The sequence below is a fragment of the Epinephelus lanceolatus genome, chromosome 10 (assembly GCF_041903045.1).
Source record: "Epinephelus lanceolatus isolate andai-2023 chromosome 10, ASM4190304v1, whole genome shotgun sequence".
Lineage (NCBI taxonomy): Eukaryota > Metazoa > Chordata > Actinopteri > Perciformes > Serranidae > Epinephelus > Epinephelus lanceolatus.
Window position 1 is genome coordinate 3154320 of NC_135743.1, and position 288358 is coordinate 3442677.

The 288358-nt window shown below is 41.5% G+C and overlaps 7 protein-coding genes across 11 annotated transcripts; 2 read left to right on the forward strand and 5 right to left on the reverse strand.

Moving 5' to 3' along the window:
- Positions 1–3086: 3086 nt before the first annotated feature.
- aste1a (asteroid structure-specific endonuclease 1a) lies at positions 3087–16560 on the reverse strand. The gene is made up of 6 exons (XM_033641290.2): positions 16387–16560; positions 10299–11131; positions 9528–9827; positions 7637–7841; positions 6411–6552; positions 3087–5179 (listed from the first exon to the last, which is right to left on the reverse strand). The coding sequence occupies exons 1-6, from the start codon at positions 16511–16513 to the stop codon at positions 4756–4758; spliced, it is 2031 nt and encodes a 676-aa protein (XP_033497181.1). The 5' UTR covers positions 16514–16560; the 3' UTR covers positions 3087–4755.
- Positions 16561–22318: 5758 nt separating this feature from the next.
- Positions 22319–35155, forward strand: aldh5a1 (aldehyde dehydrogenase 5 family, member A1 (succinate-semialdehyde dehydrogenase)). Its single transcript, XM_033641416.2, has 10 exons — positions 22319–22748; positions 26555–26638; positions 26800–26970; positions 29185–29301; positions 29390–29533; positions 29758–29901; positions 29982–30140; positions 31202–31365; positions 32622–32680; positions 32986–35155. Exons 1-10 carry the CDS (start codon positions 22461–22463, stop codon positions 33195–33197), a joined length of 1542 nt encoding a protein of 513 aa, XP_033497307.1. The 5' UTR covers positions 22319–22460; the 3' UTR covers positions 33198–35155.
- A 2690-nt stretch (positions 35156–37845) lies between these two features.
- On the reverse strand, positions 37846–51073 carry kiaa0319 (KIAA0319 ortholog). Of its 2 annotated transcripts, none has more exons than XM_033639843.2 (17): positions 50935–51073; positions 49613–49662; positions 47698–48142; positions 46727–46994; positions 46125–46275; positions 45795–45887; positions 45326–45493; positions 43561–43708; positions 43323–43471; positions 42985–43136; positions 42560–42698; positions 42274–42433; positions 41682–41818; positions 41127–41249; positions 39257–39347; positions 39048–39139; positions 37846–38727 (listed from the first exon to the last, which is right to left on the reverse strand). In XM_033639843.2, the coding sequence occupies exons 2-17, from the start codon at positions 49653–49655 to the stop codon at positions 38570–38572; spliced, it is 2517 nt and encodes an 838-aa protein (XP_033495734.1). In that variant the 5' UTR covers positions 49656–49662; positions 50935–51073; the 3' UTR covers positions 37846–38569. The 2 variants fall into 2 exon arrangements, with proteins under 2 accessions (XP_033495734.1, XP_033495733.1); XM_033639842.2 differs by having other exon boundaries at positions 46113–46275.
- A 2008-nt stretch (positions 51074–53081) lies between these two features.
- On the forward strand, positions 53082–93169 carry pik3r4 (phosphoinositide-3-kinase, regulatory subunit 4). 2 transcript variants are annotated; one of them, XM_033640709.2, is made up of 22 exons: positions 53082–53403; positions 54386–55116; positions 55937–56070; positions 58436–58646; positions 58738–59127; positions 59396–59530; positions 59616–59837; positions 60145–60318; positions 60666–60811; positions 60905–61108; positions 70442–70643; positions 72014–72034; positions 75168–75259; positions 80842–81064; positions 82197–82362; positions 83535–83699; positions 83779–83990; positions 85317–85448; positions 85714–85814; positions 88255–88343; positions 90717–90837; positions 90992–93169. In XM_033640709.2, the coding sequence occupies exons 2-22, from the start codon at positions 54399–54401 to the stop codon at positions 91160–91162; spliced, it is 4029 nt and encodes a 1342-aa protein (XP_033496600.2). In that variant the 5' UTR covers positions 53082–53403; positions 54386–54398; the 3' UTR covers positions 91163–93169. The 2 variants fall into 2 exon arrangements, with proteins under 2 accessions (XP_033496600.2, XP_033496601.2); XM_033640710.2 differs by lacking the exon at positions 72014–72034.
- Positions 93170–94431: 1262 nt separating this feature from the next.
- LOC117266434 (collagen alpha-6(VI) chain-like) lies at positions 94432–193752 on the reverse strand. Of its 3 annotated transcripts, XM_033641635.2 has the most exons (43): positions 193634–193752; positions 182685–182756; positions 155572–155676; positions 152014–152619; positions 151031–151618; positions 149440–150006; positions 147472–148092; positions 146717–147277; positions 144766–145323; positions 143761–144339; positions 141382–141960; positions 140939–141291; positions 139616–139694; positions 139258–139403; positions 136986–137078; positions 134237–134290; positions 133585–133656; positions 133436–133462; positions 133226–133270; positions 131621–131674; positions 130185–130247; positions 124899–124964; positions 124370–124423; positions 122499–122534; positions 122285–122347; positions 121368–121430; positions 118414–118476; positions 118058–118120; positions 117927–117977; positions 117773–117808; positions 117034–117096; positions 116874–116936; positions 116628–116663; positions 116491–116527; positions 116381–116392; positions 112759–113252; positions 109536–109626; positions 108619–109272; positions 108345–108414; positions 107329–107483; positions 99970–100140; positions 99282–99329; positions 94432–98319 (listed from the first exon to the last, which is right to left on the reverse strand). In XM_033641635.2, the coding sequence occupies exons 3-43, from the start codon at positions 155645–155647 to the stop codon at positions 98144–98146; spliced, it is 8286 nt and encodes a 2761-aa protein (XP_033497526.2). In that variant the 5' UTR covers positions 155648–155676; positions 182685–182756; positions 193634–193752; the 3' UTR covers positions 94432–98143. The 3 variants fall into 3 exon arrangements, with proteins under 3 accessions (XP_033497526.2, XP_078027420.1, XP_078027419.1); XM_078171294.1 differs by lacking the exon at positions 152014–152619; XM_078171293.1 differs by lacking the exon at positions 99970–100140.
- A 19758-nt stretch (positions 193753–213510) lies between these two features.
- Positions 213511–222477, reverse strand: LOC144464457 (collagen alpha-6(VI) chain-like). Its single transcript, XM_078171295.1, has 7 exons — positions 221948–222477; positions 220510–220600; positions 218516–219169; positions 218321–218408; positions 217682–217827; positions 215641–215688; positions 213511–214341 (listed from the first exon to the last, which is right to left on the reverse strand). The coding sequence occupies exons 1-7, from the start codon at positions 222389–222391 to the stop codon at positions 214115–214117; spliced, it is 1698 nt and encodes a 565-aa protein (XP_078027421.1). The 5' UTR covers positions 222392–222477; the 3' UTR covers positions 213511–214114.
- Positions 222478–225523: 3046 nt separating this feature from the next.
- On the reverse strand, positions 225524–283556 carry LOC117265855 (collagen alpha-6(VI) chain-like). Its single transcript, XM_033640613.2, has 32 exons — positions 283487–283556; positions 277978–278079; positions 277146–277733; positions 275505–276053; positions 271529–272149; positions 269702–270259; positions 266739–267290; positions 265087–265656; positions 261995–262998; positions 260891–260969; positions 260325–260470; positions 258135–258227; positions 257214–257267; positions 255256–255327; positions 254856–254882; positions 254644–254688; positions 251953–252006; positions 251455–251517; positions 249183–249248; positions 248301–248354; positions 241403–241438; positions 241234–241296; positions 237674–237736; positions 234426–234488; positions 233108–233170; positions 232955–233005; positions 232417–232452; positions 232225–232287; positions 232072–232134; positions 229249–229281; positions 226201–226237; positions 225524–225736 (listed from the first exon to the last, which is right to left on the reverse strand). Exons 2-32 carry the CDS (start codon positions 278051–278053, stop codon positions 225681–225683), a joined length of 5898 nt encoding a protein of 1965 aa, XP_033496504.2. The 5' UTR covers positions 278054–278079; positions 283487–283556; the 3' UTR covers positions 225524–225680.
- Between the last annotated feature and the right edge of the window lie 4802 nt (positions 283557–288358).

A 288358-nucleotide genomic window follows, 5' to 3' on the forward strand; every position in this document is an offset into this window, starting at 1 on the left:
TGTGTCAGCCCTGTGATAGTCTGGTGACCTGTCCAGGGTGAACCCTGCCTCTCACCCAGTGTCAGCTGGGATAGGCTCCAGCTCCCCCCTGCGACCCCTAACAGGATAAGCGGTTACAGAAAATGATGTGATGATGGTGAAGATTTTATTCATTTTCCTCTTTATAGGACAGAATTACTGGATTTTCTGTGGAGAAAAAAGATCCTCTGTCACAGTAAACACAACAGACGGTGACACAAATCAATAGAAACTAAAATATTATAATTTACCAACTCAAAAATGTGTTTAAACGACTTGGCTAGTTGTTTGTGTGCACAGTTTATCAGCCGAGGAGATGAGTATGACAGTCTCTGTTTGGTTTACAGAATTTTTCTAAACGTGTTTTCACCCTGTTGAATTCTCTGACTGCTCCTGTTTTGGCTCCACTGGACTCATTTCTTCTTATTTTTGCTACAGGTTTTCTGTCTTTCTAGAAACTAAACTCAGGTTGTATAAAACGCAGCAGAGCCGACATTTCTCCCCCGTGTTGAACTCCCATTTCGGATCACGTGACCTCCATCTTGTCCTGCGTCTTCTTTCTCTCACACCTGTTTTTGAGGTCTCTTTTCCACTCCGCACAGCCACATGTGGTTAAACCCTGTCACACATCCAGATGTGCGGCTGGTTTCTCTGTGAGCTTGTACATTTCACTCTGTAAAATAACAACAGGTTTGTCTCTTGTCTCGTTGACATTCATAAACGCTTGTTATATATAACTTGTGCTTTCTGTGTGCGCTGTGTGTCGGGAGCTAAAGGTGTTTTCCTCTGGAAGCTGATTGGCTGGAAGGAGCTCACCAGGCTGCAGTCCAGCTGAAACAATTAGACGATCAACAGAGAATTAATCAGCAACTATTAAATAATCTTTAAAGGTTTTTTGTTTTTTAAATGCCAAACATTCCCCATCAGTCGCAGCATCTTAAATGTGAGGAAAATATAATCAGATAGAACACTGAGGACGTCACTGTGAGGTTTGGAAAGTTTCTAACGAATGATTTATTAAGAAAATATCAGCAGATAAATCAATAATGAAAATAATCATTACTTGCAGCTCAACCATTCTTGAGAATTGGGACAAATCCTGTCCAACAACAAAAAAGCTCTTAAAATTAGTAGTTTTAAAATATATATTTTGTGGAAATTTTGGCCCTTTAAAGATGTGTCCCAGATTTTTTAAATAACAAAATTTAATCAGGAATTAAAGGAGTTCACTGTATCACAATGACTCCTGTTTCACTTCCTGGTTTCCAAAAAAGGTGTGAATGCTGCTCAAGTCCTGATAAACTTTATATTTTTCGATAAACGTATTAAATAATATTTCTATCAGGTGTGTCTCAACAATAACAGGCCAACTCTGCACCCTTCTAAATCCAAACTAAATGAGAATTCATGGAGAAATGTAAATCTCTGACTGAGGAGAAGTTGTCACAGCAGAGCAGGAAGTGCATTTCTGTTTATATCTCTCCTGTTGAGCAGTTACTACATAGACGCTCCTCTGTGGGCAGCCATGTCTGTCAGAGTCTCCCTGTTTCTCCATAAATGTCACAGATAATATGACGTATGAACAACAAATGAAATCACTGGCTGGTCGGCCTCTTACAAGTTGTAATAGTCAAGACTTTGATCTTTTAAAAGATATTTTTCAGCCTAATCAGAGAGCAAAAATCAAAAACCAAACAGTTGTCCCAGTTCTCAAGAATGAGTGAGCTGTCATCCAAATTAAAGTTGTTAAACACATATTGTGTCGGTTAAATTTACAGAATAGTCCAGTGAAAAATACGAAAGTGATTTTTTTTATTTCATTATTATTCTGTAATGTCTTGAGATCATTTTGCAAACGAAGCAGAAATAAATACCAGAAGTTTCCCTCAGCAGTTCATCGATTCTGCTGACAGATGAAACCGCAAAAAGCTTGATAATCTGTTTATCATCCTGTCTTTAGTCTTCATCTATGTTTTGTCTCATGTCTCTAATAAAATTTTTGGACAGAACAGTTTAAAAACGTCACTCTAGCTAAAAAAGAACAAAAAAACAACAACAGCATTTTCTGACATTCAAAGGAAAGTAGAACCAAAGAGTCTGTGAAAGTTTCCCCAGTCGACAAACAGCAACAGGTCTGATAATCATTTTATTGTTTCTGTCGTTTCTGGAGCAAAACTGTCAAAAACATTCCCGTGTTTCAGCTTCTCTGTGTGAGGATTTTGAACACGTCTCTTTGTTTTGTATCGTTGTGAACTGAATATTTTGACTGTTGGAATAAAATAAGTGTGGATATGAAAATGAATATGTCGCCTTCAGCTTTGGGGAATTATAACGAGCACTTTCCCCAGTTTCCTGACATCCTTGAGACGAAAGAATTCTTAAATCAATCAAGAAAATAATCAGAACGCGTTCGAGAGAGACGTCTCATAAACAAACTACAGCACCAAGTCACCAAGGAGCAGGAAAAAAAATCACACACAAAAATACACTAATGTACGTGGACTGATGTGTCCACATACTTTTGGCTATATAGTCTATCAGACATGTACAGCTGATTTTTATTTCGTTTGTTTATTTCTGGAACATCCATAAATTAATGAAGTGCAGCATCTTCCCAGTGACGCACTGAAACCAGTTTGAACCTTTAAAATATGTTACAAACATTTCATACATTTATTTAAGACATGCATATTCACTCTGTGGGACAGTAAACACTTTAACTTGAATATTTAATAAACAAAACTTGTGGAATTCTGTTTCTGATGCTTCTCTCTCCGTCGTCTCGGCTGTGTTTCCTCTCAGCACAAGTTTCATCTGTTTGATCAGCCGCAGATTTTTGTAACGTGAGAAAACAAAAATTCCACATGGCCACGAAAACAGAGCAAACGGCTGCTGAGCACCAGTCACGCCTCAGACTCACTCTCTTTATCTCCTGTTTTTATTTATGCTGTGTGTGTGTGTGTGTTTGTGGATGAGAATAAAATGTATATTAAAATTTTATAAATCTTCTAAAGACGCTCACTTTGTTTTTCTTCACATGTTGTCGATGCATGAGTTCACAGAGGCAGTTTGAGCACCAGAGTTTGAAGTTTATTCACACATCAAACATTAAACAATAAAAAAATACAATTCTTCATCATAAAATTTAACTTTTCCAAGTTTGTCTTCATTCAGTCCTTCACAATTACCTCACGCTGTGACATCTGTACGGAGTCAGACTTGTGTCAATATTATTTGTGTGTAAATCTGTAAATCTGAAACGCCTCACACCTTAAAAAAATAAAATAAAATTTGTAAACTCAAACATAAAATGGATCTGCACATACACAAATGTCACTGATAAAAGTAAGAAATCTGTGAATGCATTAAACTACTTTACACATAAATTTTAAGTATTTTTGAGTTTCCTCTGAACATTTACAACTTTCAGATACTTGGGAATCCAGTTTTATTTTTGAATCAAAAAGACAAATGTGGATCTCAAAACTCTGTGTTTGTGGATTTGTATTTCACAAACACAGAGTTTTGAGATCAACTTTCCATGAGTCTAAGCTCGTGATCTCCTGCTTATTTTGAAATAAGAACACGTTCTCACTCTGACCTCATCGCGTATCAACGTGATCAGCCTTACCTTTAGGTCTTGTCCCGCCGTGTTTCCCCCCGACGACCCGAACACTGTAAAACTATAATGGTGACCAGCTGCTTATCATGCTGACGTTAAAGGACGGATTTTTTTTGTCAGTGTCTGATGCAGCAAGTCGCTGCCCAAGCATGTATTTCAGCAACTTTGGAGTGACAAAGTTTTTTTTAATTTGTGGATTTTGTGTGTTTGCAGATCCATTTTATGTTTGCAAAATAGTTTTGTGAGTTTTCAAATCTTTTTTATATTTGCGGAAGGTGTTTTATATTTATAGATAACACGTTTGCACACGGACTGTTGATGTGTTCACAAATAATACTGAGACAAATTTATCGCCATACGTTTGTGTCATAGCTCAGAGGAGAACGAAAAATAATTTAAAGATTAATTCTTTAGCTTTTGATACAGGATTAAGACTTTTACAAAAAACTCAAATTTTTCAAATGTTTTAAAATTAAAAATAAAAAGTGCTGCTATAAACAGAACAGTACGGAAGCCGGAAACAGCGGCGCGAATGCCCCAAAAAATCAACCTCTTCTAGATGTTTGTGTCGTAGCACAGAGAATAATTATTCGAAGGTTAATTCTTGAACTTTTGATACAGGGATTGAAATTTTACAAAAGTCTTCAATTTTAAAAGAATATTTTTACCAAAAAAAAACAAACAAAACTATACGGTGGCACAAATGCTCCGAAAAATCAACCTCTACCAGATGTTTGTGTCGTAGCACAGAGAACAGAAGATGATTTGAAGGTTAGTTCTTGAACTTTTGACACAGGGATTATTGTTTTACAAAAGATTTTTTTTTTTTTTTTTTTTTTTAAAGTGCTGCTATATATATATAGAACAGTATGGAAGCCGGTAATGACGGCACAAATGCTCCGAAAAGTCAACTTCCTCTGGGAGAAAAAACAAAAAAGAGGCTCTCTCGCTGTGTAAAATTTGCGTTCTTCTTTCAAGTACTGATAGAAACAACAATTTGAAAAAATATATTGACGTGTAAATGCAGTGCATAAAAACAACCCCCGGAGTGTGAACGCCAGGAGGGACGTCTGAAGTCTTTGTGTCCAGAGAGTCCATGAACAGGACGTCTTAGCTCAGAGGAGGTCCCAGCCCCTGCACTCCTCTTTACGGGCCAGTACTGGGTTCTTGCACCGGTTGCTTCTCTCTTTGGCTCTGTACCGAGTTCTCACTGCCACCATGTCGTTTAGATGCAGATCCTCCTGTACCTGTAACATGCTGTCAGCTTCTTTCACAGCCTCCTTGTCGCCGTCCCCGTACAGGAGGAACAGCTGCTGCAGGCCTACGGTCAGGTCGTCCAGAGGCTGCCGCTGCGGAGCCGCCGCTCTCTGCTGGCTGTCCGAGGGCGCTGATGCCTCCCGAGTGTAACACTGATGGACGACGGCCTGCATTGTGTTGTAGAGTTTCACACTCTTGCGATTGTCTTTTTGAAACAGCCTCATTTTTCCTCCTGACCTCATCCTATGGACCAGCTGGTGGACCAGCGTCCCCTTGTACAACCTGGACAACATCAGAGGGACAAGACAAAGATTCAACATCAGCTGGAGAGGAGTCAGAGTCATCACCTGGGTGAGGGGAGCATGCATTTGGTCATGTGTGTGTGTGTGTGTGTGTGTGTATCTGTCTGCAGCTAATCTCGCAAACTACTGGACCAGTCAGCCTCGTATTCTGTGTGCACATATATGACCATGCGCTGACGGCCCTCTTGTGGTCGCAGTGAGTCACAGTTGTTGAATAAATATTACAGATATACTGCACACCTTTTTTAATTTGTTTTATTCTGAAAAATAAAAAAATAGATTTTTGTTCTCACCCGCTGCCCGCCTGCATGGAGCTCATTTTTATCCACGCTCTTTGATTTTAGATATAAAGAGCTAAACCAGAAGGCTACGCTTTTGATTTCCTGGTCCATCTCCGTCCCAACCCTCACCTATGGTCATGAGCTCTGGGTAGTGACTGAAAGAATGACATCGCGGATACAAGCAGCCAAAATGAGTTTCCTCTGTAGGGTGTCTGGGCTCAGCCTTAGAGATAGGGGGAGGAGCTTGTGAATACAGAGGGCGCTCGGAGTAGAGCCGCTGCTCCTTCACATCGAAAGGGGTCAGTTGAGGTGGTTCAACATCTGATCAGGATCCTCCTGGGCGCCTCCTGTTAGAGGTGTTTTGGGCACGTCCCACTGGTAGGAGGCCCCGGGGCAGACCCAGGACACACTGGAGGGATTATATATCTCATCTGGCCTGGGAAATCCTGATTGTAATGGAGCCAGGAGGTCCAGCTGTGACCTGGTTTCATTCTGGCCTCCGCACAGAGCACCAGATTTTGTTTATTTTATCATTTTTCCTTGATATATGTGCTGCTACTATCAGTATGTGAGAAGGCTGTGTAGTTAAATGGGTTTTTTTGTGTCTGTTTTAATTGTGTTTATTGTTGTGTTTTCCTACTTTGTTGTGCTGCAGCCTACAAACAAAGTTAAAACTGTTCAAAGTCCAGTTATGAACGAGATGGATCAACGATTTGTGGCTGTGGTTTAGCTATTAAAAATACGATCAGCTTGGGCGTGCGCCTGAGTGCACCTCTCTAGTTTTAGTTTAGACTTTAGTTTAGACTAACTTTAGTGAGTGTTTTGGGTTTGATTGCTGGTTTCAGTTGAGTTCCAGTTTCAGGTTTTCAGGTTAAATAAATGTAGTTGAGTGCGGTTCGAGCAAAGTTTTCTGGTCCTGTGGAGACTCACCTGGCGATCTGAGGAGTAGGTAAGGGGGAGCTGAGCACCTGGTTCAGCTTGATGCTGACTGAAAGGCAGGTCTTCCATTGGTTGAAGGCACTAGCCACGCCCACGTCCAGGTTTGGTCTGCGTTGAATCTGAATCTTGAGATCTGCAATACACACATCACACTGTTTCTAAAAATGTACATGAAACAATAAACTGAGTAAATAATCATCTGCAGCCTGAAGATGAGAATTAACTGTATATTCTCGACACTGTTGAGACGCTGTATATATATATCAACTTATACAAACACAACCCCAAGTGCTTGACAAAGCAAATTTAAAACAACGCAAACAATAAAAACAAAAATAAAAATGATCAGTACGATTCTGTAAGACTAAAGATCACAACAACAGAATGTTAAAAATTAATAAAGTCAATAAAATAACAAACACCGAAGATAAAAGTAAAAAAAAAAATCATTTAATTAAAATAATAATTGCACAATAAAAATAGGCATAAATAAGACTGTTTACAAATGTATCCATTAATCTATAAATAAACATACTATATCACAAAGTTATTAATTATCTTATATATTTTAATGGGCAACATATTTGAAGATGTCATTGTAGAAATGATGACGGACATTTTTTTTTAAATTAACAGACCAAACATTTTGTTTAAATCCAAATTAATAAGAAGATAATCTGCAGATTAATTTGCTATAAAAACAGTCATTAGTTGAAGCCCTAATGGAAAAGATAAACGTTTTAAATCCTCAATTCATTTTTATTAGATTTTTTTTTTTTTTTTTTTTCAATAATTTATTTGTTGTCGGGTTCTTCAAATTTGGCACAAACGTCCACTTGGACTGAAGATTAAACTGATTAGAATTTGGTGGTCAAAGGTCAGTGTGACCTCACAAAACATGTTTTCAGCCATAACTTACGTTTTCTTACACTAACAATGACAAAGTTTCACACAAATGTTTAATAGGATAAAAGGTCAAAGGTCATCTTCACTGTGACATCATAACATTCTGCAAAAACACTTTGCTGGCCATTATTCAGCGTTACATCTCAGGAACAGAAGGAGGACATTTAATGTGAAGCCTGAAGACGCATTGAACCGTGAGACAGTAATCCCAGTCCATTATTTTCATTTTGTGAATTAAAGCTGGAACTGGAATAAACCCAGATATCAGTTCAGATGGTAACCTCATGTGTCATATGTGTTTGTGTTCATACCTGCTCTGTGTCTCGGTGTGTCTCCAATACTCATTCCCAGCAGCAGCGCCTTCAGCAGCGCATCATCAGGACGAGGCTGAGCTCTCTGCAGCCAGTAGCAGGTGGCGGCCACCGGGAGGCGCAGCTGAGGCGGCAGGCAGCTCAGGGAGGCCTCAGTCACCCCCAGAGCATCCAGTAACACTTGCAGACGCACACAGGGCTCCACCTGGGGACGAGTAAGAGTTAATGTGAAAAAATGTAGCACGATTTAATGTAACTTTAGCGCAGCGTCTGCAGTGATGTGGGCGCAGTGCTGCACTGTCGTGGTGAAGAGGGAGCTGAGCCAGAAAGTGAAGCTTTCGATTTACTGGTCCATCTCCGTCCCAACCCTCACCTATGGTCATGAGCTCTGGGTAGTGACCGAAACAATGAGACTGCAGATACAAGCAGCCGAAATGAGTTTCCTCTGTAGGGTGTCTGGGCTCAGCCTTAAGGCCCAAACATACTCGGGCGGAACGTACGCGGAGCGGACTCCGCGGAGGTCCGCCCGGACTAAAAGTGGATGTCCGCAAGCCCTGTGCGCGCAAAGCTCAGATTTTACGACCGCGCGGACTCTGCTCGGCGCACCAGTGTCACACAAAAGACTGCTCGGCATGTATTTTTCACATGGCGGGGATTTTTCACGGACATTTTTACAGGAAACTACAACGCGGAAGCGCACTCAACTATGGAAGCCCGAATGACTGCGGACATTCCTCACGGAGTCCGCTCCGCTTAAAGTACGCCCGAGTCTGTGAGCACCTTTAGAGATAGGGGGGAGGAGTCAGACATCCAAAGGGAGCTCGGAGTAGAGCCGCTGCTCCTTCATGTCTAAAAGGGTCAGTTGATGTGGTTCAACATCTGATGAGGATCCTCCTAGACCCTCCTGTTAGAGGTGTTCTGGGCACGTCCCACTGGTAGGAGGCCCTGGGGCAGACCCAGAACACATTGGAGGGATTATATCATCTGGTCTGGGAACGCTTTAGGATCCCCCAGGAGGAGCTGGAAAGTGTCGCTGGGAAGAGGGACGTCTGGAATACTTTGCTCAGCCTGCTGCCCCCAGATCCAGCTTCAGATAAGCGGTTGAGGATGGATGGAAATAAGTACTGTCAGTGTTCGAGAGTTTGACACTGTTGATTTTTGTAAAATTTAAAGAGTGATTTTGTGGCCGGGCTAAGGACATGCTGTCCACTGCACATTTAACTCCCTGGTTAAGCTGCAGAGCAGGTTTCCTTTGGGGGGTTGTTAGTGTGGTGTCAAATGTGGTTGGAGCAGTTGCTTCAGGAACAAGTCAAAAGCTGCAGGTGGGTCGCCAATGGCTGGTTGCTTCACCAGGCTTGTGGGCTTTAGTGTATAAATACCCACTGCAAGTAGCTATCTGAAGACTGTGGAGGAGTTAAGCTAGTTTATGGCCATGCAGTTTGAGGTAACCGCTCTGATTTTGGTTTCTTAATGTGCATGAGACATCAGTCTGTGCTCCTGTGCTAGTGTGTTTTGCTTTTCTTGTGGATCTCTAGAGGATTTGTTGGTGCATTGATCGGGGATGACTGTGAGCATCAAACTTGTGATGTTGGTTTTTAGGAAGACAGCTACGAGTTTCACTTTCATCTGCTAATTTACCGGTGAGTCTCCTTATGTTGGTCCAGCCTAAGAGCCGGGCTGTGATGCTGTGTGCCAGCTCAGGTCCCAATATGACTTGTTTTTAACCATTGGTCGTAATAAGTCACGTCAGCGGACAGTCTGTGCACCTGAGCAGTCCAGCTCAGTCCAGCAGTGATGATGCCCAGTTTAATGTGATGATTGTGTTGTGTAAGTTGTGTAGTTCCTGCTCATGTTGTATCATTTATGTGATGAAATTTGTGTGTTGCCTCACCTGATCCAATGAGTCGAGTTTCAGCTTCTTAGTGACCACTGTGACGACAGCTTGGACTGGGATGAATTTAAGTTGGAGGCCGTCTCTGTCTCTCTCCGTCACCTCCTTCCCTTTTCCCAGCAGCAGCCCGTACAGCAACTGGCGGAGCGGCCTGGAGATCAGGTGAGAGCTGGGCATGTCTGCGTGGTCCACGGGGAAACTGAAGCTCATCCTCCGCAGCAGAAGCACGTCCAGGATGTCTGGACTCATCCGGCCTTGTGTCAGCGGCAGCCGGATCCAGTATGGGACACGACTCGCCACCTCCAGGAGGACAGGACAGAACAAACTGAGTATATTTATTCAAGTGTACGTCTGTACTTTACTGAACAGGTCTGAGTTTCTTCAGTATTTCAGTGTTAGCAGATTTTCTATGTTACCTCCATATTTATAACATGGCTATAAAAACATTTTTGTTTTCACCAGGCTCAGATCAGGGCTGCAACTAAATTTTACATAAATTATTATTTATTTTTCAATGCACCCATTAATTTAGTCCATTAAAAACATCCATCACAAGTTCCTACAATCTGAGGTGATCTCGTACGTACTGACGGACTGGAAATGTACTCCGCCCCATGGTGCCCCAAGCAAACTTGGACAGGGGTGTCTGGGCTTTGCTTCCCCTAATTAAATTATGGTGATGTATTTGCTCCACTTGCTCCGTTGCTCAGGTGCCTACGGCCCCAACCAACCCCCCAAAAATAAACCTTTAAAAGTGATGGATTTTATTACCTCTTCCACTGCTGGGAATGGAGGTACCACCCCATGGATGAAGAACCTCTTCAGGGAGCTGGGAGGGAAGTGGTACTCCTCCATCCCCAGATACAAGCCCTTCAGCACCTCCGCCTTTCTCTGCTTGCTCAGCTCTCCCATCAGCCCCAGCGCTGCCTCAAAGGCCTCCTGAGACTGGTGGAAGCCCTTCAGCCAGCAGAGTAGCCCCTCCAGGTTGCTTGCTGTTGCGCTGTCTTCTGGGGCGAACTGAGCCCAGGTGATGCGTGACTCCATCCTTTGCAGCTTTACATAGTCATTCCCAGCCAAGGCGGCAAAGGCAGGCAGGAGTTGGTGCTGAATTTCAAAGACAATGCAGAAGCTGGAGGTGTTGTAGCTCTTACAGCGGATGTAGCTCTGCGAGCCACTCTGCTGCACCGTCTCCCACTGGAAGTTAGAGATGGGCAGCAGCCCCGCCGGGAGGTTGAAGATGTAGAAGTCACTGTCGTTAGAGAGCACCGGGCAGTTCCACTCATAGGCCAGGGCGGCAATCTCCTGGTCAGCCTCTCCATAGCTCACAGCCACCGGGACCTCCAGCCGATCAAGTGTCTGTATGAATACCAGCTTAGCCAGTAGTGGCAGAATGCCCGCCCGCCCAACACCCTCCGCCACTTGATGGGCTTTCTTGATCCGATCCCTGGCTCTTTCAGTCACAGTTTGGAGCTTCTTGTCGGTGTGGTCTGACCCTCCGTCCAAAACCACGTACGGCGTGATCCTGCAGTCTCTGAGGGCTTTGACGAAGTTCTCAAGCAGGTCCTCAAACGCAGCATATTCCCCGCCATGATGTTGGTCCAGACCTGATAAAAACAACCAAAGGAAACACAAGGAACAAACACGTTAGTAACAGACATGCATCCTGCTCGTTACCTGGTTTAACCATCAGCACTGAGTAGGACGCCGCATCAGTTTGCAGCGATGCAGGTGCTGCGCCAGAACGTCGAGGTGAAGACGGAGCTGAACCAGAAGGTGAAGCTTTCAATTTACTGGTCCATCTACGTCCTAGTCTCTCTATACAGACTCTACATTCAGTGAATGTAGAGTCTGTAGGCAAACTCCGGAGAGCCCTGGTTTCCGGTTGTAGGCTGTTTGTAGTCCGCGTGATATTGACCAATCACGTTTGAGCCGGCTGCAGTTGTTGCCAGGTTAAACGGTCCGTGCGGTGAACTAACGAGGCGGAACATAATTGGCGTCACTGCAAACTCTGAATCCATTGCAATGTTTCAGCATATTTACTTATATATGAACGGAAGTCTGAAATGGAAATTCGCCTCCTCCGCCCAAATCAAACTGGAATGCCAAAAAATCAGGGGTCTGCCCCAGAGGCTGTATCGCCGTCTGCCAGAAGTCAGACGCTGAATACAGCCGATGGGTTCCGAGAATGTCTACGTCCCAACCCTCGCCTATGGTCATGAGCTCTGGGTAGTGACCGAAAGAACGAGGTCACAGACAAAATGAGTTTCCTCTGTAGGGTGTCTGGGCTCAGCCTTAGAGATGGGGGGGGGGGGGGGGGTCAGACATCTGGAGGGAGCTCGGAGTAGAGCCACTGCTCCTTCATGATAGAAAGGGGTCAGTTGAGGTATTTTGGACATCTGATCAGGATCCTCCGAGGCGCCTCCCGTCATAGGTGTTCCAAAAGTTAAAAGTTGAAGACAAAATCCTGGAGTTGAAACAGTCTCACTCTTGTCGCTGGTTAGTTCGTGCAAACGGTTTATTTTTTGGTCAAATTTTAAATGTCGAATAAAGTGATTTTGATGAGATGTTACTAGTTTAAAGTCAGATTTGTTTTTGTTGCACATGATGTGTCCAAGGACCATCGGAAACGTCAAAATCCAACAATAATTTCTGTTTTTATAGTTACGGTTTAGTGGCCCTTTCAACATACCAAAGCTCCTAGGCCACTTAGTTTATAGTGTCTCGGTTTTGACTCGTGTTTCTGTTCCTTTTCTGGAGATCCACAGTGCTGACATGAAGCAGGGACAAAGGTGAACGAGGTTTATTAAGAACAGGCTACAAATAAAAGAATGAAAACAAAACGGCAGGACAAGACCTTCCTGTATTACCTGTTATTACACTTTAACTCTGAGTAACACGGTCAAAAACTTGTTATGCAAAACAGCACAAACTTCACGTCATCTTTACGCATGACGTTGTCCACAGTTGTTGTGCTCACTAAACTGCATTATGGCACCAAACCTGTCATAAAATAACTTGTGCATTCTAACACATAAATAAAGTAAATATAACCATAACCTCGGTACACTCAAATATCGTCAGAACTGACATGTTATGTCCAGGGGTGGAAGTAATGAATTACAAATACTCACGTCACTGTAATTAAGTAGATTTTTTGGGTACTTGTACTTTTATGAGTATTTTTTTCAAGTGTGTAATTTTACTCATACTTGAGTACAATTTACACCATGTAATCTACTTCGCTACTTTTAAAATCATAAGTCGCTACTGAGTACGCCCACAATTTGAATTAATATTCAAACCTTTCATCTGCATCTTTGTAGCCAATAAGGCTGTCCGATCGCGACCGCGCCAGTTAATCTATGACGTAAGGAAAGGACAACTCCGCTGCAGCAGGCACAGGTGTCTGGCGGTAACATACCTACACAGCGGAGTAGAGACTAATTTATGGACTGAAGATTTGGAGACAAAGAAGCCAAGGGTGAGTGTCCATGCGCTCCGCGCAAATCCCGTGAGCTCTGCGTCACAACATAATGGCTTACCGGCGACAGAGAAGTCCTATTCCAGGTCCAGTAATTTCCTCTTTCATTGGTGTCATGACTGCCCAGTAGTACCTGGACAACCAAGCCGTGGCGGCACACTGTAGGTGGCGTGTCAGAGGAGAAACGAGCCGTTCACATTTCTCTCTTTGTGGCAGGATTGATGTATCATAGAAAAGTGTTTTATCTTCTTATAAATGACAAAAGGCATATCTGCCTCATTTTCGCTGTGGTATAGATACAGTCAGCAATGACGGGAACGCCCACAAAAGTCACATCCGGTTAGAGCCGAGGGGGAAAACAAACTGGTCTCTGCCATTAGCCACAATGCCGAAGAGTTGCTGTGTGCCCTTTTGCACCGCAAATAAACAAAAAAATCACCAATTAAAGTTTTACATTTTACCAAATAATAAAACGGAACCACAAAGGAGGACAAAATGGCTTCAAGCTATCAGAAGAGAGCTTTTAGCTTTGCACAGAAACAGGCAACAGAAATGTCCTTCAGAGGGCTAACGTTATATTTTATTTTATGCTAGGAGTACATTTCAGAGCCAACACTTTTTTTTTTTTTTTTTTTACATATACCGTACTCAGTAAAGAACTTTAATCAGTACTTCTACTTTTACCAGACTTTTGTACACAAGTATCTGTACTTCTACTTAGGTAACGTTACTGAATGCGTACTTTTGTACGTGTTGCGAGGAAATCTACACAAATTACAAATGTAGTACAAAGTTCACTAGCGTTTAAACAATTAATCTAATATTCCTGATACCACTGACATAGTCTACGATTGTTTGGAAATGGTTAACATTACATTAAACTTACCTGAAATGAAGTGCTGACTGCAGACATACACATGTTTTGTTGTTGGGTCCCATAATCTGCCAAACTCGTCCTCTCTTCTGATAGCTTGAAGCCATTTTGTCCTCCTTTGTGGTTCCGTTTTATTATTTGGTAAAATGTAAAACTTTAATTGGTGATTTTTTTGTTTATTTGCGGTGCAAAAGGGCACACAGCATTGTGGCTAATGGCAGAGACCTGTTTGTTTTCCCCCTCGGCTCTAACCGGATGTGACGTTTGTGGGCGTTCCCGTCATTGCCGACTGTATCTATCGTGGTACTACTCAGAACCGTGATACTTTCACTGGTATCATACCGTGGGTCCCAATTTTGGTACCGTGACAACACTAGATGTCACAACCATTCCATTCAGAGTCGCGCAGTGAGGCGGCTCGGGTGCCGCTTTTGGGAGTGGGGGAACACTGCTTTCTCAGAGGCCCAAAGTGTTCCCCTACTTCTAATTTTACAAATTAAGCACTGGTTATTAGTTTGGCTAAGTCTGCAAAGTTATTGTCACTGCCAATGGTTTGCCTGATAATAAAATAAGACTGAGCTAGCTAACGTGTGCGCGTGCCTGCATGCATAATTGAGCTACAATTCTTAGAAATGTTTTAGCTTAATATTTGGACAACCACCGTCATTACAATAAATTAAATCTGTAGTCATTTAATACTCACAGGCCTACTCACAGGCCTATATTTTGTGCTAGAGTGATGCTATGTTATATGAAACATTAACCATGAAAATTAACCATGTCATGTTAGCTTGTCGGTAAGGGGGGTAAATAGTGCTCCAAATTCAGGCTAACGTTTAGCATGGAAAACAGGGCACGAGCAAGGGGTCCCTTGTTCTCTTACTTCAAGATACCTGACTGAAGATATTTTCGTATGATAAGCGTGACCCATTTACAGACACATCCACTTCACTCTAATCCCTTGCAGTTTGCGGTATTTATGTAATTTCACCTATTCTATTTTATTATTCTGCTTACTCGGCTGACTGGAAAGCTGTGACTACTGTGGAGTCAGTGAGCCCCATGTATTCATGTGTGTGCCATTCAGTGTCAGAAATTAGCAAGGGCCACGGGCCATTTGGCCCGCAATTTATCCAAGAATGCCCCCAAAAGCCATGTTCCAGGGGCCAAAATTGCCCCCAGGTTTTTGAAACAACTATATGTATTTATATTTTTAACAGTATTACAATCTGACATTAAAGTATAATTTTATTTTCATTAAATTAATTTACCGTCACGTCTACAACTCATTTTCCAGACATAATCAACAAGATTGCACTGATTACGTGACAGTAATCTGACAGAGAAGGGGAGGGGGCTTTGCTGTACCATAAGTATAAATTAACCATTTCTTGGGTGATCTGTGTCGACACAATGACAAATTAATGAAAAATTAAGGTAGAATGAATGTTAAATTTTAAATTAACTTACTTCCAGGATTGCATCTAAGGAATTTATAGTAATTTGGCCTTTTTAACAGTAAAAGTAACTGTAATGTGGTGAAACATTAGTACTGCTATCAGTAGATTAATGGTTAAATCATCACATTTAAACTGGTTGAATTATAGGAAATCTGAGTGATATTTTGCAACCATAACTTTATGTAACCCATTATTTATTTCATTTATAGTGGTTTCTACTGAAGAGTGAAGACACTATCTTAGTTGGTTTTGCTTTTCATGTGCTTATTGTTAGAACATAATTACAACTTTTTGATGGCCCCCAAACATTTTGAAAATACCCCCATTTTTTAGACCGTGGGGGCCAAAATTGCCCCCAAAATATTTTGTTAATTTCATACCCTGGTGCCTCATAATAGTCATCATTGCAGTAATTCCACTGAGCTGTTTTTGATACTTTATACAGGTGAATCCAATCGAATGGCTGCTATTGACGACACAATAAAACATCCATCGGTTAAAAGTAATTAATACTCTGAGTAGTTTTTGAGAAGAGTACTTTGTACTTTTACTTAAGTATTTTTTAAACACCAGTACTTTTACTTGTAATTGAGTACAATTTAAGCAATGTAACAGTACTTGTACTTGAGGACAAATTTTCAGTACTCTTTCCACCTCTGATAAATTTTGACAATTTCCAAAGGAAACATGCACATTTCCTTTGGAAATCTGAGGTAAAATAAGTTTAAAAAATGCAACCATTTAAATCTGTATGCCCCTCATTTAAAAAAAACAACAACAACATAACTTCCTCCTCATTGCTTCAAAAATAATTGCCACTCCTCTCCCCTCATAATAAGGAAGCTTCAGTTAATTACGTCACTGTTGGCCTAATTATTTGACCATTTTTAAGTCTCTGAAGGATCTTTTGAGACACTTTTCCCTCACAGTCCTTTGCATGTTATATTTTGTATCTTTAAAATGTGTTATCTGTATAAATAAAGGAGCAAACAACTTCTTCCAGTGTCAATTAACTTTTTCAATTAGCCTCGGAGTTTATGGTACCTGAGTTGAAGTAGAGCAGGTGGATGAGGTTGCTGCCGTCGATCACCAGCCGGCTCCTCCTGAACTTGACGTCCCGGTAAATACCCCGGTGGTTTTCTATCAAAGTGGTCAAACCTTGAACTCCCATCCTGGGTCTGATGCCTGTGCGCAGCCCGCTGCATCCCCGCCGCTCTTATACTCTAGTCTGCAGCGCACCGACTTTCTGTTTCCTTAAGTTTCGCTTTCCAGACATCGCATGAGATCAGGAGGACGGTGGCTCATATTCTAGCTGCTCGTCGCCGGACTGCTGCAGGATTTTATGTGTTTATAGCAGATGGAAAATATGATCATATAAACTATATATCCGCCATCATGTCAAGTCAAGTCAAGTTTATTTCTATAGCACATTAAAAACAACCTCAGCTGACCAAAGTGCTGTACAGGCATGTAAATACATACAAACAAATATAAATAAAGTAAATATAAAACACATGGTAAAAATAAACAATAAAACGTAATAAAATGACCAATAAAACATCATAAAAACAAATCAAGATAAAATAAATAGTACTAAAACCAACATCTCATGCTTAACTAGTGCTGAAAGCCAGTAGTGAGAAGAAATGGGTTTTCAGCAGGGATTTCAAATATGCTCAAGAGTCTGAGCAGCTCTTACATGCAGTGGCAGGCTGTTCCACAGGTTGGGGGCTGCCACCGAAGAGGCTCCATCAACTCTACTTTTGAGTCTAGATGTGGGAACCTCCAGCAGCAACAGGTTGCTAGACCTCATTGCTCTGACTGGGGTGTAGCAGCTCAGACAGACAGGATGGTGCCAGGCTGTTAAGACTTTTAAAAACGAGTAATAAAATTTTAAACTGGATCCTAAAAGAGACTGGGAGCCAATGTAGGGAAGCCAGTACAGTTTTTTCCCTGTTAATAGGCGGGCAGCTGCATCATGTGTGCAGAGTGAAGAGGAGGGGACTGAGGTACACGTTTTATTATAGGGATACTTCTACAAGATTAAAGGACAGAAACGGTGCCTACATTGTTCTGCTTATCTTGAATGTCTCATATCAAACTGATGGATCCATATACAGCGGTAGAATAAGTACATTTACTCAAGTACTGTACTACTTTACTCGAGTATTTCTACTTTATAGTAACTCCACATCTCAGAGGGAAATATTGTACTTACTGCACCACATGTATTATAAAGCTTTAGTTACTTTGCAAATTTAGATCAGTAATAAAAAATATTAATATACTTATTATAATAACATAGTAGTTTATAGTAGTAAAGTAATATAGTAGTTTAATCTATAAGTAATAAGTTATTATAGCTTAAACTATGAGCTCCTCCTTTACCAGCTGCAACAGGAACACATCAATGCGTCAAAAATTATCATCCAATAATATATGTTTATTTATTTTCTAGGGGGAAACAATACCTGTAACATACAACAGAATATAGAAACAAAACAACTCGGCTGGGCTCACAGATCAAACATCAGGAATTACACACTATAGCCTAACTAAGAGAAAGAAAAACAAATGACAAGACACGTTAAGATAAGATAAGATAAGATAAGATAAGATACACCTTTATTGATCCCATAATTGAGAAATTCCAGTGTTACAGCAGTCAAGGAGAAAGAGTCAAAATTTAAACTTAAAAACTTAAAACTTAAAAAAACTAGCCATGCAAAATGAGTACAAAAATACAAGAAACGGCGATAAATGATAATAATAATAATAATAATAATAATAATAATAATAATAATGAGAAGTGAATGAAAATGAGCAGCGGATAAAGGGAGCACATCTAAAGGGGTCCATGTCATTGGTCCGACATCCCATTAGTCCGACTGTCCGCGGTGCTGAACGGCTCGCGGCGGGCGTATGGTGCGCCACGACCGGCTTGAGGCGGAGCAGGCTCACGGCTTATGTGTTTGTCACTTTCTTTTTCATTTTAACCCACACCATGATCTTTTCCTGACCCTAACCAAGTGGTTTTTGTGCCTAAACCTAACCAGACCTTAACCACAGGGCATCATGATGATTTCGGAACGGACTTCGGAACAATGAGTTTAATATGGTCGAACCAATGGGCAGTTCCCACATCTAGTCCCCGACTACATTGACCCTCTTATAAGAATATATCCAATACAATATAGGACACAAAAGGCTCCCATATGGAACACGTCATCTCTTGAGTGCAGGACACATGTCAGCTAAGTTCTATCTGACACCCAGTTTCAGAGGTTTACACTTTGTTGCACAGACTGTTATCAGTTTACAGAGTTTACCTTTAAACGTATTCAGAATAAAACCATTTGTTTTGGTTCATTTTTTAAATCAGTGGCGAAGATTTTATTAATTTCCTGTCCTATAACATCGCTAAACTTCTGTATCTTCTGACCACCAGCAGCGGCTGAGACGACATGTCTTGACATGTCTTTTTGCACTTGAGGCACGGAGGGCAGAAGTCTGTGTTAAACATGTGTTGTTGGGAAGAGGATATATGACCTCTGTGCAAAAATCCTGAGTTGAATATGTGTTCTGAAATGGATCATTCTGCGTAGTGAGTACTTTTACTTTTGGTACTTTATTGTGATACTTTTATACTTCGACAATAACATTTTGAATGTGTGGATCTTGTCTCTGATTTCACTTCTGTTCTCAAATATTTTTACAGACTGACACAAAAATTAGTTTTTTCTAAATTGTAAAGACATTAAAAATATATTTAAAATTTTCAGTGGGAAAATGTTGCCTGAATTTGTTTGGGTTATGAAATTATAATAATCAGGTAAACACAGTGATGAAAGATCATTTACTTATGTTAAACCACCAAAAAATAAACATGAAAATATCATTACATGTAGCAGCCCCTCACTGATAGTCCAATTTAAGTAAAAGTATGTAAGTGTTCTCAGCTTCACGTGGTTGAGGTATCAGCAGTAAAAGCACGTGAGTATTGAACTAAGTACTGAGATGTTTTACTTAAGTAAGTGTTGTACAGGTTCACGATAATATCAGCACATCATCGGCCGACATTGGCTTTGAAATGAAATATTGGAATCAGCATCACATCCTCACTGTGACCTCGTCACATGTCCACGTTTGGTCATGGACTTTCCACGTCCACATATGACGTCCAAGGTACCCTGGGTGTGTTGGTTGTTGACGTTCTGGGACGCTGTGTCAACTTCAGCCTGTTACATGCATTGTCTGTTTTCAAAATACACTTCTGTTTTCACAGGAAATGTACAGTTTGCATACAGTCTCTTTCAAAATAAAAGCACTATATAAAAGCACAACACTGGGAATTGTCTTTTTTTTTTTCCTCCAACAACTACGACATGTGGTTAGGTTTAGGAAAGAAAGAACAGGAATTGGCTTTATAATCTCACGGGACACAAACACCACTCTCCCGGGTGAAAGTCATGTTTTTTTGGACCCATCCACCCTACTTGGACTTTTGCCACCTTAACTTTCATTCTTGTCCTGCCGTGTTTCCCCCTGACGCCACCAAGCACTGTTAAACTAAAACAGCAACCAGCCGCGTGCCATGCCAACCTTAAAGGACGGCGTTTTTCGTCATCGTCTGACGCCGCAAGTCATTGCCCAAGCACCGGATTTCGACGACTTCAGAGTGAGACTAGGTTGGAATCGACCAACATGCTGATTTCTGCAGATATGACAAACCAATATATATTCTTTTAGAACAAGAGAAAGACGGCTGTTTGCTCGTTATAATCAGCCGCTTGTGTCAGGTGCTCATAGAGAACAGGAAACAACAGGATAAATATAGAAAATGAAGATGGAAGTAGTAGGAACTGTAGTGGCTAAATCATTTAAAGAGCCGACATGTTTCAACCTCTGCAGGTCTTCGTCAGGGCTTTAAAAACTAGTTTTTACATCTGTTTTACAAATTTCTTAAATCACCACAAAGTAAATCAGCTGTCTTAGAAAACAAAGGGCTGTGAATTAGTATTTTCCTCAGGGCTTTTCAAATTTTAAAGGAAACGTTCTTTATAAATGCAGATAAATCAGACAATTGCACAACAGTATTACACAGTGCGAACACAAATACATGATCTTAAACCGGGGTGTTACGTAAGGAGGCCTATGTGACTGAAAATACATATAAAAGTAAAAATAAACAAGGTATATTCAGTCAGAGGATTCGGGGGAATAAAGTTGCACAATTTTACATAATATATGGATTTACTGGTTATCGGTCAAATGAGTTGTAATATATAGGCATATCAGACATCAGCAAAAAAGACAATATCGTCCTTAAAAAGTAGCAATAACACATTATAGAAAGTTTCATCAGTAAACCTCCGTTCAAATTTAACAACTTTTTATAATGTTAGTTTTTCTGTAACGATGCATCATATTTTATTAAGTAATCTCATGTTTTATTTGTAAAATGTTTTCATGTGTAAAGTAACTAAAGCTGTTTAATAAATGTAGTGGAGTAAAGAGTAGAATAAAAAACCCTTAGCCATGTCATTACTAAGTACAGTATTCTAGTAAATGTACTTATTTATTGTAATCAATAACTGTAATTGTAGCAATAACGACACTTGAGGAACATAAATGATGCAAGAGTGATGCAAAAACACCAACTCAGACCAGTTCAGACCTGTGTTTCTGAACCGGTCTGAGTTTGTAGAAGGAAAGTGAAACCTACAGGAGCCCAGAGGGGAGACATGAAAGTGCAACTACATGAAGAGTGTGACAACACATGATGTGACACCTGATAACAGACTGTTTATCAGAAAGCTTCCTGCAACATTCCTGCAACACAGATAAACCCCAGTTCATCTGACAGCTGAAACCAGTTTGTGACAGTCCTTTGCATGTTCTATTTTGAATGTTTGTGGGAGTGTGACATCATTTTTTGTGTGTGTGTTTTTTTACCCTCTCTGAAACTACAGATATTTTTTCTTGAGCCTCCCGGAGTGACAGGTAGAAAATTTATTGACCATCCCTCCACCATAAATTAATTATTAGGTTTTTTAAAACTTAAGAAAGTTAAAAGTTGAACACGTGATCCTGGAGTTGAAAAAAAGCCTCAGTTTTACCTACGCCTGAGCCTGACGTGCACCTCCCCAGAAATGTAACTACACGTCACAGTGACGCAGACCTCCTGTCTGTCTCTGTAAGCTGAAACCATTTCCCTCAGTGGAAACAAAGCTTTGATTTACTTTAATTTCACAGATAAGAAACAATAAATTGTGAAGACAATAAAGCCTCCACTAAAATAGTATTTTAAGTCTTGTGTGTGATTTATCCTGGCTTCATATGAGCATATGAGGGAATCTCTGCTAGCTGCTAGGCTAATTTATACAATGTAAAATGCCATAGGCTTGTGCTAATAACGTTAGCATGTTGTATTTGTTTGGAAAACATGTTTAGTATAATGCAGTTGTTTTATCAGTGAACCTTGTGAGCTGTAATGGAGCTGAATTTCTAACTTTACCTTTGTTAAAAGGCTTGTGCTAATAATGTTAGCATGTTGTATTTGTGGGGAAAATGTGTCCAGATAAAGACAAGTGTTTGTCTGTGAATGCTGCGAGTTATAGTGAAGCTGATTTGTGTACTTGTGTTTGAAACTGTCTCTATTAAGCCATGTTTAATGTGTGTTTTGAATTAACTAAACTTTACAGCACTTCACAGAAACCCCACTGCTGACTTGTGTTATGGAGGTGTAGCTGCAGAGTGACACAAACACACCACCGCACAGGTATAAATGCTCACAACGGCGTAGGCTCTGATGCACAAGTATAAATCTTCTGCAGTGCTGGAATAATATTCAACATGCCTCCCCCTTTCTGCACCACCCCTCCCCCTCATAAGTACCGAACAGTCTCTAATGGGTTTCTTTATGTTGAACATTGAACGCATCAGAGGACCGTGAAGTGCTCTCTGGTTGTGTTTGTGCGGTGTCACGTGGGTAACGCGTCTTCCTCCTCCGGACTGGTTCAAACCGACAGAAAGCTGTCCTGCTGGGAGACGCACAGTCTTCAGCCTGCACACAGTGAGAGTCCCACACACACCCAGCTCCAGACGTTAACCCCGGTATGTCCTCACTCTGTGTCCTGAGGACTCGTTGCTTCCTCCGTCAGGTCCTCCCCGGCCTGCCCGCCGCCATGCACAGACACTACAGCCTGGACGTGTCCGCTCCGCTGCTGAGGACGCAGGGCTACGTGGACGGTCGCTGGGTGTCTGCAGCCTCGGTGTTTCCCGTGCTGGACCCGGCCACCGGGAAGGAGATAGTCCGGGTGTCAGACTGTGGCCCGGCTGAGGCCAAGCAGGCTGTGGACGCTGCGTATAAGGCGTTTCATTCCTGGAAGCAGTACAGTGCTAAGGTACGTTGGCCACGCTCTCGGTCTCCGTACTCCATTCGCAAAACGGTCAATTTAGAGTAAACGTTGCACATCAGTCTGAAAAACACTAAAACACGGTAACATACGGTATTTCCCCAACTGATTATTAAACAGAGTATCATTTGGCTTACGTATAATTCACCAATTAACACGGCGCTTGCATGAAATACCAAGTTTCACTTTAGTTCGCCGCTCATTTTGGTTGGGACGGACATGAACGTAGACCAGGTAAAAGCCTTACGAAACAAACAAACCAAAAAATCCCCCTCGGTCAGCAGAGTGTTACACAGCCATATATGCCGAATGGAAGACAGTGTCCCAGTGATTCAGGAAACACGTTGTTTGCGTTTACACAACATGAATATTAGCCAATAAACCTGACCACATTAAACTGCGAAATATTTGAATGGAGTTTCGCATGAGGCATTGCTCGTCTCTGACAGGTAGGTGCATGTGCCCTGAGCTTCATCCAATACGTCACTGAAGTGGTTTATTAGTGTAGTTGACCATGACCGAGTATCATATCTATCAGTTTATCTTTATGAGGTAACACAATGTGAAGCAGGCTGATTTGAATAGTTAAATAAAATCCAAAGTCTGCAGCAGCACCTGTGGAAAAACTACTTTGATCTTTTATTTAAATAAAAGCATTAATGCCACAATGTAAAACACGAGAAAAGGTGCTAAAGTATTTGCTTCAAAATGCACTTGAGGCATCAAAAATAATTGTTTTCATCATGCAGAATGGCCCATTTCAGAAAAACGTTTATTTTATTATACACTGCCTGGCCAAAAAAAAAGTCACCACCTGGATTTAACTAAGCAAATAGGTACGAGCCTCCTATTGGATAATTACTGCATGGGCGATTATCTTTCAGCTGGCAACAAGTTATTTAACCCCAACTGGTGCAATGAGTTGCTTCTCATTTCCTAAACAACCATGTCAAAAGACACATCCCGTGGTCGTGGAAAAGATGTTAGTCTGTTTGAGAAGGGTCAAATCATTGGCATGCATCAAGCAGAGAAAACATCTAAGGAGATTGCAGAAACTACTAAAATTGGGTTAAGAACTGTCCAACGTATTATTAAAAACTGGAAGGATAGTGGGGACCCATCGTCTTCGAGGAAGAAATGTGGCCGGAAAAAAATCCTCAATGATCGTGATCGGCAGGGTTCATCGGCCTCAAATTGTGAAAGACTGGTTCAGGGAGAATGAGACATCATTTTCACACATGGATTGGCCACCACAGAGTCCAGACCTTAACCCCATTGAGAATCTTTGGGATGTGCTGGAGAAGGCTTTGCGCAGCGGTCAGACTCTACCATCATCAATGCAAGATCTTGGTGAAAAATTAATGCAACACTGGATGGAAATAAATCTTGTGACACTGCAGAAGCTTATCGAAACAATGCCACAGCGAATGCGTGCCGTAATCAAAGCTAAAGGCGGTCCAACGAATTATTAGAGTGTATGACCTTTTTTTTTTGGTGGTGACTTTTTTTTTGGCCAGGCAGTGTAGGATCATAGTTACTGAAACATTAATATGTTCATCACTTTAATGCTGCAGCTGGTAAAATTACAGTTATCCATAATAAACATAATTTATTAGATGATTATATTTCTTATTAATCTGAATCTGCAAAGTAACCAAAGTTATCAAATAGGTGTAGCAGAAGCGCAAAGTGACAGAATTAAAACACCCAACTAAAGTAAAAGTAGCTTAAAGTTGCACTGAAGTCCAGTATTTGAGTAAATGTACTTTCCACCACTGAACTGCTGTGACACCAAACACTGCTGCAGCATTTAAGCAGAATAAACAGCCTTGTGTCTGTCTGGGAGATGTCACAGTAACTGAACATTAACTTATAGTAGTAGTGTTGCGGAAACTTGACGTGTTGACCTGTCAGTGATTTCTGTCTTTCCTGTCCAGCAGGTAACACACACACACACACACACACACACACACACACAGTTATTAAACCTCATCACAGTCTCACTGAGCACAAAGTCCAACTGTTGAAATGTAGCTGTGTGCAGCTGTAAGGACGATTCAGGTGCTTATTAATGTACAGTATTTGTCAACAGTAATAGGTTCTCTTTAATAGGAGTCATTATTATTATATAGCCAAAACATTCAAACCACTGACAGGTGAAGTGAATAACCTTGATTATTTTGTTCCAATGCATTGTTCTGCTGGGAAACCTTTGGTTCTGGTGTTCATGTGGATACCACCTGACATGTTCCACCCACTCAAACACAGTTGCAGACCAAGTACCCCCCCTCATGGCAACAGTACTCCCCAATGACAGTGCCCCCCCCCCAGCAGGACAATGCACCATGCCACACTGCAAACATGGCTCAGGAATGGCCCAAGGAATGTGACAAAGACCTCAAAGTGTCAACCTGGCCTCCAAATTCCCCAGATCCCAACCTGAGTGAGCATCTGTGGCACGTGCCATTAACCCACCTCACAGCCCACTGGAGAGATCCTGTGTCCATGCCTCGACAGGTCGGAGTCAAGACTGATCCAAGGAGGCCCCACCTTGGATTAGGGGGACATCTGGGGTACCGGCACATCACAAGAATCCTTGAGCAGATTGGGACCCGGGAAATTTAGAAGCCAGGTCGACACCTTGAGCTTTTTGTCATGCTCCACAGGACATTTCTAAACTGTGTTTGCAGTGTGGCATGGTGCATTATCCTGCTGGGGGACACTTCACCTGTCAGTGGTTTGAATGTTTTGGCTGATCAGTGTATAGAACCAAGATTTCAACCCCCCCCCCCCCCCCCCCCAACATGGTTGTGTTGGTGTGTCTTGACTTCTTGATGAAGGCTCTTAGTGTCCTGATGATGCTGTACATTTCCAGACATTCCAGTATCCATGTGTTTGGCATTGAGTCGTAGGCTTTCTGTTTCTTGTAGTCGATCCAGTGCTGTCCAGCTCTTCACACCTGATACTCTCTCTTGGATGTTTGCTGTCGTCATGGTAACTGGCTCTTGTTCTGGAAGATTGCTGTTTGCTCCTTGACCCATGAGGCACTTAACATCTGTGCTATGTGATGCCTTCTTCCATGTGCTCTTCCAGTGTTCAGTTTCAGCCCAGGGTGGACCTGTTCTCACGTTGTTACCTTGTCGCTGAGAGAACACTTTGGATGGTTCAGTGAAGAACATCCTATTTGTTCTTCTGGCCTCTCTTGTGTATCTCTTCAGGCAGGTAGCCAGAGCTGTGAGCTTTTGCTGGGCAGTCTCCAATGCTTCAGGTATAGACAGTTTGTTGTACCTCCTAGGGATCCCTTTCTTCCCCTCACCTTTCTGTATCTTCATCTTGGTCTCCAGCCTCCTTGATCATGGAGGGTAGCACTCTTTGTGGCTGTTGGTGTTCATCTTATAGCCAAGCACCTCTGGGATCACATCATCTTTAGAATCATTTTCATATCAGAATATTATCAATATATTACGCAGCTCTACCTCAGATTTAGATTCATATGGTCCAGAAGTCACCAGTTGGGTGTTTTTAAATGAACCTGCAGTTTGCAGCCTGATTTGACCCGTTTCACTGTTTAATATTTTCCACTTTGTGACACATTAATCAGATTTAGTTTGAGCGAGCAGGAAGCAGGTTTAACAAACCAGTGTTCGAGGAGAAACATAATCATTACTGTTCATGTGAAGCCGTTGTTGACGAGTTCTTCAAATCATTAACGCTGAATAAAAACATGTAAAACAACAAATACGTGAACTTTTATTCACCTGACTCCTGCTGTGATGTCACTGGTTGTCCTGCAGGAGAGGAGTGTCCTGTTGAGGAAATGGTTCGACCTGCTGACGCTGCACAAAGAAGACCTCGCCAAACTGATCACCTTCGAGAGTGTGAGTGTAAAGGGACAGTTCACCTAAATTACAAAAAACAAAATAAACAACCTAGACAGTGAAGTTTGTGGTTTATATGTCTTTTTCTCATGTCATTTAGTTTATCTAAACTGAATCTGTGTGTGTGTGTGTGTGTGTGTGTGTGTGTGCGCGCGCTGCAGGGTAAGCCCATGAAGGAGTCTCTCGGGGAGATTGCGTACTCCGCCTCCTTCATGGAGTGGTTCTCAGAGGAGGCGCGGCGAGTGTACGGTGACGTCGTTCCATCACCTGCCAGAGACCGAAAGATCCTCCTCCTCAAGCAGCCGGTGGGCGTGGCCTCCATCATCACACCGGTGAGCAAAAACCCTTCTGGATCAGCTGAAAGTCGTTGTCACAGCGCTGAGAACAGGCTGTTTTCATGACTTTTTATTTTCTAATATCTGCTGTTGAGTAGATGGAGTCAACATATAATCAACATCTACATTTAATGCTCATTTTCCTAAATATTAAAGTTGTGCACGACCCTTCTGACAGCCTGCTGCTAACTTCCAGTTCTGATCCCACAGCTCTGTAACTCAAAAGAAAAAAAAAACTTGAGTGGACTTGGCAAGAAGAATAAATGATTATGTAGAGTAAAATAGTACTATATATGAATGTGTATGTGCACACATGTAGACACACATACACAATTTCTGTAGATTAAACTAACCAACAGGATATTAAGTTGTTGAAATGAGCTCAACCTGAAACATCTACAGCAGGAAAATGAACCCAGAAACATGAGATAGAAAAACACTGACAGCAGGAACAGTTTACTGCAAGACACACGCTGTTAGCTGATAATACTTACATACTTTCACTTAAGTACGGTTTTGAATGCATAACTTTTACTTGTGGTATTAATAGTTTAACTGCAGTAAAGTTTCTGAATAATTTCTCCACCACCGCTGACAATCAGCAGCTTACAGTGGGTTTATAGAGAGACTGTGTCAGACTGAAAATATGTGTGGACCCCAAACTGTGAGGTAAAGGAATACTTTATCCACAAAATGGCCATTTGTACCTTTTATTTCATTAAGAAGACTTTGTTTTTCCTGAATGCCTCCATGGTAAACAGAGAATCCAGCTAACTGCAATATTCACAACTGAAAAATCAACACATCTAACAGCCATCTGCAGCTACCCCCACTGCTCAGTCAAATTAAACACACAGCCTCCCGGAAGAAACAGTTCTCAAAAATATATAAACTTCTGATAAGGACAGACAACAACCTGCCACGACCAGTGCAAGACTGGGAAACAGATGTAGCTGTCTCCTTTGATATTAACTCCTGATTGCACACCTACAGTAACACCCTCGCAGTGACCCAAAACTCCAAACTGCAACCTGTTCACGTGACATAATATACACTAAAACAAAATGGGACTCACAGACAATGACACTTGTACACACTGCACATCAGACAGCACAGATGACTGCTGGCATGCCACCTGGCTTTGACCCCCCCCCCCCCTTCAGACATTCTGGACAAATGCAACACACAAAATGTCCTCAACCACAGGCCACAGCGTTCCAGTCCCTCCCTCTGTGTGTCTGCTAGGTGATTTCTCACCAGGCGAACCGTCACTGACACATGAACAACCCGTACTGGTTGCCCTAAAGCAAGGTTTATGTTTCTGCGTACGTACGACGCAGCGGGCTTTGCATTGCGGCCCTCTGCAACAGATGCAGAGACGCGACGTGCACCTCCAAAAAGTTGTACCCACGTGTCGAGGCAACGCAGACTGCAAGAGCTATGATTGGTCCTTCAAACTACATAATTTCTGGCATGTCGCAAGGTTTCACTTCCTGCTGCAGCGTCACATATTCGCCTGTAGTCTGCCTCGAGCCATTCAACAGGTGTACAGACCATCGTCATCATGGTAACAAGAGCATTTGTTGATCAGTGTCGATCATTTTGAGCTCCATCAACAGTCTTTCTCTCTCAGTCGCCATCTTCACTGTGACTAGAGCCAAGCCGTAAGATAAACAATGAACGAGCAACAACCATAGACGTCACAGAGTCTAGGTAGGTGTATAAAAACACCGCGCCCCCAAGCACTTTGGCGGGGAATTGCATAGCGACATAGACCAACAGGACGCAGAACTATGATAGGCACACAGCAACTGTGTGCGTGATGCGTGGAGTACGCAGAAGCATAAAGAAACTTTAACAGTCGCTAAAAAACAGTTTACTGAACTGGGAAGACAGAAACACCTCTCACCATCCCTGAGGCGTCATCTGTACTCTGAGTACATTTCAATAGAAAGACAAACAGCTTTAAAAAGCAACCAGACTGATACATTTCACAGATGTTAGGCTGCGTTCATTAACACCACCTATCTCACCCTGGTAACTACCTCCCCAGTGCCCCCACCTGTACACACCTACACATGCCTCAACTATAAAGTAGCCAGCCCTCAACACCTGCCAACTTTTCATCAGTAAGAGCAACTCTTCTCACATTACATTGAATGGATTTAAATGAGCTCTAAGTGTTGAACTAGTTGTCGTGTTGCTCCACAGTGGAACTTCCCCAGCGCGATGATCACCAGGAAGGTTGGAGCTGCTCTGGCTGCCGGCTGCACGGTGGTGGTGAAACCAGCCGAGGACACGCCGCTGTCAGCACTCGCTCTGGCTGAGGTCAGCACACTGAACACCTTTACTGAACCCTCTGTGTTTTTTAAATGTTAGCTTTTCTCTAAGTCATGATGAACGTGTTGTTGTGCAGCTGGCGGAGCAGGCAGGGATTCCTGCCGGGGTCTTCAACGTGGTTCCTTGCTCCAGAGAGAAGACGCCGTCAGTCGGGCAGGTTCTCTGCACTGACCCACTGGTGGCCAAAATCTCCTTCACTGGATCCACCGCCACTGGCAAGGTGAGGTCCTGAGCCTGCAGTGCCCCCTGCTGGCTGTGGTTGAGAGGATGACATGATGAAATGAAGTCATGAAGTTTACAGTGATTTGTTGAAAGGTGAAGGAATACAATTAACACACATAATAGTTGAATTAGATATGTATCCATCGTCACTGCGTGCTGCGTGCAAACCGTCCTCTCTGAGCTGGTGAAAGTTAAACAGTAAAACTTTGAATCTCCTCTCAGTTGCTGCTGAAAATGGCCGCCGACACAGTTAAGAAGGCGTCCATGGAGCTGGGAGGCCATGCCCCCTTCATCGTGTTTGACAGCGCTGATGTCGACAAAGCGGTGGCCGGGGCCATGGCGTCCAAGTTCAGGAACTCTGGACAGGTAAGATGAGGAAAACACTTGAACACTGAGGTCACATGGTTGAGTCGTCACATGTCACCGTCCTCCTCTCCTTCCTGTAGACGTGCGTGTGTTCCAACCGCTTCCTGGTGCAGAGCGGCATCCATGATCGCTTCATGGAGAAGCTGGGCAAAGCGATGGACACCGAGCTCCGCCTGGGTCACGGCTCGGAGCCCGACACCACCCAGGGGCCACTAATCAACGCCAGAGCTGCAGAGAAGGTAAAACTCCAGCTTTACTTCACAGCTGCAGGGCCAGTCGTGGTGAGATATCTCGCTCTGGAGAAAGATGTTTGATCAGGACAAAAAACTAGAGAAGGATATATATGTAATCAGTGTCAGAGTATGTGTCGACCTTTAAGTGAGAAACAATATACAGATACCAAAGAGAGGTTTGAGGTCATTTAAAAACAGAGTTTGTCCATGAGTGCACTGAGAAGTTTAATTTTACACCGAGGTCGTTATATGTTAAGAGCCACATTTAGAAAGGGGCGGAGAAAATTAAATATTAAATAATGAAACATCAAAATGTTGTAAATAATTAAAATAACTGATGATGAGACAGTTGGAGAGTTACTGGGGAACAAAACATGTGACAGGTTGACTCTTTTCATGCCTCCACAACGGTGGTAGCCGTAGCCGGAGGAATTGTTTTTTGGGTTGTCAAGTAAAAAGAAATAGTTTTGCATTTACAGGGTCATTCAGTTCAGTCATTATCCCGTGTTGCTCCATATCCATAAAAGATTCGTTAGCGATTCATCAACCTTACTGTAAGCTTACTGCACATTTGAGCGTGTTGTTCCGGCCGATACTCCACCGCTCTCCTGCTCTCTCACGACCGGAAATGAATCAGTGAGTAGACTGTAAAAATGGGTGTTTCCAGATGTGCACACAGATGATGAAATGTAGTCCAGGTTGTCACAATATATTGGTCACTGTTCTTTAAGAGACGCATTTAGAAAGGTGCAGAGAAATAATGAAACAATAAAAAAAAAGGAACAAAACTACTCGTTGGCTCACTTTCTGTCACCTTTAGGTCACATTTCCTTTTTATTGTTTTGTTTCTAGAACATACAGTGTTTTCTTACTTTCACAGGGTTTTTTTTACATATTGTTTGCTTCTATCTGCTGTAAATCCACTAACAACCCCTTTATTAAGAAAATAGAAATTATGTCAGGGGGTCCTCGTCAACATTGATCTAATCTTATCAGATTTTTGTAACTCTTGAATATAAATCTGTATCTGCAGCAGAGTTCAGCACCTGACACCCTCTGTATCACAGGTGGCCCATCAGGTATCAGATGCAGTGTCCCGGGGAGCGAAGGTGTTGAAGGGCGGGAAGCGTCTGGAGGGGTCCTTCATGGAGCCCACTCTGCTGGCCGACGTCACCACAGACATGCTCTGCACCAGGGAGGAAACCTTCGGCCCGCTGCTGCCCGTCATCAGGTCTGAGCTCCCCTAGTTTTTCTAAAATAATTTTTTAAGTCTATTAATTTTTTGCCATTTGTGGGACATTTCTTAGCAAGTTGCTCGTTGCCTTTTTTCCATGTTTTTAAAAGAAATCTCACAATTAGCTCAGGGTTTAAAGGTTTAAATAATAATAATTATAAACCTGATTCATATGCACCTTTCATACAAGAGATGCAGCACAAATGCTTTACAATAAGGGCAGTATAAGCTCTGAGTGCTTCACATGAAAACAGCTAAAATTAACATAAAAGAGAACTGATTCATAAAATCACAGAGTTGTAAAACTTTAAATCATAAAATCAAGATTTGAAGAGTTGCAGCAGCGTGAAGCGTAAACAGAAAGAGTTTCAGACCTGTATCAGGACGTCAGAGCCAGTTAAAGTCTAAAGTGAACAGATATGTTTTTAGCTTTCTTTAAAAAATATTTAGCGAGCAGCTTCTCTGATATCTACAGGTCGTGTGTTCCATAGCTTAGCACTGACAAAGGCTGCATCCCTGATCTTCTTCCAATAAACCAGCAGCAGATGATCGCAGTGTTCTTGGAAGCAAATAGTTAACAAGGGAGTTAGCGATGTAGCTCGGTCCCAGCCCATGTAAGGCTTTGTATACAAGGAGGAGGAGCTTAAAATCAACTCTACATGTGACAGGAAGTCAGTGCAGAGCAGCTCAGACTGGACTGATGTGCTCTCTCCTCATGGTTCTGGTTGATAGCCGAGCTGAAGAGTTTTCAATCAGCTGAAGTCTCTCAGTGGTGTTTCTTGGGAGGCCAGTGAAAATGCGTTACAGTTGTCGAGGTGGCTTGAAATAAAGACATGAATCAATTTCTCTGCATCTTTTTTATTTAGAAATAGTCGTACCTTAGTGATGTTTCTGTTTCTGGGGTGGGAAAATGACGTTTTAAATACTTGCAAAAGGCGTCTGAAAGCAGCACAAGAAAAGAGCTGTTGCTCCAAGTTTCAAAGGGTTAATGAAGCTTCAGACTGATTCTGTGCAGCGGCGTTAAAATAATGAGAGACATTTGAGTGTGTGACGAGATTTTTACCAAAGGAAACTCTTCACTTAAGTACAGGTCATGTTTTTTATTTTATATACTGTAAATATATACAACCTCATAGTGGGAGAAAATATCACATCCTGAATATTAAACACAAGCAAACCTGTAAAGCTGCGGGTTGATTTCAGGTCCTGAAGACGTCTGTCGACCAAACAGAACTTGTGTTTGTGATTCACAGGTTTAACACAGAGGAAGAGGCTCTGGCTATCGCTAACGCGTCTAATGTGGGGCTGGCAGGTGAGTGCTGAGGTCCTGCAGTAAAAAACAAAAAGTCCTGGAAACGTTGAACTCAGGGTTCACAAGGTCGTGAAATGTCTGGGAAAGTTATGAAATTAGAAAAAGTGTTTTCCAGGCCTGGAAATTGTTTAGAATTAACAGAATGTTTTGAATATTCATCATTTTTGCTGTTGTTTAAAATATGTTTGACTTTATAGGAGGTAAATCTTTAAAAAGGACCCAGCTGGTGTTTCTGTCTTTAGTTTGGCTGATCTCTCTCAGCTCGATTTGAACCCTGACGTGCTCTTATTTTGTTTTGTTGTCAGGTTACATCTTCTCGCAGGACGTGAGTCAGATCTGGCGGGTGACGGAGGAGTTGGAGGTGGGGCTAGTTGGAGTCAACGAGGGCCTCCTGTCCACCCCAGAGGCCACATTCGGCGGGGTCAAACAATCCGGTTTGGGCCGTGAAGGCTCTAAGTACGGCATCGACGAATATTTGGAGATCAAGTACATGTGCTTCGGAGGCCTGAAACCCTGAAACAGGACAGAGTGACGCCGCAGCTCCAGTGGTACCACACACTGAGTTACACAGTAATCATTGAAGGTGGTCAGAACTGTAGATCTCAGGTTTGAATTGATTTAAGATAACAGAAAATAACCTTTTAATCAGAGTCCAGGGGGCCAGACGAAAGCGTCTCTGAACTGCCCTTAAAATACCTTAAATCTAACCTGACAGTGAGCAAACCAGTCGGTAACTTTTCACTTACCATAAAATGTTTTTTATCATCCCATCGGACGTTCATCATTAGCTGTCAGGAGGAGGGGCAGCACTCTGATCAGACGGGTCAGAAGAGTGAAACAGGGTCTTTAATTTGCCTTTTCATGAGAAACTGTTTATATAACTGTTTATATAAAAAAAATCATTACGGCAATAATGATCTCATCTGTATCTGATGGCATCAGATCAAAATAATTTTTATGAAAAGCGGAACATTTTTATGCTGATCAAGATTCACTTTATTTTCCCACAGTGTGGAAAATTTGTCTCGGACCCTGCACCCAAACTGCAGCCATAGAAGTACAACGTACAACATAGAAAAGTCAACATTATACCCAACATAATAAGAAGCACAAAAAGATAAATAAATAACATCATACGCTAGAAATATCAAAATGCAAATCAAATCATCATAATCCAGTGCCAGATCTGGCTTTATCTGCCATTATTTAGACTGACGTATGAATTAATGTTTAAATCTGTTCAGTGTGCAGCGAGGCGCTCTAAATCTCCTCCCAGAGTGCAGCAGCTTGGACTGTGTGTGCAGAACATGAGATGATCTTATTGACTCGACTCAAAGCAGCTACATACTGTGCATTGACTATATAACACCTTATCTAATATTATATTTGGGTTGAATTACAGTGAGATAATTGCTGATATAAGACATTCATATTCAAGGGTTTAAAAACTAATAATTACAACTTGGAAAATGACACAACTGTTAGTTACAAGTCAGAAACTCCTAATTTCAGTATCTCAGATATGACATGAACGTGACATTATCATTTTTCCTCAAATAATAAAGTGAACAAAAGTGAATTTGCTCCAGTAGCATGTGAAGTTTTTTGATAAAAAAGGTAAAGAAGCTGCGACACGGCTCACTTGGTAGAAAAGAAAGATGCTGTGAAAGAAATAATCAAAATGCACAAAAGCTTTTGATAGATTTTTGTAAAATCGTTTTTTGTGTTGTGAATCCTGACGTCCTGTTGTCGGCCTGTTAGTGTAAAATCTGTATTTTTGTAATATTAAAACAGGATGTTGATGTTGTTTGGCAGGTTTTATTTTAAACCTCTGACAGAAGTTAAACACAGGAAGCTTTTTTTTTCTTGAGCCTTCGTTAACTGAAGTTAAAATCATGGTTGCCAACGTCACAAGTGCCCTGTAACAGATTATTAACTCTTACAGTGTTGAACAACAGTGCAGTGCTGCTTTTGGGGATTTTAGGTTTGTTACAGATTATTAGAAACACCTGAAAATAATGCAGTCCAGTACATCACCACCACTGACTATGATCTCGATACTAAAACATATAATTAAATTAAACCTCTAACTGTGTCGAAAAAAACTGAACATCACAGGCATCATGAGCGGTTGTATTGGATTGCATTAGACTGTATGGGTGTACCTAATTCATTGGACACTGAGTGTGTGTGCTTTTGTCTTATTGACTGTTGTCCACATCTGAAAACTGGGGCCCATGTTTCCTCCTGCAGAATCCTAAAAAAATCTTAATTTCTCTCATTTTGAGCTGAAGATCTGATGCTGTTTCTGTTCTTTGTTTTTTACAGCAAATTTTGTTCCTAATTTAATAAAGTGAAATTGGTCTTATTTGTCATATAATGCTGTAGTCATAGTTAATGTAAAATATATATGAATTTTATTTTTTATTTCTGACTGTAGATATTAATGGAAAAATTAAAGAGGAAGTTGTAATATTACATCTTGTGGTGAGTATTTTTTACGGCATGTAACCAGAGATGCAACCAAAATTCTTGCCCAGTCATTTCTAAGTCAGAATTATGTCGACATAAGATAATAACTCATACTTGTTAGACTTTATAGGAGCCATTCCTGGTGTAAAATGTATGTGTGATGCTAATCTGTCCTGTAGGGGTCACTGTGCTGTCATGGGTGTCTGTCAGTGTAGGATGGAACCATTCGTTCAGGGACAGGTGTTGCCAGACAGAAGCAGATTTAGTGTTTTTGGCAGCAAAGCCGGGCCACGTCAAGTCAGGTGTACACTGCTGAATGTCATGGTGAAATATTCCTACCATCCATTTTCAACCGCTTATCCAGACGTCCCTCTCCTCAGCAACACTTTCCAGCTCCTCCTGGAGGACCCCGAGGCATTCCCAGGCCAGATGAGATAAATAATCCCTCCAGTGTGTTCTGGGTCTGCCCCGGGGCCTCCTACCAGCTGGACCAGGAGGATCCTGATCAGATGTTGAACCACCTCAACATGAAGGAGCAGCGGCTCTACTCCGAGCTCCCTCTGGATGTCTGACTCCTCCCCCTATCACTAAGGCTGAGCCCAGACACCCTACAGAGGTTTTCACCACAACAGTCTGGCGCAGCATCCTCATCACTGCAGACGCTGCGCCAAACCGCCGATCCATCTCCCACTCCATTCTACCCTCACTGTGAAAAAGACCTAGAGATACTTGAACTCCCTCACTTGAGGTAGTGACTCTCTCCCAGTCTCTTTTCCAGCAGAGAACCACGACCTTGGATTTGAGCGTCCTGACTCTTATCCCGGCTTTTTCATACTCGTCTGCAAACTGCCTTAGTGCACGCTGGAGGTCACGGTGTGATGGAGCCAATAGAACCACATCATCTACAAAAAAGCAGAGATGCACTTCTGAGGTCCCCAAACCGGACCCCTTCCTCCTCCTGGCTGCACCTCGAGATCCCGTCCATGAAGGTCACAAACAGAATCAGAGACGTGAGACAACCCTGGCAGAGGCCAACACCCACTGAGAACATGTTTGACTTTGTGCCAAGTACGTGGACACACCTCACACTTTGGTCATACCTGTTCGTAAGCCTTCCCTAAGTCCAGGAAACACATGTAGAGTGGATGGGCAAACTCCCACCACCCCTCCAGCAGCCCTGCGAGAGTAAAGGGGTGAGGGGTAAAAATGGTAACCACTACCCTGGTCTGCCACTCCACAAGCACCGTACCTGACCTCCACCTGACACTGAAAAGGTGTGGTGAAATGTCGTTTCTTTGAATGGTTTATGGATACAGACACAGGGATGACTGCATGGTTTTTATTGAAGACTACAGCAGTGAAATAAATTATGCATCAAAGACGAGAAGAAGAAGAAGGAGGACTCTGTTTTCACCTGATGAACAGCAGTCTGTTAGGGTCAGGTGATTAGTAAGAAGCCTGTCCGTGTAGCCTCTCAGTGGCTTTAAGTTTAGGCTTAGCTGCTGTACAAGTTCTTAAAGTCCCTCCAGGATGCTGCCATCACAACAACGAACACAAATTCATTTAATCCCTGTGAATTCTGCAGGACCAATCACTGCAACTTTACTGCAAATTTGACAATTTAAAACGGGTAAAATCTCATTTCATTGTAGAGCTGCGTGCAGCGTGATGATTCGCTCAGCCCCTCGTTGCCCTGTTTGCTCTCTGTTTATCAACTGCTGCACCTGTGACACAGTCTGACACACAGTGACAGGGCTAACTGTTAGCATGACACAGGTAGCTGAAGGTTATTAACCAGTTTAAGGACAGAGTCGAGCTGTATCGGTGTCAGTGTGAGATTCATGGCTCTGTGTTGGATGTGAACCACAAAATGTGCTGAGTAGGGATGAGATCATGTTGTGCTGTGTTAGCTTGTGCTAACCAGGCGGAGAGAGCAGAGGCCTGCACTACCAAACAGGATTTGGAGTTAGCAAGGTAACTTAAGGGCTAACTCTGGGTTTTCAGTACCACGAAGCTGGTTCTCTTTTCACTGGGATAAATCACCGTTAACTTCAAGGTATCGGATCACAACCTGTCAACACCCTGAAATCTGACCAATCAGATCACTGAAGAAGAAAATATCCATGACTTAAGTCTGGAGTCTCTGGAGTTTAAGTCTCAGCTGACGGTGAAGTTTTGGAGAGTATTTTCAAAGTTTCTACATTTTCCAGGATTACAGAGTGTCGTTACATCCTACGCCACTGACATTTTACTGTCTCACAGACACTTTCGGTACTGTTTCACCTCCTATGAAGCAGCCTCCTTCATTCATGTTACTGATGATGATGCTCATAATTAACAGCCCCTCTTCTTCCACATAAACGCGCTTGTGGCTGATATGAAAACCCAGAGTTGACTGACCTGGCTAGCCAGCTTTGTAGTACCAGTTATTCAGACGGCAGATGTGACGGGTAAGTCAAACCAGATAACAAGAAGATATCCTGGGTAAGTTGAACTGGTTTCGTAGCACAGGCCTCAGGAGGAGAGCAGCTCAGGGAGACGGTTCCTCAGCGCTGCGTTGGACAGCAGCAAAAGCTGATTGGCAGCGAATTGAGATGACATTGTTTCCCAAATGCTCAGTTTCACATCCACACAGATGAAGTAGGAGTTTCGAAAAATACGCACCGTAAAAAAAACAATGAGGCCAAAATGTAAAAGAAAATATGTATTTTCAAAATTATCTCAGCCTAAATATCTTACTTAAAATTCTACATTTTAAGACTGAATAAGCCAACACAGTGGGGCTGTGAGGGTTAGTTGATCAATTGATCGACAGAAAATTAACTGGCAACTATTTTTATAATCAAATAATCGTAAAATAATCAGAACAAAGGCGTAAATTGAAAAATACAAAGTAAAATAGCCAAACGTGCTGGTCTCATGCTTCTTAAATGTAAGAATGTGATGCTTTTGACAGTTGGTGAGATGAGACACCATCTGAAGACATCACCTTGGGCTCTGAGAAATTACACAGCAGGTGTGTTTCACTATTTCCTGACTGTTTTATGATTCATTGAGAAAATAACGGGCAGATTAACTGATAATGAAAATAACTGTTAGTTGCAGCCCCACGACACAGATCATCAGAGTTCTCTTATGATAAAGAATCCTTCAAATATTAATTCGGATGCTTCAGCCCTTATTGTCCTGTGTGAGGAGTCTCAGGTTTGTCCTCATGTCCTTATGTCCTTTCGAAGGAGTCCGACCCTGAAATGGGACACTGGTTCATTTACTGACCTCACAGAAACAAGATTTCTGGGAAATGAAGTCCTTCTTCAGACTTTAAGAAGTTAAATCTCTCGCTGCCACTTGTGGCTGCCAGAGTGCAAACGTCTGAGTCGAGCCCATCTGGTCACCAGGAGGTCAGATCTGGTCCCATCAGCCAAAGGCGTTTCCGTTGCGAGCGGCCTGGGCGCTGATCCGGTTCCTGCTGCGGACGGGTCGGTCCCGGCTGAAGATGGTGTCCTGGTCGCTGTCCAGCTCCGACTCTGACATCATCAGGCTGGAGTTGTGCTCTGTGCTGCGGTGTTTGATGCCTGCAGAGAGGTGAGGGCTTTCATTTATAACATCTTTTATATATGCTGTCTGTTGACTCTGATTTAGAGTTCTGAATTTTGTCATTTTAATTTGGTAGTTTTACTTTTTTTTTTTTTTTTTTTAGATATTTTCAGGGCTGTTTTGCCTTTAATTGATGGACAGTTGTTAGTGTGAAAGGGGACGACATGCAGCAAAGGGCCGTAGGATGGAATTGAACCCACAGCCACTGCAGCAAGGACAAAGCCTTTGTAAATGTTACAGCTGAGCTAATGGGCGCCATGTATGAAGAAAAGAAAACGCTCTAACTGAAGAGACTCACTGAATTTAGGTCTGAGCTCCACTCGCTCCTGCTCGTCCATGTTGTCCAGGATGGTGTATTTGGTTTTCTTCCTCACTTTGGTCTGTCTCCTCCTGAACACAGTCGACACAAACAGGCTGTTCAGATACACGGTGACACTATGACCTCACCAGGATGACAGGGTTTAAAGTTCAAACATCTGGAAACATCATGTGTAAAGGTGTGCTCACCTCTTGCAGCAGCAGATGAAGGTCCAGCTGATGGACAGGATGAAGACCATGAGCATGAAGCTGGTCAGGATGACGTACAGCACCCTCCACTCTGACAGGAAGAACAGGAGGAGCCCAAAATCAAATCACCTGCGTTACATTAAACCTGCTGCGTCTAAAGAACTCATGTAACATGCCAGAAAAGCAAATATGAGCTGGACAGAAGACAAGAACTCCTTTCCTCTCCTTTTTTAGGGGAGACTAGGAGAAACACAGTGGTGGATTTAACTACGTACATTTACTCCAGTTCTGTAGTTAAGTACAAATTTGAGGTACTCATACTTGAGTATTGTTTTTCATGTCACTTTTAAGGACCAGAGTGTAAGATTTAGGGAGATTTAGTGGCATCTGGCAGTGAGGATTGCAGACTAGAGCCAGTATTTGGTTTGTCTGTTCTGTGTTACTGTAGATATATGTCAGTGTAGCGCAGCGATCACTGAAGAGGACTCGCTCCCTACTCTATGTAGATTTAAACGGCTCATTCTAAAGCCGCATTTCAACCAACCAGTACGTCACGGTTCAGTTCAGTTTGTATTTTTTCTGTTCCCACAGTGTAAAGTTGTGGATGGTCCCAACAGAAGCGTTACTTAGCGTCCCCATGTTTGGTCTCCCCTCTGTTGGGGTACCTAGCACACAGATCTGGTACTAAAAGGTGCAGCTAGAAACCCTGCAGTCTGATTGGTCAGTAGAGGACGCTCACTCTGGTTTTATGTAACCTCTGTTCATACATCAGTAAACTACAACTATAAAATGAAAGAGAAAAAAATAACTTCATTCACTGGGCCGACTGCCGGCAACTTTTAAGGTGGAACGTTAACTTGTAATGTTACTCAATGCATGAGTTGATGACGTGAATCCATCAGCACACCTTAAATTTCACTGTGACAACTTTGACCATCACTTTAGTTTTTATATGACACACACTTTTAGTAATGACTTTAAAAATATAGATTAATTTGGAGCGGATTATGTGAAGGTCATATATTCTAATCCTCACTTCCTGTGGGCTACAGCAACACTAAACCCCTGAGCTTGCCTGAGAAGGACTAAATGCACAAAGCTGCTATTTTTAAATATCCCATGGAGAGAGACTCTCACTGCAGCCTGTTCTATTTTGTTGTGAAAATGTGGGCGTGCAGCCTCGTTCTGTGGACGATAAACCAGGTGCAGACTTCCATCTGTGTCACCGCTGATGAGGAAATACAGCGAGTGCTGGACGGAGCAGTGAGTGACAACAACCCCGCCCACATTTAAGAGGACTGTCTGAACAGACCGAGGGTCTAGGTACCATGTCTGAAGGCTTACTGCTGGTTCCAAAGGGACTGGACTGAAAGGGTTTGGTGGAGACGGGACTTAGGTAATGAAAACTGTAGTTAGCAGCCCCTCAGCAGCGAGCAGCGTTGGCAAAAACACAGATTTTTTTAACATGAAACTGTTTTATTTAGTGTTTTTTTTCAAGTTCTAATCAGCTGGTCTGTTTGTTTTAGAGAGGAGGAAACCTCTGTGGATAACTCAGCTCTCGGTAAAAACCTCCTGAGCAATGAACACCGAAGGAATTCTAACCAGGAGAAGTATCAGCTGGTTGCAATCTGCAGTCCTCACCACTAGATGCCACTAAATCCCCATAAATCTGACACACTGAACCTTTTAAGTGGCATTTCAATGCAGGACTTTAAAGTGTAATGAGTATTTTAACAGTTTGGTAAAAGCACTTTTACTTTACTTACTCCTGATGTTAGAGGAGTTTGGGTCATTATTGGAAATGCAGGACTGTCTGTTATTACGTTTTTCCCTGAACTTTAAACCAGCTAAAATTAGTGCTTATAATTACCACAGTTGCTCTCTCCATCACCAAGGTAACGACGAATCAGGTTCTCCGTCCAGAAGGGGTCGCACGCACACTCTTTTGTAATTGGATCACACTGACCACGGCCCGAACAGTGAAGCAGGCACACTGAAGGAAGACAGGACAGAAAGAGATGAAAGTAAGATGACATTTCATTTGTTTTAGAACTGTTTTTTAAAGAGAATCTTTAAGGATCTAGAGATTATTTTCTTAATTATTGATTTGGTTTACAAAACATTAGAAAACAGTGAGAAAATATAATATTATAATATAGAGCCCAAAAATGAATTCTTCACATCTTGTTTTGTCCAACCAACATTTCCAAACCCCCAAATGTTGAGTTTTCTGTCCTGTAAGACCAAAGACAGCAGAAAATAAAACACTTGAGAACCTGAAAATATTATATTTTTTGGCATTTTTACTGGAAAAAAAGTTTTAAATTATTAACTGATAATCAAAAATTTCTGTCGACTGAATAATTGATTAACTGATGGTTGCAGCTCTGCTGGAGTCTGCAGAATCTGATGTGTCTGAACTCACTGACGGTGTCGACTCTCAGGACTCTGAACAGCAGGTAGTCGCTCTTCTCTCTGAGCAGCTGGTTTCTCAACAGACCCACAAGCCTGGAGCCAGAGGTCGGCCCAGAGGGGCCCCGCACTGAGAACCGCAACACCGTGCTACACACACACACACACACACACACACACAGAAACTATTCAGACACATATTTTTGCATCTTTAAAGTATTTCTTGATGGTCGAATATATTTCCAGCATTTAAAACAGATTTCTCTGATTGTTTTTCTTCAGGTTGAGAAATGTTTTTGAAGAATGTTCCAGTAAATTATTTTCTATATAATAATATAAACACTTTTGTTTTATATTAGTCTGCAGCGTAATGTACATTCAGCATCCAACTCACAAACTGTTACAGAATCAGGATGTCAGGAAACTAGTCAGTCAGTCCTTATACCAGTTTGTGAACTGGTTGGTGAGTTAGTTAACCAGTCAGTCGGTCTGTATACCAGTTCACGAACTGGTCTGTGAGTCAGGAAACCAGTCAGTCAGTCAGTCAGTCCTTATACCAGTTTGTAAACTGGTCAGTGAGTCAGTGAACCAGTGTGTCTTGGTACCTGAGGTGTGAGTGTCCCTGCAGCGCTCGGACCTGGATGTCACTGTCGAGGACGTGGAGCAGAGCGGCGAGCTGTCTGACCACCGTGTCCCTCTGAGCCACGCTGACCTGAGACACCGACACCAGCATCTCCAGCTCCACCTCCTCCCCTCCACCCGGCTCTACGGAGACACAGCAGGGACACACTTCACTGTTATCACCGCACCTTCCTACTGGGACCAACGCTTGCTACATCAACATGGACTCAGATCCACGTTCGCCATGTGATGGGCACTAAGAGCATTTACCTGGCTGGACCTCCACGGTGGCTGTGGCGGTGCTGGAACGCCCCTGAGCGTCGGTGACCCTCAGCTGGAACAGGTAGGTGCCCTCGACCAGGTTGGCCAGGTACAGTGAGGCCTGAGTCTCAGAGCCGTACAGCACTTCCTGCAGGATCCAGGATTTAGTGTTTTAACAGGATTGAATCAGATCTAATTAGATCTCATCAGTGGTGTCGTGGAGGTTGATGAGGCAGATATCGTACTGAGTAGATGGGCAGGTTACAAAGGAGGAGGTGGGTGTACTCTCCTTTATATTCCAGTGGCTTTTTTTTTAAAAGAATTCTATCCTTTAATTTACTCCAGTCTAATCTGATCTAGTGTAATCCTCTCTGGTCTAATTCTTTTTGACTCTAATGTAATCTGATCTTCAGTATCAGATAGTTTGTACTGACCCCAGCAGCAGGACTCTGGCTGTCTCTGACCCACAGGTAGTGGACCTCGCTCTGGTCTCCGTCAGTCACGGAGCCCCGCAGGACCAGAGAGCTGTTGGGCAGAGAGAGAGTGTGGCTGCCGCTGGCATGAGCGACAGGAGGAAGACTTTTGGCTGCAGGAGGAAGGACGACATAAAAAGGTCTGAATCATCAAAGAGGTCTGGTGACACTCCAGATCAGCTCTGGATTACGGGTTCTTTAGGGTTGTTAATAAACATTATTTTTATATAGATTGATTGTTTTGTCTATAAAATGTCAGCAAAGATTAAACACATGAAGTGTACAGTAAACCCTCTCACCCTCCTGGACCCTGACGGTCAGTGAAGCGCTGTCTGTCGCCCCCTGCTGGTCAGAGACAGTCAGTCTGAAGGTGTAGCGTCCAACCCGAAGGCCTGTCGCTGTGGCCACTGCCTGGTCCGCTCCCTCCAGCTTTAACCCCGGGGGGCCACTGAAAACAACAAAGTGATGAAGAAACCACAGGTGAGTCTCTGAGGGAAGTATTAATCTTCAGAAACATCCTGAGCCCATGAGTCCTACCTGACTGCGTCCCAGTGGTATCTGATGACGCCATGGTCGTCGGTGCTTCCGCTGCCGTCCAGGGACAAGCTGCTCACCGGGAGAAGCAGCTTCCTGTCAGGACCCACGACAGCCACGGGGCGAAGGTTTGACCCCATGACCTCTGATACTGAACGAAAGGAGAGAGAACAGGACAGTGAATTTAATTAAGGTATGGTTTATTTCAGTGGTTCCAAACTTTCTCTATTCATCTGTACCAATTTCTGTCCATATGCTGCTGCTCTGTCAGTTTCTGTTTAAGTGCTTGTGGATGGATTCTTCTGCTGTGTTAAAGAAAAAAACTCCCATACATCTACATCAGCTAATCAACAGCGTAGATTATATTTCACATATTAGATTTCATTAAAATAATAAATATTTAACATTTTTAATAATATTTGTTTATATATTAATGTCACTAAAATAAATATAAGGAATACTTTTATTATGAAATTAATCCTAATGTAAGATATTTTACATTTAAGATATTTTTCGTATTTCTTTACTTAGAATATTCCCAAAAATAAATAAATAAAAAAAGGCGCACAGATTCCAGTAGTGACAGTGAGGCTACATGTTATCTGAACATCCACAGGTGCATTTATTCAGAGTTTACGCTGGTTTTTATTCTGCCTCACTCAAAATTAAGCAATCAGCCCGTACCTGTGAGGCAGCTAAATATTCTCAGTCACACTGTTTATGCTGTTGTATTATTTCCACACAAGTTTCAGATTTAACTGTAGAAAATGTGACACTACTGTGAACTGTGTGTCTGAGACAGTCTTGAGCAGCACTGGGGCTCCGCAGGGGACAGTACTGGTGCCATTCCTATTCACCCTGTACATGTCAGACTTTCAACACCACTCTGAGTCCTGCCATGTCCAGAAGTACTCAGACGACACTGTGATCATGGCGTGTATCTGCAGTGATGGTGAAGGCGAATATAGGTGAGGACCTTCACTTGCTGGAGTGGCATAAACCACCTCGTGCTGAACACCTCCAAGACCAAGGAGATGGTCATAGACCTCCGTAGGTCAAAGTCCACTCCGCTCCCGCCAGTCAGCATAGGGGGAGTGGACATTGAGGTGGTGGGGTCATACCGGTACCTGGGCGTCCACCTTGACAACAGGCTGGACTGGTCGACCAACTCTGATGCCCTCTTCAAGAAAGGTCAGAGTCGGCTCCACTTCCTTCGCAGGCTGCAGGCCTTTAACGTGTGCGGTGACATGCTGTACATGTTTCACAAGTCAGTGGTGGAGAGTGCTCTGCTGTATGCTGTAGTCTGCTGGGGAGGAAACCTGACGGACAGGAACAGGAAACGGTTGGATAAGCTCATCCGGAAAGCTGGCTCAGTGCTGGGCAGAAGCCTGGACTCGGTGGAAACTATGACCGAGAGATGCCTGAGGAGGAAGGTGCAGTGCATACTTGACTGTGTTAACTATCCCCTGCACTGGATCTTGGCTGGACAAAAAAGCAGCCGCAGCCGCAGCCGCAGTCTCCTGTCGCTGCGGTGCAGGACTGAGAGGTTCAGGACGTCCTTCATCCTGACAGCCATCAGATTTTTTAATGCCTGAGTTGGGGGAGGGAGCACATCTATCTATCTATCTATCTATCTATCTATCTACATCCATCAGCTGTTTGTTCTAAACATTAACACACTGCTGCACGTATCCTGGAGCAGCCCCACGTACTGAGAACAGGTCACTGTGTGTGTGGACTGCACATTTCAAAGTTTCCATTGTCGTACCGTTCACTTTACCCGACTCTGCGGCAGTCGTAGCAGAGGGTGTGGTCATGGTTGGAGGGTTGGTGCTGGGAGGTGAGGTGCTGGTGGGTTCAGAGTTCACGGCTCTGTCGGGGAGGTTTGTGGTGGTCAATGGAGCTTCAGCTGCTGACTGGAACATCTTTAGTGGGTCTGTGGGGCAACAAGAGAACACAAATAATTTCCTTATTAATGTGATAAACAGTAGAAAGTCTTATTTTTCAAGGCCCTTGACAATACTGTGCAATAATAATTCAACCGTGCATTTCTTTCTTGTTTAATTCTTACCTATTCTACTCTTAGTTTGTTTTTTATTTAACCTTTGTTTAACCAGAAAAAAACCTCTTGAGATTAAAGATATCTTTCTTGCAGAGTGTCCTGGCTGAGACAGGCAGTAACATAAAGTTACAGGCAGCAACATAAAACAAAAATACAAAATAAAAAATACCAGTACCAGTTGTGGGTTCAGGGGAAACTGAAGCATCAAGTGTAACTGTGGGCACCGTCCTCTCAACAGCGTTTCCAAGGGACACCGTCAGGGATCGATCTGCAGGTGAAGGAAGTGATAAATTTTCTGTTTTATTTCAGCTTGAAACTTTGGAGGGGAAAAAGATAAAACACTTATTTAACTTTAAAATGTGTGCAGTGCATGTGCTGCTTTCAGTCGGATGATACGACCACTGGTGGGCGCCAAATTCAGTATTTTTCAAATAATAATTCATAAATAATATTATAAATACACAGTTTTAAAAGTGGTTGTTAAACATCATACTTGCAGGTCTACCTGGCTGCATGGACGTGCTGATGGGCCTACGGGGCGCAGCTGGGGTGGAAGGAGAAGTCCTTATATGGTCGTGTTGGGTGGAGTCAGTTGTTGGTTTCTGTAGGAGTGATGGAGTCAGTGATGTTGACCCAGAGCTGCTTTGTGTTTTGGTCTGAAAAGAAAGACACGACAGTTTATTCACAGAGTGAGACGATCATTTGTCCTAAGCGCTTATCAACCTCAACCATTCACACTCACATTCACACCTACGGACAATTTAGAGTCACCAATTAACCTGCATGTCTTTGGACTGTGGGAGGAAGCTGGAGCACCTGGAGGAAACCCACGCTGACACAGGGAGAACCCTCTTTATGTCTGCAACTGTTTCCAGTCTAGCTGCATCCAGTTATTAAGCTAAGCTAGGCTAACCCCGTCCTGACTCCAGCTCCATACTGAACACAGATATCAGACTAATATCCATCTGAACACCTCACTGTTGGCGGTAAAGACAATAAAAACATACCAAAATGTTGAACTCTATCTTGCTCCCCTCCCTTGTAGTATGCTGTCATGATGAGCTCTTCACTGCTGCAGTGAGTAGTAATGAAATTAGCCTCATTAACCTGATTAACTCGATTCCTCACTGCTTTCTCTGCAGCAGTAGCAGGTTCAGTCGGTCTCTTGGTGTCATCCTGGTCTCCCTGACTGATGTTCCACCCAGAGGAGGCTCTATTCTGGGCCACACTGCTTCCTGTCAGCCCCGTCTCCGGACCATCCTCTGCCTCCGATTGGTTGAACCCGTCTCTTGCCTCCAAGGACAGCTGATCGGTCGTGGCCTCGGCCTCCAAGCCAGCCCCTCCCCTTTCCTCCTGGCTCCCCTCTGGATTAGAGCTGCAACAATTTATTGATTAGTCAAGTAATCTATTTGTCGATCGACAAAACAATAATTAGCAACTTTTGTAACCATCAAATAATCATAAAAGGTTATTGTTTTAAGCTACTATTTTAAATCAGCTGGTCTGTTTGTTTTGGAGAGGAAGAGACCTCTGTGGATAATTCAGCTCCTGAAAACCTCCTGAACATCTGCATCTCAAACTATCAGAGAAAAAGGACGAGCTCATGTTAGCAGGTGCTGGGCTAGCAGCCTGTCGATATGCTGAACAGCACAGGAGAAACGCCTATTTGTAACGTGAAACTGATTTATTCAGTGTTTTTACTGGTTTGTTTTGCAGAGGAAGAGACCTCTGTGGATAATTCAGCTCCTGGTAAAAACCTCCTGAACAATGAACACTGAAGGAATCCTAACCGGGAGAAGTTTCAGCTGGTTGCAATCTACAGTCCTCACCACTAGATGGCACTAAATCCCCCTAAATCCTACAAACTGTTCCTTTAAACATGAGAGTTTGATGCTTTTTGTCCTACATGATAATAAACTGAATAGTTTTGAACTGTTTGTCAGATCAAACTATTTAAAGATGTGGGCATGTGTCACTATTTTCTGACATTGTATTGAGAAAACGATCAAAATCAATTAATCCAGAAAATAAGAGGCAGATTAATCGATAATGAAAACAATCATTTGTTGCAGCCCTACTCTGAATACTCCACATCCAGCATGCCGGGGTCGGAGAAATCCTGCTGGGGCCCATCAAACAGAGCAAGGTCCTTCAGTGCCTCCAGGTCCCCAGGGGCCTCAGAGGACCGTGATGGGGGCCTCCAGCGGCCGCCGTATGGCTCTCCTCTCACCAAAGACTGCAGCACCAGCGTCTGCGGGGACGCTCTCCGCAGGAAGGCGAGGAAGGAGTCGGCCCCGGGTCTCTCTCGGGGCTGGCAGTTCTCCCTCTGCTGGCAGCTCAGGATGTAGCAGCGGCCCTCGAAGAGCCAGGCCAGGTCGTAACCCGGCAGGTCACAGCATGCCGCCACACACTGCTGCAGAGACGCCACTCCAGGCACCCGCAGGATACCGCTGCTCTCCACTGCTGGGGACACAACTGCCTCGGAGAAGGTCGCCCCCTGCCAGCACTGAGACGCCACTGCAGCTGCAACACAACACAGTACCCAGTTTATTTTATTAATGAGCATTTTTTCTTTTATATAGTTATTACTTCCTTTATCGAAGGTCAAATGATTAAAAAGTTGAAAAACCAAAAGGAAAACTTGTGATTTTGAGCTAAAAATAAAATCAAATCGAAATGAAATCTGTAAAGAAAAACAAACGCCAGGGGTTCTCCTGAAAATAATTTAAAAGTTGAAGATGAAATCCTGGAGACATCTATTGCACGTCTGTCCGTCCTGGAAGAGGGATCCCTCCTCAGTTGCTCTTCCTGAGCTTTCTACCATTTTTCCCCCGTTAAAGGGTTTTTTTGGGGAGTTTTTCCTGATCAGCTGTGAGGGTCCTAAGGACAGAGGGATGTTGTATGCTGTAAAGCCCTGTGAGGCAAATTGTGATTTGTGATATTGGGCTTTATAAATAAAATTGAATTGAAATTGAATTAAATGAAATATCACTATTTTAAGCTCAGATTTGGTTATGTTTATTTCTGAGAGAAGCGTTTGTCCCACATAATGTGCTCAAGTACCACTGTATGTTTAAAAATTCAACCATTATATCTGCTGGTGTGATGTAAATTTGGCGATTTTTTTTTTAAAGATAATTTTTTTGGCCCCTTGCCTTCATTAGATAGGACAGTCCAGGTGTGAAGTGGGGAGAGAGAGAGAGGGTTAGGGTTAAGTTGGGATTAAAACTCAGCGCTCTGAAAAGAGCGTTCTGAGGGGCATGGGCTCTCCTGGACTGGCAGTGTGGGAATACTTAAAAATGTGGGGCAACGGGGGCGTCGTTATTTATTAAGGAAGCTCCTGTCTACCAGGGTCTCTGGAGAAATAACCTGGTGACTGTCGATGAGATTTATGGGATAAGTAAATAGATAAGTAGGTCCATGAATACATCAGTAAATAAATAAATCGATCATTAAGTATGTTTAATCATAAATCAGCTGACCTACGTAAAAGATCTTAGTGTGTTGAATTAAAGAAACTGATACAGTATAATGACGCATGTGTGGGGTTAAAATGTGATTATTTTTTTTTTTAAAAAGAATGCGTTTGGAAGGAATGTTTTCTTTAAAAATCAGTGGTAAAATAAATACATAATACAGCCATTTAAAATTGTATGCCCCTCCCCTTAGCCAAAATAAAAGTGCTTAAAAAATTACTTGACATGCCTCCCCCTTTTTGCACCACCTCCTCCCCCCTCATAAATAATGAACAGTCCCTAAAGTGACCCCACATTGGCTATTCTGTTGTTCTTTACAGAGTTGGGAGCTTATATTGTGATATGTCGTCCCGTTTAGAGCAAAACTGTGTGTCTGGATCAGGATGACCAAAACTTATGTTGCTTTGAGAAAACACGGAAGTAGCATCAGTTAATCCTGTTCCTAAAAATAACAACACAAATATTAAAAACTTGAACAACTCAAATGTCAGACCAACATGAATGGTGAATGTTTTACCTTCCACACAGTGAAGCAGCAGCAGAAACGTTTTCTCCCACATGGTCGACCTGAAACAGACCCATCACAGCTTTACTGGAAACTGGACTCTTACTGGGAGAGAGCCAGAACATGCAGCCTGTATCATGCAAATCACTTTAATACCACATGGTGTGACATGAACACAATTTTAGCATTTTAAGTAAATGACAAATTGACTTGATTTCACTCATTACACACACACACACACACACACACACACACACACATATATATATATATATATATATATATATATATATATATATATTTTTTTTTTTTTTGTGATCAAATTTTTTTTTTTTTGAAATCTTGGAAACATGGGCAGTCATAAATTACATTTTACACCATTACACATATCTTAAAAACAAATATCATTAGTAATTTAATGTAACAGCACACTTCATGATCTAAAAAGTTATTTTCTGTGAACAGGAACAGTAACGTGTAACTGTAACTTTGCTCCTGAGCAGTTTCAGCACCACGTCGCCGGACAGCTCCACCGGGAGCCCCGCCCGCCCCGCAGACAACACTCTGCTCAAAATAAACGCACCTTCATCCCTCCCTGACACCGCAATAATCTGATATATGATAGTAACACCATATTGATTCATTTACATGAAAACACCGCACAACAGTCGCGTTTGTCTGCCTGGATGATGCGCAAATTCTTCTCCTTAAAAGACCCTCCGTCCAAACTCCATTGAAAATTCTATCAGTTAAAAATTTTCTTGCTCGTGGATAAAAATATACAACTGATGACATTTTAATAAAAGCTGTTTCTGTATCTGTGTATATCACTTTAAAATTCGGCCTACATTTATCATACTAAACAGCACGTCTTCCACTAAAACCTCCGCCTTTTTAATAAGTCTTCCTATAACGCCCATCACATAAACATTAGCTTTATATACAAGAGTTTCAATTGGGGTTGTATTGAAATCACCTTCAGCCAATATGGTGAGACATGTATTAATGCACGGTGCTCAAAAAGTGGCCACTAGTGATGGAAATCTTGTTTTAAATGATTTCTGTTTTCCGCATTTCAACTTGTTAGAAAACGTAATATTAGAGGATTTGTGAATGGACCCTGGTGTAGATAACGCAGGCTAGCAGTACAGTGTGATGATAATCTAAGCTAACGTCTCTCAACACTGAAATATTTCTGATGTTTATTCATTTTAAGGACAAAAGGCGACAGAGTGTCCGCAGCTACAACACATTAACCCCCCTCGTGTCGTCATTGTCAGTTTGGACGTTTAAACACCTGAGCGTCCGTGCTAAGAAACAAAACGTTAACGCACCTGGTTGCTGGCCCGCTTCCTCCCAGTTCTCCCAGTGGATCCTCACTGGTTCCCCAAGATGGACCCAGTCAGTCCTGGAGGTTACATACTGGAGTCTTACTGGGTGCGGTTTGATTGGTTACAGGCTGGTGTTTACGAGGAGGTGAATGTGTGTGTGGAGCTGCAGGGCCTGAACACATCCCTGACCGTGGACCATGAACATCACTGTGACAGGAGACACTGTCACACCTCATCCCAGCAGTGCACAGGGGATTTATCTGCGGACATTAATACTGTGGGCTACTTGAATACAAATTCGAGGTACTTGTACTTTACTTGAGTACTTTCATTTTATGATACTTGTACTCTAGTCAGGGGCGGATCATGAGACAGTGGGCCCCTGGACACAGATACACAAAGGGCCCCTCCACCTCTATGACACATGAGCAAGACACAGACTTTGGTTTTACGTCTTTCTGTAGTCGTTATTCATCTTTATATGTTAGACAGATTAGAAAGCTGTATTATAGATTCTGTGTCTATATTATGATATTTCTTTTTTCTCATTTTCATTTTTTACAATCATACATGCTTAATAAGCTTCTTCTTTTTTTTTTTTTTCTTTTACAAATTCAGTATTTTCCTCACCCTGACACTTTGCCATTGCTCTGTTAGCTCTTTGTTTGAACAGCGTACTTTTCTGATGCAGGATAAGGCTGTTAAATAAAACTTGAATAATAATCTAAACATTTAAAATAACTTTATTTAGTGTTCTTCGCATAAATTAATGAATTAATGAATTCTGAGATATAGTATGTGTGTATATATGTATACATATTTATATACTGTACATATAAAACTGGCGGGTTCAAGTCCCTGTTCAGACCAAATATGGAGTATGGACTGGTAGCTGTAGAGGTGCCAGTTTGCCTCCTGGTCACTGCCGAGGTGCCCTTAAGTGAGACAACGAACCCCCAGCTGCTCGGAGCGCCTGTCCATGTGCAGCCCCCTCACTCTAACATCTCTCCATTTAATGCATGTATACGTGTGTGTATTTTGGGCCTGTGTGTGTATCACAACAGAGTGAAAACATTGAAGAAGAATATATATAATTATTCTTTTTTTAAAGTTGTGATTAGTATAAATAAACAGTTTTGAAAGTGCTTGTTAAAGATGACATCATACTTGCAGTCTACCTGGCTGCATGGACGTGCTGATGGGCCTATGGGGCGTGGCTGGGGTGGAAGGAGAAGTCCTTATATGGTCATGTTGGGTGGAGTCAGTTGTTGGTTTCTGTAGGAGTGATGGAGTCAGTGATGTTGACCCAGAGCTGCTTTGTGTTTTGGTCTGTAAAGAAAGACACGACAGTTCATTAACAGAGTGAGACGATCATTTATTTTCTGTAACGAATTTAACCTGTCAGGGATCACAGGGAGGCTGGAGCCTATCCCAGCTGAGACTGGGCGACCCCCGGGCTGGTGGGAGACAGACAACCATTCACACTCACATTCACACCATGGGCAATTTAGAGTCGGGCAGCATGGTGGTGTAGTGGTTAGCAGCGTTGCCCCACAGCAAGAGGGTTCCTGCGTTTTAAAACCTGGGGTGGGGGAGCCCTTCTGTGCAGAGTTTGCATGTTCTCCTTGTGTCAGCGTGGGTTTTCTCTGCGTGCTCCGGCTTCCTCCCACAGTCCAAAAACATATATATATATGTATATGTATATATGTATGCATATATATATATATATATATGTATTAAGTTTTTTTACACCCCTTAAAATCAAAAAAGCGAACCTTATTGGGGGTCGGGACCCCCAGATTTAAACCAGTGCTCTAGAATATATTTTAACACATTCCTGCCTTGCTCTACCATTTTAAACAGTTACATTGTACATGTTTTAAATAGTATTTTAGAAATGTTTTTATTGTATTTTATTTCTTTTATATATTTGTATTTCTTGTATGTGCATCAAAGAACCAAAGCAAACTTCTGTATGTGAAAACATTCTTCGTAAGAAACCGGATTCTGATTTGTGTTGATGTAAATAAATATAACGTTGTTATGTTAAACCTACTGAGTGAGTCATCTTCTTCATACACCATCTCTGCATTACCTCAAACTGACCAGCAGGAGCGCTAATGAGCTCTCCACTTCCGGTCTGACCCGGATTCATAACAACAGCTGGAAACGGCTAACAAGCTAACTAACCGACTCAGGCTGCTACTTTTGTTTATTATTCACGGTTACGGTCCGTTTACCGCAGCGGGGAGTTTCACCGGCGGCAGAACGGATCGATAGCTGGAGGCTGTCGTCACTAACGCACTGAGAGATGACATAAAGACGGTTACTGCGTTAGTTTGTTACCGTTAGCAGCCGTTAGCGGCATCACCTGAACCGCCCGCTGCTTGCTAACATTAGCCTGCTGCAACACACACACACACACACACACACCGTCATCAACAACAACAGCGGACCTGTCAACATCAGCTGGTAACAATAAACACACGCTTTTGTAAAGGTTTTAACGTGGACGTTAACGTTTTGTTTTTGTGTTGCTAACGGTTAATTTCAAGTAGCTAACGTCGGTTAGCTAGCATGCTAATTTGGAGATGTTTGTGTTGCTGAATCATGTGACTGCCCCTCCAGCTGCACCAGTTAGCTGAGGTGGAGGATTACACCTATAGATGTTTTAAGATACATATCCGTGTTTGCTTTACATCTGCTTTTATGTCGGGCTGTTAAATCCAGAAGTTTGGTCACATTAAAGACACGATAAAGTTAATGATATGAAGCAGGGAGTGAAGGAAGCGATGGAGGCTTTAACCTGCTTCCTGATGGTGGAGTTTAACCTCTATTTAATGGTTAAATAGTAACTGTGTGGTCAAAATAAGCGGGCAGATCTGGCTGTTTTTGCACCTTATTAATAATCTTTGTTTTGCACTGTATGTATTTGGAGTTTTTCCCAATTTGTGTTGTAGCTGCTATACAACAATGTCCCTCAGGATAAATCAAGTTTTATCTTAGACAGCAGTGTTCTTCCTTTGCAGCAGTGTGAGCTTTAATTTTGTAGAATCTTTATCTTTTTCCCTGCACTGTTTGGCTGTGTGTTGTATCTCTGAAACTGAAACTCTTTTCCTCAAACACTAATGAGGGCCAGGACATGTTGGTTTGTCCAATAAATGTTCTCCATGTTTCTTCTTTTACTGGTTTATTCTGGTTGACACGGAGGCAGCTGTTAATGGTGGTTACTGTTTGTTGTTCTTGTTCTTGTTGTGACTTCACATCTGCTCGACACTAAAGCTCGTAACACCTAAAAGTATCTGGAGGTTGTATTAAGTATGGTCTCCTGAGTGGAGCCCAAATTTAGTTAGCTTCTAAAGCAGACAGGGAACAGAGGAAACAAAGCAGATACATATTCTTGCAGTTAAATCGTGATCTTTTTAAACTTATTTGTGTTGTAATGTTTCCACAGACGTTGAGGCGTGATGGGGAATCAGCTGGCGGGGATCGCCCCGTCACAGATCCTGTCTGTAGACAGCTACTTCTCAGATATCCATGACCATGAGTACGACAAGAGCCTGGGCAGCACCCGCTTCTTCAAGGTAGCCCGGGCCAAACACCGTGAGGGCCTGGTGGTGGTCAAAGTCTTCGCCATCCAGGACCCTTCGCTACCTCTGACCAGCTACAAACAGGAGCTGGAGGAGCTGAAGATCAGACTGCACTCCTGCCAGAACTGTTTGCCCTTTCAGAAAACCTCCCTGACAGAGAAAGCAGCCATCTTGTTCCGTCAGTACGTCCGGGACAACCTGTACGACCGCATCAGCACCCGACCCTTCCTCAACAACGTGGAAAAACGGTGGCTTGCCTTCCAGATCCTCAACGCCGTCGACCAGGCGCACAAAGCTGGCGTCCGCCACGGTGACATCAAGACTGAGAATGTGATGGTGACCAGCTGGAACTGGGTGCTGCTCACTGACTTTGCCAGCTTCAAGCCCACGTACCTACCAGAGGACAACCCCGCAGACTTCAACTACTTCTTCGACACGTCCAGGCGGAGAACGTGCTACATCGCACCAGAGAGGTTTGTGGATGGAAGCATGTTCACCACAGAGAGCGACCAGAATACACCGCTGGTGGATCTGACCAACAACAACCAGAGGAGCAGAGGGGAGCTCAAACAGGCCATGGACATCTTCTCTGCAGGTACACAGATATTTAAACATTATGATTCTGGATCAGGGTCAAATCAGGAGTAATCTAATATTTTTTCAAAGCATTCATCAGATTTTAGATGATAAATAAAACACCACAGCTAAAATCATGACCAGCACTCATCTGACTCACTGTGCTGTTCATATTAACCTCATGATTAGTTTTACTGCAGCTGCACAGAAGGTAATTTAAAGCTCAAGAACCATCTTAACGACGATCTAAATATGCACATTAAACTATTAGACATTGAGTTCACAGATTTTTACGGTTTTATGTAAGTGACCTAAAAGAGATTCAAATCGAATTGTAAATTATCAAATAAAATAGAAGAATTACTAATTTAAGTGTACTTCTGTTCAGTTTTTAACTGACAATTGATGCAAACTTGTGCTTAATGTATTTCTTTAATATAAATATATTTATTTTTCTTAAAAGTATCCCAAACTACTTGCTACTTTTTTTAAATGGGCTGATTTTATTTCACAGATCTACAATTCTATTTATTTAAATGATGGGCGATTTTGACTAAACTGTATGTTCTCATTTGAAATAATAATTTTCTTTCTAGTCCCTCATGAGTAAAGAAATATTTATTTATTTATTTATTTATTTAGGTTTTGCAGCCTCCTCAAACTCTCTATCAGGTGGACTTCCCCTGTTGATTTATCTAAAACTTGATTTTATGCTTTGAAAGATGATCAGCAGTCACATGAAATATAAAAGCATTTAATGGGCTATAGCATGAAAAACCAACAATTGGACTGCAGTGTGTATGCTTCTGTTTAAACCCACGCTGTCTTTGTGTTCGCAGGCTGTGTGATAGCTGAGCTGTTCACAGAGGGCGTCCCTCTCTTTGATCTGTCCCAGCTGCTGGCGTATCGTAAAGGACACTTCCAGACGGAGCATGTTCTCATGAAGATCGAGGACCGGAGCATCCGGGACCTGGTAATGATCACTCTCGGCTGATTGGCTGTCAGAAGTCAAGTCTGATTTGTTTATGCAGCCCACAGTCATTTTTTTCTGACAGGGATTTACAATATAAACAATGTTCAACACCTTCTGTTCTACGGTGCCAGTTTGACCTGAAAGTGCCCTTTTTCCATGTGAATATGTTCAGGTAGATAAACAGCATAAACATCATCACAAAGAACAGCACTGCTCAGTCTGTGAACCAGATGAGTTCACATGTAGGGTTAGCTCTAAAGATAAAATATTCTATTATGGTATGTGTGACTTTATAACACATTATATATGAAGATTAGAGCCTCATCAGTGGCACAGATTTGTTGTGTATGGGACATAAATAATTCAATAAATAAACGTAAAAAATAGAGTAAAAGAAGAAGAGGGGGGAAAAAGAAGCTACTCAGAGATTACTGATGTGGTTTGCTCACAAAGTGTCTCTGAGGGGTGCCACTTTTCTTCTAGATTCATACAACCCCTGGCAAAAATTATGGAATCACCAGACTTGGAGGATGTTCATTCAGTTGTTTAATTTTGTAGAAAAAAAGCAGATCACAGACATGACACAAAACTAAAGTCATTTCAAATGGCAACTTTCTGGCTTTAAGAAACACTAAAAGAAATCAAGAAAAAAAATTGTGGTAGTCAGTAACAGTTACTTCTTTAGACCAAGCAGAGGGAAAAAATTATGGAATCACTCAATTCCGAGGAAAAAATTATGGAATCATGAAAAACAAACAAACAAAAGAACACTTCAACACACCACTAGTACTTTGCTGCACCACCTCTGGATTTTATAACAGCTTGCAGTCTCTGAGGCATGGACTTAATGAGTGACAAACAGTACTCTTCATCAATCTGGCTCCAACTTTCTCTGATTGCTGTTGCCAGATTAGCTTTGCAGGTTGGAGCCTTGTCATGGACCATTTTCTTCAACTTCCACCACAGATTTTCAATTGGATTGAGATCCGGACTATTTGCAGGCCATGACATTGACCTTATGTGTCTTTCTTCAAGGAATGTTTTCACAGTTTTTGCTCTATGGCAAGATGCATTATCATCTTGAAAAATGATTTCATCATCCCCAAACATCCTTTCAACTGATGGGATAAGAAAAGTGTCCAAAATGTCAACGTAAACTTGTGCATTTATTGAAGATGTAATGACAGCCATCTCCCCAGTGCCTTTACCTGACATGCAGCCCCATATCGTCAATGACTGTGGAAATTTGCATGTTTTCTTCAGGCAGTCGTCTTCATAAATCTCATTGGAACGGCACCAAACAAAAGTTCCAGCATCATCACCTTGCCCAATGCAGATTCGCGATTCATCACTGACTTTCATCCAGTCATCCGCAGTCCACGATTGCTTTTCCTTAGGCCATTGTAACCTTGTTTTTTTCTGTTTAGGTGTTAATGATGGCTTTCGTTTAGCTTTTCTGTATGTAAATCCCATTTCCTTTAGGCGATTTCTTACAGTTCGGTCACAGATGTTGACTCCAGTTTCCTCCCATTTGTTCCTCATTTGTTTTGCTGTGCATTTTCTGTTTTCAAGACATATTGCTTTAAGTTTTCTGTCTTGACGCTTTGATGTCTTCCTTGGTCTACCAGTATGCTTGCCTTTAACAACCTTCCCATGTTGTTTGTACTTGGTCCAGATTTTAGACACAGCTGACTGTGAACAACCAACATCTTTTGCAACATTGCGTGATGATTTACCCTCTTTAAGGAGTTTGATAATCCTCTCCTTTGTTTCAATTGACATCGCTCATGTTGGAGCCATGATTCATGTCAATCCACTTGGTGCAACAGCTCTCCAAGGTGTGATCACTCCTTTTTAACTGCAGACTAACGAGCAGATCTAATCTGATGCAGGTGTTAGTTTTGGGAAAGAAAATTTACAGGGTGATTCCATAATTTTTTCCTCAGAATTGAGTGATTCCATAATTTTTTCCCTCTGCTTGGTCTAAGAAAGTTACTGTTACTGACTACCACAATTTTTTTTCTTGATTTCTTTTAGTGTTTCTTAAAGCCAGAAAGTTGCCATTTGAAATGACTTTAGTTTTGTGTCATGTCTGTGATCTGCTTTTTTTCTACAAAATTAAACAACTGGATGAACATCCTCCAAGACTGGTGATTCCATAATTTTTGCCAGGGGTTGTAGAAGACATAATCAGCGTTACTGAGTGTGGCGAACCCTTCACGTGAATGTGGAATCGGAGTGAAAGTGGGTAGGGAGAGGCTGTAGGGGGCGGTTTAGGAAAGGCTCAATGTCTCTAATCCAGTGTGAGTAGGAAGCACGTGTGTTACAGTTCCTTTTAACAGGAAGTGATGGGTTTGTCCCTTAGGTAGCTCAGATGGTGCAGAGAGAGCCAGAGAAGCGTCTGACAGCGGAGGAGTATCTGAAGCAGCAGAGAGGAAAAGCCTTCCCTGACATCTTCTACACCTTCCTGCAGCCATACATGGCTCAGTTTGCCAAAGAGACCTTCCAGTCCGCAGATGAGCGAGTGCTCGTCATCCGCAAAGACCTCGACAACATCCTGCACAACCTGCGAGGAGGTGAGAGGGAGTGAACCTGAGATCTGAGATGTTCTGATAGTTACTCAATAAAAATATTTTCTTCACAGATTGTGTGCTCTCTCCTCTCCAGGCTCTTCTTCTTTGTCTCAGGAAAGCAGCGATGGCGTGCTGAGCTCCAGAGAGGAGCAGGGCCTCATCGTCCTGGTGTCCGTCATCACCTCCTGCCTGCAGACGCTGCACTCCTGCGACTCCAAACTGGCAGCGTTGGAGCTCATCCTGCACCTGGCGCCACGGCTTGGCGTCGACATCCTGCTTGACCGCATCACGCCCTACCTGCTGCACTTCTGCAACGATCCCGTTCCTCGTGTACGTGCACAGGCCGTGCGCACTCTGGCCAAAGTGCTGGCGCTGGTGAAGGAGGTGCCGAGGAACGACGTCAATATCTACCCAGAGTACATCCTGCCAGGCATCGCCCACCTCGCACAGGATGATGCCACCATCGTCAGGCTGGCATACGCAGGTCAGTGGATTTTAGAGTTAAGAATAAAATATTTACTTCAAAAAAACACAGAACCAGTGGTGCCCAAGCTGGATGTCAGGACTCCACAAGATAAACCTGAGCAGTAACAAGATGATTCACAGTTTAAGAAACCATTACAGCTTTACAAAATTATATTTGTATTTTTGAATGTGTCTCCTACCTTTGACTTTTTCTTGCCAATTTGAATCGAGCTGTTCATAGTGGTTTAGGCCTTTTTCTTTCTTCTTGTCTTTGTGGTGATGTTTAGAGAACATCGCTCACCTGGCAGAGAGCGCGCTGCGTTTCCTGGAGCTGGTTCAGGAGAATAATGTGAACACAGAGCAGGACCTGAGCGGAGAGGACACAGAGGAAACGCTCCATCCCAACGAGAACTACGACTCAGGTAAAGGAACTCACATGACCCGACACATTCCTGAGTGATGTTTAAAAGTGTGTATGTGTGTGACGAACACCTCGTACGTCTACAGAGCTGCAGGCGCTGCATGAGATGGTGCAGCAGAAGGTGGTGACGCTGCTGAGCGACTCGGAGAACATTGTCAAGCAGTCGCTGATGGAGAACGGCATCACGCGGCTCTGTGTGTTCTTCGGCCGGCAGAAAGCCAACGATGTGCTGCTGTCTCACATGATCACCTTCCTCAACGACAAGAACGACTGGCACCTGCGAGGAGCCTTCTTTGACAGCATCGTGGGTAAGAAAACCTCTCAGAATAAAACGGAGAACGATCAGCTGAATCTGCAGCTCCCCCTCGGCTTTACAGAGCTCTATAGTGAGATTCAGCTCATAATTTATCTGTCTATGAATATTTTTATTTTGTAACCAGACAGGTTGGAGTTTCTCTGAGATCCTCTCTCTGAAAATCAGCTTCTAGCTTAATAGAGTCACTTTTTTTCCCATGCTAAAGCTGATGAAGGGACAGCTCAGGTTGTCAGACTGATAAAATACAGTTTGTGTGTGTTTTTAATTTTCTCCCTTTCTTTCTTTGTGTTGTGTTAAAGGTGTGGCAGCGTACGTCGGCTGGCAGAGCTCCTCCATCCTGAAGCCTCTCCTCCAGCAGGGTCTGAGCGACACTGAGGAGTTCGTCATCTACAAAGCTCTTAACTCTCTCACCTGCATGTGTCAGCTGGGTCTGCTGCAGAAACCTCATATCTACGAGTTTGTCAGTGACATTGGTAAGATCAGAGGGAACGCCACTGCGTGACATTTTGTCCAGAATGCCTCTAAATCTAATAACTGAACTGCAGTAACCCTCAGCTGTACTTTGGAATAAATGCTAACTGTATACATGATGCTACCGTGCCAACATGCAAACTATTGGAAGATACAAATAAATATAGCTTCAACTGATGATTATTTCCATTAAGATAAGATACAATAAGTTTAGTATTATTGTCTCCCTTAGGAGAAATTTGTCGTGGCCATTCGAGAGAACACAGACGACACAGTACAGTAATGGGATACTGAATGTGTGCTGTCACTAAACTGGATTGTATAATTTGTCCTCTCTGGCATGCCGTAGCTCCGTTCCTGTGTCATCCCAACCTGTGGATCCGTTACGGGGCGGTGGGCTTCATCACTGTCATCGCACAGCACCTCAACGTGGCTGACGTATACTGCAAACTGATGCCTCACCTCAACCCCTTCATCACCCAGCCCATCATCCAGGTGAGTCCTCATCATCATCATCCTCACAGCACACCTTCATCTCCATCCATCCATAAACCCTCCCTCTTCATCTGTCTGTCGTTCCCCCTTCAGATCGATAAGGAGCTCGTCCTGCTGAGCGTCCTGAAGGAGCCGGTCAGTCGCTCCATCTTTGACTACGCCCTGCGCTCCAAAGACATCGCCAGCCTCTTCCGCCACCTGCTGCTTCGACAGAAGAAGCGCGCTGGATCCATCCCAGAATGCCCCACTCCTGAGGACCCGGCCATCGCTCAGCTCCTCAAGAAGCTGCTCTCACAGGTCAGAACAACGCTGCACAACTACACGTTTTTTCTTGGCAGACTGTGGAGGTAAAGTAAAGAGGGATTAAGGTGAATTAGAACAGAATGGAAATAGAAAAGTTTTATAGTCATTGTACAGTATACAACAAAACTAGGAGTGCTACTGCTGATCAATACAAACACAATGTAATTATTGCATTAGAGTAATTCAGCAGTATCATACGAGAGGGAGAGCTGTTGTACTGAGTATCAGCACAGCTGTGATTCGGTCGTAGGTATGAGGCTGCAGGTTGAGTGCCAAAAATAATCACAGCAGTGCTGATAACAACAGCACCACCTCAGTTACATGTGATTTAGATTAACAGTTTGACCAGACAGTATGTTGTGACATCTTTTGATGTCACAAGGTAAGGTACGGTAATCTTTAATGTCCCTTAGGGGTAGTTTGAGATACAGACAGTAGTCATGACAACAACAAAACAGATAATACAGTACAAACACACTGTCAGGGGTAAATCATGGACAATTAGTGATCACTGCTGGTTAAGATAAGCGATAGCAGACGGGACATTTAGGGAGGCAAAACCTCCGCCCTGATGGAAGCATCTGAAACTCAACATGAGCACACCTGGAGACAGTGAAGTATCCAGACTTTCTTACTTCCCTCCTTTCTTTCTGATGACCGTTGATTATTTAACTCAAATGTCATTTGTTTAAATTTGTTCACCTTTGTGGTGCAAAGTTTGTTAAGCTGCCTCTTAATGGTGGCGTTTACCTTACTTAACAGTTCAGAACACCTGTAAGCAGAGTGACAGACACATAGTTTAAAGTCCGGGTGCTGTTATCCTGTATGTCAGCGCTCATAAAGTGCCTCTCGTCCAATCAAATTGCTTGGTTGGAACTAACTGTTGTATGAATGTAATTATTGCTCTAGAATAGATGCAACTATTGCACATAGTCCAGTAGTAGAGATGTGGAGGTCAGAGTTTATTTAAACCAGCACCAACCTGCAAACTGTAGCTGGAAGTTTTTGGTAATGACCACTGCTAATAACAGCCTTCTCCCTGTTGGTTATGTTGTTTGTCATTTCCAGTAAGTATCACAATACAGCATGCGTTTTCTTTTTAAATTACAAATGTAGGAAGATAGCAAACACACCCCAGTGGTTACCTCTTACAGCTGATATCCTATGTGGTTTGTTCATATGAGCACACAGCTGTCAGGTTTTGTTTACATAATGTAACAGAAGTGCATATTTAACAGATTCAGTGTGGACAGAGAGACGCTCGCTTGCTGTTAGGACACTGTGTCAGGCCTACGTCTTCTCAGAGGGAAATATTTTTATCGGACGTTATGACCGGAGAGATTTAAATATGTCGGACTTACACAAACATTCTTGGTTAGAAACTGGATAACAGAAACCCTGAGTGCAGCAGCGCGCTGCTCGCTGAGTGTGTTCAGAGAAACAGAGACAGAGACAGAGGGAGAGAGACGGTATAAGGTGAATTATTGCACAACTCAAAATGCTGCTTTGTAACTGAATGACATACCTGCCTGAAACCTGTGATATTTTCTAACGAGCCGAAAAGACAAGGGGTCGACTCGTGCACCACTATCCAGTAGGTTTGCCCTCAACAGTCATGATATTGCGGTGGAATTCTCTGGAAAGTTATGGAGCAAGAATCGATTTTTAAAAAGCAGCAGCACAATATATTTTCCAGCTTGATTCACATTCCATGAGATGGGTTTGGATGAGCTCCCTGAAGTTGTGGAAACATGGACGGACCTTGTTGGATTTTTCCCATGTTTTATGTTGGAGATTGTGTTTCTGTAATCAGTGAAGTGACTGACGGGCCCACAGCACTGCTGGCAGTCTGTCCATGAACTCCTCTCAGCTGCTCAAACAAAATGTCCACACAGGTCAACGTAGCAAATGATTGTTCCAATATTTCAGTTACAGCGCCGACAGACGGGACTTTGCACAAAGCCAATTATCAGTGTGTAAAAATAATCTGTTTTCATGGACGTTAATGAGCAGCGAAGAAAAGAATGAAGGGTTTAAGGAAATGTGTCATGGTTATGTAACTGAAATCATGTCAGGATTGATTGTCAGGATCAAAAATGAACTGCATTTATCCCAAATTCCAACAGTAATATGTTTAAACTCTTTTTGAATGACCTTTCAAGAATAACAACCAACTTAACACATTTCATGTCTAACATTCAACTTAGATGTCTGACATTACAGCATGGGAAAGGCCGTCATATGACCCTTACAATAAATAAACTAAAGATTTAACAAGGTTAAAGGGTTAGTTCACCCAAATGATTTTCTCAAATGTTTCTATTTCAGAAAATGTATTCAGTAGAAATTAAACATTCATTATAAATACATGTGAAGAACATTGATTTTTTTTGTTAACTGAATTTTGTGAAACGGATAATTTTGTTGCCTTTTGTCTTTTATTTAAATTGTAGAGATAGACAGTATGTGGGGAGAGAGCAGTCAGCAATCTGTGACTCTCAACCAAAGGGGGCAGTAGGACACTGAGTTTCATCCTGTTGTTAAAATGATCACCCAAAAACAGACAACCACACACACACACACACACACACATTTCCAGTGAATTCATGCCACAGATTCCCACACAGCTCTGAACTTTGATGTTGTGGTGTCCTGTCGTGAGTTACCTGAAATGACTCCATATGGCGGGGATTTGGGGCGGGGGTGTCTGTCTGTCTGTCTGTCTGTCTGTGTGATGTTTAGTTATTTTGGTGCGTGCAGACCAACCCCATGCTGTTTTAATTCATCCTGTTTATCATCAGGTCACAGTGCTGTAAAGAACAGCACAAAGCATCTGTGCCGAATCGTTTAATTCATTTAATTTAACATAAACGAATTTCCCAACTTCCTCAAGTTCCCAGATTTTTTTCATTAAATGGTTAAAACTTAACTGTCAACTTAAAAAAAACTGTAAGGAAGGAACGGCTCTGTTTGTTTGTTGGGTGTATCTTCAGATCTCTCTGAGTTTCCAGGCCAAAATGGCAGCCTAATTAAACAGTGCAGAACCAAACTTCACACAAGGAGGTGAAATTATGAAAAGAAAAAAAGCTTAAAGCAGGGCAGTGAAAAAATATTTTTTAATAAAATTGTATATTATAAAGAAATCCTCATTCACATTTCAGTTTGTATTGGTTTGGTTTTATTCTTCATGATATAATTCTTACGTAACATACTAAAAATATACACAATAAACAGGAAAAGTCAAAAACACCATGAGGGAATTTCTTCAAATTTGGCACAAATGTTCACTTGGACTCAAGAATGAACTGATTAGATTTTGGTGGTCAAAGGTCACTGTATCCTTGCATCTGTCTCATACTCATGAATGTGGTATCTCAAGAACACCTAAGAAGAATTCCTTAAAATTTGACACAAATGTCCACATGGATTTAAGAATAAACTGATTAGAATTTCGTGGTCAATGGTCAAGGTCACTGTGACCTCACAAAATGTGTTTTGGGCCATAACTCAAGAATTCAGACATTAATTATGACAAAATTTCACACAAATGTGTAACAGGATAAAATAAGAAAGTGATGACATTTTATATCCAAAAGGTCAAAGGTCAACTTCGCTGTGACATCATCATGTTCCGCGTTAAACACTTTTCTGGCCATTATTCAACGTCATATCTCAGGAACTGTAGGAGAGACATTTGGTCAGATACTGAATTGGTGACTCTAATCTTGAAACTGTGCTGATTGTATAGATCTCCTGTGTGTGAAGCATCCATATTTTCACTGACATGGATGGAAACTGTTAGAGACACTGGAATGGTGGGCAGAGTCATACTAGTTTTGTTTTATTATGGGTCCTTGAAAAGTCACGTGAAGGTCAGAATTGGACACAATTTTGTGTTTCTGCTAAAACAGTGACGACCTGCTGATATTACATTACTGGATCTTTTAAAACCCCCAAATACAGACATTATTAATGGTCAAGTTATAGACGCTCTCACTTTAATTTGGCACATCATTTTATGAAACATCCTCACATTTTGAAGTGCATTTTAGGTAACATTTCCAAATTTTTAATGGCATATTGGACGTTAAATTGTGTGGTGTGGTTTTTTTTGGATAACTACTCACCTGACTGAAGCTGATTTGCTTTTGGCTGAGGCTCCTCCACTTGTTGAAGGCTTTTCCCACGCCTACTGTGTCTTTAAATGTCCAAATGATTCAAAAGACACTTTTTAATTTCATGTTTTTTTCATTGTTAAGGTTTTTTGGGTGTTTTTTCTTCACCAAAGTGAGGGTCTAAGGACAGAGGGTGTCGTATAAAGATGCAACAAATAGGAGTTATGGAGGTTTTATCCTTAGTAAAACTCCATCAGATATCACCTTGAATAACGTCTCAGCTCTGCCACCTGCAGTGTAACTGAAAACCGTGTCATTCATAGTGCTTTGATCTGTAAATACTAATTACACTTGTTTCACATACTTGAAACTGTGCAGATGGCAAATCAATCTCACTTCATAAATCCTTTGGTCATATTCAGGATAACAGATCATCTCTCGAGGGGTGTGGCCACATGCTGTCTCAGTCTATATTCTCCAGGAAGTAAATATTTGTTTCATCTGTTTTCTTTTATGTTGACTCACTAAAAAGCCTCTTCTGTTGATATTATATGTTCTTTTCCATCTTATCTTATCTTAGTTTTGTTCCTGACTGTGGGTGTTTGTGTGACCTTAATAACGGCCTGCTCGACAGATTTTTACAGATATTACATTTCACACGGCTCTGTTTCAGATTAGTTTCTTTTATAGTGGAAGTGAGAATGTGCAAGAAATCAGTGCTGCTAGAAAGAATTTCAACATCCTGAAAACAGAAATGAGAAAAACAGACAGAGAGGTCAAACTGAGGAAGGAGAGTTAATAACAAGAAGAACTTCATCAAAGTTAAATCCACATTTTAAACTCCTGATTGTCACCTCTGGTGCAACTAAGACCCTGTTTACACCTGTTACTAACATGAAATAAAATAAAAGCAGCATCAGAATTTAGGAACGATGTACTGAGTGACTTGTGCGGACATCATTAGTCATATTTGTGTGTGTTGTGTGTTCCAGGTCCTCGTATGAGACTGAATGCAAACATTTTCCCTGCATGATCTAATCTGTAGCATTTCATTAACTCACTGTCATGCAGCGTTTGGAAAATATTTCTCTGACCTCTTTGTGTTTCCACCATTTTCTCCTCTGATTAAGAAACTCTTAAGCATCTTAAAGGTCTTCCTCTCTGCTCCTAACAGTTTTTCACCTTAGGAGCCATCTTAAGGTCTAAAATGCTTTGTTAATAACTTTTATCTTGACAAAGACTTAGTCTTAACTTTAAAGCTATAGTGCGTAACTTCTGTCGCCTCCCAGCGGATAATGCGTTATTACAACTAATAAGCCGGCGGCACTTCCATGTACACAGAGTAACACTCGCTACACACCGTGTACACAGAGTAACACTCGCCAGTCGCCACACACCGTACACAGAGTAACACTCGCCACACACCGTGTACACAGAGTAACACTCGCCAGTCGCCACACACTGTACACAGAGTAACACTCGCCAGTCGCCACACCGTACACAGAGTAACGCTCACAACACACTGTACACAGAGTAACACTCACAACACACTGTACACAGAGTAACACTCACAACACACCGTACACAGAGTAACACTCGCCACACACCGCACACAGAGTAACACTCGCCACACACCGCACACAGAGTAACACTCGGCAGTCGCCACACACCATACACAGAGTAACACTCGCCACACACCATACACAGAGTAACACTCACCACACACCGTACACAGAGTAACACTCGCCAGTTGCCACACACCGTACACAGAGTAACACTCACTTCACACCGTGTACACAATGCTACACAACATGGCGAACACCAGGCTGCTAACATTACATTATGTTCATAGCACCATTTCCAAGAAAATAATAAAGTACTAGGTCCAGTACATGTGACAGCAACACATACTACTCATAATATAAATATAAACCAAGTCATCCCTGTCTGCCCTCAGCCCAGTTTCTTCCTTCAGGGCTCTCCAGCGAGGAAAAGCGACGCCAATACAAATCCTTGTTTGCCTTCTCCGTCGGTCACTTTCCTTCTTTGCTAACAGACCTTCAGCCGAACGTCCAGGCTTTTTCTTTGTGGTAGGATCCACTTCTGAACCGTGTCTCGGCCGCTTCTCCGCCATGTTGCTTTCTCTTTCTACCTGCGCTCTACCTCTTGCTATGACACTCTCCGCTCTTCCTCTCCCTCCCTTCTTGTTGTGAGAAAGCATTTCCTGTGCGCCAGTGCGGGAATGTCGTCGGTCGACATGCAAACTAAAAATGATATATATTGAAAAATACCACGAGATGTTAGAGGAGCCAATCGGCTTAATCAGCATTGTGTCATCTCCTCCAGTAGGGGCTTGGGTGAAACGGACATTTACGGACCTGTAGAAGTTACGCACTATAGCTTTAAGGGGAAGTTCTAAGAAAACTTTTTTTCTTGGAATTAAGTCACTACGAGCAACTTTTAGCGCGAGGAAGCTTTGTGAATACGGCCCCAGGATGTTGTCCTTACGCCACTCAGTCAGAATTCAACACGTCTCCTTCCATAGAGCAAAATGATGGATGATCACGTAACGCTTTGTCCAACTTGTCAGGCAGAGCATCGTCACAGACCCCCGCAGCAAGTGGTTTGAGTGATTCAATCACAGTGTGTCTTGGTGGTCACTTAAACTTGTATTTAATGTTATCCACTTGTAACGCAGTCTGTGTCAACATCATCATTAAGACTGGACTTTAGTGGTGAAGAAAGAGAAACACTGAGTTGATTTATTTTCAACACATAACCAGGCAGTTTGGAGAGTTTGTAAAAGAGCTTAAAAAGTGAAGTCCTTTGCAAAAGTGATATTCATTTATATCCTGGATTCCTGTCCTTTACCATTAGCATCTCTGAGGGTCATTGAATATTAACAACAGAGATAAAATATATTAAATTCTCCTCAGAGGTTTTCCAACAGTGACACGTCTGAGAAAGTGAAGCTTATGATGTTTTTTTTTTCTGAAGGAGGAGCGCACTTAAAAGAGAGAGGTAACAGAGGAGGAACCAAACTGCAGATCCTCCAGACCACAATACTATCTGTGTTTCTAAACATTTAAAAACATGCAGACACTGACTCAGACTCCCACATGCATTTTCCCTCAGCATCACTTCGAGCCAGTGTTTCTGAAGAACCTTTCAGAGTTCCTCAGAATTAAACCACAAGGGCCCGAATGTTTCTGTAGAACAGGATTCCTAAAGCCTGCCAGCACTTTCACCAAATTCTGAATAAAAACCACAGAGAGATTTCATCTGCACAGGAACTCTTGTGATGAACGCAGCAGGTTTTTTGCATCCCAGTGCTGATGCTATATTGTTTTAACACACGCTGGCTTAAAAAGTTTAAACTGTTTCCAGATGAAACAGCCGAGTCACTCACACTGGGTCCAGAGCTGTTAGATTCAAGTTAGTAGTTTTAGAAAAGAAAAGCTCCATCTGGAAAGCAGAGCGACTCACAGGCTGCCAGATCCAGCGTGTAGGGGTCTGACTTTTTTTTAAGTCTTAATAGTCTGAGGAAAAACCGCATATCTGTGGAACATTATGCAACTATGCAAACAGCTTTCGCAGAGCACGACCTCGTCTCTTTTACTGGTCGCAAATATCAGCATTAATCACACATGGAACTCAGCTTCAGTTTATCTGCACTGTTAATACAGAATAGGTATTTTTTAACTTAAGTCTCCTCAGGCAGTTATAGGATGTAAAATTAAACAGAAAGTTACAGCTGTAAATTGTTTCCCTCCAGATTTACTAGCAGGAATGTAGAATATTGTATTTAAACATTTGTGTCAGAACGTTTTCATATCATTTATTGTTAACAGGATCAAAGAAAACCACCTACAGTGATGGAAAACAGAGAGGGCAGATACAGTGAGGCTGTCAGTGGAATAAATCCCAGATTTCCTGCACAGGTCACTGTTCATGTGACCGGAATTTTATGTCAAACGTCTGTAACTCATGAGTTACAGAGAGTCTCTCATTCACTTCCTGTCATCTCTCTGCTTTCACCTCTAAAGTAAAATAATACAATGCACCAAAAACATGATGATGGTATAGACTCAAACCAACAACATGTTCGTCCATCTCTCAACAGTTTCTGACTCCCTGTCTGCGTCTCTTAACTTCCAGTGAGTCGGTTCCTACTGAAGGTTTAAATCTCTTAAAAACACAATTATACAGTTTCATTAGTCATTTGCTAAATCAGCAGCTCACTGTAGTTTATATCAAACAAACAGGAGGAATTTGTGCCTTTGTCAGGGACTATTGTCAGCTGCAGATTCATTCACATTTGATGCTCTAATGCAGAGGTTCTCCTTTTTTTTCTTTCAATGCACCCCCATTGAAATATTTTTTCAGTCAAGCCCCTGACCCTGTGTGCTCAGCTGAATGAACCACTCTTTGCAGGGCTCTGTGTCGTACCTCATCAGGATGCTCTCGATGGTGCAGGGGGATTTAGTGGCGTCTAGCGGTGAGGATTGCAGACTGAAACAGCTGAAACTTCTCCTGGTTAGAATTCTGTCCAGTGTTCATTGTTCAGGAGGTTTTGACTGGGAGCTGTGTTATCCACAGAGGTCTCTTCATCTCCATAACAAATGGACCAGGTGATTTAAACCAGTAAAAACACTAAATAAAGCAGTTTCATTTTAATATAAATAGGTGTTTCTCTGATGCTGCTCATCACGGAGGGGCTGCTAACTACAGCGGCTGACGCAAAACTGTAAATGACCCTATCAAGAGCCAGTGTTTGGTTTGTCCGTGCTGGGCCACTGTAGAAACGTGGTGGTGGACACGGCGATCTCCATTAACAAGGACCTGCTCCCTATGTAGATATAAATTGCTCATTCCATTAAAACACTGAGGTTCTTATTTTCAGGTGATTATACACTGAAGAAAACATACCCATTATACATAATTCTATTTCTGACGATACATCCCTCTAAATCCTCCGCACTGGACCTTTAATAGTATCAGCTCAATAAGATGATGATGTTTGTTAAAAACATAAAGTGTAAGTCACTGCGGGCAGCAGAACCTCACATACTGTCGGCCAAACTCAACTGTGCTCGCTACGTTTTCTTTGAACCGCTTTGAATTCTGTATGAAAACTAATCCATCTTCTCGCTGTCACCTCTGGCCGTATCCAGCTCTCTGTGTTTACTGTGTCCTGTTTCATGTCCTGCAGGGGATGACCGAGGCGGAGGAGGACAAGCTGCTGGCGCTCAAAGACTTCATGCTGAAATCCAACAAGGCCAAAGCCAACATGGGCGAGCAGAGTCACCTGGGAGAGGCGGCCCAGACCGGTGTCATCGACCTGGCTCTGCTCGGCATCACGGGCCGCCAGGTTGACCTGGTTAAACCTAAAGCTGAGCCCGAGGACAAGAGAGGTAATATTTACACACACACACACACACACACACACACACACACACACACATCACAATGTAAGAAACTGCTAAATCAATATAATCCGTAGAACAATCAATCATGAAAATAATAGTTAATTGCAGTTTGAAGTGAAAACACATTAGTGTTTCTTGCCATCGTGTCTCCACATCTAACCAAGTGAATCACAACATAAATTCTACAACTTTACGACAGAAAAGTTTCCAAAATCTGCTTTTAGTTTATTTCTTTTTTTTTTTTTTAAACAGATTTACTTAATTCAACAAATATTTCAATTAATAACACGTAAAGACGTTCATGAAGGTCAGAGAGAGTCTAACAATCAGTACAAGATTAATCAGCCGAAAGGTTAAAAGACATGGAAAGTTAAATCAGGAAGTGAGAGGGCAGCTCAGGTCACGCAGCACCTGCTGATCCAGTAACGTCCAGTACAGATGACCAGCTTATATAACTGGAGTTTGTGCTTCATTCAGATGAGTTTTGAATTAGAATAAAGTATTTTGTTTGTAATTTAATTTAACATTATTTTCTTACTTTCAGCCCTGTGTTCTATATTTTGATTTTACGCATTTACTCCAGAGTGAAAACTGCAAGTTTTTAAGAAGGATTTTAGTCAGAAATTCTTCTTCTTCTTCTTGACCATCAGGGTCATTAAATGTGTGGACACACAAAAGCTTCAAACTGAGAAAGTAAATATAAAACAGTATATTTATTATTTTAGGGGGAAAAAACGATATTTAAGTTTTGTAAGTCAGTATATTAAGATACTGTGTTTCCCACAAATTCATTCATCTATGGCAGACGGTCACAATTAAAACATCTGCTGCCACGTTTTTTTATTTTCTGTTTTTGGAGCTGGACTGTTCATCAGGAGCGCTGTTACAATAAATATATTGTCCAGTTATTTATTGTTCCACACTCTCAGAGTGCAGAGCGTACTCGGGACACAGATGGAGCAGCAGGTGTAGTGAAAGCGAAACTGAACCGTTCAGTGTGGCAGGTCTAAAAGTTTGCTGGCAGACACAAACAGCTGCTCCTCTCATACATCGATTTGATCTGATCAACTGATCAATTATCCATCCGCAACTCAAAACTCCAATAACTGCTGCTAAGGCCAAAGAGGAGAGCTCTGCCTGCGCTGCGTCTCCAGACCTGGAAAAATCGAATTTAAAGAGGGGACACAGACTGATACACTGAGACGCATAGGCACATAGGCACATACACCCCCCGTGTTATGAAGCTAGATGCGCAGTTAGAAGCAGCCATATTTGTCTCGCCTCACTGAACATCAAACGAACCGAGTGGAGTTCACCTCTGTTTCATGTCAAAATGTTGTTTTTATTTATTTCAGAGTTCATCGCTGCAGCATCTGGTATATTGCCTCATGTGATTCAGTTTGACGTGATGCGCATGCTTGCTGTGAAAGTTAACAAACAGTTCAAGGTCCCATGAAATAGAAAAGACCTCTCCCCATGTTGTTACCTCATGTTCCTGCTTCCTGATCTGCCGTCTTATCGCACGCCGAAATCCTGTCAACAGATACGCTTTCATAAATATTCAATGTTAAAATTCGTTATTTTCTGAGCACTTGTACGTCGAGTCACATGTGACAGATGTTGGGTTGACCCGGTCAGCCTCTTCCTGTTTTTATTCATATTCAGGTTTAAAGATGAAACTCTGATCTCAGAGCTGTTTCATGGGACCTTCAAAGTCTAACATGTCCCCTGAACTTAAACTCCAGAGGCTAATTCTGTTCAACTGACAGTGTAACCAGAGTCCACTGAACTAAAGAGTATGATCTGTATTTGTTTTTAACGCTAACAGTTGCATCCTCGTGGTTTGCATTATTTTCTGAATCCTGTTTCTGATTTCAGTAGTGTGACATTGAAAAAGTTCCCCTGAGAACCCTAATTTAACTGACCTCAGCTGGTTAACCTCCTTTAATTTCTTTCTGTCTTTCATTCTGTCATTCCTTCGTTTTTTCTTTCTTTCTTTCTGTCATTTCTTTCTTCCTTTATATGCCCCCGTGCTGGCGATAGTTTTGGCTGGAGGTATTATGTTTTCAGGATGTCTGTCTGTACAGACTGGCACAGCCTCCGGACGTCTGTTCGTCTCATCTTTGTGAACAGGATATCTCAAGAATGCCTTAAGGGAACGTCTTCAAATTTGGCACTGCTGTCCACTTGGACTCTTGATGAACTAGTTTCTGGTGGTCAAGGATTGAAGTCAGTGTGACCTCATTTGTCTTGTTCTTGTGATCGTGATGTCTCAAGAGGAAATGTCTTTAAATTTGGCACAACTGTCCACATGGACTCAACAATGAACTGATTAGTTTTTGGTGGTCAAGACTTGAAGGTCAAGGTGGCTGTGACCTTGCACTCATTTCATTCTCGTGAAGGCGATATCTCAAGAGCGCCTTGAGGGAATGTCTTTAAATTTGGCACAACTGTCCACTTGAACTTAACGATGAACTGGTTAGATATTGGTGGTCGTAGGTCAACGGTCAAGTCCATGTGACCTCATTTGTCTCATTCTCATGAACGTGATATCTCAAGAACACTGTGAGGGAATGTCTTCAAATTTGGCACAAATGTCCACTTGGGCTCAACAATGAACTGATTGAATTTTGGTGGTCAAAAGTCAAGGTCAGTGTGATCTTGCATCTGTAAAATCAATAAAATGTAAAAGGGTGAGTCATATAAAAATTCACCCCCTATGGGGATTGACTCGCTTTTGAAGCCAGCCTCAAGTGGACATTAGAAGAACTGCAGTAAATTTTCGGTTCAGGAGGTTGTCATTTGCTATTTTCCCAGCTGAAAACGGCAAGCTGGGAGTGCTAGAGCACTTTGGAGGGTTAACGTTTTCAGCCACAACGCTTTGATTGTGACTGGTTGCTATGATGCAGAATAGCTGCAGAAGTAAAAAATCGGTATCAGGTAGAGTACTTGTCTGAATGAAAGGAAGGCTGAAGCACGTAGGGAAAGAGGATGGATCCGCTGGTTTATGTGGTTTCAGTATTCATTTGTTCTCCGTTGTTGTTGTTGTTGTTAAGTACTTTGTCCCACCCCTCCTCTACTATGATTAGGTAAAAAGTCTCAGTGGTGAATGCAGTGTTTTACCCAAAGCTAAGTACTTGTCAACTCTCTATGATCAGAAAACAGCTGCAAATGTGCAGAATAGTTGCTCTGGGTGTCATCGCACTGCTGGCGTTCATAGCACAGTGTAACTACATGGCGCTATGCCTTGGTGGGCACACAGCCCTACAAGGCAGAGTGCACTCAGTACACTGTGGTTGATTTACTTGATCTAGAAATATCTTGCAGATTTTTTTTCCACATTGTCGACCAGTCCATTGGTTGAACAGCAGGTATAATTTCAGTTGATCAAGATGTTCTTTGGTAGGTTTCAGCCCCACTAGAGGCTGCAGTGTTCATTAACGACCACATTAAGAAAGTGTTGGACAGAACAAACATCATCCTGATGATTTATGTATTCTTAGAGTCTGAAAGGAATCCTGTCATTAATAGATTAGTTTGATTTAATGTGACCACAACAGATTCAAATCCATGCAATAAGAAATGGCACTTAATAAAGATGGGAGCTGAAATGACAAATCTGTTCATGATTCATTTCCAACAATTTCTCAAAGTCTGTTTAAACATATAACCTGGGTTTGGACAAATTTGAATGTGTCAGCTTGAACTGTGGGAAAATCATCAGGACCCTTTCGTACTGTTGAAGGACAGTGCGGCCTGTGGTGAACATAAACACTGTTGGTCCTGTTAGTGAATGATTTAAAGTTCACTCAAACCCAGTCTGCATCTGTGTAAATCACCTTTAAAATCCCAGAGTGTATGTGTCTGAATGAGCAGGTCACAACTGCCTCTGTGTTCCAGATGTTTCTCTGTAAGTCGGCAGAGTAAATTAGTGCCGTCTACAGCCAAACCATGTGAAAGACAAAAAGCCTCGAGGAAACTCCCCCCCTCTAATCTCCCACATTAATCACTCTCTCTTTGTGTTCACCCAATAAACAAAGTCCTCAGCTTCACTATACACTGCAAAAATTGTTCATCTGAGGAGAGTGCTGAGCCCTGGTATCTTATTTATGTGTTAGAACATTATATTATGGTTATTTTTTTAGATTTGTACAGATGTCAGTCCATTAAGGAGTAGAGTGAAGTTATAATTGTGAAGACATCTTGACTCTGAGTGTTTTAATTGGAAACGAATGACTCAGTCTCAGTGTGATTATTTTCTCTCTTCATCATGTGACAGAAAACAAAAACATGTCCATTACAGTCCTCAACACCAGAGCTTCATTCCAGATAATCCTTTTTTGCGGTGTAACTAGAACCAGTCGAGGAAATCTCAACATCTGTCGAGCACGTGGTGGCGTCTTTAACATTTAACCAAACATTTATAGACTTGTTGGTTAATTGTGGCATGAGAAATGTCTAACATCCTGTTTTTATGTACCTGCTGTGTGTTTTTTTTGTTTCCTGCAGCGAGGAAGCACACAAAGCAGGACTCCACGATGAACGAGGAGTGGAAGAGCATGTTTGGATCTCAGGAACCGCCCTCCGCCCAGCCCGCCACGGTAACGCTATCCCTGTGTGGTTGAGATTTATTAACGTTTACAGTGTTCAGGTTTGTCTGGGACTGGTGCTGCACAGCCAGAGGCACATTCACACCTACACTGGTTATAAAACCTAAATGTGTTGAAAGGTCTTTTAGGCACATGGTCAAAGCCATTTTGGTTAGGGCTGTCTCACGAAGGAGAGTTTCTGATCTCATAGAGAGAAATATGTAATGTATAAAGGGTAAAAAAAATTAAGAAGGTGCAGTGTGCCTATTCTCAGTAGCTATCCAACTCACATATACACAAAAAATCAGAAAAAAAAGAAATGTAATCTGATTTAAATGAAACCATTTTATCTGTTGAATGTCAGAAAATAGAAAACTACCCATTATGACTTCTTCAGATGTCTTAAAAATGTTTTATCTCACCAACAATCCAGACAGAAAAGATATTCCATTTGTACTTAAAACTAAAGGTGTTTTCACACTTGGTCCTTTTCAGCCCTCTAAACAGACTCAGAGCAGTGAGCATATGTGAACTCAGACCGCTCTGAAGTGAACCGAACTCAGACCATCCTGGGAGGTGGCGTTACAGGCAAATGTGGTTTCATCTGTTTTTTCAAGTGTCCCACTGCATCAGCATGTGATCTAGAGTGGTTAGGGTTAGAGAGCAAAGCGAGCCTGTAACGCTTTGTGTTCACAATGCACAGGTTAAGTGAACTGAACACAGACTGCCTCTGGAGGTGGTCTGAGTATGGTTCACTTCAGAGGGGTCTGAGTTGTCTTGGAGTGTTCACATATACTCCAAATGATTAAATGATCATCAGAATAGTTGCAGGCTAATCTTCTGTTAGTCCAACTTAATACCTTTTTGGCTCAAGGGACTTATTAAAGAAAAAAATTATTGCTGGAAAAGGTTTCCATGAAACTAGGCTGATTTTGCAGCAAAAAAAGCAAAATATGGTGCCTATAACTACCCAGGGCTGCTCCTTGAAAGTCGGAGATCTGAATCATCAGTCAGAAACGCCTCGATTGACCGAGATTGCTTCAAGTGGAACAGTCTTTTTTAAACTTGTTTTTTGTCCACATTCCTTGAGGGTACACATTAGTCAAAATGGCATTTAATTATGTTTTCATTAGGCAGTGCGGTAATTATTCCCATATTACATGTTTCTCTAAAGCAGGGTTCTCAATCTTTTGTACTTTAAGGTCATCTTCTGATTGTTGAAACAGTTAGGACCACTTTCCCAAATAACTTTAAGAAAAAACAAACACAACATGAAAAAGAAAATAGAAAAAATAAATTGCGCTGTGAAGAAGTGTTTTGCCACGGTGAGCTGTGTTGACCAAAATAAACACTTCCTGTCATTATGAGTCCAGATTTAACGTATTTAGTTGTAGTTCATCACCACATGTTTCGGGGGTTTAACTGGCAGGTTTTCTGCATTGCATTTTCACTGCATCCGAGCCAACGTTTGCAAGCTAATGATGTCAAAACACGTTTGCCTCTACCTGATGTTGTGTGATGATTGGTGAAGTGACATTCACACATAACCGGTCATTGAAATCATGCATTTTAATTTGTCATTTTTTAATTTATGTGAATTATTGAGCACAAGTTTAAATAAATAAATAAAAAAAGTAGCTTTGTAAATTGCAGGAAAAAAATTGAATGTAACCATTTGGCAGTACCTTTAGAATAGCTAAAGTTCCAACTTAAAGAGCTGCAGACTCCACTTCCTTCTTTCCTTTAATTTCATCTATCTTTACATATTTGGAGGATACTTTTTATTTTAAATGTTAAATGCTGTGTAAAACACTCATTCATCCCTCTCTCTCAGTCAGACTCATTAATGCACAAACAGACAGAAACATAGGAGACATTTAATATGTCCTATTTGATATTTAATGTCGTTACTATGTTGTTTCTATTTAATGTTTTTGTATTGTAGTGCCTGGTTTGACGCAGCAGTCACCAAAGACACATTTCTTCCAAAGGAGGCAAATATATTAACCTTGACCCCATCAGGATTATTGAACACAGATTGAAACATGTCACAAAAGAACACACGTGAGGATTGAATTTAGAAGAAGTAACAGAAAGTGATTAGATCAGACCCTCGTCTCTGATTGGCTTTTTCCTCTCTGATCATATATGCGATCAATAATGTGATCACTTGATAAATGTCCCTCAGTCTTCACTTTAAGTCTCAGTCCTGGTTTCAGAGGTGATTTGAGGTAAATGACTGCACATCAGTCACGTACTGTACTCCCTCTCATTCCTGACATCAGTGAGAAGTTTGGCTCCGTGTCCACAGCGCCTCGTCTCCTCATTATTAAACAAGCTGTTGGTGAATGTTTGACTCATGTTTGTTGGCTGACAGATGATACATGTGTTTGTTATTTACTGCGGCACTGAGCGTCTTCATCTCACCTTCAGCCACGTCAAACACTGAACTGTAGTCTGACTCTGAGCCCAGTTTCCACTCCGAGGCTTTGAATTTGTCAAGATCTGTGTTTTGATGATGCGTCGTTACCATTGTTCACTTTGTTTGTATTTATTTGGCTGCCTTCCTAATTATACTTACTGATGAGCTTTTGTTCCCAGCATACGTGTTAGATATTAAAGAGATTAAGTTCAGCTATTGTTTGAGGTATTGCTGTCGTGTTTTGACAACATGTAAATACAAATATAATTTAGGGTTTTGTTTCTAAACTAAACTTGTAGATTGATCTTTTTTAGTATGAAAGTCTGTTTTGATTTAACAGATAAATAGTCAATAATGGGACATTATTTAAACATATAAACTAGAAAAGCACTCGGAGAGCGCAGACCTCCGCCAAACAGCTTGGATTTCCCACCATTTTATGATTTTATCCACTTTGCTTCAACCGATCACCACCAGAATTTTATCATCTGTTCCTTGTCCCATTATCAACCTTTCCTGAAAATTTCATCAAAATCCGTTCATAACTTTTTGAGTTATTTTGCAGACAAACAAACAGACAAACGCTGGTGAAAACATAACCTCCTTGGCGGAGGTAATAAGAAACTCACTTTTCCTATTTTTTTATTTTTGACGTGTTATTGTTGAGATGGTTTTCAGATTGATGATGATGATGATGATGATACTTTACTGTCAGATCAAGTCTGATGAGGTTGCAAATGGAGCTGCCATGATGGAAGAAACCAAAATTTAAGACAAGGAGTAAGCATAGAACATTTAAAGGGGAACATCACCAAAATCAGGGCGTAAAATTAACATTTTACCTCATCTGCCATTGGCTAGTGACCTCCAAAAATTTACCGGCCAAACATATTTTTCACCAGCCAAATAAAAAAATTGTGCCTTATTTGATGAAAAATAATTACCTTACGTTTTTAGTATGAAAATCCAACTTTAGGAAAATCCAACCCTGTCCTCTGTGTTTCTTTGGCGTGCTTGTGGCAAAGGCTGCAGTAGTAGTATCATGATACCACGGCAAAAATGAGGCAGATGTGCCTTTTGTCATTTATAAAAAGATAAATCACTTTTCTATAATACATCAATGATATTTCAATGGAATAAATTACTTATTGACTTATTCATACTTCAAAAACAGCATCAATAAGTGATTAACATAGGGGGGATCAAAATAAAATAAATAAATAAAAATCAACCAGCCACCCTCCTCCCCTGACAAGTAAAGAACAGTCCCTAAAGTGCGGTGAGGTTTGTGGGTCGTTACCTGACACAAAGAGAGAAATGTGAACGTCTCGTTTCTCCTCTGACATGCCACATACCTGTGTGCCACCACGGCTCAGTTGTCCAGGTACTACTGGGCAGTCATGACACCAACGAAAGAGGAAATTATGCTACTGGACCTGGAGTCAGACTTTTTTTTTTTGGAGGGTTAGGGCACGAGGGCTCTCGTGCGCCCTCACATAGATTGCGCCCTGGGCAGTCGCCCACATTGCCCATAGCAAACACCGTCCCTGGACACAGCTGGCAGAAATGGTCGAAGCACATAAAAAACCCACATGCAATTCAAAATTTTCCATCGGTCACTGGCGGGTGTGTATTTTTGTTTTACACGCCAAACTCATTTTTTACCCGCCATTGGCGCTTGCCGGGTGTTAATTTTACGTGCTGACCTAAGTTAAAAATTCCAGTATTTTATTTCCACGGCTGAGGAAAGTTCAGTTAATATCAGTGAACCTGAGTTGCTCTCTGTGTCAAAACCAGAAACCAGAGAACTAAGTCTGAAACTTGTGATGTCATAGGGCATGAAGTCTGGAGCTGCTCTGAGCAGGAGTCTGATTTTGTAGATTCACAGTATGTTTGTTTTCTTTTTTAAACCCAAATGATTTTTATTCTATTGTAATGTTCTCAGTTCTTAAACAGAAAATGTCTCCATATACTCAGAACATTCCTCTGGGTGCTCTCAGCGTTATCTAGAACATCTGTCACCATTTATTGTCTATGGAGCAGCTCCATCTTTATACCCTGTGACATCACAGATTTGAGTTTTAGCACTTTAGTGTTTGGATTTGTGAGAGTTGCTCATGTTTACTGATATTTCTGGACTGTCTCCACAGGAATAACATGTGAATTTTGACAATGGGCGACATTCCCCTTTAACATGACATCACAGTTACAGTAGACAATATGTTCAAGATCCTTCAACATCATTCTATCTGGGATTAAGCTCCATATTTAATTTCAGGATTGGCTGGTGCACAAAACAGTGCATCAGTCACACCTTATTAAATCATGGTGTCTTAATTTGACCACAAAGATTGATACTTACTGCTCAGGACATGAGTTTCTCCAGTGTTTGATCCACAAAGATTTTCATTTGGTGGAGCAGATTTGACTTTAAAATGGTGGACAAACACTTGCATTATGTAACATGATAATACTGTAGAACAGGCATGTCCAGAATTCGGCCCCGGGGCCAATCGTGGCCCACTGACCAATGTTAAATGACACGTGACTTGTTCAAAATATACGTGGCTCACTGCACAGTACTGCATTTTTTCCATTCACCTCACACTGGCAGGACTGTCACACAGTTTGTAGACACGCACCAAGTCGGAACTACACTGGCAGTACTAATGTGTTCTCATAAACAGACGTTACACAAGCAAACACACGGTCACGTAGCAGCAGACATTTCCTGCTAAATAGCAGACAGGGCCACGGTACAGAAGCATAAAGTCAGAAGTGAGGGCCGCCACGTTCAGGAACGATGGAAAGTTGAATACTTTTTCACTAAAAGATGAAACAGCCGCCCCCACTGTAGGACACTCATAATCACAGAAGTTAAAAAGAAAGAAAATTGGCTACTCGCCCTCCAAGATGTAAGGTGGCGATAAAATAAATGATTTGTTTTAATCTTATGCAGACAGAGTCAAAGTGTCTTTCCAGGACAGCAGGACCAACTGGGAGAACTGGGAAGCTTTGAGTTGAATTTTAAGACGTTTCAAAGTAAAACCTAAAACTAAACTCTGAACTCTGACAGAATCACTGATCTCTGAGGAAATAATCAGACTCGTGCTGATGATGTAAAAACATGACCGAGCTGTCAGTAAAACGACGACCTGATGTGTGTGTGCAGGTCACTGATGGGCCGGCCACTCAGATAAGGAAGAGCACGGTGGCCCCAGCGGTGCCTGTGCTGCAGTCGGTGGCGAGCGGCCCCGCCTACCAACGTCGAATCAACACCTGCAAGGCGGAGCTGCAGCAGCTGGTCCAGCAGAAGAGGGAGCAGTGCAGCGCCGAGCGCATGGCCAAACAGATGATGGAGAGTGCCGAGTGGGAGAGTCGACCTCCTCCACCTGGTAACAAACTCACACTGATATGTGCTACACACACACACACACACACACACACACACACACACACACACACACACACACAGTCACAGGTACACAGTTGGTTTTATCTGATTTTGTCCAGATCCAGTTTTTTAGTTTTAACCAACTTGCAGGTTGAATTATTATTTACTTTACGCATCTGAATCCCTTAAAAAAAATCTAATCAGGTTCAACATTTTCAAGTAACTTAACTCTTTGATTCACTAAAACTCAAAGTTTCATCGTAGTCGGTCCAGTCGGCGATCATTCCTTCAGCCATCCTGCGTACAGCACTGTGAGAGATATTGCCGAGTTGTTTCTGTGACTTGCCGATCACCTTCCCTGCAGTGTTGACAATCTTAGAGAGCTTGTTTTTGCTCTTTGCGCCCAGGTTGCTGTCACGTATCATGCTGTAATGTTAAATGATAAAATGCTTTCAACCAGGCCTCCGTCTGCTATTTCAAGTTTTCAGCACACTGATTAAAACCAGGTGCTGATTGGCTCTCTTAAAATGCTTGCTGAGTTTTCATTAAAAGTTAGGATGTTATCAATAGTGGTACCTAAGTTCCTAAATTGTTCAAGTTTCTCTGCAGGCTGGTTATTGAGTGTAACAGCGAGATATGACTGGTCCATTTGGTTTTGTTTGTAAAATCCAAAACACAAACTATCCAGTTGTCAAAACTGTAGCAGTTTGATTTTTTGGCATTTGTTGCTGTTCAGTATTTACCTCTCACATATCACATGACATACCTGACACTGTCATTTCATGGTAACAGGATACTGACAGATCTGCTGTTCAGAGACATTAGAATCAGCTATTAGATTCTGTATAGAAATTATTTAACAAATACAAACTGAATACGGCACCACTTCTTTCTCTGTACTGTCTCCAGTGTCCAACCCAAACCCTCAGACCAAATACTGTTTAAACAAACCCTGAAAACCTACGAGGACTGATTCATTTTAACAGACAAGAAATTTGGAAATCAGAGTTTTTTGTTTTTTTGTTTCACAGTTTTAATTTACAGCGTTTGAAGCAGTTTTCACACAGGAACTGTCCAAAGAAACCAGTTTTGTCTCATTAAGACTCACAGAGCTGTGAATGTGTGTGTGTCAGGGTGGCATCCTAAAGGGCTGCTGGTCGCTCATCTTCATGAACACAAAGCAGCTGTGAACCGCATCAGAGTCTCAGACGAGCATTCCATCTTCGCCACGGCGTCCAACGACGGCACCGTCAAAGTCTGGGACAGTCAGAAGATGGAGGGAAAAACCACGACCACCAGGTGAGACTTTAAAACCACCGACAGGAGACAAAGACCACGTCACTGAAACACTGACGACAAGTCACAAGTCGCACCCGAGTACTGACAGTGATTTAATGCAACGTTTCACACAAACACCGTCATCACATGTTTGAGTTGACAGAAGGGTTGTGCTAATAATTTAACACCTGCTTTCTCTTCCTGCTTTTCTTTGCAATAATTTATTATTTATTGGGTTTATTATTGTATCAGAAATCCTTCCAGGTCTGTTGCTGATCTACTGGTAACTGATGTGTGTCTTACATTTAGATATAGAATATAATATAACATCCTAGAACATGATATGATTTAAAACTGCCTGATCTCAGCTCTGACTGCTCACTTCTCCAGAAGACAGCACCTGATATTTCTTGATTCTGGTGCACCCAACAAATAATAGAACGGATAACAAGAATCCGAATCAAAAATACTTTATCGATCCCAGGGGTTAAATGTGATATCTGGGCTTCCTTTTCAGTGCACTGTTCATTGTTTACAGTCCAATTAGCAACTTCAGATGCCAGAAAGGAGTTGAGAGACAGTTAATCTCTATATAAACAGTTATCTGCACGTTTTTATTAATTTATCTGTTTAATGCGTTTAAGCCAATGCTTTCCCCTGTATTACTCAACCTGATGCAACCAAAGCTGCTCAGACGTGATTGGTCAAAACTGTTGGACTACAAACAGAAACCAAAGTCTTGCCACTGATGACGCATTCATATTCAGATATCTGTTTATAGAAATTAACTTCAGCCCCAGTTTGTTCCCCTAACAAAAGCTCAAACTCTGATTATAAAATATGAATCTGTAGATGAACCATCTCTGAGCTGCAGCTGTATGTTTCAGATGAACCTCATCGATCCAGATCTGTCTCAGTCCAGTGAGTTCACATAAGTGCGAGCCGCCGTCTCTGCAACTCAGAGCTACAACAGATTGATTTTCACGTGTGTGTGTCTGAGTTTATTCATGTGTGTGTCTGAGTTTATTCGTGTGTGTGTGTGTGTGTGTGGATAAATTCAGAGTAATTAATTTGACATTTAGTCTCAAACGACCTCGTATCAGAGTTTCCTCCAGACTCAGACTGAAAGCCGTGAAAACATTTCAGTGTGTCACTTTCCTGGATGTTACCAGCACTGCTGTGTGCTCCTGCAGGTCTGTATTGACGTATTCTCGTATCGGCGGCCACGTGAAGACGCTGACCTTCTGTCAGGGGTCACATTACTTGGCGGTGGCTTCAGACAACGGATCCATCCAGCTGCTGGCGGTTGAAGCAAACAAACCACCAAAATCCCCCAAAGTTCAGCCCTTCCAGACCAGGTACCACAAACACATCCACAGGTCACATCTGCACTGATGGAGGACGTGTCTCATCCGTCTCATGTGTCCTTTCTCTCAGGTCTCTGGACCTGCAGGAGGACGGCTGTGCGGTCGACATCCACCATTTTAACTCTGGCGCTCAGTCGGTGCTGGCATACGCAACTGTCAACGGCTCGCTGGTTGGCTGGGACCTTCGCTCCAACTCCAATGCCTGGACGCTCCGCCACGACCTCCGCCTTGGACTCATCACCTCCTTTACAGTCGACATGCACCAGTGCTGGCTCTGCCTAGGTGTGTGTCTCTATGTCTAATATTGCTATCTCTGTGTTTTAAACCATCGTAGTGAGGACATTTTGGCTGTTTGTCACCACTTTAGAGGACTGTTTGAAGACTTGATGTTGAGCTCCAGGTTATAATCAGGTTTAGGTAGGGTTAGTAACAGTCAAACCACATCTCAAAGATCCAGGTGGTGGTGGTGCAAGGGCACAAGCAAAATTCAGTAAATAACACAAATCTGTTATAAAACATTTAACAGATGCCGGTAAGGCCTCAGGGGTGGCATAGTACAGGTAGGGTCAGTCATCGAGTTATGATGGCTAAGCTGAAAACATACCTGTGCTGCCGTGGCGCAGCACGTCATGTGATGTGTGTGAAGTGCCGCCCCTAGCACACACCGGACGCATCGTGCTGCAGCTTGTCAACAGACGACCACACAAAGTTATTACTACTTTTGCTGACAGATCTGAACTTCCTCCACCTCTGCATTAGCTTAAAATCATGTGTGGCCCCTGATTAAACTTGATCTCTCACCTGAAGAGCTGATCTCCAGAGCTGTGACTCACCAGGAAGTATCTTTTTGGCCATTGTCTTTGTAACGATGGGATTGTGGGTTGTTTAGGTAGAAATATTTCTCGACCTCAACAAGTCTCTCCTCATCTATTCATTGTCACACACGAGACACAGCAACAGCAACAGAGTTCTCTTTACACATCCATGGTGAGGAGAGGAGTCGAGCTGCTATAGGAGTAGAGAAAAAGAGCTGCTACAGGAGCTGGTCTGTACAAGCAGAGAGCGAGTGGTGAAAATGCCTTTAATTCTGGGGTCAGCGCGGCCACCAACTCATTGCTCAGATAGCCTACTAGCCCTACACCTGCTAATGTTTGCTCACCTTTATTCTCTGATAACTTAAAATCCAAACATTCAGGAGTTGTTAGTGGGAGCTGAACCATCAACAGACGTCTCGTCCTCTTCAAAACCAGCCGACCAGGTGATTTAAACCAGTGAAACAAACAAACGTATTTATCATATAATATTCGATTTCTGCAGATATGTTCCCCTAAATCCTCCACACTGCACCTGTTAATGTGGTCACAGCAGAGAAAAGGACGGGAAATTAAAACATGGGCAGTTTTATTTGACAAATTAAAATATCTGGGATTTTGTTGCTGGTTATTTTCAGAAGAAACTTCTGGTAAACTGAAGGAAAAATGATCCTCTTGGTCACTGAACATCACGAAACACCTGAAAAATCACAGAATTCTGAGACCTGCATCTCAAACGTACAACGTTTTGTCCATTTCAGCTCCTGAACCTCCAAACTTTGTGTTTCCTCCGCAGGCACGAGCAGCGGCACCATGGCCTGCTGGGATATGCGGTTCCAGCTCCCCATCTCAAACCACTCCCATCCTGCCCGAGCACGAATCAGACGCCTGCTGATGCATCCGCTCTACCAATCATCTGTCATCGCCGGTGAGAGGACGAAGAATGAAACTTCTTTCTGTCTGTGAATGTAGTATGCTAAATGTCAAACAGTTCAGACTGAGCGACCTTCAGCACAGTGAACATGTAGAGAAAGATTCATTTAACCTCACTGAGCAATTCGATGTCCAGCTGATGATGAAGAGTGAGGAATTTGTGTTTGATTGTTCAGGTGTGAAAATAACAGACAGTCCAGATCAAAGTGATGTCTCTTCATCTGATTTATAGGTCTGTCTCTCTCTCTGTCTGTCTGCAGCTGTCCAGGGGAATAATGAAGTGTCTATGTGGGACATGGAGACCGGAGATCGTAAATTCACCTTGTGGGCGAGCTCCGCACCTCCGCTCTCTGAGATGCAGGTGTGTGTGTGTGTGTGTGTGTGTGTGTCTTCCTTGTCAAAACCTAGCACCTACATTACCCACAATGCATCTCTCCCTCTGACAGTTGTGGGTTACAGAGTAGCAACACTGTACAAATGCTTTAGAATCACTGTTTATTTATTTATTTATTGTTTTAATGATTATTGGAGCCTCGAGTACTTTGATCTTGTCCGTCTGTGTAAAGATGGACGCCTGGTCTGCTGCAGATCAGATCTACCTACGGGTACAAATCAGCTGAACTTTAACTTCTGAACAGAGGGCTTTCATGTTTATAATCACATGAACATAAATTAAAGTGTTTTACGAGGACGTTCCCCGTCAGTGTGAACACGTCCAACATGTCAGCAGTAAAAGAGATGGATGTGTTTCAGAGGGAGTTGGTTACAAAGGTTTGTTCTCTCTCTTCTGTTTGAAGGTCGACATTTCACATTATTTGGTTCAGACATAAGCCTTTGATCAGATCACATTTCACTGATCGATTATTGTTTAGCACAAAGCTGTTGCAATCGATATTTTTTATAATAATGTATAAATGATGTTATGTTGTGTGTCTCTGGTGGAGAATAATTAGCTGAATCTTTGCAGAGCTTTATACTGAGTTTCAGCTCATCTTTATCGTTCTGATTCATTCATGACTTTTGTCGTGTCACCATCAGAATAAAGCTCCAGTAACACCTTCGCCTGGCTCCATTCGTGGATTGCGCGCGCACCTCAACAGAGCACGAAGGCATTTATACTTGGCGCATTCTCTGTTGCAGTATTCGCCGCAAAGACGGGGGGGCAGTAGAGAAAAAACACTATAGGAAGTAGTAGAAGCAGGCAAAAAACAGCAGAAGTAGAAGCAAGTGGAAAACAATGTAAACAGTGATGATGGCAGATTGCAGAAGAGGAGGAATTGTTATGTTTATAGCTTTTGACCAGACAAAAGCGTTGCAACAGAAGATGGTCTGTCCGCACATTACATGTAGCGAGATATCTGACTGGGGAACACAGCCAGCTTGTGAAGCCCTCAAAGTCATCCAGTTTGAACTGAGCGACACTAGCACAGCTTGCGAAAAGTTTTAAAATCCTGGAGGTGTGCGACCTCGTGATGTGCCAGCGCGCAGCTGTCGCAAGGTGCGTGATTATGGCATTTGTGGCGCGCGAACATCGCACAGTCGCAACTGCGTCGAGCATAAACTAGGCTTTAGAGCCGTAAAAACCATCTAACAGTACAAGTGACAATAAATGGTCTAAACAGACCTTTTTTCAAAGAAAAACATGAGATTATTTATTTTTAATGAATGTTTAACTCATATTAATAAATAAAGTGCTGCTTTAACACGTGTATATCGTCTGTATTGTATCACGCCTCAAAATGTCCTTAATTTCTGAAGTATCTCCAGAAAGCAGTATGTTGAAAACCTCCTGAGATTCTGTGGACATAATCAATACAATGCATTATAAGCTGATTGTTTAATTAGAAAATATAATCAGAACAGTGGTTCACTATTTAAACAAGATTTACTGATTGATTTTCAATAGATATTTTTGAAAACAATCCTGATTGAATGCTTTAAATCTTTCACATAATATTTTGACATGTGTAAGTAATTTAAACAGTTTAAACACAAATGATGAACTTTAACAATATAATAAACTGACTGAAATGTGCCTTGCGCTTCCTCTTTGCCTCATGGTCATCCATGCTTGTTAAAAAGGGGGCGTGGCTCTACTGCAGTCCACTTTAGATGATGTCGAACACTGTGATTGGTTTATGGACATCCCAACAAATAAGTCTGTGCATTTGGGTGAAAAATCATGTCCATTTAGCACCGTCCCCATTTTTATTTTAGTTCTGTACAACTGTGAGTAGCTCCTTCATTTAGTGTCTGTCGGCAGTGTGTTCAAAACATGACCATTGTTTAGATTTCATTGCTGCCTACGTCACCTCCAGTGGAAGGTGAACGGGCCCTGTGCACAGTTATTACATCCACAGTCTCACTAGCTGCTTGTTAGCATGTTTGCTAGTCATGTTAGCAGAGTTCAACACGTCTCCTTGTTTCTTGCTCCTTGCATTAGGACACAATAGTGTTTACACTATAAAAGATATGTGGTCAAACGTCCCAGACTGCTCAGCAAGTGGTTTGAGTGATGGGGTCATAATGTGTTTTGGTGGTCGTCTACACTTGTATTCAGTGCTGTCCAATTTTGATTGCATCAGCCAAGACACACGTTGATACTGAGTGTAAACAGGGTTATAGCTGAGCATTGAGCAGCTGAAGAGACAGATGTTTCCCTGAGCAGCTGGTGGAGAACAAAAACAGAGATAAAAGAGAGGATGACATTCATCAGGTGGCTCAGACACAACTCTGCTGAGTCAGTGTTGTGTTCACACTAATGTTTGTGTGTGTGTGTGTGTGTGTGTGGTGTGTTGCAGCCGTCTCCTCACAGTGTTCACGGGATCTACTGCAGTCCTGCTGATGGGAACCCGCTGCTGCTGACAGCTGGATCTGACATGAGGATCAGGTCTGAACCACAACAACACAAACCCTCCACACAACCTCCGTCTAACACACAACCACAGTTCACACTGTATAAAGTCTGAAGGGGCTAAATTATCAATGAAATATAAAAACTTTAACACAAATATCAGTAAAACTTTTCTCAACTGGAAAAATTTAACAGTCAGAAAAATCTCCTTTAGATTTGTAGTTTTTGCGAACATCAGACGGCTTTATTTTTTACAGTGTGTTCACGTGTTAACGGATCCTGCTCCCCGCAGCCACCTGCTTATGTACGTTTTCATTTAAACACCTGAGTGCAAACCCAGGAAATTCAAAAGTCACAATATATATTTGATGTCAAACAGTTTCCTGTGTGAGGTGTGGAGGAGCTTTGTGATTAAAAGCAGAAACTGGAGTGAATAAATGATGATGAAGCATGAAGAGCTGAAAACATCAGATGTGTGCAGAGCGATGAGGTCACATTAATACATGTCACTAAACATGAAACAGAAAGGTCATTTCCCATCATGTTTATCACATTTTCTTTTGTCAATTTTCTGGAAATTAATTCAAAACTTTGCGCTACGTTTGCATGGAAACTTGTCTCAACTGTTTTTTAGTGATTTTTGGTTTTATTTTTTTCCAGACAACTGATGGTGATTAAACCTGCTAAATGATTCAGTCTTTTATTTTAGAATTTAAGAGATGCTCTTCGGTCCAGTAGGAGCATGTCAAACAGGAACCAGCGCCACAGTCCTCCTGGTTCATGAACCTGAGTGTTGCACACGATGTAAAAACAAGTAAACAGACGCTAAATTAGTTTGAAATGACGTGAAGAGATTCTTTGAGGTTCAGCAGCATCTGTGATCTGCGTGTGACAGATGACACAAACACACAGCTGCTCCCGAAAACAGCTGCTGTGATTTAAATCGTCTAAAACAACAACAACAAAGAGACGCAGAGAGTTCAGCACCCTGACGCTCACTGACACACAGACTGACACGCGTCAATCAGAGAGGACGGACTTCCTGCAGCAGCTCAACATCTGCTGCTCAGAGAAATTCAGAGGAATTCTCCTTCAGACGGTGAATGAATCCAGATGAGAGTGAATCAGAAGGCTGGAGGCTGAAACATGAATTATTACAAAACATCTGACTGTGATCACCTGACTGAGTTTATTATGACTCAGTGAACACTAGAACTTCAATCAATCAATCAATCAATTTTATTTATAAAGCCCAATATCACAAGTCACAATTTGCCTCACAGGGCTTTACAGCATACAACATCCCTCTGTCCTTATGACCCTCACAGCTGATCAGGAAAAACTCCCCCAAAAAAAACCCTTTAACGGGGAAAAAAACGGTAGAAACCTCAGGAGGTGAGAAGGTGCCCGGTGTATTATAGGGGGGTCCTCCGGCAGACTAGGCCTAAGTCAGCCTAACTAGGGGCTGGTACAGGGCAAGCCTGAGCCAGTCCTAACTATAAGCTTTATCAAAGAGGAAAGTCTTAAGTCTAGTCTTAAATGTGGAGACGGTGTCTGCCTCCCGGACCGTAACAGGAAGATGATTCCACAGGAGAGGAGCCTGATAGCTGAAGGCTCTGGCTCCTGATCTACTTTTGGAGACTTTAGGGACCACGAGTAACCCTGCGTTCTCAGAGCGCAGTGTTCTGGTGGGATAATAAGGCACTATGAGCTCACTAAGATATGACGGAGCTTGACCATTTAGAGCTTTATAAGTTAACAGTAGGATTTTAAATTCAATTCTGGATTTTACAGGGAGCCAGTGCAGAGAAGCTAAAACAGGAGAAATATGATCTCGTTTCTTAGTTCCTGTTAGTACACGTGCTGCTGCATTCTGAATTAGCTGGAGAGTTTTTAAGGACTTACTAGAGCTACCTGATAATAGAGAGTTACAGTAATCCAGCCTAGAGGTAACAAAAGCGTGGACCAATTTTTCTGCATCTTTTTCGGGTCAGGATAGGCCTAATTTTCGCAATATTACGCAGATGAAAAAATGCAGTCCGTGAGGTTTGTTTTAAATGAGAATTAAAAGACAAATCTTGATCAAATATTACTCCGAGGTTTCTTACGGTAGTGCTAGAGGCCAGAGCAATGCCATCTAGAGAAACTATGTCATCAGATAAAGAGTCTCTGAGTTGTTTGGGGCCAAGAACAATAACTTCAGTTTTGTCTGAATTTAACATCAGGAAATTGGTGCTCATCCAAGTTTTTATGTCTTTAAGGCAGTTATGGAGTTTAGTTAATTGATTACTTTCTTCTGGCTTCATCGATAACAACAACATAACAACATAACATCAACAAACTGAAAACAATCAGATAAATAAACTTGTATCTTAAATTCAGACACTGATGTTTGGTCGCTGTGTTCAGGTTCTGGGACCTGGCGTATCCCGAGAGGTCGTACATCGTGGCGGGAGGAGCCAACGACTCGCTGCACTGTCCCTCTGTCCTCTACAGCAGGAAGATCATTGAGGGGACTGAAGTCGTACAGGTGGGCACACACACACACACGCACACCAGACAGGTATATGATAACTAACAGTCTGAGGATATCAAGCACTAAATACAGAAAATTCTATAAACAGGATTTCCCATCATGCCTCTGTGACTGTGAGGTCATTAACCCTTTAATGTGTCCGCTGCAGGAGATCCACAGTAAACAGAAGAGCGGCGTGGTGGAGGACTCGCCTCGCCGCGGCCCAGAATCCCTCCCTGTGGGACACCATGACATCATCACTGACATCGCCACCTTCCAGACGACGCAGGGCTTCATCGTCACCTCGTCCAGAGACGGCATCGTCAAAGTCTGGAAGTGAGGTCACGCCACCGACTCACGAACAGTACACACACACACACACAGAACATGTGTGTACCTCATGTGGACTCTGATCTGTGATGGATTGAGACAGGAAGTGACATCATCCATTCACTCGTTACAGTTTAAATGAATGAACTTATCTTCAGCATTTCCCCTGTAGTTGATGAACACCTCCTCCCATTGGCTGCTTCTGATGATGCGTAACAGTCACGCGTGGCTTCCTGTTCCTCCCCGTCATATCTACACAGCGAGGCGGCAGCTGTCAGAGAACATTATTAATCTGTGCCCTCAGTACGCTTATTTTGACTTCTGTTAAAAGACGTCAACGCTCACACAGAGTTTAACGACCAACACATGAAGTCATCTCAGTTTGAATCAGAATCACAACTTCAGTAAATGAAAGTCGTCCACAGCGACTGTGTGAAAGAGACGAGGACAGATGGCGTCAGATTTAGACCCTGTCTGCATGCACACAGGTATTTTTGAAAACTGACATTTTCCTTTCAGGCTTAAATGAAATATTAAGTCACTGAAGGCCAAAACACACCGGAGGCAAACGCTCACATCAGAAAATACACCCCGGTTATTCTCAGTGTACAAGTGTTTGGGAAATGATGACATCATCTCCTCAATTTGCACATACCCATCTTTGCTTTGTGTCATTAGCACGCTCCAGAAACAACAACAGTGGCGACCAACTTGCTTGTTCGTTAGCACTGTTGGTTCTAATGAAGCCGAGACGCCGGACGGTTCGTTACACAGAACCATCTGAGAAGTGGATTAGATGAACCATCTTTTTGTCACCGTCTGTCACACGCTAACTTCAGTCAGATCAGATCATGGAGGATATGACGTCACAGAGACAGTCAGTGTCAACATCTGTTTGATGGAGAGGCCTCAGTGTCGTTCTCTGCTCTTCCTTCATTAAAGAAACGCTCTCCTGTTCTGATTTACTGAAGCTGCTGCAGCATCAACGCTGCGACTCTGCCGTCACACAGCTAAACCTCAGCTGTAGCTGCCAGTCGCTCCTCACAGGACGTCACTGCTGGTTCAGACACAAACTTGAACCTTGATTAAATGGATTCTCACATGATCTTGTGACATCATGAGAATTCAGCTGCTTTACACTGAGACTTGATGTTGCTGCGCCACTGTGCAGACGAGCGGAGGTGTCTGCTGGGCTCAGTGTTGTTCGGTACAGCTCAGCATCTGCCGTTTAAAGTCCTCCAGAAACAACATGTTTGGAACGTTGTCATGGGCTCCATCACCACTGACTGACTCGACAAGCGTTTGGAGCTGTTTTTGCGTTTTAGTGTGGATGGAGATGTTTTGTAAAGTGAAGGTCATATGAATGGATTGTTTTTTTATATCAGTTTTCAGAAATACCTGTCTACATGTAGACAGAGCCTGAGTCTTTTCAGGGCACACATTTCTCATACAGGGAATAAAATCTGCATATTGAAGTCAAATGATATAAATCATAGTGAAATATAGTTACATAAAAACATGAATTACTAAATTAGAAAACTACTAACCACACGTTCTCTGGGACACCTGCTGCTCTCTGCAGACTCAGCGTCTGCTCCAGTCCTCTGACAGGAGGAGGTCAAACTGGTCCTGAACCTGCTCTTTACATTTCACCTGAAATTATTCACAGTGGTTCACACAAAATCTATCGATTTTAGCTTTTAGACGTGATGGATGTCGTTTCCATGAGAATCTTTTCACGCCCCTAAAAACAGTTTATCAGCAGCCTCAACAATAACATTAACACAACCACATGCACCTGTTCTTCATCTCTCTGTGTCCTCTTCGGTCTGCGCTGTAGACTTTGTACATACGTTATTTTAAAATCTGAGTAATATAAAGTTTGATTTGAAACTTGTGTAAAATATCAAAGATGCATTTTGTTGCTGCAGAAATGTTACAAACTGCAGATGAACCATGTGACCTGCATTTCAGTGTTTGTCCGTTCACTTCAATAAACTCAGCAGCAAAAAAAAAATCTCCTCATGATTTTGTTTCATCCAGTGAAATGATCGATTCGAGGTTTGTAATAAAGTTACTGGGTTCATAGAAATAATTGTAATTACTAGTAATAATTTAACATTCGGAGGCTGTTCAGTGTTTCAGCTTTATGCTCATAATTATTTTAAGAGTGACTCAAACTGTGGTACTTCTCTTTTTGTAAGGCATCTTTATTTTGTTAACCTGAAGCCTATTTTCTCGTGTTTCTGTCTGAGTAACCAATGAGTAGTGTAGAGAGAGAGCGCTGCAGCAGGCAGCCAGGAAACGGACTGAAATGTGACATTGAGGGCGTGTTCGCACCGCCTGTTATTGTACATCCACTGATAGATTCTCAGATTGTTATTCTGTGTCTGACAGCATTATAGACAGGATCCTACAGAGATAGAGCTTTATATTAAAGAGTAAGTTCCTTTTTATTTAAGCAGAAACAGCCCTGAAATCTCAATCACCAAATTCACCAGACTCCATTTAAATAAACCTAATTTTATCACTGTAAAACAGACTTCATTCAGAGCTGGTACATGAACCCAAAACAACTTCTGAGTCCCCAGCTTGTTTTCCATCGCTGGCAGACTTGTTTGTCCCTGTGAACGCAACTTCCCTCTTTCCTTCCTTCAACCACCTTCTTGAAAATGTCGGTGTTGCTAATTTGTGCATATTCAAAAACCTGTTTATATTCAAGTCTTTCAGAAAGTTTAAAAGTTACATGAAGTTAAGAGACGTAAGAAATATGGGCTTTTCTTTTGGGCACCTCGACCTGAAACTGTTGGCGAGATGGTTTGTGCACGTCTGCATCACAACATGCAGACCTGACTAAACAGACACACAGCCGTGTGACGCAACTGTTAAAACCCCCAGCTGAGACACATAATCTGCACACACTGTTTACATGTCCAAATACTGATATTAAAACCAGAATAACACCATAGCCCATGTCTTAATCAGAAAAAGGCCTGATTGAGAGTATCTGAACAGAATGAGCTGTTTACATATTCTGAGTGATAGTTGAATATCAGTCACTGTAAACTGCAGTGTGAGAACAAAAACTGACCGCTGGAGCAACAGCAACAACTGGAGGCCTAGAGCTCCTCCTAAAATATGCTGAGAAATGCCAGAGTCTGTTTTAACAACATCTGACCATCAGCTAATCAGCAGGTTGTTCACCTCCCCCGCCAAGATAAAAGTTCTCTGTAGTTTAAACATCATCTGGTTTCAACAATCAAATAAACAAACTGTGCGTCAGGTTTTCTTAAATTCTTTATTGTTTGTTTTTTACAGGAAGCACCATTGGTCGGTTTGATAAACCACAGACAGTGATCTCAGGTCCAGACAGACGATGACAGAGACTGAAACCTCGACACGTTTTCAGACCTTTTAAGGCTCAAACTGGGACTTGAGTCGCTCTGCAGCCACTTAAGGCACGACGTGTTTATCTCTGTGAATAACTGAACAATGATCAGGTCTGTGTAGCGGCAGCAGCTCGACCTCAGTTTGATCCTTTTAAAGAGAAACTCTGACTCTTAGGGCTCTAGTTTCGCAGACCGGGCGAGGCGGGGGCGCAGCGCACCTGCACTTCGCCAACTGGGTGTGGCCAGGCGGATTTTGCAAGTTTGGCACACCGTGCGCGCTGGCGCAGCTACTCCTCTTTCCCACCTCCGTCCCTCCTACCGGCGCAAGTCGGAAAGAGGGAGGAGAGAAGGCGTGGAGTGGGTTTTACACACAGCACACCAATCAAATGAGCCCCTCTCCTCCCCCTTAAATGCGCCGCGCAAAGGCGTAATGAGAGTTTACTCAATTCGCCATGGCAGAAGAGAGCAGCAGCGTCAGACGGCCAAACTTCTCCCAGGAGGAAACTGATGTTTTGCTCCGGGAGGTCCAAGCTCACAGTGTCCGAATATACGGAACTGCGAGCAGACCTCCACGGGCTGATGATGCAAAGGTAGCCTGGGAGGAGGTCACCACAGTTGTAAATCAATGATGCATTTCTCTCGTGCGCGCGCTCTCTCTTTCTCTCTCGCAGTCTCACTCTGTTTCTTTTCTTTTGACTTTTCTACGATGACAGATGTTGAATATATACTCCCTATCTGATGCTGTGGCTGTTTGTGGTTGGCTGAGAGGGATGTGAACTCATTAGTTTGCAGCTGTGTTAATCAAATCAGGTTGGGTTTCCATTACGCGTGCCAAACGTGCCAAACGGTGCCAATCCCCTTTGATCTGACATCAGATGTGACGGGACAGTCGATATAGAGATACATTTATGTGCTGATTGCAGATAGTTGCATTAAATAGTGGTTTTGTGGCTATTTATTGCATCGTTAATGTGCCTGATATTCTGGAAACCTGCCTGTGAGGTTTTGGTGACGTGTGCGCACTGTCCGCCGGTCAGCCAAACTTTGACTTACACCGGCTGCGCTCCCCCTACGCTGACAGTAGACCTGGTTTCAGATGGCGAGCTTTTAGCGCACCTTCGGCGAAGCCTTTTGGCACGAAACTGTCACTGTACCAAGCTGGATCTGTGGACACCTCCCCCTGCTGCGCCACCACACCCATCTCAGCGCACCTCGGTCTGCCAAACTACCAAACTGAGCGCGCCTCGGGTTAGTTCTGCGCGGGGTTCGCCACCCTGCGCCACCTGCGCTGCGCCGGTAAACTAGAGCCCTTAGTTTCAAAGTTTGGTCCGTCAGCTGACACAGTTTTATTCAGCAGCTTGTTCTCTCTGTTTTTTGGGGGGAATTCTGGGAGTTTCTGTTCTACTGTCTGAAACATGATGCATCACAGGCTCTTTAACGGCTGAGTCAGTTTATAGACAGTAAAACGTGGGAAGATGTAGAAGTTCTGACAGAGTAAACGAGCAGCTTTGGTCCCGAGTCCTGCACTTTGTGTTTCAAGTCCTAAACAAGTCATTATTTGTCTGGTTGGAAGAGAATATTGAGTCAAAGGTCTGAAGTCATGAGTCAAGTCTTTTGATTTTGCCAGATTGAATCTACAGTGAGCCCCAGTCAGCGCCGCCTCAGATCTCAGCTTCATAACTGATGACCAAAACCCTGCAAGCAAGACTCAGATACTTTGCCTCGTGTCTGGAAACTGTGTCATTGCAAAGTGGCTGAGTTACAAAGTTGGTCGTAAAAACTGGAGCTGATCATCATGAAATAACACTTTCATATCTTCTATTATAAAAACTTTAAAATTAACGTCACTAACTTTATGAAAAATTGAAATCCTAAGACTCTATGATAATACGTTTGTACTGAGTGCCTTTAAATTGACTGTGTTCACCTGCAGTTACACTTCCTGTTCGTCTTTGAGCAGCTGCATGTGGGTCAGTCGTTTACAATCCGTGATGTAAAAAGGCGTGTTGTGGAGCTCATTTACATAAACACACTGTAAAGATATACTACGCAGGATTTCCTTTGCAAACACGTAACCTCTCAGTCATCACTTCTGACCCTCTCTCTGTGTGCAGGTGTTTATCTGCAGAGGCTCCGCCCTCTGCCTGTTTATGGGCGTGTACCCCTGCAGCCCTGAGGTGAGGGCGGGGCTTTATAAAACCTTGCGAGGTTCAAGACCGTAAGCAGCACGCAGAGACACAGCGCTGAAAAACGGAAATACAGGGACGCAAAACAAGAGTGAATCTGTGGTTGGCTTTTATTTTCACTTTGGATGGCGAGCGTGTTCACAAACACTAACTGACAATCCTGCATAGTTTACCTTTAAAGGGACAGTTTGGATTTTTGAAGCAGGGTTGTATCAGGCACGTATCAACAGTCAGTTTGGAGAAGAAGGCTGGAGTCTAACATGAGAGATCAGCAACACACTGCTGTGGACAGGGTCAGCAACAAAACTTCGCCAGCTACAAAAATCAGTGTCACTTAAAGAGAACGCTGTACTGAGAGTATTTTATCAGCTTTACCTCGCTGTCAGAAAGTCTGTTCTGACAGGGAAGCTGTTAAAGGCTTCAGTTCCCCATCTATGCTCTCGTCAAGGCCAGACTCCATTTAAAAAAACAGTAATTTAGGCTCGCTGAACACAGGAGCTGCTGGTCGACTGCTGCCTCGATCGGTTAGTTTGTTTGTGTTATTGTGTGACTTTGCTGAACCAGGCAGCAGTCAACGAGCAGCTCCTGTGTTCAGTGAGCTTAAATCAGTGTTTTTCTCAGTGGAGTCTGGCTTTGAAGAGAGCGATGTTACAGCCTCATTTTCCTGTTGGGAATCAGTGTGTGACATTTAAGTAAAGCCATGAAAATACTCTAAATATAGTGCACACTTGAACTGATACTGATTTTTTTAAAGTGGTTAAAATATGTTTTGTTGCTGACCCCTCCTCATCAGTAGAGTGCAGAGCCTCCATGTTGGACTCAGGCCTGCTTCTTCAAACTGGGGGCGTGCTGACAGCTCCTGTGTGTAATATACTGTCTATGGATAAGTCCTCAGACAGCCCCACTTGCAAAAGATCTGATCTGTCCCTTTAATGTTTGTCATTTCTGTGATTCCTTCAAACATTCATTCTGAGTCTCAACACACTTATATTCATCAGCCTCCACCTGCTTCATAGAACTAGCACCTGATGTGAAGAAAACAAAAGTAACCTGTAAAGACATTTGAACAGTGTCCAGCAGTTCAAGAGTTTTTTATTGCAAGATGTTGAAGGTTTTAAAAAAAGAGCTTTGAGGGATTAAAACATGCATGTTGAAGGAAAAATGACTAAAAGCTGCAGAGCTCTGGAACAGTTGAAACTTTCCCTGAAGGCGTTTTAGCAGAAACTAGTTAGCAGTTTAACGTCCCAGACCCACCGCAGCTGTGAGGAACGGCTTTAAAATAATGCACACTAAGTTTCTGTGGTGTTTTTCCTTGAAGATGCATGTTGTCATGTTCTCTGAAGGTTTCGCTGACACACATTTGGTGTGCAGCGGTGATTTTGTGTTTTCTGTCCAACTGATGTGGAGCCGACGTCCTCACCGACTCTTCGTCAGACAGAGGTTCTCACACTCCTCCTGTGTCTGGAAGCGGTTTTCGTTTCCGCCGCAGCCGCCGTACCAGAAGCGAGAACACTCCCTCTGCTCGGTGTCAAAGAACCACATCATGGTGTAGTTCTGGCAGCTGCCCTGGTCCTGGCTCAGGAAACAGCTGTCTGTATGAAGAGCGGAGGAGAGAGGTACAGTCAGCATCACTCAGCATTTCTCTGTGACAACGTCCTCTGAGTTTAAAGCACCACACTGAGCGTCATGTCTGTTTCATCAAACTGACGACTCATTTTGTTTGATTTCATTCCTGCTGAGCATTTTCTGAATCATTCATCAGGTTTGGGATTATTGTCTGTCCTTCAGGCAGCCTTTGGTTTCAGTTATTCTCCAAGAAAATCAGCTGCCAGGGACTTAAAGGGATAGTTCGGACTGTTTGATGCGGATGTCTGTTGGCATGGCCCCAATTTGGAGAAGCAGGAAGGAGTACTGATGTGGATGGGAGCAGGAACCAGAGTTCCTTTGTAACCGGACTGAGACCACCTCTTCAAGAAGGTCTCAGTCCGGTTGTTTTGGTGCACACCTGAGTGTGATTGCTGTGTTCACACCTGCCCAAACGGACCGCACTGAGGGGGCAAACGAACTGGAGTTTGAATGAACTGAACCAAACAGGGCAGGTGAGAAATCACCCTAAGATTAAGCAGTGAAAATATTCTAAATATAGTGTACAATTAAACTGAAATTTTTTTTTTAGTTGGCTAAAATACAATTTGTTGCTGACACCGTCCACAGCAGGACATTGCTCTGCTTTATGTCGAACTCCAGCCTGCTTCTCCAAACTGGGGGAACGCTGACTGAAATCCACTGTATCTAATACACTCACTGTGGATACTTGATACAACCCCACTTTAAAAAAATCTAAACTGTCCCTTTAAATTTTACTTTCAGGCACCTAACCGTAAAGAGACTAAATTTTGTGATCTGCATGTTGATTTTCACTGGAGTTCCTTCTTCCAGGAAACTGGTAAACAATTAAATCACAACTGAAAATGCTCATCAGGACACAAACACATTCTTTGTAGTTAATGAGCTCAAACACCAGCGCGGTCCATTAACACAAAACAGTCTTTACCTTTGGAGGCGAAGCTGGCGAGCTCCGGTGTGGGCAGGATGTTTGGATCTGTGAGAGACGACACAGTCAGTCAGCATGGAGCTCCAGGTATTTAACCAACAACACGTCATCACACACTGCAGCATCACTGAGTCTTTATTCTGCTGTCCATGCTTCCTTTACATCGTCACTGACCGAGCTCACACCAGCGTGAATTAAATTAAAGCAGGAAGTGAGCTAGTTACTAATAATGTGAATGTGAACGTGAGCAGAGACTTCATCATGAAAAACCCAACATGGATGTGTTTAAAAAACATTTGAGGATTTACACTGAAATGTCTGTAACTAATGGAGAGAGACAAAACTTGACGAGTAGAGTTACTGTGCTCACTGTAGTAATTAATTACCCTGTAATTTCCCAGTAAATACCTGTGGTTGTATTAACATTAAAAACTTAAAGTGAAAAAATGTTGTTATAGAATCTGTTTCAATCTTCATTTATCTTCCACCATGTAAAGTCATATTGTGATGAAGACAGAGACAGCGAGCAGTACAGACAAAATATTAAAGTTATAAGACGAGATGAAAAAGACGAGACACTGTTAATATCGAACATTCAGCCTGACGTAGAATCAAAGTGTCAGTTAGTTAAAACATTCATATAAGAAGCGTTCACGTGAGGCAGTCCACAGAAACAGTCAGGACTTACTGCGGGCGCCACATGTCCGGAAACATTCATTTTCCGTTTTAAAGCGGTTGGCGTTACCGCCGCAACCGCCATACCAGAAGGGAGAGCATGCACCGATGTCTTTGTCAAAGAACCACTGTTGGACATACTGCGCACACTGGATACCAATATCAGCATCCAGCTGACACTGGGCTGAAAGCAGAACACACACATTTACTACAAACACGAACAACAGTCCTCTGGAGCAGCAGCTCTGTAACCATCAGAAAACCTGCACTCGTCCACTGCGAGCGCACTATGCTTTAATATGATCTTAACTTTGATATTTAATATTAAAATGAACTGACTCTAGTCTGTAAAACATACATGTTAAGACCTGCTGCTCCGAAGAACACATGCAGTCTGATGAGGAATACATGTCGACATATGAATCATTCCAGACAAACAAACACCAAACGGATTTAGTCCGATTACAGTTCGATATAACAAGGAAAGTGTAAAGAAAAGATTTAATACAACACAGCTGATAAATAAAAGAGATGAGATAAAGACAGAAACATACAGCATGCATTCAGAGAACATATCAGTAACAACTAAAAACTGCAGGTTTGAGACAGTTTTCATTCATTTCATTTATTGACCTGCTACTGACAGAAAACTTAACGTTTGTGGCTGTACTGCAAGTTTGGATATTGTGGCGAGTAATGAAGACTCCAGCCTCTAGGGGGCACTAACAGGGCTGAAGACTTCAAGGCCTCTAGTCTCAGGTCTCTGGTAACCAGTCACCAGGCTGATCCATAAGCTCCAGGATTTTCTTCCCTTTTACTGCAAAATATCTCAATACATGTTTATTAATTAAGTGGGTGGGGAGTGTTTATACGTGGCCTTTTATATTTATATTTGTATACAACATTATTCTATAACAATGTTATACTAGACTATATACTAGACCGTCAGACTCATGATGGAAAGTCTGTGTCATAGTGCAGTATTCCTTAACAAGTTTCCTAATAATGTATGCCATTAAAACAAAAGTGAAGTATGCACTTAAAAATTGAAATGTGTCATAAAAGTATTGTAAGTCATAAAAATGCCCAAAATATCCTAGTATAGTATGTTATTGAAATGCCAAAAAAGAAAAAAGTCATTTTATACGAACCATAAAAATGCCAAAAAAAAGTCATTGCATAGTGTCTTAAAAAAAGCTTAAGAAGTTATCGTGTAGTCTGTTAGTTAAAGAAAATGCAAAAATGGTCATAGTATACTTTGTCAAAAAAAAAAGAAAAAAAATGTGAAAAACCTCATAATATAGCATGTGGAAAAAACTGTTAAAAATGTTGTAAAAACTGAAAAGAAAATCATAGAAATAGTATGTCGAAAAATGTCATAGTATAGTATGTTGAAAAAACTGAAAAAAAAAAAATCATCATAGTATAGTATGCTGAAAAAAATGAAAAAAAAAAAAAAATCATAGTATTGTATGTCGAAAAATGTCATAGTACAGTCCCTCCAGAAAAACGCGATTATGCGATCGCATAATTCAATGCATAATCAGCCAAAGTCTGCATATTCATGCGGGGACCGCATTTTTTCAAAGATGCCGTACTTTCGCCGCATAAATCGCCGATTTCCGCGTAAAATGTGCAAAATATGCGGGGCTTGCATGATTTCATAATCTCGCATTTTCGTTGCAAGAGGGGTTTTCCTTGTGAATGCTCTCTGTAAACAAACAACAACTGTTGTGTCTCTCTGAGGCTTGCTGTGCGCGTCACGTGATGAGACAGAGCGCGCACTAGGCAGAGTCAGTGTGATGTTTCTTCTCCTCCTGTGGGGAGGAGGGAAGAAACCTTCCAGTGAAATAACTCTCGATCTAAAAGAACTGGTTATGATTTTAGGCATGAATGTGGGATTCGGCCTCAGAGTTGCACTGCGGTGCCAAAGAGCGTGTGACAGGTCTCTGTCGCCTGACTCCTTTCAAAAAGCGCTTAACCAGCGGGTGCGCAAAACTGGATCTCTCTCCATAGCCTTCATGACATAATATATATATTTTATTTATTTATTTTTACATAAGTTGTAGCATATTCTAGCTACAGAACTTGTTTGACTCAGCAATGTTTTGTAAGTTTGAGCTATGTGTTTATTAAGGTCTGAAATAAAACAAGATGAGAACTTAAATATTCCCTGCACTTTCTGTGATGTAGTATGCTTGCTTATCATAGGAAGTAATTAGAAATGACTACATTTAGGTAGTAGCCTAGTGAGAACAGGGTGTTGGGGGAATCACTTTTTTCCTCTTTTTCATCAAACCGCAGTTTTTGCAAGTTCCCGCAATTTTTGCAAGTTCCCGCAATTTTTACAAGTTCCCGCAATTTCATCGCATGAAATTGCATAAATATCCCGCACATTCCATCGCATAATCAAGGATTTTTGCCCGCAACAATCACAAAAAAACTCCATTTCCATTTTTCTGGAAGGACTGATAGTAAAGTATGTTGAAAAAACTGAAAAAAAATAAATAAATCATAGTATATGTCCAAATAATAAAAAAAAATCATGGTATAGTGTGTTGAAAAATGTCTTAGCATAGCATGTAAAAAAAAAACTGAAAAAAAAAAAAAAAAAATCATAGTATAGTGTGTTGAAAAATGTCATAGTACAGTATGTTGAAAAAAACTGGGGAAAAAAAATCATAGTATAATATGTCCAAAAACAAATTAAAAAATCATGGTATAGTGTGTTGAAAAATGTCTTAGCATAGCATGTCAAAAAAACTGAAAAAAAAAATAAAAAAAATCATAGTATAGTGTGTCGAAAAATGTCTTAGCATAGCATGTCAAAAAAACTGAAAAAAAAAAAATAAAATAAAAAATGATAGTATAGTGTGTCGAAAAATGTCATAGTACAGTATGTTGAAAAAACTGGAAAAAAAAAAAATCATAGTATAATATGTCCAAAAAAAAATTAAAAAATCATGGTATAGTGTGTCGAAAAATGTCTTAGCATAGCATGTCAAAAAAACTGAAAAAAAAATAAAAAATCATAGTATAGTGTGTCGAAAAATGTCATAATACAGTATGTTGAAAAAACTGAAAAAAAAAAAATAAAAAAAATCATAGTATAATATGTAAAAAAACAAAACAAAAACATGGCATAGTATGTCAAAAAATGTCTTAGCATAGCATGTCAAAAAAACTGGAAAAAACAAACAAAAAAAAACATAGTATAGTGTGTCAAAAAATGTCATAGTACAGTATGTTGAAAAAACTGGAAAAAAAAATCATAGTATAATATGTCCAAAAAAAAAACAAAAAACCATGGCACAGTATGTCAAAAAATGTCTTAGCATAGCATGTCCAAAAAAACTGGGAAAAAAAAAAAAAAAAATCATAGTATAGTGTGTCGAAAAATGTCATAGTACAGTATGTTGAAAAAAATGAAAAAATAAATAAAATAAATCATAGTATATGTCCCAAAAAAAAAAAAAAAATCATGGTATAGTATGTTGAAAAATGTCTTAGCATAGCATGTCAAAAAAACTGGGAAAAAAAAAAACTGGAAAAAAAAACATAGTGTGTCGAAAAATGTCATAGTACAGTATGTTGAAAAAACTGAAAAAAAAAAAAAAAAAAAAAATCATAGTATAATATGTCCAAAAAAAATTAAAAAATCATGGTATAGTGTGTCGAAAAATGTCATAGTATAGTATGTCAAAAAAACTGAAAAAAAGAAAAAAAAAAAAATCATAGTATAATATGTAAAAAACAAAAAAACACATGGCATAGTATGTCAAAAAATGTCTTAGCATAGCGTGTCAAAAAAACTGAAAAAAATAAAAAATGATAGTATAGTGTGTCGAAAAATGTCATAGTACAGTATGTTGAAAAAACTGGGGAAAAAAAAAATCATAGTATATGTCCAAAAACAAAAAAAAACATGGCATAGTATGTCAAAAAATGTCTTACCATAGCATGTCAAAAAGCTGAAAAAAAAAAATAAATCATAGTATAGTGTGTCGAAAAATGTCATACTACAGTATGTTGAAAAAAACTGAAAAAAAAAAAAAAAAAAAGAAATCATAGTATAATATGTAAAAAACAAAAAAACACATGGCATAGTATGTCAAAAAATGTCTTAGCATAGCGTGTCAAAAAAACTGAAAAAAATAAAAAATGATAGTATAGTGTTTCGAAAAATGTCATAGTACAGTATGTTGAAAAAACGGGGGAAAAAAATCATAGTATAATATGTCCAAAAACAAACAAAAAAAAAAACATGGCATAGTATGTCAAAAAATGTCTTAGCATAGCATGTCAAAAAGCTGAAAAAAAAAAAAAAAATCATAGTATAGTGTGTCGAAAAATGTCATAGTACAGTATGTTGAAAAAAACTGAAAAAAAAAAAAAATCATAGTATAATATGTCCAATAAAAAAAATGTCACAGAATATTATATTTAGAAATTACTGAAAAACGTCATAGAATAGCATGTTAAAAAATGTCATAAGGGTAGGTGTGTTCTTCTTTGTGTTGTCCCCTGTGTTTCTCCGTAGAGCCTCGCCACAGGTTCTGCCCTTGCCCTCCTTGCTGTGAAGAGAGGTTGACTACATTGGCATCTATTCTGCTCAGGACGTGTTGGTTAAAAGGCCTGGAGAGCATAACAGTTGGGACCAGTGGGCAACTTTGGCAGCTTCAGTGCTGTGTGTTGGTCATAGTTTGACAATACCTGACTTATGGTGTACCGTAATGAGGAATCTCTACTCGCGTCTGGAAGGACAGTGTTGACAGTGTTATGTTGAAATATTTCATTTGAATGAGTAGTTAACCTGTTTATTTAGTTCACTTTCTTTAAATTTGAAAGAAAGTAATGTTTAGTTAATGCTAACTTCATTTGCCTTTCTTCATTGTGTAAATAAACTTTTTTTTTTACCAATACATCTGTTTCTCCCCCTGCCTCATTTCATTGTTACTTTACTATGACATTTTTCCTAAAGTAGAGTATGTGGAGAAAAATGGAAAAAAAAAATGTCGACATTCGAAAAATGTTACAGTATATCATGTCCAAAAACTTCACAGTATAGTATGTAAAAAAAAAAACCCCGTCATAGTATAGCATGTCGAAAAATGTCAAAGTCTGTTATGTCGAAAAGACTGAAATTAATGTCATGTTGAAAATACAGCAATAAAACGTCATAGTATAGCATGTCAAAAAAACGGGGGAAAAAAGTCAGTATAGTATGTCGAAAAACGTCATAGTATAGCATGTCCAAAAAAAAGAAAAAAATTCATAGTATAGCATGTCCAAAAAAAAGAAAAAAATTCATAGTATAGCATGTCCAAAAAAAAGAAAAAAATTCATAGTATAGCATGTCGAAAAAAACTACAAAAAAAGCAGTCAGAGCAGGGCAATTAGAAAAAAACTTAAAAAAAACATCATGATATAGTATGTCCAAAAACGTCACGGCATAGTATATAAAAAAAACTGGAAAAAATGTCATAGTATAATGAGTCAAGGAAAATGGAAAAAAACGTCATAGTATGGTACGTCGAAAAAACGGAAAAAAAAAAAAAGTCATAGCATAGTATGTCAAAAAAACTGAAAAACAAAACAAAACAAAAACGTCATAGTATAGTATGTCCAAAAAACTGAAAAATACGTCATAGTATAGTATGTCGAAAAAAACTAAAAACATGTCATAGTATAGTATGTTGAAAAATGTCATAGTATAGCATGTCCAAAAAACTACAAAAGCCGTCAGAGCAGGGCAAGTCGTCATAATATAGTATGTCGAAAATCTTAATAGTATATTATGTTGAAAAATGTCAGTGTAGTAAGTCGAAAAAGCTGCAAAAAAAAAGTCATAGTATAGTAAGTTGAAAAAAATGAGAAAAATGTCATAGTATGTCGAAAAACAAAAAAAAGTCATAGTATAGTACGTCGAAAAAACTTAAAAAAAAAACCCCTGTCATAGTATAGCATGTCGAAAAATGTCATAGTATATTATGTCGTAAAGACTGAAATTAATGTCATGTTGAAAAGACTGAAATAAAACGTCATAGTATAACATGACAAAAATGTCTTAGTGGAGTAAGTCAAAAAAACTGAAGAAAACGTCATAGTATAGCATGTCGGAAAATGTCGGAAAAAAAACATCATAATGTAGTATGTCAAAAAACGTCGGAGTATAGTAAGTTGAAAAATGTCACAGTATAGTATATTAAAAAAACTGAAAAAAAGTGTCGGAAAAAAAAATACGCATAGTATAGTATGCCAAAAAAACCTGAAAAAACGTCATAGTATTATATTTTTCTAAAATGTCAGTATAGTAAGTCAAAAAAGCTGAAAAATATGTCATAGTATAGTAAGTCGAAAAAACGTCATAGTATAGCATGTCGAAAAATGTCATAGTATATTATGTCGAAAAGACTGAAATTAATGTCATGTTCAAAATACTGAAATAAAATGTCATAGTATAGTATGTCGAAAAATGTCAGTGTAGTAAGTCGAAAAAGCTGCAAAAAACGTCATAGTATAGTATGTCGAAAAATGTCAGTATAGTAAGTCGAAAAAGCTGAAAAATATGTCATAGTATAGTAAGTCCAAAAAACGTCATAGTATAGTAAGTCCAAAAAACGTCATAGTATAGTAAGTCGAAAAATGTCACGGTATAGTATATCAAAAAACTGAAAAAAAAAAAAAAAAAGTCATAGTATAGTCAGTCGAAAAAAAAACCAACGTCATAGTATAGTAAGTCGAAAAATGTCACGGTATAGTATATCAAAAAAACTGAAAAAAAAAAAAAAAAAGTCATAGTATAGTCAGTCGAAAAAACTGAAAAAACGTCATTATAGTATGTCGGAAAAACTGAAAAAACGTCATACTATAGTAAGTTGAAAAAGCTGCAAAAAATGTCATAGTATAGCAAGTCAAAAAAACTGCAAAATAACGTCATAGTATGTCAAACAAACTGAAAAAAACGTCATAGAAAAAAAACAACACAATGTCATAGTATGTCGAAAAATGTCAGTGTAGTAAGTCGAAAAAGCTGCAAAAAATGTCATGGTATATCATGTCAAAAAAGTATTAACTTCATAGTATAGTATGTCCACAAAACTGAAAAATGTCATAGTGTAGTATTTTGAAAAACTGTGGAAGTCATAGAATAGAGGCCTTTTTGTACCACAAATCTTAAACAAATCTTAAACTAATTCTACATCACATCTGCAGTTTTTAGTTAATGTGCCTCATTGTGTTGATTAATTTCATATTTTCAGGTCATAAATCACACAGCACGTGGTGGTTTAAACCAGCATGGAGATCAGTATGTGTTACTTATATGCTCTGATTGTGTGTGTGTGTGTGTTTGGACCGTGGTGTGGGCTACCGTGAGACAGTGAGACAAATGTCTGGCCGTCTCCTCTGGTCAGGGTGTTGATGGTGTCCAGCTGGCCGGTCTCAGTCTTTGGCCTCGTGTGCTCCTGAAACCTCTCCTCCTCCTCCTCCCTGAACTCCTCCTCTTCCACCACTGCCGTCCCCTGACTGGACACACAGCAGCTACCATTACTTCCTGTCATATGTGTTAGCTTTACAGTCCTGAGCTGTCCTCAGAGGAGCCTGCAGTATCTAAATCTTCCCTCTGTCACAACAGAAGCTGTTAATGCTGAATATTTTATTAGTTTCCTCCTCCCACAGAGGTCTACAGGTGCAGCCAACAGTTACTTCCATCATCCCTCTGCACATAAAGTGTCAGAAAATGCAATAAACCTCACAGTTTCTCAGAGAAGGCGATGTTTAGATTTTTTTTGTGTGTGTTCAACGAAGAAATCCAAAGATATGGATGACATATGAAAACAAGAAAAAAAAATCACATTTAAAGGCTGGAACCAGTTCATTTTTTAAAGTATTTTTGCTTAACAGCAATTTTATTTCTTTTTATTATTGGTAATTTTTTTATTATATTTATTCATTTATATAAAAAAAATGATGTGTGAGTGTTTATTTCAATTTTAATATAAATATTTTATAATAAGTTATGCTTATTATTAGTGATATGTCATATACGTCAATACCATTATTCCACATGTACATACAGTATATTTAAGTTGATGTATCATTGTCTCAACCATTAACCATCTTTGCACACATACATGTGCGTACATCTGTACATGCATGTGTTTTTCCTTTTCTTCCAAATCTATTTTCTTATGCATGACTGAACATGTTTATGTATCAACATCTCTCAATAAATAACTACAAAAAACAACACCTGAGTTGTCAGACTGGCTGCTGATTAATTTTCTGACGACTGACTGATTGATTGACTCATTGCTTGAGATCTGCAGCACCGCCTCTATGTGTCACTGTTATTATGGTAGAATGTAACTGTGCAGTTGGAGTTACCCTCCATCTTGGCCCCTCAGCTCGTCACATGTCCGTTTTAAAGAAGGAGGTGGATACGTGTTCATTCCCTCTGAAATAAACACATTCATGCAGTGAAGGACGAGTATTCAGATAGTTAAGTAAAAATATAACACTACATGTGAAAGTACAGCATTCAAAATGTAATGAAGTCAAAGTACTCAAGTATTTTCAGTAAATGTATTTAAAGTATAAAAAGTAAAAGATCTTATGAAGCAGAAACAGGTTATAAATGTGTGTGTCAGTGTCTTCTTACGTTTAAGGGTGGAGAGGAAGACTCTGAAGAAGCGCTGGGCGTAGTCCTGCTCGTCTGCCTTTAGTTTGTCCAAGTGGATCAGGTGCTGTGCTAAGGGCGGGCTGGCCAGCTCCTCCACCTGTGCCCGGTCGTAGCGCTCACTGACTGTCACCACAAACAGCGCCACCCCCTCACACTTGGCCTTCTGGGAGATGTAGCGCAGCTTGGCTTGGTCCTCGTAAGCCGTGCGGGTGCCCACCACGGTCAGCATCACCTTACTCTTTTGGGGCTGGCCGGCCTTCAGGAGCACGTCCCTCAGGGTGAACTCCAGTGTCTGTCCCAGCGCCGAGGAGCCGCCCTGCTGAGTCATGTTCCGCAGCAGGTGGTTCCTCATCAGGTTCTGGTTCTGGTAGGTGCCTAGTCCAAACTCCACCTTGGGAGTCCGGGTGCCGCTCTGTTGGACTACAGCCACACGGGCCTGGTTGCCGGCCCTGCGGGGCTGTGGGCTCACGACCAGCTGCTCTACCACAGAGCCAAGCAGCTGCTGGGCGCCGGCGTACTCATCAGCCTGTATCTCCCTGGAGCTGTCCAACACCATCACCAGGTCCAGATCAACCTGCTGAGGCCGAATTGGTTCCTGGATGAAAGCGCACAGGTCCGAACGTCTGCAGGGGTCTGAACAAACAAGAACCAGTTCTCATCCAGATAAATGTTTAATACTACTCACAGTCTGATCCTTGTATAATTATGGGATATTTCTACAACCTACAAGCATCAAAAATCTCTCAAACAAATAGAGTCGTTCTGTTATTTTGAAAGATGATGTAATCACATACAAACTAAAGTGAAGAATGAGTTTGAATGAATTTCTGACAGAAACATTACCACATGATTTCTATAAGACTTCCATGAGACTGAGCAGGAGCTTGACAGCGTACCGTAACAGATCGCACAGTTCTTGACCTTCCTCAGGTCAGCGGCCATGTCCCTCCCCAGCACGGTGAAGATGGAACGTCCTGAGTCGTCGACCTGATAAGAAACAGCAGCTGTCGTTAATCACAGCTCTGAGAACAGAAGACTGAAGACAAAATCATTTCATTAATCTCCAAACATATTTCCTCTGCTGAAATAATGACAGCGTGGCTGATAATTGAGTATCAGTTTTCATGTCTGGTAGCGGGCGGAGGATGTAATCTGAACCAAACAGGGAGAGGAGGTGCTGAGGGAGTTGGAGTGAAGTCGTGTTTTAGAGCCAAACAAGGAAACCTCCTTCTTGGCAACTCAGACAGAAACAAACACACTGATTGTTTGTAGTTTTTAATAATAATCTGCTTTGTTGTGGCGAATCACATTTGACACATCTCGATCCAGATGTTCACCTGATGAGCTCAGCAGCCAAATGACATTTAGATGTGACAGAGTCCAAGATGGAAGTGAGTTTGTTAGTTTGACCTCACTGAGTCAAAAGGAGAGAAGGTTTAAAGGTACGACATCTCTGGCACGAGGTTTCGTTCACACTCCTCCCTGAGCTGAGCTGGATTTGAGGCATCTGGTGAGGGAAATGTTGACACATGTAGTAGAGATGTTAAAGATAAGTAGGAGGCGGGTGTGAAGCATACAGCCAGAAAACAGCCCTGAGTCAAAAATAACAAAACAAGGCCTCAGACCCTAGACTCAGGCTACGATCACATTAAAAGCATAGTCACATGAGCGACTGCAGGCTGGTGACCATCACCTGCCAGGGTGATAGTCTCTCTCTCTCTCAGCTCTTACGAAGGTAACTGCATTCATCTTGAGGCATCGAGAGCGTCTTCAGACCTGAAGAAGCCTTTTGGGTGAGAGGTGAAACGTCTCCAAGAAACACAGGCAAGACCAGTTGCTTGTGACATGGTGTGATGGAGCGGCCCCATCACTGGCTACGGGCAGCACACACACGCACACACACACACACACACACACACACACACACACACACACACACAATACCCACTCCCCTCTGCTACCTTTCTGTCTCATGAAATGACTCATGCATCTCTCCATTTTCCCTCTTTCCCTGCTGTTTAGTAGCGCAACCAAGGGTGCACACTTGGGTACACTACATTCCTCTTTCATGCATACATTTCTCAGTTTATGGACACTGACTTACCGGGTGACGGTGTGATGAGTGTTCGCCTCGTGTGTCCTGTTTAGTCTGTCAAACCAGGGCGCACTGCTCTTCCAGTATAAATGTGTGAAGCGTCGTGCGTCTCCATGGTCACATGACCTGTCACGTGATTGACGTGACGGTAATTTTGCTTATTTATTAATTTTCTGCATATACATGGGTTTTTGGTGTTTAAAGGGAATATGTCTAAATATGTATATAATTTCTGTGTATGACGTTTGGGTATCCAGAATGATTAACCCCTCATTTGAAGGAGGGTTGAATTTATTGGATTTTTCCCATGTATTATTATGCCTGAGGGGTGTGGCTTCAGGTTTAAAGGAAGCAGTTCAGCTCAGGTAAGGGGAGTCTTGATCTGGTTGCAGAGAAGGCAACATCACTTGGACTTATTTGTGTTTTGGACTGTGAGGTTTTTCCCCTTTGCTGGGTTTTCCTGACTATTGAGGTTTGTTGAAGAACAGTTGGTTTTTTTTGTGTATTCAAACTTTTTTTTGCATTTTTTTCCTGGTTGTTTTTGTAAATAATTCACAATTTGCACCTTGGGAGGCCGGCAAAATAAAAAGCCAAAAACTGGATTTTCCCGACTCTGTCTGTATTTTTGGACTTTTTGAGAGCTGCCAATAGAACCCCGCTACACATGGCACCTAAGATGGTCAAAACTGTTCAATCAAAAAGCAGTGAAGAAAATGTGGTGTTACCTGCGGGACACAAACATCCACAACAGGAGAGAGGAAGGTGACAAGAAAAAGAAGTGGAAATATATGAAAGCAGTTACCTTCTTAAAAGCTTCCACGACAAAGAGAAGGTTATGTCAGCCTATCCAGAAATGTACAACAGCAATGACAATCCCTAATCCCTTTAATAATTGCACTGTATCATTTTGTTGCTCAGGTCGCCCACATTCAACATGAATATCACCCTGGCAGGTGATGGTGACTCGTCTGCATTCGCTCATGTGACCATGCTTTGGTGCGGTCGTAGCCTGAGTTTCTGCCTGACATCCTGACATCCTGTATGGCTGTATGCAGCTTCACACCCGCCTCCTACTTATCTTTAATATCTGTACTACATATGTCAACATTTTCCTCACCAGATGCCTCAAATCCAGCTCAGCTTAGGGAGGAGTGTGATCGAAACCTTGTGCCAAAGATGTCGTACCTTTAAACCTTCTCTCCTTTTGACTCAGTGAGGTCAAACTAACAAACTCACTTCCGTCTTTAACTCGGAGGGAAGTGATTTTAACTTCAAGAAGAATCCTCATGGATGAGAGATGAAACGTCCTCAAGAAACTCAAGTCCAGTTGCTTACGAGATAGCACTTAAGATTACCACGACCAGGATGACTGAGACTCATCACCAACATGTTACTATGCTTCAGACTCAGTGCGTGAACATGATGAACACAACACAAGGTCGTATTTATCTAGAATCATGCCACGACTTTGGATGAAAAATATGGACCTGGTGTGCAAAGGCCTTCAGTGCAGACGTAATCTCAGAGGACACTTTATTTCACACCCAGTGATCAAAGAATATTAGAAGCAAGCCAACACAGATGTTACAGATATTTCTGAAGACAATTCTGACTTCAAACTCAGGCTGGATGTGGTGGATGGTCTCCTACAGGAGGCCCACTGTACTGCAGCCGATTGGATTTAAAGTTGCATCATGTGGGATAGACAGGATTTAATGGAAGCCCTACCTTTCGGGGCTGGTTTACTGAAATTGGCAGAGTAGTGACTTTGTTACTGACTAGTTATTATATATAATATTATATTATTTATTATTTATTAAAAGGTGAGAAGATAAAATATGATCCAGGATGTTCAGTTGGAGTAACAGAAGGTTCATCAGATGAACTAAACAGAGGATTAAAAACAATGAGACAGGATTTTATCACTCTGAAAACTTCAAACTGAAAAGGTACGTACATCTTGTTAGAGAGCAAAAGTGTTTCTAAATGTCTGAAAAGAGACAGAGAGGGAAAACCAAACCTACCTCCATCGCTCGACTGATAGCCGGAGCGTTTTTCAGAGAGATGACTGCTGGGACAATGTTGGAGCCACGGTACTCCATCATGGCTGTGACGATATCATTAGCATCTGCCGCAGGCCCGTTAGAGAGGAAGACGGCCACCTTCCTCATCAGCATTCCTGATCGAGTGCGTTTGAAGAGGTGCTGACCCACGAAGCGCATGGCGGCACCAAGCTGACGACGTTGGGCCGTCCTCTCCAGGGCGATGCTCTTCACAGCTTCGATCAGCTGTTTCTTACGGCGGTAGTCCTGGAAGCGGATCAGGTACTTGGTTTGACTGCTGTAACCCACCACAGCGACGCGAGCACCCGTCGGACAGTTGCTCTCGGTGATGGTGATGTCCTCCAGCAGGGAGAGGAGGGCGGAACGCTGCCTCTCAAAGGTTACCGGGGTCACGTCCTCAGACATGTCCAGACCAAACACGAACTCGGTGGGGTAGGCCGGGCACTCTGACTGATCTGAGAACCAACAAAGAAGAGTTCATGTTGAGGAGTAGAAAAGTAAAACTAAGAATGCCTGAAGAGACGAAGACGGCACACTGAACTCCACTGATCTGATGTTTCAACACAAGAGACGGCCTTGTATATATTTTCTTATACGTATTATATACTGAGCCCTTGTCAGTGAAAACCTGCTTGGTAACAAATGATGATTCTGATACATCCTGTATCTGGTAAATCCACAATCAGTGACATCAACAAGTAACAAGGACACACCTGAGCTCATCTCAGTCAGAGAGAAGGAGAGAATACAATATGTCTATCATGATTTGACACCAGGAGAGACACTACAAACAATAAACTGTCCCAGAAATGTTCAGATGTCTTAGTAAACCATCTTGAGTTTTAAAATTCTCAGTATCCACATTCTCTGATGATTCAGCCCTGGTGTGCTACATTTCAAGTGACTCCGGTTATCAAGGAGACGTAGACAGATTTGTCAGATGATGTGAGGAAGCCCGCTTTATTCTTAATGTAGATAATACTAAGGAGCTTATAGTGGATTTTAAAAGGACAATGCTGAGGTTACCCCAGTCCTGATTAAAGGACAAGTGGGTGAGGTGGTCCCATCCTACAAATACCTGGGTGTTCATGTGCACATGAGGCTGGACCAGAAGGACAACACTGGTTTGTTTTCTTTAAGAGGGTCCAGTCCTGATTGGTTTTTCTCAGGAAGATCAGCTCATTTGACGTCAGCAGGCCTCTTTTACATATTCTTTATCAAGGTATTACAGCAAGTGTTCTTTTCTATGCTGTTGTCTGTTGGGGTGGCAGCATTACCAATCAAGATCAGGATCAAGATAAGCACCAAGATTAAGTTGGGAACTACTGTACTAGTGTCTGGATTGTGTTTATGTCTTTGTCTTTAAACTGTGAATGTCTTTTTGTTTACGATGGCAACAAACCAGTTTCCACTTTGGGGATTAATAAAGTGAATCCTATCCTACGGTAGATGTCTGTCAGCACACCAGAGTCTGTAGAGGCAGACTGGAGTACCAACACAACAGATATTAGCCATCTAAAAAATTATTAAAAGTTTAAGTGCACACTATACTTTGAATATTTTCCCCACTTTACCTTCCTGTCAGACAGCCCGCTAGCTTTCGTCAAAGTCACCAGACTTCATTGACAAAAACACTCATTTTAGCTCACTATTCACAACACAGCTGCTGGTCCATCGCTGCTCCAGTCAGTTAGACAGTTTCTGTGATTGTGTGACTTTGGTGAATCCAAACTATTCTAATCACCACCGTCACACAATAACACAAACAAACTAACTGTTAGAAGCAGAGGTAGACGAGCAGCTCCTGTTCAGAGATCTTAAATCACTGTTTTTCTCAGTGGAGTCTGGCTGTGGCATTGTTATTTCTAACTGTGTTATTATGACAATGACAAATAAAGAATTGATTGACTGACTGAAAAGCAACAGCTGACTGTAAGGCAAAATGGTGAAAATAATCTAAATCTAGTGAACACTTAAAGGGATAGTGCACCCAAAAATGAAAATTCAGCCATTATCTACTCACCCATATGCCGAGAGAGGCCCTGGTGAAGTTTTAGAGTCCTCACATCCCTTACGGAGGTCGGCGGGGGGAGTGGCCAGCACACCTAATGGCTGACGGCGACCCAGACTAACGTCCAAGAACACAAAATTGAAACCAGAAAATATCTCCAACATGCTCATCCGTAGTGATCCAAGTGTGCTGCAGCCCCGACATGAAAAGTTGTTTCGAAAAACATCATATGAACTCTGTTTTTAGCCTCACTGTAGCCTGTAACTCTGACTGCTTCTCTGTGCTCTGCGCTCACGTGTGCGCGCCTGCGCGAGACCAGCGAAAGCGTGAGCTTTGCTTACCCGTGTTTACATCACGTGACACGTGCACCGCAGGGAGAGACAACGTAATCACAGAGCTAAAACATAATTTGCACTACGGTCTTTTAGCAAAGGACAGCCCAACATGTCTGAAGACTTTGAAACTGAGGAGGAACAGCATTTCTTTGTTGAGCCATATTTGTTTGAGACCGAGTATACGGACGGAACTCAGGCTACTGGACGAAGCAGCCGCCGCAGCTCATGAGCCTAACCCTCAGCCAGCTGCAGAATACCAGAGTGGAGCACTGGAAACCTGGTGGTGTAGTTGTTTCAAATGCAAAGCAATGCCAACGGATGAGGAAAGTCTTTGCTGCTCAGACTGGGAGTTGGCGATGCCTGCACTTGAGAATCTGGACATCAGTACTGACGAGACTGCTGCTCTTCAGAGACCGTGCATCACCGATCACCCTGAGCGCGGACACGTGAGCGCGGAGCACAGAGAAGCAGTCAGAGCTACAGGCTACAGTGAAGCTAAAAACAGAGTTCAAATGAGGTTTTTCCAAACAACTTTTTATGTCGGGACTGCAGCACACTTGGATCACTACGGATGAGCAGTATGGAGATATTTTGTGGTTTCAATTTTGTGTTCTTGGACGTTAGTCTGGGGCGCCGTCTGCCATTAGGTGTACTAGCTGCTCCCCCACCGATCTCTGCAAGGGATGTGAGGACTCTAAAACATCACCAGAGCCTCTCTCAGCATGGTAGTCATCAGATAATGGCTGAATTTTCATTTTTGGGTGCACTATCCCTTTAAAATGATACTGATTTTCTTTTTAGGTGGCTTCCTTGGTGGTACTCCTTTCTCTTCTCCAAATTGGGGGCGTATCGACTGACATCTACTGTGGGTAAAAAAAATTCATGATTCGAACACTTCTACAAAGAAATGGACACATGAGCCTGTTTTCATTCAGCCATTATACAGAATGTATAGTTAGACGTATCGATACACACATTTACACCTATATAGATAGATTATTATTATTATTATAGACAGATTCAAGTGATTGAAAGACATGAACAGAGCTGTACCACCAGCATGCCTGTAAAAATACATATATACTGTATATAAACTATGAGAGAACATTACGTAGCTTCCATCCTCGGTCAACCTTCAGGAAGCCTCCATGTGAAGAAACTAAAGAGGTTGAGATGATGAAGTTTTGTTTTGTACTCACCAAACTTGTGTTGTGATAATTATAATGGAGATACGTACCGAGGGAACATGCTGTGTGGAGGAAACATCAGAAATATAATTTAGAGTCGCAGTAATTGAAATAATGAATAAGGTGTCTGTCCTGCTGTGAGAACGTGATTGACACTCACCACAGTTGTCTCTGATGTAGGTGATCAGCTGGCACTCCTGACGACAGAACAGAGAAGACGTCATGTAGAAATACTGAGTTCAGGATTCAATATTTTCTTACCGTCGGCAGGTAAAGTCAGTTTTAAGGTGGACTTACAGTCATGCCTCTGGTTCCAGGAGGACCTCTGGGACCCTAAGATGAGAAGGAGAAGCATTATTAGCCCTTTCTCTTCTTTCAGTTTATAAACATATGTATTGATGGTAGAATCCTCCTTGTTAGATTGTTCACTTGCTTTGTAAACAGACCCCCCCCCCCCCCCCCATGATATCTGTATGTCACAGTTAAGGTGGTATGGATTCCTCAGCATGTTATTGATGATGATGATGATGACAACAGACTCACCCTGTGTCCTGGATATCCATGTTCTCCGGGCCTGCCTGTCTCTCCCGGCCTGCCAGAGTTCCCCTGCATCGATCAAACCAGTAACAAGTAAAAGTCACGATGAAGCAAAAAGATACTGATTTAAAAAAAGAAAGAAAAAGAAATCAAAGTTCACACTCACGCCTCGACCACGGTTTCCTTTACGTCCAGGATATCCTTTAGTTCCCTGCAGGCCGTCCTCACCCTGAACGCAACAACAGAGATACAGTAAAGTCACAATATGCTTCCTGTTTCTCATATTCTCCTTCTGAATTATCTTTGAATATCTAAACGTTGAAACATGATCTCTTTCACTTTAGGCTCTCAGTGTTTTCCCACAAGAATAAATACAAATCTGATCTCTCTCAGAGGCTCCAAAAGCAGTAAAACAAATACCTGTGTGCATCAGAAATATTCATCTAATGTAGCCCCGGTATCTAAAACATGAGTCATTAAAGACTTAAATCATGTGTTCTCATTATTAATGTTCTACTTTGTATCAATATTTAAAATGAGTCATGAGAATAATCTCCCTTTGATCCCTCTGCCTGTGCACCACATATCATTTCACCAGGCAGCTGAGAGAGCTGTAGATGAAAATCGAGGCAATTATTAAAGGGACAGGTCATCCCAAAATCAAAAATACATATTTTTCCTCTTACCCATAGCACTACTTATAAGTATATTTTGGTGTGAGTTGCAGAGAGGAGATATCGGTTGTAGAGATGTCTGTCTTCTCCTCAGTATAATAAAACTACATTAGATGACACTCGGCTTGTGGTGCTCAAAGTGCCAGATTTTTTTGGCCCGTAATAATAAACTTTGTTTAATATGTAAGTGACACTGGATTTTATCTGATCTGCTGTCAGTTATTAACTCACCGGTAGACCGGGGTAACCAGGGAAACCAGGATCTCCCTGTAATGAGAAGGAAATAAGTATCAAAAGTCAGGTTTCTATAAATACAAAAAAAAGTTTTGTGTTCTTTCAAACTGTCAGTTCAGGACTTCTCTGTCTGAGATGAACAGTTTCCTACCTTGGCACCTTTTGTTCCTTGAGGTCCGTAACCATCTCTGCCGTCCTGACCCTGAGAGAGGAGCACATACGTCAGATACACAGTTTATATTATATCATATTAATATACAAACACTGACTGTAGCTACTTACAGGCATTCCTCTGGGTCCCTGTGATCCTGGAGCACCTTTACCACCTGGCTCTCCTGGTTGGCCCTTCAACAACAACATTTAGTGTTTAGTTTCCTGTCACGGAGTATGTTTGCCTCACATTGCTTCCTCTTTAATTCGGTATAATTTAATTTTTTAAAGCCCAATATCGCAAATCACAGTTTGCCTCAGAGGCTTTACAGCAAACGACATCCCTCTGACGTCGGACCCTCACAGCTGATCAGGAAAAACTCTCAAACAGGAAAAAACAACCCCAAATAAAACAAACAAACAAAAACAAATGGTGACATGTTTGCTGAGTCGCAGACAAGGCGATGAGATGAATTAACGCCACACACCTTCTGTCCGTTGGGTCCACGCCGTCCGCCTACTCCCGGGTTTCCAGCTGGTCCTGGTCCACCCTGCAGGAACACCAACAGATTCAGAGCAAGAAGAGCAGCTCAGTGTTCTCTATTAACTGAGTGTCCTTGAATGCATCTCCAAAAATCATGGGTTAAAAATGGCCACAGGTCACCACACAATGAGTGAAGGAGCTGGGTTGGGTCATCGTCATTATTAATGGCTTAAATATTGAGTTTCACTCATGGCTGCATAATGTCTGTCAGGAAAAAAGGCAGAGTGAAAACTCCTGACATGATTGTAATGATGTAAATATTGCTGAATTGATCAAAACAACAGGTAAACATGGAGGAAGAGCTGAGTTTGTATTAACTGGAGAGATTAATCATAAAGGTCTGTCTCAATAAAAGGCTCTGGCCTCTTTTGAAGGATTTGCATCAGGCTTTTACAGAATATATTAAATCTGTTTAACTTTCTGTTATAATCTAGACTAAAGTTAAAGGTGTAGATGAATCCTGAAAATCCATAATTATAAATATCTAAAATATTCTGTGTTTCTCAGAGCTGAAGCATTGTTCATATCAACTGGTTTATTGTCGTGGAAAAAACAGGCCCTGAAAATAGTGGTAAGTTTATGTATCCGCGCCTTCATGACTCACTAAACACAACATTTATATTTACTTAATCCTTTCTTAACTCTTAAGAGAAGGCTGAAAGATAAATTTGGGGTTAAATAAATTAAAGTCCCTCCTTAATTATTGGCATATCGTGGCTGTAACGAACTCCGTAGCTTTTTCATAATATTTCGCGTTAATCTGCCTGGCAACACTTTTTATTTCCCCGTTTAATCTTTTGGAAAGAATCAGCTCTGAGAAGTTATTTCTGGCCCTGATTAATTTAACGACCTCCACGCAGGGCTCATAAATAAAGATAATTTGAGGGCGGATCAGATCTATAAAACACATGGATTGAAAAAAGCTGCAATCAGAACCTCGACAACAAATATACTTAATTACAGCTAACAACGTGGATTTATTTTTGTCCACTTCACAAATCTGGTCAGTCAACATTTGAACTTTTTTCAGTGAATAAATAAAACTAGCAGGGAACCTCGCTGTCACTTTTTTGCCTCAGAAACCAGATGAGTCCCAGACGTCAGGCGGTGACATCATCTGTCAGAGTCTGCAGGATTTGTGAGACGCAGCAATTAAGGCGTCAAATGTGACAACCACAAAATTTACTAACACTTCCCGCAGTCGCTGAGTGAATTTGTGGAGCTGAGAATCTCCTGAGAGACAGAAAAGAAGGTTTTGGATTTAACTTTTGCTACAACTCTTTGGGAATTAACATAACAAACAAAAATTAAAAGTTAAAGTTGTATTCTCTCTATATTTATATTTAAAGTGTTAAATAAAAATGTCATGAGGCAAACTTAATTAAATGTTTTGGCATTTATTTCATACAACAAAGTCTATATCTGTGGCCGCTGCTGAGAACATGTCCTCTGTATTTTGTCTGGGAATTTCTGAGCATTAACACTGTCCACATATTTTTGTCCATGCAGCATAAAACAAGACTCAGAGCAGTAACATGAGTGATGAGCCATATTCTGATATCTCTTACAGGAGTAAGAGCTAAGCATCAACATTTAGTTTTCAGAGGTTTTTTGGCTTTTGTTCATTTTGATACTTGAGATTTAAAACAGATCTGACGCTTGGCAGCAACGGTGTGACATCAGCTGGCAAAACTGTGCTTGTAAATATTTACCGGATGTTTCAGGTTTAAGAATTAAACCTGCACAAACAGGAAATACCATTAAAAAAGGAATATGTGTTTATTCTGACTTCAGAAACACAGAACACGTCTTCTTCTAAAGTTTCTTGTAAAGATATGGAGGAAAGAGGTTGACAAAAAAAAAAAAAAAAAAAATTAAATGTTTTTCAAAAATTAATAAATACAATTAAAATAATTTAGATAAAAATGCAAAAATAAATACATGAATTTAAAAATAAACAAATAAAGATAAAAAGAATCAAATAGAAAAGTAAATAAATAGGAAAAATTATACAAAGATAAATAAATAAATAAGCAAATTAAAACAGAAATATCAATTTATGTCACAATTTATTAATTAATGTCTACATTAATTTTTAATATTATGTTTGGTACATTTAACGGCATATTCATTTATTTATTGAGTCATTTATTTATGTATTTTTTATTTTGGCTGGCAGCTTTGGTCCTTCACATATAGAATGATGTAATTTGGTTTTATTTATTTATTTATTTTTGAGTTACTTCTTTTGAATTTTAAAGCAGTTGTTGACTTAATTAACTTTTCCATCAAAAGCCAAAATATTTAAAAATTAGAAATGTATTTTGGGAAACTTTATTTTTCATATATGTTGATTTTTTTACTTGCCTGTAAATAAATTAAACATTTCTGCATGTTCAGACAATTTGTCCTGCACAGTCTAAAAGAAGACTTTATGTTGCTGCAGTTAATAATTTAACTGTAATTAATACATTTAAGGTGCACCAGCTGAACACCATCTCTAAACTAAATGACCTCAGTCTGTTCAGGAAACTTCACAGGAAATGATTAGGAACTGGTTGTAAGAGAGTCATGTATCACTGAATCTGCTCATGTTTTCATTGAAACAACTGAAGAATTAATTTCCTTTAAATCCTTTAAACTGTGCCAACACGTGTTTCATCATCAGCTCACGGTCAGAAACAAGATTCCTTTTATTGTTTTAGTTGCAAAGTGAGAATAAAGCTCCATCCTTACAGTGATGCTCCTGATTTCTGATATGTTATCAGTAGAAAAACATTTTTTATATTCCTGACATTCAACACATCAGAGTACGCGTCCTCCTGTCAGCTGGTCGGAGCTCAGCTGAGTTACTGTACAGTGTGTAAAGAGCAGGAGAGGTTGAGGTGATGTACTGACCTGAGGTCCAGGAAGGCCAGGGATTCCTATGGGTCCAGGTTGACCTCTGACCCCTCTGGGGCCCTGCAGAGACAATATGGATTGTTCTGTCAGTCTCTGAGCTGAACTGAGCTCGTCCTCAGAACGTTTCTTTAACTTCATAATCTGACTTCATCTTCTCAAAAGTGGAGCTGCTGACTACGTTTACATGCACATTAATATTTCACTATTTATTATTTATTCTGACTTTGACAGAATAATGAAAACAGCATATTCTGTTTGGACATGGTGAATAAAGTCTTATTCCAAAAGTAGCATTTTCTGATTAATACACTATGGATATGACGTTATTTATCCGGTTCGCGTGCCAAAAATAAAAGCCCACATTTCTGGTCAGAAGGAGAAACAAACCTACTTTTAAACATTATGAAAGACTTGAATATCAGCAGGTTTTTGGATACAGACACACGTCACAGGGGCGTTTTATCTTTATTAGAGTCGGCTGCATGTAAAAGGAATATTAAGGCCAGTTCAGACCAAAGATTCGAGATAAGACGAAACCGTTTTAGAGCGTAGCAGAGGAAAGTGTCAGAATACAGTCCATCTGATGGTAGTTTTGTTTCATCACTGTAGCCAGTATCTCACTATCACTATCCTTGTTCAGATTTTAAGAAGCTACAAATTAGATGATACACCGTCTCATCGTGGTCACTTCCTGTGAACTGCAGGTTTTTACAACATTACAGAACAGCTCATTGCAAGTAGCTGTCTGTTTCAACTCGTCTCGTCGTGAATCTTTGGTCCGAACTGGGCTTTAGTGGTATATATTTTTCATTAGTCATGTAAACAGCTCAGTAGGAATATTGTCTTTGTCAGAATAAGGACAAATACCAGAATATTCTGTGCATGTAAACGTAGTCGCTCTCCCGATCGCTCACCTGTGGACCTGAAGCACCTGGGGCACCTGGCAGTCCTGGATCTCCTGGCCCTCCACGTGCACCCTGCAGGAGGACACACACGCGCGCGCACACACACACACACACACACACACACACACACACACACACACACACACACACACACAGAGTTTAAAAAGGTTGGTGTGTAAAGCAGCACTAGCGGCACTGAGTGTTGTTGGAGTTCCTCTCCTACCTTTTCACCAATCGGCCCTCTTCTTCCATCTGGACCCTGAACAACACAGAAACAATATATTTGAATAATAATGCAGATATTTATTTCATGAGTGATTTATCGATCACTGTGTTTGTATTAACAGACTATGAATGTATTATCTTATAGACTTTTTGGCAGAGTCACATACAGGTAGGAGGGAGAATCCTCTCTGGATAATCCCAGTGTTTGTGTCCATGTAAACTTTGCGTTAATGCTGCTGTCAGTTTCTCCTGATTCTGTTCCCACATCTGTTCTTTAACATTTTAACAGCTGCTCAGAATCACAACCACCTTTAATCAGCTTTAATCAACTTTAATAGCCCAGTGAGTAATTTATAGTCATACAGACACATTCTGATTTTAACAGCTGCTCAGTTCAAATGAAACACTATAAAAGTGTGAGCGCTGTAACAAAGTAATGTAACATCAGTGTAACTGCAGCGTCTCTCTGCCCTCTCAGTCTATTTCACCTCTGATCACAGCCAGCATCACTGACAGGTCTGGACTGTGGATATAAAGCCTGTCGTCAGCTGCCTGTCTCAAACAAGAACACACTCTCTGTGTGTTAGCATTTTCAAAATCCCTGTTGCTACATGGAGCTAGTCATGTCATGTCTCTAATAGCCATAAATGTCTCTACAACTTGTTTAAGTGCTGTACGTGAAACAAAAAAACCCACCAAGCTAAAATGTCTTTTAATGTTTCATGTGGCCTTTTCTTTTGCAGGGATTCAGCCATTTTAATGTCAGGGCTCGCCTCTACACCAAAACAAGTTCACTCCTACTTTGCAAGGGCACAGTCGCTGCATCCTGGGCACAGTCGCTGCATCCTGGGCTCACGGCCCGAAAATATGGGACAAGAACCACGCCTGAAGTGTCTGCCCACAGCAGAGCACTGTTGCCAACTCCTCAGTAAGAAAAGTAGCTATTGGCTGTCCTAAAAGTCGCTAGAACTCGCTAAATGACGTCATCGCCTAATTTGCATAATTGTCCATATGCATGTAATTGTAATGGATGCTGTAGGAGAGAGGAATAACATCGTGGGAGAGACAAAAACTGAGTAAAAAAACACCCTGAATATGTTTAGAACTACAAATGAACCTTTTTTCAGTGATTTATATTAGGCAAAGAAAATTTTACATTTACATCCCGCCCTGACTGTAAACCAGGTCGGGATCAGAGCGATAGATCAGCCAGCAGCGGTTCCGCGCATGTGCGATTCACTTGCAGTCTGGACGTGGAGGGGTTAACATCTCCTGCTCTGACTGCTGCTGGGAGGGAGGACTGGGCCGTCTGTGAGTGGTTTGGGGCGAGAGAGGAGCTCACGGCAGCATCCGCTGCCCGTTGAGAAGACTAAGAATGATACGTGCTCTCACAACAGAGTCTCCAGAAGTCTTCAATAACATCAGAAAAAGTCGCTAGATTTGTCGCTAGTCGCTTTTTTGAAAAAGAGTCGCTAGAGGGGTCTGAAAAGTCGCTAAATATAGCGACAAAGTCACTAAGTTGGCAACACTGCAGCAGAGTGTGTCCATTATTATCACCTCAAGCTACCCCATGTATTTCGGCTGTTAGCGCAGCACAAGACAAATGTGACTATCTTGGGTGAAATCAAACAACCCAGTGCAGAAGTATGAAGTGTTCAGTCAGACCTTTGTGCTTAAACTGATGACATGAAGTAAACAGGAAGTGGATTAAACTGACAACAACAGAGAGTTTCACTTTGTAGTTTTAACATATATAATTAATATTAATAAACCTCAGACTAACTGACTACAGTTTTTAAATTAAACATTTGTCAAAATTGTACTTCAGACATTACTGCATGCAGGTGTGATGAAGTAAAAAAATCTCACCGGGTTTCCAACGACTCCACTCTCACCTGGCAGCCCATCCTGTCCAGGTGCTCCCTGTGGATTTAAACATGTGATAAAGGATAAAGTGTTTTGACAAAATAAGATTTAGGACTCAAATACGGACTAAATTATTTGAGACTTTTTCACAGTGTGACGATCCCAAACCTGTAATTTAAAGTAGAGCTGAGCAAATGTTTCTGATTGTCAAATTAAATGATTAAATCAGGATTTTAAGAAGTTTCTTGTTGATAAAAACGTCAATATGTAAACACAGAAATACAAGAAACAATGCAGTCGGGAATGTAACACTGCACCGGTGTTTCTGACTGATCCAAAAGTCTAAAAGTGAAATGTTTCAAATGACTTATTTCATCCAACAACTTCTACAAAGTTCAGCCTCCAACTTCCCCAAAGATCCAACAGACAGCCATCTTTGCTAAAAACCAACAGGACATTTCCCCTGATGATCTGCTCAGTTGGTGTTTCAGAGCATTGTCTCAACATGGATCCAGTGTGTGATGTTTCTTACCGGTAAACCTGCGTGTCCGGGGTCTCCTTTAGCTCCTGGCCTGGTGTTATCAGCGCCTGGTTCACCCTGTCAGACAAAACACAAAGAGCCACAGTCTTAACTCTGTCAGTCTGAAAAGATAAACTCCACTCAGTGTTTAGTTTCTTTAAGTGGAGCCTCCAGCTGTGATCCAGCTGTTAGACTGTATCACTGTCCAGCAGAACACAGAGCTGATATGAGATTTACTGAAGACCTTTTACTAATGACCTTTTGATGTGACACAGAAGAGAGCTGAACTGCAGACGTGTGTGTGTGTGTGTGTGTGTGTGTGTGTGTGTGCGTGTGTGTGTGCTGGAGGCTTCTCGGTTGAAACTTCGGCAACAAACTTTGTGTTTTCACGGCTGACTGTTTATAAATTTCATCAAGGAGCGACAAATGATTTTGGCTGAATGCTGCAGGACTTCAGGATCTGCTGATCAGATGTTGGTGAAGATTCTGACTGAGGTTTTTTTGCCCAGTAAGGCCTTCAGTTTTTAACCAAACCAACGAGCCTAAATTGGAAACAACAGAGCTGACTCTCTCACTTGTTCTTCTGCCTCCACAGAAACATCCAAACATGCAGATTCAGCCTAATGAGTCAGTAGGAGGCCGTCAGAGTTATTTCTCTGTCTCCAAACAGGAGTTGTGTTTCTGTAACACAAATGTTCAGGTTTCATTGGTGACATTATGATGCATAAACACCTTTTAAAATAAGCAAAGTCCAGCTGTGTTAAAGGTCAATATGAATATTTTGCCTGGATAAAATATGATGTGAACAAAGATTTGATTTTTCTAATGTCCTAAATCCTGCGGTGGATGATTTGACAAAAATCATGCCGCATTCATGGTGGTCAAATCTAAAAGTCTTTCTCTAACCAGTGCTGCAACCACATGCATTTAGAGAGGATCTCAAACATGGAAGACAAATGAAAAAACAAATAATAAAAACTGTGCTGACCTGTGATTTTAGAATTCTGTGGTCGCAAAAAGGAACTGAAATTCGACCAATCCCTGCAGCGTTTGACATTTTGTCTAATTCCCCTCAATGTTTATGCAAAGATGTGTCAAATTGGAAGAACACCCACTGTTCAAAATCATCCAAATAAACAACACTGCAAACAGAAACCAAACAAAATCACTCCTTGATCTCAGCAAAACAACTTCTTTATGCAAACGTGTCTCACCTGTGAGATCTTACCACCCCTGAAGTCATCTCATCAGGCAGAACTCACCCTCATTTTTCCCTTTAAACCTACAGCAACTCTCAGCGAACAGCAGCAGATTTGTTGTTGAAGCTTTAAATGTTCAAACTGTGTGGATAAAGTTCTTCTGATGGATAAATAAAATACATTATAATGAATTACCAGTCATCTTAAGGTTTAGAATTACAAAGTTAATTCTTAGCTCTGCAGTTTGGAGAAAAGAGATTTGTGTTTCTTTAAAGGATTTTCAAACTTTAAAACTTTGATATTTGGGGATTTATTTTGACAGGCAGGCTCAGTTTCTTCCTTCCTGCTCTTTTCAGTTGACAATACATCTTAGAAAGAAATCTGTCACGTCTCTGTAAACCACAAATCCCAAAATGTTTGAGGAATGAAGAAAAGATGAAACTCTCCATGAAAGGCTTTAACAGGATAAAGACACAACGTGATTACAACATCTCTCTCAGTGTATAAGTGAGTCACTGCTGGTGGAACAAGGTGGAGGTCATGGCTGCGTTTCATTAGTCGTTCAACATGATAAGTGTTGCTCCATTTTTCTGCAGAACTGAAGTGAACTCTGTGAGACTGACCCTCTGTGGGTTGAGGGAGTGAGACAACAACAATGGTAACCCCAGAGGTCTATTAAAAAAATGCATGCATGACTATGTATGCAGATGACACTGCAGTGTATATTTCTGCAAAAAAAATGCCGAAGAGGTAAACCTAACACTTTTTGGAGAGCTGGTGCCGGTTTGTGAAAACAGGCTGATGTTGAACATCTCAAAAACATCTGATATTTGTCTCCAGACACACTTTGAGGACACATCAAGAGCTGTGCACCTCTTTGCATGGTGTGGCTACTGAGCAGGTTAAAGAGGCCTAATTGCTGGGGGTCACACTCGATCCAACACGTTCATCAGCTGACATTAATAACAGTTGCCAAAATACATAGAGGCATTTCAGTTATCAGAAAGTGTGCTGCGATCACAATTAATTAAGTAGCACAAGCTTTAGTTGAATCACACCTGGACTACTGTGGAGCAACCTGGTGTAGTGTCTCGAAACAAGAGCTTAATAACATTCAGCTTGTTCAAAACAGAGCTGCCTGTCTTGTTCTTCAATGCTCTGTGAGGAACAGTGTGGAGGGGATCCATGCCAACCAAAATAATAAGATAAATTGACAATTTAAAAAAAAATCACTACCTGACATGCTTTTTAGTTTCACCTTTTCTAAAACTTCTTATAAGTCCATAAATTTACTTCGGTTTTGTTCATTAGTGGAGAGACGGGATGGGAAACTCCGAACATGAGACATAAATGTCACATGTTTCAGCTGTGGAATAGTCTTTTAAACATGTCTAATCAGAGACTCACTAAATTAATATTAAACTGGGACATACTCCATGGTCGTCCCTGGGCTGATGGGTTTATTTAAATAGAATGTAATTTCTTTTTTTTTTTCAGAACAACTGACTTCGTGATATCCAGGAGGTGAGGAGTAAAATGTTTTTCATGTATAGAGAAAAATGGTCTGCGGATATATGGCATAAACCAAAGTTACAAACTTACTGTCTTATAAATAATAGCTACACTGTATAACTTTATTCAATTTCAAATTTCAATTAAGTGTAATTTATAAAGCCCAAAATCACAAATCATAATTAGCCCCAGAGAGCTTTACAACATGCAACATCGATTAGATATTAACGTTAAGTACAGTTGGAACAAAAGACAAATATCGATATTAGATAGATATTTTGCAGTTATTCGCATTAGACACCTTCGCTTTTGTGAAAAGAGTCTGCAGGTGTGTCTGATGACGACAGCAGGCGGTGGATCTATGGTAGTTTGGGCTCAAAGTGTACAAAGGCAGGTGCATTCCATTTAAACCTCCAGCTTCTCCCCCAACTATTTCCCTCTGCCCCCAAAATGGCCTCTGTGCAGTGGACGGACATTAAGCTGTTATGTAAAACTGAGTGCTGGGGAGAAGTGAATGAGGAGAGGTTATCAAACCTTCTGTATCTCAGTGTTTGATGCAGCTACTGGAGGTTTGAAATGATCAAACCCTACATACACTGTGAGCTTTGAGCGTCCAATGGTCATGTGACTCCATCAACATATCTCTTAAAAAGAGGGAATACAGAGGAAAAAATGAATCAACAGCTGCAGCTGATTCAGAACGCTGCTGCTCGAGTCCTCTTTAAGACCGAGACAGTAGATAACTCCACTTCAGAGGTCTTTACACTTCCTGTCTGGCAGAGAATCAACTTCAAAATACTGCTGTTGATTTATAAAGCACTGAATGGTTTAAGGCCCAAATACATCCAGACCTCTCAGGTCTTCTGGGACAGGTCTGCTTTGTGTCCCCAGAGTCAGGACTAAACATGGAGAAGCAGTGTTTAGTTTTTATGATCCACATATCTGGAACAAACCCCCAGAAAACTGCAGCTCTGCTGTAACTCTCACTTCTTTTGAACAGAGGTTGAAGACTTTTCTGTTTGTCGCTGCCTTTTATCACACTGTAACTTTTATTATTCAAATACTTTTACTAATTCTAACTGCACTGTAACTTTATTCTTGTATTTTACGCCTGTCTTAGAATATTTTCACCTTTTATTTTACAGCTTTTGATATTTTATGTAGAGCACTTTGAACTGCTTTGTTGCTACAACTTGCCTTGACTTAAAAACCTAAACACTTGACTGATTCTATTTGTGAGAGATCATAAGAAAAGTTTTCACCCGAGACAAAGAGAGAGTTTGTAGTGACGCTGTTTGATCTGGTTTGTTCAACAATACATAACATGTGAGAGGTAGGGCTGCAGCACATGCCAGAGCGCTTATATAAACCAGGAACATAAAGCACAGAGGAGGTCGGACTCAAGTTATAATACTACAGGACCTGGTGAAAGAGACTCTGCACTGAGAGAAGAGAGGAGGAGGAGAGCAGTGAGTCGACTGCCTGATGGAAGCAGTCGCTCTCATAATATTTTCGTAGGGGAGTATTTTACAAAGACTACAAAGCTTATCTATTAACGTCTTTGTGACTTCATCCTGTCTGCCAACCTTATTTTAAAGAAATATTTTCAGGACCTTTTCACATTTAACAGAATTAAGTGTCATTTAACAGGACGACAGTGAGGTCGGTTGAATCTACAACACAAACTGGCAGCGTTACATAGCGTCACGTCCTCAAACATGTGTAAGTTAATGTTAGCACATACTGAATGAATCATACAGGCACAAGTCATGAGCTGATCTGAGGACTGATCTGATAACATTCATGTCTGTGGGTAAAATATGAAGCTACAATGAGCAGACAGTTAGCTGAGCACAAAGACTGGGAACAAGAGGAAACAGCTAGCCCGGCTCAGCCTCCCAGCACCTCGAAACTATTTCTCAGCTCTGAGCAGTTTCCAGAAACAGATGGCCCATAGTGGCCTCTGAAACTGCACATTAAAGTTTTTACATTTACTTTTTTGTACAGATTAAACAAATAAGATATAACATGTTAATCAGCGACCTTTAGAGCAGTAGCTGCCTACTGGTCCAGATTTCTCATCAGTCATTAGTTCAAGGTCCACACAGTTTAATACATTCAGCATCAAATTTCAGTTTGGCCATGTTGTCAAGCTAGTTTTCTGTCTCTGATGAGTAGCTGTCCGTTATTCACTCACTCTACAGCAGGAAATGGCACTTCAAAATAAAAGCTCTGTGCCAGAAATTGAACTTAAACATCAGGTTTGACTTTGAGAGATCTGCATCTAGCAGGTGCAAATAAATCCTGCTCTCTCATTCTGAGACAAAGGCTGCTTTTATTTTCAGAAATGGATTTAACTCTTTGAGGTTGAGTGTAAATTGATTTCACTCTCATGGAAAACTTTATTTATTTCACTTTATTTAACAAGAACGATGCAGATGTTGTGTTATTATTTATGCTAAAGTCATGAAACAAATGTTCTGTGTGCAGTGTGTCTGACTGAAGATAATTAGATTCTAATTTCAGGTTAAAACTATGAAACAGATTCAGCATGAAAACAACAGAGAGACAAAGCGTTGAAACTCACCGGATCTCCTCTCAGTCCTCGCTGTCCTTTCAGCCCCGCCTCCCCTCTGATACCTGGGATACCCTGAGGACAACAGTTCAATCTGTCAATCAACCAGCTGGAGGTCAGAAGTCAACGCCTCTGAGCTGATGAGGCATGACAGCTAAAAGGGAATTCCACTGAACTACAGATTCAAATACTGAACACGTTTAAACTGTTTACCAAAACACACAAATAAACAACAAAACAACAAAGGCAGGTAAACAAATATAAAATAACATCAAATAATCATCACATTGGTAATGTAACATAAATATATTGGTATCATAAATAAAGTTTAAATGAATCATGACTATTGAACTGTTCTCATTTGACGTCTGCTGAATTCTGTAAGTATAAATGATTAAATGTAAATAAATAAAATGTCAAAATCAGGAATTTATAATGATACCACAAAATATTTGTGTAAATTACTCATTAAATTATACATTTAAATCTTAATGTTGTCTGTGTGGTAGGATGAAGTTGGACATTGGTAATTACGACTTGCAGGAGCAACATTTTTATTCCTTTTTAAATATATATTTTTATTATTTCAATTAATTTAATCTCTTTAATTGTATGTATTTTTATTTTGTACTTTTGTTTTGTATAAAGTTGTACATTGACATAGTTATGTATCGTTTATGTCCCTTGAAAATCTAATAAAGAAAGTGTAAAAATAATTATATGTTCATATTTATATGTAAATATTCAGTTTTTATTCACATTATTAAGTTAATTGTTATTTAGGAGCACCCACATTATACATATATATATATATATATATATATATATATATATATATATGTAAAAAAATACTTTAAAAAAAAATGTATTTTAAAAACAAATCTCTTGAAAAAATATTAAATATAAAAAGACATAAGAAACATCACAGTAATAATCATTTTACTCTTCAATAAAATAAGTCAGAATTCATTATGAATGTTGAGAAATTATGTCGACAACACAAAATACCAACGTTATACTCCAAATTGTTATTATTCCATTAAAACTTTATAATTTAAAATTTAAACTTACAATACAAATATAAAAAATATTATAATTTTCTTTAATCATTAAATTAATGTAATTTCATAGCAACTATAAGTCATCCTAACAAAACTTTACATATATTTTTTAATATAGCCTAACATGTTTTTCCTGTTTGCTTCGACTTTGATTTTAAATGCAGTTTGTTTGAATGTTTTTAAAAATTAGAATGACTGAAAAACACCTGTTTACACTTTCACAGTGACATTAACTAACATGCACGTTAAATCTCCTGATTGGAAATGTGAAAATACAGATAAAGATTCTGTGTGACTGAAATGTGGTGCTCAGGTTGTGAATGATTTCCTGGTTTGATAAACACAAAGACAATGATCATATATAGAGAAATATAAATGTTGTATTACTGGGTTTCCTGGGTTTCCTTTCTCTCCGCGACCGCCATCTTTTCCCGTCAGTCCCTGGAAACACAGAAGCAGAAAAAGCCTGAAAATCCCTCCAATCAGCTCTTTTCCTGAACACACCCATTCATTTCCTCCAAAATGAAAACAAAAACAGAGATCGACTTTATCTCAGCGTCATCGTCCGATCACATCAGTTTGTTGTTTAACTTTCAAAGTGAAAGGCGGCCATCTCCTCCAACTCACATGAACTGTTGATTACATGTATCCAAAACAGCCTCGTTAAAAAACGAGATGCTGCTACTTTGAGTTTCTCCTCTGATCTCTGCTGATTAAAACAATGAGGAGAAGTAAAAGAGATTTGTTGTTTCACATCCCTGTGGGCTCTACAGTGCAGCATTTCACTGCACATCAGAGCAGAGGATATGATGTCTCAGCCTGACAGACATACATGAAACAAACAATTAAAACTGAGATTTATGTCTGTTTTCAACACAGGAAAAATACCTGTATATGAATGAATATATGGGAGTGTAGATACAGGCCTACATTCTGCTGTCATGCTGATTCAACACATTCTCACTGTGACCTCGTCACATGTCCACGTTTGGTCATGGACTTTCCACGTCCACATATGACGTCCAAGGTACCCTGTGTGTGTTGGTTGTTGACGTTCTGGGACGCCGTGTCAACTTCAGCCTGTTACATGCATTGTCTGTTTTCAAAATACACTTCTGTTTTCACAGGAAATGTAGAGTTTGCATACAGTCTCTTTCAAAATAAAAGCACTACGTTGGACTCGTTACGACACCGCCAACTGACGTTTTTTTCCTTCAACAACAAACACACGTGGTTGAGTTCAGGAAAAAAGACCAGGGTTTGGCTTTACAATCACATGGGAAGCAAAGACTGGTGTCCCAGGTGAAATGAACACCCACCAAGGACCAAATGCAGTTAGATTTTCGGTTTGGTGAGTAAATGTCTGAAGGCTACTGGCCGGTAAATGTTTGTGCCAAAACAGTCTTGTCATAAAAAACTATGCTGCGAGTCAGCCACGTTTTGGTGTTGGGCAGCTGTGCCTCAGAGGTAGAATGGGTCTTCCTCTAATCGGAAGATCGGCGGTGCAATCTCCAGCTTGGGAAAGTTTCTATTGTTTTCTTGTTTTCCTTTGTTGAAATACATGTCATTAATTTCTTGTGTTTTCACTAAAACATTTTTAATAATTAAATGCTAAAATCATAACAACATTCCTTTTATTTCTAAAAAGACAGACTTTAAAAAATCTTAAGTTGTTTTACTGCAGCATTTTTAAATCATTAAATACTGAGGTCAAACCCAATGTACACACATTAAAAAAGTGAAATAAAATAAAAATATACAAACTTTACTAAACTATCACTTGCAGCCGGTCTGCTCCTCATCACCGTTATTTCTGGCTGGTAGAAAATATGTTCGGCTGGTCGTTTTTTTTTATCTACCACTGCCCTCGGCCGGTGAGTCAAAAAGTTAATTTTGAACAATGTGCAAGTCTCACTGAGTCTAACAGTCTATCGGTTTGAAAACCTGTTGCATAAATGATTTATATTTATGTGTCTTTGCTGAAGTTCGTACCTGTTCTCCATTAATGCCATCCAGTCCGTCTTCACCCCCATCGCCCTGCAACGTTGTAAGAGAGTCGAGTGTCAGCAGATTTTCTTTGCATCGTCTAATTTGACTCTATCTGGACTTTAATGTTTGTCCAAACATTCCTCAGCACATACAGCACATCACGTTACGTCCTCGCTTAATTTTCTTACATTCCAGGAGGCCTGAGTCACTCACCCTGTTTCCTCGGCTGCCTCTGTAGCCCTGCGGACACATACATCAGAGTTAGACGCACATCGTCAACAGCTGCTCCAATCAGACCGTACACATGGTTACTAATCACTTATATAATAAGTAGTGCTCAGTGGTACTGAGCAGTGGTGTACCTTCGCTCCTCTGAGCCCAGGACAACCCTGGACCCCCTGAGGTCCACTCGGTCCAGGAGGCCCACGCTCGCCCTGCAACATACAAACAAAGAAAAGGTGCTGCTTTAACTCTGATATCACCACTGTGAGACTTCCTGACTAAATGAAGTTATATCAGTGGTGAATAATGTCATCTTAAGCTCCTCAGAGTCCAAAGTGTCATCTTCAAACGTCAAAGATATTCAGTTTACTGTGATGTAAAACAGAAAAGCAGGCACTGGAGAAACTGCTGTTGAGGAATATATCTGGAGCTTATGACTGAAAATGACTTAAAATGTTTGATTAACTACAAATATGATTTACTAAGAACTTTCTGTTGGAACAAGAATTATTGAAATGCTGTCAATAAGAAAGAATTTTGTTTTGAAGGAGTTCAGCTGTTAGTTGACTCCTGCAGCTCCACGATACAAGATGTGTATGTGTGACACACAGGTGGTGAAGTACAGAGTTTTATTATTTAGTTTACAGAAATGCAGCTTTTAATCAACTCCAGAGACACATCTAGTCTTTAAAGTGGAAAGTTCTCTGCTTTGTCAGCAGTTAAGAACAAACCACCAGTTTAACTATTCTCTGGTTAAACAGTGAAACTTAAACTGAATTATTAAGCACTTACAGCGACGCCCTCCTCTCCTGGGAACCCGGGAAAACCCTTCTGCCCTGGCACACCCTGTTTATAAAACACACACACACACACACACACACACAGCAGGGTCAGTGGCAGAAAAACTGAACATTGAAAAAGGTAAAAAATCACGTTGTCCCATGTCCTGTACCCAGCAGGTCTATTTCCTTGAGGATAATCAAGCTAAAACTTAAAGGTTTACTAAATTAAATAAGAAATACGTTTGGCCCTCTCTTATTTTAATATCTACACTTTTCTTCTTGAACACCTCATTGATCCTTTTCCTGTGAATGTCTTATGATCTTTGATTTGAAATTCTGGTAATTTCCAAAGAAATATGACACAAACCTGAAACTATGATGTGACCTGGCTGTCAGCACAACTTTTCAAACTGTATTTGTGTTTTATTTTATATTGAAAGAGCAGATCTCATCCTCCAGATAAATAGTTTAAGAAGTATTTCACTGCTGGAGAGATGAACTCTTTTCATTAAACTAAACTGTCTGTGCAGCAGAAAGACACAAATACTTTTAATATTGGTGCCACATGACCAGAGAAAACTGAGAAAAATGGCTGTAGCATTCCATTTTGTCCAAGAGGTAGAAAACCTACAACTACCAGAATGCACCACACTGGTAACAAATGATTTTGTATTACAGTTTTACAGTGAGCTGAAATATGTCTCTGAAAACATTTTAGGCCAGAAACAGGCAGTACAGGAAGAGAATCTTGTATCACATCGGATCGGTACTGCCTAGTTTTACAGTTTGATCTGAGTTTAAAGGTGCTTTCACACCTGCGCTGTCTGGTTCAGTTCAATCAAGCTCAAGTTCGTTTGCCTCCTCAGTGCGGTTCGTTTGGGCAGGTGTGAACAAAGCAATCACACTCAGGTGTGCACCAAAACAACCAGACCGAGACCTTCTTGAAGAGGTGGTCTCAGTCTGGATACAAAGGAACTCTGGTGGAGTTCACATGGAAATTCTGACCAATCACGAGCTGCTTTCTCACACGAGGCATTTGATCTGGTCCTCTTGTAAATGCTGCCGTGAGAACACGAACCAACTCTAGGCAATTATACAACTTTGGAACAACATGAGTCCCTGATTCAGACCAAAGGAGACCACTCTAGGGCTGACAGCAGCCTACGCTGTCTTTCTTGATCCACCTTGACACTCTTCGTGGCATACAAAAATGAAGAAGTGTAATCTGTAGTTTGAGCAGCAGCTTTACAGCCAGCGAAAATCCATCAGATTGAGCAAGGAGATCTGAGCGCTGGCAGTTCATTTACACCCACTACCCACACTGTTACAATACAAAGCTGGCTGAAGATCAGCAGTGTCCCTTTAATCATATTTAAAATGTCTATTATACCAATATAATCATTATCATAAAATTATACCTAAAGCTGTGAAACATTAATCTTTCTAAATAAGGGTGTAAATGCATCATGATCTCAGCATTACCAATACATTAGTGATTTTCATCAGGAGCAGTGGTGGAAAGTAACTAAGTACATTTACTTAAGTACTGACCTTGTACTTTACTGGATTACTTCTATTTCATGCTACTTTGCAATTCTCCTGTATTTAATTGACAGCTATAACTTTTTTCCACATTAAGATATGTGAATGTCAAAAAATATTTAAAATGTTTATAAGACACACATGAAGCAGATTAAACCAGCGGTTAACTGTGTAAGGTCGTGACCCTCTTACAAATAAATCACTGTGTAGTTGTGTCTCTTTGTCGTGTTTCAGATCAGTCTCTGGCTTGTTGTCAGTTTCACCACAGAAACACTTATTATCCTATTTTCTCACATGGTTTCATTTAAATAACAGTTTGAGGCTCAAAAACATTAAATTATCTAATATGTCACAAAAAAAAAGACTAGAGAAAAGTCCTAAAACTGGAAACAGCTGTTTCTTCTTGCCGCTCCCATTTTCCTTTGGAGTAACCACTGGACTAAACCAGCTAACTGTATGTGAAGAAGTATAGGCCGAGCAGAAACAACTGAGGCTGAAAAATGAAGCCAAAAACTGCAGTTCCTCTAATGACCACTTGAGGCCGGCTCCAAGAGTGAGTCAATCCCCACAGACCTCCATGTTAACGTGTCCAACTTCACAGCAGAAATAAACATGTTTACAGCCTGGTGCAAAAAAACTGCTTTGGTCTCTGTAGCTAATTTCAACATTCATGACAAATGTACAGGGGCTGAATTTATACATATATATATGTGTTTACATTTTATTAAGGCTTAAAGTTATGCATAATTAAGGGCAGGCTGCTTTGAGTGACAGGCTCAATAGCTGACGCACTATTATAGAACATGGGGGATGATTGGTTTGTTGGAATATAATGTTGCCATCTTTAGCTGTAACTTTGTGTCATCAACATTTACTTCATAATGATAAAGCAAAAGACGTCTTTCATCTTTAAGTAAATTATCTGTGCACTTGTCATTCCTCTCAGCCCTGAGGAAGACAGGCGTCTCATGTTTCGCCCTGTGTAACAGGATATATTTAACACTGACCTGAACACATGATAAATGAGGCTTAACGTTGACAGGTGTCCACCTTCACTCTGAAACGTCCAAAAGTTGAACCAGGCCTGTTGCTTACTTTATGAAGTCACTGCAAGTGTCTGCTTGTACTCAGCTCTGCCTTCTTATTGCTTCTGACACATTTTCCCAAACATCCCTGACATCATGTTTAAAGTTAAAAGGTGTGTGTGTTTCAGTCACCTTTGGCCCCGGGGTGCCCCGAGAGCCACGGATGCCTTCATGACCCGAACATTTGCACATGACACCGCAGCACTCCCGATCTGACACGGCATCCTGCAGAGAGACAGAGAGCAGAGGAGAAAACAGTCAACATTTCCTGACGTCTTTATATGGACCTGACTTTAAATAAACAAACAGTAAAAGACTTTTTTGTACTTTAACATTAAACAGTTAAAGGTTCTGACTGGTTTCTGATTAAGTGAAGTGATCCTTGTTTATCGCTGTTTCCTCGTTCAAACCCTTAATAAGATGCTTATCATGAAAAAAAAAATAGCATTTTTATTTTTTCCCATGACAAATTTGAGCCCCTTTCCACACACAAACCCATAAACACCTGCTAACATCTGTATTTTGTATTTAATGGGAAGGGTTACAATCGGTATTCACTCCCAGGTCAAATGACTCTGCAGTGGTCATGTATATCTATTAGTGTTGTCACGATACCAAAATCTTTGTTTCGGTACCAATACCAATATGAATATCGATACTTTTCGATACTCTTCGGTACTTTTCCTAAGGAAAAGTCCTTTTGGATACAAACCCTTAGAACAATAAATAGTAGGGGTGTAACGGTACCAAAAAAATCATGGTTCGGTAAGTACCTCGGTACGGACGTCACGGTTTGGTAACTCAAATGTTCCACCAAGTTCGTGTTGTCTCGTGTTGTCTCCCTTTGCGAGGCAGACTTTCTCTTGTCTTTTTTCACGTGCGCCAACTGCGGATGTTGATACAGGTGTTGTCATACACACCACTTGCGCAATCTGTGCTCCAATAGGAACAAGGAAGGCGTTTGTGTGCATAAATGAATAAAATAAATTAACTAAATTAATGAATTGAATCAATTTCAAAGTACCAGTATTTTTCAAATGCAGTATAGTACCGTTTGGAATACTCTAGTACCGCGGTACTGTTTTAGTACCGGTATACCGTGCAACACTAATATCTATCGGCTCCCATCGGAGCTGATCACGCTAATTTTACCCCCACTGCAGCGAGACACAATGACAGGCTGCCACAAAATAATGTCTGTCTCTGCCTTTTCAGCACTTGAACATCAATTCGAATTACTCGTCACCTACTTTAAAGCAGAGACTGAATAATAGACATTTACAAAAAGTAACCACCATAATGTTTGCACCGGCCTCCATGCTGCTTTCTAGTGTTTACTAACCTGTTTTCCGGCCCATTTGTGACATTGAACATTACACGCAAGAAAACTATCACCTATTTTTAGCAAGTTGTCCTGTGTTTAAAAAAGAATTTGTACCTGCATACACGGCCTAATTTTGGTGGAAAAGGGGTATTAGTTTGCCAAACATTTACATTTAGAAACTTTTTTGTAATGTCAAACAATAATCTGGAAGTATGACAAAAGATTTTAAAAAGTAAAAAAAGTAGCAAACAGTAAATTAACAGAAAAGTCAGAATCTGTTCCTGCAGAAGGTTTTGGCTGCTGTTCTTTTCAAAATATTATATGAATGAGCACTTCTTAAAAAAATCAGTTTTTATTAGAAGCAGGTACAAGCTGATTTTTTTTCCTTTGCCAGTGGCTGTTCCTCAACATGCTGAGTAATGCACATTTTTTCTTCAACCAACATTTCCCTGAGGCTTTTTTCTGGTTTTCATTCCTGCAAACAGACACGCCAGGACAGGAAAACCTTCTCTGAACTAATGAGTTTCTGTGATTGTCATCATGCTTCATTCTTCACGAGATAAGACAGGACTTTATTAATCCTGCAGGAAATTCTTGTGCAAACACACAAGATAACGAAGAGCAACTCTGGCAGGCTGCCACCCGCGACGGCACCACGAGTGGATAATTCTGTATTCATCATTCTGCACTACTTTATCCTCAACTTTGAAAAGTGATCTACTGCACAAAAAAGATTAATTACTAGATAAAAATGTAAAATGAGACAGTTCTTGTGTTGTTGGAGACAGTTTGATGTAACCATGTCAGCAGTTTCCATGTGCAGATAAGCATTAAAGCAGGTGATGCATCAACTGTTAAAAATTACTTCTGGCCAATAATTCATTTCACTCAAATCGACATATTTTCAGATTTTACTAAAGTGTCATTTTTTTTCTCTTGTAGAGATGAGTGCAGTCAGAAATGTAAACAGGAAATGTATCACTCTTAAAGCGACAGACACTGTTTGGTGTAATTGTATTGCCCTTGATATAAAGGGAGTGGCTGTTTGATTCATGGTTAGCAGTGACATTAACGACTTACGATTTGTTTGAGGATGGTGCTGCCGACACTTGGCATGCCAATGGTCAGAGGAAGCTTGTAGCCGAATCCTCGACCAAACTCCACCATCTGCAGCTGGGCGGGATCACGCGCGCCCTCCAGAGCCACCGTCAGCAGAGCACTGACCCCTGCAGATAAATAACATTTATGTGTATGTTCTCTATAAACAGCTGCATTAGCTGCTAACATGGTGTACTAAAAACATAAAATGTTGGATTTAAATAATCTACTTGATAATTCAAATAAATTTATATAATTATGAAAATAAGAAATACAAATTGTGGTAATCTTCAATCTTCGAACAAACCCCCCCCCCCCCCCCCCCCCACACAGTTTTTACCGGACTTTCGCAGCAGATCTGATTCATGCTCCAGTTTCATCACGTCTTCATCGAGTCCGTCTGAGAAGATCACCAGAACCTGATGGACGAGATCAGTCACATGTTAGACTGCTTTTATTGTTAAAGTCCTGGATAAGAAAATTACAACTCATGTCCTTATTCTGAACATTATTCAACTTAAGGTAAAGAAACATCCATATCTAAGGGTAAAATGCCTGATTAACCACTAAAGTATGGAGAATAGAACAAGATGAGGATAAATTATTTCACTAGGTCATTAAAACTTTGAAGAGAAAGTAAAGAGAGAGTACACAGTGACTGAATGGTACTCAGTTGGCAAATGCAATTATCCTCAAAGTTACTGACTTTGTTATTTTTAATGCTTTGGATAATCCATAAACCTCTACAGTCTTCTAACTCTAAACCAAACAAAATGTGTCTGACACAAGTCTAACAGACTGGAGGATTTACACAAGTCAACTTGCACTTCCTAATACTTTTCATACTTTGTTAAATCCCATGTAGGCGGCAGATTTGTGGTTTAGCATCACAGGACATCACATTGAGACCCAGAATTAAGTGTTTACAGAGTCTACAGCTTCAAGCCACTTCTGATCACTTCAGCAGAAAACTAAATGAAATCATTTAGGTTTGGATTTTTCTAACCTGGGCTCTATTCACCCATGTCTTTGTTTCTAAATAACTAACGGGAACAACAGCTTTTGAAATTGGTCCAGTACTGCACCCCACTTGGGGCATGTTCACACTGTCAGTGTATGTTCACTTAAAGTTTTTGGCACTGACATTATAGAAAGCATCCCTACAGAGACAGACCTTATTGTTAAAGAGTAAGATTATTTTTGTTTAACCAGAAACAGCCCTGAAATCACCATTGCCAAACCCACCAGACTCCATTTAAATAAACAGTAATTTTAGCATGAATAGAGGGAGCATAGTATCTTCACATCTAACTGGTTGAATTAAGGGTTTATTTCATCCAAACCAGAGTGGAGAGACAAACAAAGATGCTTTTTGTGAGTTTTATTTTGTTTCTGTTGACTTTGAATGGAGCGTGTCTTAGGATGATAAAATTACTGTTTATTTACATGGAGTCTAGTGGGTTTGGCGATAGCAGTTTCTGAGCTGTTTTTGATGAAACAAAAAGGATCTTACTCTGTAACAAAAAGGTCAGTCTCTGTAGGGATCATTTTAATGATGTTGTCAGACACATCACTTACAGTGGACGTACGCAGACAGTTTCATCGCTGCGCTTTTACTCAATTTTTTTGCGACTTTCGTACTTTGTGCTCATCTCAGACTCACCTTCACGCCAGCGTTTGACTCAGTGCTGAACATCTCCCCAAAGGATTTCAGCATAGCAGTGTCAAACCTAGTGGGTTCTGTCAAGGTCAAGTCCATGACTTTATTCACCACGTCCTCGCTGTAGCCCTCAAACCCGAAGTCGTGCTGGGGACGTCCATCACGGCCCACTACACGGTAGGCGATGTTAGTCTTAAGAGGTGGGGGATCGACGCAGCACAGGCCTTGTACTGTGGAGATGTAGTGGGCGATATCTGGCAGGAATGTCTGGAGCTTGGTGTGGCCACTGACCAGCTTCTCACCGGGAGCTCTTCTTCGAGAAATATCAAATCCCATGGCGATATCAATGCTGCAGGCTGTGGCAGAGGGAAACATGTCTTTAAACAGTCACAGACACAGAGGGATATGGTGGGAAACAAGAGGCAAAGTCACACTGTTCAACTCACCACTGGGATCTCTGGGGGGTTTAGATTTGCAGATTGTGTCAACCACCTTTTGCCTGATCTTTTCCAAGCTGCCGAAGTTCTGCACAGTAAACAGCCTCTCGGGAGTGCCAGTGATCTGCAGGAGCTCCAGATTATGAACGTCTCCGATACCAATGGCAAACACCTCGATCCCCAGGGCCCTGAGACGGTCGGCGGCATCCTCCACGTCATCCTGTGATTCACCATCTGTGATCAGCACCAGATTCTGGGAGATCCCGGCAGATCTTCGGCTGCCTTGTGACGCCTCAAAATACACCCTGATGGAATCCAGGGCACGTCCGATCATGGTGCCCCCACCACGCTGCTTCATTTCCAAGATGTGCTTGTTCACGGCTTGTTCGCTGTAGTACTGGTTGAGGTAAAACTCATGTTGGAAACTGCTGCTGAACTGGGCAAGTCCCACTCTCACAAACTTTTCACTGACTTTGAAGCTGTTTACTAGGTCTGTGGTGAACTTCTTCATGGTGGCGTAGTCAGCTGTGCCGATGCTGCCAGACTGATCAACAAGGAAGACCAGGTCAGCCTGCTGTTTTTCACAAACTGCAGAAGCAAAGAGAGGAAATTTATCCACATTACTAATAAATAAGTAGGGCTGCGTATCACGTCACAAAATATGATAACAGTACTAATACCAGTATTGCCTGATATCAGACAGAATTGTGAACTTGTGAACTGTGAACAGAATTGTCAGGATTCGATTTTCCCTAACCAGTCACTAGAGACCAACGTAGCCACCTAGATCTAACGTCAAGTCCACACTGATGGGTAGCCATGCCAACATATCTGTTTTTCCAGGGTTTTAAGACTAAAGTGGAGCAAAATAAAACAAACAACGACGTCAGGCAATATTGAAAAGACAGGTTGATTTAGAGCAGCCTTGATAACAGATCACATTAAAACGCTTGCAGTAATGGGTTGCGAGCAAAACCATACCATAAGTCATTTTTTTCTAGATCTGGGTAAAAAACAGATCAAATGTAATTATTGTTTAACTGGAGAAGTTTTGATACTACTTGGCACTGGGTTGTTTCAGTATTGAATACTGGTGCCCAGCCCTATAAATAAGAGAGCCACATACTCAGCTCACCTCAAGTTCATTAGACTTTATTCTTAATAGCTTTAAACACTTAAATGTTTTGTGGTTGGAGGCTGTCTCTGTGCTCTTCTGTTAAGAAATGCCAATATGTTTTGTGGCCCTGACGTCTCAGCCCGATGGATAAATCGTTAGGATGATCGCTATTGGCTGCTATATTAGTACTGCCTTGTATGTTGGCAGATATGCTTCAAGAAATTGCAAAACACAACTGCTTTATGGGCTACTTATGTATCTGAGAGAATTAATTTAACAGAGTGTCTATTTGCAACTGGTTGAGAATGGTCACACTGCAGCTATTTGGCTCTTTACACCCATCCTTGATGCATTGAGGTTGAAAGTGGATAGGATTTGGGCAAAGAGGTTATGGTAAGGGCTAGTACTAGAAAATCTTGGATATTCTCTGATTAAAGTGGTAAATTAAGAGAAAAAACTCACAAATGTACTGGCAGAAAGTCAGGTGACAGTATAAAGAGCAATACAGTTAATGGAAGGAGTAAGACTTGGTGGATGAATTTGGGATGTTCACACAGAAGACTGGAGCTTGAGTCCTAAGTGAGTTAACGTTAGCCTAATAATTTTAGACATAAATGACTTGTTCACTCCAGTTTTGGGATGTATGAAGCTGCCAAATGCACACTGTGTACATAAACTTTAGCAGAATAGCTGAACAGACCCGTTCGTTTCAACATCATATTCCAATATTGCCAGGACGTCCAGGAATATACACCCAGGTGTGAACAGCCACATCAGGTGCAGATAGCACTGTTGGCTACAGACACTTGGGCGCAAATATCATCTGCCTTAATTTAATGTGATGTAAACTTTTTGTCAAAAAACCTTTCGAACACTTACTAGACTCGGTACTAAGATGTAAAAAAACTTTTCCTCAAATCACAAGTTTCCAATTCATTCTGTCAAGTGTGAGTAGCATTGTGATTTGGCTTTATCCGTGAATCTTTGTGGTTTAGTGCTGCTATACACGTAAGGGTGGAAAGGCTTACTGCTGTTGGGTGATCCATGTTTGAGTTCTTTGAGTACCACAAATTAAACTCAATGGACAAACACATCTACATGATTAGATATGTCCAGGCTCAAGTGAAAAATTTTTTGTTTTTTAAGCTTGAGTGAACCGAGCCTCTAAATCTTTGAACGAGAATAGAGCTCAGTTCTCCTTAGAAGAACTTTTCTCCATCAAGATTTAGAACTACTATATACATAGGTGCTGTGACACCGTCGGCTCTTACCTGGCTTGGTGGAATTGCAGAGGACATTTGTGATATTCTTGTACAGAGTTTCCAGGGCATCGAAATTATCCACATAGAAAACTCTGGAAGTGTCTTGGCCAGCCATGATCTCCAGCTGCGTCCTGTTGGCTCCTTCAACTCCGATACTGAAGACGCTGATCCCGCTGTCTTGCAGTGCCACGGATGGCGCAACCAGACTGTTGCGGTCTGTAGCATCGCCATCTGTGATCACCATGAGGATCTGTGGCACCTGGAGAGCCGCCCGACCACCATGTTCGCTGTTAAAGAACTCTAAAGAGTATCCCAAAGCCTTGCCAGTGTAGGTGTCTCCATACGGGGACTTGAGTGCCGATATTGCATTAAGAACCTCTCGTTTGGAGTTGTACTGTTTCAGAGTAAAAACAGACTTGGCGTCGTTTGAGTAGAGAATGACCCCAAAGCGGGTCAGGTCCTTGCCAACTGTTGTTTGGTTCACCATTGATGCCATGAACTTCTGCATGCTTCTGAACTTGGGTAGGGTTATGCTTGTAGAGCCGTCCACCAGGAAAATAATGTCAGCTTTTTCTGTCTTCTTACACTCTGGTTGGAAATAAAAGGACAATAAGCAAATTAAGTCAGAGGGAAAAGTAGTAGTTTTTAAGTTCAATGCACCTGGCATCTTTTTGGGAGTGTTTTGAATGCCTCGAGTTGAAAAAACTTCGACTCAGAGCAGAAATATGCCTGAAATGTTTTTTCCTATTGGATGATGTTTCTTAAAAATAGCCTTTGTTTAATAATATTGTACAATTGGTGTCACAACCTGGAACCAATTAAGGTCCCTAAGACAGAATTCTAAGGCAATACTTCAAAAGGGTTTTCAATTCTTAAAATAAAAATATAGAATCTCTGCCGGAAAAGACTGGATGTGTTTGTGTTTTTTCTACAAGAATTAAGTCAGATGTAGGAAAAAGAGAGGAAATCTGTGGTTTACATCTGTTATTCTGGATAGTCCCAGACTGCTCTCACCTCTCTCTGGATCACAGAGCTCCATGGCCACTTGGCTCTCCAAGTCCTTCAGAGCGTCAAAGTCTCTCTCAGCATACATCCTGTTGGGTGAACCGCTGATCTCCAGCAGCTGGGTGGTGTTGGCGTCCACCACTCCAATGGCATAGATCACCACTCCCTTGGCTCTCAGAGCCTCAGCGGGGCCTTTGACCTCATCTTGGGCCTCGCCATCTGTGATCACAACCAGCCTCTGCCTCATGCCAGGACGCCCTCCTCTGTTTGCATCAAAGTACTGCGACACATCAGTGATGGCGCCACCTGTGTGCGTGCCTCCACCAATCTGCTGCATACCATCGATGGCTTGTGACATTTCTTCTTTGCTGTAGTAGCGGTTGAGGGGGAACGCTAGTTGTTGGGTGGCACTGAACTGCATGACACCTACATGCACCTCGTTCTGCCCAATGATGGACCTGCTGATGACAGATTTCATGAACTCTTTCATTTTGTTGTAGTCTTGTGGATAGATGCTTCCAGAGCTGTCAATCAAGAAAAGGAGGTCGCCTGGTATGTCCTTGCAAGCTGTGGACACATGAGCACAGACGTTAGTGTGGTGTTCCTCTTTTTTCCTGCCTTAGGGCCCTTTTCAAAGAAAAAAATCAAAATGTATCTGTAACAACAGAATATCTTTAGAGTAAGTAAAGTGCAACAGACACCAATCACATCACATCACATTACATCATTTAATTCTCACCCGATGTAACACATGATGCCTACATTTACATGCACAGAAACATTCAACTATTATTATTAATATGACAATATTCTGAATATAATGCGGGTCATACAAACAGCATTGTCTGTATGTAGCATTTCTCCAATTAAGACATGAGGGATAAACCAATATTATCTGGGTTTTAGGAGCATTCTCTGGTAATGTATACAGCACATTTGGTATATGCAATTTAACTGGGGTTTTTACTTTAGTTTGTGACACACGGCGTTGTGCACACACCAACAGTTTGGGAGGCTGGGGTAGGGACGCATGCCCAAAAGAAAAGCCCACATTTCTGGACGGAAGAAGGAAAACATCTACTTTAAAACAAAATGAAAGATTTGGATATTAACAGGTTTTTGGATACACAGATCTCTTCAAGAAGGTGGTTGAAGGAATGAAAGAGGAAGACTGTGTTTCCACGGTTGAACAAGTCCGCCACCAACGGACAATTTTGACAAAGTCCTTCTTTGATACAAAAAAGCAAAATGCCACAAGCGACTACAGTGGTTCCACTTTACCATATTTGCATGTGATAAATGACACGTTTAGGGCACGTTAATTGGAGCATGCATAGCTGTAAGTAACTGCAAATATTAGTGGATATTTTGTGCATGTAAACATAGTCACTGAATTCATCCTGCAGATGGAGGAAGTGGTATTGGTATGGTGTGCCAATCAACTGGGAAACAACTGAGAAACAGGACATATTACTGGAATATCAATTTTCATTGCCATGTAAACAGATTAGTAGGAATATTGTCTTTTTCAGAATAACGGCAAAAAACAGAATATTTTTTGCATGTGAATGTAGTCACTGAATTCATCCTGCACACAGAGGATGTGATATTGGTACGGTAGCTGGGATGTGCCAATCAACTGGGAAACAACTGGGAAAAGGATGGTGGCATATTCTGATGTGTCAGTCCGACACGACGTGTGTCAAGACACAACCAATGTGTGGTCTTAAATAGAAAACAATGGGTGCCAGGGCTCACTGGTGGCCTACAAGTTAAGGTGTCGACCACGAGCGGCTACTGAACCATAAACTGTCCCCAGTTCACGTCCAGCTGGGGACCTTCTCCCAGTCTGCTCTCCATTATCAGCTGTCTGATGCTGGTGTGTGTTCCCCCTGACTGCTACATACAGAATATGGTAGACATGCATTTTACATTCTAGTATGGACAAGTTTTTTCTTACCGTCTTGAGAACAGATGTCCGTGATGATGTCATCCTTGATGGGCTTTAGAGCATCAAAATTATTGACAAAGAAAGTCCTCTTGGGGTCGCCGGAAATCTCTCGCAGCTCAGATACATCTGCCTGTTTCACCCCGATGGCGTAGACGATGACGCCCTGTGACCTCAGTTTTTCCGCAGGAGCCTTGACTTCATCAGTGGACTTTCCATCAGTGATGACCACCAGGTACTCTGGGACTTTGTGACCACGAGTGACCATTGCTCTATCAAAATGTGGGCCCATGAATTCCAATGCTCTTCCTGTCTCTGTCCCGCCCCCTATTTGTCTAATACCCTCTACGGCTTTCTCCAGTGTCTTGGTATCTGAGTAGACTGTCAGATCAAATTCTAAGTTTGGCGAATCTGCGTATTTCGCAACCCCCATGCGAACATGTTGTGGTCCAATACGGAAGGTATGGAGGAACTCAATGATGAACTTCTTCATGTCTTGGAAGTCGGAGGGGTAAATGCTTCCTGAATGATCAATTAGGAAGAAGATATCTGCTTCATCCGTTTGTAAGCAGCCTGGAAAAGGACAAGAAAAGACATTAGGAGTTATTTTCCGATGCATCAGCTGTACTCTCTGTTTACACTCATTCACTTTATGTTTTATCCTATAAATACGATTCTACCATTAAAATTTTGACCAGTACTGTGACTGAAAATATATTCATAAACATGTTCAACAAACCAATTAAAAAGCAAACACTGGTTCAGACCTTCTTTGATGCCAGTTCTTCTTGTACTGACGGAGATTGCTTGCCGAAGGATGTTTTGGCACAGAATTCTCTGCAGGCTCATCTCCATTGATTTCAGCTTGGCAAAGCTGTCCACAATAAACATGTGCTTTTGGGGGGGATGAGACGCCATTTCTATCAGCTGGGCTTTGTTGGCATCTTTGACTCCTACTGCGTAAACCGTGACACCAGCTCGACGAAGATTAGCTGCTGGTGTGCTCACGTTGTCCTGGGATTCACCGTCTGTAATCACCACCGCCACCTGCTGGACACCCTTTGCTTTCCTGCTTCCTCGCTGCGGGATAAAAACCTTCTGCAGGGCGTAAGTCAGGGCGACTCCAGTGTTTGTACCACCTCCATGATACGGCAGGATTTTGATGAACTTCAGCAGTTCGTCCTTGTCATTGAAGGAGTCGAGGTAAACCTGAGCTTTGGCTACAGTGTTATACATCACGATGCCCACTCGGACTCTAGATGTACTGACATTCAGGCCGCTCACAATGGAGTGCAGGAAAGTGCGCACCAGCTGGAAGTTGGGAGTCCCGATGCTTCCAGACTCATCAACGATGAACACGATGTCTGCCACTTTGGCGGCTTTGCAATCTGTGAAAGGAGTGTATTATTATAAAATCATTGTTACAAATTCACCTGTGAGCTGCGCAGTCATTCAGATACATTTTGAGATGGACAGACTGAGATAAGGTATATTCATTACTTAAAACAATCCAATATGCTATTTTGTAAACAATTTCTTGCTGACAGACGAGTGCACTTGTACCTCACATAGGTCGCGTTCAGACCAACTTTGGTCCTACATGAAGAACCACAGCCCCCTTACTTCATTTAAATGAGGCCTGTCCAACAACTCAGTGCGGTGAAACACAGACAGCTCCAGCTAAATAAATAAATAACATAACATAAATAAAATAAAATAAAATACTGGGAGTCCGAGTACAAAGTCAAACCTGGCTTAGACGTACTGAGTAACACCTATGGCCCGGTCAGATGTTAATATCAAACTTTAAGAATGCACAAGTGAAGTGGACCATAAGGTCCTGTCTACATATGTATACAGACATTTTTGAAAACAGATCTTTTCCTCTATGTTCTAAACAAAGATTGTACGGACAGAATTCTTTTTTAAAAAGTCGAAAAATATTTGTCGTCAAAAATGTCTGTATATGTGCAGACAGGGCCTAAAAGGGGAGTGTAGATTTAATGGACATGGACTGTATATAAATATGAACGACACATCTCCACATACTTCCAATGTACAAAAATGATCAAATTCAAGCTGAAACACCAATCCGACCAATCGCGTGCAGTGCCTCTGATCACAAGCACACCGATAGGCACACACAGCTGGTAATCACGACATCACGCCTCCTTTTTATAACATCAATTAACTAATTAAAAATGAGGTATTAGAAAAATGAACACTTGAACTCACACCAACGTGATGAGAACTGTCTAATATGACAGAAATCATCTTTGGGAAAAATTAATTTGAGTTTGCACCAGTTTGCACAGCAATTCGTACGGTTTTGCCATATTTTAAATTCTTCGTCGACTCCCAGGGTCTTGAACTATGCTACACTGCCTCCACGATCTCTGATTCTACTGCTCCGTTTAGTCCTTATCCGTGAGCTTTTTAAAAAATGTTCACATAAACAGATGAAATGAACACAGAGTACGGACAGAAGGCTCTATTCGTCTCCATCTCCGAATCTAATGTTGAGTATGAGCCCTTAGATCTCAGGCACATGATAGACCTCCACTGGTCAGGTCATTAAATTGGTTTACTTGTCTGTCAGTAAGAAACATATCAGGGACTGCAGTCAATGGTAAAATTCAGAAAGGACGTAAACAGTTTTAAAATACAGTCTCAAAGGTGTCCTGAAGTCATTAATTAGTAATAAAAACAATAGTTTAATTGAAAAGATTTTTTACCTCCAGTAAGAGAGGGCTTTACTTCCTGTGTTTCAAAAATAGCCTTCAGTGCGGGTGCAGTGATGGTAGTCTGGTAAATGTACGGTGCAGTGGCTATGAGACGCATTTCATTCATCGATGCACCAAGGCTCATCCCCACCACGATTACTCCTGATGATTTGATCAGACGTGACTCCTTATACACCTCATCATCTGAGTCTTTTCCACTTATAACAACCAGGTACTGTCGGTAGCCTTGGTCCGCCCGGCTTCCTGATGCACTGGTAAAAAAGTGAGTGGCAGTGTGATGCAATGCGCTGCCCAGATTATGTGTCTCGTTAGGTTGCAGTCTTCGCTGGCGTAAACGCCTCACAGCGTTCACGGTCTCCTCTTTGGTTTGGTAAGCATTAAGAAGAGATTGCTCCTTGATATCTCGACCGTACTGAGCCCAGCCGAGACGGTAGGCGGACGCTCCAATGTTTAGTTGATTGGCAAGTCTACTGAGGATGGACTTGATCTGCTGGAACTCTGCTGGAGTCACGCCACTGTCCACCAGGAAGAAGATGTCCGCAAACTTTTCCTCCAAGGCTTAAAGAAAACAAACCAACAGGAACAGTAAGAAGATCTGAAGTTATGGTAGACCACGATTACAGATGATATAAGTCTCTCAATTATAAAGCAGAAAATATAAATCAGATTGCATCTCACCTACAAATTACAAGTTACTGATCCATAACATTTAAGTTAGAATTAGGAGATATTCACTTTAACTCTTCACACTACGAGAGTATTCTTTAGTATGTTGGCAGGAGTGCACTTCCATATTCATTAGTAGATGAATTATCCTTCTTTCTTTTTACAGTTTGCAAAGGCTACTACATTTTCTGGACAGCAAAGTGCTCCAGATTATGGTTGATTCAGTATAGAAAAAACAAGCACTATGCTAAAAGTAATCAGTAGTCTTTATCAGGGTGTCTATTTTAACGGCTAATGAATTATTTCTGTAGAAAAGTTCCCACACTAAAGTTGTATAACCACAAGTTCAATACAGTTTGTCCCAAAACAACTTCTGTCTCTCAATGTTGCGTTTTTTGGCCGACACTGCTTCATTAGCGGTTGACCTCAAACTGGAACCAGAGCGTGTTACATTAATCACTGCAGAGCCTTCATGTGTTGTGTCTGGAGGCTCCAAGCATTTGAATGGTTATGTGGAAAGAGATATGCTGTCAAGGAAAAAGAACATTTATTTTAAAATACTGCATAATGTCAGTTCCTGAGAGTCTGAGATCCACTAAATCTGGGTCCTCTCGAGGTAACACGGGGCCAGTTACTGGATTTTACACAGACAGGTCAGTTATGTGGAGTACTATTAGTTCTTATAGATTGTCAAGTCTGAAAATATTACTCCTGATGATGTTAAAAGTGATGTCATCAGAGTTATCTCAGCTTGGGCTTAAGGACAAAACATTAGGGCCTTTCCCAAACCAGATCCTTCCCACCCCCACTTCGTCACGCTTGAAGTCTACTTCAGAAGCCCCCTTCATTAAGGAGTAAGGTATAAATACAGCAGCAAGTTTTGTATGATATATAACTTTCTAATCCTTGGCCTTACCTTGCCTCTGATCTTCCACGGAGACACAAACAGTCTGCAGCAGATTTTTGGTCAGCGTCTGCAGAGCCTGGTAGCTATCGATAGATAACAGGAAGCGTTCTGGAGGCCGGTTTGCAATGGACCCGAGCTCCTGCATGTTGGCTCTTCCCACCCCGATGCCAAACACAATGACTCCGTGCTGCCTCAAGCGCTGGGCGGGCTGTACCACATCGTCTGTGGAGTCCCCATCTGTGATGACCACAGCAATCTGAGGTACCCGTTCCCTGGCTCGGCTCCCTGCGTCCTCTGTGAAGTACTGCGTCCGGATGAATTCGATGGCCTCGCCGGTTTCTGTGCCCCCTGTTCGGTAGGGGAATGTATCCACCGCAGCCAGCAGGGATTGCTTATCCATGTGATCTTTCAGCAGGAACTCCTGGTAAGATTCATCACTGTACTGAGCCAAGCCGACTCGAACTTTGTCAGGGCCGATGTCAAGACCTGTGATGACGCTCCGGAGAAACTGACGGATCTCCTGAAAGTTACTGATGCCGATACTGGAAGAGCCATCGATCAGGAAGACGATGTCGGCCCTGGAGGCTTTGGCACACTCTGGACAGGAGGGAGAAAAGAGTCAGCATTTGGAGTAACAAGGTAAGGAACATTTAATGTCTGTGTGTGTGTGTGTGTGTGTGTGTGTGTGTGTGTGTGTGTGTGTGTGTGGTTATATTCTGTGGTCTTACTGTAATTTTGTCCACCATCTCTAAATTCTCGAGGCTCAACAAAACAGTTCACAAAGCTTTTAGGTCAAGGTGATTTTCTGACACTCAGATGACACCAAAGTGAATTCTGTTGGATATTTAAAAATCTAAAAAAAAAACAAACAAAAAAAAACAAACCTACTTTCGGCATAATAATAATACTTGACTCAATCATTGCTTAGATACCAGTAATACTTTAGTAAGATCACTGAAACACCACAAGCTGTGTGGTATGACACATTTTACCTTGAGACAATTGCAGCAGTTGTCGTTTGACTTCTTCAACAGTTGTGCAAAGCGTCTGCACGATGCTCTGCGAAATTCCCTGCAGCGCTGCAAAATCAGACACGCTGTAGACGTGCTGACTATGTGGCTCATTGGCTATCTCCTTCAGCTGTTCCTCATCTGCATCTTTGATACCAATCGCATACAAAACAATTCCTTTCCGCTTCAGATTCTGGGCGTGGGACTCCACGTTGTCTTGTGATTTTCCATCAGTGATCACCACAGCGATCTGCGGTACTTTCTGGCCCCGGCTTCCAGCTGCCTCCACAAAGTGCTCATTCAGCATAAAGTCCAAGCCTTGCCCCGTCTGGGTGCCACCACCCAGGTAGGGCAAGGTGTTGATGTACTCGAGGATGTCTTCCTTGTTCTGATAGGTGTTGAGCAGGAACTCGGTGCGTGGAGCGGTGCTGTATTGGACCAGCCCGATGCGGACGTGGTCAGGCCCGACGTCGAAGCTGTTGATCAGCGTATACAGAAACTGACGGATCTGCTGGAAGTTCTTGGTGCCGATGCTCCACGACCCGTCAACCATGAAGACGATGTCTGCCACAGCCTCTTGAGTACAGACTGAGAAGGAAGGTTGTCAGATCATGGAGAGTTCTTGCAGATAAGAAGTCACAGCGTGCTGCTGCCAGAAAAGCTCTTACAACCCGAGTATTTTGTGGGTCTTAGAAAGCGTGCCAGCCAGAGGTGGAAAAAGTGTCAGCGTGATTTGCAGATAGAAACGGTGGGTAGCTTGTGATGTGTGCAAGCCAGAGGAAAAAACACGAGCAGCCTGTTGTGGACAGTTTCTGGACAGGAGCATTGATCTAGTCTAGAAGCACTCACCTTCAGGTGGACTGTTGGATGAAAGAGTGTGAGGGAGTGAAACAAGGTTGCGTGGCGTACAGCCGGCATTTATTTCCTTCAGACTGTGTTGATGGTGCAAACAGAAGGTCGACAAAGTGCTGATCCAACCTGCCTCTGCTTTAACTTCTCCATCTCACTACAGACTTTCATACCTTACAGTCATGTGCTTGGCTGCATAAAACATTTTCAGTATTTTCCTTACCCTTCATATTTTAGATTATTCCTCGAAACAACTCGAAGAGACTGACTCTGGTCATGCTGGAAGGAAATACTATCTGACTTTCATGCCAGCGAACAGAATTTGTTTCCCATCTCAGACCTGCAATAAATGTCCTTAAAGGGAAACTCTGGTATTTTATGACCTGGACTCAATTTTCTCATGTTTTGTGTCTTAGTGACTCATGGGAACAACAACTTTTCCAATCAGAGTGAGAGCACTGCAGCTGGCAGCAGCAAAACAGGCTGTAATGTACCCACTCAGGGCATGTTTGCACCGTCAGCGTACGTCCACTGGAGGTGGTTGTTTTTGCCACTGACAGGCTCAGGTTGTTATTATGAGTGTCTGACAGCACTACCGAAATGACTCTGCAGAGAAATTAATCATTTCTTTGTACTTTTCACTTTACCAGTCCGTTTTGTGTCCAAGTGTCACTAAAGGAGAACTCTCTTTCTCGCTGACTTTTTCACATTGTCAAAATCAACTAACTACTTAGCCAGGACACTGAATTTTTTGTTTTTGGGATAAGTTGAGATAAGACTAAGATACACTTTTTGTACTTCAACAACACAAACTCTTCCGGGCACTTGTCTCTCCAACTCACACTCCCGTTTCGAGCGCTGCTGCTACAGGCACGCACATCACGAGCTGTCCGTAGGGCACCATCAAAACAGCCCAATATTATCATCATCGATCATAATCACAGGTATTACATTAACTCGATCAGTTAAGGCCCTTTTTGGACACAAAGTGGTTTACGCTGGGACGCCTCTGAGTTCACTGGACACAGCACAGCTGCAGAGCAAGCAGAGTGGTGCGCTTGCGCTTATAGGTTTATATTAGAGTTATCAATTTATTAATACAGTCAGGTGCCTCTGCTGAGGCAATGATGGGACAGGAACATCTAAGTCAGTGGTTCCCAACTGGTGGGTCGTGGTCCAAAAGTGACTTGCAAATGTGTCAAGTCTGTAAAAAACAATTTTATTTTTAAGTACAGTGAACTTCAGGGACAGAGCTCTTATGTTGAAGTGCGGTTTCCTGCTGTGGAGTGAGTGACTTACGGACAGCTACTTGACAGAGGCAGCAAACTGGTTTGACGATACGGCCAAACACAAGTATGACGCTGAATGTATCAAACCATATGGACCTTGAACTAATGACTACGGAGAAATCTGGACGTGGTCTTGCTTTCATCAGCATCAGAGCAGAAGTCATGCAGCTGTCATATAATTACCTCATGAACAACCTTGGAGCCAGGAAATACAGACCTGTGTGCCACAGCGTCCCGCCACTGCTGAGAAAAGCCTATTCTATATATGTATATATACTGTCTTTGCAAAGACTCTTCTGTCATGTGTGACTAATTGGACAATCATGCTTTCTTACTATTTATTTAGATTTATTTCCATAATAATGGTGACACTGATATTGAAAATATCAATCTTCAGTTAACTGTGTTGAAAAAGACTGCACACACACACGTGCATTGGGGGAACACAATAAAGCAATTGTGCTTAGTGTACCTAAATGCACCAGGGTACCTGCACATTTCCAACATTTTCTCCTTGTAGCAAATCATCTCTTCTGAGATTTTACAATGAGACCCTTTCTTCATTGAAACTTGGACACAAAACAGACCCGAACAAGCAACAGGTATGGAAACATTTTTAAATATCTCTGCGGGGTCATTTCCAGTGATGTTGTCAGATAGTCACTGTAACAATCTGAACCTGTCAGTACAAAAACAGCACTTTAAGTGGACATAAATTGGTCTGTTTTGCTGCTGCCAGCTGCAGCGCACACTCAATACTGGAACAATTTGAAAAACTATTGTTCCCACCAGTCACTTTGACACAAAAACATGAAATAATAGAGTCCAGGTTGTAAAATACCAGAGTCTCCCTTTACCCAAGTATTTTAATTTCCTCGCTTTAACTTTAATTTGTTTGCTAAATTGCCTCTTCTCCCAGCCGTCCTGTGGGCAGATGTTTTGGAAAAAGTTCTTCAAAAAATGTTGAAAATAATCCAGATTTTTTGCAGAGTCATCAAATATCACCATTGTGTCTGGCAGAGGGGTTGAAAAATACATTTTCTGTATGTTTCATGCAGCTCAGCACTGGTGATCAAAGCAAGATGACTGTGTGCTGTTGTGAACCAGTTAATGCATCACTATCATGTGCTCAGCAGAAAACACACTCTTGTGCAGGGTTAGTAACAGTGCTCTTATAATAAAAATGAAATGAAATGAAATCTCTGTAGGGTCCTCTATGTGTGTGTGTTGGCATGTGCAGTATCTGTGTGCTTGTGTGTGTACTTTCTGTATATTCACACACTATAAATTGGTTTCACAGATGTTATAGGATGATGTAATGTTATAGCAGGGGCACATTCGCCATGATCCTTTCTGTGCTGGTATACAGGAAGTTAAGTCATACCTGCATAATCATACCCACCTGTCCTCTGAGCAGCGCTGCCGTAGAAACACACTGCCATGACGAGGCTGAGGAGAAGACCCAGTCTCCCCCCCATGCTGGAATGAATCTCGGGTTTCTCTCTTCCTGTAACACAAGGACAAAGACGACCATAAATGCAGACAATCTGTTTCTCATCATTCGCAGCAGGGAGCATGTTTGTTCCAGAAAATCATGTTACAGTGTACTGCACACATTTACAGACATGAAGACAGGCCACGCCCACTCTCCGTTTCTTTAGAACTTTAGGGTTTACTCTAAGCGGTGGTGTCGTGGGCTGCACATCAAACACATTTTGGGAAATCATGCATGAAAAGAGGAATCTACTAAAACCTTTAACGTGTCTGTGAAGTATTAGCCAGACATTAGCATGCCTGGCTAATAGTGAAACACCACAGCAATTTGGTGGGGGAAGACTTACTGAGATAAACTATCAACTAACAATGCAGAAAATACTCCATTACTATTGAAAGTGTGCAAAATGTACCTACATTTTTTCACCTTTTGGAATAGAAAATAAAAAACTTAAGGTAAACACCTGATCATGAAACATCATCACACAATCTTTACAACACTATAAAACAGCAATCCCTTCAGTGATCCTTAATAAACACCTAATCTAAATTTGTAATGAGAGCCAGAGATCCCTTAATTTGTCTGTTAATTTAAGGAGGACGCTTTGCTCCAGGAAATCATGTTACAGTGTACTGCACACAGTTACAGGCACGAAGACAGGACATGCCATTCTGCGTTTCTTTACAACTTTTGGGTTTTCCTGAGGATAAAACCCCTCTAAGCTGTGGTGTCGTGGGCTGCACAACAAACGGTCTGCACATTTTGGGAAATCGTGCGTAAAAAGAGGAATCTACTAAAACCTTTAATGTGTGTGCCAAAGCATTAGCCTGACATTAGCATGCCTGGCTAATAGTGAAACACCACAGCATTGAGTTGTGGAGGAATTACTGACATAATATATCACACAATATAGAAAAAGTGTGCAAAATATACCTACATTTTTTTAACCTATTAGTATAAACCATAAAAAAAACTTAAGGTAATAATAAATAAGAGTAATACATTTTATTTACAGAGCGTTTTTATAGTACTAAAAGACACTTAAAGGATAACTTCGGTATTTTTCAACCTGGGCTCTATTTCCCCATGTGTATGTGTGCGTATGATTCATAGGTACAACTCGTTTTAAAATTTGTTCAGTATTGAGGGAGTTGGATGCAGCCGGGAGACACAAAAAAAGCTAAAACGGTAACAGGGGCAAATGCGTCCCGTATAAGTTTGCGCATTAAAAGTGCTTTTTTTCGCCACTGACCGGTTCAGATCGGCAGTGTTATCTCTGTAAATAGCATACCAAGCGTTTCCCTGACCCTTCACCTCCTCCTGGCTGTGACGTCATCTTGCGAGAGCTTTGCTTGTTGCCGGAAGAAAACAGAGGAGCCATGCTGAGCACCGCACAGAGTGGCGCTGGTTGTCCCGGAGTACAGTTGAGAGTTTTACTGCATCGGTATCATGGCTGCATATTTACCCGATTTCGAGAATGATGATGAGCCCTTTTATTATGATGGCCGCCCGTACTTATTTGGCCCGAGTACATGGACAAGGAGCTCCTACAAACTGAAGAGCAGACGAGGATAGAGAGAGAGGGCCAACGAGCAGACGAGGGTGAAGCAGCGGCTGCACGAACGCGAATCTCTGAGGACTGGTGGTGCTCCTTGCTGTGACTCCATGCCCACAGAGGAAGAATGTCTGTGTTGCAACGAGTGGGACCTGCTGCCCAGTATTCATGGTCTCGATGTGTCCTGGGATGATACAAAAACTACCAACACTGTGTAACTACGTTAGAGGATTTCCCCCCTCTGATCAACAGGGCAGTGCTGGATACCTTTTTTCATGTGCCCAAAATAAATTGGAGGAGGCGGCCAAAACCACAGGGACCAAATGGTCAACTATCCATCAAGTAAGTATAACTAATATGTCTTTATGCATGTTATACTGATACCTAGAATTGTCTCCGAGACACACATTTACTGTTGCATACTTTGCCCTCGTATATATCGTACCCTGTTTTCTTCCAGCAACAAGCAAAGCTCTTGCAAGATGACGTCACGGCCGGGAAGAGGTGAAGGGTCAGGGAAACGTTTAGTATGCTATTTACAGAGATAGCGCTGGTGATCTGAACCGGTCAGTGGCGGAAAAAAGCACTTTTAATGCGCAAACTTAAACGGGACGCATTTGCCACCATTTCTACCTCGCGGCTGCCGGCTCCCTCAATACTGGACCAATTTTAGAACGAGTTGTACCCATGAATCATACACACACATACACATGGGGAAATAGGGCCCAGGTTGAAAAATACCGAAGTTGTCCTTTGACATAAAATATAATACAGTGAAACACACGGGACATCATTCACACATTAAAAGAAGTTTTGAAAAGATGAGTTTTGATGAGTGATTTGAACTCAGAGAGGTCGGAGCAGTCTCAGTGTGTTTAAGGAGAGAGTTCAAGAGAGAGGGGGCGGCTATGGAGAAGGCTCTGTTGCCCCAGGTCTGGTGCTTGGTCCTGAGTGGTGGAGTCAGGAGATTTACATCAGAGGAGTAGGGGAAGGCAATATGGCCCTAAAATAATATCACGATATTTCAGTGAGGAGAGGGACCTCAATTGGATTTGTTGTGGGACAGGGAGCCAGTGGAGGTTCTGGAGGACAGGGGTGATGTGATCGCGGGCAGCAGAGTTCTGGATATATTAGAAATTATTTAGGCGTTGTGCATGTGTGGGGAGGAATGCAGGTAAACATCTAATTAACAAACTTCATCAAACGATCTTATAACACTATAAAACAGCAATCCTTAATAAACACCTGTAATGAGAGCCAGAGATCCCTTAATTTGTCTATTAATTCAAGGCAGACACGTTTGTTGCAGCGAATCATGTTACAGTGTACTGCACACATTTACATGTATGAGAACAGGCCACGCCCACTGTGACCCCACATTACCTCAGAGCTTTAGGCTTCTCCTGAGAACAAAAACATCTCCAAGCTGTAATTTGGTGTGTTGCCCAACAAACAAGTTGCACATGATGGGAAATGCCCCATTAAGAGAAGAACTGATTAAAACCTTCAATGTGTGTGCCAGAGAACATTTGACTTTACAGTGGACTCATCTGACCTGGGAACAATCTCAGAACACTTTAACACAAAGTGACTCTTTTAAAGGTGTTTCATGACAACCTGAGCTGCCAAACACTTAATCAAGGTGTTTAGTAAGGCGGCTAGAGATCCCTTTGTCTATCTATTAATGTGAAGGTCAAAAGCTAAACCCCCGAAAAACACCTTAATTTCATGATTCATGAATAAAAAATACAGAGGATTAAAAGGGGCGCATTACTTTTCCCTTAAGCTACACAATAAATTGATTTTTACTGATAAATCCATTAATGATCAATTAAGGGTGCTTTAAGTTTAAAACTTTGGTAAATGTTAGAAATATTCTCAGATGCATTATCAGGTATTTAACAGCTTTATTCCAGATATGAGGTAAATGAATTCATTAGAGATGGACTGACTGCAATTTTCTTGGCCAATTCCAATTTCCCAAATATTCTAAAACTTTTTTTAATTTTCCGTAATCCTGTTTAGGGTCATGGGGGGGCTGGAGCCTATCCCAGCTGACACTGGGTGAGAGGCAGGGTTCACTCTGGACAGGTCACCAGACTATCACAGGGCTGACACATAGAGACAGACAACCATTCACACTCACATTCACACCTACGGACAATTTAGAGTCACCAATTAACCTGCATGTCTTTGGACTGTGGGAGGAAGCTGGAGCACCTGGAGGAAACCCACGCTGACACAGGCAGAACATGCAAACTCCACACAGAGGGGCTCCCACTCCCCAGGATTCAAAGTCCTCACACCTGGTTCGAAACAGGACCCCTCTTGCTGTGAGGCGACAATGCTAACCACTGCTCCACCGTGCCGCCTACTCAAGTAATGTAACCAGTTTATTTTCCTCTCAGTCACTAGTGTTACAGTGTTTTGCTGTCAGTGAATAAACCACTGAATCTATCAAATAAACCCTATTTAGTCAGAAAACTAACTAGATTAACTAGCAAACCAGGTTTGACCACCCAAATCTGTTTTTAGAGTATGGCGCTAATCGTTTGAGCAGCTGGGAGTTCGGTGCGTTTCTCAAGGGTACCTTGGCAGTGCCCAGGGGCAGACTAGCACCTCTCCAGCTACCAGTCCCATCATTGTTTTTATGGGGCTTTAATGGGTTTTCTGCATCAACTAAGAGGCTTTTAGTTAGTAAAAAAACCCTTATTACTTACAAAAAAAATTGTCTCAGATACCCCTTAATTTGTGCCTTAGAGGATCAAAATTCAAAGGTTCACCCTTTATTTAATATATATATCTACCAAGGGATTTACAGATTAAAAGCCTCTTGGAAAGTGTCATATATTATGAAACCCATCCCTGAACTTTCACTTTAACTGGTAAGGTAACTCAAGGATGGGTTTAATTTTTGATCCATTTTGAAATTAAAATGAATTACCCCCTCCTCCCTTCCAGCTGCAGTCAGACCCTTCCCAGTGATTTCGACAGTTGACAGTCATGATCTGGCAGCCTGGTGACATTTGAGGGGTTAAGTGTGTGTAAAAGGGCGTTTTCTGCAAAATCTGTGTAATTATCAATAATTACGTCTCCATGCACGCTGCCATGAACCCATCTCCTCTAAGTGACATTAGACCATAACTGCAGCACCGGGATTACACTGAATAAATCATTAGTGAACACTGCAAAGTCGGAGTCTGTATCACAGCACAGAAAATAAATGTTTGCAGATGAACCTCATCACTGCACTGTGTGTGTGTGACCCTGTGTCAGTGTCCACTGTGTGTGTGTCACCGACAGAAGAGGAAAATTAAACAAATTAGGAATTACTGGGGGAGAAAGCAGAGGAGGGAGTCATCACCAGGGGTAAGGGGGGTTGGGTGAATAATAGCAATAATATGAATATTAATACCACTTTATGTCTCAAATCAAAATGCTTTACAAAAACAAGTGAAATAGGAAATAACACAGCAATAAAAAAGAGAAGAAAGACAGTTTCTGTAAGAATCTTCATTCATTCATTCATCTTCTAACCGCTTCATCCTCTTGAGGGTTGTGGGGGGGCTGGAGCCTATCCCAGCTGACATCGGGTGAGAGGCAGGGTTCACCCTGGACAGGTCGCCAGACTATCACAGGGCTGACACATAGTGACAAACAACCATTCACGCTCACATTCACACCTATGGACAATTTAGAGTTACCAATTAACCTAGTCCCCAATCTGCATGTCTTTGGACTGTGGGGGGAAGCCGGAGTGCCCGGAGAGAACCCACGCTGACACGGGGAGAACATGCAAACTCCGCACAGAAGGGGTCCCACGCCCGGGAACCCCCTGTAAGAATCTGTACAATTCAAAACATGAGAACAAAAACAACTGAAGCTGAGTCAATATAGACAAAAATGTCTCAGTGAATCTCAGTCCAAAGATGTTTGAGGTTGGTGTCATTTTTCCATCTTTCCAAAACAAAATAACACATGATTGAACATGTATGAAATCGACTAAAGACGTCTGCCCTTTTAGCATTCCTTGCTAACTACATCCCACAGCAGAAGGTCATAGCCAGCAAGTAGAAATTCGGTAGAAATTCAGTAGAAATTCTGGGCCCTTGCGTAAGCAGTCTCTGTGGCGCCCCCACCCTTCTTCTCTTGAACCATGACTCTGTCCCAAAAAAGTCAGCTTGCTTTCTTTCCCTTTCCATTCCTTTGTGGAACCCTGATTTCCTTTTTTTCTGGGAAACGCAGGACAGTGATCGCTGGTGTTCCAGCGGCATCAGCCACTCACTCAGCTTTAGCTGCGTTTAGAGACAAATCGTAGTGCACAAGTGGACTAGGAGGCATTTTACGCCTTTAACGGGTGAGACGAGCCTCAGGCTGCCGTCAGCCCTAGAGTGGTCTCCTTTGGTCTGAATCAGGGACTCATGTTGTTCCAAAGTTGTGTAATTGCCTAGAGTCGGTTCGTGTTCTCACGGCAGCATTTACAAGAGGACCAGATCAAATGCCTTGTGTGAGAAAGCTGCTCTTGATTGGTCAGAATTTCCATGTGGGAAAAATCCAGGAAGTAAAGCAAACATTGAAGAAGAGTACACTTGCAAGATAAATGTGACACTTTCTAATGTCACAATGGAGGGACAACTACGCAGGTTGATTTTAGGACCTTGACACAACGGCTCAACTTCCTGATCGGTATTGCGCAGACTGGCCTCAAATGACATGACTGAAGCAAGATGGCAGCAGCTGTATCTGTGATATTATGTAGGGATGCAGGATATTGGACTTTTTGTTGATATCTGATATGCCCATAATGTAACAGCTCATTTAGCCGATACTGATATCGATTTATCCACTTTTCCTCCACCTAATTTTAGTGATCATCAAGTCTCTTCTGTAGTGGAATTAACATCATATTACACATACATACTCTTATCATGACGGCCCACCAGCAGATGGAGACATGAAATACTGTTCAGAGTATGTAATTCATTGTGCAAAGTAAGAAAAAGCATGCTGGCCAATTCTGATTCAGTTCATTTTAAAGCCAATATTGGCCGATACCAATGACGTGCTGATATTATCGTGCATCTCTAATATTTTGGCTTCAGTTATGCAAAGTGGGAGGAAGTAGAGATGAGTTTTCCATCCTTACATACAGTCATTGGCACAAACAAATAATTCTGAATTGATATGATATTACCACTGTACTTATTTGTATTATTCCACATTCTGCTGGTTTTCATATCATGCAGCTGCTGCACAGCCAGATGTTTCCACATCTGCACTTGGCAGACGTGTCCTAATAGTTTGTCTTCTGTCTCCCTTCTTTTTTCAACCATCTTCGAACAGTGAACCTATTTTTAACTGGGGGACTTAGAGTAATCCTCCTGGCATACTGAATTAACTTCCTCCTGATGAATAGAATCAGTTCACGGGGACAGATCGGTGGCAGCTGGAGAACGGCTGCACTAACATGCGAATGCTACCAACATGCTGTGACCGAGTGGAAACAGCCAGCTGAGGATAAACATTCACAAGCCCCAGAAAGCTTTGACGTCTTATCTCTTAAGATCAGAGCTTTATCCTGAAATTTTAATGTTAACTTCCTGAAAGACGCCCGGAAGCTGCAGCTTCAGACACAAAGCCACTGGATCAGAGGAAGATGTATGTAGCTGCATGTGTAGCACATACGTGTTTGTCATGGTGGAGGACGGAGAGAACAAAAAGCACAAACAGGAAAAGAGCAACAAGCTGTTTAGAAGTTAATCTTCAAATACATTTTATGGTTTATATGTTTACATTTTTAATTAAGACTGAATATTAAATTGTGAAATACATCTTATTGTAATTCCTTATTCATTCATTTTCTATAGCCGCTTATGCTGTTGAGGGTCACGGGGGGCCTGGAGCCTATCCCAGCTGTCGTTGAGCGAGAGGCGGGGTTCACCCTGGACAGGTCACCAGACTATCACAGGGCTGACACATAGAGACAGACAACTATTCACACTCACATTCACACCTACGGACAATTTAGAGTCACCAATTAACCTAATTTAGCTAGCCTGAAGGAAACCCACGCTGACACGGAATCAGTGCTAACCACTGCCCCACCATGCCACCCACATCTTATTGTCTTCTTTTAAATTTTGCATCTTATTTCGGAGCCGATTTAAACTTGTACTCAGTGTCCTATGCATGATGTGTTCAGCCACATTTACTGATCCACCCTACGTTTTCTCCTTAGCTGTATTGTCTGAGGACTCTTTTCACATACTGACAGAATATTTGGATGAGCTGATGATCAGCTCGGTGAACATCTGTTGCTCAATGAGACAAAGTCAATGAGGTGATGGTGAAGTTGACAGGACGATTCTCTCCATGGAGACAAAATGAAGTCAGTCATTCTGTCTGTTCAGACAGGAGCTGCCAGGATTCACTGGAAATTTGGACTCCAGAGTTTTCAGCAGATTAAAGACTTACTGGAGGTCAATGGTGTTTTACAGGAAGGTTGTGGACCAGACTGTAACAGTCAAAAGTAGGAGGGGAACGATCCATCAATCTTGATCGATGTATCGATTCAGTGATCTACTATTTAATATCACTGAAGTGAAATCATCGATCCATAACATAACTTTTAGAAAACGCCTTTATTTTGAAATTCTGTGTCACCATCAGACAGCACCAGGCAGAAAATAACAAGCAGCCGAGAGAAAGACGATGAGGATAACATTATTTACTCAGAGATAAATCAGCAGTGTGGAAATATTTTGGATTACGGAGAAAATACAGGTCAATAGACAAAGCACATGCCGTATGTACACAATTATGAGAAAAAAATATTCAGGAAACACGACGTCACTACCTGGCAGGCAGTTAGGCACTCCGCTAACTTCTCACCACAGGATCAGCTGCTGTTTCAATGTTTGGCTGAACAAACATGCATGCAGGCTGAAATTTAACCGTGCTGTTCTGTCAGGAGATAAAACGACTTTAATCAATGGTGATGAAAAAAATATGTGTAATTTGTTAAGCTATGATAAGAGGAAAAGTCCACTAGCCACTAAGCTAATTACTGCAAATGAAAGTGCTTATGTGAATTATGGGTGATGAACAAAAACATTGTTGCGTCTATGAACCTTGACAGAGCAGAATTTGGGGCTGTTGGGAGAAGTCTGCCTTCAGGGCTTAAAGCTAGGTAGTCCTGAAGTTTTAGGAAAAAGCCCAAGGTTTGGAATAAAATGCAAGATTTACCTGCGCAGTATTAACGCCATACCTATGGCGTAGGCGCTGTGTGGACGTGTACTCTACTCTGTAGCCTTATGTGCACCTCCTCAGAAATGTAACTACACGTGGTGGCGACACAGACCTCCTGTCTGTTTCTGTAAGCTGAAACCATTTCCCTCAGTGAAAACAAAGCTTTTATTTACTTTAATTTTATAGATAAGAAACAATAAATTGTGAGGAAAGTTTAGCATTTTGAGTTTTGTGTGTGATTTGTCCTGGCTTCTTACGAGCAGAGGAAAGTCTGCTAGCCACTAGGCTAACAGTAGCATGTTGTGTTTGTGGGGAAAACACAGTGGAATAGACACCATGGCCAACTAGCATTTTAAAGGTGTAACTGCAGAGCAAAACAAACACACCACACACAAGTATAAATGCTCACACTGGCGTAGGCTATTGCACAGAGCCTACACACAACTCTAAATCAGCCTTAACTTAACCTCTGTGCTGTTTTATGAGCATTAATGGAGTTGATATAAAGTTAACTTTACTGCCCTTAAGCAGTTACTATTATTTACAATTATTTATGTGTTGTTTTAATTATTTATGGCCAAAAGCAAAAAAAGAAAGGGGTGGCAGCTTCTCCTGTAACTGACTACGCTAAATGGGTCTATGATATTGTCTCATATCAACTGCAGGCCCCTGAGTTTAGTTGGATAGAAATCATATTGTGACAGACTTTGTGATATCTCAAATATTGCATCATTGTCTAAAGAATCAATATAATATGCTGTCATGGTGATTTACATCCCTAATTGGCATACATAACTAGTTGCAGGAATGTCAAATTTGTTCCTGCCATGTTGAGGCAGAGGGTGCTGTCTGTAGCTCTGGTTGAGGGTGAGAGGCTGTCAGCAGATAAACAGAGATCTGTGTGGGTACATGAGACCCTAAAAAAGAGGCTGGATCATGGGGAGTACCACCAGTTGGTCCAGGAGCTTCTCCTCCATCATGGACGTTTACAGTACTGCACTTATCTGCTTCTAAACCTGCTGTTTTCCACTGAGATGGTGCTAACTGTGGTTTGTAAAGTTGTATAGCTCTGGGTATCCAGCAACCGCTACCATCAGTTTCTCCTCCATTGTTTACCGACTGTAAACTCATTGTTGTGACCACCACAGAAGGCCCGCCTCTCAAATCAAAGGAATTGACATGGGATGCTTTTCCACTCTGAGCTGAAGTTTTTTCAACTTCAGGAGTTCAGAGCGCTCCAGCAAAAACACCAGATGCCTCATGCGCAGAAACATGAGGCGCGTCACAACACATAAACAGTGAGCAAAATGCTTCATTCTCATTATAAACTATTACAAAAAGCTGCCTCCAGCTGCTGAAACACTTTGTGTATGATCGAGGCCTTATTGTACATATGATTCATTCTTGTGTATGCAGAACTAATTAAGAAAAGGAGTATGAATCCTCCTACACAGTCCTCCTTCTTTCAGAGAAATCAGTCATGTATCCTTGACTGGTTTGTTCAGAGAGAAAAGACTGATGAGAAACAAATACTTTTTGCTCTCACTAAACCACTGAGTCAAACTTTATAACTCCCACAATGTGCTGATGTCCTCCATTTTTTCTCCCCAGCATCCTCTGGAGTTGCACAGAATCCTGCAGCACCAGCAGCCAGATGACTTCAAACCATTTCTGTCGCACAAGAGCCAGAAGAGAAAGAGTTGTCCTCTCTCTGCATCTGGCTCTGCTTAACACTAACAGTGCCATTTCCTGTCATCTGAGGGCAGCAAACACTGTCTGGCCACATCACAGGTCAGATCAACAGGAAACTGTTTTAAATGTCATGCGAATTATCTTGATGCTGTTGCTCACTGATGTAGAGAGCAGAGCTACAGAGACCTCTCTACTCTCACTGCCACTGACATCAAAGCTGTTGACACCTTAAACTCCATTAAAACCACTACCATTTAAAATATCTGTGACATGCAAACATCTCTATTTAACAAGAAGCAGGAAAACACATGTGGCACCATTACAAGCTGATGAACAAATCATACTGGATTTTTGAGGCAGGAGGCTGAAGCCTATCCCAGCAGTCACTGGGTGAGAGGCAGGCTAAACCCTGGACAGATCACCAGACAATCACACAGCTGGCACGTAAGCGCCGTTTCCACCGAGCAGTTCAGTTCAGTTCAGTTCAGTTGGACATTTTTTCTGTCTCCACAGTAAAAGTTGTGGATGGTACCAACAGAAGCGTTCCTTAGCATCCCCATGTTTGGTCCCCCCTCTGTTGGGGTACCTAGCACACAGATCTGGTACTAAAAGGTGGAGCTAGAAACCCTGCAGTCTGATTGGTCAGTAGAGGATGCTCACTCTGGTTTTATGTAACCTCTGTTCATACATCAGTAAACTACAACTATAAAATGAAAGAGAAAAAAATAACTTCATTCACTGGGCCGACTGCCGGCAACTTTTAAGGTGGAACGTTAACTTGTAATGTTACTCAATGCATGAGTTGATGACGTGAATCCATCAGCACACCTTAAATTTCACTGTGACAACTTTGACCATCACTTTAGTTTTTATATGACACACACTTTTAGTAATGACTTTAAAAATATAGATTAATTTGGAGCGGATTATGTGAAGGTCATATATTCTAATCCTCACTTCCTGTGGGCTACAGCAACACTAAACCCCTGAGCTTGCCTGAGAAGGACTAAATGCACAAAGCTGCTATTTTTAAATATCCCATGGAGAGAGACTCTCACTGCAGCCTGTTCTATTTTGTTGTGAAAATGTGGGCGTGCAGCCTCGTTCTGTGGACGATAAACCAGGTGCAGACTTCCATCTGTGTCACCGCTGATGAGGAAATACAGCGAGTGCTGGACGGAGCAGTGAGTGACAACAACCCCGCCCACATTTAAGAGGACTGTCTGAACACACCGAGGGTCTAGGTACCATGTCTGAAGGCTTACTGAAAGGGTTTGGGGGAAACAGGGCTTTAGAGACGGAGAGCCATTCATGCTACTGCCAATTTAGAGTCACTAATTAGCTTAACGTGCATGTCTTTGGACTGTGGGAGGAAGACAGAGAAAATCCGCACTGACACAGGAACATGCAAACTCCACACAGAAGGGCCCCAGCCGAACAGCAGATTCAAACTCGTAACTCTCTTGCTGTGAGGCGAGTTTAACCACTGCACCACCATGCTGACCCCATATGATAATATCGTTTAAATAATCCATCACCTCCTGAATCATTTGTTTCTTTCCCTTCTTGTCTTGTCTCCTTATCTTAACTGTAGGTGCTCTTTTTGTGCAACAGTTATAGCTACAGACTCTTTCTCACTCAGCATTATTTTATTTTTTAAATCTTCTATGTATATATCATAATAATATTGTTATTGTAAACCTTTTGCATTGATAATCGTGTGGTGAAAATCTGATATCGTGCCAGCCGTACAGTAGAGTTAGTTTTAGAGGAGGAATACCACGAACTGAATGTCAGCTGAATGTCTTTGACAGATTCGTTAAAATTCATCTTTTATTCACATTAAATCAAAATCCAGCAGCACAAAAACTTTCAAAAAACAAGTTTCATGTGTGAATATTACTTTAGTTTTTCAATCTTTTACATTTCCACATCTGTGTTTTTTCTGCTGAGCCGAGCAAACTGTACTGTGTATTGGAAACAAACACAACATTTCCACTCTTGAATGTTTCCTTTGAATTTATCTTTTTCCTGTTCTTTGTTCCTGAAACCCGCCCACTCCTCCTCCTCCGACTCTCTCCTGCCAGCACACAGCAGACTGAATTTTAGGTGTAGCGTTACATTTAATTTACCTTCCCTCTACTGGGATCATCCTCCTGCCTAACTGAGTGGAGAGCTGGAAGCGAATGTTTCCAGCCTGTGCCTGCTGGTTTGGTACCAGCTGCTAAAGAATTCAGAGAAACTGGGCTGTGATTCTTTTCCAAGGTGAGTGGGATTATGTTTGAAAAGTGAAACCACTCTGTCCCCTCCAGAGTGTGAAAGCAGCGCAGTAAAAGTAATCATAACCAGCACTTGTGCTGAATGTGTACGCCTCCTTTTATGTGGGGGTGTTAAGCTGGATCATGCTTTCATGTGTGCATGCATGTAGCTACATGCGTGCCCAGCCCCCCGCCCCCACAAACATGTTTCTGGCCTGCGTTTAATCACCTGCCAAATGTCGGAGGCCCCTGCAAGCGGAGGAAATGGGGGTCAGTTTAATGTGAAGCATGTGAAGGTAATCACGGCAGAGCGCTCCAGTGACAGGCTGATTGAGAGGAGGGTCTCTGCATCATTCACTCATCCAAATCTATTTACACGGACCTCCGCGCTTCGCTCCAACTCTATTTATTTAGCCAGGGTTTGAACAGCGCTTTCCGGTTCAATTGTATAGATGAAGCGTTTGATGGTAAAGAACGAGGGGCCTCATTGTTTAGAGCTGAAGTCAGGCTCCACACAGCGCTTTTTCTGGGTGCCAGTTTTTTTTTCAGTCATTCCCAAAGAGGGGAAAGCTTATGTGCTTTCATGCTTCCACCAAACAAAAGGTGCCGCGCCCGGCGGCTTTTTTCAGAGCGCTCCGGCTTGCGGCCGCTCCGAGAGCTTCTTGTCAAATTCTCTGTACTTTTCAGAAAGATGCTGGTGATGTCACTGCTGCTCTCTCAGATACTGTATGATACATCGTTCATAAACTGTCACAACAAAAACAGAAAAGCTCTGTGGGAGCAGATCGGCCGGACACTGAATGTTGTCAACTCTGTAGTCAACCCTCTGTTAATGTAGCGTTAGCTACCTAGCTAACATGAATGTCAAGATGTTATTGTCCCAGAAACAAACCCACACATATCACCTGATTAAAATACGTGCTGGGATGAAGCGCTGCCCAGCCCCCTGCCACTGTGTCTCTCCTGAGGACAATCACTTGGTGGACACAGGTCCTTACAGGACTGACCAGAGAGTGATGGAGAGTCTTCAGAGGTCAGCTGAAGGTCAGTATCCTGTCCAGACAGGCTCAAAGCGATGAGAAGCTTCCATCTAAAGCTCTGACAGGGCGGTCTACATCACTCAATCACTGGTGACTTTTTGACACTGACCAGCCCTACAGCTGACCGGGCAGGTGTGCACAGATGTGCTCCCATTCTCCACATTCCTTTGTCATTGTCCTACATTCCTAGATCGGATGAACTGATTCATGCGACAGTCACACCATGAAGAGACTTGTCCATGCTGAATAGGTGGAGGCCAGGATCTCAGTAAAAGTGCTTATGTGCAGGGCTGTTGGTGAACGACTGGACCCAGCAAGCAATGGTCGTGATTTAAACATATTGGCTATATTTAGCTCAGATTTAGTCTAGCTACATGTAACCCAAATCTAGCCGATTTAATTTTGAAATTGATTAAATGTTATTTTCGCCATTGTAGATGGCGTGTGGTATGATATTCAATCACGTATGGAGAGTCAACAGTAATTAAAATATGTTTATCTCCTTTTTTTGTCTCTACATAGCCATATAATTGATGGCGTCTACACTTTGGCTATGGTTAGACATCTACCAAATTTTCACTGACAGCCCAAATTCAGCCGTGATTTAGCCTAGACGTCAGGTCTTCATGTAGACGGAGCCCTAATGCTGAAATGAAAGTTAAGTGTGGCGTAACAAATGGCTGCTCATGTTCATTTCACTTTTATTTCAACCCTTTGAAACCTGACAGCAAACTGGCTTTCTTTCAAAAGCATGGCAGGAAGTCTGTGAGCAATCAAATAAGAAATGACCCAAAAATTTGCAAGAAATTAGCAAAAGGAGAAAATTGAAAACAAGAAAATTTGTAAAAAAACAACAACAAAGACCTGGAAAAAGTGCTTAAAATTATAATAACTCTGCACCATAATTTTAAATATGTCAAAATAATTATAAATGTGTTTCCCTAGATTCTTTCTTTTTCCCCCAGTTTTTTTAAACAACTATTTTCTAAATCTATTTCTGTTTTTGCAATTTGTGAGACATTTCATACCAAGTTGCTCGTTGCCTTTTTTCCCATGATTCTGAAAGATATCAAACCAGTTTGCTCAGAGGGTCAAAACTTTACATACCTGCGAAAGGCACCTGAAAGCAGCACAAGAAATGTGATGTCACTCCAGGTTTCAAAGGGTTAACACAGTCTTTCCCCTACCATTATAACGCTGGACTGACGAGGAATTACTTATGTCACTCATTTGTTTTTTATACTAAATAAATATATAGATATTAAGATTATTATTAGAGTTGGGGCAAAAAAACATTTCCAAGAGCCATGCGATGTCTGAGAAAAAAATGAGGTTGTCAGAAATAGTTGAGTTGTTTGAAAGAGACGAATACTGTCAACCTGGCGACTGAGGCGATGCTGAAACATCAGACGCTGGACCACCAGAGAATTACAAGAGCTGACTGAGGAAAGGACGCCATCAACCAGCTGTCACTCACATCTCCTCCACGGTCAAAGCAGCTACCGCTACACGCTTATTCTGACCTTTATGGTAAATGGATTAAAAACAGCCCAGGATACATGACTATGTGCATTTTTCAAAATGAGGTTTGGATGATCCCTGCCTCTCATGCTTCAGGCCCTCACGCCCGCCACCCTGCCGTGACTCTGCATGAGGGGAATAATGAATCAGGGCCAGTTTTGGGGAGTAAAAGCTGCTGCTTAAGTTCTCGTCTGAAGTCAGTCCAGATTTGTCCTGCCGGGGGTCTGAAGATTGTCTGAACTCTGGTCTGTGGAGACCAGGCGGGGGACGCTAATGACGCAGTCTGTCTTCTCTCTTTTCTTTTATTGTCCTCAGTGTTTTCTCTTTCTGTGGAATGTGCTGTGTGAAACCAGCTGACTGGCAGAGCTTCAGTGGGAATGAACGGCACAGTTTGATCTTTAGACGGGGTAGTGGGTCAGGGTTTTACTCTCTCATTAACACAACGCTACATATTTGTGGGCCTTCACTTAACAAGTCAGGTAGGCTGTTAATCACATTTGAAAACGCGTCTGTCAGTGTCATGACATAACTGCTTCAGGTGGAGTTTCTTTATGTTCAGCAACGACAGACGTGACCAGAAGGTGTTGGAGGATATCAGAGGTCTCTTCTCAAAAGGACTCAACAGTTTGGACAGTTCAACGGAGCGCTCACGATCAATCAAAGCTGCAGTCTCTCTGCTTCCTCTGCCAACATTAAATACAGATCTTTTTTAACTTCGGCTGCAGATGTCAAAAGCTGAAGACAAGTGGATTCAAAGAGGGAAAACTAAAACTAAATTCAGATTTGATACAAAATTTAAGCCTCAGTCTGTGGAATAATGTAGCAAGACACCCTGAATCACTCTGTTTATAAATTCTAAATGGCATTCATATAATGGTATTATTGGTGAAGGGCCCATTATGACTTGAATCATTAAGTTTAATACTTTGACTTATTTGTGACCTACTAAACAGTAACTTTCTTCCACAGACAGAACAGCATCTTATATTTCAGTAACATTATGTCTGTGCCAATACTGTTAGCTAACGTTATCTGTTCTTGGGAGGAAAAAAAACAACAGATTTATGGACTGAATTTATTTATGATCAGGCTGCAAATCAGACAAAAGCCAGCAGCAAAGTAGCCGGGACACAGAAACATGCAGCCTACATGCTAAAAGGTAAAATAACATAAAAAGCTGTGGATGTAGACTGACGTTACATTGAGTTGGCTAACTTTCATATTTATAGGCTTTTGGAAGGAATAAATGTCGGCTGTCAACCATCTAAATCTTCCTCCACATGTTTGGTGAATGAACATCACCGCACTACTGTTATCTGATGTTGAGTCTGAAGCTAAGCCCAGACAGTCAACAGTATCTCAGAGCAGTGGTTCCCTGCTGTTGATGATGCAGCTGTGCAGCAGCTATCAGTCTCACTGGCTTCAATATCCCATCCTCAGCTCTGTCGTATTGCTCTGAACATAATCATGTCCAAAATGAGTGCTGAACACGATCTTGTCTTTCTTTACAGATACAGCGGTGAAGTGACATTTCTTCACCTGCACAAAACAAACCCAGGCAGAAAAGCTCTGTTGGTTTTTCTGTCGGGAAAAATGTGGACTCCACGTCCTCACAGGATTCAGTTTGTGCACCCTGCATAAACAAAATCATTCACCATGATGTCACCATGAATGGTGAAATGAAACATAAAACTACAGAAACTAGTTACCACCCACTACCATATGTTGTACCATAGCGGGTCAGAGACAGCTGCTTCTCTCTGATACATAATGTGATGCAATGTTGAAAACAAAAAGCTGTTCTTAGGAGCACTGCTCAAAGCACCGACTGCTTCCTCTAAATTTCTGCCATTATGTGTTGTATTACATAAAATCCTGCTCATACTTTTCAAATGGTCACTGTCAGGAAAGGTTAAGTATAAATTTTGTTATATTTGCTGTAATGCAATCTACACAGCAGCACATGAGGAAGATAATCTGTGAAAAAAAAGAAAACAACCAATCAGAGCTGAGGAGTTCTCATTTTACAGCTTAACAGTGCACGAAATATGTTTCTGAAAACATCGTCTTGATTCATATTTGATCAGCGCTCTCTGGTTTGACCATTTGACCAAAGTTTACACGCAGTGATTGACATGATTGACAGCTGAGTTAGAGACTCCTCGACTCTGATTGGCTGTTGTCGTTCAGCCCGGGTGGAATCTTGCGAATTCTTGCTTCGGTATCCGAATGGTGAAAGCGCATGCCACTTAACCGCAACATCCATAATTCAGTTTGATTCAGTGGGTGGTTTGTTGCAAGTAATACCCCTCTCTCAGCCGACACATGCTGATACACAGTCATCCATCCAATAAAGACAAAGGAAAGAAAAAAAAAAATATACAAAAGAAATCACGAGCCAAAAAAGTCGCAGACCACTGTTTCAGGAAACAAGTGAATCCAGCTTCTGACTGTTGGAGAGGACACACATCAAACATGCCAACAGCTGTTGTCTGTTACAAGAAATATTTCTAAAACTAGAATTACTGCTGCAGTAGACACATCCATGAACCAGTCAAGCTGAAGTTATAGTTTACATCAATGTCTGTCCAGACTCATATGTAACAATGACAGTAAACAAAGCTTCCAATATGGCTGCTGCTGCAAAGAGGCAACAAATTCTACAACACACATCTTCCACTCGGCAGCACAGAAGATCTATACAAGCAGCACAGTTTTAAGATGAGTGTCACCAGTTCAGTATCTGACCAAATATCTGCCACTCTGTGTCACATACAGTCAGTGACAATGGCAGAGAGAACAAAATGCTCTATAGTATGGTTATACTTCACAAGAGTTGATGCCGACATTGCTTGTTGCCACGAGTTCAGCAACTCCTGCATGTGAGGGCAGAAACACGAGCAATCCTTGGACACATAGCGAAAGTGCATCACATACAGATGGAGACATGCACTGACATTCCACCACCTAGCTTGTAGTTCATCTCCTGTTACCACATCCACCTCAGATATGTTATACTCTGTAATAGTAGTTAATTCAGGTTTCAGAGGTTTCTACCATTTTTTCCCCTGTTAAAGGGTTTTTCCTGATCAGCTGTGAGGGTCCGAGGACAGAGGGATGTCGTATGCTGTAAAGCCTCTGAGACAAACTGTGATTTGTGATATTGGGCTTTATAAATGAAACTGAAAATTGAAATTGAAGTCAAAACAATGCTGTTGCAGGATATTAATATATATACTGAACTTAGATACATAGGAAATAAAGCAACATTAATTCTGCTCTTAATTTGTTTCACTTTCTTCTTTTAAAACCCCCAAAAAGAACCAGTAAGAGTACTGTCAAAGTACCAGATCAATAAGCAGTATCAGTAAGAGAACTCGTCTCGTTAAAATCTTACCCATCCCTACTTTGACCACTAAAATCTAGTCAGTTCATTGTTGAGTCCACTTGGATGTTAGTGCCAAATTTGAGGAAATTCCCTCAAGGCCCTCTTGAAATATTGCTCTCACAAGAATGAGACGGACGTGGGATGGGGAAGGAGGGATCACCTCGGATCTTTTGTTTTCTTTTGTAGTTTTGTTTACTATGTACGCACATATTGTGTTGTCTTGTTGTCTTTTGCTACTCCTGGAGCAAAATATCAATGAAAAGTTGACTGGGAAAAAAAAAAGAATGAGACGGATGCAAGATCACTGTGACCTTTGACCACCAAATTCTAACAAATTCATTTTTAAACCAAGGTGGACGTTTGTGCCAAATTTGAATAAATTCCCTCAAGGCATTCTTGAGCCATCACATCCACGAGACTGGGACGGACAGACAGACAACTTGAAAACATCATGTCTGCAGTCACAGAGGCATGAAAATGCATGATGATGAAAACTAGAGTTTCTGTGGACTAAAACAATCACATGATTAAAATGTAACCAAAGTTAAGACACAAAAAGGCACTGAATCAAAACCAGGTGCCAAAATATAAACTGGTTTCAACATACTGTATCCGCCCACCACCCACGTCCCACTATGGTTTATGCCATTAATCTTTTAAAAGTTGTAAACAACCAAGACTCTGCAAGGCTTTTCTACCAATTCAACTCTACAGCACTTCATGGAGAAAGAAGACGAGTTGAGGAGCTCCAGGTCTCTGAGCTCAGGGTCTCAGATGGCTGCTTCACAGAGATTACCTGCACAGCTGGAACAAGTTTCTCTAATCTCAATACTTCATCTGTTTTACTTCGCTGCTTTGAGCGAAGGCCGTAAAAAAGATCACAACAATCGTCCTGTTAAAAATTCACACAGACCTCCTTTAACGAGGAAAATATATAAAACAAAAGCCAATAACACTCGGAGCTCACAGCTGCTCTCACAGTGTTTGTTATCAGCTGTCAGCATTTCTTCACAGACCCACCAAGAGGCAGGCCTACCCTGGAGGCTCACCAGCACTCCAATTAAGACTGACCCTGGATGAGGTAGACATTACTGCGACCTCCACTCTCAGATTCACATCTTGTGAGCACATGTTTGAACAGAGTCGTTTGTTTCGTCTCTGCACATCTGAGCAGCGCTGATTGCATTCATGTGTCTGTGAAGAGGCTCGATGTTTGGACAGCACCGCTGTCGACATGTTCCTCCACCCATTGCATCAAGCAATTAAAGATGATTCTAAATAATCATTGCAAAATTTGTTGATGTCTTTCCTGTTGTCTCACTGGATGCCTCACCTGACGAGCCAAACTCTTCAGCTGTTGCTGAACAACATTCAACAACAACATATTCCAAGAGCTCTGATCACTGGCATGCTGTCAGTGTTACACTACATGTTTGTCTTTCTGGTTTGAGTTTATTATTTCCACTAAAGGAAAATCTTAATGTTACAGCCTTCAGTGACATTTTAGACAACAATGTTCCTCCAGCTTTGTCCACAGTTTGTGATAGTTCCTTTCCTGTTTAAGCATGATAATGCTCCTGTACCTGAAGCCACCGCACCTGTGTTTTATTTGCTGTAATTACTGATTTCCCAAACTTTAACCAAAACCTGGTCACCATGTACAAAGTATAAAGCAACATTAAAAACTGTGTCTTTGATGTAAAAAAACAACAACATGAACACAAAAACCTTGTGAATGAACAAATCCAGTCACCAGCTCAATGCTAAACGCACCTGCAGGTTTCAGGCTCATTAAAGGCAAAAAGAACGCTGCTACTTTGATTCCATCAGAGCTGCAATGATAAGTCGATCAACAGAAAATGAATCGTTTAGCAAAAGCTACAACAGCAGCAACAGCTAATGAATCGACAACCAGCTGTTGCTGCTGTTTGACGCAGTGCTGACAGACCGTCTCCGTGAGCCGCTCCCATCCTGCTCTCTCTGTCCTGTTAGCACAAGCTAACACTGTAGCAGCAGCTAACTCTTATGGGGTCCCAACTGTCACACTGACACCTAAGTGGCTCAACTCTGCCTTTAAAGCTGTTAATAACGGTTGGGCAACATTGCCATGTGATGCAGTATTCTCACTCTTCATGAAACATTCTGGACACCACGGTTTATTCCACACTACTGAAGGCGCCGCTCTTTTTGGAACCACCGTACAAAAAGTATGACATCAATACGTCATCAAGCCCAAATATCGTGAGTATCACAATATCTTTTCTTTTTTTTTACATGATAATAAAAATTATACCGGTATTATCATGAACAAGATGGTAAGACACACCCCTACCCGGGTGAACTGATTGGCTGCATGAATTCTCTGGCCTCACTTTGTCGCTAAAAGTTAAACTATCCCCAACTTTTAGTTCAGCCGCACCTCGCCGCAGAATCAAACGCCTGCAGCTCAGAGCAGCCGCTGCGGCTTCCCAAAGACACTGCGTGGCAGTTCGCCATGGAAGGATGTTGCACTTCACCACTGCTTGATGTGTTTTCAGAGTCACAGACCAAATGACTGATTGAGAAAAGGATTGGCAGATTAATCAATCCTGACAATAATTTGTTGCAGCCCTAGATTCCCCAGAAGGTAAATAGGTGCAAATGTGCAATGTGCAATGTTTACGTGTCCTCATACTTTGGCTATCAAGTGCAGCAGAGACAGACTGAAGGAGATACATAGCAGCATATTAATGCCCACAGTTTAAGGATATCGTGCTCATCAGGTTCATGGGTGGAATGTTGGGGTGTCTAAATACTTTCCTGCATGGAGTGATCTGAAAAAAAAAAAATGAAACCATATAGTAGATTCTACTAATTGCCAAATACATGAATGACAAGGTGAACTTTTCAAAGGAGAAATCAGAGTGGGAAACTGATCTGAGAGCAGCAACATGGAGGTCAGTCAGAGAGCAGAAACTCTCTCCTTCCACTTTAAATTCACTGATAATCAGTGCGCTGTAAATCTAAACCGCGCTGAAAAACACTAACATGTGTCTGTTCTGTTTGAAAAAAAAACAAAACAAAGGCAAACCTCGGCTGTATGCTGTAACGTTCCCGTCAAACACCAAGGACACACCGGCTCCCCTGGGCCCCTGGATGTGGCCCCCGGTGCTTTAAACGACCAAACACCAGAGCTGTGGTTATTCTTCCCTCTCATGTGATTTGCTGTCGCTGATTGGACTGTTTGAAAGGCAGATGTTTATGCTCTGGATAATCTAAACCAAGGAATTTGTTTTTTCAACGTATAGAGACCATGTTTGGACCAGCGCTGATGGAAAACAGCCATGACTCCACACTTGGGAATCTGAAAAGTGCGTGCCATTAGACAAACCGAGGTCGCTCTGCCTTTACAGAGGAGTTCAAGGGTAAAATATAAATGGATACAATTACTGTAATTAACCTGAGTGTATGAATGAGAAAGTTATACACAGAAACAATCCATTACTCCATCAAATATTATTCAGGAATGTCACGTCACAAAGACCTGAAGTTAATCTGAGTATCTCAGTCCAAAAATCAAGACTGTATCAATCCAAAGCAGCTCATTCAGACTGACTGTTCATTTTACAAAGCAGCATGTGTGCATCTAGCAGCCAAAGCCAGCCAACTGAAACTGATTCAAAAGTCAAAATGTATGAGGAATTAAAAGCTGAGAGGTGATTTTACAACATTAACTTGAGGGACTGAATTCTGTAACTTGTGGTTCACTCTATACTGAGCGAGCACTGAACCGGGGATGTTAAAATCTCTTTGTATGTTGCGTCTTGACCACGAGTCCACCAGGACAAAGCCTCAACCTGTTATCTTTGAGATTAACATCTTTGCTAAGTGCGCATGCAGAGGCCAACTGATGTAAAAATATAATTTACGGAGTCAAAGTAACACAACAGGAAACATTTCTATGGAGACTGCATGTATCAGAAGTTAATTTGTGCACACAGACTTGTCACTCTTCCCCTAAATTTACTGATGAATTCAGTAACAGTGCCCTGAAATTGCTTCATTTGTGTGTACAAATTTAAATTGTTCCTCTGAATGCCTCATATTGTTGTAGAAATATGAACTGACTATAAACTTGTGGTTTAATCTAGTGAATTACTCGCCAGGTTTCCATTCAAATTTGGCACAAATTTTAACCAAATTTTCAGATTTTGACTTTGACTTAACATGGTTTGTATTGTCTTCACAACTTCTAACTTTACATCAGCCTGACTTTTTTCACCCTAAAAGTTGTTAAGAAGAATTCATGCATTTAGTGAGATGATTTTTCTGACGCTCTTCCCGACAAATTATGTGAACCCTTTGGTGACAGTCCATTTTCAGAAACAGGTAACCGTCATGCTACATCTCACACATCAGGGCTCCTGTTGACTAAAACTGAGGTGTTAACCTGCTCTTAACGCTCCTGATGCTGGACAAGCCACAGCCTTTAGCTTCAGTCTTTTTCTGCTACAAAAACTTGACGCTAATTTGAAGAAAGAAATTGAATTTGTGGACGTTCAAGGAAAACTAATTTGTGCAAACAAATGATGAAAAATGTAACCCTTGATACTGTCAGTCTCTGTAGAAACATTTTGTGCTTGTAAAGTTTACTTTTAGTTAATCACTTTCTAAGTGTAACATGATTGATTGATACAGCTGGAAAACTCGTCCTCACAGAGCTCAAAACAGGCTGTTTTTCTGACTTTTTAGAGATACGTGGTTCTCACAGGACAGCCACGCTACAAACACACAATGATCTTATAGACTATGATGCATTGCTGTAGATTAAACTACCCGACAATATACAAACCTGAGCCAAACCTTAAACATCTACAGCAGGAAAATGCAACATACAAAATAATGCAGCAGCAACATTAATCCGACTAGAATGACCGCCCTACGGTTGTATGCCTCTGCAAGCAAGTCAAGTTACAGTTTACATCCATGTCTGTCCAGACTCATATGTAGCTATGATAGCAGACAGTGCTTTAAATAGAGGTGGAAGCTACATATTCTGAAACATCAACGCTTCACAGACACGACAGCACAGAAGACCGTTAGGTGGACGCCTAAGATTGGTGTCACCAATTTAGTATCTGACCAAATGAGGAAATTCCCTCAAGACCTTCTTGAGATATCGTGTTCATGAGAATGAGATGGGCACAAGGTCGCAGTGACCTCTGACCGCTAAATTCTAATCAGTTCATTTTATTTATTTAATTGCATAACAGATTGCTTCATAGGTAAAGTAGATGCAATACAGGTTACTAGCCATGGCAAATGTGCAACTCCTGTCCCTGGTTACTAAGCACGGAGTAATTCAATACAAAAATGCATTTTTAATTCTACATTTTTGAGTCCAAGTGGACGTTTGTGCCAAATTTGAAGAAACTCCATTGAGGCTTTTTTGAGATATTGTGTTTCTGAGAACTGGGGGAAATGGAGGGAGAGACAGACAACCCAAAAACATAATGCCCCTGGCCACAGCTATCGCTGGCATGGAGGAATTAAAACATCAGATAGAACAGGAAAACACTGACAGGGAACATTTTACTGTACATACTTTTACTTTCTGCTGATAATACTTACATACTTTTACTTAAGTGCGGTTTTGAATGCAGGACAGTGGAGTGTTCACACAGTGTGGTGTTAATAATTCTGGTCATGGATCGGAATACTTGATTATACAGTGATGGCGAGCTGAGCAGACACATTATTTAGCCAACATGCTGACAAACAGATGAACTTCTGATTACAATAAAGTCAGAACCAGACAAATCATTACGCGTGTGTGTTAAGATCTGAAGTTTAGAGAAACATCCAGCTGTTCACAACTGTTCACTGAGGAACGCCAACATGGCTGCCAGACCACATGAAAACCATCAACCTCCATCCAGCTCGAGTCTGGCAGCTCTGTCCTCTTAAAAATGTCGATGTTCACCACATTTATTTTATATTATTGCATTTAAGGTAGTTTCAGAACAGAGAGGACGTTTTTATGGAGCTTTAAATAAGAAAGCAGCTTTTTGAAAGTGAAAAATAAATAAATCCACAATTATCTACTCAGTAAATCTCTGAGAGACTTTCCTCTAATGAGACTAAATTAGTGAAATGCACGAGTGGAGCTGACGTCCTCTCATTAGTCGTCTCTGCAACGTTATCTGCTCATTCAGCCCTGCAGGAGAAGAAAGCCAAAGCTTTGCTGATTGAAAATACTTGTGGTTTCCTAGAGTTCACAGCGAGTCACCTCTGAGGTTTCTGATAATGTTCGTCTCCACAGAAAACAAGCAGAATAAATTATGGCCTGCCATTAATGCAGTGAGGGACTGCTCTCAGATACAGTAACAGCACAGAGGAATGACTTCACCCGTCAGGTCTCTGCTGCCAGAAACACCAGCAGGGTCTGAACATATTTGTAGCCGTTAATAAAAATGTCACTGCTAGATATCTGACTTCTTCTTCGTCCCTGAGGTATAGTTTGATTCCCTGTTTTTATTTTGCTTCCAAGGAGAAGATGATTTAAGGTTCAAAGAGCTGCACAGTCTTAGCAACTACAAGAAACACAACAACGGTATTTAACCACCGGCTCTCTGAGCACACGCCAGATGTTTTAATGAGAGGAGGGATGTCACAAGAGCTGATACTTCGGTACAAAGTCGATTCCAAAATTCTGAAAATGTGACAGTACTCGTTTTTCTCCAGTACTGTAGGTACTGTGGATGCAATTGTGCCAGACCTAACTTGGCAGTGTGTACACCTACAAGTGTCCTAGTCTGCTGTTAAATGCCAGAGGAAGAAGAAGGCTACTAGAACAGAAGAACAACAACCCGTGGAAGACAGCGTCAGGTGCAGCTGCAGGGTCAGCTTCGCCTCAACTTGTCGATAAGAAAAGAGGCCAGCGTATTTTGTTCGTTCTTTGCAGTGGCTACAATACGTTTCAGCCACCTAAGACGTATTTGTACTGTTTTGGCCCCCGTGTTTAGCTTCTGCGCCCGTAGATTTGGTTTATCAAAGATGACAGCAAAGCGACACAAACATAAATAAGCACAGCAGTAATGTCGGATAGGTCAAAACATTACAGTTACGGCTGATATGACAACAGAAATAACAAGTTTACGGATTTCACGTCTCCACAATTCAAAATAATTGCCAGCTGTGTTTCCAGAAGTCACTGCTGTTAGTGAACATCACGATAACTCAGTCTATCAAAGAATACTTTCACTGCTCAGGCCTCAAAATGCAAAAGAAACACACTAAGAAGGAAAACAATAATTCTTTAACTTAACACTTAAGTTGGGTCGAAGGCCTGAACTTCAGTAACTGTCTGATCTGTTCTTACTGTCTGTCCGCAGCTGAACTGGGCTGAAACACCAGCTTCTTATTCTGATCTGTTAATGTGATAAGATGAGAATTCTGTCAAACTCAGCACGAAGCTCTGTTTGATTTGTTTAGTCTGGATTCAATGAGTCTGAACCCTCTGAATCTGCTAATCATCATGAAGAAGGAATTTTCGTCTGTGAGATGCTTTTATAGGTTTAAAAGATTTTTATTTTTCCACTCTCGTTTATGACTTGACGGCATTCTGACTTTGTTTGATGTTGCTGATCTGCAGAGTTTCTTTGCCCTCTTGGTCAAATCTACCATGAAAATGACAAAAATGACGTGTTAAAGGGACAACTTTAGTACAAACTGTGAGACATTGATGAAAAATAGCTGATTAAAGCGGCAGCATTTAAAGTCAGGCTGACCCCAATCTGCAGGAAATTCCTCATTATGAATTTCCTCAACAGATCACTTTAGCAGAAACATCCCGGAGAAAGTTGATTTTGTAATTACTTCTAGTCACAACTTGTACTGAACAGCACCTCAAAGAACCGCAAACTAACCTCCTCTCTTTGTGCCAGCCAACCACCAACATCAGCTGCAGTTAGAAATAAAATCCAACTGTAAGCTCTTACAAACTGACCACAGAGACCATAACTGGAGGAGGTTAGCCCCTCTCAGGCAGGATCAAAGCACGTAAAGTAACATCCAAGTGGCTGCAGTGACACGTTCGTTAAACACGGGAAGCTTTATGGCTCATTTCATGTGTTGAACGTACGCTTTGTGATACAGTGAAAGTCTGCTGCGGTGATGAATTTGCAAAGTAACAACTGCAAAAAGCTCCAGAGGAGGAAAGAGAAACCAAACGGCTGTCAGACGTTTGTGACTCCCGGCCTCACAGCTGTGACTGTTGGTGTTACTGATGAGGTGATGAAGTGATGATGTCATGGTGTGATGAAGTGATGATGTGATACCTGGCACAGGTTCAGCGTCTGGATCTTCAGCCCTTCAGCAGGAGGACAGGAGGCCCAGAGAGTCTGATGATCCTGAGGGAGACGATACAGACATTATTGACCACAGAGAGCTAATCCAACATTAATAAGAACTGTAACACTACTGAAGCTATTACTGTACGAGGAAAAGATACTAGCACTACTACTGTAACTATATATACTACTGCTTCTGAGCTATTATCACAGCTACTGCTGCTGCTTTTACTTCTACTGTACAAGCACTACTATAACAACTCTCAATACTGCTGCTACTACTACTACTAGTTCTGCTATCGCTGATGACTTCTGCCATTACTCTACTCCTGTAATTAATAATGCTACTCCATACCCATTTGTAGCTTTGTCACCTTCTACCTATGCCAGTCCTCAATGCCTATGTGCAGTTTCACATAGATTGACCACGTCAGTGAGTAGAAAAACGTGGGACAGACAGAATGACTGACTGACAGAATGACACACTGACAGTTTCTGTGATTATGTACAGCATACCATACCATGACTTAGTCATACCAAACATTAGAAAACACCAACATTGGTCCACAGGGGGAGCCACAGCGATCGGTCGCATTTTAGCCATTTTGAAGCATTTTTCTGTTGTTATAGCGCCACCATTGAGGCGTCCTGTTCTACATATCTACCAAGTTTAGTAAAAATCTATATGGCCATCCATAGGCCTAGATAAGAAATGAGCTCTCTAGCGCCCCCATTTTGTTTGATGGGGTCAATAATGGAGGGGTCCCCTCAGATTATGTGTGGTCATATGCCTACAAAGTTGCGTGATGATGGGTGAAACCCTTGAGATGTTATACACCTTTATGTGATGAGCCACGCCCTCCGCAATATTCATTGCCTTATAGAAGCTCAGTTTTAGTAAGTTTTCCAACTTTTGCCAAGAGGGAACTTTAGATATTGGTCCCTAGATTATGTTCACCCAGTTTCATGCAGATCGCTCAAACTTCCTAGGAAGAGATCCATTTGAAGTGTTTTTCAAAAAATGCAAAATGGCAGAAAATCTATATAAGCTGTTGTTATGGGTTCTTGAGGCAAATGTGTTCCTCATGAGGAGAGGCATCTCTGTGCAAAGTTTCATGTCTCTACGACATACGGGGCATGAGATATGCCCATTCAAAGTTTGACATTTCAATGGGTTGCTATAGCACCCCCCTTTGGCCAATTGATGTAATATTGCTTCATTGGCATCCTCCCATGACCCTCTACCACTGTGCCAAATTTCACATGGATTGACCAAGTCAGTGAGGAGAAAAACATGGAACAGACAGAGTTTTCGTCATTATATAGTAAGACTACCACTACTATTTCCTAGACTAGTACTGTAACTCCAAAAACAGCTGCTAATTTGCTATTAACATTACGACTCCTGCTGCTTTTATTAATACCGTAACTGCTACAACTTCTGGCATTACTTACATATACAAAATGTCCCACAATTCTTCCATTACTGACTATCGATACAATTACTACAATTAAAAATAATAATTTATACATTTTGAAAGAGTTTAAAGGTTCTGACAGTTTTTGTTGCATCGTCAGTGTGTTTTTCCATTTATCCATCGCACTCTTTCCTAATGTTTTCATAATGATCCGTCAGTAAACAAACCAAAGAGACTTCCTGATCTGAGACGAAGTTCCACCCTGACACCAGATAAACAGGAAATAATTAATCAGTTATCAGCCAGCCACAACCGGATCCAGCGGCAGAGAGTCATTGGTCTGCTGTCACATCACTGTGTGTGTGTGTGTGTGTGTGTGCATGCACGTGCTAGTGGGGGTCTTCTATTTACATCAGTTCACTTTACAGACTCAACATTTGGATTGTGCAGTTTACATCCTGTATAAAAACCACCATCACACCTGCTCAGCTGCTCTCTGCTCTGAGATGATGATGATGATGGTCACACACTGTAAACGTCTAATGAAACTCTTCATCTTCTTGAACATGCCAACACACATGAAATACAATACTTCTCAGGGTATGTAATATTCATTCATTGTGCAAATTAAGAAAAGGCATGTTGGCTGTTATCAGCAGATATTGATATTATCCTGCATCCCTCAATTTAAATATTTAAAGATTAAAAAGTCTATTTATACTAGCGATGTCTCCTTTATTCAAACAACGGAAACATCTCTAAATGCACAGGAGGATGCAGCTTCTAGAGATTATTTTAGAACATCTTATTAATGATTTTAAGTTAGGTAAAATCACCTTCATATCAGTGGAGGAAAAAAAACAATTGACAGTCATCCCTTCAATCGACGACCAACAATAAGCACAGTTGAAGAAACACTTAAATTTTACTGGCAGCTTTTTGTTTAACTTGACTATATTCTTAAAATTCATATGGGTAAAATATAAATCACACTGGAGACACACACACACATTTCAGCATCCAGAGGAACAGGACAGGGACCAGATCGATCTGCTGCCAAGTTATGATTCATACTTGAGTCTCATTTTCTCACATAGAAACCAGAGACACGTTCCATCTCTGCAGACTTTAAGGAATGAAGGAAATCCCAGAAACAGAAAATACAGTCAGCTGAGGGAAAAATCCGCTCCCTGAAGGAGCCTGCGGGAGCATCTGAGGGGAGTGACCTGCATCCTGAAATCTCAACAGTGCTGATCCTAATCTGATCATCTGATTGGTTCCTGCCTCCGCTGACTCTCTGGGCTAATGAGTGTACATTTAGAAATATAAACTCTGACCAAAAAAGGCTTCTCTCTCCCGTCTGCATCACTCAAACACACACACACACACACACACACACACACACACGCGCGCGCGCACTGACTTGCAGCAGATCTATGATATACACACAGAGACAAATAACGTAAACACCTCATGAATGAGGATTTAAACTGTAAAGTAATCTTATCACAGTTAAGCCATGTTGATATTATCACAGTGTGTGTTTCTTATCCATCAGTGTTTATGTGGTGTGTTGTACTGATGTATGTGTGGTATGCATAGCCTGCAGCTGGACATTCACATCACATGACCTTTGACCTGACCCGTGCTGACCTTTGGGAGCCAGCAGCTGAAGCTACTTGTTGTGCTGCAATTAAAGATAAAAGGTGTGTTTGTGAACGCAGCAACATGTTAAGAAACAAATCATCTGTGTTCTCGTCACAGTTCCTGTCGGTGTGTTGGATTATTTAACGTATCCGACTCAGCTAACAGGTGACTTTGGATCTGTTGTCATGGCACATTCAGACATCTTGAGAAATACGCCTATTTGCTTTCTTGCAGAGAGTTTGATGAGGATCGATACCATCTTATGTGTCTTGGTTCAAGGCAGCGGTGAAAGAAGTAATCAGATCTTTTACTTCAGTGATATTGGGCTTTATAAATGAAATTGATTGATTGAAATCGATTGACATTACATGGGCAAGAATGAGGATGAGCTACAGTTTCAATTTGTTCCACTGATTGACAGCCGGTTGGTCACAGTCTCTAGATCACAGATCTAAGGGTTTTAATCTTTAGTCACATGCTTCATATACGTCATCATTATTTATTCACTATGTTTGTTTCTATTTGGTTTTTATCCATAGACCAGCTTCTACACCTCAAATTTCCTGCATTTCCACTCAACTCTGACCTTTTTTGTTAACGCGCAGATTGAAACAGATGGATGGCCTTCAGAGGGGACCACTGGAAAGAGTTGGAAGCACAGTATCTCAGATCACTGGCTGTAAACTTCCCTCTTTCTCCTCCATATATGCCACATGTACCAGATGCAAGACCCAGATGGGGATCGCCGACTCCTCTCACCCTGCTAGCTCCATCTTCACATCTTTCCCCTCTGGAAGGAGATTCCAGAGTTTCAGATGTAGGACATCTCACCTCAGGAACAGCACATATCCTGAGGCTGTTCAATACTTGAACACTGATACACAACCACTTGTGACCCACAGCACTTTAAGAGTAGGTAGGTTGCCGCAAAAATCGACGGTCCTTTAAAAGACTTATTACGAGTGCTGCATGTCTTCATATATTATTACTGACATTTGAGCAGTCACTTCTCAGTTACTACACTTTACAAAGTGTTTGTCAACATGAGTTCATGTTAAGAATTAACGATACAGGCACTACGAAGTTACAGCTGCTCTGCTGGAACCACAGCGATGCAACACAATCACTGAAACTGCACGTCTTCTTTGCTGTTCTTTTCACTGACAGGTCTCTCTGGTGGCCGACACAAGCACCAAGATACAAACGGGTTATTTGGGGTGTTTCTACATCCATTTACTGTGAACTGTAACGTTGGAATTGTGTCCAGCTCCACAACAACACCTCCTCACTCCGACCTCGTCACTTATCAACATTTGGTCATGGACTTTCTACTTCCAAGATACGATGTCCAAGGTACCCTGGGTGTGTTGGTTGTTGACGTTCTGGGACGCCGTGTCAACTTCAGCCTGTTACATGCATTGTCTGTTTTCAAAATACACATCTGTTTTCACAGGAAATGTACAGTTTGCATACAGTCTGTTTCAAAATAAAAGCACTACGTAGGTACAACACTGTGAATTAACACGCATGGTTACATTTTGCAAACACACGCACATAGCTGAGTGTAGGAAAAAAGAACAGGGTTTGGCTTTATAATCTTGCAGGAGGTGAAGCTAGCCTCCCAGATGAAAGTCAGTGGTTGTTGGACCCATCCACCACCCCCTTCTGCCTGCTCAACTCAGACGTCCAACGCCTTAACTTTCATTGTTGTCCCGCCCTGTTTCCACCTGACACCACCAGGCGACGTTATATAATGACAGTGACCGGTTGCATATCACGTTGACGTAAAAGGACAGCTTTTTTCATCAGCATCTGACGCCGGACGTCACTGATTACAGTGGCTTCAGACAGAGAACGGGTTGTCCACCATGATTTAAGATTTGTGAAACAGGACCAGGCGTATACACAGCTTTGTAAATCTGACTAAATAAATACATACAGTATCCATGTTTCTGTTTTTGATCATACACACTACCACGTCTGTTGAAGAGGAGAAGGGAGGTAGAAGGTCGAAGAAGGGAGGTAGAAGACCGTGCTGTGGCGAATGGAAACCAGTGAGTGCAACGAGTCCGACTGCTCTATCTCAGCCCGTTGCTATGCGCGCTATACACGTCATCGCGCCAGAAGGGCAAGGAAACGAGCATGCGCAGAATGAACGGAATGGCTGGAATCGGGTTGGAGGTGTATCCACCTTAATTTCAAACACGGAAGTAAATAGTGATCAACTTCCGTTTTTTTGTGTGTGACTTCCGGTCAGCCGCTTTCCCTCATGCTTTCCCTTACCAGAGCTAACAGTGCAAGCTATTTTTTTTTTTTCAATTTTCAGTTGTTTATGTTAGTCAATCAGTTAGTTAGTTAGTTAGTTAGTCTGTGTATTTTGTATAACGTTAGATAACTGTGCCCACGTTTCCGTTATGACGGAAATTTATTCCCTCTAAACGCAAATAAATCGCACGTCAATCATAAACTATGAATCAAAAAAGCACAATCTATCCCGAGTGAGACAAACTGCTTGATCCCCGTCTCCAGTGTACCAGCAGAGAACCTGCAGAACCGAATCAGTGAAAAAACACACCGGGCTACACAGCCTCTCTACCTGAGCAGCTGAAGCTGTGGCTCACACCCTCGACACACAGACACACAGACGGTGCTTCTGCATGCCAGCCACACGTGTGCGGAACCTGTGAGAAATAAATATGTGAGGTTTACGCTGCTTTTCTATCTTTTTTTCCCTTTTCTTTCTTTCTTTCTTTCTTTCTGTCAGCGACATACACTCCTAACACAGGACAGGTTGTTTTAATTGACTGAGTTGATCATTAAGCCATAGTGATGCGCGGATCGGCTCTGATAGCACCTGAATCAGCATGTACGCATCAACCATCCAGCCGTTACAACATGATTGAGCTAGCAAAGCAGTTTTGTGTTGCTATGTGTGGTATTTATTCAGTTTTGGGAAATCACGATGTCTAGAAAGCATCAGTGGCTGCAACTGACGGGGACAGCTAACGTTAACACTAGCAGCAAAGCTAACATCAGGATCGTCATCCGTTAAAAGCCTCCCGTTGTCGGATACGACATGAAACTACTCCAATTAGCTCAATCATGTTGTAACTAAGACATCCGCTGGAGAAAATATTTTTTTCACGGGCCACTTTGGGAGTTTAGTGAGTTATTACAGACACGGCTAACGGCTAACGGCTAACAGCTAACGGTGAGCCCAGCTAATCTACGATAACCATGTTATTAATTACACAGAGAGAAAATACTAATGTTTGTTCAGTCATTGTGTTTATAGACTTTACAAACATCAGATTAGTCTAAACGGTGATATAGTGACGTGAAAAATATGATATATACATATATATAGCTAAACTCAGCAAGGTAAACAACAAGGGGATTCCCATTTACACAGTGGTAAGAGTGCTGGACCGAAAGTGTCGCACAAAAAAACGGAAGCTGGCTGCGTTCTGTTTTGCCTCCGTGTTTCCGTGAAAAATAAGGTGGATAAAAGACAGAAAACTTCTTCCATTCAGGTTCTGAAAAGGAATATTCCACCCCTGTGCACCCGATTAGATTTTCTTTGGGGTTGGCTGTTTTCATTCAGGTTGAGGTGTTTACAAGGAACATTTCTATTCGGGTAGGGATTCCAACTCAAATGCAAAAGGAATACATGGCTCCATGTAAACGCACATAGTGTCAAATATTGCTGCAGATGGATTTAAACTTGAGTTAGCTGAAAGGGCCTCGGATGTCAGTATCACACGCCAAAGGCGCGTGACACAGCGTTGGTGTATGACGACCTGGGATTAAGGACCGGCCAGAGAGGATGAAAGGACTTTATCAGAGTAATCCAATGAAACATTGGGATGCAAGGAAATGCTGCACAGGCAGACACAGAAGATTATCAATCTGACATGAGTAACCAGATCCTTTACAAGTTCCAACTGAATTATTAATTATAAAGTTGGATCAATTTACATTTAATTGACAGACTGTTGTTCCTGTTTGTGATGAGTGAATTATTCTGTAGTTGAACTGAACTGAAGCCAGATGAAGTCACCTCTGAGTGGCACAGATATATTTCAGGTTCCTATACAAGTGTTATGTAATGAACTCTGCAGTGTTTCCTGCTCAGGAAAAAGTCCAAAAGGTTGAATAGAAAACAGATGAGCTGCAGAAGAAGGGGGGTGGGACTGGGGGTGGGACTGGGGGTGGTGGTGGTGGAGGGGGGGCTATAGTAGTGAATTCAGTCTCTGAAGTCCTTGAAGGCTGCTGTAGATCTTTCAGTAACATTAAACAGAGCTGCCTGATGTATGGAAGCTCATTAATGACTAACATATTAAGAGTGTTCAAAAAATGTCCAAACTGTTATCGAATCTTTGAAAACCAAATGTTACGCATGGTTTTAAGTAGGGATGTCAAATTATCGCGTTAATTGCGAATAATTAATTACAGCCATATTTAACGCGCTATGTTTTTTGATCGCGTTAATCTCTGGACTGTCCCGAAATCCAAGCAGTTGTCCTGAATCCTGAATCCTGCCCTGATTGTCCCGAAAATTACACTAGAGCAGAGTCTGGAGTAGTTATTGCCTGATAAAACATTAAAAACTGATCATTGTGGTTGAGCTCCCACCGGCTGCACATTGGCTGCAGCAGTTCCTACATGAATTATGGGTGTTGTAGTTTGAAGAAGAGAAGACAGCGCAAATTGCAGCCGCAAGGACAGGGAAAGCACAGGCAGCCACAAGAAGGAGTGATTTGCACGTTGCAGTGCAGCCTCTTGTTCTAACTGTTCAAAACTGTTCTATAAACTGATACAGCTGTAACGAATGTACCAGGTGTCTTTTGTCAGCTTTTATTTTTTATTAAGTTTAAAGGACAAGTGCACTTACATTGATCACTTCCATGAAATAAAACGAGAAATTGGAAAAGAGGAAAATAATTTCAGAAATTGTTAAAATAAAATTAGGGAACTGATTACAGATGTGTTGTTTCTGTGTGTTTTTACATCTATTGTTGCGTTAATCTGCAGCTATACTTTTAATGAAGCTGACATGTCATGACAGTCAAGCACTCCCCTGGTGGTCGAGACTGAAGGTTTCAGCACTCTTTATTGGGACTAATCTCAAAAACAATAGAATGTAATGGCTAGGTGTACTGCATCTGTGTTCAAGTGTGTTATTGTTGAAAACAATAATTATGACTTTATAAAACCACTTTTTGTAATATATATCAATCTTTTGATCATCTGCCACAATAATGTAATGAATTTAAATGAAAATACCTCAAGTTGAGGGCTTTTCTCTGCAATTCTGAGATGAGATTAAAAAAGAGATTAATTAGATCAATTAATTACAGAACATAATTAATTAATCTCTCCATTTTTTTAATCTCTTGACAGCACTAGTTTTAAGATATAAAACAGGTTTAAATATGAACATTAGTGGGTGAAATTTGTTTTAAGTTGAAGTTTACACGACTGATAACGAGCTGATGTCAGCACAGAGAAGAGAAGAAACACTGCTGCTTGCTCAAATACACAAACACACAAATTCATCGTCCTGCAGGCAAAATAAAACTGAATCTATCATGCTTGAAGCACAGTTGCAAACATGAATAATCACTTGTTCAGGCATTTTTTGGATCACTCACATATGCACACATGAATTTTGCTTCTGCTTTATTGTTAAACTCACCATTAGCTAATACGTATTTAAATTTTATTTACTGTAAATTTCCTCCAGATTCTGTCATTAAAAACCTGACTTTATAACAAAGGAGACATTTATGTAAATTAACACACATCAAACACAAACTTTCAGAGTGATGCCAGCTTGAATTTGTTCAGTTTTGTCGTTAATTAACTTCCATACATTCTAGCTCTGATTTGAAATATTTCTCAACAGCAGTTATCGTGCGACACAAAAACTGAAACAGCTTTACAGTAAAACCTAAAAGGCTCAGTGCTGCATATGTCAAAGAAGACTGAACAAAAAAACATGAGCGGTGAATTGTTGGAGTCTCCATGTGTTTCACATTGAGGGTCTGGTTCTGAAGACGCCACACAGCATCATGTGAAAATCTCCTACTGTGGAGTGGAGACAGTGGAGGCACATTTGAGACAGAGGCTATGGAGGATGAGTAGTGTCCAACAGTTTAGCCATTTCTCACTGCGTAAAGTGGAAGAAGACGAAAATATACTCAAGAAAAAACTACAACACTACTTTGGTGTGATCTGCAAAAAAGTGCAGTAATACGCGGTATACTGAAGGACTTTTTGCATTTAATTTCCACTGAAAAAAATATTGAAATTATGATATTGTCATTTTTTTTTGGGCTCTGTATCAAACGAGCGTGTTCCCTTATGTCTGGAATATGATTTTGCGGGCGAGGCATCTCTGTAGAGCCACAGTGCTTCACTTATAACAGTATCCTGTGACACATTTTACTTATATAAAAAACTGCAGCTCCCGGGTCTTGGATATTGCATTTGGACATAATTTGTGATTTCAATAATATTTTGATTGATTGCAGACCCTGAGTAAAGTGTATGTATAAAGCTTAAGCATTAAGTTGATTAATTGTTTCATTCAATTTTAAAAGACAAGATACTGAACACCTGCTGGTTCCAGCTTCTCAAACGAGTTGTTGCTGCTTTTCTTTGCCTTGTTAATGACAGTAAATTGAGTTTTGTCACCTTCTGGGACATTATGAGGGTCATTTCTCAGCTTTTTCACATTCTATGTAAAAGCCAATTAACCTAGAAAGTAATCTTTCCTGCAGTTCTTCATGCAAATCTTTCAAAACATGGAAACACAGCGCTAAGGTCCTTTAGCTCCGGTAACCAGCAGTGTAACTCACATGTTTCCTGAACACATTCTGGCAAAGAGCTGACATTTGTTCATTTACAGACAGCCGCTAATGTAATAAACATTAAATATTATCCCAAACTATTGTTTTTATAGACTGACCTCACCATTTATAATGACCAGCAATAAAATCTGAGAGCCAGTTAATAACTCCAGCAGCTGACGGACACAGTTCAGTCTCTATGAACTTTCTTCAGAGTAATTAATAAAAAAAACATGTCAGCTCTAAACTCCATCACAGAGTTAAACACTACCTTTCAACATGGAAGCTCATAATATTTGCAAAAAGCATACATTTACACTTATTTTATACATTTAAAAGTCTCTTATTCAACAGGTTTCAATAATCTACAGTACTGTACTGAATTTGAGGCAATGGTACTTTTATTGGTTATATATGGTTTTTCCATTTTTGCAACACTTCATACTTTTACTCCACAATTTTTCATCTATCAGCTGTTGGTAGTCTGCAGATTTTAGATGCAAAATATATCACAAGCATCAATATCTTGACCAAAACTCATAACACAAGCATAACAACAATAATCTGAACACATTTTTGTCTCTTAAAAAGGCAGATCTTATATAAAAAGTCATGCTTTACACCCCAAACCCCCGCACATATTGAATATAACAGAAGATGAGGCTGAAATGTGCATTAAAAAGTGACTTCACAGACTAGAACAACTGTATTTGATCCTAATTTGAATCTTTTCTTGCATCAAAAGCTCCAGTCTGAACTGAAAAAGAACCTCAGTTTGAATTAAGGTGATGGAAGTAAAGGTGATAAAGAAGCAAAGTCCGTCCCACAGCAGCTCTGAGTCTAAACGACTTAGATGCACATCAGCCTCTAAAACAAACCCCACTGTGCAGATGTAAAGGTGAGTCAGGTAACAAACACAATGGTGCACAGTCTTTATGCATTTCAGAATAAACTGATAATAATAATTCTGTACTGCCGTTTGTTTTCCATTCATGTACAGAAGTAAAGAGTCACTTACAGGTCTGCTGCTCTGCGTCCGCACCCACTGCACGCAAAACACACGAGTCCTACAGCCATGTAGGGAGGTGCAGGCTTGTTTCTGGAGGAAACACCTCCCAGCTGTCCACTCCTCCCCCTGGTCCGCATACTCTGCTGCAGAGGTGGAAGAAGAAAATCCTTTAGACATGTATCAGTTCCACAGAACTACAATTCTCAGTAATAAGTGATTCTGAATGATTTCATGAATGACCATTTTTATTAGTTTAATCTTTAGGTGGAAACAAAGCTCTCAAAATTACATTTTATGTAAAATATTGTGTCACATAAAAAACACATTTATTTACATCTTAATTTTTCTGTAACTAAATTGTCTATCACTGCTTTCAGCACAAAACTGTCTCACTTCTATCACCCATTAGCATGCTAACACGCTCACAGTATCAATGCTAACATGAGGATGCTTAGCAGGTATAATGTTCACCATCTTAATGTGGCGTGTTAGCATGCTGAAAAAAGAAAAAAAGCGATCCACACACCAAAAGAGCTTCCGTATTCAATTTTTTATTTTGCGTGACGTTTCGAGCGTGATGCTCTTCCTCAGATTACATGTTAGCATTCTAACATTAGCTAGTTATCAGTAAATACAGAGTCCAGGTGAGGCTGATGCCATTAGTTCTGCAGATATTTGCAGCATCATTGTGGGCGGGGTCAAGCATTTAATTCTGAGCACAGAGCACGACCCTTGCTGTTTGATTTACTCAACAGCGCCACCTGAAGGTGGACATCAATACTGCATGAAGGACTAAATTATGAACCCTGCAGCCTTGAAAACATACAACATCAGTTTATTTGTAATAACCATAATATGGGATATATTAATGCCTCCATGTAAATAAATAAGGATATTGCAAATAAACTTCTTAGTTGTCTGGTGGACGAGCAGAGCACAGCCTGGGTCAGTGTGGCTGGTGTTGAGGCTTCTTACAGGCTGTTGACAGAGCCAGGCAGCTGAGAGTCAAGCCAGGACCAAGGAAGCACGCTGGAGGTTTTACCGGGACTGGAAAGGCTGTCATAGCAGCTGAGAGTCAAGCCAGGGCCTACGGAGCAAGCTGGAGGTTTTCCCAGGACTGGAAAGGCTGTCATAGCAGGTGAGAGGAGAGCCAAGGTCTGCAGATCAAGTTGGAGGCTCCACATAGAGGTGTGTGGAAACTGGAGGACAGTCACAGTGGGCACAGACCCCACAGACCTCCTGCCTCCATCTGGCTCTACAACATGGTCTGTGGACCACGGCTTGACTCTCGCCTTCAGGAAGCCCGTCTGACCCAGGATGTGCTCTGCTCAACCACCGCAGAACCAGAAGGAGGACAAAGGAATTCGGGCATACATGGCTCCTGGTCAGCTTCCCCCCAGTGTCCACATACCCCTGAATGTGGAGCTGTGAGGGGGACTTGGCAACAAAAGCAGTGTGGCGCCATGATAACACATAAAGTCATCATGCTTTTTTCCAAGATGATGTGTCCGTCACATTTCTGGGAGACGGACTGTACTGCACCCCATGTCCCTCCACCTCACTCCCCTCCTATGGGACAACTTAGCTGGGAGGACAGCAAACAGCAGCTCTGGAGACAGACCTTCATTTAGCAACCCCAATTTAGCCAGCACAAACCCTGACTCCCCACTGCATCTGGAAGCTTCTGTAGCTGCCACAACACAGGTAAGACCCTGCCCTGCTGCTGGCCACCAGCCCGCTGTGACCCCTGGTGCTGGGTTAGCGTGTTAGCACTGGCTGAATTCGAGTTGCTACAGCAGGGAGCAAGTAGTCTCCGTCTCTCCAGGGGTCTCTCACATGTTTGACTCCACCCATGTTGTTGAGCATAGCGGTTTATTGTGACAGTGACCTTCATGTCAGCGCATTCAGTGCTAACGATGGATTGGAAATGTGCAACAACATTTTTTGCAGAAGAGAGAAGATAATGTTATCTCAGAGCCTTACGGTGGAAGGTTTCTCCTCCTTGATGGCACTGCAGCACGTTCACAGGTGTTTGTACCAAAGAGCGGTGTGAAAGTCAAGAGCACTCACTCCACAGCGAAATTTGGGGACCAATATATCCCCTGAAGTACACTGCACAGCACAGTGACTCACAACAAACTGCTTGACTTGAAGTGACAGATTTCATCCCAATCCATCCAACAGTTGGTTGGCATATTTAACTCATAACCACAAATCTTAATCTTATGAGAGCACTAGAGGAAGAGTCAGACGATCACCAAAGTCAGAGGGGTTCATCCTCAGGGGAACATGAATGTCTGCACCAAATTCCACACCGATCCATTCTAATTGTTGAGATATTTCACCAACCAACAGACTGGCATTGCCATCGCTAGCATGGCTGAAAAGCCCTGAATACCTCAATGACCTAAAATCTGCACACACCCTTTGCACCTTTAAAGTTGCACCAAACAATACAGTGTGATGTTGCTCATACTGACAAACCTACAAACAATCCTGCATCTCTACTGAGCTTTTTCAACCTCTTTTAGCTGATGAGGGAACATTATTGTAGAGACGTCCAGCAGAAACAATGAGTGCCTTTCACACACATCGTTTCTGCTGGTGCTGTGCACATGTACACATGCAGCACAGCAGCCTATTGTCATTAAGTATTTGAATTTCCAAACACACTGAAAGGATCGGCCAAGGTTGGTCAGAATCTAATGCTAACTAATGTTCTGTCTTCTTCTGCACATCCAAAAGGTCGCAAACACACACACAGTTGATCGGGCCAGGTGCCAGGATGAAGTGACTGATGGGGCAATGTTCTCTACTACATCATGCTTCTATGTAATCAATGGATAGCTGGTAATGATATTTGTGGGCATCATTGTCCGCAGCCAGCCTACTTGCCAGAGGAACATGTTAGCATTGTATGTTTCAGCACCACTGATACGTTACATTTGTACATTTCATACGTATCATATCAACGTTCCTACGCTGACATAGTATACAAACTTATTCTGATCAGAAAGAAGAGGGGATGGTAAATGGCGCGACACCTAGAGACGGCTACCAAGCTGCAGACCACTGTTCAAGACCAACAAACAACAACACGGGCTGTGATTAAGCTACTGTCGGCTGCTTTTCTAGCACAGACTGTGCTCCCAAAACCAGATATTTTAAGACAAACCTTGATCTTTTTTAACCATTAGTGTTTTTTTTTTACCTAAACCACTTGTTAACCACAGCACTGTTTCAACATAAAATTATGACGTATCTGCAACATAATAACCGACAAATGTAATGTGTGTAATAATGTGTTTATTGTGTGTATCAGACCGCACATGTCAAAGAGAGCTTAAGGTGATATTGGTGTCGCTCTAAGGCGGGGTTGTGCACATGCTTAAAAGTTGTGGACTTTGTCGGGCATGGGCTGTGTACAGCTTGAACACCACGGAGCATGGATGGATCAAGCACCTCCCTGTCAGGCAGACTTGGTCACCATACCAGAGTTTAAGTAACACCAGACTAAATGAACTGAACCAATCAAGCCAGTCAGTCAGAACTTAAACCCAGTGGATCAGGTGTGAAAGCACCTCACTGCATTTTAAAGCTCTAACTTCTTCTTCATCTCATTTTATCAGCTGTTTCTCATGGAAAAAAAATCCCTCCGCTTCAAAGTGACTGATAACTGCAGCCTGGGCTCATGGCACACTGTAGGTGATCCAGGCCACTGCCTGAGACTGCGCCCTTTGCTGGGGCCCGGCCTTTTCCTTGGAGCCCCACACAGGAAGCTTGTCTTGTGGTATCGTACTTGGTTGTGTCTCTGAGGCTGCATAAATGGTTTCTGTTGCAGATAACAACTCAGACTTGAACAATGTCCAGGTCCAAACAAACTCTGCTCAGTGCAGGCTGCTTGTGTTTTCTCTCCTCTTTATGTCCACTGACTCTTCACCTGTGCTCATGAGCCACATTCATTCTTTCAAAACAATAATAACACTCATAGTTTAATGAATTTTTCCTGCCAGTAACTACATAAAAGAATGACTTTACACCAGACTGAGAAGCAGCAGTTTCTCTGTCCTCTCTGGTTGAAAGTTTCAAATCAGCTGTAATCACACCCAACAGTGATGTCCCCATGTCCTGGAATACACCTGTACATCACTGCATCAAGGTAAGCAGTTAAACTAGCAGAGGTCAGCAAACACAAGATATTTCAGGCAGTGTTGAGTTACTCTTAATCTGCCTTTTATTTCATTTAGTCTTTTTACTTATTTTCAGGGCTGTCAAAATAACGCATTAATTTTGATTAATCACAGAAAAAGTAACATGCTAATAAAATTAACACTGATTAATTGTGTTCTGTGGTGCCCTTTGACCCGGTGCATCATTGAAGGCCACAGTGGCTCTGTCACATGATGCAGGGAGACTGCGAATGGAACATTTATCATTTCATCACTTCATTATTTTATCCTGTTAGACGTGTAAAAGTTTGTCATAATTAGCCAATGAATTCTTGAGTTATGGCCAAAAACATGTTCTTTGGGGTCACAGTAACCTTGACCTTTGACCACCAAATTCCAATCAGTTCATCGTTGAGTCCAAGTGGACATTTGTGCCAAATTTTTTTTACAAATTCCCTTGAGGCCTTTTTGAGATATTTCGTTCAAGAGGATGAGATGAACAGACAACCAAAAAAAAAAGAAATGAAAAGTTGTGCTGACCAAAAACACTGTGTCACTTTTTGGATGCGTAGAAAACGTATAATTGTATTGTATCTGTGTATCTGCACATTTCTGGAGTATTTCTTTTAATGTACAGGCCTGTGTACCTGAGAGACATGTTACCGATGGTCACTGCTACTTCTTGAGAAGCTTGACTTCAAGAGCTTAAACCTTTTCATGCTGTTAACCGCTAACCCTTGACTTAATTCTTTTTTTATCTATTCAATATGCTATAACGCAGATGTCTTAGCTGGGAGCAGTCTGTGTGTGTGTGTGTGTGTGTGTGTGAGAGTGAGAGAGAGAGAGAGTGAGAGAGAGAGAGAGAGAGAGAGAGTGAGAGAGAGAGAGAGAGAGAGAGAGAGAGAGAGTCTATATGTTTATTTTGGCCGACAGACATTGTGACTAATTTCTGGAGATGTCAACATACAGGACTCTTTTGTGGAAAAGTATTTGGTTTGGCCACTGTGGAGAGGACAAGATGAAGAGGAGGACGAAGAGGAGGAGGAGGAGGTGCTGAGAAAGATTGTAATGAAATATGTGAACATGTGTTAAAGTGTCACCTCAGTGTGTGTGGCGGTCAAATCATTAACAGTAAAACATTATAACAGAGAACCTAACGTGGGAAATAATATTTAATATTTCCAAACAACAAACTGTGGTTCAGTCAGTAATTTCTGGAACATTAAAATAAAGTTATTTTGAAATATATAAAGAGTTTGTCTTGTAGGTGAAATTCTTAATTTAATAATAAAGAAAAATCCAGGTCTAGTTTTCTACTATGTTCACAGACATCACTGATGTAAACAAACCTTTAATAGCATCAGAACCACCGCCTTGCAGTTGTATGCCTTCATGCACCAATCGAGGTACAGTTAAAGTTTTCATCCATGTCTGTGAAAACATGGATGCTTCACACACCATCTTGTTGTAGAGACATGAAACTTTGCACAGAGATGCCTCTCCTCATGAGGAACACATTTGCCTCAAGAACCCATAACTTCCGCTTATATAGATTTTCCACCATTTTGACTTTTTTGAAAAACACTTCAAATGGATCTCTTCCTAGGAAGTTTGAGCGATCTGCATGAAACTGGGTGAACATAATCTAGGGACCAATATCTAAAGTTCCCTCTCGGCAAAAGTTGGAAAACTTATTGAAACTGAGCTTCTATAAGGCAATGACTTTAACTATCTGCCTTTCAACGTGCTACCTCAACTACTAATGTACAGTTTTAGCCCACTAACTATCCCACTATTGGCAATGGTACTACTGTACTTTCAATAAAGCAATCGTACTATCAAATTCACAAAAACTCTGTCTGAATACATTGCTCTTCTTAATGGGTTCAGTTGACTATTTAATCTGCAATTTCCTATGACCTGTATCCCAAACACACACCATGTGAAACTGTACATGGTTAACTGTGCACTCAATAGGTATGGACTAGTATATATAAAATGTCATTACTTCATTATATCCTATTAAACATTTTTGTAAAATTATGTCATAACCAGTGGCCAAAAACATGGTTGGTAAGGTCACAGTGACCTTGACGTTTGACCTTCGGCCACCAAATTCAGTTCATCACTGAGTCAAAGTGGATGTGTGTACCAAATTTGAAGATATTCCCTCAAGTTGTTCTTGAGATATTGCATTCATGAGAATGTAACAGACACAAGGTCACTATGACCTTGACCTTTGATCTTTGACCACCAAATTCTAATCACTTCATCACTAAGTCCAAATGGATGTGTGTACCAAATGTGAGGAAATTCCCTCATGTTGTTCTTGAGATATCGCTCACAAGAATAAGATAGATGAAGTCATAGTGACCTTGACCTCTGACGTCCAACCACCAAAATGTAATCAGTTCATCCTTGAGTCCAAGTGGACAGTTGTGCCAAATTAAAAAAAAAAATCCCTCAAGGCGTTCTTGAGATATCGCATTCACGAGAATGGGACAGACGGACTTACGGACAGATGTACGAACAGACTTCCTGAAAACATAATTCTCCGGCCATCGCCGATACTTAGACATAACAACACGTTAAAATGTCATCAGTTGTTTTATTTCTGTTTTAATTTGTGGGCACAAAGTATTAATTTGAGAGCATGAATTCGTCCATCCATGTGGCTGCAAGTAATAGGCTTAATTCCTACAATGCGCATTAAATTTTCAATCGAGAAGATTTTATTAACTCAAGAGCTCAAATTAGTAATTCGAGATATAATAGTCTGACACCTCCATGACACCTGATAGGCTCCGTAGTCGTCCAGTTATTAGACTAAAAATATTAAACCCTCAACAGTGACTGGCCACTGCTGGCTGTTTTCTGTTTCAGCTTTGAGTCACTTCTGTTACAGTCATAACAATCCAAATATGCTTCCATGTAACTCGCTGTGAGACTGGAGGAGGAACCCGGTCATCCTGAATCACCCCCGCCAGGAACAAACAGCAGCAAACTTCCCCCTCCTTCAGGTCCTGAACTCTGTCCAGCTTTTTCCAATTATGGTGCATTTTATGCCAATAAAGGGAGATCATTTTGTTTGTGAGGAAATACTTAAAGAAAATGACCACTGTTTTATGAGCATGTCATATTCAGCTTCCAGTCATATAAATTCATAGAGATAATTCATGTAAAGTCCATCCTGAAGCTCACAGCAGTTAAAGCTGAGGTTTCTGAATCAAATATTTGTTCATAATAGACATTGTTTTAAAAGTTCAGTTAAAGGATTTAGGGGCAAACATTGAAGATTATATTCATAACTATGTTTTCATTAGTCTTTAATCATCTGAACATAAGAGCTGTTGAGTTGTGACCTCACAATGAACCGTTTTATCTAAATACAGAGCTGGTCCTCTTCCACAGAGTCTGTCATGTTTTCCTACAGTAGCCTGCAATGGACAAATTATACACTGACACTGAAAAGGGTCATTTGTGTTTTCACATCCGCCACCATGAGCCCCGTTTCCACCGAGCATTTAAGTTCAGTTCAGTTCGGTACACTTTTTTTCTGTTTCCACAGTGAAAGTTGTGGATGGTACCAACAGAAGCGTCCCCATGTTTGGTCCCCCCTCTGTTGGGGTACCTAGCACACAGATCTGGTACTAAAAGGTGGAGCTAGAAACCCTGCAGTCTGATTGGTCAGTAGAGGACGCTCACTCTGGTTTTATGTAACCTCTGTTCATACATCAGTAAACTACAACTATAAAATGAAAGAGAAAAAAATAACTTCATTCACTGGGCCGACTGCCGGCAACTTTTAAGGTGGAACGTTAACTTGTAATGTTACTCAATGCATGAGTTGATGACGTGAATCCATCAGCACACCTTAAATTTCACTGTGACAACTTTGACCATCACTTTAGTTTTTATATGACACACACTTTTAGTAATGACTTTAAAAATATAGATTAATTTGGAGCGGATTATGTGAAGGTCATATATTCTAATCCTCACTTCCTGTGGGCTACAGCAACACTAAACCCCTGAGCTTGCCTGAGAAGGACTAAATGCACAAAGCTGCTATTTTTAAATATCCCATGGAGAGAGACTCTCACTGCAGCCTGTTCTATTTTGTTGTGAAAATGTGGGCGTGCAGCCTCGTTCTGTGGACGATAAACCAGGTGCAGACTTCCATCTGTGTCACCGCTGATGAGGAAATACAGCGAGTGCTGGACGGAGCAGTGAGTGACAACAACCCCGCCCACATTTAAGAGGACTGTCTGAACACACCGAGGGTCTAGGTACCATGTCTGAAGGGTTACTGCTGGTTCCAAAGGTGCTGGACTGAAAGGGTTTGGTGGAGACGGGGCTCAAGTACAGCTCAGCCATCTTGCAAAGTTTTCTTTTTTCTAGCTACAATAACTAATACTGAGATCTTCATGCTAACAAAATGGCTAACTGTCACATAGTTTTAGGTGCATCAACTAGTAATTAATGTTTCTAAAAAGTCTGACCTATGGCCTCGTTTCTTGTTATAACAACCCCCGCTTCATTTAATCGTGGAAATTTCTCACTACAGTTTCAATGCCCAAAGACGGATATTTGGAAAAGCCCTAATAATTAGTAGTTCTGGATTTGATTCTCCAGGAATAGCACAACATCACAACACAGTATATTATTATTATCACGATACAAAATGACACAAAGTAATGGAGGATTAATACTTTCCACACAATCAGACTAAATAATAAAGAGGAATTAAATGCTTATTTCATCTGATTATGAAGCTAAATCAACAGTTTAACTGTTCCTCAAACACTGAAACAGACCTCATAAACCAAACACAAACAAAACAGTGAAACTAACAACCTGATGTTATCAGTTCTCTTATTGCCTGAGGTCGTGACCATGATGTAGGAACCATAATACACCCTGAGGTGTCCTCTAACAAAAAAAAAAAGTATTATTACCACAGCTGCTGTCTGTGTCCATTTTTAATAGCTCTTCAGCATTGAAACTGCCCACTCCTGCTCATTAACAACTGTGAGGATATTTTATAGTGGCTGAAAGTCTTCCAGCTGATCCTGAGCCTTGCTTATACAACCAAAATCAAATATTAAAAACCATAAAGGAGGTCAACAGTTTGGTTTAACGACGGTAAACAACTTGACACTGCCTGCTGGCTGGAGTGCCGTGACTGAAGGGTTAAAGGTCAACCTTTTGATCTGGTTATAAGATATAACTGAGCCAAGACGCTCGCAGTATGACATCATATGAATACAATACTTAAACAACTACATATGTATAGTAAAACATAATTGTCCCACATTCAGTATCTGGCTGAAAACATTCGTTACAGTGATCATTTCCACATGTTCAGGTATTGTAAAAATCTGTACAGCTAAATGTTCTTGGTATTGTGTGACACTTTAACGTGGGCCAGCTCTCCCTGAGCGCCCACTGGCCCACAGCAGCTCTGAGTGCAGCCCCCTTCATCATGGAGGTGGGAGCTCTCAGCTGTACATACACACAGCAGGAAACACTCAGAGGTTTGATATGTGTCTGAGTAAAGAGCGGATCATCCCTGCAGCTGCTGTTGGCCCAGCTGGCTGCTTCTTATCAGCCCACAGACTCTGAAGCTCTTCTTTCAGGACAAACTGAACCGCAACCACCAACAAGACTTCAAATGTGCAGCCACGATAATATGGGATCAGACCTCAGAATTACTGAAACCTAAACATTCTGGAGCTATTTCCACCAACAGACACTGATATTTGTAATCTCTGCTGTCAGACTCAAGCACAACACTGGATGACAGGTAGATTATGATTACAGCTCCCACTGGCAGCCCCCAAAAAATCAAACAAGAACATGAAAACTTGCATGGGAGTGAACCAAAAAGAAACAGACTTTCAACACAATTTGTCCTACAAACATTTGCTGTGAATAGATCAAAAAGGGCAAAGAAATGGAGGAAACAGAACAGAGAACCCTGCTGAGAAACTTAAAGGTGAGGGAACCTGATAGGGTGAGGGTACACTTCAGAGCTCTGCTACTGATGGACTGGATAACAAAACAATTTTGGCACAGCCGACTGCCCGTGGCTCAGGACCATCAGAATAGACCATCAAACTAGATCCGTAGTAAAACAGGATTTGGGCTTTTGTTTGTTCGCCAGTTTTCTTGCAGCCATGATGACAATGGTTTAAATCATAAACATTAAACATGAATGTGAAGACTTAAAATATTAAACATTTTGTCTCCCATCAACACACACTGATGCAGTTATTAAAATGTATGTTTTGTATGACCGAGCCTTTGTTGCCATGTAGGGCTGTAATCAGGGCCTGTATTTCAGAGCAGGATTGTGAGTATCGCACATTATTTCATCAATACCCACAAATCTAACACTTATAATGTGGAAATGTCCGGCACACATTTACAAGGATGTCTTATAAACATCAGCCAACATTTGCACCGGTGTGGAATGCGGCCTGCTGTCTGGCCTGAACGCTGCATCAGATGGACCAACTTCCGCCCTGAAAAACACACCCGGCGCTCTCTGTCTCCCTCTTTATACAAGGCTAAGAGCCCCCTCTGCTGTTACAACATCTCTCAGTAACATACAATATTCAGTGATATAAAACTGAAGGCATGCACGCATGATGGATCCCTGGTGCAACCTGAAAGGACTGGTGCAAACGGCAGTGCCAGTGATGACAACATTAACAACGTTAATTGACAGGCTTCTCAAATATGTAACGATAATCTTACTAAGGCGAAGCAGCAGTCCAAAGACTTGACTTAACAACGATGAAACGAGGTGCTCAACTTATAAAATGTATGGAGCTGCTCCTGTACAAGTAGACGTTACAAAACTTCAACTTTAAGGCATGACTCACACTTAACCCCGCCCCCATGTGTATAGACCATCCCTACGTGAAGCCTTAAAGAGGGTAATTTCCCGTAATCTGTCTAAACTGGATTGATGCTCAGGATTATATGACGATTTACAGATGCTGCCTCTAAATCAAACTCATGAGCGCTTATTTAAATAAAGAAAGTAGTTAATGTAGGGCTGCAACTAACAATCATCTTCATGATCTATTAATGTGCCAATTAGTTTCCCAATTAGTTTCCTCTCTTCTGAAAGAAAAAACATGTGACCTTGATCACTGACGGGCCTATGAATATGTTTAATATTAGCATTATTTACTGGTAATTATTTAGTTATCATGTAATTAGCATTTCTGAACAACAACAACAACAACAACAATGATAACAATAATAATAATAATAATAATAATAATAATAATAAGCCTTGTGGGCTTGAACCCCTAACAACAGGATATAAAAAAAAGGTCACATTTTCAGTCATGACAAAAAGTCAAATGTCAAAGAGGCAAGTTAAAATCTGACAAAAGAGAAAATGAGACAATGATCTGCTGATGAAGGTCAGGAGATGAGATGTAGACCTTGACGAAGAATATCTTGTCAAATCGCTGTTTCCAAGATCATAAACCTTTAAGCTCAGATGACCTGAAACTTAACGACTACAAAATAACGTTTGTTTCTTGCAAGCTCTCATTAAAAGTAATTTCATGATGGTTCAAATCCAGACTCTGCAACAGCCTGAATTTAATGTCCAAATACAGGCAACAAATCAAAATATGCCTCGACAAACCCTGGCTGATTACACACACACACACACACACAGACACAGACATAGACACACACACACACACAAACAAAAAACTGGAATGATTTCTCCCACACATGCACAACACTTAAAGGAAAAGCACTGAAGGAGCCTGCAGTCCAACTGTGGACAACCGTGCACAGCATACTGTCCAAACCACACATGTAATCATAAAGTTCCGTGTCATGAAGCTCATAAAATTTAACCAACCAAGACATGCACTGAGTCCAACCCGAGCCTGATCTCTCTATTAGAGAAGAACTGTCCCAACAGGATCACGTTGTCTCATCAGTCTCAGTTCGTCATGCAGCTGTTTAGTTTTTCCCCTCTGACTGTTGTTCTTTTCTGTCTGCCAACATGGTCTGAGGTCACAGCACTCAGATATGTTTACGAGCTAAATGTTGAGCTCTCCATCATTATTAATACTGAGGGACTCTAATATACAACCCCCAATGCAGGGGCCTTTTACACACTGTTTATTAAGTATTAAATTGTCTTTTAGATGTACTGCTCTTTAAAAATGTGTTACCGCTCCCTCTACACTTGCAACCTGTTGCTGGCTGATATCAACACTGCCGTAAAAACAAAATCAGGTGATGTGATGTTGATTTTCTCTGCAGCACGTGTCAAGTCTCTGCATGATGAGTTTCATAGAAACAAACTGACAAAGAAAAGATTTCATGCTTTGGAAAACAGCTGGTGGCAATGGAAAGTTATCAGTGATCTGCAGTTAATGGACTAAAGCTCACAGAAACAACACTGTAACCCCCGGACACTTTAAAATGTTTTCTCTCCCTCTTAAGTTTCTCACTCTCTGACATCCTGATCTGAATCAGCCAATAAACTGCAGGTTTAATGAAGCCAGAGCACTTTATGGTGTGATTTGGCAGCTTTATAGGATCATTACAGGCTGTGGTGGTGTATCATTAGATCAGTCCACAGGGTGACAGTTTGAGTCATTGTGACTATTAAACAATAGCAGTCTTATGTCTTGAATCTCTCCCTCCAACACTTTGCTCCAGACCAACTTATCTCAACATCTACGGGCCGCATTGTCATGAACATTGTTGTGGGTCTTCGTGGTCCCCAGAGTGAGAATTAACTAATTATTTTCCTGAGTCTCTGGACTTTTGTGCATTGCCACAACCAGCCTAACGTGTCAGTATTTGCAATTTACTGATCTCATTCCTGCTTTGATATGATCCTTCCTCTAGTGCACCCCTCAGGAAAACTCTACATGTTATATAAATCATCACTATGTTCTGTCCAATGTTTTCAGATTGTGACTGTAATGCACACTCCAGCGTGTGGAGGGTGCTAGCAGGACTTTAGACCACTGGTTCCCACCTGGTCCAGCCACAGGGTCCAGATTTCTCCTTAGACATTAGCTTCAGGTCCACACGGTTTAATACATTCAGCACAGGGGTGATAACAAACAAGAAATCCTAAGCCTGAAAATTTTTTTCAGGTTGAGGCATAAGGAATGGGGTGTTCAGTTACGTGCTTTATTGCACGCACAGCGGTTTTACAACCGGGGTCTAATTCATGCCGTGATAGGACTTTCTTGCTGCTGGTTGCATACATCAATTTACACAAGCACAATGTGCAGAAACACGCACCAAGTTCCCTTAATTTTTTGCACCAGCTCCCAAAAGGCTTTCCGTCTATGCCTACCTCTTCTACCCACGCCCAACGGCATTTTTTTTCTTTATCGACTATCTGGACGTTTTCCCTGGGTTTCTGTTACGTGCAGCAGCCTGTGCTGTCTCTCTCTCCTGTCAGGCTTGTCTCCCTCCTCTCTCTGCCTGCTGCACACCTGAGTGCAATTGGCACTCAGGTAGAGAGAGGAGGAGGGGATAAGAGGGACAGGGAGAGTAGAGACAGGGGTCGGCACACGGCACAGACACCAGCACAGGTGGTGAGGAGTTTTTCCTCTTTTCCTCCTTTGTTTTCTTTCCCCAAGCAGGTTTCCACCCCCCCATGCTCATTTAGGAGCTGGGGTTTTGTTGTGTTAGTTTGTTGTTTTAGTTTGGGCTGGAGATTACCGGTAGTTACTTTATTCGTCTTTTTGTTTATTCTAGGTTTAGTTCCTGTTTAGGTAGTTTAGGGGGAGACACTGGGAGCGACGGCCCACTGCGTGGTTGGCTCAGCGTCTTCCCTCCTTCTGTTCTTTTTGGCCGGGGTCTCCAGTCCCTTTTGTTTCTCTCTTAGTTGTTTGTGTTTTGGTTAATATCTTGGGTTATAAAAATAAAGCTTGTGGGTAAGCTGTTACTTTTGGTGTGGCGTCCTCTATTATATGTTGCAGCCTCCTGCCCCTATGGAGCCATGATTTCTGTGTTTGTATGGAGGCCGTAACAGTTTCATTAACTCACTTTCCATCTTAATGAGAGTGTCTTCTGCATGGGCTCCACTAGAATCTGAAGTTGGCTCTGAACCAAGTTTGGCACAGGTTTGAAACCAAGAATTCTTTTCACTTTATAACCTATTTGTTCTGTTCCACCATTATTCAAATTTCTTCATCATCTCCTACTGTCGAATCTTGCTTGAACTACGCTACACTGCCTCCACGATCTCCGGTGGTACTGCTCCATTTTTGACAGACAAAATGAACGCAGAGTACAGACAGACGGCTCTGTCCCTCTTCCTCTCTGTATTTCACGTTGAACATAAATGAGCCCTATTTTAAGAGCGTGTAAATGGATGTTTTGATATAGTTTTACCGTTGTTAAAACCGTCCCTGTTTAGCCCAATCCACAAAGAATATTTGTTTTTTCAATTCCTTGTTCACCGTGGCAGTATGAGTGAAATACAGAGTTTTTTTTCTTGAAACCAACACAAAACACATGGTGAGTAAATGAAATACAAATGGTCATTTTATGGGTGACGCATTCCTTTAAGCTGGATTAATACTTCTGCATTAAGGTGTTACGCCTTACCTGAGGCGGTTATATTCATCAGCTCAGAGGTTGCACCATAGCCTACACCACAGATTACGTACGACTTCACGCTGGGACAGAAATATCATGTAGGGCCTGTAGAAATTATGACTGACTACTTGTGTTTTTCTCCTACAATTTTCTAAAGCCAGTGAGACTGTTGAAAATGAGACAACATGAAGCAAGGTAAAGAAAGACTCTGCTTTTCAATAACACACATCTCGTAAAACCATCACACCGCAGAGCTTCTGTTCGCTGAGATCACCGCTCTGTATGAACAAATGAACTTGAACATAACAACTGCATGGCGGCAGTCGCCCGTTAAGTTATTTCAGACAAGGCGAACTTACGTTATAATCTACCTGGATGTCAAAGCAGCACAGTAAGTGTGTGTGTAGCGCACCTTTGCTCTGTATCACACAGTAAATAAAACAATGCAAACTTAAGTATTATAGGAATTATGATTAAAGCACAATATGGCATGATCATGTACAATGCAGCTGTCAGGAAACACTCAACCACTGATCCTAACCTTTGCTTTAGGTACCTGCAGCGGGACTCGACTGTAAATCCTGCTTCAGTCTTGTTAGTGTTGCTCCAGCACGTCTCTATTAGCACTTACACTTCATTGACAGGCTTTGTTTTATTGCTGGTTGCCTGTAGTTGTGATTTTTTTTAAGAGTTTAAGATTATTTAACTGTTAGTCTCAGTGGAGTCTCTTAGTAACACTGAAATTGATTTGGTATTACAAAAATGTCGTTTTCCTGCCAATTGTTGGGCCTGGTTGGCACCATCAGCTGCACTCCGTGTGTGTGTGTGTGTGTGGAGCTCAGCCAGTACCGTCTCCTCCTCATCCCAATAAAAACATAACACCTTCCAGCCTTCTTAGACACTCTGAAGCTCAGAATCCCCCTCTTCTCCCAGAGGAATAAAAAGAACTTTTACAAGATCAACACAGAAACCATGTTCAAAGAGTTTTTTTCTGGACTTAAATTATTGTTAGTCAGCAGTCTTTGTGAATCCTTTCCTCCACACCCCATGTGAAAAGAGAGCTAATGAAAGTGACCTACCTCCCCCCGGGAATCCTCTGATGTCCCATTGGCTCACAGAGGTGGGGTCCTCAAATCTGCAGGTGGATCATCTTGGAGTTGGGGTAGTGATCTCAGTCTGTGTGACAAGCTTGATATCCCAGTAGACACTTCATTGATCCCAGCTGTAACACAATGAAACAAAACATTAGTGAGAGTCACACACATAACACTTTGTATTATATTACAAAAATATTATATATTACTTTTGTTCCACGGAGTCAGCGACTGAAGATCTTTTTTGGAGCTCAGTAACAGTTTATACTGGAATAAAGGGGGGCCCATCTTGTAAAATTGGATCCAGTTTCCTCAACACATCCATTGGGTAAATGCAGAGAGTATGGCAGCTGGAGAACATCCATCAGAAATGTCAGCCTGGTCACTCCAGAATTTACACAGGTGAGAGAATATATTAATTTCAATGGCGTTAATGTGTGCAGGGGCCACTGTTTTAGAAATACAAGACCTTTAATACAGTTGAATTATTTTAATATTTTTGGATTTTACATGTTTTATTTTCAGTTTATGGTTCAAACAAATTTTCTTTAAATCCTACATTAGATTTAAGTGGTGTTTCAGTGACCTCTCACACACTGCTAAGAATAATATTCTGATAAGGAATCAGCTAACATTAATTATTTATTTTTTGTCAGCCTTAACGTTATTTAAATCAGTCAAAAATATTAACATTAGCCTGTAAAATACCCACCTCATGCATTTTAAGGGTAAAAAACATGGCGACTAGACAAATAACGTTCAACTTCAAGTGTTGATCAAAACTACCTCCCGTTAACTGGCAGTTAAGCCAGGTAGCTTAGCAGGCTAATGTGGCTAACTAGCACTGACACATTAGCACCTAGCATTACCTAGCTTGTTACCGGCTAGCTCCTGAAACAAGTGTAGCTCACCAATATCACCAAGCACCACAGATTAATTAAATTACGACCTGTAAATATATTTCATGTAATTTCAACAGTAATTCAATGTTAAAATGCGGCCAAGGACGCTTTAATGCCGTTTTTATTAGCCTGTAACGGAATTAGCCACTATAGCTAATGTAGCTAGCCAGATTTGGTTCCCGGTCGCTATCCTAGCTAACCGTTAAATCGCCTGTATTCGATCACTAGTATCACCAAGCACCACAGATTAAATTAACTGCGACCTACACGTATATATTTCATCTAATTTAAACAGTTATCAAACATATACATAAGTCCACGGACGCTTTTATCCTGTTATGTTACTTAAGTTAGCTATTATCGCTAATGCCGCTAGCCAGATTAGCTTCTCAGTTGCTAGCCTAGCTAACCGTCAAATCGCCTGCAGCATTCGATTGCTAAGCCAATCTCCAATCAAAATACCAACGGTTTGATGTTGGCTTTCTCATCAGTGGAGCGACACACATGGCAGAATATTTCTCAGCATCTCTTCTGATTCTTTATGACCCTCTCCATAAATCGGCATACATACATCCACATTACAAAAAGCATTGTTAAAACGCTTGGAGCATTCTTTCACTGCCCCAATCCTCATTAAAAATGCCATCAGATTTAGTGTTTCCTTCTCACCAGTGAAGCTACACATGAGGCAGAATATTTCTGAACATGTTTTTTGATTCATTATGACCCTTTCTATAAATTGGCATGTGTGCAGTACAAAAAGCGCTGTTTCACTGCTACAGTTTCCATTAAAAGCACCAGCAGGCTTTCCCACAAGTAAAGCCACATGCAAGGCAGGCTATTTAGACATATTAGATTAATTATGATTCTCACTATATATTAGCATCCAGTACAAAAAGCACTGTTTACTCAATAAGCAAGTTGTACCATCAGTTCTGCAGCTGCTTGATTAATATTACTCTCAACCAGTTGGTGCAAGTGAGAAATATGTGTCTCACCACATAAATTGAAATGAGTGATGTCATCCTGGGATTGTGCATTATTTACACCACAATGTAAAGAAACTAATTCCAATATTTCACAGATATTCCCAGTGGTGGAACAAGTCGGTCACTTGTTTTACTTGTGGGCTGAAGTAGCAACACCATCCTGACAAAAATACTCTGGTAAGGTAGGCCTCTGCATTCAAAGAACAAAAGTATTATCATCAAAATGTAGCCTAAGTATTAAAAGTAAAAGTACTTGTTGGGCAGAATAGTCCTTTGAGGGTGTAAATTGTCATGCATGATATACTGGAATATTTTTTAGCCTCTAATGCATTGACACAGGCACTATCTTTATTCTACAGCAGGTTGGGGTGGAATTAAAGGTTCAGCGTGTCAGATTTATGGGGATTTATTGCCACTGATCAGGAGGTTTTTATCAGGAGCTGAATTATCCACAGAGGTCTCTTCCTCCCAAAACAAATCAACCAGGTGATTTAAACTAATAAAAACACCATATAAAGCAGTTTCACGTTTCAAATTAGTGTTTTTTTTCCCAATGCTGTCACGGGGGGGGGGGCTTCTAACGACGGTGGTCAACACTAAAACATGAATGTCCATATCTAGAGCCAGTGTTTAGTTTGTCTGTTCTTGGCTTCTGTAGAAACATGTTGGTGCAACATGGTGATCTCTATAAATGAACACCGACACACTACGTAGATATCAATGGCTCATTCTAAGGAGACAAAAACACAATGCTCTTCTATTATTATATGTTATAAATTGATCATATTCTACCTGAAATCATAATCTATAACTACTTTCGGTTTTAGACAAATGTAATGGAGTGAAAAGTACAGTATTACCTTTTGAAATGTAAAATGGTGTAAGTATAAAATTGTATAAAAACACTCAAATAAAGTCAGACCTTTCCTTCACTCTCACATATCAAGTTTCCAGAGACCGCGACACCGCTGGTGATATTCTTTGCTTAAACCCTTCACACAAACATTCGATATCCACCATCTATGACAGGTTAGTGGAGATCAGACACACCCTTCTTGACAAAATCAAAGTGACATTTAAACACTTCATTGTCAGACAGTGCATAGGGCTCTGTCTTCAAACTGGTCAACTCATCATCTCTCTCTGCCCGCAACCATCTATCACAGTTCAAAGTCGTGCACGGAGCCCATTTGTCTAAAGTCAGGCTTTCACGTATTTAGCCAGATGTGAAACCAGGTTCTGATCAATGTTCAAGAGGCTTATTCACATTTATTGGACGTGTCCAAACCTTGAAAATTACTGGAAGGACGTTTTATAACTTTATCCTCAATCCTCAACTTTGACCAGCAACCCAACCCTCTGGTCGCCCTCTTTGGCACCACCAGAGAAGATGATGTACACCTGACTCCGATGCAACTATTCAGGAGTTGGAGAACCGTCCTATTGGCAATATTTCGGCTGTTATTTGGAGTTAGTGGAATGGGGAGGATTGTGATTGGATTTCCTGCATTGTTGCTTGTCATGTATATGCTTTAAGTTTGATACTTGCTGTGAATATGCATTATGTAAACCTATTAAAACTGAATGAAAATACTCTTGATTTAAAAAAACCAAAACACTCAAATACAGTATAAGAATGTTAAAATCACACTTGAGTGCAGTAGTGCAGTACTTGAGTCGATGCACTTAGTAAGATTCCACCACTAAATGTTGTGAACCAGATGGTAAAAATACTGAGCTCAGCCACTAAAGTAAAGTTACACACACTGTGATGACACCTGCTTTCCAATCAAATGATTTGACTCCACCTTGTGGCAGAAAGACAGTACTGTGTGGATCTGCTGCAAACTATAGATTACTTTGTTCAGACATCATTTTAAATCTACTATATTTTACTGTGTTAAATTGCCCAGAGATTTAGTTCATTAGGAATAACTTTGCAGTGATGAGCAGCTATTTGAGCTTCACACTTTACTGACCTTCAAAGCACAATTTTGAAATAAATAATATGTATTTATGTCTAGTTTCAGAGTTTGGTGTCACATTTGTGAGCAGTGTTTAGAGACAGATGGATGAGGACAAACAATCTGCATATTGATTGACAATCAAGGTTTGAAATGTATGTGAAATATTCATTTTAATAGAAACTAGTACAAAATATAAAATGATAGTGTATTACTGAAGAAATGTTGCTAAATTCAGATGAATCATGTGACCTGCATTTCAGTTGTATTTGTTCTTTTTGACCTGCAACAATTTATCTTCTCTCAAAAATAGCACCTGGTCTCATGAAAAATCGAAAATATCCTGAAAGAAGCAGCACGACGCTCCGTCGACCATCAGTCGTGTACAGTAAAAGGTGGAATCAACGTCCAAAAGACAGTTAACAAGTACAAAACACCTGGTGACAAACAGTATCAATTAAAAAAAAAAGCTCCATGGGGAATTTTGGAAAAGAAGATGCTCTTTTTAGGGAAAAACAAAACATGCATGTTCAAGGAAACCAATGCAAGGCAACTTGTCATGAGGAAAACTATTTAATAATCATCTGTTGAGATTCTGGAACATGTTGATGTTCCCCTGATGTGTTCTGGTTTGCACTGAGCTGTAAGCGAACGCTTTTCAGCTCTCTGTGACGTCGCCTTGGTATTTTTCCTTGAAGATGCACGTGCTTTTGGAAGATTTTTCCTGTTTCACTTTAAGTACAAAGTGGCAGTTTCCTTTAACCGCTCCGGCGATATCCTGTGAAACGTCTTGCTGCTCCTCCTCTTCTTAATCGCTTCCTTGTCAGACAGAGTTTCACACAATCCTCCTGAGTCTTGAAGCGGTTTTCGTTGCCGTCGCATCCGCCGTACCAGAAGCGAGAGCATCTACTCTTGTCGCTGTCGAAGAACCACATTATGGTGTAGTTCTGGCAGCCGCCGGCGTCCTGGCTGAGGAGACAGGGGTCTAGATAAAAACCAGACAGAGAGAGAAAGTGTTATACTCAGCATGTCACTCTAATCTTTGGTTAAAAGCTTTACAGACTTATTTGTAATGAAGAAGTCCTCTGGATTGAAGAGATCGTACTGGGTGTTGTTGCTAAAAATCACACATTTTAATTGATTTAAAATAAAGAACCCAATTTTAATCAGACATCCTGGGGGGAAGAGGTCAAAGGACCTCTGTGAAAATGGCCATGCTATGTTTCCCCTGCCAAAAATGAGCCTAAATTTGAAAAGATATTTACCCCCCTTTCTGAGACGACAGCATGATATATATGTCAGCTCTCTATAGCCTCTGAAAACAGCTGCGGTGAAAAATTAATCGATTAATGTGATTAAAAAGAATTAACACAACATGTTCGGACCTTTAACGCATCATTATCCATGTGTGCGTTTGACTCTAGTAAGTGGTCCTTTTTTTTTTTTTTTCATCAAACATTTTCACTGGCCCCAAAACATGCTGTAAGTTATAATAAACGTTTGGACAAAATTGTCCTTAACCCCAAGTAACTGACACTGGTTCATTTGTTTCCGAGTGTCATTAAGAAAGTCTTAAAAAGCATTAAATTTAACTTGCCATCAGCTGTAGGAACCCTGCCATGAATGTTTCTGCTTTTTGTTATAACAGTTTTAACAGAGGATGATAAAAACCGAAAAGTAAGACTCGTGTTTTCGCTATCTTAGAATGAGCCGTATATATCTACACAGAAAGCAGGTCCTCATCTACGCATGAGTTGTGTTGCACTGCCATGTTTCTACAGTAGCCCAGAACAGACAAACTACACACTGGCTCCAAATAGGGACAATAACATATTTGTGTCGCCCACCATAGCTAGCAGCCCCTCCACGATGAGCTGGACAACATTGGAAAAATGCTGATTTTTAATGTGAAACTGTTTTTATTCAGCGTTTTTACCAGTTTAAATCAGCTGGTCTGTTTGTTTTAGCAAGGAAGAGATCTCTGGAAAATTCAGCTCCAGGTAAAAAGCTCCTGAACAATGAACAATGAAGGAATTCTAACCAGGAGAAGTTTCAGCTGGTTGTAATCTGCAGTCCTCACCACTAGATGGCACTAAATCCCCCTAAATCTTACACACTGGACCTTTAACAAAAGAATAATAACAAAAGGGAGGGACGTTCAGATTAAACGAATGTAGGTACAAATTTGTCTTTTTAAAGAAATCCTGTCACACTGAGTGTTCCTCTCACTTCATCTCAACCAAGAGCAGAACAGCAGAGATGATCAGAGCAGTTCAGTTTTTACCTTTGGGGATGGTAGTGGTCGTCTCCGGCGCCGGCAGGATGACAGGTTCTGTGAGAGACGACACAGTCAGCCAGAAGCTTCAGGTATTTAATCAGCAGCTGCTGTTTGTGCTTCCTGAGGCTTCATAAAAACAGTTTACTACTTCACTGACTGAGTTCACACCCACACGAGAAAGCGAACACTAACTACTGTCAGTGAACGCGCCATTAAAAACCCACTGAGAAGGTTTTTAGAGATAAGAAAATAAATAAAATAAGACTCCTCTGATGACCTTAAAGAATCAGTCTACTATTTGTCTATATCTATCTTACTGTCAACACATCTCGTGCAACAACAAGTCAGTCTGTCTCTCAGTAGTGTCTGACTTCCTGTCTGTGTCTCTCAGCTCCAGGCTCACTGGTTCCTACTGAAGACAAAAATCTTTAAAGACACAAATATAAAGTTTCATCCGTGATTTCCTAAAACAGCTGCTCACTGACTTTGTTGGGGACGAGTTGCAGCAGCACATGAATCCATATTTAGTGCTCTAGTGGTTCCCAACCTGGAGATCCTGATCACCACTAGGGGTCGCCAAAGCTTCACATGAAGGTGCAAGGCCTTCTTGATTTGGAGGGGTGTGAGAAAACTTTGGACAGTATCTCAGCATTTCATGAAAGAAAATGAAATAGTTATTTTTAAGATTTATTTAATGTTCAAGACATAAACTTGAAAAAAATCTAAGAGGATAAGGGCACAGTTTAGACCTGAGGCCTGAACTACGAAGCAGGATTTGCCGTTAGCGAGGTAACTTCACGGTTAACTCTGGGTTTTCAGTACTACGAAGCTGGTTCTCTTTTTACCGGGATAAATCACATGGTAACTGATGCTGAAAAAGGTAGGAAAGCACTGTTCTAGTATTTGTGTCAGCAGGACGGTGTGTGTGGGATTGAGTCAAGATAAATTACAGTGTGTGCTCATCATAATGCAGTGTTAATTTAATTAAAGAAAACTATGACAAAGAGTTTTCGTCAACAACCTTTTTTCCACCATGAAAACAAGACGATGACGAGCTAAAAATAGATCTTGATAATAAACACTAAGATGAAATTAATGTTTCATGTTCACTGACAAGACGAGACGTGACAAGAATGTTAGTGGTGGACTGTCGGACATTGAAAGCCGAGAACAGCCGTGCTTGTAATGATCTTCAGATGCCTGATGAGCGACAGGCTGGTAAACTCCAGTAAATAGTCCGCACCAGGATGTTTGGGTTGGTGCAAGCTGTGAGCTGTAATTCAGCAGTAAATAATCAGCCGTGTGTGTCTGACTGTGGATGGTGGAGCTGCTGAATGGATTTGTGGAGTTTGTTAGTTGCAGCGGTGGCTGTTAGCAGCTAGCTCCGCTCGCAGCCTTCACAGCTTCACCCCGCAGGACTCCACTCAGTCCGGACTGGAGAAGGTTTGTGGGTTGATGGTGTTTGACAGGCAGGTAGGAGGCTCAGTTATCTGTGAGTGTAGCTGTGCTGTAAGTAAACAGTCTGAACTCAGATCAGTTTTCTCTGACAGAGATCAAAGTTTAGTTTGAATCACCAACTCTGTGAGAGGACACCAGTTTAAACCTCCAGACTAACATGTTGCACATGAAGAAACAAGTTATGTTTCTGCTTCTTAACAGTCACATGGATAAGTCAGAGTTTACAATGAACCTGGGGACAAATCCTAGTTGTCTCACATTAGTTATTTGTTGAGAGCATAAATAGATGTTGAGCTTTTTAGATGATGATCAGTAAGTGTGTGCTCGTAAATCAGCCCTTAAACCTGTCACACACTGCTGGAGACACGACAGACAGGAAGTGTGCATTCATCACTTAGACACAAAAACACTGGGAAGAAAGGGTCCAGGTGAGACAATACTGATGTTCCCCTTTAGTGTATTCTTTATAGGGATCTGGAGACGATCCTACATTCCTCCCATGACACTGACTCCGCCCCTCTGAGCTACAACAAACCATAAAATGTATTTACAGTGTGTGTAAGTGTGTATTGAGTGGTGTGTGGGCTACCATTGACTTCAGCTCCTGAGAGGGAACTCTGGCTGTCTTCTTTGGTCAACGTTTCAACGACGTCCCGGTGTCTAGACTGAGTCTTTCCTCCTCTCTGCTCCTCAAACTCCTCCACAAAATCCATCTGTAGGTCTGCTGACCCCTGACTGGACACACAGCAGACACAATTCACTGATTCATGGAAACATTTTCTCAAAACATTACAGAGTTTTTTTTAATCTGTCCTGCTGATCTTATTCTGGATCATTCTGTTTTTAGATTTCTTTCAGTACAGGAAGCCGTTTTGGTCACAAGGAGGAGTCTAGACTCCTAGGCTCTCATCTGAGGCAAAAAAATCAAGCAGACACCATCATCATTGCCTTCTTAAGTTGATGAATCACAGAGCAGGATTACATAATAACAGCATACTTGTAGCTGAAGCAGTGACTTTACTTTGAACCAAATGAGCTCATCACTTGTGTCTGTTTCCAGTTATACAGTCATGCTGTAATCCTCACAGACCTGTTCTCCCTGCTCAGCTTTGTTGGCCTTCAATGAATCAAACATGTAAATGTCACATTTGTGGTGACGACGCATTTTTAATATGTTTGATTTGTTCCCTCGGAGGTTGTGTGTAGATCTTTAGAAAGTGTGAGTTACCCGTTTTCAAATGCTAGAGCCTCTTGTGGCTCCCTCAGCTGGCTGCAGGTCTGTCTCAGTGAAGGAGGAGGATACGCGTTCGTCCCCACTGAGAGGAGCACACACACACATTCAAGTTTGTTGTTGTTTAGAAACAAGAAGAAGAAGTGTCTTTACAGTTATGATCTGGACAAGAAGCTGTCAGTGTGTTCTTACGTTTGAGGGTGGAGAGGAAGACTCTGAAGAAGCGCTGGACGTAGTCCTGCTCGTCAGGCCTCAGTCTGCCCACGTGGATCAGGTGCTGTGCTAAGGGCGGGCTGGCCAGCTCCTCCACCTGCGCCTGGTCGTAGCGCTCGCCGACTGTCACCACAAACAGCGCCACCCCCTCACACTTGGCCTTCTGGGAGATGTAGCGCAGCTTGGCTTGGTCCTCAGAAGCCGTGCGGGTGCCCACCACGGTCAGCATTGCTCTCCTCCTCCGGGGCTGGCCAGCCTTCAGGAGCACGTCCCTCAGGGTGAACTCCAGCGTCTGTCCCAGCGCCGAGGAGCCGCCCTGCTGAGTCATGTTCCGCAGCAGGTGGCTCCTCATCAGGTTCTGGTTCTGGTAGGTGACCAGTCCAAACTCCACCCTGGGCTTTCGGGTGCCGCTCTGTTGGACTACAGCCACACGGGCCTGGCTGCCGGTCCTGCGGGGCTGTGGGCTCACGACCAGCTGTTGCACCACAGAGCCAAGCAGCTGCTGGGCGCCGGCGTACTCATCAGTCTGCATCTCCCTGGAGCTGTCCAACACCATCACCAGGTCCATGTTGACTTCCTGAGGAGTTGGGACGTCCTGGATGAAGGTGCACAACTCTGAAGGCCTACAGGGGTCTGAAGACAGAACAATCATCATCACTGACTTGGTTATAAACGGCTCCTGATGTGACTTCACTGATCTAACTTTGAGTTAAATATTTCTGATGGTACCACAAACAGTGTTTCCCACAGGACAGGAATCTATTTGTGGTGGTTGGGGGGGGGGAGTATTTTTCAATACTCATCTGTGTGAAGGAGTGAACATCCAACGTCAGAGTTAATTACTAATGAGCAGAACCTTACAGCTGGGCTCCACCTGCAAACGTAAGCGTCACGTCAGCGTAGCGTCGCGGCGTATTCATTTGGGCTCCACTGACTGCGTACGGAAGCGACACATAGAGAAGCCAGCGGGGTTGTTTACCGTTTGCTGAGCCAAGAGGCTGCATGTAGGCTGCATGAAATGTTAAAGCATTTTCCACCTAAGTTATTACATATATTTGAGTTAACTACAAGTTTACTGTACTGTTTGTTATCTACTCGCTTTCAAATGTCCGCCACGGACATTTATTCAATGTCACGGATAAACATGGGTAAATGCATGAAAAAGAATCATCACATATCACCTCTGATAATGGTTTATTCATTTAAAAACACATTGTGCTCGTTTAGCACACTACTTCATGTAGTTTTTATCTGCTGGAGGGTCGCGTAGGGGAGCGTAGCGCGACAAAAATAGAAGAGCCGCGTAAAATAAAGAGTTGTCGACAGACAGTGGTTGTCGCGCCGCTCCCGTTGCCGGTGCAGCCGCTGTAATTGATTAACGGGGGCGAGCTGCTACGGGACTCGCGCTGCAGTTAACACTACTAACAGCGTGAGTTAATGTCTCTGCACATGTTGAGCTTCCAGCTATGTTAATACAGACACAGGCTAATATAACATGATGAGTTAGAGTTGTTTGGACCACTTTTGGACTTGTTTGCTCACATATTTGTACCGAGAGGTCTTTGGATCCGTTCTGCACCTACGTCTGCTTCTTCTTCTTCTTCTTCTTCTGGCGGACCAGGTGCATTAAGTGCGTCTTTACGATGCCACCTATTGCACCGGAATTGTAACGACAAGCTACATTCACAGACAGTGAGTCCCATTATAATGTGTTTATGAGCGAGGTCGAACAGGTAGCGCCAAAAGCATAAAAATCTATATGTGGCGGAGATAATTTATTCGTGGCGCACCGCCACAGATAAATGAATGTATGGGAAACACTGCACAAAGTTTTTCAGGTGATCCTCGTCACCGAGTTTTCAGTGTAATCTCAAACTTCAGTAAATGTGCTGGTGAACACGCACGCACATATTTGAGAATATGATTAATGACTGATATCAAATGTGAATCCAAGCACGAGGCTCAGTGTTTACCGTAACAGATTGCACAGTCCTTGACCTTCTGCAGGTCTGCAGCCACGTCCCTCCCCATCACTGTATAGACGAAGTTTCTTGTGTCGTCGACCTGAGGCCAAACAGCAGCTGTCATTATTTATCACTCAATTTATTTTGCCAAAAAGTGAGTCTGAGTTACTGTTGGTAAGACAAGCAGCCTTAGAGGAGCCACATACAGCTGACATGCATCTCCAGACTTAGAGATGCAGAAGTTCTTGTACATGCTCTCCAACATAATTATTTATTTGACAGCAACAGTGTGATTTTTTTCAAACACAGCAGCTGTTTCTCAATGTTGAAGACAAATTTCTGACATCAGACACAAAGTGTTTTTGTGATTGATAGGAGAGACGAAGTACAAACGTAACAGGAATTAATTTGTGTTTGAAGGCTGAACCAGCTCCCAAAAAACTCCCTCTGCTGAACAACATTTAAGTAAAATATTGGCACTGGTGCAAATGAGGAGGTGGTGTTGTGTAAAAGGCGGGGAGCACAGGGACTTGAAACAGTTCATAGCAGCAGAATAAACATCTTCAGGGAACATTATTCTACTGAATATGAGACTCTCAAAGCCAGACTAGATGATTTCAGCCTGAACCAACATACATGGGGTGTCAGGAATGAAAATAAGTGCAACAGTTGCCTATTTTATCTCATGTACTGTATCACATTCTCTTTTAACACCAAAATCCCCAAACCCACAAACCTGAGGTGTGGGAGCCCTTCTGTGTGGAGTTTGCATGTTCTCCCTGTGTCAGCGTGGGTTTCCTCCAGGTGCTCCAGCTTCCTCCCACAGTCCAAAGACATGCAGGTTAATTGGTGACTCTAAATTGTCCATAGGTGTGAATGCGAGTGTGAATGGTTGTCTGTCTCTATGTGTCAACCAACCTCAAACACAACCTGAGTAGCACAGAGCGCCTGACCTCGTGTTTTCCAGGCGGTTAAAGACGTGGTGTGTGTACGGCCCCAAGAGGTCATGGGTAGGCTCTGCTGTTTGTAATATGTCTGCTGCACTGTAATGATTTGGAGTTCAGTTGTACCGCTTGGCTGCTAAATTATTATTTCGGGTGTAAGAGTGTGTAGCTACCAGGGACCTGTGGATATGTTGAGTTCCAATAACAATATTTGACTGAACAGATAAAAATTAAAATTATGTAATGGCACTTTAGTCAAAGACGTTGCCAACCCATGTTCTAATCTAATTAAGTGACCATCTTGGGGCACAAACACACTGAGTAGTCTGATTACTGGTGTTAGGCTCTTTCTCAACACCTGAAGTTTGAGGTGATCGATGACTCTTGATCGATACCTTGACGAACTGAAGCGACAGTGTCTAGTCTGGATGTGACTCTCTGAGGCTGCTGGTTCAACAGAAATGACCTTGAGCTTCTGACCTCTACAGATGAACCAAACCTACCTCCATTGCTCGTTCAACAGCCGGAGCGTTACGCAGAGAGATGACCACTGGGACGATGTTGAGGGCCCGGTACTCCATCATGGCGGTGACAATTTCAGAACTTTCCTGTGACGGCCCATTGGAGAAAAAGACAGCCACCTTCCTCATCATCACTCCTGCACGAACACGTTTGAAGAGGTTATGAGCCACGAAGCGCATGGCGGCCCCCAGGTTGCGCCGCTCAGGCACTGAGTCCCAGCGGAGGTTCTTCACAGATTCAATCAGCTTTTTCTTGCGGTGGTAATCCTGGAAGCGGATCAGGTACGTGACGCTGGCGTTGTAACCCACCACAGCGACACGAGCACCATTCGGACAGTTGCTCTCAGAGATGTTGATGTCTTCCAGTAGGTTGACAAGGGCTTTTCGCTGATTGTTGAAGGCTGTCTCGGTCACGTCCTCCGACATGTCCAGACCAAACACCAGCTCGGTGGGGTAGGCTGGACATTCTTTATCTAGAGGAGTTAATGTCGAGAAAAATGGAGAATAAAATAACAAATATAACTGAAAACCCTCAAAGTGGAAAAATGTTTGTTCAGATTTAGCACGTAACAGATTTCAGAGGTTCGACAGTTTTATTCAAAGTCATAGAAAGACGGAGCAGAAGCCAGCAAGACCCGGGCAATGAGCTCATCAAGACGATTTAAAGTATTCCAAAGTAATCTTGAGTATTTAGAATACGTTATTTAGTTTGAGTAATCCAATGGAATGGAATCACACTGTAGGGCCTGTGTGCAGTAATCTGTAGTGGAATACATTTTAGAAATAACCCTACCAACCAGGAACGTGAAGCACCCGCCCTTTTGCCCTCTGACTAGATAAGTGCTCTTTTTGTGAGACTTTTTTTTTCTTTAATTTCTTTTCGTAATTTTATTTTAAGTTTTATAATTTGGCCCATGACATCAGTTCTCAATTAAAAATGAGAAACAGTTGAACTCAGAGCAGAAAAGCGCCCCACTTCATCTCTTTTTTCGTCATCTTTTTCTCCATTGTCCAGTCAGATGATCTGAGAGGCGGGGCTTCTGTGGTGGTCACGACAACAAGTTTACAGTTGGCAAACAATGGAGGAGAAACTGGTGGTAGTGGTTGCTGGATACCCAGAGCTATACGGCCTGATGATAGACAGCAGGTTGTCAAACTGCCCCTGAGTCATCCTAAAATCTGCCTGTAAACATCCATGATGGAGGAGAAGCTCCTGGACCAACTGGTGGTACTCCCCATGATCCAGCCTCTTTTTTAGGGTCTCATGTTTTCTGAGGGTCTTCATGCTTTCTGTGTGATCAGGGCCCAACTCTCTCTTGTGTACTGGGATTCACCAATTGCCCGGTGTGAGCAGAGACAGATGCTGAATTGTTTTCTGACCTTCACATGTCTTTGTAAACCAAAGCTTTACTTGAAACAATGTTTACATCTCCCACACCACGGCTCTGATAGTTCATTTAAACACATCTGATGTGCAGCTTGGTGCTGAACAAATACGCCGCGCACAAAGACACGTTTGAGGAGATGAGGAGCTGCACGTGTGTGTTCTCTGGCATTCTTTAAGAATATTTAAAGCTTATTTAGAAGATTATTATAAGAATTTGACTATTTAAAGACGCGGATCAGAGAGCCAAGGAAAGGTCTGGAGAAGATAAAATGAGGAGAGGCAAGCAGAATGCACTTAGCCTGACTGTTGCAATTAAACATAGACCTACTTTGTAGTTTGGAGACTGGTTGGTTTACTATTTCATTTATTGAGAGAGCTGTGTTGTTCGGGCTGCTGTCAGCCCTAGAGTGGTCTCCTCTGGTCTGAATCAGGGACTCATGTTGTTCGAAAGTTGTATAATTGCCTAGAGTTGGTTCGTGTTCTCACGGCAGCATTTACAAGAGGACCAGATCAAATGCCTTGTGTGAGAAAGCTGCTCTTGATTGGTCAGAATTTCCATGTGGGAAAAATCCAGGAAGTAAAGCAAACGTTGAAGAAGAGTACACTTGCAAGATAAATGTGACACTTTCTAATGTCACAATGGAGGGACAACTACGCAGGTTGATTTTAGCGCTGCTCATCGTGGACTATATTGCTGTCATTGTTCATTTTAGTCAAAGCATACAGTTTGAAAACGAGGCGCGGCTCCAACTAGAAAACAATGTTTTGATGCATTGGATGTGCTGAATGTGCATATTAAGGCAGTACAGGAGGAGGTGCACATTAATAATCCTCCAGGACTGTAACATGCTCATGTTTAACCCAAACAATGTGTCATGTGACTGCAGTTGCTTCACATCCAGGTCGGAACACCTTCTCACCACAAACCAACCGCACCAGAGTTCCTTTGGAACCGGACTGAGACCACCTCTTCAAGAAGGCCTCGGTCCGGTTGTTTTGGTGCGAGTACAATTACTGTGTTCACATCTGCCCAGATGAACCCCACTGAGGGGGCAGGGCAGGTGTGAAATTCCCTCAATGTTGTGCAAAGATTTGTTGATTGTGATGGTAATTTATTTCATAGATCACTAAACTGTGCACAGTGTGTCACTGTTTTCTTTGTTGTTGCCTGTTATAAATGAATGATAAATGTAGAAAGTAAATGTGTAGCTGCAGCTAGGTGTGTATAGTATAGATCTTAATACATTGTATAGACAGACCTGCTCATTACTGTGTGTAACGGAGTTAATAAGTTAATATAAGCTGTCTTTCCGTCATTATTGAAGGTGCATTGATTTCAATTTATTGTTGCAAACTTACCCGTTTCATTATTATGTTATTTACTGTCTTATTTTGTTGTTTGTTTGTTTTGACTTCACGGAGGCGCCCCATGCTCTTTTACAGTCTGATGTCTCTGGACTCATGGTAGGTTGACTTCGGCTAAGCTCCGCAAATATACTTTGCTTTTATGGTTAAAAGTTTGTTTTTTTGTGGCGTAAATGAGCCATAAAAGCTCATGAAAACACTAATGAATGTTCTGTGATGATGTTGGGTGGTTGGAGATGTATTTTGAGCAAGGAGCTGTGCAGGTTACTGTGTAGGTAACCTTATTAGCTTGTTGGCCGTTAGTCGAGGCTAATCCAGGTGCTGTGGCTGTTTGATTTGCAGCAAGCTTTACGTGTTTTGTTTCGTTTTGTGTCAGTGCACGTTGAGCTGCACTGTTAATGACAGCTGGCTGTGGAGGCTGATTTTCTTATTTTATATTCACCAGTGTCGAAATAAATGCGGGTCCAAGCCAAACAGTGACTGAGAGTGGGTCATCATTTCATCTACACAACACAAGAGTACTAACTTGTTACATGTGCACAAATGTTCTGTATGTACTGAGGCCTAAAGAGCCCTTCAGGTGTGGGCACACACACAGACACGTCTCAGCAGGGCGAGCTTTGCAAGCACACGAAAGAATATTTTTGCACATGTGCCCAAACTATTTGTGGAAGGGGTTCCCTTTTTGCCTTGAGCTCCTGCTGCCAAAAATGTCTGTGCATGGGACTGCTCCCAGCACTGTCTATGACTGCACTCTAATTATTATAGATAATTGAAACATTCCTATATCACCGGCCTCTGCACAATATACTGTGCCTAAATACAGAAACATTATGTAACTGCCCAAAACGATCCAAAATCATCTGTTACAGGCATGAAAAAAGACGGAGGAGTGAAAGGGTAAATTCATATTTTCTTGATGATAAGGAGAGTAAATCTCACAGCTGAAGTTTTGTTCTATACTCACCACACTGTTCTGAGAGACTGAATGGAGTTATAATACATACCAGTGCAACATTCTGTGTGGAGGAGAAAAAAAGGAAACATCAGTTAATTCTGAGGTACTGCAGCAATAAAACATGTCACTACATTTTGCATGGTTGGTTTTCACATTGACAAACTATGTAGAAAAATCCTAACAACATCCACTGAGACTCACTGTGGCAAAAATAAAACATAAGGAGATGATCAGAGAGTGTGAGCTGTTCACAAGGTTATATTCACAGTCTAGGACAGTCTAAGTGTGAAGGTAGGAGAGAGGATGGCATGCAGGAGGGGGCTGCAGGCTGGAATCAAGCCTGTGGCTGCTGTGGGACACCTGCTTTACCCACTAAGCCACCAGGTGACCAACAAAACAGTTTTTAAAATCCTAATAATTAAATTAATGATTTACAGTATGGTATGACTCACTAAAAGGAGACCCACAGATACATGTTTCTATCTTCTAAACAAATCAGCTGGTTCACAAACATGAAACACTTACGACAGTTGTCTCTGATTAACGTGACCAGCTCGCACTCCTGAAACAACAGAAAATAACGTGTTTAAATAAATCAATTATTTCTTTTAATGTAGACAGGTGAAGTGAGTTTAAAGGAAAGCTTCCAGAAAAAATTCAGACCTTTTACCGCAGTAAAAGTACTGACACCACACTGTGAAAATACACCATTATGAGTAAAAGTCCTGCATTCAAAACCTTCCCGAAGTAAAAGTATGTACGTTTAATAAGCAAGAGCGTATGTTGTAAGAGTATGTGTGTTGCAGTAAAAAATTTCCTGTGGGTGGCTGTGAGCTCTTTCTAATAAACAGCATCTTATCTTGTTACTGTTGCTAAAATTGGTCAAATTTACAAAACTACAAACTTTATTAATCATAAATAAACAAGTTTCAAGAATAAAAATGTGATCAGGTTTTGGACCTTGTCCACTTCTGTGTTGGGATCAGCTGCAGACTGGCTTGGCAGAAATGGCCGCCATCTTGTTTTTGCAGGGATTAGTGCATATTAGGGATGTAACGATTACCGATATTACAGTAAATCTCGGTTAATTTTTACACGGTAAGAATGTCCGTTTATGTTTAAATTAATTGCATTATTGCGGTGGATTATCAGGACATGTAATAACAGCCTCATTCAAGTCTCGCGATGCAGACGCTGCGTGAATGCGTAGCATGTGTAAACACAAAGAATGAAAACATGGCGGAAAGTGTTGAGAGCGACACTCAGGACATTTTCCCCCCAAATAAACGCACAAAGTCTGAGGTCTGGGCGTACTTTGGGTTTCTGAAGAATGCCGAGGGACAGCTGGTGGAGGACAACCATCCTGTGTGCAGAACATGCAGAAAGAAAGTTGCTGCCAAGGGTAGCAACACTACAAATCTGCTGCTCATCTCCGTGACCATCATCCACAGCTTTACAGCCAATGCAAGTTATGCTATGCAAATGTCAGTTACTGTGTGAGGGACTTCGGTTTTACTGAGATTGTCATAATGTGTAACTCTCGACATATACGGGACATTTGAGTGGTATCTGTCCTCCTAAACAGCGACTAGGTTTTCCGTTTTCGTTTAAGACACTTAGGAGCTAATACTAGCTGAGTAGCTACTTAGCCATATTAGCAGCTATGTTGCTAACGTTAAGTATTTCAACACGAAACAGAGCTGAAAACACTGAGCGGAGCCGACAGAATATAAACCGACGTAACGTGACGCTAATTGAGATCAGCTATGATTGAATCACTGTGATTATGGTTATTGTATGGCGAGCTAGAATCAATATAGGCGGCCAGTTATGCTTTCTCGACATAAGCTCAAGGAAACAACATAAAACGCTGCCGTGTTAACCTTTGACCGAGACCATGCACTCCTTTCGTCATACAGGTAATCCTCTGACTCACATGCACACTTCTAATGTGTGAATTATTCTGTGTAATGATGACCATTGCCCTTAGGGTTTTTTTGGTTTCTCCTGCACATTTGTGATATCTATTCTATATATTGTATGTCTTTTGTTCTACTCTTGCATTGTTTTGTTTAATATATATTTTTCCTCTCTTGCTAATAAATAAATAATTAATATATAAATTGTTTACATATTTTGCTGACTGTTAAAATGCACCAGACAAATGAACTTTGCTCCTGTAATGTGTTTACATATTTTGTTAATTTAAAATAAATTTTTCTGTTGCTGTGCCAATCCCTTGCCCCTTTAATGTGAAAGTTTCATTTTAATATAAGATTTTGGCTGTTAATATTTTAGTATGATAAGGAAGTTACAAGATTTAGTGAAGTTATTTCAGTGTATCTATTTTTTGGACATTTTACAGCGCTTAAAAAAATATTGCAATATTATCGTTTACCGTGATAATTCGGTCACTATAATCGAGATATCAAATTTTCCATATCGTTACATCCCTAGTGTATTGTGCTCTTACTACCACTAGATGAGATAAAAATGTGTCCGTGAACGAGGACAACAGGTCTAAGTTGAGCAGTCTACAGAGATGCATCATGGTCTATAAGATCATCATATGTTCAGGGTTCCTACGCATTTGGAATTTCAAAATTCCATACTTTTCCATACCCTAATTTCCAGACTTCTCTGCGTTTTTTTCTTCCAGAGAATATGCAACATCTGAGTAAATATATCAGTGTATCATATTTCACATCTTATTTAATTATTCTTAATAGTCGACTGTAGCCAAGTACCATAATGGCATGCAAATAAAAACTCAGGTAAGTTCAATGTCTGGGCTGAGGCAAAAAGGTTGGGACTCTGGGTGCAAGCGATGCAGTAACGAGACATCTGTGTTTTTCCCTTTCATGTGGCTCAGAAGCGCCTTCTCCCCCATGTTGGCGACGTCAAACGATTTCACACAAAGCTTGCATCTAGCTCTGTGTGTGAATTGGGAATCCTTGGCCAATCAGTATTTATATACGGTATTGTCAAGCCACCCATCCAAAAACTTGCATCTACCCATTGTGAACCACGTGAAACTCGTCTTCTTGTCGAAGGTGCAGTGTTGGAGTGAAACTTGATACCTGGGGGGCTGGAGGAGGGTCATGGGGCAGCGGACTGGACATACCACTTGTCAATCAGGTAAAAGGGGCGGTATGTTTTCTGAGACGTTTGCTCTCACACAAACTGTGCTTGGCCCGACATAAAACACGATCCAGATTGATTACATTCTTTTTGGAAATACATAATTTTCTATTTTAGAAAACAGTATTTTAGAACAGTGGTAATAGTCTGGAAACATAAATATTTTTCCATACTTTATTTTTCATTTTCCATACTTTTTAATACCTGGAAATTGATCAAATTTATTTCCATACTTTTCATACTTGTGTAGGAACCCTGTATGTTTGTAGCGTGGCTGTTCATCATCCACCTGTCATCTGTCAGACAAATGTAGCGCAGTAAAAATACAACAGTTACCTCTAAGATGTGGAGAAGGAGGAGAAGGAAGAAGTATCCTAAAACGATCTTAAGCACAGTATTTGACTGAACAGTTAGATTCCAGCAGTGACTTACAGGCTCTCTTTCTCCAGGAGGACCTTTGGGACCCTGGATGGAGAGAAAAGAACAACATCAGTAAACTGGTATCATTATGATGATTAAAACTGTGATAATCCACTGAGAGATTTACGGTCAGACACCTTCTGACACAAGAACCAGGCAGAAGATCTCCGCTGTGTTAAAAGCTCCCAGTAGTTTTAACTGTTTAACATTTCGATCTAACAGAGATCTTCATCAGGGATTTTGAAATCACAAAGCAGAACAAGCAATATTAAGACACAAACACATTCATCTTAATCCACTCTCAGGTTGAAACAATCAGAGCAGAGCTGCACGGCGCTCTCTGACACTCCTACATGGGGGAACAGAACAGGTTCATCCCAATACCTGATCTTACATCCACGTTTCCCTCACTTGCATCTCTTCCTCGTGTCTTAGCTCCGCCCACGCAGGACACGGAGGGAGAGATGTGAGGAGACAGATACATAGGAGATACAGTAAAGATACAGATGCAGTTCTCAGTAGCAGAGCAGCAGTGTTTCCTCTCCGTCTAACAAACACATGAACAACAAACTGCGTTGTGTATTTTATAATCTGTCCTGTGTCCTGCTCAGAGTCACACTGTGTTTATATGATTTATTCATTGCTTGCATCTGTATTCATTGATATTGTGATTGTGAGTTCATCAGTTAATAACCCAGAATATGGCTGTGGTGTCTTTGAACCCTGGAAATAATTTATTAGGCCAGATGTTTCAGGGAAAATTGAAAATCTGTAACTCATCAACCCGATGCTCAGGAATGATCAGCCTCAGTGGGAGTGAATGCTAATAACAGTCAGTGATGTTAAAGTGTTTCTGACAGACAGGCTCTCTGACTATAACTGTATCAATACTGTAATAACAGCTGATGAGGGAAATAACAGATGATGAAGAGAGAATTATCTTACTATATATATAATGATGAAAACTGTCTGTGTGTGTGTGTCTGTTCCATGTTTTTCTCCTCACTGACTTGGTCAATCCATGTGAAATTTGGCACAGTGGTAGAGGGTCATGGGAGGATGCCAATGAAGCTATATTACATCAATTGGCCAAAGGGGGGCGCTATAGCAACCCACTGAAATGTCAAACTTTGAATGGGCATATCTCATGCCCCGTATGTCGTAGAGACATGAAACTTTGCACAGAGATACCTCTCCTCATGAGGAACACATTTGCCTCAAGAACCCATAACATCAGCTTATATAGATTTCCCACCATTTTGAATTTTTTGAAAAACACTTCATAATGGATCTCTTCCTAGGAAGTTTGAGCGATCTGCATGAAACTGGGTGAACATAATCTAGGGACCAATATCTAAAGTTCCCTCTTGGCAAAAGTTGGAAAACTTACTAAAACTGAGCTTCTATAAGGCAATGAATATTGCGGAGGGCGTGGCTCATCACATAAAGGTGTATAACATCTCAAGGGTTTCACCCATCACCACGCAACTTTGTAGGCATATGACCACACATAATCTGAGGGGACCCCTCCATTATTGACCCCATCAAACAAAATGGGGGCGCTAGAGAGCTCATTTCTTATCTAGGCCTAACCGCCATATGGATTTTTACTAAACTTGGTAGATATGTAGAACAGGACGCCTCAAGGTGACTGGAGAAATTTAACTCTAATTGGCAACTGGGTGGCGCTATAACAACAGAAAAATGCTTCAAAATGGCTAAAATGCGACCGATCGCTGTGGCTCCCCCTGTGGACCAATGTTGGTGTTTTCTAATGTTTGGTATGACTAAGTCATGGTATGGTATGCTGTACATAATCACAGAAACTGTCAGTGTGTCATTCTGTCAGTCAGTCATTCTGTCTGTCCCACGTTTTTCTACTCACTGACGTGGTCAATCTATGTGAAACTGCACATAGGCATTGAGGACTGGCATAGGTAGAAGGTGACAAAGCTACCAATGGCTATGGAGTAGTGTCTGATAAATAAGGAAAGTCGTTTGTTTCCTTTTCTCGTTCAGATTTTTAACTCGATGAATCAGAAAACAAATAAAATATAAAACTTGTCAGTGACACACTGAGTTTAATCTCTTATCTGTCTTCACTCTGTATGAAACTCCAGTGATGTTGGGATGTATCAGATCAGTCCGATCATCAGCTGTCCAATCAATAACGGATATCCAATCAGGGGGTGTGTCAGTCGGTAAAAGACTTCCGCAAAGGCTGCACTCATGTATCCTCGCTTCCCTCCCCTCTGAAAGCCTCCTCTCTGCTCGACTCCTAGGAGCGTATTTAACGAATTGAGATGTCCTTCAAGATGGTGGATGTCGATCAATAGCCAGGTCAAGTGATTGAGGATAGAGGAGTCAAGGAGTTGAGAAGGGGTATTGGGATGAACCCCATGTCTCCATGAAAAGAAACCAAAACAACGAAAGCAATACTATACAAGGATACACTGAATCCTACACATCAGAGGTTACATCATAGACGTGTCACAAATCATCAAAAAAAAAACAAAAAAAACAATAATCATGAAAAACTACGATATAGAAAAATACATGAAAAAAGTTGAAAAAATAAGAAATAAAAAACAGAGTAAACTGTTCGAGATGCCAGCGAGTTCAGTCTTCAGGTTAGCCTGAATTTGTGTCGGACAGGAAAACAACACAAACAAGTTCCAGACACCTTCTGACGGCCGTATAAGCAGCCTGATACTCACATTACATTATATTTAAGCTAACACATCACTACTGATGCCTCCTGTTGCTATGAGAGTAAAGGAGGAGGTGTTTCTATTTGTTGATGACGACTGAACTAAACTCTGAACACTCTCTCACCCTGTGTCCTTGAGCTCCCTTGTCTCCAGGTGGGCCTGGATCTCCCGTCCTGCCTGAGTTCCCCTGGATTGATCAGACCAGAAATAAAAAAAAGTCACAGATGCAGCACAGTAGAAATAAAACAAAAAAAAGAGGAGATATTTTGTGGCTCACCCCTCGACCTTGGTTCCCTTTACGTCCTGGATATCCTATAGTTCCCTTCTGACCGTCCTCACCCTGAACACACACAAAGAAAACCGTGTCATTCATGTCTGAACTGTTTGGACTCCAACATGTTTCCTCATATTCATGTTTTGGCGTCAGATTTGATTTAGATTTCACTTCTTAGGAAACAGATGGACTCACCACAAGACCGGGGTAACCAGGGAAACCAGGATCTCCCTGTAAAGAGAGGGTAAACAGTAATGAACTGCATTTGTATAGCGCATTTCTAGTCTTCAAACCACTCAAAGTGCTTTTATACCACATGTCACATTCACCCTTTCACACGCTGGAGGCCAGTCTACTGATTAGTGGACGACCTGCTGTCCCTCTGAGCCACAGCCGCTTAACAGTGATCATCTGACTGTGGGTAAAATCTTCTGATGTCAAGAGGATTTTCTGTTATAACATTTCATTTAAATTCCTTTAAATTTTGCACTAAATTTGGATGGAAACTATTGATAGTTTAACATATACAATGTACTCACAAGTAAGTTGTTTTATAAGTCCTTGCAGACAGTTGGGTCCACTTTTATTCAGTTAAACTTTGGCAGATTCTTGAAAAACTCAGTTGAATTTGAGTCGTGTGTTTCTTGATGATTTTCTGGAAATTCCCTTAAAACTCGCACAAAGTTTTAATGGAAACTTTTCAGGCATTTCAAGTTGTTAAGGTGGGCTCTACCTTGACACCCTTGGATCCTTTAGGTCCGAATCCGTCTCTGCCGTCCTCACCCTGAAGCAGAGGACAGACAGACGGTCAGAGTCAGTGACCAAACGATGAATACACAGTTTACATTACAGTCTTTACAAACACAGCAGATGCTCAGCTCCTCACCGGCGTCCCTCTGGGTCCCTCTGATCCCGGAGCTCCCTTAACACCCGGCTCTCCTGGTTGGCCCTTTGAAAACAAAAAGAGTATTAATAAAGAAATCACATTTGAGGCGTTCATCTAACTGTTCAGTGAATGTCTGCTTCCTACGTTGTTCATGTTCCCCTCAGGATGAACTGTAACAGTGATCCTCTGACTTTTCACCCCATTTCAAAGTGAAATGGGGTGAAAGTGACCCATCTGGCAAGCAAAATCATTGGCTTAACTACTCCCAACCGATCTGACAGCGTCACCTCATCTCTGAGCTGTAAAGCCCTCCGGCCGTAGGTACAGGCTACCTCTGTGCAAAAAAGCCAAGTTCAATAAGAGTTTCATTCCTGCTGCTATATGTGCCCTGAATAACATCTGTCTGACAATGTTCCAGCCTGTGGTGTGTTCCAGCCTGCTGCTATATGTGCCCTGAATAACATCTGTCTGACAATGTTCCAGCCTGTGGTGTGTTTGTATGTCTATGTACTTGTTAACGTTGTGTAATCCCTGTTTGCCTGTTAACGTTTTAGCACTGACTGTAAAAAGAATTTCCTTGCAAAGGACTAAAAAAACTAAACTAAACTAACACGTAAACTAAGATGCTGATCATGATTAACTTCAGACCTGCTCAACATCAACACTGCTGCGTCAGTGCAGCCTCATAGAGCTGTGAGCACGACTGCAGACTTTCAGGGCTTTATTTGAACCATCTATAGCTCAGTCTAAAATTCATTGTGTAAGCACATTTAGGGCACGTCCAGCTCCACTTTTGCTAGTTACATGGTGCATATTCTGGTGAAAAGTAAGGCCAAGGGAGGCAAAAAGGTTGCATTTTGTCCCTTAGTTAATCATAGGTGTGTTTTTTGGACATAACATGAATTCAACCAATCTGCGTCTCTCCCTCTGAATGCCAGGTGAACCTGCACCTGATGCTGTTTACATGGCAGCAGTGAGTTGTTACATGCTGAGAGTAATGCAGTAAGTGCAGTGATGTCACTGCAGAAAATATCGTGGGGCTTTTAAACAGCTTAACTAAAAACTGTAGTTATAAACCTGACAGTGACAGCGGAGCTGCGCTGTGTGCTGGGTTCAAGATGGGCCCACAGTGTTTGTTTCAAATGTTAATTGAGTATAACTACAGAAGTATTATTACAAAATGTACTTAAAGTATCAAAAGTAAAAGTACCATGCAGAATGGGTCCCTCCACAGAGTTATATTATCATAATATTAGTATAATATTAGCTAATAAGAAATACATGTAAGAGCATTTTATAGTTGTAGTGTGTCACACACCTTCTGTCCATTAGGGCCACGGCGTCCAGCTGATCCCTTGTCTCCAGGTGATCCTTGTGGTCCCTGCAGGAGAACCAACAGCATGGTCGCATCGTTCACACAGTATCACAGTTTATCACAACTGCTGAAACAACAGTTTATGATCTGACATTAAAACAAGGACACATCAACATTCAGTACAGGTAAAAACCAAGTGGCAGCCTCCAAGGCTGAGAAATGAAGCCAACACATAAGTGCAAAAACTGCAGTTCCTCTTATGACCACTTGAGGCTGACCCCATGGAAACAATCCTTGAAGACCTCCTTGTTAAAATGTCCAACTTTACAGCAGAGATAAACATGTTTAAAGCCTGATACAAAAACAGTTTTGGTCCCTGTAACCAATGTCAACATTCACGACAACTGTACAGGGGTGATTTTTTTTATAAAACTTACCTGTTCACTTTTTTTTTTTTAAGATTATTTTATTGGCTTTTTGCCTTTATTGACAGGACAGAAGGTGAAATGGGGAGACAGAGAGAGAGTAGGGACTGACATGCAGCAAAGGGCCGCGAGCCGGATTCGAACCCACGGCCGCTGCAGCGAGGCAATGCCTCTGTACATGGGGCGCCGGCACTATCCACTACGCTACCAACGCCCCACCTGTGTACATTTTATTAAGGATAAAAGTTATACATAATTAAAGGTGAGGCCTCTTTGAGTGACAGGCCATCTGCTAGAAGTCTCCTTAGCTTCTCAGTCAGATCCACCCCTCGCTCTGCCACAGCTCCGTCCTCTTGACCAAATATGGTCACTTCTAGCTCCAAAATACCAAAATGGTGCTGAGCGTGTCCATCCCTTTATGACCACAGTGTACCCATCTTCTGATGGCTACTTCCAGCAGGATAACGCACCATGTCACAAAGCTCACATCATCTCAAACATGACGATGACATCACTGTACTCCAATGGCCTCCACAGTCACCAGATCTCAGTCCAATAGAGCACCTTTGGGATGTGCTGGAACGGGAGATTCTCATCATGGATCAACTGTGTGATGTCATCATGTCAATATGGACCAACATCTCTGAGGAATGTTTCCAGCACCTTGTTGAATCTGTGACACCAAGAATTAAAAAGGGGGTCCAACCTGGTACTAGCAGGGTGTACTTAATAAAGTGGCCATTGAGTATATATGTCTTTTAGCATACTGAAGCTTTTAAACTGGCTACAAACACATGTAAATCACTGACATGCCTTGCTTGTTATCAATGGCAAAACTTCAGACTACAACCTTGAGGTGAGCAGCTGGAGAAGCAGAATATGTTCAGATTAAATGAAGTGTATGAGCTGAGAACTGAACGTAAGTGTGTTTTAATGAGTAAATTTCACACGCTCATGAATAATGATGCTGGCTGTGTGCAGTCAGTTCACACACTGCTGTAATCACAAACATCCAACATGAGGTCAGTGTAAAAACCCCCCAACTTGTTTAAGAAGTGAGAAACTAAAACTAAAATACAAGCAAATGCTTTGCGGTAGGAAAAAAAAAAAAATCTAATGACTGCTGGCCTGAAATCCAACTCATGGGAACATGTTTACCCTCCAGCAGACCTCCTAATGATCTGTGTAATGAATGCAGTTTGTTGTTATGGTAACATTTCCACAATCACGTTTCCTGATTACACTTAAGATCTCTATTCAGTTTTCCTGTCGGAGCTGAGTCCACATTTCATTCAGTCTAATTAGGCCCAGTCGAGTCCTGTTGTCCTGCTGCAGGTCTCAGGTCCGTCTGTCAATATGTCTGATACCTGAGTGGATCCTGCTGGACTGTGCAATAGCTCTGATCACGTGGTATGCCATGAACAACATACAATGTTTGTATGTTTGTTATTTTCCCTCTTACCTGTGGTGCTGATAATCAGTCTAGATTGTTTTAGTGTGAGTTGTCGAGTGTTGTCGGCTGTAGGGATGTCTGCCTTCTCTCCAGTAAAATGAAACCAGATGGCACTCGGCCTGCCACGTGATCTCACACCTACTGGTCATATTTTGCTGCTTTGGCAGAAGCTGTAGTGTTACTTTAATGACGCTGGGTGCAGCCTTTTCTGTTGTATTTTTGATGTAGAAGGGGTGGATGGTGGGAAGGAGATGGAGGTTAGGTTTAGAACTTCTTGGTTATGGTTAAGAAAAGATCACCGATGTCACTGTCACAGCTGGCTTTGAGTGACACACATGCTGGTTGATTTGGTGGAAAGCCCCGTGTGTCTCACACAGATGCTAAACCATGGTTATATAAAGAGAACTGGATACAGTGTTGGAGGCAGGACCCTGTTCATTCCTATGAAAGTTGCTCAGAGGCGCATGAAGCAAAACATGTTCAACTGCTGCTTATAAAATTAACCAGATAATCAGCGCTGCCTCTGCATCATTGCGAGTAGGCAGAATCCTAGTTAAGTTTCATATACCTCTTATTATCTATCTTTTTATTCTATTCTGTGCTGCTGCAACAACCACATCTCTCCTCCGGGGATTAATAACAATCAGTGGTTTGCAGCAGTGTCTGCAGTGATGTAGGGACTGTGATGGACCGCCATGGTTCAGAGGGAGCTGAGCCAGAAGGCAAAGCTTTTGATTTACTGGTCCATCTCCGTCCCAACCCTCACCTATGGTCATGAGCTCTGGGTAGTGACTGAAAGAATGAGATCGCGGATACAAGCGGCTGAAATGAGTTTCCTCTGTAGGGTGTCTGGGCTCAGCCTTAGAGATAGGGTGAGGAGCCCAGACATCTGGAGGGAGCTCGGAGTAGAGCCGCTGCTCCTTCTCATTGAAAGGGGTTAGTTGAAGTGGTTCAACACGTCCCACTGGTAGGAGGCCCCGGGGCAGACCCAGAACACACTGGAGGGATTATATATCTCATCTGGCCTGGGAACGACTCGGGATCCTCCAGGAGGAGCTGGAAAGCGTTACTGGGGAGAGGGACGTCTGGGGTGCTTTCCTCAGCCTGCTGCCCCTGCGACGGGGCTTCGGAAAAGCAGTTGAAAATAGATGGATGGATGAATAAAGGTTTATCTTATTTCACATAAACACTGGAAGGGTTTTTGGTCGCTGTCCAGAGTGGTCCCAGAGAGATCTCTTCTTAAAGTCCTGTCAGTGTGAAACAACTGAATCCACAGTGCTCAATCTGTGTCACAATACATTGAAACATTCAACCAAAGCTCATAAGAAGCTTCAGACAGATGAAGCAGGAGGATGTTGAGGTAATGCACTGACCTGAGGTCCAGGAGAACCATTGATTCCTTTTGGTCCACGATCACCGGGTCCCCCTCTGCGTCCCTGCAGAGACAACACAGACTGGTTTAGGACACTTGTGTGCTCACCTGATTCCTTACCTGACACGGGTTCCCACAACTCCCTGGGACTACTTATTCATTGGCTCTGACCCTCATATTCTTCTTCGATGAATATGGGTGGGGTAAAAAAAAAAAAAGAAAGAAAAAAAAACAACCTCTGATTGGAGGTTAGGTTTAGGCAGGAGGAGTGAGACTGGTTAGGGTTAAGATAAGAATGTCAGGTAAGCCAATCAGAGGCCGCGTAATGCTGTGTTCACACAATGAACTACACAGCAACAGGTTACATTTCATTTTCATGAAGCTACAAACTGACACCCAACACTTGTTGCTGCAGACAGGCGTGACGCACTACAAACGAAAGTTGAGCTGGCCTCTACTTTTTAGCGTTCAAATGATGCGATGAAGTGTCAGCCAATCATGTTTTTAGTTAGCTGAGCTATGCTAGCTTTATATGCATTGCAGAGCACACGGGGATGAAATGGTGCAGGCTGTTCTTACTGATTTTTTGTGTGTTTTCCTTCTAATGGCAATGGCAATATCCCACGTATATCTAAAGGCTGCGATCACGAAACTAATTCGCTGACAGCAGTAAACAAGGAAGCAGTTCTAAGGAGGCAGGTTGGGGTGGTGGATAAGTCACAAAAAACGGACTTTCACCCAGGAGTCACGTGTTCGGATCCATGTGAACTTTGTGTCATTTTAAGGTACGTCCTCACCATGTTTCTTTTCCTAAATCTAACCAAAGTAACTTTTCTTGCCTAAACTTTACCTCCATAACATTACGTTAATTACATAACTGTACGTTAAAGATGTAACGTCATTTGTGTGGCGCAAACTCATATCATACGAACTATTGTGCATGCATTTTTCTTGTGATATCATATGAACTGTTCTATGAGAATATGTTAAATCAGGCGGCAAAATGTGACGTTAAAATGGGGATCAGACATTTATCGAAAGCATAGATATTTTCTTCACCAAATACAAACTTAAGATGGCGTTCACACGACACACAAGCCCGTCACGACATAACTAAGTTAACGAGCACTAGAGCAATGCTTCGATGGAGACTCTGGGTAATGTAGTTGGTCGTGCTGTTGATGTGTTGCTCGTGGTGGGAACACAACACAAGGCAGAGAAGGTGGGTCATGTCTTTGCCCTCATAAGAAATAAATATCGTGCCCTGTCAGGCCTCTACTCTGACAATGTTCAAATCTAGGCTCAAAACAGCTCTATTTCACTGTGCATATGACTGAAAGGATCTTATCTGCACTCTTCTCTTTTAAAATTCATTTTATAATGATTATTTATGTTTTTATTTTGTATTGTGATTTTAATGCATTTTCTTGTTCTGTAAAGCACTTTGAATTACTTTGTGTACGAATTGTGCTCTACAAATAAACTTGCCTTGCCTTGCCCTGTTCTCCTCCTCAGGCAACATCACAACCTTAAAATGTGTACCTGCAATTCAAATGAAAAGACTGATTTATTTTTAGTCAGTAAAAATGCTGCAGTGCCCGCTCACCTGTCAGCGACCCTGCAAGACCTGACATCATCACCGCTCCACCACCTGCCTCCCCAATACAGTGCCTAAACCTGACCCAGCGTCTTCAGCGTTTACAATCATATACATAATATGTTATGAAATCATTACTGTGTATGGGAACCAACAATAAAGATAACATTTAGAATGTATTACTGTGGCACCAGAACTCTGTGCAGCTCAGTCTGGCACATCAGTGCAACCTCAAGTTAGCCTGGAGCCCTGCTGTACAGAGAACAATTCACTGGCCATTAAATTTCCACAGAATTCTGAGGAAAGCATTAAACTATCAGCAGGAGGATTGGACAGCATAAAGCAGCATTAGTCAGTTATTTTCATTGGCTCTTTACTTTGATTTTTTCCTTTTCTCCTCAGTCGACACAGACACACATGGTCTTGTTTTCACTGAGGAGTTCAGCTGAAATTCTGTGGAAATCTGTCCGCCAGCCAAGGCAGCTATTCATCACATCCAAATCTGTAAAATTCCCCTTTCTCCACACCAAAGCCCGACCCGACTGACTCCACAGCTCTTTGCTTTAAACCTTATTGTTGTTCTGTTCATGTGACTGTCAGAAAAACATCTGCATGTCTGGGACATGAACGGCTCTCAACATGACTCTTAAGCTCACTTGGCAACACTGACAGTTTGTCCCAGAGGCAAAGCATGGACAGCTGAAAGGGGAGTGGAGAGAGTTTTGGGTTACTATGACAACCAACAACCGTGAGCATGTGTGTATATATATATATATATATGAAAAAAAGAACCTAGACTTCCTGAAGAAGATGCAGTGTGAGATCTGGAAGCTGCTGATGGTCCCAGCTGTGGCTCTGGCAGCAATTATTGAGTGCAGCTGAAATTCATTCATTCATTTTGTTGTATCAAATGCTACAGACTTGTTCGTCATTCCCATCCGTACAACTTTGCCGAATTGGTTACCAACCACGCCTCAAAGCAGGATTCAAACTACCAACCTTTGGATCTAAAAGGGGCACAGAAATGACCCTTAGGCCCTGATCACACAGGAAGTGTTTCAGCAACTTTTGGTAATAGTTTTTGAAGCTTTTTGCTCGTGTTGTGACGCGACTCGTGTGTCTGCACTCTGGGCGCCTAGTGTTTATGCCGGAGTGCTCTGAACTCCTCGAGTTCAAAAAAACTTCAACTCAGAGCGGAAAAGCGCCCCACGTCATCTCCGCTTTTTTCCCATTGTCCAATGGGATGATTTGAGAGGCGGGGCTTCTGTGGTGGTCACGACAACAAGTTTACAGTTGGTAAACAATGGAGGAGAAACTGGTGGTAGCTTTTTTTAGGGTCTCATGTACCCACACAGATCTCTGTTTATCTGCTGACAGCCTCTCACCCTCAACCAGAGCTACAGACAGTACCCTCTGCCTCAACATGGCAGCAGCTACACACTGATTACTGCAGGATGAATAAAATAAATAAACAAACGGTAGATTGATTACACAGGAAAGTTAGAATAAGTAGGTGAGTCCTTGGCTGCCTGACAAGGACAGTAGTCCAGGTAAATGGCCTCGTTGAGCTGCAACTGTAGCTCCACTAAACTGTGCACGTAATTATACTGCATGCAACACGGAGCACAAATTCTAATTTTGTTAATTTCCCTAAACCAAAGCTTGCAGGTCAGAAATTGCACATTATTAAGTATTATGTTGTATCTTGAACAGCAGCATCATGTCTCAGCGCTGCACATGTGAGTCAGTCTCACAGGGTTTGACATTATTCCCTCAAGGTGAAGCCTGCATGAGTCAGGTTTCGAACCATCAACCCTGCACTTCCCAAAACTCCTGATGATTTACACCATGCGCACTACCCACTATAGTATCAACCATCCTGGTCTGTGAGAGTGAAAAATTAACACTTAAAAAGGAAAGAGAGATCAGGAGGAGAGAAGACCTGGCGACAGCTGTTCACCCACCTGCGGACCAGCAGCACCTGGGCTGCCAGGAAGTCCTGGGTCACCTGGATCTCCTGGTAAACCCTGCAAACACACACACACACACACAGTTCAAAAAGAGTATTTCAGTGTGTAATAGATACATAAACTTTTACCTCAATAACTGAAGGTTGTTGAGTTCCTCTCCTACCTTCCCACCCGGAGAGCCTCTTCTTCCATCTGGACCCTGCACAGCAAAACAGCATGTTTAATACACACTGTCTTATTCACTGTAAGATAGGGTGGTGTCTATTTACAAAAAAAACCTTGCAGAGCTACTGGTGACAGACATGACTACAGTCATTGTAGCATGTGTGTCACTGTGCAGCCGACCATGCTGTGTTTCTGAAGTGCAGTTAGTCTACTTAGACAAGTCCTGCTGGGTTTGAATAAGGCCCACAGAATAATGGATATAAATAAAAGGAAATAACCGCTCTCCTTACTGGAGTACCTGATGATGGGTCACCATCAGTGGGCTGAACAGAGATGATGTGTTGAAAAGACCCTTTTAGTAACTATGGTTAAATGTGATAAGACCAAAGGACTGGACGGAGGCCATCATCAAAAATGCTCACATGTGCAGCGCACACTTCATATCAGGTCAGGGAAAAAGTATTTCCTGTTGTAGGGATGAATAAGGTTATGTGTATTAAGGGTTATCATGTCCACCTCATCAGAAACTGGGGAGGGATTAAGAGGAATATTGGATTTCTCTGCAACGCTAACTTTTTAGCACATTAGTTTAGGTTTAGGTTGGGAAAACAGTTTAATGGTCTAACTCAACAATTCAGTGCGATGCAGCTCCCCGTCTTCTCTCGTATTCAACAAGCATCTTCAAACATGCTTAATGTGTTAAAGAAATAACTGACCTTGCTTTACCAAATTATAGTGGTATAGTATATGCTAGTATAAAATAGAAAAACGTACTTGGCCGCATTTCCCAGATCACTCTTAGCTTAAGACGATCTTTCATTAAGAAGGAGTTGTAAGATGGAGCTGACCCACTCTTAACAGTCTTCTTTGCGACCAAACGCTCACAGCTCCAGCCGCGGCAGGCAAATTAATATTACACTAAGCAATGAGATGTTAAAACAGTGCGCAGCCTATATATTTTGATCTAATTTATACTTCAGATTTATATTGTTTAGCATTAACTGGTGACAGAAAAGAACAAATTTCATTCTGCAGGGAAACGCGTGTCCTTACTGTGCATATGACAATAAACACTTTGAATCTTGAATCTATAATGTTTTATGAAGACCCTGTGTGCGCTCAAAGCTGTGGCAGAAGCTACGCACCGAAATCTGGCAGAAGATAAATAATAATAAGACGAAAGATAAGTATGAGGAATAACAAGTGTGTGCCTGTATGTGCATATGTAAAATGAATCATCATGACGATCATTTATCATAATTTGTCCGCACATATCCCACATGTGACAGAAACACATCCACCCTCCAAACCTGCAACATTTCACAGATATCAGGCAACTGACAGGTGTAACTGAGCTCAGCTGGAACCTCATCAAGGGACGCTCCACCTGCTACTCTACATAAAGGCATTGCCACATCACACGTGTGAGATACCATGACTGCTTTACAGCATATTCTCTCTGCTAACCAACAGTGTCACCATGTGCGAAGCCAAACCGTATATGTAAATGCATCTGTGCATCAGCACTTCAGCCCACTGGACGTGCTGTCAGACCGGGCTGTCAAAATGAAGTACCGGCTGAGACACAACGCCTCATCAACTAGTGTCTCCACACATCTGGTGCAGTGCCTGGCTGAGCTGCGCAATTATGCAGTGGGGAGCTTCCTGGAGGTGGTGGGAGACAGCACCGGCCTCAGCAAGGCGTCTGTGTTTTTGTTTAAATATAATACATTTCCTCATGATTCTCTTACCAAGACTACTTCTTATTTAGTCGTAGTCTTGTTTTCATCATGACAATAGGTCATTAACAAATATTTATCATCTTAGTTTTTCATTGGAATTAGTAGAGCACACATACAAACGAGCAGCAGGGAATGAGTGCGTTAGGTAGCAGCGCTGTGTGTGACTTATGCGCTGATTAAGTGGTGGGTGGTCGATGTGCCTGACATCGACTGATTTAGTTTCAGCACCGCGGTAGTGGCCAGCTACTGTTAAGAGCTGTTACACCCGCAAACGTAATAACAGCCCACAAATGTAATACAAATCTGCAGCTTTGAATGTAATAATCCCGCAAATGTAATAAATTTCCCACAAACGTAATAGCAGCTGCCTACTACAAAGGTAACACACAATTTTCCTTGTTCCTACAGATGAATGTTTGAGCCTCACTGTGCAGAATGATGTATGTGCAGAGCTTGACACTCGAAGGCTGTTTTCACATTTATCTGATGAAAATGCTCATATGATTTTAAGGGCTAGGGCTACGAGCCTATGTTGGTGGCTTATGTAGCCTATGTTTGAACCATTTAATTAAAATATGTCTGCATATCAAAAGCCAAAAACTTGAATATGTCGTTCATTCTTTGAAGTAATGAAAACATTTTTCAAGATTTAAGACTGGTCTGTGTACTTTTTGATAGTAACATGGACCAAGACAGCTCTGTTTGTGGGCGTACATGTGTACATGTTCGAGTTATATTATTGTATGTGTGATTTTGTATATGTGTGTATATGGGGAAGAAATAATTAAAAGAAAAATAATAATAATAGTAATAATAATATTGATTAAAATAATTGTGATTATCATCACAGTTAAGTTCACAATCTTTTTTTTGGATGAAAATAAATGATAATTTAATCATTAAAGATTCCTTCAAGACATGTTCTAATGTTAAAGGGGTTTTTTTTCCCCGTTAAAGGGGTTTTTTTGGGGAGTTTTTCCTTATCCGCTGCGAGGGTCATAAGGACAGAGGGATGTCGTATGCTGTAAAGCCCTGTGAGGCAAATTGTGATTTGTGAAATTGGGCTTTATAAATAAAATTGAATTGAATTGAATAATAATAAATGTTTTAGTTTTTCCACAAAAAATTCAATTATCTTGTTAAAATCCTTAAAATGACATCTACACCTTCTCCCTCATTAAAAATACTAGAATCTATCAATATGACAATTGTATTCTTCATCCCAAAGGTTTCACTGTTAAGTCCATTCTCAGTGTATGTACACTGGAGGCTTCAAGTTTCCACATCACACTTGTGTAAGTTGAACATTGGACCATGACTGGCTTCTAAAATATTTGTGATGTCACAAATCATGCTTGTAGCCCTTCCAAAGAATGAACGACATATTCAAGTTTTTGGCTTTTGATATGCAGACATATTTTAATTAAATGGTTCAAACACAGGCTACATAAGCCACCAACATAGGCTCGTAGCCCTAGCCCTTAAAGGGATAGTCCGGGTTTTTGGACATGAAGTTGTTTGAAACGCTGACCATCTGTAGCTCTGATGTGACGGTGTCACTACTGTCAACGAGCCTCCTGCTCTGAGAAATCACCCGTAGCTTACCGGAGAAAAGTAGTTCTGAAGATATAAGGGGGGCACGTAACCAAAAGGTTTTAAGCTACAAAAAAGTATGCATGTGTTTTATTAGACTATTTCAATAATTTTAAAACATCCCCGCATTACGTCAGACCTTGCTATCAATTGGGACTATTTTCTGGCCAGTATCACTCCGCCGTGCAGGCCCGCAAGACAGCACGGCAACAGAAATCAATTAGACAGTTCATCACCACGCCGTGCAGGTGCGCAGGATAGCAACGGCTAACGAAAACTTTATTGGCTGTTTCCAACAGAGAACCAGTAGGCTATTATTAGTGAGGAAGAAGATGTACTAGCCCTATATATACCTACTACTACAGCGCAAACACCGGCTCAGGCTCACGACACACCCTCGTCAGCTGCTGTAGGTAAACAGAGGAATACCAAAATGGTGTGAACTTGTGATTTCCCCAACTGTGGGAATAAAAACATCGCCGGCTCCCAATTCCATCGGTTTCCTGTTACAGATGTAACCCGTAGGCAACTTTGGCTTGTGTCAATTGGGATGAACCTCGCTACCAAGCCGGCGAGGGTGAAGCAGCTGCACGTATGTCAAGCTCACTTCAGCTGCCCACAGATCCCGACGGACAGAGAAAACGCAATTTCCGCACTGCTGTGCCCAAAGAGAGATATATTACCTAATACCAGTCTATATAACGATGTCTGTAACTGATTGTCTGTAAAACAAAATGTCTGATTGAACTATTAGCCTGTTGTGTTGTGGAGAGAACATTATACGCGGCCTCGTTTTACCGTCAGCATTTAGTTTATTATATTAGGCTAACTGCTAAATCCATGACATGAGTAATCAATCACATAGAAATGTGAATTCATATGTGATTACGACCAGTCTCTGCTTTGTTCTGGTGGTGGGTTAGACAAAGTTGCCTACGGGTTACATCTGTAACAGGAAACCGATGGAATTGGGAGCCGGCGATGTTTTTATTCCCACAGCTGGGGAAATCACAAGTTCACACCATTTTGGTATTCCTCTGTTTACCTACAGCAGCTGACGATTGTGTGTCGTGAGCCTGAGCCGGTGTTGGCGCTGTAGTAGTAGGTATATATAGGGCTAGTACATCTTCTTCCTCACTAATAATAGCCTACTGGTTCTCTGTTGGAAACAGCCAATAAAGTTTTCGTTAGCCGTTGCTATCCTGCGCACCTGCACGGCGTGGTGATGAACTGTCTAATTGATTTCTGTTGGCGTGCTGTCTTGCGGGCCTGCACGGCGGAGTGATACTGGCCAGAAAATAGTCCCAATTGATAGCAAGGTCTGACGTAATGCGGGGATGTTTTAAAATTATTGAAATAGTCTAATAAAACACATGCATACTTTTTTGTAGCTTAAAACCTTTTGGTTACGTGCCCCCCTTATATCTTCAGAACTACTTTTCTCCGGTAAGCTACGGGCCATTTCTCAGAGCAGGAGGCTCGTTGACAGTAGTGACACCGTCACATCAGAACTACAGATGGTCAGCGTTTCACACAACTTCATGTCCAAAAACCCGGACTATCCCTTTAAGGGCTAGGGCTACGAGCCTATGTTGGTGGCTTATGTAGCCTGTGTTTGAACCATTTAATTAAAATATGTCTGCATATCAAAAGCCAAAAACTTGAATATGTCGTTCATTCTTTGGAAGGGCTACAAGCATGATTTGTGACATCACAAATATTTTAGAAGCCAGTCATGGTCCAATGTTCAACTTACACAAGTGTGATGTGGAAACTTGAAGCCTCCAGTGTACATACACTGAGAATGGACTTAACAGTGAAACCTTTGGGATGAAGAATACAATTGTCATATTGATAGATTCTAGTATTTTTAATGAGGGAGAAGGTGTAGATGTCATTTTAAGGATTTTAACAAGATAATTGAATTTTTTGTGGAAAAACTATAACATTTATTATTATTCAATTCAATTCAATTTTATTTATAAAGCCCAATATCACAAATCACAATTTGCCTCACAGGGCTTTACAGCATACGACATCCCTCTGTCCTTATGACCCTCACAGCGGATAAGGAAAAACTCCCCCAAAAAACCCCTTTAACAGGGAAAAAAAACCCTTTAACATTAGAACATGTCTTGAAGGAATCTTTAATGATTAAATTATCATTTATTTTCATCCAAAAAAAAGATTGTGAACTTAACTGTGATGATAATCACAATTATTTTAATCAATATTATTATTACTATTATTATTATTTTTCTTTTAATTATTTCTTCCCCATATACACACATATACAAAATCACACATACAATAATATAACTCGAACATGTACACATGTACGCCCACAAACAGAGCTGTCTTGGTCCATGTTACTATCAAAAAGTACACAGACCAGTCTTAAATCTTGAAAAATGTTTTCATTACTTCAAAGAATGAACGACATATTCAAGTTTTTGGCTTTTGATATGCAGACATATTTTAATTAAATGGTTCAAACATAGGCTACATAAGCCATCAACATAGGCTCGTAGCCCTAGCCCTTAAAATCATATGAGCATTTTCATCAGATAAATGTGAAAACAGCCTTCGAGTGTCAAGCTCTGCACATACATCATTCTGCACAGTGAGGCTCAAACATTCATCTGTAGGAACAAGAAGAAGGAGGAGGAGGAGAATTAAGTTATTGTAAACCATGGTTTTTAAAACCTTACAACCTGCACCTGACCCCCTATGAGAGCCAACCCATTCCGCTGTAGGCCAGATGCTGCAGAGAAATCCGTATTAACAAGAGGCAGAAGAAAATAAAATAAATCCAATTAAACGACATATTTGCTGCCACAGAGTAATTCTGTGAACTGACAAGGAATGACCAGTGTGTGTGTGTGTGTGTGTTTCTGTAAGTTATTTCTAACTTACTCAGAACACTGCTCTGTCACTTTCTGACCCGCCCCACCCGACCTGCGGGTTGCTTGTCAACACACGCATCACTATTGGCAGGTGTATAAGTAAACAAACAAACAACAACAACCACAAAGATCATTATTCAGTCTCATATTACATTTATGGGAAGTTATTACAGTTTAGATTTTCACCTTCCCACATATGTAATAATTTCCTGCAAATGTAATAGTTATTACATTTTATTACATATTACAAATTTATTACATTTGCGGGATTATTACATTCAAAGCTGCAGATTTGTATTACGTTTGTGGTTTATTACGTTTGCGGGTCTAACAAGAGCTTCCTAAAGAGCGATCGTAAGAGCGATCCCAAGAAGGGCATTAAGAACACATCTGGGAAACACTCTTATCTTAGCAACCCTTCTTAACAAAGACATTCTTAACTGTGCTCTGAAGTCTTAAGATTGCTCTTAACTGGGGAACGCGGCCCTTATCGTTCAGTAAATACATTCTGTTTCTATCTGCCACTGGTCATGACCACTACATATGTACATTATCATGTGTATGAGATTACATAGAGATATACATATGTATACATATATGTATGAATGAGATAATGTACTGTAGATGTGTATAAACAAAAGGTCAGACATCTCACCGGATCTCCGACTTCTCCGTCACCACCTGGCAGCCCGTCCGGTCCAGGCAAACCCTGTTGATTCAAACATTATCATTAACTATGATAAATGATGAATACATTTACTTTAAATAAATATGAATATACTTCCAATCCTACACATTTGTCGACTATCAGAGCTGATTGTATTTCTCGAAAGTACATTTGGATCAAGCCCAAGTTAAAATATATAATCAGCACAATATACCTGAGGTAAAAGTGTGTGTTGCAGTGAACTGTTTAATGCTGTCAGTGTTTTTCTCTCTGAATATTCCTGCTGCATTAATGTGTCATTTTTCTGCTGTAGATGTTTCAGGTTGAGCTCATTTTAACTCCTTTATATCCTGTTGGGTAGTTTAATCTACTGCAATGCATCATGGTCTATAAGATCATCATATGTTTGAAGCGTGGCTGTCCTGTGAGAACCACGTATCTCTAAACAGTCAGAAAAACAGCCTGTTTTCAGTTTTGTGACGACGACTGTTCAGCTAAATGAGGCTTGGATTAAACTGCATGAGCTGTGTAAAGTTTGTAAATGAATGTTTTGATAAAGGTTTAAAATGCAGTCTTCAGTTCATCAGCAATGTTCGCTTTTTTGGATTCTCAGTTCACTGTGTGCTAGTAAAGCATTTCATACCAGCCTCTATCAGCTGCAAGTCTGAAGCTCTCTGATTGGATGTGGTAAACATGTGCCCTGGATTTCTTTAGTGAATTAAACATGCTCATTTGTCGCTGTATGATCTGCAGTAAAGGACCTATTATCACAGCTCTGTCTCTGATTGGATGTTTCTTACAGAGGTGTATTGGGTGACTTGAGGATGACATCATAAAATCAACACAGATCCGGTGTGTGGTGATTCTTACCGGCAAACCTGGGTTCCCAGGCTCTCCTTTAGGTCCTGGCTTGTTGTTATCAGCTCCCCGTTCACCCTGTCAGAGAACACACAGAGAGCCAAAGTCTTAAATCTGATAGTTGTTTAAGATAAACTCAACTGTGTTTAGTTTCCTGAAGTGGATTCTCCAGCTGCGATCCAGCTGCACGGTTCTGTGACAGGAGGCAGGGACAATATTAGATTACATTTTCATTGATATTAGAGCCATTAAATGATGACCTTTTATAAACAAGATGTCATGTGATAGCAGAGAAGATGGATGGGAAGTCTGAGTGGACTGAGGAGCAAATTCGTCGATGTATGACTGATAGGGAGAGCTCCGGCTGAAAACTAAATTTGGAAGGAGGTTGTGTGTTTGTCTGCTGGCTAATTTTCTCAAGACGCTGCAACAGAGCTTGGCTGAGCTCTGCTCGACTTTGCTTTTCCATTAAGGGTTTGTTGATAAGACATGTCAGATGTGGGTTTTTTATGAACCCATTACACTCTGGTTTTTAAACACTGAGAGTCTCTGTCTCAGCAGTTCCTTATATGCAGACCTGGCCTGTGGGAGCTTTTCTGAAGCAGGGAGGCTCTCAGATTCTGTGATAAAGAAAGACACTTTAGATTTTAGTCTGAAGCCACAAGTCAGACATTTCCACACCCTTCACGTATTTCCCTCGCTGCTGCTTAGCCATTAATCTGTTGTTTCAAACAAGCTAACACCACTACAGCTTCTTTCTGCAGGCTCATCTGCTGCACAGTAACAGCTTGTGTAACAGGGTGGATTATACAGCAGCAACACGTGGAACACAGTCAGATGTACATTTGTAGTATTAACTGTTATAATTAAACAAAATTTGTTCAGTTGTTATCACCTGACACGCTCAGGCCTCCTTAGTCCTGTGTGGAATGTTTGATACTCTGGGTGTCAAATATCAAGGATCCTTCCTCGCTAATGTTGTAAAGTTATACCAGATGTATCAGTATTTTCAGAGTCACGTGACTTTTATGGAGAATATATTTCTGAATCATACTTAAGAGTAAGTGAAGTAATGAAGTAAAGACAACGGCTAAAAAACAGGTATAAATGATCATTTACAGTGTGAACACAGACTCACACAGAGAATCACTCTGTGACTCCAAAGTGTTCCATATTTTATGAGTCACATAGGAAAGAAGCAAGCACTCTCAAAATAAATCCCCTCGAAAGGTGCACGGCCAGAAACAGCAAAAAAGAGAACAATGCCAGCACCCACAATTGTCCTTCTGGTACTGCCACCCAAGTTGGTTTAATTTTCCAAAAGGATATTTGTGAGTGTTGGCATTGTTCCCATATTTTATGAGTGTAAGATCGGATCTGATCTAATGAGCCGCGCTGCTGTCGGGTAGATTGTTGGTTTGTTATTTTATTTATTCAGAGAACAGTGTTTTTCGGTTTTGTGTTAAGACTTGTTGACAGTGATGGTTATTTACTTTATAGATCACTAAAGTGTGCACAGTGTGTCGTTGTTTTCCATGTTGCTGCCTGCTATAGATAAATGATCTGCTCATTACTGTGCACAAATGTTCTGTGTATATTTAGGCCTCAAGAAACCATCTGGTAGGGTGCACTTTGCACGCGCACACTTTTATATTTACTTCACTTTTATTTCCTTAGCACCAACACTCGCAGACATGTGCGACAAAAATGTCTCACATTTACCAACAAAGATTACTGCCAAAGACCGAGCAAGACGATTCCCTAATGTTCTGCACTAAAGCTCCCGACCCCAGGATGATGAGCTGCTGTTTGTGTATGTTAAGTGTGTGTGAGTGTAGCAACTGCTGGATGTATACAATAAAGGTATTTAGACACTTCACACGGAAGCTATACAGAAATGTCTCTGCTTATTACTGTGCAGAAATGTTTAGTATGTATTTACGTCTCAAGAAACCATCTGGTGCTGCAGACAGAAACCTCACGACACTTTGCATGTGCACAATCTTTTGGACTTTGTGAAATTTGTGGAAGGGATGCTTTTTTTTCTCTACTTGAGCACCTTCCCTGCAAATTGTCTGTGCACGGCACTGACTGTAAATGTCGGCTTTTAAATTGTAAATTGGCTTTTTTTTTTATTGCAGATGAAAACATGCAGAAATTGTTCTCGGAGCAGATAAACCCGCTCAGACGTCCAGATAAACGTCTCCTCAAAACGTTAAATCGATTCACCTGCTCTGGAGAGAAATTTAAAAGGAAAACAAAACCAGATAATGTTGGGACTCACCGGATCTCCTCTCAGTCCTCGCTCTCCTTTCTGCCCCGGCTCCCCTCTGATTCCTGGGATACCCTGAGGACAAAAATTCAACCTGTCAATCAACCAGTTGGAGGTCAGAGGTCAATGCCTCTGAGCTGATCAGTGTGGATTAATAAGGAGGTATTCCACTGACCTACAGCAGGACACATAATTAAAATATATGTAGACATAACAAAAATTTCTGCAATAACAAGAAAGACGTAAACAAATAATGTAAATTATTCAAACTAATAATACAGTTTACGACAGGTAATTATAATGCCAGAATAAAACGTCCTTTATTTTAATTATTTCTGTGAATATGTCACATATTTAATCATAAATTAAAGGTCATTCATTCTGTTCTATTAATGTTTGAATTGTGGGGAGATTATTGTCTTCATATTCATCAAACGTCCAGTCGGACTCAATTTGTTACGAAGTACCTCCATGCATGGAAATGAAAATAAATATTCTGGTGTCTTTTACTGGGTTTCCTGGATCTCCTTTCTCTCCTCGACCTCCATCGAGTCCCGTCAGTCCCTGCAGACACAGAAGCAGCTCAGTACCGACAGACTCATCACCAACCACAAACCACATGTTTTGTGCACTTTTGTTTTGTGCTGGGAAACACATTGACGTGTTGGATAAAAACACCCAGGTTTGGTACCACAAACTGGTGGAAACACAACAAACGGTTGTGTTTCCAAAAGACAACCAGTGTTGTCATTCGATGGTTTTCAAAAGTGGTCTGCAGCTTGGCAGCAAGTGGCAACCTCCAGGGCTGAAAAATGGAGCCAATGCAGAAGTGCCACTAGTAGAACCCCAAAATAGGACCCCAAGTACAGGTATAATACATTAGAACAGTAGTTCCCAACTGGTCCATCCACAGGCTCCAGATTTCTCCTTAGTCAGTAGCTCAAGGTCCACACAGATTAATACATTCAGTGCCATTCTTGTGTCGAGCTAGTTTGCTGTCAAGTAGCTGTCTGTTAGTCACTCACTCTACAGCAGGAAACAGCACTTCAAAATAAAAGCTCTGTGCCAGAAATTCACTGTACTTAAAAACAAAGTGTGTTTACGAGTCACTTGTGGTCCATTCAGAATGCACCTACGACCCACTTTTGGACCGGCTGGGAACCACTGCTTTACAATATCCTCTAAAAAAGGATTTTATTAAAAAAATTGGCCGTAAAAACTCAGACAGAGATACCAAATGTGTTGGACAGGTGTTCACAGGCCTTCAAATAATAACTCTATTTTACCCAGACTATAACACTGGAAAAATCTGAGACTTTCCTTTTGGCCTTGAAAAAGAACCATTAAAGGCGCTGTATGTAAGAATGTGGCCAAAATGGTTACTGCACTCAAATTCAAAATACTGCCGCGAGTCGTGTCCGCCCCCCCCTCCCCTACAGATTCGAGGTTGCTGGACAGCGGCACGCTGGAGACTGATTTGTTTGCCCACAGGCGGCTGCCATGGCAGGGCCGTGTCGCCACGTCCATGATCTTCGGTTTTCCAGCGGACCGTTTGAGCAAATCCGGCTTCTCTGCTGCTAACGCTGCTGCCGGGATACAGCTGAGGAGGAGCCGGCTGCTAATGCTATGTACTGGGACACTGCTAATGCTGCTTGCCGTGCTGCTGTAGCTCAGTTGTAACTGTTACTGATGCTGAGACTCTACTGACTGCGTGACTGGTAGACGGCGGTGGGTGGCGCAACAGGCCAAAACACAAATTCAAAACATAAACATGATTTGTGGACCATAAAATATTTTTTTAAATGCGAATATTCTGGCTGTACTATTGTTGTCGGTGAGATCAGTATGTTACATGAACATTATTCCTTAGTCTCTGTGACATATTAGGAGGATTTTATGGCTATTTGCTTTAGATTTCTTACATATAGCTCCTTTAAATCCATGAGGGTAAATTTTAATATATGATCCAGAGGGGATTAGGACCAATAAAAACTATGAAACATTACTATTGTAATTTCTCCTGGGTTGGGCTCATTTCTTTTAATTAGATTGACAGGACTAATGAGACTGTGGGCTAGTGATGTGACGTTCGCAAAGGAGCCGAGTCTTTGAACCGGCTCTTTGAAGTGAACGAGTGAACTGGCTCTTTAGAGTGAATGAGCCAGTTCCTAATTTCTTTGTTTTTTGCTTTAATTTACTCTGTATCCATTAATTTCAGATTATTTGATCCGGAACAAGTTGAGTGAGACTAGTGTGTGAGGGAGAAAGACAGTGCAGCTGCTCCCTCGGTCACTTCAAAGAGCCAGTTCAAAGACTCGGCTCGTTCGCGAACATCACATCCCTAATTGACAGGCTTGTTGTTTATAAAGGGTGTTGCTATGGCTACACCAAACTTTATATCTGCGGAGTCTATTCTGGGTCCACATTACAATATCCGGATCACGTGATGTGATAAATCAGCAATGTGATTCGTCGTTGAACCCACTAACACTATATATATATATTTTATACATATATATATAAAACCGCACTTCACCGTGTGCTGGCAATCAGAGCAATATGGAAAGAGAAAGTAAGAAGTGTGTTTGGATATCAGCAGGGAAAAAATTTCCATAACAATGTGACTGAGGTGTTATTTAATCATCTTGTCTCCTCGTGATCTAATGGTGAGAGAGGTGTGTGTGGAGCCAGCAGTCCGCTCAGCAACAAACTTCACTGTAGCTCCTTATTGCACTAAACTCAAGGATTGATTCAATAATTTAGCATTACGCTGCTTCAGTTATTTATTTGTATTTAAGATGATTTGTGTAACATACTTAAGTTCCAAATTCATCAAGATGAAGGCGTTATACTTATTAGGTCAAAGTGTTTCCCCTGTGCAGGAAGACAGGCTGTTTGCACGTTGCACAAAATATCTGGACCACTTGAGAAATTCAGTCCTAGCTTAGAGAAAAGTGTTGAATGCAACAACTTCTGTTCAGTGAATCATACAAATCTGTTGGTGTGAGCGGTGCTCGCATGAGCCGTGTTTTTTTAAAGCTTCCCAGATGATTAGAATATTAGAATTCAAGATTTTAAAATCATTAAAAACAGATTTAAACTATTACATTTGTGAAAAAGAATAATATCACATAAAGCTTTGGTTTATCTGATGACCTTCTTTAAACTGTGCGTTAGATGTGTCAATGCTGACATTCGTACCTGCTCTCCGTTGATTCCCTCCACTCCATCCTCTCCGTCTTCGCCCTGCAGCGAGAATCAGCCGTCACATATCGCTGCTTTCCTCTGTTAACAAGACTTAACTAAAATATTTGTTTAGAAGTGTTTGTCCAAACATTCTTCAGTAGATGCACTTTTACATCTTCACTTCATTGACCGCTGACTTTACATTCCAGCAGCCCTGAGTCACTCACCCTGTCGCCTGAACCTCCTCGGAAGCCCTGCAGATACAAACAACATGGTTTAAACACATCAGCAACATCTGCTCATTTGTCGTCCATCATCACTCTAATGACAATTTTAAGCCCGGTCTCATCGGAAACTTGTAAATATTTGTGTGGAATTAAATGCCACCTTTTTTGGGCTGATATGCACAAAGCCCCGAACTGTGGCTAAACTGGGCGGCTGGTTCTTCACCGGGAAGAAAGTGAGAACGTGAGTGTGTAATATACTCAGATTACTTTATATATCTACATTTTCACACCCAGGAACAAACGATGAAGTTGAAAGACAGTCATCACTTCCTGCAGAATATGACACGAAAACCAAAATGAGAATATGTTGCATTAATATCACATAATATGATCTCATAACCTTCTGTCCTCTGGGTCCAGGACAGCCCTCGATGCCCGGAGGTCCACTTGGTCCAGGAGGCCCTCGTTCACCCTGCAACAAGCAAACACGGTGAGCAGTGACACAGCAGACGACACTGAAGGCACCAACAGGTCCATGTTTCATATGACAAAGCTCAGATATACTCGCTGACTGTTCAGCAGATTAGAAACAATCCATGATCATCAAAAACCTAAGCAAAAACACACTAGATATCACTTAGCACAGCTTAGTTCTGCCGGCTGGTCTGTTGGTTAGTTTGCCTGGTACCTCCACAACGTGTTAACAAATGGTAAAGACATTTAATGCAAAGCAAGCAGCTGATTATAGTCCTTCAACCAAATGATACCCAGATTTTTAAAAGGAACACATTGTGATAAACTGATTTTAAACATGTCTAAAAACGGGTGTTGTTTCCAGCTGCATGAAGCTGAGTTCTCTCACCCCTCCCCCTCCTGGTTTCATCCCATCCTGACCAAAGTTGGACAAACTGCACAAAGAAGCACTCACGATAATCTCCTTCCATATTTTATGTTTCAAGTCCAAAAGCTGTTTTGTTTTCAGCTTCATGAGTCTTCAAGTTTTTTCACCATCTTCCTCCTAGTTTCATCCAGTCTGTGTAAAAGGTGCAATTCTGCAACTGGACCTTTCATACAGCGGGCAGCATAGTGGTGTGACAGTCCTGCCTTGAACTGGTGGTGTAAAAGGGGCAGTAAACGACGTGATAGGAGGAGAACGCATTGGCCTGATTGCAATCATTCATGTGGCAAAGTTTAATGTTGCCTTTGCACCAAGAACACAGAGGGCTGAACAACAGAGGGAGAGGGAAGAAGACGGCGAGCTACAGGTTCTGACTGACGAGGTTCAGAGGCATTCCTCTAAATTTCACGTGAGGAATTTAAACATGACAGAGAGAGACTGTAGCTGGACCAGTCCCAGGTGCCACACCCTTATAAGTGCAGTAACGTTACCACCAGCTCTCTGCAGACACTGATACCTTTAATGTTACTGTTTGTGACTTTTATGAATTCATTATGCTTTGTGAAATCTGGACTAAATTTTGGCAGCATGGTGGTGCAGTGGTTAGCACTGTCGCCTCACAGCAAGAACGTTCCTGGTTCAAAGCGGGTGCTCCAGCTTCCTCCCACAGTCCAAAGACATGCAGGTTAATTGGTGACTCTAAATTGTCCGTAGGTGTGAATGTGAGTGTGAATGGTTGTCTGTCTCTATGTGTCAGCCCTGTGATAGTCTGGTGACCTGTCCAGGGTGAACCTTGCCTCTCACCCAGTGTCAGCTGGGACAGGCTCCAGCACACCTGTGACCCTCAAGAGGATAAATGGCTACATGAATATACTAAATATTGCTGCCTTGTTAATGCACTGTATTGTGTCATGTATTTGGACATACCTATTGTTGCTGTTGTGGTTTGATATCCTGCTTGTGTTGGATGCTGCTTTTTGACCCAGCCTTAGCTCGGTCTCACTTGCAAACAAGATTTTAATCTCAAAGTGATCACTTGTTTTCGCTGTGAGGCTCATTTGCAGAGAAAAGTGAGGCAATTTAGCACCAAATGTTTGCACATGGCCTTATCTGAATATGTGCAAATTGAACGGGAGAGCAAAAGACGCTGTTTGACTGACGTCATCTCACCCTTTGTGCTTTGAGATCCACACAGTTTCTTTTGTCTTATTTGTGGAGGTTTAGCGATGGCAAAAGACGCTCAATCATTTTGTGATTCTGTAGCTAAACTACATAAAGAACCACTTACAACAGTTTTCTTCCTCTCTTTACATTTCAACACATCCTAAAACTGTCCAGCTGCAGAACTTCACCCTTTTTTGACCCCTCCTCCTCCTAGTCTCATCCCATCTTGACCAAAGTTGGTATAAAATGATGGAGTAAATGTATAAACACTGTGTGGATAACTATGAAGCACTTACAGCGACTCCTTCCTCTCCTGGGAAGCCCGACTGGCCCTTCTGTCCAGGCCCACCCTGTTCATAAAATCAAACACAACAACATCAGTGGCAGAAACATTAACAGAAACTCTCAAATGTCAAAAACTAAAAAGTAAAGCCGCCAACTTGACCACATGAATTTAGATTCAACTTTACTGTCACAGCACAGAGCGCAAACACTGAGACACTGAAACACAGTTTAACATCTGCCCAGAAGTGCAGTAAAGTTCAGAGGAATGTTAACAGTCACAGAGAGAATAAACAGTTTTATATAGAATAAAAACAGGATGACTGCATCTGAAGAACCTACAGCTGGCTGACCTCCGGTACTGTTACTTCTTTCCTTCTTTTTTTTTTTTTTTTGCACACACATAAAACGGCATTAAATCCAAATCGGAAAAAAAAAGAAAGAGGCATTTAAGTCCTATTTCTGCATGTCACTATCTCGGCCTGACTCGGAGCAGGATGGACAGCTTTACAGTAATTTCCAAGTGAGCGGCGCCGCTAGCTAATGTTAGCCCCCACCAGACATGGGTGACATGCAGTGCAGTAAACTGAAGAGTATCAAAGTTAACCCACCGGCCTAAATTATTCTCTGCTGTCAACCGAGCAACGAGTACATGTTGACATCTCCAATCTTTACACTTATTTTCTTTTAAATCAAATTTTTCATGCATGAACAGAAACGTTTACATATCTCACATGTTGTAACAGCCATAAATAAACTGAGCATCTGTCAATAAAACTAATCGGTAAAAAAAAGGAAGAGCCAGACTTTTTTGCCTGGTTTCCCAAATCACTGAAGAGTCTGCTTCCTCTCAGCCTGCTTATTGTTTTAGACACTTATTTTCCCAAATGTTCTGACATCATGTATAAAGTCAAAGGTGTGTGTACTCCAGTCACCTTTTGTCCCGGTTTTCCTGGAAAGCCACGCATGCCTTCATGACCTGTACATTTGCAAGTGACGTTGCAGCAAATCCTATCTGCCACCGCGTCCTGCAGAGAGACAGAGAGCAGAGGAGAAAACAGTCAACAGAAAATAATTCACATTTCCTGATTTCACCTTATGGAAAAACACACCGTCAAACAACTCCAGAGTGTGTTCTTTGTATCTGATGTGATGTGATGTTTGCTCTTTCTTTCCCTCTGCTGTTCTCATGTCTCTCTTAAAAAAGAATTCTTAATCTCAGTAGGATTACATGATTAAATACAGGTTACATATATTTCATACTCATGCAGAGCTCTGTCCAATCAGAGCAGAATAAGTAAACACAGAGTGAGCGTATACAGAATATAGAACGGGAGGGCGTCACATCCTCTGACAGTCACACAATCCAACAGTCTGACCTGATGTAGTGATGAGCCAGGTGTGTGGAGGTGTGGTCATTTTTTATTACTCAGAAAACTAATTGTGCCACTTATGTTTTTTTAGAACAGCTGAGTGCAACACTGTGAATGTCTTCAAGGAAAGACTGTCCAGAAGTGTGGGACATTTCTTCTGGATTTATACGATTCATGAAGAACTGCAAAGACACAGAGCTGTTCAGGGAGGATGTGACGGCAGACTTTTCACCCTTTTTTTTAATTAGGGGATGCAGGCACAAAATGGGTGAAATACATGGCGGGGAAAACATGTGGGAGACAAGACAGGTGTTAAAAACAAGTGACACAAAAGACAAACAGGCTTATTGAAGGTGTTGAATGGCATTTTATGAATTGAGTTGGAACCTATGGTCTGAACAAGAGAAACAGGCGTGAGGGGAGGAGTCCAGAGTATTAATAGATGATGAACAATGAAGTTAGAAAATGAAAAGAGATGAAAAATAACTTACTAAATCATTAAATAAATAAATACAATTAAAAAATGAAATAAAATTTTAACAAAAGTTAAAATAAATAAATAGATAATAAATCAATAAATATTAAAAAACTAAACAAAAAGTAAAAAATAAATAAATGAGTTAACAAATAAATGTTACTATAAAAATAAATATTATTTTAAAAAATTAAATTAAATAATTAAAATTTTAAAAATTAAATAATTAAAAAATAAATTAAATTTTTTACAAAAGTTAAAATAGATAAATAAACAAACAGACTTTTCACCCTGACTTCCTTTTTTTTTTTTTACACAACTGAAACCTTATTGTTTTTGTGTGAACTTATTACTGATTACTTATTACTTGCCTGACCAGTCTTTCTGCCAAATTGAATTTTTTGAAAAACACATTTATACATTTCCGAAACAGTAGGTCTGATTTATACCAACGTGATTTTTGGATCATCATGAGACCTAGCTTCTCAAAAGTCATTAAAAGCTTGTTGGAAGTTCATCAGGTTTTGATGATATTGACCTTTACAAAGTGCGTGGCTCAGCACATAAATAGACCTAACTCCATAACGTTAGGGCCAACGCCACAAAACTTGTAGGAAGTGTCTACATAGGTACTAGCGTTGTTTCCTGAAGGTGTCATACACATCGACCACCCGGGCACACTGTCAAAAATGGGCGTGGCATAACACAAATTAGACTATGAAAAAAATATTTATTAATATTTATTTTGAAATTGCTCAATAGGGGGTGCCACCAGTTCCAAACAACTGCACTTGCCTTTTGCAAATATTTGGCCATAGATAAATCAGACTGTTTGTACAGACATCACCAAACTTGGTGGATATTTGAACACTAACTCTAACTGAAGCATGTCCCCAAAAATCTTTCTGCAACTGACCAATAGGAAGTGACAGCGTTGCCAACAAAGCATATGGCCAAGCACAGATTTGGACCTAAATAAATGAGCGTTCATCCGATCATCATAAAACCTGTTGGTAATTTTTAATGTAGGTTCATAAACTGTCAAAGGTCTGTGCTGCCCGTGCTGGCTTGAACCCATGAATCACTTCCTTTGGCTATATTTTTTTATTTCAGTTAAGTGAAATTATTAATCCACACCTAGTTTAGTTTTAGTTAACTATAACAACCTTAATTCAGAACAGGTAGGAACATTTTGGCTTCCTATGTGGTCAGACAACACATCATACGAGCTAGTTCCTTGAAGCAGACTATAGTTGGGAATGACATGACGGACTTACGATCTGATTGAGGATGGTGCTGCCGACGCTTGGCATACCGATGCTGAGAGGAAGCTTGTAGCCGAATCCTCGGCCAAACTCCACCATCTGCAGCTGGGTGGGGTCACGCGCGCCCTCTAGAGCCACAGTCAGCAAAGCGCTGACCCCTGCAGACGACAAACAAATCAACAGATTGTAGGTTTACTGTCTTAGAGGAGTTACCCACAATATCAAAGACTCATATGGGAACATGTCCTCCTTAATCTATTAATATTTTGATGGGTTTAAGTAAATGACACAATAATGATTGAGTAACATGCATGAGACTTAAAGACAGGAGGGGATGTAGGAGCGGGAAAGGCCAGAAAGATGGAAAAGACAGGATAAAGAAGGAATATAAAAGAAAGAGGAGCTGAAGAGAAATTAAGAGAAGAGAAACAACTACAGAACAGCAAAGGGAAAATGACAGAGAAGACAGAATGGAAAAGTTTTGCAATGACTCAGTTGAAAGAAATAATCTCAGAAGGAGAACTGATTCATCTTTATTTCTACTTATCAGAAGAGTGAAAACAGTTCCTGGTTTTTACCAGACTTCCGCAGCTCCTCTGATACAGACTCCAGTTTCATCGTGTCTTCATCGAGTCCATCTGAGAAGATCACCAGCACCTGATAGATGAAGTTAGACGTTAACAGATCATGTTAAGAGTACCTGGTAGGAATCACCTCATTCTGACAGACCATTAGCATGGAAAGCAATTCAAGATGGCCGCCAAACAAACCCCATGGGTCATGAGTCGACCTTGGCAACAAGAAACGTTCTTAACTAGACACCATTAGGGTCTTTAAAAACAGGTTAGAAAAAAAATGTCGTGCTGGTACATGGGGACCCGTTTCTCCTGCTAGACTAGTAGTCTGTGGTGTGTTGAGGTGCAACCTTTAGGCTGAGACACAGGTGACATGAGACAATGCAACAATCGGCTGTTGTTGCCGCTAGTTCTTTGATGGCAGTTTAGTGTGTATGTGCCTTTAAATTGCAAACGTTTATGATACTTACTTTTAGGATTTTTGAAGTGTAAATGCAACTACCTGAAGTAAAAAGCTAACGTTATGCTATAAACAAACTACACCATGGTAGCATGACTACAACTTTGCCACCGCAATGAGACTGTAAAGCCATGTTGACATGATGATGTTCTGTGGCTCACTTAGCCACTTGTTAGCAACTGTCTGTTTTGCGACACGTAATGGCTTCAGCATACAGATGTATTTTATGTCACGGAACAAAAGTTGAAAGTCTCTTAAGCTTGAGTTAACCACAAACCTTATTTCAGGCATCTCACCAAAACCCCTTTTAAAAAACCCACTGACTTTGAGTCAAGGTAACCAAGAGTGCTAAAATGCTAACTCATTTCCAGTTTTCCAGGTCCAAATCCTGAACTAATGACATCACCATCAGCCTTAGCTGTACTTTGTGTTTACTGCTTATTAGCAGATTTTGACATGCTAATGCTTAACACCATGATCGTGAACATGGTAAAAATGATACCTGCTAAACATTAGCATGTTAGCATGAGGAATATACACTGTGGCCACAGAATGAGGAGGCATTTGCCACCCTAAAATAATTTCATGTTGAATAAATGCAAACACAATTTAAGATTTTCAGGGGACGCAAGCTGTGTCACTCTCACCTTCACATGAGCCTGGGATTTGAGCCTGAACTTCTTCTTGAAGACATTCAGCAGGGCACTGTTGAAATATGTGGGTTCAGATATTCGCAGGCCCATGACTTTATTCACCACGTCCTCATTGTATTCTTCGAAGTTTGTGTCATACAAGGAAGATCCATCAACATCTACCACTTGGAAGGCGATGTTGGTCTTGATAGGTGTGGGGCCAACACAGCACAGGCCTTGTACTGAAGAAACATAATAGGCAATCTTTGGCAGGAAGGTCTGGAGCTTGGTGTGGCCGCTGATCAGCGTCTCACCCGGAGCTCCAGTTCTTTGAGAAATATCGAATCCCATGGCAATATCAATGGTGCAAACTACTTGGGGTTTAGTTGGGATTGGGGTGGTCGTATAGATCGGAGAGGGGGGAGTGAAGGTAACAGGGGGAGGAGAGGTAGTAGGGGGAGTAGGAGGTTGATCACACATGACATCGATCACCTTTTGCTTGATATGTGTTAAACCATTGAAGTTCCGCACAGTAAACAGCCTCTCTGGGTCGCCAGTGATCTGCAGGAGTGGCAGGGGGTGGACGTCTCCAACACCGATGGCAAACATCTCAATATTCATGTTCTTTAGATTTTCAGCCATATCCTCCACTTGATCCAAATCATGAGCACCGCCATCTGTGATCACCACCAGGTTCTTGGGGACCTCCCTACGACTGCCATGCCGCACCTCAAAGTATTCCGTAATGTGCTTCAGGCCCTCTGCAAGGTAGGTGTCTCCACCGGTGTATTGTAATTGTTTGATCTTTTCAAACAAAGGCTCCTTCTGGAGGAAGTCCGTGAGGTAAAACTCATGATGAGGCTGTGTGCTGAACTGTGCGAGTCCAACATGCACAGCTTCTTTACTGACATTAAATTTGTTCACTAGGTCTTTTGTGAAGGTTTTCATGATTTTGTGTTCATCTTCGTTGAGGCTGCTAGACCGATCAAGTAGGAAGACCAGGTCAGCAACCTTGCAATCTGTCAAAGCAAAGCAAAAGAAGATAAACAAGTGTGCCATGTGTAGAGGGCTACTGCCGGGAATGTTGGGCCCCATGAAAAGAAAACACTTTGGGCCCAACCCCCACAGGTCATACAAACCCATAACAGTTGCTGTAACACACAACCTAAGAACCCAATCAACCCATTCAAAGCTTTAAATAACTCAACCCTTACAGGCTTGCAACTGTCTTGTGGTCCAGTATTTACTGTATGATATTCACTGACGGTGAGCTGTGACAATATAACACAGTGCAGACATGCATGCAACATAATATAATACAATCTGTAATAACCAGTGGTATAACGTAGTACATGTATTCTTCGGTACAATTATGACATACTTGTACTTGAGTATTTCCATTACATGCTACTTTAAACTCCTATTTAACTACAATTCAGAATATATTGTACTTTGTACCCCAGATCTATTTGATACTATGTAGTTACAAGTTGCTATTAAAAGTGAAAACATGTTGGGGTGTCGGTGGCTTAGTGGTAGAGCAGGCGCCCCATGTACAAAGCTGTTGCCACAGCGGCCCAGGTTCGACTCCAGCCTGTGGCCCTTTGCTGCATGTCTCTCCCTCTCTCTCTCCCCCTTTCACACTTCACTATCCTCAATTAAAGGCAAAAAATGCCCTAAAAAAAAAAAAAAAAAATATATATATATATATATATATATATATATATATATAAAATAAGTAAAAACATGTAGTTCTAATTAGGTATTTTTTGATTGTAGTATTTCTACTTTAACTGACGTAAAATAATCTGTGTATTCCCTCCATCACTAATCTAAATCTGCCTTCACAGCATTCTAAAGAGGAGGAAACTATTCTTAAACATCTGACCATATGTTGGTGTTATGTACGCACCCAAGTAATCAAAATCAGAGGGTGACCAATGGAAAGGAAGAGCTCTGAGAGATGGGACAGACAATAGATCCCAGTGACATGGCCTCAGACTTTGCAAAATTCAATTTTGTACCCTATGAGCATAGATTTTAATATAACTAGATTCTGTACGCCAACAGGTGGCTATGCATTCCAACAGAGTTTCTCGCCTGGTACATCCGGGTTTACTTTTGCAATACATGGCTCATTGAAATGTGCAGTAGCATTTCCCCCCACTGGCCCCACCTGCGAGTTCCCACTTGGCTCATAGACCTTGCATTATGATGATGTCACAGATTTTTAAATCACTTTTCTTGGCTTGAGGAAAGTTTTACAAATATAAAACCAGTGTGGACAACAACATAAGTCAAGGGGGTGAAAGTCAGAGTATGCTGGGTGGGAGGGGTGGTGAATGAGTCCAACAAACACCAACTTTCACCCAGGAGGCCGTTGTTTGCTTCCTGTAAAATAGTAAAGCCAAACCCTGTTCTTTTCTCCTAAACCCAACCAAATCCGTGTTGGCTAAACGTAACCACGTTTGTTGTTGAAGGTAAAAAAACAGTCAATTCTCTGTGTTGCCCAGATATAGTGTGTCTACTTTCAAAGAGACTGTATGCAAACTCTACATTTCTTGTGAAAATGAAATTGTAATCTGAAAACAGACAATGCATGTAACAGGCTGAAGTTGACACAGCGTACCAGCACGTCAACAACCAGGGTACCTTGCACGTTGTATGTCGACGTGGAAAGTCCATGACCCAACGTTGATATGTGATGAGGTCGGAGTGAGAATGTGTTGGCAAGGCTGAGTGGCTTTTCTGGGGCCTGACTGGGAGTGTCATCTAGTTCACTAAAACCTTGAGCTTCTCATTTAAACAGAAGGATGTGCAGACGGGGCTGCTGCTGTCTACCCAAGGAGTTTAGGGGGCAATTTTGGCTTTTTGAAATTAACTGAATCAAGCAATTAAAACTCATCATGGTCAGACACCTCCGAGTTCAAGTGTAAAATATGTATTTTGGTGAGTTTGCTGGATTGAACCATTTAATCTTGACGCAAAAGCTACAAGTTCAGATGGTGTGGGACACCCTTTGGCACTACATATAATGCATCTTCACTGTGAAGATTTAGAACTACTGTGCATGTCAGCTCCACCAATATGCCATGACACACTCTTACCTGGCTTAGTGTTATTGCAGAGGATAGAAGTTATTTTCTTGTACTGAGCTTCCAGAGTTGCAAAATCTTCCACTTGGAAGACTTTGGACTCGTCGCCACCAGCCATCGTCAGCAGTTCATCCCTTTTTGCGTCTTTCACTCCAATACTGAGGACAATGACCCCGTTCCGTCGTAGTTCATCAGATGGCCCCTTTAAGTTGTAAGGGTTGGTGGCTTCCCCGTCTGTGATCACCATGAGAATCTGTGGCACGCCTTTCCGGCCACCATATTCAGCGTCAAAGTATTTTAATGAGAATTCCATGGCCTTCCCTGTGTAGGTGTCTCCTTGTGGTGGCTTTACCTTTGGTATTGCATCAAGGACTTTTCGTTTTGAGTCATAGGTATCCAGAGTAAAATGTAACATGGGGTCATCAGAGTATGAAATAAGCCCAAACTGAGTCAGGTTCCTGGCAACCGTGGTTTGGTCCACTATTTTCTCCATAAACCTGCGCATGCTTTGATACTCAGTTGAATCTATGCTTTTGGAGCTGTCCACCAGGAAAATGACATCAGCTTTTTCTATCACACATTCTGGTTGAAGAAAAAAGACAAAATAAAAATCAATGTAAATCATACAACTCTCAGACAGCATTTTTGGTGAAATATAAATGGGTGTCAAGCATGCATATGTTGTTGAACAAACTATAAAACATTTGCATGCTTATTTGAACTGCAAACTCATTTAGAGCAGACTTAACCCATCAGCTATCATTTGACAATAATAAAGCCTCTGGAGATCCACTATAGATAATCTGGATATATGGGACAAGACTTCCTCTTCCATGTTCTGGTCATTTTGGCTAATCTCTATTCACAGATATCTGCATATAAATCCAAATTCCTTAAAGAAAGCTTATATAGAGCAAGTGGCAACCTCTGAGGCTGAAAAAGACGCCAAGTGCCAAAAACTGCAGCTCCTCTAATGACCACTTGAGGCTGGTTCCAAAAGTGAGTCAATCCCCGTAGACCCCCATGTGAAAATGTCCAACTTTACAGCAGAAATAAACGTGTTTACTGCCTGGTACAAAACATGGTTTTAGTCTCTGTAGCTAATTTCAACATCCATGAAAACTGTTGGGGGGCTCAGTCTCTTTTTAGAAGTCACTTGTTTACATTTTTATAAGGCTTAAAATGATGCATATTTAAGCCCACTTTGAGTGACAGACTGTCTGCAAGGCATCGCCGCCACAGCTTCAGCCTCTTATCCAAATATGGTCACTTCAGGCTCCAAAAAACCAAGATGGCAACAGCCGAAATGTCTAACTCAAGGCTTCAGAACAGGAGTCCACCAAACAATGGGTGTCATCAAGTCAAATATTTTATACAGTCTATGTTATAAAGCTAAATCGTAGTTAGACCAATAGTCAGATGGTTCTGAGATTGCAATTCAACCAATGCACTCTGTCTTGAAGGAGTGATCAGCTGCCACTCAAACACGATTGGTCAATACTACTGGACTACTACAATAGGACTCCTGTTGCCTACAGACTCCACATTCATATGCAAATATCTGTTTACAAAAATTAACCTTAAACTAATGGCTCAGTGCTTTTACAAACTCATGCTCTGGGTAATTCAAAATATTTTTTGGTATAGTCTAATACTGCTCTTACCTTTCTCACAGATCTTCAAGGCCACCTTGCTCTCCAAGTCCTTAAGCCCATCAAAGTCCTTCTCAGAATACACCCTCTCCGATGAACCGCTGATCTCCAGCAGCTGGGTCACGTTGGCGCTCATCACACCAATGGCGTAGATCACCACTCCCTTATTCCTCAAAGCCTCAGCGGGGCCGTCGACCTTATCTTTGGCTTCACCGTCTGTTATCACTATCAACCTCTGAGTCAGTTCAGGACGCCCTCCTCTGTTTTTATCAAAGTACTGTGACACCTCAGTGATGGCCTTCCCTGTGAGTGTGCCTTCATTCATCTGCTGCATACCATCAATGGCATTCGCAATGTCATCTGCGTTGTAGTATTGGTCGAGGCGAAACTCCAGATTGTAATTGGTGCTGAACTGCATGACACCAACATGCACCTTGCTCTGCCCGATGTCGGTCTTCCTGATGACAGATTTCATGAACTCTTTCATTGCCTTGAAGCCTTCTTTAGAAATGCTCTCAGAGCTGTCAGTTAAGAAGAAGATGTCGCCTTGTACCTCCTTGCAAGCTGTGGACACAGAACACAAAGAGGTTATTGTGGTGTTCCCTTTTCCCCTGCTTTTCTTGTAGCAGTTTCAGATAAAAAAGAAATTGGAGTTTTTCCGACACTGCTAGTAACAGAGGGGCTGCTAACTACGTTTGCCAACGTGAAAACATGAATGGTCTTATCTGGAGCCAGTGTTTGGTTTGTCCGATATGGGCTACCGCAGAAACATGTCGGTGCAACCTGGCATAGACAAGGACCCACTCCCCATGTAGATATGTACGTCTCATCCTAAGGTAATGAAAACAAATAGGACCTCATTCACCAATATCTATTGTTCGCACCTGTATTTTTATTATGATGAATCCCATTGTCCTTGTAAGTTGACAGCACGTGTCAGCTGATCCTAATCAGCATAGCTCAAAGCAAAAGGTAAAGCATGGTAACTCCCCATAGAAGGGCATGAGACCGCAGGACTGTGTGCAAACACAAAGACTGAGCAGGAGGAAGAATTCGAGAAAATTATTGCCCAAACAAAAGTCATACGAGGGTTGAACACTGGACCCCAAACATAAAAAATGAGAAATATGTTTCTGCCTTAAGCTAAGGAGTTCAGTTATCTCCGAGGATCATGAGTGAGGGTAGAATGGAGCATGAAATGATTCAGCTGTTTGGTGCAGCATCTGCAGCGATGCAGGCGCTGCGCTGGACCATCATGGTGAAGAGGGAGCTGAGCCAGAAGGCTAAACTATCGATTTACTGGTCCATATTCGTCCCAACCCTCACCTATGGTCATGAACTCTGGGTAGTGACCGAAAGAATGAGGTCATGGATACAAGCGGGCTAAAATGACCTCAGAAGGGTGTCTGGGCTCAGCCTTAGAGATAGGGGGAGGAGCTTGGAGTAGAGCCGCTGCTCCTTTACATTGAAAGGGGTCAGTTGAGGTGGATCTGATCAGGATCCCCCTGGGTGCCTCCCATTAGAGGTGTTCCAGGCACGTACCACTGGTGGGAGGCCCCGGGGCAGACCCAGAACACACTGGAGGGATTATATATGTCAGCTGGCCTGGGAACACCTCGGGGTTGCTGGGGGTCCCAGGTTGCTGGGGAGAGGGACGTGTGGAGTACTTTACTTGGCCTGCTGCCCCCAGGATCACTGACACACGTCTACCTAAAGCATATGTGGGGTTGTACACTGAAAATAATAGGGGCGTCTTTTTTTATGTGGCATTCGCCGCCAGTGTGCTTTAGCCTTCACTGTTCTCATGCCACAGTATAACTTCCCTTTGGGAACTCACAGTTTTGCATGGAGGCCTGAGCTCTCACATCCAACAGCAACAATGCTTCTGTGCCTCAAACCACCAAAATATCAAATCAAAAATGGCTGCATGTGTCTCCTTCCCTGAATTCCGCTAAATCCTAAACAATGGGCCTTAAAGATGATTACGTTAAACCTGCAGTGGTCTCCGGCTTACGGGAAATGGTGTTCATTAAAATCCACAAAAATAGAAATATTAAACAAATAATATTAGCAGCATCTTTCATCATCATTGTCCAGACATAAAGTGAACAACACAACATACTGCTGACTCTACTGATCAGGGGCCGAATTCACAAACATTCTGAGAGTACTCTCACAGAGCTCCTAACTTAGCAAGGAGTCCTGGCTTAGGAGTGATTTAGGAAAGTTCTCAGAGCAACTCTGAGCGAGGAAGAGACAGCAGGTTTTACCTCAGTGAGGAGGTGTGGTTGAACCGTTGCTAGGTGTGATGCTGTCTTTTAACAGATGTGATTGGTTGTCACAGACAAGCCCTTTTGTGGGTCTGCAAGGTGAGGACACCCAGTGGAAATGAAATGAACTGCTGACTGTGAAAGTGTTGTCATTGTTAGTGTGATCACTGCTGATGGAAGGTTGAGACAGACTCAATTCATCACTGCTGCTCTGTTGAATTTATCCAGTTTTTCAAATATCTTATTATTGTGATGATTTTATTTCTGGCGTTATAGCATTATTTTGTTAGGTGGGAAATGTGTGCATATCCCACATGAGATCAACCACAAACATTATTCCTGCACAGTCTCATCTGTAGCATTTCATTTACTCACTCATTTTGTGTTTAGAGACCGTTTTCTCCTCTGCTTAGGAAACTCTTAAGTCTCTTAAAAGCCCTCCTCCCTGCTCCTAACAGTTTTTCACCTTAGGAGCTCATTTGAGGTCTAAGATGCTTTGTGAATAACTTTTATCTTTACAAGGACCTAATCTTAACTCTAAGGGGAAATTCTAAGAAAACGTCACAATTCTAAGAATTTTCTTAGAATTTCGTCACTAGGAGCAACTCTTAGCGCTAGGAAGCTTTGTGAATACGGCCCCTGGTTTCACTTCAGCTCTCCATTTGCTATAAATACGCATTCTAAAGTCCAGTAACTTTTCCTTACCGTCTTCAGAGCAGATGTCTATGACGATGTCCTTGTTGATGGATTTCAAGGCATCAAAATTGTTGACAAAGATAGCCTTCTTGGGGTCACTGGCAATCTGTTTCAGCTCATCTTCTTTTGAGTCTTTTACGCCAATGGCATAGATGATGATACCCTGCTCTCTCAGTTGCGCTGCAGGAGCACTGACATCATCAGTGGATTCCCCATCTGTGATGACAATCAGGTACTTTGGGACTTCGTGATCCCGAGCTGACCTCTTAAAGCGCTGGGCCATGGATGATAGGGCTTTTCCTGTCTCTGTCCCACCTCCATCGTGACTAATATCCTCAACGGCTTCCTCCAGTGACTGGACATCTGAATATGCTGTTGTTATATCAATTTGCATATGTGGATCATCAGAATATTTAACAAGCCCCACACGGACATTATCTGGCCCAATATGGAAGGTTTTAAGAAACTTGATAATGAAGTCCTTCATTTCCCGGAAGTCTTGGTTCCCAATGCTTCCTGAGTCGTCCATTAGGAAGTAGATGTCTGCCTCATCCTTTTGTATACATGCTGCAGACAAAAAGCAACTACAAGAGTTAGTTCCTTTCACATAGTCAAACAGAGGAAAGTAAAAAGTAAAAACACTTAAACACTGGGAAAGGTTTGAGTAAAGGCTAAACATAAAGAACAGATATTCAAGAGGCAACAAGTACAAATTTAGATCCCCAGAGCTCAAACAAACACATGGCTGGGTTGGACAGGCTGTTGATTAATGATCAGCTACAACCTGGAAACTGACCAGAGATTTCTGGCTTTCATTATTCATTCTGGGAACAAATACTTTGTTGGGTTTTTTTTAAGATTAGTCAAAATTACTTAGTGGTCCACACGCCTGGGATTGATTGCACAAAACACCCTCAGTGTGACACTTAAGGTTTAATTTCTCCTTAGCTGAGGGACTTACACAGTTGCACAGAAAAAGGAAAAAAGTTAACTCATTAACTGCTTTGAAAGAGATTTTACAGCGATAAAAGTTTCTATGGAGATTGTTTGTTTGCTTGGACTCAGGCTCATGACGCCTGGTATTGTCTCATAGAGTTGGCTTGTAGTTAGATGGCAGATGAAAATAAGACAATCATAGAAAGCACAAAAAACTACAAAGTAAATTTGATCCCAAAATAACAGAAAACAGAAAACGACAGTAGGAAGAAGCAACAAAACTAATTCAGTCAAATCTAAAGTGTAAAATCAAAAGCATATCTGTTTCTTGATCGCAGAACCCTCTTCTCAGGGTGTGTGTTTTTTCTTAATTTTAATTTATCGCCATAAAGACGAAGAGAAGAGTGAAGAGTTTTTTGTGCATCTGATTTCATTTTGAGGAAACCTTAAATATAACTTTAAGGAAAATCTTAACTTAATGTGTTTTATGCAACCAATCCCTGATTCTCATTTTTACTATTACCCACTCTTAACAAATGTATTATTTTCATGTCACAACATACTAATCAGATATTCTTGAGAATTGGGACAAAACCTTCATTTTTATTAATTTTATTTTATTTTTTAAATGATAGCCGAAACAAGGTGTTTTCAAAACCTTTCCAAAACTTTCCAGGTCTGGAAAAAGATTTTTCTAATTTCATAAGTTTTCCAGGAATTCTATGACTGTGGGAATCCTGATTTTTTTTTGTTTGTTTTTTTGTAAGACATACTTTGTCCCAGTTTGCAAGAATGGGTTTAATATCGTCTTTAAACATTGACTGAATTTATGGAAGCTGTCAATATTCACGTAACCAAAGACTACATTAATTTAAAAGATAATCACAATAATTGTCAAACCTTTTCTTGTTTCATCTTCTCTTGTGATGACTTCGATGTCTCTTTCAATGATGTTTTCACACAGGATTTTCTGCAGGCTCTGCTTCAGCACCTTCAGCTCAGTGAAACGTTTCACATTAAAAACATGCCTGTCGGGGGGATAAGACGCCATCTTCTTCAGTTCATCCTCAACGGCATTTTCAACTCCTACACAGTAAACGGTGACACCAGCTCGACGGAGACTGATTGCAGCATCGCTCACAGAATCCTCGGATTGACCATCAGTGATCACCACCGCCACCTGCTTGATACCTCTATCCTTTCTACTGCCCTTTGTCGTATTGAAGACGTTGGTCTGCGTGAAGTTTAGGGCAGCTCCAGTGTACGTACCACCTCCTCTGTAAGGCAGGAGCTTGATGAATTGCAGGACTTCGGCCTTGTGACTGAACGTGTCAAGGAAGGCCTGCGGTGTTGAGACCCTGTTGTACGTAACGATGCCCACTCTGACTCTGGATTTATCGACATCCAGGCTGCTCACAAGTGACCCCAGGAACTTGCGCATCAGCATGAAGTTGGAGGTTCCAATGCTTCCGGACTCATCAACGATGAACACAATGTCTGCCAGATTGGCTCCTTTGCAATCTGTGGAAGGAGTGAAATTAGTTGACTTGAGCCATTTGCTATTTAACCATTCAAATACAGAAAATGACATGTATTAAAGGAATATTAACAATAATTATGTACATTGACCTACACAACACACTTGAATATCAATACATGTTAAAATGAAGAACAGCACACTGAGACACAGTCACACAGTAGGACGGAGCTGCTTTCTCTGGAGCTGAACTCATTACATCCTTTTTGCTCAACTGAACAAAGCTTCCTCTCTTCAGCTCCGGTCAGGGATGGACGTCCCGTGTGACTAGTGGAGGAAGTTCCCCCAACAGATGGCGTGTTTTTGCCCAGTAGGACATGCTCCTGGATCAACATCCCACATTGCGCTCCTGGACCAACATTGCAATCATCCAATCTCAGCTCTCTGACATCATCAGTGTGCTGCTCCTGTGCTTCTTTCAGAATTCCCCTGTGCTTCTTCAGAGCTAAGCTAGTTTTCCAAGTAATCCTTCCTCACACTTAACAAAAACCTTGTAAGCTACTGCAGGGTTAGCGAGTTAGTTTGTTAACTAGGTAGGCGATGCTAACAAGTAAGCTGTTCACTAACAAGGAGTAAGGATAATATAATTTTTCAGTTGCTATTTCCTGTAATGAACACATGTTCCCTCCTTTCTTTCCACTTTGATCCTGGATAGATTTGGTTAGGCTTATCCAGGACCATCATCATCATCACTATGCTGGTTCTGGATAATCTGTTATGTTGACATCAACATAGCGGTGATGGTGCTGGATCAACATCAACAATTCTTTTCAGGATCAACATGGCAATGATGGTCAAGATCAAGATAAACAAATTATCCAGGGTCAACATGACGATGGTCGTGGATCAAAATAAGGAACTCCGTCCAGGATCAACATGTCAATGATCGTTCTGGATCAACACATGCACTGCAATCATGCAAAAAAAAAAGAGTTTTGAATAGGCTGTTAAAAAGGTGGGAAAATGTGTCCTTTGCAGGTCTTTGCAACTGCAAAATGAATCATAATTACTCTTATTGTTAATGAACATAGTTTTTCCTCTTAAACTTACTTGTTAGCATAGCCTACCTTGTTAGCAAGCTACCATGCTAATATTCTAGTCTATCGGCAAGGTAACTCATTAGCATAGCCAACCTAGTTGGCAAGCTAATTCGCTAACCCTGCAGTAAATTAGAAGGTTTTGGTTCAGTATTACTGAGGATTTTGTTTAATAGCACTAACTTCAATTTTAAAACTAGCTTGTGCTCCTTCAGAGCTGACCTCATTTTCCGAAGTGTAGTTAGTACATTTAAACAAAATCCTCAGTAACACTGAACAAAAACCTTGTAAGCTCCTGCAGGGTTAGCGAGTTAGCTTGCTAACTAGGGTGGCTATGCTAACAAATAAACTTGCCGATAGACTAGAATATTGTTTATTAACATTAAGAGTAAGGATAATATCAGATGATGATGCAGACTTTTTTTTTTTATAGGATTACAGTGCTCGTGTTGATCCAGGACCATCACAGCCATGTTGATCTTGGATAATATGTTTACTGATCCAAAACCATCATCATCATCTTCATCCTGCATTATTTGTTTAGGTTAGTCCAGGGGCATCACTGCCATATTTGACCCTTGCTATTGATACAGGACTATCATCAACATGTTGATCCTGGAAAGAGTTGCTCATATTGATCCACGACCATCGTCAAGTTGACCCTGGATAATTTGTTGATCTTGATCTTGACCATCATTGCCATGTTGATCCTGCATAGAATCACTGATGTTGACGCAGGACCATCAAAGCTATGTTGATGTCAATGAACAGATTATCCAGAATTAGCATTATGATGATGATGATGATGATGGTCCTGGATAAGCCTAACCAAATCTATCCAGGATCAAAGTGGAAAGAAAGGAGGGAAAATGTATTAATTGCAGGAAATTGCAACTGAAAAATTATATTATCCTTACTCTTTGTTAGCGAACAAGCTAACTTGCTAACCCTGCAGTAGCTTAGAAGATTTTTGTTCAATTTAAATACCTTCAAATTTGGAAAACTAGCTTTGCTCCAATTAAGTACAAAGAAGCACAGGAGCAGCACACTGATGATGTCAGAGGGCTGTGATTGGTTGATTGCAATGTTGGTCCAGGAGCGCGATGCAGGATTTTGATCCAGGAACAATTCCTACCAGTGTTGCCAACTTAGCGACTTTGTCGCTGTATTTAGTGACTTTTCAGACCCCTCTAGCAACTCTTTTTCAAAAAAGCAACTAGCGACAAATCTAGCGTCTTTTTCTGGTGTTATTGGAGACTTTTTGAGACTCTGACATGAAAGCGTACCGTTCTTACTATTCTCAATGAGCAGCGGATCCCTCCCTGGGATCCCCCAGTCCCTCCCAGCTGCAGTCAGAGCAGGAGATGTTAACCCTCCGCATCTAGACTGCAAATGAATTGCACATGTGTGAAGCCGCCGCTGGCTGATCCTGACCTGGCTTACAGTCAGGGCGGGATGTGAATGTAAAATTTTCTTTGTCTAAAATAAATCACTGAAAGAAAGTTCATTTTTCTAAACATATTCAGGGTGTTTTTGACTCAGTGTTTGTATCTCTCATGACGTTATTCCTCTCTCCTACAGCGTCAATTACAATTACATGCTTATGGCCAATTATGCAAATTAGGTGATGACATCATTTAGCGACTTTTATCGACTTTAAGAACAGCCAATAGCTACTTCTCTCACTGAGGAGTGGACAACAGTGATTCCTACTTGGCAGAATCACGATAGGTTTCCGACGACAGCAATAGTTTGTAAAACATCCTACAAGCGCAGAAAAGGAGAATTTTTTTCCATTGTGGTGGCATCCATTCTGACATTGTGACACAAAAAATCTATAACATTTAAATAAGGGCATGCTTTTATGCTAATATAACAATGGTTACAGAAAATGAGCAGAACAAAGTTGTTACTCATCTGATGATAGCAGTGTGCTTTCCTACCCTGTGACAGGAGTGTGTGGATGAAGCATGAAGTTGTTGAGTTTTATTCATGTAGCGGCTGGCTAGTTAGCTAGCTAGCCTGCTAATTCCACCATGCTATCATACTACACTGGTTACAGAAAATAAGGAATACAGTAAGACAGGACTGTCAGCATCCACGGCTCGGTCAGCACCTATTCGTTTTAAAACAATCAATGAGGAAACACCAGCACTAACGTCATCACACAGTCAGTCAGTCACAGACAGACTTCTGTGTTTATAGGGCTGTCCTCGCCTCTGCAGTCCAGCCAAAAATGACAAATCAAGAAATGTGGCTGATTAGGTGGTTGAGTTCCCAAAGGAATGACGATGTTTCTTACCTCCAGTTGTACTTTCCTTTATCTCAGTCGTCATGATATCCTTCAAAACAAGCACTTTGAGATCCGGGAATGTGTAGTCAAATACGTCTAATGCCCTCATGTCTGCACCTGCACTCATCCCAATAAGAGTCACTCCTTCTGATTTGATTAATTGAGCATCCTGAGACACAGGATCATCTGAGTCTTTTCCAGTCACAACAACCAGGTACTGTCGGGCGCCTTGGTCTGCACGGCCCCCTGCCTCTTTGGTAAAAAAGTGAGTTTTGGCGTACTGCAGAGCACTGCCCAGGTTACGTGGTTGGTTGGGTTGTGGGCGCAGGCGAAAACGTTTGACAGCATTTTGGATCTCCTGTTTAGTTTTGTAGGTATTGAGAAAGAAGTCAACTGTGGTAGATTCGCCGTACTGGGCCAAACCAATACGGTAGGTGGACTCTGAGACATTAAGTTGATTGATCAATTTGTTGAGGTCACCCCTGAACGTTGCGAACTGTCTTTGAGTTGTGCCACTGTCCACCAGGAAGAAAATATCTGCATACCTGTCGGCCAAGGCTGAAAGAAGACAAAAACATAAACATTATTACATGTTGCAGTTCAGGACCGTAAAATTACTTCAGGGCAGTAGATGTAAAATTTTCAGCAGTCTCAGCACCAGGTTGTCAGTATGCTTCAAACAAAAAGCTTGTTGGATTGTTAGCGTGTGTGCACCCACAGTTTCAGACTGTTTTTTCCGAGCCAGATGTTTCAACTCAGAGACGCATGCAAATTTTTGAATTTCCAGCTGTCGATCAGCGAAGACTGGCTTTGCATACAACACGCTCTCAAAGTCTCACTTTTCAGCGACATGTTAATGTTATTGATGTTTTTCAAGCGGCTTTTCAGTTTCTGACATACTGTAGGTGTTTTTCAGTGACATGTTTATGTAGTTCCAGCGTTCTTTTAAATCCCCAAACGTGGGCTTTTTTTCAGTGAACTGCTGATGTTTTTTCAGCAGCTTTTTGGTTTCTAAACAATGGTGTTTTTTTTTAGCAACCCATAGTTTTTCCAGCTTCTTTTTAGCTTCCAAACCTGGCTGATTTTTAGCAACCCGTTGCCATTTTTCCCGCGGAGTTGTTTTTTTACTGAGACATTGTTGCTTTTCCAGTGGGGACTATAACCCCAAAACTGGGTATTTTAAGCCAAAACATAATCTTTTCCAAGCCTTTTCCTAAGTTTTGACGTTTTCGCTTAATAATAACGTACAAATGTAATGTAGTCATGGTTTGAAGAAATGTACAATGCCAATACTTTTCTGACAATTAAGTTGTTTTGTGGTTCGTACAAGACTGCATAGGAACTTTTTCTTTTTGAAGCAAACTGACACCTAAACATCATCTGCTCACACACATTTTCATCCTGCGTTTTTAAAACAGGTGCAAACTCTTACCGGGCATTGGTGTAATCACTTGAACTTTATTTAAGTGGACTGCAGATTGTAACAGTAGTAAACAAATTGTAAAGTAGACCGTAGGGGTTAGAGATGGGGGAACTATCTGTGCCTCCTTAAGATTCAAATAAACACAGTATCTCATCTTCATAGATCAAAACCTTATTAGCAGCCACAGATGCTCTCTATATAATGTTACCTCCAATCCGTTGACTCACCTTCCAATTCATACTCCACAGAGTCACAAACAGTTTGCAGCAGGCGGTCCGTCAGCCTTTGCAGAGCCTGGTAGCTGTCGATGGTGTGGAGGAAGCGTTCTGGAGGCCAGTTGGCAATGGTCTCAAGCTCTGTCTTGTTGACTTCACCCACCCCAATGCCAAACACAATGACTCCATGCTGCCTCAGTTGCTGGGCGGGTGCTTCCACTTTATCAGCTGACTCCCCATCTGTGAGCACCACAGCGATCTGGGGCACCCGTTGATCGATTCGGCTTCCTGCCTGTTTGGTGAAGTACTCTTTCAGGAGGAACTCCATGGCCTTTCCTGTATTCGTGTTTCCTGTTCGGTAGGGAATTTTTTCCACTGCAGCCAGCAGGGACCTCTCGTCCATGTGATCCTTCAGCAGGAACTCCTTGTGAGGTTCTTCATTGTACTGAGCCAAGCCTATCCGAATGTTGTCGCGGCCGATGTCGAGGGCCTTTATGATGTTCCGGAGAAAAGTCCGGACCTCTTGAAAGTTAGTAGAGCCAATGCTGGAGGAGCCATCGACTAGGAAGACGATGTCGGCCGCGGTGGCATTTTCACACTCTGAACAAGGGAGAAAAAAGGTCGCATGCGTCAAAATACAACATCTTAGACTAACAGATCAAGATGTCACAACTTGCAGTGATTTTAAAATGGTAAAATCCGCTTTTTAGTTGAAACAGAAACCGTCACTGTTCCTTATTGTTTCAGGCTTCTTAAGAAATAAACCACATGAATACCAAACGTAAACTGTTCTCAACCACTTATTTAAAAAACACAGCATCATATGTTCAGTTTAAATATCTACCTCTTGTCTGAGCAGCGATGCCAGAAAAATACACTGCTATGATGAGGCTGAAGAGGAGACTCGTTCTTCCCGTCATGCTGGGACAGCTCAGTTTCTCTCTTCCTGCAACAGATATAAGAGGAGTTAGCACAGACCGTCATTTGCTGTGGAAAATTGTCTTTAGTTTTTCCCACTCACATAAATTAAAGGTCCAGTGTGTGGGATTCAGGTGCATCTATTGGCAGAAATGGAACATAATATTCTATGTTTCCCTAAGTGTATAATCACCTGAAAACAAGAAACGTTGTGTTTTTGTTACCTTAGAATGAGACATTTATATCTACATAGGAATCTGGTTCTCTACAGTAGCCCAGAAGCTACTCTTATAAAAAAAACTTCTCAAACTAACAGAAATAACAAACACAACAGATATAGGCTAGAGCAGAAGTTTTATTTGTTTTGTTTTGTTTTTTGTCATTTTTTGTTGTTTTTTGTTTTGTTTATTTTGTTAGCAATTTAACAGATTTCTCTTCACTCCACTCTCCTTTGAGCCGCTCAAAGCTGCAGGAGTGAAAAGTTAATAACTTCGCACTGACAGGCTCACTCTCTATGCTCACACTTTGTTGTTAACTATATGTTAAGTATCTCACGACACGAGACGCTACAACAAGTTTAACGGAGCTTCTCTTCACTGCTGCATAATCTGCCTCACTGAGACTGAGAAACCTGACACTGATGCATCTTGGCTCATTTGCATACTAAACAGTGATTGGGTGATTACTGGGGGTGTCTCTGCTGACTGCAGACAATAGATCACACACAGCTGGCACACAGCACGGAGTGGAGTGGAGACAGATGAGAAAATGTTTCTATTTTGTGCCTTTTTTGGTGGATTTGATTTGAGGGGGCAAGACATTTGTTTAAGAGGGCATTGCCCCCTCTTGCCCCTGCGTGGAACCGGCCTCGATCCCTGGCTACATGTTAGTATGGGTACTGAGGGTGTAATGTGTTTTCACTGCTCTAAATACTTTAAGACAGGGAAACCAGCACAAGCCAAGAGTACAGACCCAGCTTTTGTCAGTACTGGATTTCAAAACTGGAAAAAAAGCACTTGAAAAATTTTCCATGCATGAGAAATCAGAGGGTCACAAAGTGGCTGTTACAACTGCTGCATATGAAACCAGGCCTGTTACTACACAGTTGAGCAATGCAGTCAGTACACAGCAAGCAGAAAACAGAGCTAGCCTGTTGAAAATAATAGGAGCTGAGATGTTTCTGGCGAGGCAGGGATTGGCCTTTAGGGGTCATGAACATCATCAAGGTAACCTTGACCAGCTTTTAAAATACAAAGCTGAAGGTGATCAGGCATTCACCAGGTGGTTATCTGCAAAGAGAGGCATGCACACATCTTGGGACTGTCTAAATGAGCGGATAAATTTGATGAGTTGCAATATTCCATTATTATGGATGGAACAAGGGATGTCTCTGGTGCTGAGCAGGAGGCGCTGTGCCTACGTTATGTTGATGCTGATTTGTTGGTGCATGAAGACTTCATAGGGTTGTATGAAACAACTTCTACAACAGGCGAAAACCTTGCCAAGATAATTTTGGACGTTCTGTTGAGGCTGAATTTGCCAATATCGGGCCTCAGAGGTCAGGCATATGATGGGGCTTCAAATATGGCTGGAAAGCACTCAGGTGCGCAGGCTGTTATTCAGCGAGCACAACCACTAGCACCATACGTACACTGTGGAGCACACTGTGTCAGTTTGTTTACACAACAAGCTTGCTCAGCCTCCAATGTTGTGCAAAATGCACTTGACTGGATACATGACCTTGGCACATTTTTTGGGCAGTCTGGTAAACTGAAAGACAAGTTTAAAGTCATTGTTGCAGCTGAAGGGGAAGGGCCAGCGGTGTCCATCAGGCCTTTATGTCCCACAAGGTGGACTGTGCACTCACCTGCTATCCGTGCTGTTCTCAGCCAATATGGGATGGTGCTAAATGCGCTAGATGAGATGGCTGCAAGTCATTCTGAGTCTGCAAGCCGGGCAGAGGGTTTACGTGTTCGACTGCAACAGGGTTATGTTGTACTGGGACTTCTGCTTGCTTTAGATGTGATCAGTGAACTAGAGGTTCTGAACGCATCTCTCCAGAAAAACACTCAGACAATAGAGGGCATGCTGTCTGCAGTCTCCCTTGTCCAAGACAGCTTGAAATCCAAAAGAAACACTGAACACTTTGATGCGATCTTTAAGGAGGCAGAGGACAAGTGTGACGCATCCACCACGCACACATAGGCCCCCTAAAAGATTTTCTGGTCAGGCTCCTGCATACACACCTGGATCAGCTGTGGATTTTTACAGACCAGAGTTCTACCGTGTCCTAGATACAGTAGATGCACAAATCACTGAGAGGTTTATGCAACCAGGCATTCAAACATTAAAAGAACTGGAAAACTCACTATTGACTCCCATGACAAACGATGCAGCAGTTCGCAAATATCCTGAACTGAATGGAGAAGACTTGAGAGTCCAACTGGCCTTGTTTAAAAACAAGTACAAGGTCAACACAACTGCAGATGTTGTGCATGCTTTGAAAGAAATGCCCCCTGAAGTCCGTGGCCTGTTTCATCAGGTAGAGACACTAGTAAGGTTGCTGATGGTGGTGCCCATATCATCTGCGGAGGCAGAGTGCAGTTTCAGTGCGTTACGCAGATTGAAAACATGGTTGTGATCAACCATGACTCAAAAAAGGCTCAATGGCATTGCTGTGTGCCATATTTACCAAGACAGACATGACAAACTGGACAGACAAGATATTGCCCAGCAATATCTTCAGGGAAATGAGAGGAGGAGAGATGTTTTTGGGACCTATTGAGTCTGCTTCTAGAGGGTAAATTTGTTTGGCTGCAGAGGGAATTCTTTTTTTTTTTTTTTTTTTGATCAATTTTGTTTATTATTGGAAAAAATATACAAAGAAAACAGTCATACTTACAGAGGGAATTCCTAACATTTCATTTAAAGTGCGAATTTCATTTCACATTTCATGCCATGTAGGCTATACTTACTTATTTTTATTTATGTGAATCTGTTGTTTAAGTGTTTATACTTCTGTTTTCATACACATTGTTATGTTGATAATCATTTACATGAAGACACAAGTGTGAATCATTTCAATTTTATTTATTTATTTTTTTATTTAATTTTTGCACATAGGTTCTTTGCTTTGCTCAGAATACAGTTAAAGTTTCAGTGCTGAGAGTCTTCATCCTGCTGAGATCAGCAAATGTTCAAATAAAACATATGCAGAAGGCATGAAGTTCTGGTGTGTGATTGACATACCAGACAAATAACAGTTTACATACATATACATATACATATATGTATATATATATATATATATATATACATATACACATATATATACACACACACACACACACACACATATATATATATATATACATATATATATATATATTTACACAAAATAACTAATTGAGTTGGAATCATTTGCTGACAGCTTGGTCCCCCCCAGTTCAAAAATCACATCTGCGCCCCTGCAGAGGTGGGAAAGAGCAGCTGCGCCAGCGCGCACGGTATGCCAAACTTGCAAAATCCGCCTGGCCACACCCACACCCACGCCTCGCCTGGTCTGCGAAACTATAGAGACCAAAGTCTCTAAAGTGTGCCCTTCGGTTGATGACTCTTGTAACAGATGTAACACTAGCTCATACATGCTGGTCTTGCCCTGGTCTCTCAGTTTACTGGTTCTTCATTTTTAAAGCCCTTTCCAAAATACTTGGAAGAACAATTGATCCAAATCCTCTTACAGCAATTTCTGGTTTTCAGTGTGAAGAAAGACAGTCATCTTCCTAAGGTACAGTCAGATTGCATTGCTTACGTTACCTTTTAGCCAGAAGATTTACTTAAGAATGACTTAACTGGAAGCAGCAATCCTGTTGCATAAATGTTGTTTACTATGCAAACGCAAATTATCTGTATCTCTTGTCTGCACCTTAGAAGTAGCCTCTGCAGTTTCATTGTATATGTAGCATCCTTTTGTTCCTGTGCATTGACAATAGCTTGAGAATAGCTTTCTGTTCTATTCCATTCTATTCTAGGTTGTAGTACTATTGGTTCTCAACATCTGCTGCTGAACTTGAAAGCACATGCACACGTGTGCACACATACACAAGGTGTCGTTCCTTATTTCATACTGGATTTTATGTGACTGTTTGCTCCCACGGCGTGGGAAAAAAAAAAAGAAAAAAATGTTTTTTCCTATATTTTTATAAACATATTTTCTTCAATGAGAATACTAATCAAAAAAGAGAAAAAAAGAAAAGCACACAGTTAAAGCCAAAGAACTTGGGGCCCCCAGTAGCTTATTGGGTAGAGCGGGCGTCCCTTGTGCAAAGAACATTATATTTAAAAAAACAACAACAGAGAATCATATAAAAAGCTCCTAAAACATAAATGAAACTTATCGCTGACACTCAGGAAATAAGAATAGAATAGACTTTACTGTCATTGCACAAAAAGTACAACGAAATAGTAATAAATACACAACACATATGCGTACACAATCACCTCAAATCAATAAATAAGAGTCTCTCAACCCCACACACATCCACTCACATATCCATACAAACAGCAACCACACACAGGTTTTCAGAGAGCTGCTGCGTCTGTGATGATCTGCTTAGGATTCATCCAAACTGCTTGTTTTACACAAGATGTGTTTTTTAGTGAACATATGTTCATTGATTTTTAACATTTAATATGGTACACCAACATATACGAAGTTGCTGTAGTTGTTACTAAATTAAAAAATAATAATAATACAACAAATTATCCTCAAACTAGTTTGTGTCCTTTATCTAAGCATCACATTTTAAGGCATCAATTTCACCATTTTTTACAAACTCCAAAACCATTTCCCAAATATCAATAAACTCAGAGGCCCTATTTCTCACTATAAAGGTGAGTTTTTCAGAAGCCAAACTAGCTGTTAAATCCTTCAACCAACGGCCAGGAGAGGGGCAACACACATTGTTCCAGCAGAGCGCAATTGTAGTAAACATAATTCAACCATGGTTTTCTCTTAAGGCAGGATAAAACTGGAAACATGCCTAATAAGCAGAGCTAAGGACTTGAAGGTAATGCACGTTACTCTGGACCCACTGAACTAAAGCAGAATCCACCTGAATGAATTTTTTTTTTTCTTATGGACAGAAAATCCCGTTTGCAGAGCCAAACCACACAACAACACAACGAACTGTCAGTCTGACTCTCAGTACTTTCTGACTGACTCTCTGTGGCTCTCAGCTCCAAGCCTGCTGGTTCCTACTGAAGATGTAAAACACCTCAAAATCCAAAAATGAGTCTTCCCTCTCCTAAATATTTCACCAGCACCTCTGTCCTGCAGATCTTAGTAATGTATTAGCCCTTTAATTTTACAGACTGAACCAGCAAAACCCACATTCCATCACAGTGAGTAAGAGGAAACATTCAAAGTCACTTACAGATCTGCTGCTGCATCTGCTCCCTCTGCACCCAGACACAAGAGTCCCACTCTCAAAGAGCTGCAAGCTTGTTTCTGTAGAATGAAGAGGAGGAGGAGGAGGAGGAGGAGGAAGAAGGGCAGGACCCAGCTTTCGGACTCCTCCTACAATCTCCCGCCAAATTCTGCAGAAGATGGATGAACTTCTTATGTGTGTGTAAGTCAGAGTTGGCTTGTGACACAAAGTTTACAGGAATCTAATCCTCATGGCAGCTGCTCCTCCGCACCAGCAGCCTCTCATAGCCAAATAACTCACTGATGCTTTAGTTTGACTCGACTTCATTTGACTTCAGGATTCAACACATCCTCACTGCGACCTCGTCACATGTCCACATTTGGTCGTGGACTTTCCACGTCTACATATGACGTCCAAGGTACCCTGGGTGTGTTGGTTGTTGACGTTCTGGGACGCCGTGTCAACTTCAGCCTGTTTCATGCATTGTCTGCTTTCAAAATACACTTCTGTTTTCACAGGAAATGTACAGTTTGCATACAGTCTCTTTCAAAATCAAAGCACTACATCAGTACAATCAATGCTAGTTTTGTTTTTCTTCAATAACAAACACACATGGTTGGGTTTAGGAAAAAAACAAGGTTTTCTTTAGGATCTTACAGGAACGAACGCTGCTCTCTCGCCTGAAAGTTGATGTTTGTTGGACCCATCCATCACCCCTCGCGCCCGCCCGCCTCCACTCGGACTTTCGCAGCCTTAACTTTCGTCCTTGTCCCGCCACGTTTTCCCCTGATGGCGCCGACAAACAGCCGCGTATCATGCGGACGTTAAAGGACAGCTTTATTCTTTGTTTTCTGACGCCGCAAGTCACTGCTCAAGCACTGGATTTCAATGACTTCAGAGTGAGACTGGGCTCTCTAGACTTCCCAAATGTTATCAGACAGAATGGATCGATTATGGTGGGGGTGATGGTTAAAAAAGTGTATCCATTGATTTTCAGAAGTGTCTTTCGGTAAATGGTTTTTGGGACCATAAAGAATGAATGGGATAAAAACTATCGAATAAGCATCAAGCATCAGTGCGTTTTGCAGGCGAAGGCCAGTGGGGGCCCCTGGCACTTTGGACCCCTGGGCCTGTGGATGATACTCCTGTAATCCATCCATGGTTTTAAAGTCTAAGACGATGATGTTTGGTCCCGAATATAAAAAGACGTTTGTGGTCTGGCTCTGCACACGCTGGGAAAACCCAGTGTGCACAGTGCCATTTATGATTGTCGGTCAGAAAAATGCGGCCCAAACCGCGCTCTCGTATGTTCACCTGTGTGTGTGTGTGTGTGTGTTAGTATTGGCCACAGCGGACATGCTGGGGGGGATTTCTGTAGAAAGTGTCGAGCAGCAGTCGATGGAGAAAGTTTCAAGCTGTGAAGAAATTCTGCAGAAGGGAATTATTCATCACCAGTTAAAAGGGGTCATGTTTACTGAGTTCGTGAAAGCAGTTGATACAAACGCCCACCTGATGCGGGACTCACAACCTTGTGAGTGGCAATTTTATGAGAGCTCTGAGTTTGTGCTAATACTCAGCCATCCAGCCCCGGGCGAGCCCCCAGGCTGTGGTGGCAGAAGTGGACAAATAAATCAAATTGTCTTTTGTGGTTTTTGAAAAAGTGATAAAACAACACTTTAGTATGATTTCAGTCAGACTAACATGTTTACATGGGTTTTAAAAGCCTGGCTTTAGTTGGACTGACACAACAAATAGATTTTCTCTGATGTCATGTAAAGTACTGAGTGTCTTCATTATGTATCTTGTTGTGGTTTTGTGTCTCTAGTAATTTTATGTCTCCTTGTGGGAGTTTTGCATCTCTTTATAGTTGTTTGTGTCTCCTTCAGGCAATGTTGTATCTTATTTTGGTCGTTTAAGGTCTCTATGTGGTTGTTTTGCCCCTTTATGTTGTTATATTTTTGCAGTTCCACATTCACAGATTTTAGCCCACGCTTTGATTTCCTCTTATTTAGATGATTGCAGTTCCCTCTATGTAGGAATCAGTCGGTCAGCTCTGTCCTATCTGCAGCTTGTTCAAAATGCAGCAGCAAGACTCCTTACTGGTACCAGGAGGAGAGACCATACCACCCCGGGTACTGGCCTCGCTTCACTGGCTACCACTGCAGTACAGAATTAATTCAGAATTCTTCTATTTGTTTTTAAAGCGCTGCATGGACACACACCTGCTGACACCTCTGGACAGCTCATCCAACACAGTCTCACTCCAATCTTGTCACATATTGATGTTTGGTTTCCACGTCCACATATGACGTCCAAGGTACCCTGAGTGTGTTGGTTGTTGATGTTCTGGGACATCATGTCAACTTCAGCCTGTTACATGCATTGTCTTCTTTGAAGATACATTTCCTGTGAAAACAGAAGTGTAGTGGTTACATACAGTCTCTTTCAATATACTGGCCGTGGTTAGGGTTAGGACAACAGAACAGGGTTTGGACACGAACACCGCTCTCTTGGGTAAAAGTTGTGGTTTGTTGGACCCATCCACCACTACTTACATCCACCCGTCCCAGTGGCACTTCCGCTGCATTAACTTTTGTCCTTGTCCTGCTGCGTTTCCCCCTGATGCCGCCGGGTGCCGTTTAACTATAATGACTACTGGCCGCAAATCAAGCCATCGTTAAAGGACACCTTTTTCCGTTGGTTTCTGATGCAGCGAGTCACTGCCCAAGAGCAGCATTTCGAAGACTTTGGAGTGAGACCGGGCTTGCTCATCCCCTAGTCCACCACCCGACCGCTCAGATCTGGTGACCAATCACTACTCTCCATTTTACGTACGCAGTCAGAAACTAAATGTGATTGAACTGTGGAACAGTCTCCCACGTATGGTTAGATCTATCACCTCTGTTGATACATCTAAATCCGTCTTCAGGCCCATCATCATGAGGATGACACACCTGACCACACTGCTAACACGTGTTTTCTGTGTTTCATTTTGGGGGTTTTGTGCAGTGCTTTTTGTGATATGACTTTGTCAAAATATTGCATGCTCTTATTAATCGTACTTACATTCTCCTGTTTATGACTGTTTTTATTTCATTGTTCTGGTGCTGTTGTATTTCTTTGTGAAGCACTTCGTTCGACATTTGTTGGTTTTAAATGTACCCTATAAATAAATCTGACCCGACCTCTCCACTGGGCCTTTGCTGCAAAATGTAAAGTACTTCAACACCACACGTGTGAGCTCTGTGTTCTTGTGGGTGCTGCACATTTGTTGACGTTAACGAACTCCATTTCTTAGCTAACACTGGCGAGTGTTGCACACTGTTAGTGCTGTAGCAGAGCTTTAGAGAGGTGAAGCAATGTGCATGACGTCACATCCTTTGGCTCTTCACAGGAAACCGAGATAGGCCAGTAAGTCTCAGTTTTTGAGTTAGGCTACATTACAACCCCTTTAACCACTGGAAATAAAAAAACAACTAAAACATGTACAAAGTTACACACAGTGGGTCTCATTCATGAAAAGTGAGTAAATCTGTGTGTAGATTTGCACATAAAAGCCTACTCTACTAAAAACCTACTCCGGATTCAGGAACGCTGCGGGAAACTCAGATTTGATCGTAAACACGTGTGTATGATCATGAATGCCAATCCATCGTAAAGTGACAGCGCGCTCCCGGTAATCAGCAATTAGCATAAATCCCCGCCCATGAATATCCAATGACCACCATATGAGGAGGTGTAGGTGCATCCTGTCGACCTGTCAGTCATGGCGCAAAGAAAGAAAGAGAGGGAAAGAAAAAAGAATTTTTCCGAAGCTGAGATCGAAATAATTTTGGGTGAAGTGGACTTAAGAAAAAACATTTTATTTTCTTCAGTTAGTAGTAGTGTGACAGGGACAGGCAAAGCGAAGGCCTGGAGGGAGGTAACAGATGCTGTTAATGTTGTCTCCGTGGTACAAAGAACCATGTCAGAGGTGAAGCGTGAATGGTTTGATATGAAACTGGAGGCAAAGAAACACATAAGCACACACACAGCGGTCACCAAACAAACAGAAGATTCATTTGTGGGGTTTTGAATGAAGTGGAAACGGGAAACCAGAGATGTTTTGTGCGTAATGGATAAACTCTAAATCAGTGATGGCTGTCGGAATGTAGAGCTATTTAACATTTATTTTAACAAACGATACGGATAACATATAGCCTACAGCAGTTTGTATGCATCGTCTTCAAATTATTTGAATCTTAATAGTCTAAAGCTCTGTTTTATACAACGTAAATTAAACATTTTTCAAATCAGATTTATTCATTCAAATGATCAAAAAGCCACACACACACACAAAAATGTGTTGTCTCAAATGATTCTTTCAGCTGGCGCGTGCTCCTTCGTGGCTCCACCACCTGCTGCTCCTGCTGAACCCAGGCACCGAGGCTGAAGAGGCTGTGATCCGGCTGTCCTTACGGATATTTTTATTATCCTCATTCAACATGTAGAAAGAACGTCTAATCTATTGAGTCGATTTACGTAGATAATTCACAATCATGAACCTAATCTGAATCTTAAACCTGCTAATTGCCAACTAATTTAATTAAATGTGTTATATTTTTAATATCGTGTCGTGTTTAAATTACGTGTTTCAAAGGCATCTGTGTATTGTGTACATAACAGAGCGCAATACGAATTAAAATTGTAATTTCCAATAGTGACAAGCAATATTTATATTTATGTGCTTTACTAAATTTACACAAGCACTACGAGTGGTCAGGAGCAGGAGTAGATTTTCTTAGTAGCTACGAAAAGATCGGAGCTACTAAAATATTGATGAATGCGGACATGCACGTAAATTTACGTCTGCAAACAGTTTACACACAAATTCCTTCT

Excerpts from the sequence above, each read along its gene's own strand:
- kiaa0319 (XM_033639842.2), bottom strand. The coding sequence starts at position 49,655 with ATGTGGGAGAAAACGTTTCTGCTGCTGCTTCACTGTGTGGAAG. Across the intron at positions 43,472-43,560 it reads TACCACTGGGACGCAGTCAG|TGGCCCCCCGGGGTTAAAGC; the intron begins GTAGGACTCATG and ends TGTTGTTTTCAG. Across the intron at positions 42,699-42,984 it reads GCCAGAGTCCTGCTGCTGGG|GAAGTGCTGTACGGCTCTGA; the intron begins GTCAGTACAAAC and ends TGGATCCTGCAG.
- aldh5a1 (XM_033641416.2), top strand. The coding sequence starts at position 22,461 with ATGTCCTCACTCTGTGTCCTGAGGACTCGTTGCTTCCTCCGTCAGGTC. Across the intron at positions 29,534-29,757 it reads GATCCACCGCCACTGGCAAG|TTGCTGCTGAAAATGGCCGC; the intron begins GTGAGGTCCTGA and ends ATCTCCTCTCAG. Across the intron at positions 31,366-32,621 it reads CCGCTGCTGCCCGTCATCAG|GTTTAACACAGAGGAAGAGG; the intron begins GTCTGAGCTCCC and ends TGTGATTCACAG.
- LOC117265855 (XM_033640613.2), bottom strand. The coding sequence starts at position 278,053 with ATGACGGGAAGAACGAGTCTCCTCTTCAGCCTCATCATAGCAGTGTAT. Across the intron at positions 258,228-260,324 it reads GCACCATCCTCAATCAGATC|GACGCGGTGGCAGATAGGAT; the intron begins GTAAGTCCGTCA and ends GTCTCTCTGCAG. Across the intron at positions 251,518-251,952 it reads AAGGAGATCCAGGAAACCCA|GGTATCCCAGGAATCAGAGG; the intron begins GTAAAAGACACC and ends TTTTGTCCTCAG.
- LOC144464457 (XM_078171295.1), bottom strand. The coding sequence starts at position 222,391 with ATGTCGGAGGACGTGACCGAGACAGCCTTCAACAATCAGCGAAAAGCC. Across the intron at positions 219,170-220,509 it reads GGACTGTGCAATCTGTTACG|ACCCCTGTAGGCCTTCAGAG; the intron begins GTAAACACTGAG and ends TTCTGTCTTCAG. Across the intron at positions 214,342-215,640 it reads GACCACTACCATCCCCAAAG|ACCCCTGTCTCCTCAGCCAG; the intron begins GTAAAAACTGAA and ends GTTTTTATCTAG.
- aste1a (XM_033641290.2), bottom strand. The coding sequence starts at position 16,513 with ATGGGAGTTCAAGGTTTGACCACTTTGATAGAAAACCACCGGGGTATT. Across the intron at positions 9,828-10,298 it reads CATTCCCAGCAGTGGAAGAG|GTGGCGAGTCGTGTCCCATA; the intron begins GTAATAAAATCC and ends GTCCTCCTGGAG. Across the intron at positions 6,553-7,636 it reads CACACCGAGACACAGAGCAG|ATCTCAAGATTCAGATTCAA; the intron begins GTATGAACACAA and ends TGTGTATTGCAG.
- LOC117266434 (XM_033641635.2), bottom strand. The coding sequence starts at position 155,647 with ATGGGGGGGAGACTGGGTCTTCTCCTCAGCCTCGTCATGGCAGTGTGT. Across the intron at positions 133,657-134,236 it reads CAGGAGAGGAGGGCGTCGCT|GGCGAGCGTGGGCCTCCTGG; the intron begins GTAAGTGCTTAA and ends TGTATGTTGCAG. Across the intron at positions 109,273-109,535 it reads GAACTGTGCGATCTGTTACG|ACCCCTGCAGACGTTCGGAC; the intron begins GTACGCTGTCAA and ends TTGTTTGTTCAG.
- pik3r4 (XM_033640709.2), top strand. The coding sequence starts at position 54,399 with ATGGGGAATCAGCTGGCGGGGATCGCCCCGTCACAGATCCTGTCTGTA. Across the intron at positions 59,128-59,395 it reads CGTCAGGCTGGCATACGCAG|AGAACATCGCTCACCTGGCA; the intron begins GTCAGTGGATTT and ends GGTGATGTTTAG. Across the intron at positions 83,700-83,778 it reads GTTCAGCCCTTCCAGACCAG|GTCTCTGGACCTGCAGGAGG; the intron begins GTACCACAAACA and ends CCTTTCTCTCAG.